The sequence below is a fragment of the Crocodylus siamensis genome, chromosome 4, assembly GCF_052110815.1.
Source record: "Crocodylus siamensis isolate JL-2025a chromosome 4, ASM5211081v1, whole genome shotgun sequence".
In the NCBI taxonomy this organism is placed as follows: Eukaryota; Metazoa; Chordata; order Crocodylia; family Crocodylidae; genus Crocodylus; species Crocodylus siamensis.
Genome location: NC_143398.1, coordinates 98,388,861 through 98,677,218, shown reverse-complemented (window position 1 = coordinate 98,677,218; position 288,358 = coordinate 98,388,861). Strand labels below are relative to the sequence as shown.

Genomic DNA, 288,358 nt, shown 5'->3' with positions numbered 1-288,358 from the left:
AATGCAACCCCTCTTGGACCGAGTCACGACCCAACAGGAGGCAGAACTCGGGTCTCCTTTCCTTAAATTAAAGCAATTGTCTGCATGGTTCACTCGGGCACCACAGCTACTTCTGTATCTTTAGCACAAAGTCATCATGTAACTAGGGAGAATTTAGTTATTTCAAGGTATCTGTGCACACCCCACCCCTAGACTAGTAAAAATACTTCTGCATTTTTCATTTGCTCCTTGTTCCACCATCAGCCAAATTCCCAGGGTTGAACCTTAGAGCCTGTGGGCACATCGCCCTCTGGTGGTTACCAAAGAGTTCTGCCGTCCCACCTGTGCCCCTCACACATCCCTGCATGGAGTGGGTAGCTATAAATGAATTAGCAGCAGCACAGTTATTTAAATTCTGTTTTAATTAATCACAGATTGAGCAGTAAATGAGCCACTAAGTGGAAAGAGAGAGAGGGGAAAAGCAGCAAGAGCTGCAGTGAATGATGGCTCAAAGAGAAAGCTCCTGGATCGAAGGGGTGGTGTGGGAAATGATAGCACAGCTGAAAGTTGCCTGCTGCTGAGGTTGCTGTGGTTTAAAATCCCTGCTCCCCAATTCTCACTGGCACTTGCAGAAATGCTGCTTCTCACCCACTGCACAGGACATCCTGACCTTTTCCAAAGCAGTAAGGGGAAAAAGCAGCAGGAGCAGACCACCCCCTCAAATGGCATAGATCCTGATTGCATGCTCATGTCCCCCTAAGCAATACATAAGGAATGGGGGACTAAATACAGGATCTCCAAGGGCATTCACTAACAAATGGGGGAGGTGGGAAGAGAAGGGGACTCAGTGGGACAATTCCTATTTACATCAGCCAGAAGTCTGACCCAGAGTGTTTCTCAGTGTTTCTTTATGGTGATAGAAGAGCAGTCAAATTGTGCCTGCCTAGCACCTACCAGAGAAACCAAGGGTAGAAGGACATCAAAACCCAGTGGCTTTCCACTCTGCTCTTCATCCATGCAGGTGGGGCCAGGGATTGGACACGGATGGTCCTCAAGCACAGTCCACACAGTACCACTAAAATACCAGCAACAGGTTACCTCAGCCCTTCAAAGCTTCTTTACACCAAGGACAGCATGCAGAGATCAATAAGATGTTTGCTTCACACGTCTGTCTGTCTTCCACCTGTTGCCCCATATCTTACATTTGGGTCAAGTGCTCTTTGTGCAGAGGCCTTTTTAAGTCCTTCTACATTTATACCAGCACCTGGAACAGTGGAGTCCTGGCTTGTGACAGGGTCTTCCTGGTGCTGCAGTAGTAGATGTACTCCTTGGGTCAGCCTGTGTTGGGTAGAAGAGCTCTGGATAAATACATGAACTAATCTGGGCACATCCTCTACTAATGTCCAGATGATGGATCTAAAACAGGGGCGGGCAAAATATGGCCCACGGGCTGGATGCAGCCCACCAAGCCATTCTATCTGGCCTGCGGGGCCCCTAAAAAATTTAGAAAATTAATACTTATCTACCCCTGGCTGCCTGTCATGCAGCCCTTGATGGCTTGCCAAAACTCAGTAAGTGGCCCTCTGCCCAAAATAATTGCCCGCCCCTGATCTAAAACCTTTCCATGTGTAGCAGGTCAGAGTAGATTAGGGTTCAGAAGGTTGCACATTTAAAACTATACTGACACAAGCTGACTAGCTTTTAGGAGGGGTGAGGTAAAGGGGAAAGGGATGGTTGGCTTTGTGAGAGGCAATCCTAATGGCTCCTTTTCACATAATGTCTCTTCTGTTCTGTTGAAATAAATCATATGACTGCAGGAAAAAAAATTAGACAAATTCCAGCCTGAAAGAGGTGCATAAGGAAAGAGAAATGTCTGGTATGTTTAACCCTATAAGAGGAGACTCTCTTTCATCAAGGTTTCCAAGACAATACTTAAAATAGAGAAGCTAGTCCCAATAATTAAGTGGGCATCTTGCTTGAAAGCACAGGACTCATGGTCCAGGATCTGCAGTGGCTGCCTATTGATCTGTAACTGGAGTTTGAAGTTGTGATTGTAACCTAAGAAGCTCCAAATGACCTGGAATATGGTTTCATAAGAGACTGTCTCTCTCTGACTGCTGTAGATGCCAGCAGCTGAAAAAGGCTGCTGAGCTGGAAGGAAGAAGGCTGGCAGGGGCTGTCTGAGGGCCTCAGGTCTCTGGAATTTGGTCCTTCTTTGGACTGAATTACCCTGGACTTGGTGAACATTTAGGCATGGTATGACTGGTTTCTAGCTAAAAGGACTTCTGGAATAGGCTGAGGGCATATTCCTGTAAAGAAAGGGACTAAAAGGATTATTTTGCTGCTTTGAGTTATTGCCCAAGTTTAAATTTTTTATTTGTATATTGTGGCGGGGAGCGAGGGGGCAGTTGTTTGTTTTATTTTATGGGTTGGGGGGATGGATAGAAGGTTTCTTCTAAATGGTCATCAAGTGCAATTTGAGGTTTAACTGACTTTAAGGCTATCTGGAATATTTTGCATGAGTGGTTTTTTTAATGGACATTTAATACCTATATTTTTTTTTAAATATTCTCCACGTCCAAGACTGCAATATCACCAAAAGCCCTGAACTGAAAGCATGATCTTAGAAAACGTACATCTTGAATATGCTTTCTAACATGTGTAACAGTAAAAAGCACAAGCAAAGGAGGTCTCTTGTTTAACAAAAAAAACTTTTCTTCGACTTGAATGGGAGCCAGGTTGGGCCCTGAATGTAAAGCATTTGGATTTTATTAAGAATATTGAAGTGAAATGTAACTCCTCAGCTAGACATCCAGGGATGCTTTGGTGCAACATATTAATTCAAAATCCTTTTAATGTCCTTGGCAACTGAGTTTTGTGTACTGAGTGCAGGTTGTAAACAAGGTATTTTGTGGGAAAGAATGGGAGGGTGACATACTTCATGTATTACTATTGATAAGGAAGATGGAGATTATGTCTAGTGGCAAGTGGGCATTGATTTACAACTGGTGGATTTTGGAGATGAAAAATAATGTGAGTTTGCGTATCCCACCCTCCCGAAGAGTGAGCCCAACATACCTTTAAAGTAATAAAAGGTAGGCAGTTAGGAACCAAATCATAATCTGAATTAATCCTTGCCATCACAGCACTTGAGAGGAAGCCTGCTTCAGGAAAGAATTTCAAAGTACCAAGCGATGTTCTTCTGTTTGCCTTGTGACATATCAAGAAAATGGGCATGGTCATTTTAAAAATGATGTTATCAGCATGGAAGCTTTTGCAAGAAAAGCTAGTGTAATGCCCCACTTCCCTTGTGAGGTCACATCCAGCCTTACTTTCCTGTGATCCTATGATTCTAAAACATCTTCAGAAGAGGAGCGGGTTGTTTGTTTGTTTTGTCAAAAAAACAAGTTTTGTTGAAAACAGACATTTACCATGAAAAATGATCCACCCCTCCCCCCTCCAAATAAAATAAAAGATGGTTTGAAAGAATTTTCCTCTAAGTCGTAGCCACTAAAACCAGGGAAGAAGCCTTATAATTTCACCAGTGTCACCAATAAGCATACGAAGAGTAGGGGCACAGGATACTGGGATGACACTCCCACTAATGGTGAGATGGCCATTGTCCTTGACCTAGCCTTTGCCTGCTCTTCAAGTGAAAATATGCCAAGAACCTCCAGAATGCTGTAGTGCAGTTATGTAGAGGAAGATCCATGGGGGATGCACTGGTGTACTTGCACACCCTTCCTCCCCACTTTGTTTCTTGCTCCACCCAAAGTTTAAACCAACTGCCTGGAAGTGCCCACAGCATTTCTAGTAAGGCAGTTCTGAGGGACTCAGTTGATTTCATGATTCATTATAATCTACCTGACCCCTTCTAAACTCTTAATTCAATGTGTATTAATGACCTTCTCGTCTTTTTAATGATTTTGATGTTCTATCAATTAAGCTATCTCTGTTCTGCAATTTTCCTGTCTGTTAGCTGCTCTTGGTAATGAAGCTCCTATTTCACAGTCCTTTAGATTGAATGAGTTCAAAACAATAAAATTATATTTGCTTTTGCATCAATCTTAAACTGAATAATACATCCCTAGGCCCCTAGAATATTAGTAAACCTTTTAGTTTCATTTCAACTGGAGAAAAATATGTTGTTTTCTATATGATGATGTGCCTCACCATCTGCAGCCCCTCTTCAAAATTCTAGACCCATGCAGTCATGCATGTTCCAGATGTAATCTTTCCTCCTCATGACTCCGTTCAAATTGTCTACAAAAGCCAACCATAACTGGTCAGCACTGCCTCTTTCTCATCACCAGGGATGCGGGCACCAGATCAGGTGCCACCATTATTTAGTGCATGGTGTTAAGTTCTTTCTTGTTAGCCAGTCATCTAAAGAGTCTGAAAGGCCACATAGCCTAACCCAATGGATACCCATCCAACAGCTTCAGAACACAGCTGGTTTAGGTAGGAACAGAGTTTGAGGATATCACATGAAGAACACCCTTTCCTCTATATCACATGAGGGCACAGCCCCCATACCATCACCTCCTGCACTCCCTCTCCACGTTCCTACCACCTTATCAAAGTACTTTTTAAAAAAATATTTTGGGAATCCAATCCTTGACTCTCTCTTACATTGTTTGCATGGTTTCTATAGCATCTGGGAGCTCATAACTAGGGACTTACATAAACTGGGGCGAGACAAAGGGTTTCTCATGGCCCACTTGCATTGTGTAGAGCCACTTCCATGGGCATTTTGTAGCAACCCCACCCCTCACTGATGGAGGCCCCGCCCCTCACCACTGATTTGTGGAGAGGCCCCAGTGAGGGAGGAGAGATGAGGAGGAAGCTGCCATTTTGGTTGCTCTTCTGTGCCACTCCGCAAGCCAATGCCTTCCCCTTCCCCAGTAGTAGCCACGAGGACCACTGAGGGAGCCAGCATTTTATTTTTAATAAGTTTTATGGGGTTTTGAGCAATTCCACTGGAAATTACTACAAACACCATTTTTCACAGTGATTTTGCAGTTTCTGTGAAAATCATGAAAGCATAATTTAAGTAGGTCCCTACTCATAATTGACAAAGAAAAGGGGCAAAATCCACACAGGGAACTTTTCTGGGCTCTGGAGGATGGATGACTCATGTCTATGAGTTGCTCTTAAGTTACTCCTCTGGCCTTTACTATGGAGCAGGCTTCTCTCCACCTTCTACATTGCTCTGACATCCCCAAGACACTCGGTATGTACTCTTCAAACTAAAAACTATATCATAATGCTTGTACACAAGCAATCTTCATTCTGGCCTTTCCAAAATTTCCTTTGGCTTTGCAACCTCAGGTAACAGCATCTTTAGGAGTTCATTTTCTTGTATGTAATAACATGGATAAAATGTAGACAGCACTCTTGAAGGAAAGGCAACAGGACACACAATTAAACAGTTGTTGCTTTTGTTTAAAGACAACAGGAGAAAATACTATATAGCCCAAGCAACTTCAGCCTGTGTCCAGGGGTTTGTTAGGCTGATAAATTTCTTCATACTGCTGGCATATATAAAGGTAACTAACCTAAATCTCTTTTGGTTTTATAGAGACTGGGGAGAGGGCTGCCTTCCTATTTGTAATGCATATAGACAATTAGAACGTATAATGGGAATCATCTTGGACAATACATAGAGGCATTGAACTAGGGACCTCCAGAACTACACGTATGAGCTGCTGAAGCTTCCTAAGCTAAAATCTTTATCAAACATGACACATGTTCTCTGTGGACCAGGCATATAGGAAGACTCATAACACAAATGTGCTCTTACCTAAACTTTCAATTAAATGCAGATAAAGGTAAACAAAATCAAGCAAAAGAAACAAAATATGACTCTGGCTGTAATTAATCACACTGTCAATCATAAGCTTCTACACTCAAGTGGATCTTCACCCCCATGCAGCTCTTTGCCCCGTCGTGTTTATGTAGATGGCTTGACCTTATCCAAAAGCACAGCAAGTTGATGCTTCCAACCAGTGATCCTGAGATTCTCTCTGAGCCAGAGAGCCCCCCCTATCTCTGCCACTTCAGCACTTGAGTTTCCTCCAGAGGGGTAGAACAAGGAAGCTCCTTAATAGACCCTCATGGGATATTACCAAGATGTCCAGGAGTGAGAGAGAACATCAAGCACATAATTCATGGCCTGCCTCAAGCAGAAGGAGGCCAAAAAAAGAGGGTCTTCTCTCTAAAGTGGATTAATAAGCACTCCCATTGGAACCCATTAAACAAAACAAAACACTGAAAGTCAAGGAATACTATATACTTCATCATCTTCTAAGCATCTCCAGGGAGCATCTGAGGAGACTGGAATGCTCCAAATGTGGTACAGGGGGAAGAGGGAAGGCAATGCTTGGCAAAGAGAGAAACAGAGAAATTTATCTTCTCTCCAGGAAGGGACAAAGAGTCTCCTTTGGTTTGTTTGTGTGTCTTCATGATTCATTATCTAATTCACACTTAAAAATATGCAGTTCTCTCCCAATTTTTGCTGGACATCAGTGCTTTGCTGTACTGGCAGCTTGCCCTCTGGTCAGCCTGACATAACTTTTCCTTGGCAGAAATGGAAATTTTGATGCATTGTCTAAATTTGGAAGTGACATTTTCTGCAGCTCTTGCAAGCAGAACTAATGAAATCACTAAAGCACAGTCTCTTTGGTTATTTCTTCTTGGAATTTCAGCTGAGTTTTAGTACTTATGACGGTGAAAAATTGACAAAACTGGCTGCAGCCAACCACACAGTGGATAAGCCTCGTGCTAGACTGACTCACACATGGCTCTGTCATTGTAAGTCAGTTCTCAATCTGCAGCATCCTCTTACTATTCCAGTTCTAGGACCTCTACTGCCAGGACATCTCACTCCTACACTAAACTGTTCTTGGCTTTCTAGTCCTGAGGCCCCAACCATCTTTGTCTGTATGTCTGCTGTTCCTGTCCTGTATCCCTCATGTTGCTCTGCCAGTACTTGTCCTATTTCACTCTTGGAATTCTCACTTACACAGTTCTGCCAATGCGTCTTAAAAAAACACCCTTTCCCCACCTCACTACTCCCCTTCAAGACCTATAGGCAAATTTACTATTCACTTAGCAGCACTCCCTTCTATTTTGGCTGAGGATCTCTCCAATCCAGAGATTGTTGTTCATGATAAAATAATGTGCTAGAGAGTAGACCAGGGTCATTAAATCCATTGTGGTACAGGCAGAATATACATTCATTATTTGCCAAGGAACAGGAAAGAATAGTTGCTCCCTTTTGGAGTATCTGAAACAGGGCAATTGGCTACAACACTGTGGTTCAGAAAAAGCTGGATATCTAGGACCGCCAAGATAAATGTAAATATCAAAGTGTAGAAATGAATCACACATGCAGATTCACTCAAGCTGCTGCCTTTGCATCTCAGCATGAAGAAACCAGAATCTGGACATTTCCCAGCTCCTGTCCAACCTTCTACAGGCATCAGTCTGAAAACAGCTACATGCACTATACTATACTAACAATTACCTGATGAGTATACTAGCCCTTTCGTAGCCCTTCATTTCTGATTGATCTTTCACCTGCTAAAAAGCTGTAGATGCTGATGTTCACTAATGAGAATTGTCCTGAGTCTCACCTGAGAAAGGGGATCTTACTCTGAGTTTTTTATTGTACCCAGTAAACAGGAAGAACCCACATGGACATCAGGGGAAATCAGAATTTCACTGCATAAACTTGCCCCCTCAAGACATCATTTTTATCCTGTGACCTACAGTCACACCCTTCTGTTCTTTCTTTCTTATTCCTATCCATCTACAATGATGGACCTAAAGGACATCTTGCCACTCATTTGTAGTTCTGTAGTTTAGTATTTGTCACATGTTCTGCCACAACTCTTTGGTGTGTATCTGGGATTCTACAGTGGCTTCCCATCTAAACCCCAGATAAGCCCAGGACTTGCTTAGCTTCAAAAATCTGTTGAGCTCAGATCCATTCAATCCAGCTTGGTTGCTCACAGCTCTGCTCACCCAGAGGAAAAGGAAGGTAGCTGATCCAAATTACTGTCACCCTCCTGGATGGTCTGAAGCTATGGTGGCGTCTAGGACAAGTTGTAAAGTCCATCCACTCTATTCAGCTTCTAGGGAAAAAGGGAGAAAGTTGTGAGATTTGGTGAATGATGGGAAAGGGAGACTTCATATCACTTATGCAGTTATGAATAATCTGTGTACAAACCAGAAGACTTTGGATCTGTCATTTACAAGAACAGTGTTTTGGAGTATTTGGCATGGGTCTCTCTCTTTCTCTCCATACATACTTATATAACCTTTCTCACCATTGCATCAAAAGAGCCCTGGGGCTAACTGTTTTTCTTTTTTGGGACAAATTGAAAGGTAGAAAGTATTAGCAAGGACCTGACAGCTCATGCAGCCATCTATGGATCTCCCCTCCAAACCTCAAAAGAATGTCAAAGGGATACCATTTGATTCTACAAATCTCACTTGATTTCATGTGACTTTCAGAAGTATCCTATGCCCTGGATGTCCTTACCTCACAACTAAGGGTCTTTTGTGACTATATCAAAAGAAGCCTTGCTCAATTAAAGCAGTCACAAGTATCAAAAGGATATTTTTCTTTTCTCTTCTCCTGTCTCAGGTACCTATCCAAGGCACATTCCCTATCCTCTTTATCCTAGATGTACCCTCTGATTCCATGTGGATGTCAGAAAGTCTCCCATATTTCTGGATCCCACAGGGTATGGGAAGGCTCCTTCTCCTTAGAGTCTCAAGCTTAAAATGGAAAAATCACATCTCTGTGACCTATCAGAGGGAGTTGAGGCATGGCTCACAAATGGATAAAGAAGAGCCTATCCTATAGGTTTCACAAGATCACCAGAGTGAACCCCCTGGATCTCAAACAAGCAGCAGAAACAATCCCCTGGATATCGCATGGTCTTCAGAGCAAATTCCCATGCATCTTATGCAATTGCCATAGGCATACTTCACCCTAGCTCTCCATACTGGGGCTTACCAGGAAACTTGGAAAATGCAGCCTTTCCGCAGACTGACTTTCCTTCTGTGAATGTCAATATGCCCTCTGTGCTCAGTTTTATAACCTTTCCTAAAACCCAGGTTTTCTATCAAATGACTACTCCAAATGCCAATGTAAATATAAGTGGTATTCAAGGCTACTTAACCTAATACTTCTTCACATTCTCTGCTTTTCAGATAAATCCTTCCTATAGCACTACCAAGTCACCAGTCACATAAGCCCATTCTAAAATCACAGACATAGTCACACATTAACATTCTCTGAAAAGCCAAACTGTCACTTGCTCAAATAGTTAGTCTCTCTTTGCCTTTCCAAAGGATCAGACCTTTTTAAACAGGGTATATGAGTACAAAACCAGGTTTGAATTGGCATTAGATGATGGGGCTGATAGCTGAACAGAAGGGTCAAATGTATTTTTTTACAGTGTTTGCTCAGCCATATATAAAACAACAAGGTTTGGAAAGAAATGAAACATCTCTGATTCACTTAGTCAATAAGATGCATTTCTACCCTGCCTTCTGCTTGACTTAAGACAAACACAACTATTTCATCCAATACTGAATAATAGTTCTACATGGAAGCACATGGACAAGGTTTGGGGATGGCATTCATTATATGAGATGTTAACTTCAGCTGTGTCCTTTGGACTTTCTGATAACTGGGGTAGAAGTTAAAGCTTACACAAAGCTGGCTCCCAGGTACTTGACAGGTGCTTAACTACCAGCATATAAATCGTTGCTTCATAAACTAAATTGAGAAAGCCTGCAATATGAAAGACACTTGTCTGGATCAAATCCTTATATGGTATTACTCCTGTTGGGGAATTTTTGGCAAATATTTTTCCAGTGATTATGAAAAACTGTTTCAATTAATTAAAGTCATGCCTGACCAACCTGATTGCTTTCTATGATGAGATGACTGACTCTGTGGATGCAGGAAGAGCAGTGGATGTGATATACCTCTCCTTTAGCAAGGTTTTTGATATGGTCTCCCATAACTTTCTCGCAAGTCCAGGTTGGATGAAGGGACTGTATGGTGGATAGAAAGCTGGCTCAGTTGCGGGGCTCACAGTGTAGTAGTCAATGGCTCAATGTCTAGTTGGCAGTCAGCATCAAATAGAGTACCCCAGAGGTTGGTCCTGGGGCCAGTTTTGTTCAGCATCTTCATTAATGACCTGGAAGATGAGAGGGAGTACACCCTCAGCAAGTCTGCAGATGAGACCAAGCTGAGGGGAGTAGTGGATATACTGGAGGGTAGGGGTAAGTTTCAGAGAGACCTTGATAAATTGGAGGTTTGAGCCAAAAGAATCTCTTGAAGTTCAATAAGAAGTGAAAAGTCTGCACTCAGGACAGAACAATCCCATCACTGGTACAGGCTGGGGACTGACTAGCTAAGCGGCAGCTCTGTAGAAACCGACCTGGGCATTAGGGGTGTGCGAAGTGGGCAGTATTCAATTTGGATTTGGATTCAGCCCAGTTCAGGGGACAATGATTTGATTCACTGATTCAGATCACTGTCCCTATTCAGTTCAGCTGAAGCTGAATCTGAAGATGTGATTCTGCTTCAGAGAATCAGTGATTCAGCCGTAGACACCACTTCATATGTTTTTTCTACGTACCTCTTGGTACCAGGCATGGCTCATGAATGCTGAGATGGTGGGGCAGATGGAGCATCCCACAGGAGTGCAGCAGACCTGGAAGTGGACTGTAAGTACTTCTGGTCCACTTCCAGGTCTGCCGCCAAGTGCACAGGGGACCCCCCTGCACCCCGTCTGGCTCAACGATCAGCCATGGGGGAACCCCAGGTGCCTCCCCCATACAGGAGGCACCAGTCACCGAGCCGGGGGAATGGTGCTCCTGTGCTCCATGGCAAACACAGAAGTGGACTGGAAGTACTTCTGATCCACTTCCAGGTCTGCTGCCAAGCGTGCAGGGGACCCCTGATTCAATTTCAATTCAGAGATTTGGCTGCCAAATCAGGCCAAATCTCCTCTGAATTGAACCAACCGAAGCTTTGCACAGCCCTACCAGGGACTGCAGTGGACAATAAGCAGAATATGAGTGAAGAGTGTGCCCTTGTTGCCAGGAAGACTAATGGTATATTGGGCTGCATTGGTAGAAGCATTGCCAGCAGATCAAGGGAAGTGATTATATTCCCCTTTATTCAGCGCTGGTGAGGCCACATCTGGAATACTGTGTCCAGTTTTAGACCCCCCACTACAGAACGGATGTGGACAAATTGGAGAGAGTAGCATCACATGTAGATGCACCATCCATTCGCACCCTCTGTATAGTAGGGCTCTGATCCTTGATGCTCAAAACTGCTACAGAAAGAATGATGCTACAATGTGGATTGCCTAGAAGGATTTAGTGTTGTCTCCATAGTCAGGTGATGCAGAGCTGTTTCAGGATGTAGGAAACTCATCGGCTTGCATGACTTTAGATGTACGTTTGCTATACATCCAAGGCCAATTTCAAATAATTAGTCAGAGTGGATATACTTCCTGTATTATTGTGATATCAGTGCCCTGAGTCTGCCAAGAATGGTATCCTTGCCATAAATACAGCTCCTGCATTTTAACAGAAAAGGGATGTGCTTATTCCTTCACATGAATGCATGTAAAGCTTGCTTTATACAGGCACATTTATTTCATTTTTTACTTTATACACACTAAACAGAACAGAAGCCAGAATCTGCTTGCAGATTCAGCAGACCACTTTCTGTTCTGGTCAACATCCACAGCCCTGCATTGCTTATGGAGGGCGACCCTTCAAACTCTCTGACCATTGCTGTATATAATAACCATAGCTTCCCCACACAAAACAGGTCCTGGCTTCAGGCAGCCTGTTAAATAAAGTTACATGGATTTTTATTGTGTTTTCCTAATGGAAGCCATTTATAAAGTTTTTAGGAGAAAAATAAAAAGCATGACAGAAAGTGGGAATAAATTAAACTTGAACCGAAATTGTTAAATCCCATCTCCAAACTGTATGATCAATGACCTAGATTCAAACTATTTGCTTCTCCTCCACCCTATCCTTTTCCAAGCCCTCTGTCATTGTTGTTATTATTTTTTACCCTCGAGTAATAGCTTTCTGAGTCCATTTCACCTTGATGGATTACGATGCCATCTTAAATGTCAATTGATAATAATTGTGCCATAAAAAAAACGTAATAAATGTTATCGGTTTAAACCCACAGTGTCCCTTTGTTAATAATTCTAACTTATGGGCTTGTTGATAAATCTACAGAGGCAACAGAGCTAATAAATCTAAGGTTAAAAGGACTCCAGAAGACAAGCCACTTGGGCTTTCTGTTAGATTGTTGCCAGCTGTTGAACTTTGAGAAGATCATAGCAAATGTCCCTCAGGAAACTGTCAGAGTCTCGTAAAGCATAATGGATGGAAGGCAACCTACAAGGAGATGATGCTCCAGAGGTGACATCAACAACTTACAGTTGCACTGCATATAGCAACTGCCTTGTGCTATATGCCCCAATGCCCTTGACCAGCTGATGTACTATAAGTACTCCTTATAGTTGACTGAGCACATGCTTTGGGCCTAGTCATCATGACTTCTGTTCTCAGTGCTGCAGAGTGCAAGTGACATCTCTGGTGGTAAGCACTGTGGCTGCAGGTTGTTAAGGCAGGATCTAAAGGAGCTCACAAAGGATACTGTTATCAATTGATTCAGCAGAGATCTCATTCAGTTCCCCTCTTTGCACTTAGAAAAAAGACACATACTAAAAGGATAGGAGGGAAATCTTCTTCCTGCCTGACACCAGCACAGAATTTGTTAGCTCACAGTTTCCGCATTTGCAACAGGCTACCTGTAATAACAGACTCCAGAAGGTTGAACACGGTTCAATTTCAATTCTACTGGCCCCAAGTTATCAACTTTTGAGAACATCTCATCATTTATAAACTGCATTTTACAAATTCCACGCACTTCTTGATTTGGTTGACACAAGCAAAATCAGAAGATGGGACCAACATTACATGGATTCCTCTTCGCTACCACCTGGCTTGAGGTATTGCACTTGGTTCTTAGAAATCCCGCAGGAAGACAAGTCTCCCTCTCCAGGAAGTTTACCACCTAAATGGGACGGATAATTCAGCAACTCTGGTAAATGAAAGTCTACTGTATTTGCTGTCCAGATATCTGTGTAGGAATTTAAAGATGCAAACTACAACAAAATAGTTACATAAGCATGCTACAGTTGAATTTTGGGTGGAGAGTCATCCTGTGGACCAAACAGGCAATTAACATGAAGCAATTTTGATACTGCAATAGAGAAAGGCAAAGTGCTTTCAGTTCTGTGACCAAGATAATCGTATAATTTCACCCATGAGGTTGCTCCTGAAATCCAAGACTTCAGAATACATGGTCTTCCATTCTTCCTTTTATAAATGAATATTCAGAATGGTAACATTGGACCCAATCATCACTGCTGTTAAGTATCAATACAGCAACCCCAATTTACAGCACGTGCTCTGAAGATATGACCTTTGTGCTGCTGAAAAAGTATATTGAATTGAATGGATGGTGGTGCAAGATCATTGGGAAGTGAGTGTGCCATTTGCTGCCCTGAAATAATCCCAGCTCTTTAATGCATCTAATGACCCTAGCCTCAGTCAATCTTTTTAAAAGGTATTTTAGGGCGTATCACGAATCCCACTGTAACCCTCTCTTCTCTCCCGTGTCAACAAACTACCCCACTGGAAACACACAGCAACCATAAATCCAGGACAACATTTTCCACAGCATTTGAAGGAAGGTTCTTCTGGGCTTCACCAAGCAGCTACAAAGAGCAAACAAAACCACCAGGCCAAGCAGTGGTCTTTCTGCTCCTGTTCACAGAATCCTTGACAGAGAAGAGATTTATGGCCTGAAACATGGTAGTGCGGTTCCCAGTACATGGAATTTGATGCCTGTTTGACAGGGTTGAGATAAAAGCTGACACCATAGACAGTGCGGAATTAATGGAGTACACATGCTGCACCAGGGCTTTCCATGGCTTTTCAGGAGCTGTTCAAAATCCTTTCCTGTTTACAGGTTAATAATCATAAAGAAAAGAGAAATCTCATTCTACAACAGTAATTAAAACCAGGCCTATATACATATGGTGTTCATTCTCCTCCCTCCCTCTGAAGAAAGATTACTCCCATTTCTTCTGCATGAATCACAAAGCTTTATTTTGAGTAAACCCAGACCTGAAATGAAAGCCTATCAAGGTGCCTCAAGGCTAAAAAGGTTAAGAACCACACCTACAGGCTCATGCAGACATAAGTTTAATTGTAACAGCTGATCAGTGCTCCAGAGCAGCAGCCGCTTCCTCCCCTTTTACGATGGCTAAATGTGCTTCCCATACAGTCACAATGAGGCAGCAAGCCACTACCATAACACAAAGTTATTCTACAAAGGAGTGTCTTGCAATCTTGTATTACGTTGTTGGTAAGAGAATTATTTGTCCTGGGGCAGAACTGTGCTTTCAGTTTAGACCTCTTGAAGTTGAGTAAATATACTATTCTCTGGATTCATGCCTTTTTGCATTTAGTCCTTTGGCTTGAATAAGGAATACATTATACAGCTATTTCAGTGTAGATTAATACTTACAATTTACTTAAAATCAGCAATTTATTGGGATCGAATTATTTCTATTTTACCATCTACAATACAGTAAACACCATATACTAATAAAGGACTCCTGTCTCCATATTACAATAGTTAATACTAAAACCTTTACTTGGTAGAGAAAGATTGGCAAACATGAATATGATACTCAAGTTCTTCTTTACAGCTAGGGTGTCCAGACTGTAGAATAAGCTCCCTCCAGAGGTGGTGCAATCGCCTACCCTGGAAATCGTCAAGAGGAGACTGGATGGTCACCTCACTGGGGTCACCTGACCCCAGTTATCTTTCCTGCCTAGTGCAGGGGGCTGGACCTGATGATCTTGCAAGGTCCCTTCCAGCCCTGTACAATCTATGAATCTATGAAAACCTTGCTTTGACATATCCAGGAAGAGTTACACATGGCACCAGCGCAAAGGCCTCTGTGGGCACATTCACAAGACATTTTGCAAGGCTGGGCTAAAAAGACCCTTAAATACAGAGCGTGACAGACAAGTGTGGCTCAGGTGTCTCACAGGCACTCAACAGGAGAGCAGCTGAGGTATCACTTATGTATAGAGTGGTCTTATGTAAGAGTGGTCGGTACCCCTGGCACTGAGAGAAATCCAAAGGGGCTCTTTAACTAGAGGCCTGTCCCAGATGAAAATGGAAAAATTGTCCCTTACCCCAAAACCACTGTCCATGAAGAATTGAGACGGGGGGTATTATAAGATGAAAGAAAAATGTTTCTTCTTCTCATCTCCTCCTTTTTTATCAGTGGAAAAGACAGTTGTTTGCTCAGTCTTTCCCCTAAGAAGCAGCTGATTATTAAAGTCAGATAATCGCATATAGTTCATTATGAATGACTGAAACAGTTTTAGACATCACCATTGTTTCACTCCCTACCCCCACTGCTTTTCCAGTACCTGAAACCTCTGGAAAAAGCTGAAAGACTTTCATCTTATCAGGTGTGTTTTATTGCCTCCTGGTTACACAGTAATTTTAGTTTCAGCTCTATGAAGGGATCTTATGATGAGATATCAACTCAAGAATTGTCAGTTCATTGGACAAATAAGGCAGGGCCTGTCAATACAATTATAGAAGACAGATAAGAAAGGTGCAAGAGGAGAACCAGCAGAAAAAGGGAGACAGAAGAGTAAAAATGTAAAAGGTGGGTGAAGGGCAATCCCAGACAGCCTTATCAAGGTTTAAAGAAAGGGGTCATCCAGCTGCACATTCTTTGTTAAATAAAAATTAACAAGAAGAAAGAAGTGGAAGGGAAGAGGAATAACTGGCATTCTTCAGCATTATCCAAGAAACTTTCCCCCTGCTGCGGCGACCCAGCTGGGAAGAAAGACTACCTTGGGGAAGGTTTTTCAGCCAACGTTACTAGAGAGCGGAGGTAAAAAGAAGAGAACTGTATTGCCAAAGGACTGATATCCCTATGAACATTACAGAGGTTTCTCTTTCTGTCATCGCTGGTATGAAGGAAAAATTATGCAAACGATCTATATGAAAGGTTCGAAGGGTTTTGAGACTGGAAGACGAGAAAACCTGAATTAAGGCTCCTTGGTGAGGTGGCAGCTGGAGAAAAAGCCTGGCTGTTAAAAGCAGAGGAGGTTTCCTTCTCTCTGGAAGACAGTCGCTCAGATTTTGGGGAAGTTTCTAGTGTGCTTCCCATGCTAGTAATCGGGCATAGAAGTCTCTGAGCTTACAAACACTTTCCTATGTCATAATAGTACATGACACTAAGACTGGGGCAAGATTCTGACCTGAAAGCAAAAAAGAAGATAATTGCCCACCATTCTTTACCTATATTAAGCAACTCTTTCCAGGGCAGTTTTTGGCACGAGCCTGTGTGGAATGCTCCTCCTCCTCCTCCTGGAATTACAATGAGATTGCGCAGAGCCCTTCAAGGCTTATAATGGTTTAGGGTTTGTTTTGTGGTAGGTGGGGTTGTTTAGACTCCCCACCCCCCCCATAGTCATGATGTTATTTTCCCAGAGACTCAAGCACTCTTCCTGATCTGGAAATGCCCTGCAGCAATCAGAAGGAGAAGGTGCGGACTCTCCCATATGTGTGTGGTCTCCATTTCTCCTTCTCCTGCTGATTTAGCTTGGGAGGGTGCAAGCAGGCGGAGAAACACACCTACTCAGCTGTATTATTCTTGGAATACACGAACAACAAAAACAGCTCCAGTGGGGGAAGCTGGAGACGATATCCTTCCCCTCCGCACCTAGTGGGATGAAGATGACTGACCCTAGAGAGTGTGACAGTCTGGGGAAGCCCGTTCTGTCTTTTTCCATTGAGGAGATCTTAAAGAAACCTTCTTCTAGCATCTGCCTAAACAAGGCAGCCAGGAATAGAAGTAGCCATGCCGAAGTAACTCCAGCCCTGGGCTCTGAGCCCCCACTGGAACTTGCCATGGGTAAGCATTTTTTATATTACTTATTGAGAACTTTTCCCCCTTTCCAAATCTATTCGGATTGGCTATGTAGAATCCTGTTTATGCCCTTATAGAAATCTGAGATTTCATTGGTCAAGAGTATGGCTGGTACCATATATTTGATAGGTGCATATAAATATAATCTGAACTAAAACTGAAAAGATTTTACAGATGATCTTGCATGTTTTTAGGGGCCCAGCTTCTGCCTCCCCTTGGAATTCAGTGGGCGCATCTACACATTCATTAATGTGCAGTAGTAATTGTGCATTTAATTTAGTACTTGCTTAATGAAGTACTAACTAAATACACAGTAACCAGAGTTACTGCACAGTAGTGTCAGTACATGCCTTTTTAGTGATGCTGTACAATAGCATATTAGCACTATCCATGCTGTGATGCACTACTGCACAGTGTTATTAGGATACTGGACATTATGTGTCTTGTGTAGATGTGCCCAGTGTGTTACAAAAGCCTCAGAGCCCTAAGAGAAGAGGATGTATTGTCTGAAACAGCAAGAGACAGTGTGGCAGCCTATGTATAGTAACTGCATGGTCTAATACCTGGAGATTACCAATAAAATAAGATGTCCTTTTGCCTTTCTCTTTAAAAAAAGTACAAGCATATCTGAATGATCATCAAGCATCTGTCCTTCCTGTAAGAAAGGATGGAGGGTCAAATGCAGGCCAAATGTAAGCAGGTGTAAATTCTATGAAGTTGATGGAATTTCACTGATTTATACCAGATCCTGCCAATAGAGTCAAGCTCCATAAAAGTAACATGTTTTAATAAATTCAACTGCTTGGGAGCACTGGACTGTAAGGAGAAGGTAGCTAAGCAGTATTGAAACTCAAGTGCTAGGATGGGAAGAACAGAAATTATTTTTCTTTATAGTCTCTCTTTATCATCAGGGACATTAAATTTCCTTCAGGGATTGGACTTGACTAGTTAGCTGCTAGATAACATAATCCCAGTACTTCAGACCAGCAAATGCATTGGCCTTCTTAACATTGATTTCCTTGGCTTTGTTCAGTTGGCCTAGAGCTACTTGGAACATGGTTCTGTTTCTGCAAAAAATGTCAGTTTTTTGTCAAAAAGCCAAAACCAAAAATGTTTACATTTTTGGTTTTTCAACAGCAGTCCAAATTTTCTGCACAAAGTTGATACTTCCAAAACAATCCACATATCTGACAAAAAACAGCCCTGATGGAAAAATTTAAGATAGGCCTAGTTTAGTCTTTGCATTACAGCAGTGTTTTAATCATTATGATATATTATTTGTAATAAAATAGCACACAGAGACCTCAGTTATGGATCAGGGTCCATAACTAGGCATTGGCATTAGACGTCGCACAAATACAGAAAAAGACACAGTCCCTGGCCCGGAGATGTTACAGTCTAAGTAACCACTGTGTTCTGGGACAATTTCAACTGTTTTGTGTCCAAAGTGAATTCTAACAGAGGTTGAATGGCAAATATGAACAGGACAATAGCATAATGAAGATAGGACAACCAGGGCGCCAGCTCCAGGCATTGACCCTGGGGGGAGTAAAAATTGCAGGAGCTGCACTACCAGCCCAGCTGCTACTGGGAGCACAGAGACACTACCCTGTGTGCCACTGCCTCCCAGGGCACTCAAGCACCCATTTATACCTCTGGAACAGGACAAAACCAAACAAGAGCAGCTGGGTTGGATAAAGACTGAAGGTAATAATTGCAAAATATTCACTAGTCTAACACAGTTTGCTTTAATCTAAGCAGATTAACCAGCTGGATTAGAATCTCCTTTGGCCATAGCTGAGTATACATCCTTCTTAGCCCAAAGGTTAAAATCAGTTCTTGTGTACGCTGGAATTTTGGTCACTTCTGCACTAAATATATTTGTCATGCATGGCCCTGGCTAAACTGGCCTGGTCTTACAGGCTGAATTTGCCTAACAATTTCTGACTCATCTTCCATAACAGTGTTACCAGCAGGAATGGCTTAACTACCAGTGATGAGGAGTGTCAGAGTAAATCAACCACCAGTGTTTTATCAGTGTCATTTTACCCGCTCCACATAGGTCTGCACCACCTGGTGATTAAATCATCCAGTGGACAGTCTACAGTAGTGGTTGAACCATGAACACTGTTCTTAGCAAGGCAGTAGAAGGAAAATTCCTAAAGACATGGCATTGGTGCTGGCAGCACCAAACCCATTTCCTGAATCATGAAAGAGCAGTTCATTTTGCAAAGCCGTAAAGGAATTCTGAACATGCAGTTTGGGAAAAATAATTAAAATAAACAGTTCATTCTCATCCAAACCTGTAGGCCTGAACTGTTTTAACAATTTGAGAGAGGCATGAATTCTTGGAGGTGATATCTTTTAGTGGAGCAGCTGTATGATTGGGATAAACATGGACAAGCTTTTGTGCACCACAGTATCCTTCCTTAGATCTGTGGAGAGATGCAGACAGACCTGACGAAAAATACTGTAATACCCAAAAGCTTGTCTATGCCCAATAACAGATATCACTCACAAGAATTCTTGACTCTTGCATATTTCCTGGACTATCACGGCAACATCACTTCAACACTACCTTTAACAATTTGGGACACTTTTGTGTCTTAATTGAGACTCACACGTCAATAGATTTTTGTAGCATAGATAGGACTATGCATTAACTGTGTATTTGGGAGTGTGATGCTGGAGATACTCACCCCTGTTTCCATTCATATTTAAGCTTGTCAATGCCAGTACTAGTTCTGACAAGTCTTTACATAGGATTCTAAGGATGGCTGGGATTCTTATTACTGCATATCAACACAAATACATTTTCACAGCAGACTGTTCCAGCTGAGAGCACAGTTATTTCTTTGCCTCGCAAGTGAGGCAGCAAGCACAGCAAGGCCCATCCCTTGAACTGATGAATTGTAATTTGTATTTCTTTTTTTGTTTAAAAGCACAAACAGATCAAGCTCAAGCTGAGGAAAGTTCATGAGCTAGAAAGAGACTCTAGCTGTAGAAAGAGCGTATGACTCTTCTGTCCACTATTGAAAAACAATAATAGATCCTGCACATCTGCTGCCTGATAAATGAATGCCATTACCCATATGTTTATTGCAATATAAAATATATATTGTAAGTAACAGTAACTCTTAATATTTTATAGGCACAAACATGAGATAATTAATCACTAGAACATGGAAAAACTAAATAAATTATGTAGAGATCCCCACAGGACCTTGTTATAGTCCCTGAAGCAGGGTAAAATGGTAGGTCCTCTACCATTTTAGGTACCTGGTAACCCCATGCTTCAGGTCTCTTGCCAATCACTTGTTGAAATCATAAAGGATTTTTTTTTTCTCTTTCTGAGGTAGGAAACAGGGTTCATTTTCTTCTGAAGCACTAAAATACAGCCACAGCTAAGAAAGAGGATTTTTATTGGAATTCTGCTGAAGTTATTGCTGGTACTTAGAAAACTTAGAAGTTCCTGAAGTGCCTTGGACTTACACTTAGGGCCATAGTGATCAGCAGATTTGAAGTCAGGAAAGAATTTTTCCCCTAGGTTGGAGCATTATGGACTGCGGGGATTTTGTCTTTCTCAGTAATGTGGTGCACGATCCTCTTCCTCAGATCTTCTCAGCATATATTAACCAATGACTTTCCTGACATTTCAGTAGCAGGGCAGCATCAGTGCCCTCATCTCATCTGCTTTCCATGTGATGGGTTGTCCTTGATGTTTCAGGTATCGTACATTGTATTTATGTGTAAAGGTTGAAGCAGTGAGTTTGGTTAATTCCTTCAGTAAACAGTTGCCTAGAAATGCAGGGGGACTGGACTCAAAGGTCCAAGATGCCCCTTCCACTCCTATGTTCCTTGGAAGCTACAAACATTATTTTAATGTTTATTATATTATTTTATTTATTATATTAATTATTTTATTATTGATGAAAAGGCTTTAAAATGCAGGACAAAGATTAAGCTTTTTGATTGTTAGGCAACAACAACATACATATGTTAGTATCCCATATAGATGCCTATGTTAATGGCCTTTTCACTTCTCCAGTAAAAACTCTAGTTTCTCCATATAAGATTTATTTCCAAACAGCAATGGAGCTCTGTAAACCCTACATCTCAAGATGACTGCTTCTGTTCATCAGAGGATGAGTCTACGTTGGTTCCATGCTGCACCCTGGAGTGCCCATGAAGCACATGCCACCCACTCAATCCAACCCCTCTGGATCAATGCCAGATAATGAGGCAATGTAGCTACCTTAGAGCAGTATCAAACACCTGACGTGCTGATTGGCTTATGTTCAAGGCTGCTCTGAGATGTGGTGTAGACTTGCCCAAAGGCACTCAACCTTGTGCCTCGGTCTGAAATTAGCTATGTACTCACGCAGCCCCTTTCTGATGTATTTACTGCTGGTTGAGAGGGGAGTAGGGGCATGTATGGTGTGAACTGAAATGCACTGGACAACTTGCAGGGAATTCCAGGACTGGAAGAGCAGGCATGGGTGTGGTACAGGGTCCAGCTGCATTACCAGAAGTCTATGTACTTCAGGAGTGGAATTATAAGAGGTGCTGGGAGTCAGTGCTCAGATATACTAGGGATGGTGGGCAGGAAGAAAAACAGGACAGAGCAGGTCAGAATTGAAATGCACTGGTAGAGTTTATGTAGGCCTTTCCTAGAACAAAAATAGATGCAGCTCAGGGATGAAATGTACTGCCAGCGCCTTGGGAGAAGTGTGTGCAGCACCTCTCCACAGGCTGCTATGATCCATAGGTCTGAGGCATAACTCATCAGAGTTGATAGAAATTTGTTTGATTGACTTCAGTGGGATTTGTGGAAAGGAGCATTAGCTCTTTATCCCTCACACTCCTCACTGCTAAGAGTCATATAATTCACTTTGAAAAACTTACTGCAAGGTGATGCCAAGCTCCAGCATGGGATCCATGGCATATTGGACTTGGCCAGGAGTTCAAACAATTCCTGCAAAGCTCAAGAGGGAACACTCTGAAGTGAAAGCCAGTTTCCCTCAGTTCATTATATTTAATCTTTAGTTTCTCCCACACTGCAGTTCAGACAGGGATCAGGGAGAACATCAGCATGTCAGGCAAGAAAGACAGAGCAGAGCAGGGGATTAGGCAAGGGAAGGGGATCAGAGTGGCACTCAGGGGAGAGGTCAGGGCTTATCTTATGGCATGCCTGCCAAAAGGTTGACCACTGCTGTCCTAACTTCTCTGCCTGTCATCTGCTGAGTAGACTGCCAGGACTCTGATAACTTTTCTTAGGCAAGAATTACTGATGGATTAGGTCCTTTTGACTGAAAAGGGGGAAGTTCTGCTACCTTCTGTGATGGGTGATGTGTTTCATGGCCTCATCCATCTTCTACTGGGATCCATAGGAGCTTGATTTCAGTAGGTACAGAAATAGGCCTGAACTAAAAATGCTTGTCCTTCACTTCCTCTCATTCTGACATTCCACCAGTAGGAAATTGTTTGAACTGTCATGTTGGCATGAGCAGGAGACTTTGGCCATATGGGACATTATTGTTTGTGTAGCAGTTAAAGCAAGAATATTGGTTTATGCTTGCATTGTTTTCCATTGTGCAAGAGGTGTTCAAACACACAGAAATTCACTCCCACTACCCTGCAAAATCTGAATATGTTGTTTGCTTGCTTTGCCCCTCAAAGTGCTCCACCCACTTTGTTGCAGAGAAGACAGATACAGCAATAAAAATGAGCAGGTTCCACCTGGTCAATATCATCACATCACTCAGGTCATAAAAAATAAATCCAGTAATCTACCCACTTGCTTTTTTAAAATAATTAGAAATTGAACCACAGGTGGAGAAGGGAAACCTAAAAAAAAACAACACAGCAGCAACAAAAAAAAACAAACAAACAAAACTTTGCCCCACATTGTGTGATATACTGGCAACAGGAGAGATTTACCATCCTTACCTGTAATTTTCCACCATTTCCTGTGCAAATGACAGCCGTACCAGAAAGGCCATTTTGAGTCAGCAGTCAAAGCCCTTTCTCTGCATATCAGTAACAAGCATCCCAGGTGGTGCCAGGCTGAAATGTTATCATCCTTGCAGCAAAAAGCTGTATTCACCAGTTGAAAGTTCACCCTGGCTCAAATTCATAAATACCTTTAAAATAATTCTCTGTAGAATATTGTCTTGGGCTGGGGGGCGGGAACTGGTTTATAAAGCTGCCACCCCAACCAGACTATTTACTCATTGAAAGAAGTAAGAGCATTTATCAACAATATAAAGCTCACTAAGGAAACTGCAGAAGAAATAGTCCAGGCCTCTCAATCTCCACTCCAGTGCCTCCAAGCAAAATATCATCCTTCCTCCCTGTATCCATGTTCTCTCATCAGCTCCCTCTCTATCATGATTCCAACCAAAATCCTGAGCTACTGAGTTTACAAACCTACCCACTATGCTTATTCCATCCCATTTTCCCTCCATGATGTTGTCAATAGATGCCTGCTTCTGGTCTTCTCAGTCTCTTACTCAAACCCCCATAGATACAAGATGCTCTTTTGTCTTTCCTCCTCTTTTCCCACCTAGTCTTTTTCTTTCCTTGCTTAACAACATCTTTTCTGAGCATATATCATGACCATTCACTTTGCTATTTGAGCGCTTGAGAGAGATATATTATGACCTTTTGGATTGAAGGGCAGGATGTCATGTCATAATGGGACTGTAAGAATGATGTTGTAGCCATGATGGTCCTGGAATTATGTGAGAGGCAAGAATTTTTGGGGACAGGTAAGATTCAAGACAAGGTGACCTGATAAAGAATGCCTTGCTTGCAAAAGTTTCTCTAACTTTATTCCAACCATACTATTAGTCCATTAAAAAATTTCACCTCCCCAAAAATACTTGCTTCTAGTCATGTGATAACGTAATTTAACTGCTTCATATATGAGCAAACACCACCCCCATAAAACCCAAAGCATCTTATCTTATGTGTTTCTCTGGCCACCATCACTATAATACTTAAGCTCGTTGTAATTCATCCTCACAACACAAGTAAGAGGGAAGAAAGTGGCATTATCATGATTTTACAAATGGAGAGCTGGGGGGCTGAGAGGCTAGATGACTTGACCAAAGTTCACAGGAACTCCGAAGCAGAACAGATACTTGAACCCAGGTCTCCTTAAGTTAGTGATAGCTATACAGGACCATTCTCCTTTCTTACATAGCAAATTTTTTTTGAACAACAGACTAATTTTAATCACTAACTCCAAAATGAAAAGACCCACAGAGGAACAAAGTAAACACCAACTCACACAAACCTCCTCTTGCCAGCTTTTGAGTGAAGGGTTGGACCTTGCCTCAAGCTTGAAAGGTCAACCAGGTTGGGCTTTATGCAATTGTATGTAGAAGTCTCTCCAGTGATTTGTGATAATTTGAAGATAACTTTTGAACAATTGTCCCTTATTGACAGAAGGCTTTGGGTAATTTCCAAAAGCTCTTCCAAGCATATTTTCTTTATGCTAGCTTGTGCTCTCTGATACTGTTGTGCAATTCCCACTGAGGTAACTGTGTGCTTCTCTAAGGACAGAATTGGATTCTTTGTCTCAAGGTAATATAATTTCCTTTGCTTTGATGGTGGTTACAAATAGAGCAGAAGAGTATATATTTCAAACATAAAGCCTAAAGAGTTAGGGACTTTGCCAAGGCCAGAACTTACACCAAAATTACAGTATAATGCATATTAAAAGTCAAGATTTCTTTTTATACGAATTGTCAGGCAAAAATCACATTACCATGGGGATAGCCTCACCAAAACTAGATTAAAATTTGGCAAGATTACACTCTCCTGAAACTGAAACAGGAAAGAAACAACAGCCAGGGTCCTCACAATATTCATCTTTATAACGAGACAAAATCTTGCCTGACAATCAGATGGATGGTCTCTCAGTAGTACTCTGTGCTATCAAGCCAGAGAAATATGAGGACTTCAAGAATCAGGGTCAGTTCAAGTCCACTGCAGGTAAATTGATAAGGACCAGTGAGTAAAAGACAACTTGGATGACTACTCTTTAGATGGCTCTCCACACAGCTACCTCTTCAGAACTGATGGAGTGGTGTTAGCAGCCTGTGCATGTAGCTCCATCTGAAGCTTTTCAATGAGAAAGATGAGTATGTAATGAATGGTCAGAGTTTCAATATTCCTCAGGGCTAGACTTGCAAGTACACAGCACCACCAGGTGTGAGTAGAGTTTCAAAAGCACCCAGGTCTCCATTTGGACACCTAATGAGATTCCAAATTTTCAAGAGCAATTAGCATCCAGTAACTCCTATTGAAATACTATTGGCCAAACACCAAACACTGAGAGGTCTAAGTGGGTGCTGTGCTTTCTTGAACCTCTGGTCCTGCTTACAAGTACACCCTTCTTTGGAAAATCTGGCTTGTGGGGCCTTGCAAGTGGAAAGGATGTAGTCAAGTGAAAGAGAGATGTTGGATCTGTGGGGATTACAGGTCCGCCCAAACATGTGCTCACACCAAAAATGTCAAGGTAACAAGTCATCCTAGCCTCACCCCGAAGTTTAGCATGATTTAGTGCATTCCTCCTGATGTCTAGCTTGCCTTGTTCAAGTCTCCTTGCCTGCCTGTCTACCAGTCAAAGTATAAGTACTAACATTTCTTGCTTTACTGCAGCTGAAAGGTAGCATCCCTCTGCCTGATATAAAGCAATCCTTTACTGTACTTTTCGCAGATTGCAGCAATGCATGGAAATCAGACAACGACTCATCTTCAACAAAGATGCTGAGTAAAGCCGCATGCTCTGCACCCAAGACCAACACAAACATGCTGCAGCCAGTTCACTGCCAGAGATCTACTGCCATGGATACAAGCCCAGCTGCCTTTCTGAGTGAGGATGAAGTACATGAGCACTTAGAAGGCAAGAGAAAACACAAAGAGGAGGAAGAGCCACTGTGTGATTTCCCAGCTGACCATTCACTTCATGGTGAGTCTGCTCAGGTCACTCCTCTTTGACAGATAATTGAAATCCACATATTATCTTACAGGTCTCCCTAAGGTGTCAAAATCCAACAATAATAAGTAAATGTCACGAGTTCTACCATACCTCAGCCCCTGATTGACTCACAAGGACTGTATCTAGGACCAAAGCATAAACTGCTCCCACTTCAGCTTAAGAACTAACTTGACTAGTAGTAAACCATGGCAAATGGCTATCTCTGGCTTACCAAACATGGGCATGGACACCCTTGACCAGTGTGCCCCTTAACATAAGTGTTATCTGGGGTAGTTGTGTGGAGAATGTTGACCTTCATAATAAAACAAGTTGCAATGCCTCAATAGCACATTAGGTAAGACGCAAACAGAATTTTTCAAAAATGGAGTCAGTACCACACTAGCTAAAGAAGGAAGTATTGAGATGATAAGCAGCAGTCATGGGAAGGCCAGACTGGTTTTTGCTGCTCAGTATAGATATTCCCAAAAAAGTCACTGCAGAATTTTTAAAAGTTCAATGCAGGTGACTGCACAATTTTTTAGGCCCCTGAAAATAACATGCTTCAAGGACATAAGATGACAACACTGACTTTACTGAAAAATCCTCTACCCCTTTTTCTTAGCAAATATGCTGAAGGTTATAAGGTAAACACACTTCTCTAGGGATAACCCTGCGAGATGCATTTGAAGTAAAAAGCTGACTTCTGCTGCCGTTACATTAAATGGATGCCTTGCCAGAGAATGCAGTGCAGAGCAGAATCAGACTGCCAACAGTAATGATATTCCTACCAGCCAAAGCTCATCATCCTGTAGTGGGGAACTGAAGGGAGAGTCCGCTGACAGAAGCAGCGGACCTAGCTCTCTCTCTCACTGGCACTGATTAGACACTCACAGGAAGGACTTAGTGAAAGTATTTAAAATAAATACTTATTTACACTGGAAGGACTCTCAAGCTGCAATGGAGAACTGACAGCCTGTTTCCCCCCATGCTAATGGGGACCTTAAACCCAGTGTTCCAGTTTTGCACTATATCTGCTTAAATCATACAGCATTAAAGATTCACTGCTATTAAACTGGGACTAAAATAGGCAAGAAACTGATTACTACTGTTGGCACTGGATTTGTGACCAATATACCTTATTCTGGGTTGACCCAAACCCTCAGACTAACCACAACTTCTTCTTGCCATAATAGGCAAATGTTATTGATGCACAGAGTAAAGAGAGTAATGCAGGCAAGGCAAACAAAATACCCCCCTATTCTATTTATCTACCAGTTCCAGGGTCCACAGAGGAAAGATACTCCTAGCCAGTATGTGAGCTTCACCCTGTGGTTCTTTCTTGAATGTTGGCAGTCTTGGAGGTCGAGGGCCAAGGGGGTGGGTCAGATGGGCTGGTGGTGCACCCTCTGTCCATGGTGGCCTCCGATTCACCCCAGGGGACCTCTGCTGCTTTGAAATCCCTCTTTTGTATTCTTACTCCTTTGATGACTCTTCATTTCCAGGTACCATAGATTTTTTTTCCCTGTAGTCATCATCATACTGTCCATTTTCTGTTCTGTCAGGATATTCCTTTGTTTCCACAAACCCATCACGTGCACACATCTTAATTTGGTCATTTACTGGTGTCTTAATTTGGGCATGCCTGACTTCCTAATTTGGTCTGTCCACCAAAACTGGAAATCCCCGGGTTTTGCAGCTAGGCACTGTGATCTGGCACCAATGCAACAGGTTCCCTTATCATCTTTGTTATGGGTTTTCAGGGAACACCATGCAAATTTCACAGCCTGTTTGTCCATTGGCCTCAGGAAAGGGTGTCCACTTTGAGGCTGTGAAACTTTGTCACAACCAGGCTTTTAGAAACCAGTTAACCTTTGCTGTTCCCCTGGATCATTGTTCTAGTACAATGCCTACTTTACCTACAAGCCAGTTCCTAAAAGCAATCCTCTAAATATCATTTTCTAGCCTTCACCTACCAGTGCCAGAAATGACTTGGGTGGGCAGGCCCTTTCAATAACAGTTTTGCATGATCAGCCATGATGAAAACTCCACTTTAAACTAATTCCTTCTTATCCTATTTAGTAACTGGAGCAAACCTCTCTAGAAAACTCTGCAGATAGACCATTGGAATGGTAGGGTATTTGGGATCCAGGTCACAGGGCCTGCATTGCAGCAATTTCAAGAAATACTCTTGGACGTTTGGAGTTAAAAACTCCGCCTACCCATGTACCCGCCTCAAAGACCCCAGGTGCCCTTCCACCACTTACCTTTATAATCTTTGATCGAAGAGGGTAAGCAGCCTTCCCCCATTGTCCCCTATTCTCTGTCCCCTAGCAGCACCCAATACCCCCTAGCATATCATAGCTAAAGCGTTCCTTGGAAACAGAAGCTACCACACTAAGGATTCTGATTCTTCTCTGCAACTGAGCTCACAAATAAAACAGTACTTGCAGCAGGATCAGAAGGGTTTCCCCGGTCCTTCTGCCCTAAGAAAGTGGGCATGCAATTCCTTTCCCCTCAAGAGCCTTTAAATTGTGGGGACATGAATCCTCACCTGGGAACTCACCTCATACCCAACACCTAGTTTGAAAGAACTCCTTGGTAATCTGAGAAGGAAACTACCAGACTTCAGAAAGGAGCAGGCAGGTGGTGTGTAAGAGAGCTAGAAAAAATAAGCCACTTCTATAGATAACTTTCAAGGGGAGGTATATTGGGAGAAAAAGAAGGCATTTGAGCTGCATGACCAGTAGATGAAAGGCTGATAACTGTGGCAATCAACAAGACCCACTTCAAGTTTAGATTGACCATTGATTTCCAGACAAAACCATCACAACATGGCATCACAGGTGATTAAATCTTCTAGTAAGGTGGCCTCTCCCATTACAAGGTTTGGAAATAGAGGGTCATTTATAATAAACAGAATTATAGCCCTATCGTGGTTGATTTATTTTAAGTAGTACCTCTTACACTTTGAACTTCAAGACTTGTTGGCATAAGCAAAAACAGGTTGAACATTCCTTTCAGAGATCCCAGTTCTCCTGCTCAGGGGATGTCATATCCTTCATACCTTGGTGTCATATCCTGGAGGCTGAGGGAAGAACTGGGCCAAGATATGCTAGTTATTCTATGTGATGTTTCCTTAATTTGCTATACTTTTGAGATGGATACCACAGTTATAATATGAATGATATAGACACTTTGATTAACAGTTGGCCCTAGCTGCTGAGCTAATGGAATCTGCTCTTTAAGGTGGCCAGTAGGGGTGTGCAAAACAGGCCCTATTCGATCTGGATTTGGATTCGGCCTGAATTGGGGACAGTGATTCAATCTGTTGATTTGGATCACTGTCCCCGATTCGATTCGGCCAAATCTGAATCTGATGATTCGATGCTGATTTGGTGAATCAGTGATTCAGACACAAGGACAGCTTTAAAAGTTTTTTCTACATGCCTTGAAGTAACATCATGGCTCATGATTGCTGCCATGCTGGGGTGGATGGAGTATCCCACAGCTGCAAGGGGGGCTCTCTAGCGTGCTTGGCAGCGAACCTGGAAGTGGACCGGAAGTACTTCTGGTCCACTTCTGAGTCTGCCGAGGAGTGTACCCAGCAGAGCACCCCTGGCCCAACAATCTGCCACAGAGGGACCCCAGGTGCCCCCCCGACCCAGGAGGCACCAGTTGCCAAGCTAAGGGGGGGGGAAACAAGGGGGGCCCCCAGCATGCTCCCTGATGGACCCAAAAGTGCTTCTGGTCCACTTCCAGGTCAGCTGCTGAGCACACTGGGGAGCCCCCCGTGCTTCTGTGGGACAGTGCATCTGCCCCAGCACCACAGCGCTCAGAGCCCCTGCTACCTAGAGGTATGTAGAAAAAACATTTAAAGCTGTATCTACATCCAAACTAAATCTGTCTGAATCTCTCCAAATCAATTTGAAGGGTTCCAAATCGATTTGGAGAGATTAAAGGGATCATAGTTTCATAGTTAGTAGGGTCAGAAGGGACCTGAGCAGATCATCTAGTCCGCCCCCCTGCCATGGCAGGAAAGAGTACTGGGGTCAAACGACCCCAGCAAGGTGTTCATCTAGCCTCCTCTTAAACACCCCCAGGGTAGGAGCCTGCACCACTTCTCTTGGAAGTTGGTTCCAGATCCTAGCCGCCCTGACCGTGAAGTAGCGCCTCCTGACATCTAGTCTGAATTTACCCTCTGCCAGCTTGTGACTGTTATTCCTGGTCACTCCTGGGAGTGCTCGGGGGAACAGGAACTCCCCCAATGCCTGCTGGTCCCCTCTGACTAGTCTGTAACAGGCCACTAGATCCCCCCTCTGCCTTCTCTTATGGAAGCTGAACAGGTTCAGGTCTCTCAGCCTGTCCTCATAAGGCCTGCCCCGCTGACCCCTGCTCATGCAAGTGGCCTTCCTCCGGACCCTCTCCATGCTGTCCACATCCCTCTTGAAGTGCAGTGCCCAGAACTGGACGCAGTACTCCAGCTGCAGCCTGACCAGTGCTGCATAGAGGGGGAGGATCACCTCCTTGGACCTGCTTCAGATACATCTGTAGATGCATGACAAGGTGTGGTTGGCCTTCCTGACTGCATCCCCACACTGCCAGCCCATGTTCATCTTGGCATCAATGATGACTCCAAGATCCTTTTCTGTCTCTGCACTGACAAGAAGGAAGTTCCCCAGCCTGTAGGTATGGTGCTGGTTCTTCCTCCCCAGGTGTAGCACCTTGCACTTGTCAGTGTTGAAACCCATCCTGTTCTCATCCACCCACCCCTGTAACCTGTACTTTGATTCAATTTGGATTCGGAGATTTGGCCACTGAATCAGTCCAAATCTCTGCCGAATCGAAACAGAGACCAAAGCTTCACACCACCATAGTGGCTACATAGGGAAAGGCTATGTTTTGGAGGTTTGTAGGCTGTGTGCAAGTGCTGATGAAGATGGCTCTTTGTGAAATGATTCATCACTGGTATTTTACTACAGGCAATGATCAGCAATTATCATACCAGCTAGCAGTGCAATGGTTTTAGCACAAAACTTAAATGCAAGTGGGACAAATGCTTTACTAATGTAAACTGGTATCACTCTATTGAATAAAAGCAGACTAAAAAAAGCCAAACATGCAGTCCCCTCTAGACCAGATCTTGAGCACAGCTGTAGATGAACAGGTTTGGAAAAGTAATTGCTTGGGAGACAGCTATATGTATACTTACACACAGGCAATGGTCCTAATCCTCAGCTGCAAGCGAAGAACACTCAGTGCAGCTGAATAACAGGAGAGCAGCGCACAGGTGATATTATTATATCATTAATCCCATAGGCATTCTCTGCTGAGCTAGACTTCTGGCACAGAGTAGAGCAGCCTGACAGCCTCTCTTGATTGCACTTATTAGGCATTGTCCCAAAGGACTGGGGGTTAGTAGGGCAACATGAACTCATTCCTTTCCCCTAGCTAGGCCTCCTACAAAATCACAGAGAGGGGATGGCTTAGGAGTCACTACCTCAGCTTGGTATCTGTTACAGAGTTCCCTTTGTGACGCAGGCTCTCTAGTAGTTGCTAAGACAGGTTTTAGGACAACTTTTTGCTTCTGAAATGGCACAATATTGACACAAGATAGGAGAAAAAAATGGCTCCAAATAGATGATGTGATCAAGTTTGCATCACTGTACAGGGCATGTCTACATATGCCCCTGACTGCGTAGTTGGTACTGTGCAGTCCCAGCAGCACATGAATTGTTTTCCACTCTACGGCACAGTAGCAATGAGCTACTGCACAGTAGCAGCAGCATCACGGTTAGTGCCCGCTAATGTTATGTCGCCATAGCTTGTCATTATGGTGACATAGCATCTCATGTAGACGTGCCCTGTGAGGACTTTTAACTGTTATTTTGTTATTTCTAATTTGTGTGAATTGAAACCCGTAATGTTTATGTTTGGGATGTCTTAGAAAAAAAGAAAAGGGACCTGACCAGGACTATGGAATGTGCTTTTCCGGTAGTCTCAGAAAGGTTTTGGGTGGATATTGCTGCCTTTTTATAGGATACTTTTAAACCTGTCTTACAAAAAATTATCCCAAGAGTATAGGAGCAGCTACACCTGGTCCCAGCCTCACATTTTATCAGAATGAGGAATAAGGTTTCAGTGATCTACATGTTTAAGTCTGAGATTTTTTTACTGTTGCCTGTCAGTCTAGTATTGGAATCACTCCTTATAAAATTAATGCAATAATCAAGTCTCTCATAGACTTAATGGAGCCTCTGGCAAGTCTCCCTTACCCAGATCAGAACCTGGTCAGACTCCAGGTTCACCTGAGGTTCTTCAGAAGACTGTTCCATATAGGAATCCCCTCGACTGCAAATGTTTTATTGTTCTCCCCACCTCCCAAAGGTCTTGCCCTGGGCTTTATGATCTGCATTGTCCCTCAGGAGTGCAGCTGACTCTGATAGACCATTCACTCTTCAGTGTAGCTAGAGCTTGGTCTGCTTATTGCTTTGAAGATTAGAGGCACAGGCTTAATCTGGCATCAGAAACTGATTGCGAATGAGCGCAAGGACTTCAGCACAGGCCAGAAGTGCTCCCTGTAGCCTCTACCAGGGAGTAGAAAGGCTAAAAATGCTCAGAGATATTCACTGAGTATGCTTAGCAGTGATTTTTTTATGCATAGATGCTTTATTTTCATGTTTTTTCCTTCAAGCTTAGCAATTCCCCAGGGAACATAAGCCACATACTGAAGTTTGAAGGGGAATTTTATTATTAGCGCTGGCAAATGGACAAGAATCACGCCTGCTTACTGCCAAAATCATGCATGGAATATGTAAGTGTGTCCTTCACTAGGCACGATCTTTGCAGGCAGCCTTGAATAACTGATCCTTCTTTGGTCTGCCTTTTCCCTACTAACATTTCTTATACATCAGTATAAGTGTTTATTAACATTTCTTATACATCAGTGGGGGGGGTTTATTTAGACAGAAGTATTGCATTTTTAAGAGTCATAAATCTCTCCCACCCTCCACTTGAATCTTTATCGTGTGTTTAAAAAAAAGAAATCGGGGTGCTGCTACCTATTAATATTTGCATTACTATAATTTCTAGAAGCCCTGGTCATGGACAGGAGAATCCATTGTATTAAGTGCTATACAGACACTGAACAGTCCTTGTCCTGAAGAGTTTAGAAATATAAGTAATCTCAGCTTCCTTACTGATGACAATAACCTGACAGTCCTGGACATTTTTAGCTTAGAGTTCATGCACATTCTTTGAATTCACAGACTTCATTGCCATGGTCTCCACTCTGAGTAGAGAATATGATCTGACAGCAGAAACACCAGAGAACAATCATATTTTTTCATTGTAAAGCTAGACCTATTGTTAATACATTAATACCCAGATTCCCAAGATGTAGGGCACAGTCCTTTGTACAGGGGAAGTAATGGAGGTGGAATTGGTATCCATGGGGAGTCACTAGTAGGGGAAGTGGCTGAAGTAGTGGGGGTGTGAGAGTGGCCAACTTTACTACTGTGGGGCATAAACCCTAAGTATTTGGGTAATACTACATTAATAGATTAAATGCTTTTATAAGATACTTTATAAATGCTACTCTAACTTGCTCAGTAATTTGCTGCTTATAAATATAATCATTCCATGGGTCTTGTGCAGCATTCACATACACTGGTAGAAATGTAGTAGGTATATTTCCAACTCTGCATTGTTTGGTGGGTCTGCATTGTAAGCTGGTCCTTTCCCTTTTTATTCTTTCAGGATTAATTCTGTTTCTCACCATTCCTCCTGGTTATTAATTGGAATACATACCAGCTAAATTGTCCCCTCCCGTTCCTTAATATGTGCATGTGCAAGGATCAGGAATAGCAATGAGTGCTAAAACAAACATCTCTGTGGACAGAGCTTCTATCCAGGGTCATTCTTTTTTTAAATCAGAAAGGAAAAGAGCCAAGATTCAATCCTTCCCTTCTCTTCCTCCCATTTTCTTGGGATTTTGGATACTGAAGACACATTTTCCAGAGGCCAGAGGGCAGTTTGCTCCTGATAACAGAACATCTGTATTGTGAGAGCTTGTAAGTTAATGACATTTTTGATAAGTTTATCTCTAAGATCTTCTAAGTCTTTTATTGGTTTTCCCCAAATTGTCTGAAAACTTTTCATTACAGCCCCAGGAGTTGATGTTTAATTATTGTGCTTTAAAATTGAGGGCATGCCTTTTATCTATTGTTCTAGCAAAACCTGTATCCTATATCAGGTAGCAGCAAAGGCGACATACCAAGGTAATGATGGGATCACATTGTGTAGGAGGGAACAGGGACCCTGATTGAGATGGGGAGGTAAGCAAGTACGCCTGACTGATGTGTAAAGGTTTGCAAGTGCGAGTAATAACACATAGCTGGGACAAGCTAGAAAATGCGCTGTCTGAGAAACCTATAATAAACTCAGCTCTCTATGCTGAACACATGGTAAGTTTCTTATAGAGTTGGCTGGACAGTATATGGTTTCCAACCTACCTTCCAACTGGAAGCCATCATTTGATTAGGTCTGTTGGTACTTCTTAAGGAATCGCTGTTGGTAAAAGTAATTAAGACCAGAGTTTGGCTCACACTAAAAGGCACAAAAAGCAGACATTTCGCCAGAGCTCAGTTGCTCAGATTTGATTTAATCAAGAAAGGAAATTGCTTGTACATGACAGCAAAATTTCACATTGGCCTGAAATGATTCACAATGCATTGGTCAGCCGGTCACCAAACTGGGAAAGTACTGTGTGACTTAGCTGCCTGCTTGCAAACCACATTCTGACTCTCGAGCAATGGAATGAATATAATCAGTCAAGAGGTTGCAAGAACTCTATAGCCAACAATTTGAGAGAATCAAAGCATGCATAAAAAGCCATTCTCCTTTTCCATTCAATTTCTAGTTGAAGAAACAGCTAAAATCATCATGGGCTAGACAGTCAGATGTCAGATACACCCCTTAATAGAAGCATGACGTAACTTCCAGCATACCAAAAGTAGCACCAGGGAGGTTCCATGAGCTTCCTCTCAGATCATGCTTCCCTCCCCACCCTAATTTCCCTTTGCCACTTCTGGCAGTCAGTATTTGCAATTTGTGGGAGACTATTGTCCAGGTCTGCTCCAAGAGGAGAAGGAGTCTGCTGCAAGGATATCAGTGCTTATGGCGACAACAGGAGATGGAAAAGCGGGAGCAGCAGAAACAGTGTGTTGTGGGCTGAATCCAGAACTCAGAGCCACCCACCCTGCACAGAAACACATGCCTGAGTTTCAATAGAGTCTGTTGATCCTGAATAAGCCTCATCAGCCATCTTCAGACCCACAGATAAAGCAACTGTGGAAGATGAACATCCTCAACTGCAAGGGATTGCCAATGACTGGTGGCTTATACAAGCAGAAATTGCAACACTCCCAGGCAGGCTAGTCAATGTGGGGGTGGGAGACAAGGCTTCATCTGCTACCTACTCACCTGTTCCAGGAAAGAAATAAAATGGCACACAGCTCTACTCACTTCTGCCTCCATGTGCTCAGCCACTGTGCAGTGGTATAAGAGGAGTTCTTACTCCCTTGAACAGGTGCATTGTCTAAGTCGCAACCTGCCCCAGTGAGTTGTTTGCAAAAAGTCCTTAAACCAGTCTTAATTTCTCTTGATTTGTGTGATAGGCTACACTGCTGGGTGGTTGCAAGCTAGTCACTTTACCCCTTGGTACTTCAGGTTCATTCCCCCTTTCCCCCATCTCTGCCCCATATCCTGTGAAATGATTCTAACCTCCTTCAGAGAGTATTTAGAGACCTACTGAGAAACAACTCCATATAGGTAGCTAATTATAATCTTCTACAGTGTTGCTGATGGTGAAAGAAGTTGACATGGGCAGTGAGTGAGGCTTTTTTTTCCGCTCTTAGTTCCCTACTGTTTCCCCATGTGCAGAATCACCTACACATGTGCACACATGTACGTGTGTGCGCATGCACACACACAGTTTTCTAGCTTGTGCTTTGTGGACAGCTCTTGAATAAGCAGAACCTTACAAATTCTAGTAAGAAACTTCAGCAACTATTTCTCAAGTTTCTGTGAGAACAGCAGTTGTTTCGCCAAAGGCAAACAGGCTGTCAATTACCATTAAACTTTTTGATGGTAATTGATTTGATCACTATATTCTTCAAATATTTCTTCTTCCCCCACTCCCCACTGCATTTTGCTATAGTGCCTTTCACCCAGGCTGGGGCAAAACATGGTCAACACTTAATGGTCTCTCATTAGGGGGAAAGAATGCTCATTATTCTGCTTGTCTAAAGATGTTTCTGACCTGGTATTTTTAGCCTGCTTGCTCTTACTGCCTTGGGTCCCCACATACCAGTTTCTCAGCCACACTATCAGGTGATTAAGCATTATATTCAGTGCCAGGGTGCAGGCAACTTTTGACAGCATTCAGGATTGAGGGAAAGGAAATCAAATCTTTAAAAGTCCCTGTGTCCTGCTGCTCCATTTCTGAAATGCCTCAACAGATAGCAGCAGGATGCTAAAAGCTACGCTTCACTAACAGAAGTCTCAGCCCAGAGCAATTTATATGTATCCAATTAGAATCAGTCTCACTGACTCTGCCCATCCCTTTTAATAGGGGGTTAGAAACCACTTTAATAAAGATTAGCCACGCTGCCATACTCCCACCTAAACATTGCAGCACAAGGACTTTTAAATCAGTAAGCAGCCTCTTTAACTAGGAGGGGGACCCCTGCAAATAGACACATTTCTGTACATAGACAAACAAATTTGGTTTTACTGCCATCAGTGAAGCACAACATAATAATCTACTTTTTTTAAAGAGGAATAATCACCTTCACCCTGATGCTCGACCAGCACTAACAATTTCACTGAACCATTTAAGCATCAGGGGAAGTGAGCTGAAGGAGCTGGCAGGGAGACCAATGCATCTAGAGTCAACGTGAATTAAAAACAGAAAGAAAGAATAAGTCTTTTAAAGGGACTGTAAATTAGTAGGTGCATCTACTTTTTGAGGTGAGCACTTACTATGTATCTATCTATACATATATATAGGTAGATGTAGATGTAGGTATATGTATATGTATATATGTATAGCTATATATCTAGATGTGTATCTAGAGAGAGAGAGGGAGAGCGAGAGAACTATATATATAATAAATGAGTGCACCTACGTATTCAAGGTGAGCAGCCAACAGTGGCAAAAGAACAGGTTAGGGACTAATTAGCATACCTGGACATGCCCAAGTCCATGGGGCTGGATGGGCTGCACCTGAGGATGCTGAGGGAGTTAGCTGATTGACTGCAGAGCCACTGGATATCATCTTTGAAAATTCATGCTGATTGGAAGAGGTCCCAGACAATTGGAAAAGGGCAAATATAGTGCCCATCTTTAAGATCCAGGGGACTACAGTCTCACTTCAATCTCTGGAAAAATCATGAAGCAGGTCCTCAAGAAATCCATTTCTAAGCACTTGGAGGAGGAGAAGGTGATTAGGAACAGTCAGCATGGATTCACCAGGGACAAGTCCTGCCTGACCAACCTGACTACCTTCTATGATGAGATGACCAGCTCTGTGGATGCGAAAAGAAGAGTAGATATGATATACCTTGACTTTAGCAAGGCTTTTGATACAGTCTCCCACAACATTCTCACAAGCAAGCTAAGGAAGTATGGGTTAGATGAATGGACTGGAAGGTGGACAGAAGACTGGCTGAAGTGTTGGGCTCAGAGGGTAGTAGTCAGTGACTTGATACCAGCTGCCAACTAGACATTAAGTGGAGTGCCCCAGGGGTTGGTCCTGGGGCCAGACTTGTTTAATATCTTCATTAGTGCCTTGGAAGATGGAATAAAGTGCACCCTCAGCAAGTTTGCAGATGACACCAAGTTGTGGGGAGTAGTAATATGCTGGAGGGTAGGGCTAGGGTTCAGAAAGACCTCAATAAATTGGAGGACTGGACCAAAAGAGATCTCATGAAGTTCAACAAAGACAAGTGTAAAGTCCTGCACTTAGGACAGAACAATCCCATGCATCACTAAAGGCTTGGTCCACCAGGTCATTTACTGCAGAGCTGCAATAAAAGACCTGGGGCTTACAGTGGATAGTAAGATGAATATGAGCCAACAATGTGCCATCGCTGCAAAGAAGGTTAATGGCATATTGAGCTGCATCAGTTGGAGCATTGCTGGAAGATCAAGGGAAGTAATTATTCTCCTCTATTGAGCACTGGTGAAGCCACATCTGGAGTACTGTGTCCAGTTCTGAGCCCTTTTCTAAAGAATGGATATGGACAAATTTGAGAGAGTGCAGCAGAAGGTAATAAGAATGGTTGGAAGACATGACTTCTGAGAAGAGACTGAGAGAACTGGGCTTATTTAGTCTGGAGAAGAGAAGACTTAGAGGGGATTTAATAACAACCTTCAACTATCTGAAGGGAGGTGCCTAAGAGGATAGATTGGGACTGGTCTTAGTGGTGGCAGATAACAGAACAAGGAACAATGGTCTCAAGTTGCAGCAAGGGAAGTTTAGGTTAGATATTAGAAACTAGGAGGGTAGTAAAACACTGGAACAGGTTACCCAAAGAGGTTATGGAATCTCCATCCTTAGAGGTTTTTAAGACCTAATTAGACAAAGCCTTGGCTGGGATGATCTAGTTGGGGCTGGTCCCGCTTTGAACAGGAGGTTGGACTAGATGAGCTCCTGAGGTCCTTTCCAACCCTAATTTTCTCTGTTTCTATGACTTCAGAAATAAAAAGATGCTTATGCTTACTGTGAAATATTTCTTGAAAGACACAAATGATATACCTGAATTAGTTGCACATCAAAAAGTTATTGCTAAAATTAAAAATACTTATAATAAATATGTACAGCTAAGCCCACACTTCCTTTTTTAACTATTTGCAAAGAAACTTTCACAAAACAAGCAGAGTGTTTGGATTTAGCTATCATGTACATAAAAATATAGCTCTACAGTAATCAGAGGTGCTACTACAGGGAAGTCAAACCTACCTTTCATCTGGTAACCTTAACCAAGATCAAGGGAGATGTAATGGGAAGGACATCAAAATGCTCCTCAGTCATTTTGCCTATTGCCCCTCCAATGAGTCAACATACCTATTGAGACTAAATGAGTTAAATGCAATCATGAACCTCATCCACATGAGTGGATGCCATTTGTGGAGCCTCAAATCCTTTTGAGGCATCGTAAAACACGTAAAGCCTTTTGAGGTGCTGCAAAATGCATACACCGTACATGGTGCATATTTGTAGCGCAGCAGCAAAATTAGATACCGGGAAATCCTGGCATCTAAAAAAAGCACAGAGAAAAATAGCGGTGCGGCCCACGTGGCAACAGCATGCGTCAATTGTAATCAGATTCTGGCCAGCCAGAGCCACACTCTGGCTGCCAGCCAGGCTCTGCATGCCTGGATCCCCACTGCTGCAGCCCTGGGAAGTCCCCAGCCCCCCAGGTAGGCTGCTGGGGCCAGCCCAGGTGCTGGTCCCAGCCTCCACTACTCCACTCAAGGCAATTTACTGTGTGCTAGAGTGTGCAGGCAGATGAGTGCCTGGGGACAAGTAGTAGTGGCACAAATATGTGCCACTGCTATTTGTTCCCAGGGACATGCACAGTGCGCTTGTGTGGATGTAGCCATGAAGTGTGAATGCAATATTGAAAGCATACCTGAACCAGCTTTCTTGGAACCTTTGGAGAAGAGCTAGGGCCAGGTCTTCATGGAAGGCTCAAGCTGAGCTTGTACAACCCATGTTGAAGCTCATGCTTTGCAGCTACAGTGCTATCCACAGAGGCTGTGGAATCTCTATCCTTAGATGTTTTTAACAGCAGGTTAAACAAACATTTGACTGGGATGGTTTAGACATCCTGCCTTGAGGGGGGAGGTGGACTACATGACCTCCTAAGGTCCCTTCGAACTCTACTATTCTGCTATGTTATAGTAAAGCTGTCTCAGGTACAACTTTATGTGCTTCAGTTACCTTATGGCAGTACAAATGACCCATTTTCACTGAGCTTGAATGACATAATGGGACTTTGGTGCAAATTAAATTTGATCCCTTTGAACTGGGAGCAGGACTAGCTCTAAATGTACTGGCATTGTTTTGCTGGCCTTTCTCCACAGTAGGTCTTAAAGGCCAAGGATCAGAGATGGAAGTGGAATCTGGACTTATGTTTCCATGGAGTTTAGGTGTTTTGGCATTGGGGTCCTGCTTTTGTCCTAAGCCTATTTATAATTAGGTCTAGACTACAACTGTGGTTATCAATTTTAATGGAACTTTACTGATTTACATAAATTGAGAATCTGGCCCTTTTAATATCCATAGTTAATGCAAAGGCAGCTGTATCTCTACAACATCCTCACAGACTGACGTATTTCACTGCTTGATACTCGCAGGCTTGGTTTCAGTAGTCAGTTAACCTGTACTCAGATACCTTTCACAGAGCATAAAACACACTTGAATATCTCCAGCTTTTACATAGAGAGCAAGCTTGGAAAACTCATACGTATTCTTATTTCCCCAGAGACTCTGGAACCAAATTTGTAAAGCCAATGTTACAGTTCCAAAATTTTCTAGTCTTATATCTTCCTCCCACGTTCTTTATTAGACTGTAATTTTGAATGCTGTTGTTTGCTATGGGATCTCTCAGCCGAAGTCCCAAGGCAAAGAAAAATCTCAAAGCTAGAGTCAGAAAAAGTTTCATCATGCAGGGGAGAATTTTAATGTGCAGTTTCATATTTTTTTTAACTAGATTTTTTTTAAGAATAAGGAGAACAACTGATTAGATGTAATTTAAAAAAAAACACTCTTCTAGTCTTCCTACCAGCAACATCTTTGATTAGTTTGCCATCATTTATTTTGCCAGTAATTTCATTTCCAGTTCAAATCAAAGCCAGTTCCCGTGGTCTCTTCTAGCCCATTGTTAGTCTCAGGTTATTTTGTTTTGTTTAATTTTGATAAATTTCAAATCTGAGAAACTGCTCTCAGAAATGATACATCTGGGTACTGTAGGTATAGACTCTTATGTAATATGCTTACTCAGAAAGAATTCACCAAGCCTCTTGAGAAGCATACCCAAATAGAAGGTCAGGACTATTAGAATAATGCCAGCAACATTTTTTCCAGCTCATGGCAAATCCAATACTATTTATATCAGAGAACTTTACATAAGATAATAGAAGCTCAAGAGCCTTCTGTTTCTGATGGACATTGTTGATCCTTGGCACTTAACGGGCTGTCCGTGAGACTGGGAATGTTGGCATGGTCCCTGCAAAGTTCTTTCCTCTGTTCAAACACTGGCATTGTTTCTGACAACACTTAACTGTTCAATACGTTTGGCCAAATTCTCAGCGGGTGCAAACTGTCATAGCTCCAGTAACTTAGCCACACTGATTTATACCAGCTGAATACATATCTTAATATTATCTAAACCATTCTTATAATAGTGTAAGATTGATGTAGTTGGGATGGTCCAGAAATTATGCAAGAGGCAAGGATTGCTTGGGGTGATAGCTTTTATCAGGCCAACTGTTTATCCCAAATGCATAGTTGGTCTAGTAAAAGATATCCCATTAAGAAATCCTTGCCTCATAGATCATTCTCACATTTTCCTTTTAGAGGAGGCTTTGCAGCCAACCCTGTAGACTCAGGAACAGTATTTACCCCATGAGTCTCAGCTGTACCCCTGATTATTAATGTCTTGATTTTCTGGTTGTTTTTGAGATGTTCTTCTGTTGCTTATACTAGCTTGATTCCTGTGCCCCTTTAGAAGATTAAATTATATCCAATTACCTGTGTACCAAATAACATGCCAGATAGCTGAAAGTCCTTAAGCTAGGCTTTGTGCCTGACCAAAAGCATACATTCCAATTTCTTACCACAATGGATTAGCTCAAGTATGTGTGAACATGTTACCCTTGAAGGACTGACCTACACAAAGATTAAAAGTCAACCAACACAGGTTTTGCTTTTTAGCTGAAATGGAAGAGTTTTGTGTTTCTGGGGCTAAGGATCCTTTGTTATAGCCATGGTTCCACATAATAAGGTAGAGACCATGACTGTGATTGTATGTTTGCTTTCTATAAGCAAAGGGCGATCATTTTCAGTATGTCTGTACAGTGCTCAGCACACTGAAGCCCTCGACTCATTGGTCTCTAGACACTTGTGCAATATAAATAATTATTAAATAACAGTGTGAGTATAGCATATAGAATCATGGTTGTGTGATGAAGCATCATCTATCTGACAGAATATTACCATAATATTACTGATCTTGGTATTCTGTGGTGTCTCTCAGAAGGGTTTGATGGCTGACCAAACTCATGGAGGCTCAGGGTAAAAATTCTCCTACAAAAGATCCATCACCATGAACAAAGTTCAGTCTCTGGCATTCACAGACTGAGTGGAGATTTCAAACTGAGGCAGCTCAGGGTTTCAGTGAAATTTTGACCACTTCTCTCTTCTACATATATATATATATGCACAAAATGTTTCTTATTTCAGAACACTGTGTCAACAAGATTCACTGTAAATGACATTTGCTCCTTAGGGCTAAAGTGAAGCATACAGTCTAATGAGAAGTACATGGATATACCAGTCAAAAGTTCAGTAGTTTGGCTTTAGCTTTGAGACATGAGTTTTATTAGTCCATACTGAAGCTTGATTCTGAGATACAGGGATAATGACAAAGCTCAGGGTAGTCAATATGTTCTTCTCATGTTCTTACATAACTGGACCCATTTTGAAAGCATCTCAGCTGTGCCAGGAAAGCTACTATTTCCCAGATCAAATAAATCACCTACTGGTCCCTAACAACTATATCCCAGTAGCCTTGCTGCCAGACTGTGTTCTCAGAGCTGGTAATTGATTGGTTTTCCATGTCAGCATGGTAATGATACAGCAGGCAATTCCAAGTCAGGCAATTTATGAGCGGTTTTTCCGTAGCTTGTAGAGCATTTATATTGCCTAAGAACTGGCATGACGCATCTTGCCAAGTGTTCAGTCCCCAAAAAGGAAAGGTTTATAATAATAAAATATTCAACAAAAGCAGCACAAGTTACTGGTTTTGAGATAGATGACTATCTTTCCCCAGTTAATTGGTTCTTCTTAGACTAGGTTTCCTGACTGTCGCTTGATATACACTGGCTGATTTAACCAAACTATGGAAGACCATAAGTTATTATTCAGATAAGTGATGCTCTCTATCGAAATAAAAACAATGCATCAGGGACATTATCAGGTGCCTCAGGTCACCAAGCAACAAAATCATCGTGGTTACTAGCTGGATTAGAAACATTAGGGTCACATCACATTTCAGTTTTACAAGTTCAGTAGGAAAAAAAACCCAACAAACTTTGCAACATTCACAGGTCATCTCTGTACCATACCACCAGTGGAGGACCATGCAGAGGGGAGTAATAGAAGAGTTTCGACATATATGAACCAGTATTGTAGGACACTGGCAGTGCTCTCATCTCCCCTGCTTTTATCAAGGACATGCTTTAGGGCATTTCTGGTATATCTGGCTTTGCTCCATGTAGCTGTGTGTATAAAGGTTGGAAGTGGCAATTGTGGGGAATTCTGAGTAAATGGTTACCTGGAAATACTGGGGTCTGGACTCAGTGGCAGAAAAGTCCCATTTCAGTCCTATGTTCTTAGTTCATTGCACCAAAAGATCACCTTTATATTGTGGGGTATGTCCCTTATCCTTGCTTTGCTGAATGTAAATCTCATCACAGTAGAACATCCAGCTGAGCTGGGCACATTTTTTCAGTCAACAGATTTCATGGATTTTGTGTCAGTTTTGTCAAAGTATGTAGGGAAAACAAGTAAAACTGGAAAAAGCTGAAGAGTTTCATTGTCCAATTTTTTTTAATGAAATGTTTTGAATTTTTTTTTCTAAAATGACTTTTTATGTAGGGGTGTCCTTCAATTTAATTTTAAAAATCAAACTTACGTTTAACCATCAGCAAAATGATTTCTTGTAATTAAGTCAATTCATTCAGCCCCCAGATGATTTTTTCCCAGAATTTCTGTTCACAAAATATTTTTTGAGCTGTCAGCGAACTAAAAATTCAGTTACACTTATGCATGACCAAGTAGCCCCATAATTTACATTGAGCCTGACTAGCTATAAAATATATAGAAACAGATTTTTTTGACAAACTGTGCAGTACAATGCAGCCCATCAAGTTATCCAGGGGCTGTAAAACTGCTCACTAAATGGTTTCTTATAAAACATAGATTTGCAACTTAAACCTTATTAAAGCCCATTCACAAGGTACACTTTCCATTGAAGGGCTGCCAGCGGGATCCACTCTGAATGAATAAATGTCCTCAGCATATTTGCAAACAGGAAACTGAAATACACATCCAGATGTGCAGATTAATAAATCATTGCACAGTGAGGATGCAGGACTCATTGTTGTGCTTTGTACATCCTTTTCCATTTAATAAAGTGATTTAATAACAGATCTTGGTGGATCACTAGGATTGCCTTGGTGAGCAACAAACACTCTGGTGGTGAACCCCAGGTATAAGGTAACATTTCTGAGGCAACAAACACCATGTTAGTTACTTAGAGATTGTCACTTAACCATAAATACTAGTGAAAGAATGGGGCAGTTAGCAGAAACAAGTGATCTACAGTTGTTTGCTTGTCTCTCCATAAACAGAAGACTTGGGAAGACTTCGGGCATAAATTTGACCTCACAGGTGAAAATAAGGAGAGTTGCAATACAGTGAAATTAGTAAAAACTCTAAATCATGTCAAATGGCTATCCGCTTGACTTTTAACCTTTAAAGAAAAAAAGATTTAAGCAAGTATATGGAGGGTTTGAATTACACTCCAGCTCTTAGGGAGGTCTGCAACAGTGGCAGCCAAAAGCTGGAAGGCGCTGCCACCATCACTGCTGCCTGAGCTACTTAGAAAGGCCCAGGGTGGGTCGGAGGCTTTTGTCTCCTGGGGGGTGGGGCTCAGCCTCTCCGAGCCCTCCACCGTATTTCAAACCCTGCATATATGGTTGATCTCGTAAGACAGAAGTTATAGTTGGTAGTTGTTCTTATTTATTATTGTATTGCTCTAACACCTATAGTACAAAGCACCTTTGGGTTGGGAACTCTAAAAACATATAATAAAGAAATTATGCTTGTCCAAAATAACTTGCAAGCTATGTTTTAAGACAAGAGGACCACAACTAGAAAGCAAACAGACCAGGGGTGCACCAGGGAACAGTGTGAAAGTTATAAGACCCTTTTAATGAGCAGCAGTGATTGCAGTAGCCTGAACCTGGTAGTTTTATGTAGTAGACAAACAAGCAGAGGAATGAAGCCAAGGCCAGCAAAGGACTTCACTTGTGCCCTTAAAGCAAGATTAAAACATTTCATCCAAGGCAAGGAAGCTATTGTACTCTCTCATTTTGCCATTTTTCTGCAACATGAAACAACACAGATTTCCTAGTCGACAGGAAAATCAAATCAAGGGAGAATTCTGAATGCTTTAAAAATAAAAATAAAGGGCGGTAGGAGCACTTGCAGGCTTAGCCTCCACTTACAGGAGCTGTATTATTTCCAGAGCCATCATAGCCAATTTCAGTAAGAAGAGCATAGCAGGAAAATTTAGGGATGGAAAATCACACGGATGAAAGGGAGCAAATGATTGCTTCCAGTGAGGGATACAGACCTGGGGATGAAAGGCTGAACATGTGAATGTTTCTGTCACTTGACTTTGAACATTCCTTTATAAATAGCTTATAAAGGCTTAAATTATCATGAGATGCTCTAAGTATGTCATAGTCATGAGTCGTTTGTATTAAAAGTGGTTATCAGCACATCCCTAGACAGTGGTAGAGATGGTTCTAAGCAACTTACTGACTTGCTGAACTCCATAACACTGGATTTATTAAAACATCTAAGAATCATTTCATGGCCCTTTAAAAATTCCTTGTAAATTCATCCTTAATCTGAAGCCTGATCCATTTTTGCCTGTTCGGACAGATGAGAAGAAAGGGAAGCGGAGAATCCGGACAACATTCACAGTGGAGCAACTGCGGGAGCTGGAAAAGATCTTCCAAGTCACACACTACCCAGACATTCACATGAGGAACCAACTAGCAGCAAAGATCAACCTTCCAGAAACCAGGGTTCAGGTACATGCTGTGTTCCTAATATGGCAGACATACCACTCCAACTCAAGCATACATGCTTTCTTTTCAGAGCTTGTTTGCAAATAGTTTATCATAACGCTCACTGGTGGTTTTAAAGAACTTTCCTTCTTCAGATTTCAAAATATTTTACAGAGGAGGTCAGTAGCTGTATCCCAATTTTACAGATAGGGAGAAAGTACTTTTCACCCCAGATGAGACCAAGGAAATGGAAATAACGAAAGGGTTTGAATAATTAACAGATGCTCTAAGCATACATGAAAATCTGGTTAATTAGTCACTGCGATAACTCACCAATATTAGTTTGTACTGAAAACATCTGGCTAATTCATCGTCTGTTAAAGTATAATTACTCATTTCCAAATATATACTCATACTAAATCACAATGAAATTTGCTTCTGGTAATTAGTCATGTTAAAAGTCCATACCACTGTCAAGCCAGCTGATGTTTGCAAAGCATTGAACAGACTTCAGCTTTTCTTGGTTCAGCAAGATATGGACAATCAACTATTCCATTCTGCAGAATCATCTTCTGTTTCACTGATGAGGGCACATAAGAGACCGAAGCAAAAATCTTCAGTTGATAATTTTGCTCCATTACAGTAATGTTATTCTTACATGGTGAGTAATCTGAACCTCTTTGCAGTGAATAAGTTGTACATTAAGTATTTAACTGTATAATCATACAATTTTCATATGGTAAGCCAGAGTGGGTAGTTTGCACTAAGAATTTTTGTAGCATGCTTTTTCATTACAAATGGCAAAAATCCTTCTTTACTGTGTCTCAGTATGAAATGGAAAATCAACTCACAAAAAGTCAATACTAATAATTAGCCATTAATTGATAATTAGTCATCATTGCCAATCCCCTCGACATGATGAATTAACCAAATTTCCTGATTTGGCTTTGTTAGACATTAATTTGAGGCAGTTCAGGGAGCTCTTAACCCTTGGATTGTCCACAAATATGTAAACATATTTTAAGCACCCTTTAGGCATCTCAAAATTATATTACTCGGGGGCAAGTTTATTTCTAACTTGTGTTACCCAGTTGATATTCCAAGAATATGTGGCCACTCCCCAAAGATAAGATGACCAAATTGCAGTCCTCCAGCATCCCAGAATGCAGTTGCTCCTCCCCCGCCCTCCTGTTCTGCATGGGCAAGAGGGCTACATAAAGCTTCAGGTGGTGATTTGATTCGGAGGAGATTCGGCCGGATTTGGTTGCCGAATCTCTGAATCTGAATTGAATCAGAGGACCAAGGTCTGACTCGATTCAAAGCTATCCGAATCTTTGGAAAAGATTTGGAGAACTTTGATTCGGACAGTCCCCGCTGGCTGCAGCACGGAGCTGCAGCCACTCTGAACTGGTAAGCACTATCAGTGGGGGAGTGGGAAGGGGACCATGGGAGGACCCCTGCCAGACACCCTGACTCCCCACTCCCCCAGCCCCACTGACCCCCACCTGCTCCCCAGCCCCCCCCCCCATAGCTGCCCCCCTTCCCAGCTTGGTACTTTAAAGAAAATCCCCGCTGCTCACCGGGTGCTGCAAGGCGGGGGGGGCAATCCCTGCTGCCCCCTACTGCCCCACACTGCATGGAGGGCTCTGCCACAAGCTCCCTGACCCCTGCCTCTCTGACCAGCCCCTCCATGGGTGCCCCACCCAGGCCAGCTCTAGTCCTTTAAGAAAAAAAAGCCGAGAAAAGCCGCACACTCACCACTCCTGCAGTGGCATTGGGGCTTTGGGGGATCATGCAGAGCCCCCAACATGGCACAGGGCAATGCAGGGCAGCAGGAATCGCCCCTGCTGGCAGGAGCAGTAAATCCTGGGGCTTTTTCTTTCTTTTTTTTCTCTTAAAGGGCTGGAGCTGGCCCATGCGGGGCACCCCAGGGGGGTTGGGGGAGTGAGGGAGGATTGTGGGGCTCGTGCTGAGCTCCCCAGGCAGCCTGGGGCAGTGGGAGGGCAGCAGGGATTGCCCCCTGCCTGGCAGCACCCAGTGAGTCGGAGCTTTTTTTTTTTTTTTTTTTTAAACACGTGCCAGGAGCTGGGGCAGCCGTTGCTGCGCTGGGAGAGTAGGCGGGGGATGGCCCTGGCCTGACTGATTCATAGAGCTGGCCAAATCGAATCAGACCAGTGATTCGAATCACTGAATCGAATCACTGTCCCCTGAATTGACCGAATCTGAATCCGAAGCGAATACTAGCTGCTTCACACAGGCCTAGTAAGTAACTCACAGTTGTGACTCCTAGTTAGGCTCCCACTCGCCAGCCTTCAAGTGGCAACTCACAGCTGCACAGGTCAGGGACAGTCAGGGAAGGTTTTTAGCCTGAAAGTACAACAGCCCTAAACTCAAACTAACACCAATCAATATCTGAGAAGCTTAAGTGCAGTATGTATCAAAGTCCTTACAGACATCACTAATATGCCTTAGAAATTGTTACTAGCAAGTGGCTGACTTTACAACTGCCAATTGATCACTTTTAAAAGCTATTTATTAATCATTTATTGACTTTTTATAGATGTTGCTTAAATGCACATTCAGTATTCCGCATTCGTGTTCTACAGAGTCTCAGAAAATAGAACAAATGGAAACAGCTTATTGCAGTAGCAGTCAGCAACATATTTTGGTGGTGGTACAAATTGGTCTGGCTTGGGTCCACGGTGGGTGGTACTGGAAACCAGTTGCTGCTGTTGCTGCTTCTCCCTACTGCCCAGCTGTGGTGCAGCATGGGAGAGGTCCCCATTGCCCAGCTGCAGAGCAGTGACATGCAGCACAGCATGAGCAAAACCCTCACTGCTGAACGACACTGAAACCGCAGGACTTCAAGCCAAATGCAGTGGCTCTGTGGGCCAGATATCGCCCGCAGGCCATGGGTTGCTGACACCTGCTCTATTGCAGGGATTAGTTCTGTGTCTGATACTACTATATTCTCAAGAGGTGCAAATTCTTCTTTGTCATGTCTCCAATCCAATCTTTCTATATGGTCTGTTCCCAATATTCTGCATAGGCCACTGCTTCTGGTGCTGGTGTTGCCAGATCTTATGGGGTGCATTGTAATACTACAGGGCATTTTAGGAGATGATTCATGTTTTGCTTCTCCTGACAAACACATCGGCCAGTTGTGTAGAAGCCCCATGATTTTATGACAAAGTTGCACTGGTCAAGACTCACTTTCAATCTGTTCAGGCTCCCCCATATATGCCATTTGTAATTGGAGCCGGATGCTAACTCTTCACTGGGGGTAACTCCTCTCCAGCTCCGTTCAACAGCTTTGTTGCTTAGTTTCTCCCATTCTTTTTGCCAGAGGGTGGTTATAGCTGATTCTGGTGATGTGGTCAACGGTATGGTAGAGGACAAAAAGTTCATTTGTCCAAATTAGTGTAGGTAGATTGACTTTAATTGAGTTTTGTTGATTTGTCCGAGAGGAGGATCTGATCCCTATACTCTCACTCCATGTGAAATCTGTGTTGCTTACAAGTAACTGGAGGAGACTTCAATATACTTGAAACTCTAAATATAGGGAGCCAAACTATGGATAAAGAACCCATATCTGAATTGGGAGATCCAAGCATTTAGGATGTCATTCAGAGCTCCCTCTAGGATTGGTTTAAGAAGCAGAATGTTTCCATACTTGCCATAGTCATCTTTGCAAATTATATATCAATTAATCCCAATATAATAAAGAAATACAAAAAGCAACCTACTGATTATTAAAAGACTGGGTCTATTGACTAGCTATAATATTATTTTCCTATATTTAGGTAACAGAAACATTAAAATTGTGAACATCTCTCCATTTACCCACAATGCCCTACCAGCATATATAAATGCCAAGATGGGGAAGTAGTTAGTGTATGCTACTGAACACCCAACTGCACAAGATGATGGAATAATTGGCTCTTTAAACAATTATTTATAGTATGTACCAAAAAAGCTGCATTATTAATAGACTTTACCTTAAATGACAAATGCTGGAGGTTTCCCACTGCCAGAATTAAATTGTCCTTCAAAATTCTAGTAATTATATATGACAATTTATTAACTCAAATAGTGTTGCATCCAACAGAGGGAGTTCTATATTAGACTTCATCTTGACAAATAAAGGAATATTAATAACAGGATTAAAAATTTCTGGTTGCTTAAGTACAAAGGTCACATATGTTATGTACAAAGTCAGTAGAATCTAAACAAGTAATACAGATACTTGATGCCTTAGAAGGACCAATTTCACAAAGAAATTATAAGCGAAATCACCAGGGAGAAAGAATTTAAACAGAAGGATATGACAGATAACAAGAAGATTATCAAATAATATTTCAGTAGAGGTTCAAAAAGTCAAAATCCTATAATCAAGTTAAAAAAACAAAGAAAGGTTCAAAACCAAGTTGGTCATAGAGGATTAGTGGAAGTAGCTATAAAAATTATATAGTACACATACATATACCCACATATATGAAACAAAAAGGGGGATGCTGACAGCAGTGTATATAAATGAGAAGATAGACATTGTAGAACATTAATAAAGGAAGCAAAAGGACACTAAAACAAATGTATGACCATCATAGTTAAAGACAATAAGGAGGTATTAAGTTTGAGAACAAAAGGAATCTTAACTATGCAGTTTTCCATTACTAGATGAAATGGTAAAATAGTCAATAATTAATGCAGAAAAGGTTGAAATGTTCAATAAATATTTCTGTTCTGTACTTTGAAAAAGCTAGATGATATAGTCATATCACAGGATGATGATGAAAGACTTTCCACTCCCAACAGTAGCTGAGAGGAATGTAAAACAGCAGCTACAGTAGTCAGATATTTTAATACTATCAGGTGCTTTAAAAGCGGACTGAAAAGCTCTTTGGGTCATTAATGTTAATATTCAATAAATCTTGGAACACTAGGGAATTTCCAAGGGACTGGAAGAAAGCTCATGTTGTGCCAATATTTAAAAAAGGGTAAACAGGATGATTGCTTAATTATGGGTCTGTCAGCTTGACATTGATTCCTGGCAAAATAATGGAACAGCTGATATATGACCCTATTAATTAGGAATTAAAAGGAGGGTAATATAATTAATACCAATCAACATGAGTTCATGGAAAATATATCATGTCAAACTAACTTGGTATCTTTTTTTATAAGATGACAAGTTTGATTGATAAAGGTAATACTATTGAAGCGATTAAATGTTTGTAAGGCATTGCATTTGATAATACCTAACTTTTGGATTAAGAAACCAGAATGATACAAAATCAACATGATGCACTGTTCAGTGTATTAAAAACAGTGTGTCTGATACACATTTGCTGTTACATTTTGAAAAGTAAGTCATCATCAAGCATTTCTACTGAGATTCAGCAAGGACTGATCACTGGTCTTATGCTTTTAACTTTTTAATCAGTGAGCAGTAATATCTTTTCTGATAAAAGTGCGAAGATGAAACAAGGATGAGGGATCCATAAATAATGAAGAAGCTAGGTCACTAATACAAAGCAATCTGGATTGCTTGGTAGTCTGGGTTCAAGAAAATAGCAAATGAAAGGTCAGGCATTTAGAAACAAATAATATAGGCCACCCTTCCAGAATGTGGGAACCCGTGCCTATAAAAGATTTGGGGCTCATGTTGGACAATCAGCTGAACCTAAGTTTCAAGTATGATTCTGTAATCAAACAGGCTAATGAAATTCTTGCATATGTGAGCAGGGGATCTTCAAATAGGAGCAGGGAGATGGCGTCATCTCTGTATTTAGCATTCAAGAGGTCACTACTGGAATACAGGATGCAGTTCTAGTTAGACTTCATGCAGGATGTTAAAAAATTGAAAAAGTTTCAGAGAAGAGGCACAATAAGGGCCAGAGGGTCAAAAAACCTATCTTTCAGTGAAAGACTCAAGAAGATCAATCTGTTTATTTTAGAAAAAAGAAGACTAACGAGTGGCTTGGTCACAGTAGAGAAATTAACTAGATGGTGGATAGATATTTGATAATAGAGGCCTACTCAGTCTAAAATGCAAAGAACTAATAAGATAGAATGGCTGAAAGTTGAAGTTAAATAAATTCAGTCTACAAATAAGATACAGATGTTTAACTATGAATATAATTACCCAGGTGAATGATTGATCTGTGATCGTAGTGGATTCCCCATTACTAGAAATTTCAAAAACAGGATTGGATTTTCTTTAAAAGATGTATACTAGCTGAACCATACTATTGGACTTGAAGCAGGAATTAAATCAGGGAAATGGATTGTCTTTGTTATGCAGGAGGTCAGACAGTAGTCTCCTCTCACCTTAAAACCTAGGAATCAAAGAATATGTCTTTGCCTGCTGAGTTTGGAAGGACCACCTTGAAGACTGAGATTCAGTCTCCATAACCCCTTTTGTTCCTGAGCACATTAACAATGCAGAAAGTGGCCATTTTATGGTACTTCCTGTCACACGAACCCTGTCCACTAGGAACTGAATTGAGTCATTTCAGATAGTCTAAGCAGTTATAAACCCAATCTAACCTCAAATAAACAAGGTTGTCCTTTTCATAACCTCAGGCACTTCTGGCTAATAGCAAAATAACAGACACCAAATGTTCCAATTAGTTTCTGGGTAGGGGATGCAAAAATAATTTAGCCATTAGTCACTGGATTTAGAAAGAAATACATATTCAAATACTTCGGGTCACTAACATTTTATATCCGATTAGAACCATTTACCTAGAAAGATGAGGCTTGCATTTCACCAACAAGCTTTTGAATCATTCAGTTATATGAGAAGAGGTGAGCTCAAATGTTCAAAGTAATGCATTAAATGATACACTCAGGTACACTCTTTTGATTGTACTTAAATATGTAGGCAAGTCTCTGCATCTAGCCTGAAAGGTCAAATCAGCTAGCAGGGCAAAGCTTCTTAGGAAAAATTAAGAGTTTCTTGTTTAGAACAGAGCAGTAAAAGTATTGAAATCACCCAAGTAATTTCTGTATATCAGTATGGCTTAATTACAACACTAGATAGCACTCTACTTGGACATCCTGTGGCCACTCCATACATGATATCTCCAAGCCTGGAAGTGGTATGCACATTGGTAAGCTTTGCATCTCCAGTTTGGGAAGAAACATACTCAGAGTGGGTATGATATACCTCAGTACAGCACTACTGGGCTCAATATTGAAGTGATATAGATAGGGACCTACTGAATTCATGGTGCACAGCAACCCCTTTAATCTTACAGGTGCCCCTGCACACTGCTCCCCCATTCCTGATTGGCTGAGGGACCCTGGTGGCCCTGCTGCATATTGTTGACTGACCAGGAAGCAAAAATGGTAGTATTTTTATTTAAAACTGCAGTTTTCACCTCCCTGCCCATTAGAAGTGAGTGGCAAGGCTCCTCTGCCAATCAGTGGTGGGGACATGCATGGGAACCTGTAAGTTTAAAGGAGCTGCCGTACAGTCCACTTCCGCCATGAATTTGGTAGATACCTAGATATAGAAGTACCCTTCAGAACCTAAATCCTACCATCAAGTTACACAAGTGATTTTGAAAATGTTACCTGGTAAGTAACAGGTAATTTACCCCCTAATCTGCATTAAAATAGGCTAATGAGCATTAAAGCCCACGTGTAGATGCACCCTCTGTGGTGGACAAAAATGACAGCCATTCTTCCAATGACAATATCTCTCACTAAGCCCAAGGTCTCTAGGCGTTTTCCCTTTACTTCTAGTAAAGTGATAGGAGATCTTGAAAAAGCTGAAGCTTAGTAGCAATTAGAGGCATGCTGACAGTTGTTTATTTAAATACTTTTCCCAAAGGCTGGGTTCTCTAGTGTAGCAATGCTCTTTTTTTCCAGGCAACATAAGAATGAGTGAAGGACTTGCTGGAGGGTTCAGTGTGACGATCTCCTACTTCATAGCAAAAGTGTTAACAATTGAGCTATATTGATGACACAATATTTTACAGAGCGTTGCAGACTCAGTTAATTGAGTCTGCTGAAGTGTGGTAATTACCATGCTCCAGCAGCCTCCTACATCTTATGTATCAGCATCTTCGCACTTAAAAATGGCAGCAGGGCTGCTTGTACTAAAGCTTGTAGAATGAGCTTTAGCTCAAGTGCCTCCACCACCATTTTTAATTGCAGGGATTCTGATACATGAGCCGCTGTGGTGCTTAAATTAGAACAGCTCTCAGAGCCTCTGTAATTAAAGCACCACCCCCAGAGTATGTGTAAAAGTACCCTGCAGGTACTAAATTTTATGCGCATTAGCAAAAGTGCATTCATGAATGTGCCCAGAGCCTGTACATGATGTGGAATAGTGGGTACAATGGGAAAACAAATTCTTTTCCTTAGGTTCTGCCATTGGCCCTCCATGTTCATTATTTTCCATTAAATGTTTTAAAAATATGGTTGTAAAAATTTCCTTTTACATCTCGTACTCATTCCATGCCTTAATTTGCTTTCTCCCTTCTCCTCATTGTGCACCCAGATCTGGTTCCAAAACCAGCGAGCAAAGTGGAGGAAACATGAAAAATTTGGCAATTTTGGTGGACTCCAGCATCTAACAGAAGTCAATTTCATTCCTGCTCCAAAGTCAGAAATTTCAGTGAGTACTGAGGCCATTTGTAGAGGACGTAAAAGAGAGAATCACCCTTTTCCATATCATTCCCTTCCCAGGTAATACCCAAGGAAAAGGAAAGAAAAGGAAGCATCACTGTGACTCAAACAGAATCACAGAACATGTCCCATTGTGTAATAGAACACCTTTTTTATTTATAGAAAGATATTTTGCCATTCTTCCAGAAATTAGATCAATTTTGTGGACATGTGATGAGATGTTTCTGTATGGAAATTGTTTCTTTGTCATTTCCTCCAAAGTCTTTCCCTCCAAAACTGTGCGCTGGACCAACTGGTCCCTCCAACTGTACCTTAGCTGGACAGAGGAACAGTAAAGACAAACATCATTATCTGTTTCTATTGCCATGGCACCCAGGAGTCCTAGTCATGGATCAGAACTCCATTGTGCTAGGCAATATACAAACACAGAACCAGACAGCAGTTCCTGCCTGAAGGGTTACAAGCTAAATATACAAGAAGATACAACAGGTGAATACAAACAGTAAGACAAGGGAGTACAGGGAAACAACACTAGAAAGAGTGATAGGAAACATGCCACTGACAGCTTAATGATTGTCAGCTTTTTTGAAAATATCACAGCAAAGGAGAGTTTTTAGGTGAACTGGGAAAATGTGGTAGCTTTGCTTATGTTTACAGGAGCTTCTCCCAAGTGTAACTGGCAAGATGAGAGAAAGCATACGGATACTACCATATTTTTTTCACATACAACATGCACTTTTCCCCCAGAAATCAGCCCCCTAAAATTGGGGTGCATGTATTAAGCTGGATTTTCTGCCCAGGGTAGAAGCACCCTGCTTTGATGTCTGCCCTACAGTGCATCAGCTATAGCATTACTATTTAGGCAACTAAGGGAGTCAATTGACATTATGCCTTCTTGTTCCTTATTCCAGAGGTATTAACAATCATTTTCCTTTTTTAAGAGTCTTGATGTTCCATAAGCTAACCTTTCTTAGGACAATGTTGCTGTCTGCTAAAAACAAGGCATATATTATATTCCAAGGTGTGGTATATGCAAGAAAATATGGTATTTTAAATACTTATTAACAGGTGAGCAATTGAGGCTGGCATGGGGAAAGGAGGCAGGAGTGTGGATATGAGAGGAAGACAAAATACTCTATTTTAGCCACAATGAGGTCAAACTAGTTATCCACAATGCACTATCAGAGAGAGAGCAAGATTTTACTTTGGATGAAAGAGGTAGGTTTAGTGTTGAGAAGAAAATCTGTGAGATGTCAGCATAAAAGGCAATTTAACTTGTATTTAAGGATCAGCTTATCCATAAATAAATTGTTGAGAGAGAAGAGAAGGAGCCCTATCAGACTGCCAGTGAAAGATGGAGTGGAGTGGGAGGATGAAGTAGGTCCACCAAATCACAGGCTGAAAGAATGATTATGAGGTAGGAGGTGTCATAGAAACCAAGGAGAAGGACAAAACTCCAAAAAGAAGAGACGTACTACTGATGGTGTCAGAGGCAGCTGATAAGTGGAGGAGAAGGTAGAAGGAGCACTGGTTATAAACTTTAGCTAGGAAGAGGTCATCCAAGACTTTGATTAGAGAATTTTCAGTGGGGTACATAGAACAGAAGCTGGATTTGAGAAGGCCTAGGAGGAGGAATCCCAGAAAGACACTGTAAAGAAGGTGTTCCAAAAAGATGACAGGGTAAGGGGAATAGGAATTGATTTCCTCCCCTTGAGGACTGACTGTGCTGTTTCACTGGGACTCAAGTTTTTCATGTCAGTTCATAGATTTCATAGACATTAGGGCTGGAAAGGACCTCGGAAGATCATCAAGTCCAGCCCCCTGCCCGAGGGGCAGGAAGTCAGCTGGGGTCATAGGATCCCAGCAAGATAAGCATCCAACTTTCTCTTGAAGGTGTTCAATGTAGGTGCTTGAACCATCTCCGATGGCAGGCTGTTCCAGACCTAAGGGGCTCGGAAAGTAAAGAAATTCTTCAGCCAGCCTGAAATGGTCTTGCAATAGTTTATAACCATTCGACCTCGTCATCCCTTGGGGCGCTCTGGTAAACAAAAGTTCCCCCAGATACTGGTGGTCACCTGTGATAAACTTACAGGTGGCCACCAGATCACCCCTGAGCCTGCGCTTTTTCAGGCTAAAGAGCCCCATGGCTCTCAGTCTGTTGTCGTAAGCTCTGTTTTCCTGACCTCTGATCATGCGCGTGGCTCTTCTCTAGACTCTCTCAAGCTTCTCCACATCCTTTTTGAACTGTGGAGCCCAAAACTGGACGCGGTACTCCAGCTGCAGCCTCACAAGGCCAAGTACAATGGGAGAATGACATCCTGAGATTTGCTTGAGAAGCATCTGTGGATGCACGCCAGCGTTTTGCTCGTTTTACTAGCCGCAGCATCGCATTGCAGGCTGATGTTCATCTTGTGGTCAATAATGACCCCCAAGTCTCTTTCTTCCTTAGTGCTAGCCGGTGTAGCACTGCTGAGCCTATAAGGATGCTGCAGGTTTTTCCTCCCAAGGTGGAGAACCTTGCATTTCACTGGCACGTTGAAGCTTGAGCAGTCATTTAAGTAGAAGTTAGTAGAACCATATTTGAGGAAAGGACTAGTTGCATAACTTGGTTTTGGCAATCACCATACCATATTTCTTGGGACACTCATTGTCTCCCTCTTATATCCAAACCTGTTAAACTGGCTTGCTCTTTTTGCCTTAATATTGTATCCTTCCTAAGGCTGAAATGGATAGAGTTATCCAGGCTGGATCATGGTATCACTCTCCTTCAGAAATCTGTCAATGACTAGCACAAGAAGTTTGGAGGTTTTTTTCAGTCCCTGAGTGACTGCTTGTCACACTGTTTTAAGGAGCCTGTCTAGAAGTACTCTCTGAAACTTAGCTTTTTATTGCTTAACACTGGGGAAATTCATAAGGCAAGTCCCTGGCTGCTCATAAATTATATCTAACTCAAGATCTGCACTGATTTTTCTAAAATGTCTCTTCTGTTTTTTCCCTTCTAACAGGATTCCAGCCTGATGCCCAGAAATCTTCCCAGCACAGGACCTCCCTTTGGGTATTACCCAGCAGTTCCAGGACTTGTGACATCGGCCTGGTTGCCCAATGCATTTTCTTTCACTTCCCTGCAAATGGACCCTCAACCCTTCCCTAAACCATATTTGCTCATTGACTACTTTCCTCAATGTCGCATCCTTCCTACCCATAAGATGGAATGGAGCAGAATTTGTGCCAGTTCCACATAGAAGAGGAGGAGGAAGAGAAAGAGGAGACATGGAAGACTCTAGGAGCACCCTTTGGTTGTCCTGGCAAATAACATTTGTGGGCAGATGAGGTTCTCTTTAGAACAAGCCTACCCAGACTTTGAGTCTGAGGTCTGATGTCAGTTTGGTATAGTAATAATACCATAGCAGAAAGCCAAACCCCCACTAACTCCAAAGAGCACCACTCAGCCATGGAAAGAGTTCATTAATCATCCTTATAAACTGCCTACACTATTGAAACAATCTGACTTTCCAAAAGGGATAATGCACTGAATAGTCCTGCTGAAGAACTGAGACTTGACTTCATCCTGAGAGAGACACTAGGTGATCTTATTGCAATAAGAGTGAACATTGAGACTATAGCAAATAATTGGTGTCTAACCAAGGTGGCCTACCTGATCAAATACAGGTGTCTTTCCTTGCATATATTGCATTGTTCCTGGTTCACTGGATGTGGACAAAGAGAGAATGTAGGTCAAAAAGCAAACTTAACTTTTAAGGAACTTTGGTTTCTGAAAAGTAGGTGGTCTTGGCTTGTTTGTTGTATTTGGCCTGGAATAAAGGGGCACAGGTACCACTTGTGTTTGAGTATAACAGTCTAAGAAAAATATCTGCATTGAGTACAATATTTGGTATTACAACCTCTGGTAGCAAGAAAATCTGTAGTAGTGGTAGCACCCTTGTGAGCATGTAGGGGTAGGAAGATTATCCTAAAAAGGCTGCATATTTAAAAATGCCTCTGGACAGACAGACATTGCCTGTATTTCAGATTTCTTGTGGCCACTGCCTAGTACCCATATACTAGATCATGCTGGAGTGGTAGTACTTGCTGTCTGCTACCTAGATTTGCCCCATGTACTGAGACTTACACTGGGATCTATAACCATTGGCCAACACCTTGGCCAGAGCATCAAAAACATGCCCATCAGTAGTGTAGTTTTATTCCTCTCTCATCAGGACTGAACTGCATTTCTCCAAATCAAATAAATTCAATAAATAAATGAGATATGCCTGGTCCCTTCCTGACACCAGGGGTCTCTTGCAGGTAATGCTTGCAGCTCAATGACTTGTTCTCCTTTCATCTGCAAACCAGGAGACCTGCCAGCTATTATCTGCTTTCTGGCATCACCTAGGAGGAGATACTTAGTCACAAATGGGATCTAACTCCCTTAATATTGCACCCTAGGAAATGTTCCACAGGATCCATGTCAGTTTCACAAAATCTTCTGATGAAACCCTGGTAAGTTTCTTGTGCATCTTCCCAGCAACCCACTTACTGGGTTGACTAATCTAATACTTTTCAGCACAAGGGGGCTTTCACTGCTATTCAACTTCAATTTTCTATTTGTCAGTTTCATCCTTTAATCCTACTTAACCCCTTGTGCCGTGCATCATTCCTTCCCCTTCCAGGGCCCTGTTGTTTTCCATCTGCACATTAAATAGTAGCATCCTGCATAAACAGACCTGTTAGTTTCAGTGGGACTACTCATCTTCATGCCTTCACTTTGTACACACCTCAGGTACTTCAGAGTTATCATGTTCCCCTGATTTGTTGTTTAGCTAATCTGTATATCTCGTTCCTTTAATCTTTCTTCGTAAATCCCTCCAGCACATAGATGAAATTCTCAACTGGATTAAAAACAATTGGATTGATGACCAAGGTCAGAGAAGAGCCATAAATAAGCACAGATCAGGAGGGAGGGAACAGGTACAAAGTACAAGAAAGACAGTAAATACAACCAAGGAGGAATGGGATGAGCACAGTGTAGCAGGGTCTGGTGCTGAGGCCAGTTTTTTTAACACATCAGTCATGTAAAAGAGGACGTGTTCTGTAAAACTGCAGAGACTATGGAAGATGAAAAGGCCATGCCAGTACTGGGAGAAGAAGACTGAGCTTAAAAATAGAATATATAATCAGGTTCTGGGGTTACTGGTGTTTTATGTACACACTTTAAGGTAGAAAACATGCTGTACCTCAACCCTAACTCCACTGCAGTGAACAGAGTGAAGGGGGCCTTTGAGTCATTACAGGGTTTGATCTGTGGATGCAGTTTGTCATTCCACTGAGATCCGCAGAAACCAAGGCCTTAACAGAAAGCTCTGTGGCTTCACGAGGGCTTTGGGTTTTTTTATATTATTACTCCCAAAGTCCAATCAGAATTATGGAGGTCACAGAGGCTTCTAGACACCAAAGACCTTGGGACTAGGGGATCTACAGTTTAGAGAAGCTGAGGAGTCAATCCTTGTCTGGTCTATTTGGTGCTGCCTGCTTCAACCTATAATTAATGACCCCCTTTTCATTCCCTTCCCTAGTTTGTATTCTGAACTCCATATCCTAGCTGTCTGCAGACTGTCATTCCACTCCCTTCCTCCATTATCTAACATATCTCCTTGACAAAGCCAATACAGCAGGCCACACCTAAACAAGTCATACATACTTATTTACTTCCTTTTTTCTCCCTCCATTTCCCCCGTTTTTGTATCTTGAGGAAAATTACAGCCCTTTCAAATACAATTTATAGACCAGGCACCAAATTATGCTCTGTCTATATACTCCTTGAAGTCATGGAAGTTGAATGAATGCAAACAAGGGACTGATCCAGAGATTATGGAAGTCAATGGGATATTAAAATGGACTTTGTTCAGTCTGTGGGAGCAACTTTTGGCAAAAGCAAGCAACCAGTTCCAGTCCTGCCTCTACCAGCACGTCCTCTATCTTTGTGCTACACGGCTTCCTCTTTTTTTGTCATCCTTTGTCCTGCAATCAATTTTTAACCTGTTTCCATAGCATTTCACAGTTTCTTGCCTTTGATTTTGTTGAAATCCGTCATTTATAGTGTCTGTTCAAGGGTATCCATATCATCTAATGTTGTTTCCAAGTGAATGGCAATATAATCTCAGCCTCCGGCCTCTTGAAAATCCAGCCGAATGAAAGGGGTGGGAAAAGAAAATGGGTTTCATTCCAGCCCTTCAGAATCAGTGGTTGCTGAACAGAGCAAACTCCAGAATTGTTTCATGTATATGATCGAAAATGAACCCAGTGTCAAATCTGCAAGGGATTTTAGATTAAATGCTTTAAAATAAACTCAGATAGATTTTTCTTTATCAGCTCAAATAAAAAAAAATCCCTTGTTTCAAAGCAGCAAAGAATTTATCACTCCGACACTTGTTTTCATAAAAATTTCAGAGAGAATGCCCCCTACGGAACAGCTTGCATTGGCTCTGAGCCTACTACACTTCCTGGGACCAGCATTTGAAATCATCCAGGTTCGGATCCTCAAATTATCCAGCAGCCTAATGAAAATCATTACAGACTATTGGACAGGCTCTTTGTGCCAGAAATCCAGAGTACCTGTCCCGTACTCCTGCATTGTAAATGGACCAATAACCTTACGCTTCACTGTTGCTTCCAGTGTGTTTACCAGGCAGCTAATGTCAAGTTTACGGGGCAGCAGTTCCCTTAATCCTTCCTCATTCTTTGATTAAATATAGATGCTGCTATTTACGGCCCTCACAACCCAGGGATTCGTCAGCCTTTAACGGGTTGGAGCACTCTTAATAGCTGAATTGGCCATTTCATCTGCTACAGTACAATAGGAAAAGCCAATTTAACACTTCTTCTTTCTCACCAGGAAACCTGTTCCTGTCTCTGGGAGGTTACCTTCTGCTTCATTTGTGTCCACTGAGGCAAAGAAATTATTTAGGACCCTCAACAATATCAACTTTGTCTGTCATTAATTTGCCTGTCTGGGCTCTTGGCCATCCTGCTGACCCTATTCCTGTCTGTTGTTTACCACACATATTAATAGAAAAGCTGCTGCTGCTTCTTTCCTTACTTTGCTCAATTAATTTCCTTCTCCTACTTTTAAATTTGTGAGTAAGCCTGCATAATTGTGCAAAGGACTATGGTATTGTAAAGCAGTCAAGCCCCAGCAATGCTTGATTGTACTGAGAAAGCAGACCAACCTCAGTGAAGTTGCTATGTTCATAAGTGGAAGAAAAGTAAGTGGGATGTGGGGAAGAAATAGAGCATCTACTTCTCCATTGCTAACACTTTATCCAGAGCATAAGAAGATGTACATCGTATCAGGCATAGGACCCCAGACCTGAGGTATTCAACACCTTGTTGGAGGAAGGGGAAAGCTGGACAATGTAAAATGTGTTTCCTTAAGCCACAATTTCCAGTCTGGATGAGTGACCCCTTACTGATAAAACTGAAAAACTGGTGAGGCCGGGAGCCTGGCACTTTCCATTATGCAATCCTGTTTTCATTTGTTTACAACTTTGCCAAACTTTAAGCACCCCAGAAGGCATTTTCCAAACACTGTGGTTGCATCTACACAAGATGCTTACTGCGCAGTAGGTCGTTAGTACTGTGCAGTAGCTCATTACTGTTGTGCAGTGGCATCATGGGCCACAAACCATGGCACAATGCTACTGCACAGTAGTAACAAGCTACTGCAAAGTTAGCATCACCATAAAGCCACGCGGGGAGACTACTGTACAGCAACGCTGCTTACTGTGCAGTCATTTAGTACTTGACTATGGAAGTACTAAATGACTATGCAGTTAGCATCTTGTGTAGACATGGCCTGTGTCTGCCTCAGGCAACTTATTTTTTCCTCGGGTAAATGATTCAGACCTTTCTGAGAACAAAGCTAGGGGAAAATGCATTGTTTTGCCCCTTTTTAAAAACTCTGGTGACTTTTTCTTAAACAGCCCTACTTCTCCTGTCCTTTGGAATAAATGTTTGAAATCTGGTGGTCTCCATGTCAGAGACATGCCTCTTTTCATCCCCATGAAAAAATCACCAACTTTGGTCTTGTTATAAACATTTGGAAAATTGAAGTTAGCACGTGCACGCAAGATATTTCTTTGTTCTTAACAGCTAAATTCCCTAAAGATCCCAGAGCCCAGTGACTCACAACCTTTTTAGGGTCAAGGCAACCCTCTTTAAACTCAAGGCACTCTTTGGAAAATGCCACCTCTGATCTTTCACTCATTTTTTGATTACAGGAAAAGACTAGATCAATTCTTCTGTCACAAAGAACCCAGGCAGACCACAATAGGTCAGAATGTTTTTGACACCATGGGTTCCTACTTAAAAACTCTGGGTTTATCTTGTGAATCATGTTTGCACATCTAACAGTGCTAACAATGCATGGCAACCCATAATGCCCTTGAAAGGATCTCAAGGTGCCCCAGGGTGCCACATCATCCTGGCTGAGAATCACTGCTCTAGCCTGAAGTCTGAGTAGGACTTTCCTTGGACTTATAGCTCAGGACTGCTATTATTGATGCTAGGTTTGGGCAGCTGAATTAAGAACAGTGACCTTGTCTCTGCTGTTCAGTCAAGTAACTCTTCTCCACACATGGCACAAGCAGAAGAGAGGAGGAAGATGCTGATTTGAATGCAGAGGGTGTATGAGCCTCATATCTGGGATGGAGTGTCTTGAAAAGGGAAACTGGGACTTGAGATTGAGAGAGAAGGAAACTGGAGCAAGGCGTTAAGGTGAGACTGAGACTAGCTGGGCAGGGGAACTCAGATTATCAGTGGCTGGGCAAGGAAACTGGGGAGGAGAAAGTATGAGATGGGGAGAGGAAGGTTGGGAGAAAGACTGAAACTGTGGTGGAGGGATAGAACTGGAACCAGCTACACAAAAAGCCTGGAACAAGGAGCCAGCAAGGGAGATCATAAAGATGGAAAGTGAAGGCCATACCTGCCTTTGCCCACAGGTGGATCTATGATTTTGAAAAGGGGGGTGTCGATGATGTGGTGCATAGCAACATATTTTTCTCCCATTAAAGAGAAACTAGACACTTCACTAATACGATCAGAGCCCAGTGGTATATTATTAACTTAAGATGAAAGCAAAAAAAAAAAAATTACAACTTTATTGGAATGTGCACTAGTTTGCTAGATTATATATTAACTTTAAAAAACACAACAAACTCGGCAAACTAGCCAAAATATATTGTTCCATTCACCCTATAGTCATTATAGTTAAACGTATATCTCTTATGCAGATTTGTAAAACAAAATCTACCTTTCATGAGCATCTTGACAGTACATCCAACACTTCAGTATTAATCATTTTCACACCTGAGTTAATATGACACATCTGAATTAAGATTTTTAGCTAGGACTAAAAACAGTCTGCATGGCTGTGAAACAGAAGAGACATTACCAGGAATGGCTAACAGACAGCAACATTGCAGAAGAAAGGATAACTTGATTAATGGAACATCAAGGCCATTAAAAGGAGAGAGGGTCATTAGCATCTGAGATTAGCAGTAATCAGGTACATTATAATGAGCAATGAAGTCAGCCCTGCCTGAACAGAAATGCTGCTGCCCCTCCCAGACAGTTGATTTTAAAGTTTATGTGTAGCAGGAATCAAAGAGGGGATGTGACTGCACCACTGCGTTCTGCTCCCCCCACCCCAGATCTGCCCCTGACTCTGCCACTAGGTTCCAGGGTGATGCTGGGCAGGCCAGTTGGGCCAGATTTTCCTAAGGGGGTCACTAATTGCATGTTCCTCATTTTCTAGGTGCCTGATTCAGTCAGAACTTCAGCACTACTAAGAAACCACAGCTGCAACTGAAATAATGGGTGCTGGCCTTCAAACATACAAAGTACCGTATAACATCAAGTAATCTAAAACATAAAGGCTTTGGTGTCTCAAATTGGGCACCGACAATTAGAAGATCATTTTGATGCTCATCTCTTAGCACCTCAGTTCCCCTTCTGTTAAATGGGGATAATATCTCCTGCTCCCAAAGAGGGTTGTGAAAATAAATGCATAGACAGCCTGTTTAGTATGCATACCAGCCCAGCCTCTGGCTTCTTTACCATTCATTCCATCCAGGAAGAGCACACACCAACTGCAGAGGCTTCCTCAGCTGACGAAGGGTTTTTAAACCCAAAAGCTTGCTAAATTTTTTTTTCCCAACTATTTAAGTTGGTCTAATAAAAGATATTAGCTCAAAGAACCTTGTCTTGATATTTAGGAAGCACTCCAATGCTGTAATTATGAGCCACATACAGAAGCCCCCAAGAAAATGAATAATTTGGCCTTCAGAGCAGCAGTTGAGTTGTTCAAAGTAAGTAAGATTAGGGGAGTGTACTGAACAAGCATAAAACAGAACACCAAGAGTTACTCTTTCAGCAAATACAAGCCATTCTATGAAGCAAGGGAAGCAAAGTCCCATAGAAAAAATAGTATAAGGAATCATGACATAAAAGACTGTTTTGTGATGAATATGTAAACGGAAGATAAATGAAGGTTGTTTGGGCAGCCTTTCTAGCTTTTCAGTGCTTGACTCACAACATTAATGATGTTCTCTTGGCACAGTTTTTGTCTGTATAATATATGTGAACCCTGCGAGTAGCAATGAAGAAAGCACCACAATTATTTCCTGTTCTTGTGAGGAGTTGAGCACCCACACTTCTTCTTGGCTCCAGTGCAGTAAATTGGACAGCCTGCCCCAGAAGTTACATTATAGCCCTGTCTAGGATTCTGTTACTGGTTCTTAGTGTATTTTTTTTCCTTTAAGGAGTCTTCCATACTCTTTAAGACCAAAGATTATCCTGTTGGTAACCCTGGCTATTTTTATAGATGTTTGAGATTTTTTTTTTCTATTTAATCACTTCTTTTAAACAGCTATCAAAACAGGGAAATGTGGGATTCCATGCAGGTTATGCACACAGAACCATGCTTATGCAAGCTGTGTGGAACAAAGGCAGAAGCGTACAGGAACAGAAAGGACCACAAACGAAATGGAAGCAAAACACAAAAGAGCTTGGTAATCTCCAGTTAGGCAAACTAAGACACACCACTGCACCCCGCTGAATCTCTCCTGGATATATTAATTGGTTCTAGTATTCATTGAAAGAGGCAAATGTGATCCTAGGATGTATCAAGTGAGGTATTTCCAGTAAAGGAAATTGGGAAGTAGTAGATAAAGGAAATAGGAGTAATATTAATAAGAAAGTGATAGCAAACTATAGGAATAGGAATGTATTAATGTAATTGCACAGGGTACTGATTCCAGCTCAGTTGGAAATGCTCTGTACAGTTCTGTGTCTCCCCTGTCTATTGACACTGTCAAGTCTTTGGAGCAAGGATTAAACTATTTTTTGTACAGTGTCAGCACAATGGACACCCAAATCTAAGCAGAGGCTTCTAAAACCTATTGCATACATGTAATACTGCCTTCACCAAAGAGCATGGTCAAGAGAAACCGTAGCGCTACAAAATTAGTTTGCATTCCTTTTTGTCAAATCCCCAGAACAGCTGTCACTAAGCCACATGTGGGGAATGAGGACAAAAAATAAATGAAATAAAACAGATTAGAATGCCTTAATTAAAAGATAAACACAACCCAAATCAAAGTAACCAACAGTAGTTCAGCTCTGATTGAATTTTATCATCAAGAATGCTGCTGCTGTTCCCCCTTCTTCCCAAGCCTGAGAGCTCTAGAGGAGGAATTTTCCTGATCAGATTTCACATTTAGTTGAATTAGTTTTGGAATCTTGTTAAAAACTTTACAGATTAGATCAGAATCTTCAATTCCAGCCTGGCTCTCTTACCAATCCATCCCTGCCAGACTGTCAAGCAAGGGAACCAGAGGTTATCAACATCATTCACTTGCCACTGTTTTCTAAGGGTAAATTCAGCATGCATCTCAGAGGCGGGGGAAGAGGACTCTGGAGCCCTCTAAGGAATAGTATTGTAATTCTGAAGCGATAGCACTGGCTAATTAGCAACTTTAACAAATCTCACCTCCAGCCCCTTTCTGTATTTTTCTCCAATTATGCAGTACAACGGGAGTCTGCAAGAAGTGGGGGGAGGGAGCTGTACGTAGTTGCTGCAGGATTATTAAAACCCCAACAAATAAAAACTGCAGCAATAAATAACCCTAATGTTTATCCCTTATGAAGACAAGCAGTATATTTTGCAAATAAGGACTAATTAGCTCAAAGGATACTGAACTGGGACAGACCCATTGGCCCAGTCCTGGTCCTCTATTCAAAAGTAAATGTTTCCATTACTGAATTAAGGGACTTAATGAGTCCTAAATATCATCATTCCTTTAAATATAAAAGGACATTTTCTTGAGTTTTTGCTGTGTGAAAGCTCTCTTCACTATAGCAGCTTGGGGTTGTAATATCTTCTCATACATATCAAGCAAAGCACCAAGCACTCTGCTTCTCACAAAAAAGAATAATCACTCTTACATGAGAAGGCAAAAAAACACTTAATTGCTGCTATCCTCAGAGGAGTTTTCCTCCATGCTCAGGCCTTTTTTACTTTATTTTTCCTTCTCTGTGGTATTGGAGACTCTTCCATTGAACCCATCTAGTCATTTTTCACTGGAATCAGAGTACTTTCCAAAGGCTGTAAAATCACAGTATTTTACAAATGCTATAAAATCACACTGGATTTTACAAATGCCGTAAATGTGGCCATGCAAAGAGTGAAAAATGTTCAAAGGGCAGCTCCACCTCTACTAAATAACTGTGGCAGCTCCAGCTCAACGTAGCAATGTAAAGTACGGATGATGACACCAACTAATGCTCTATACCAATGTTTAAAAGAGCATCTATAAAAAACCGTAGAAAGCCATGATAAAAAGTAGAGATTCAGCCAGTGGCTATATGCAAAATATATATTTACTGTACAAACAGACTGGGCTTCAGACTACAGCTAATAAAAAAACTGATTTACCTGCCTACAGTTTCCAGCATCACCTGCAGGCTTCATCTGGGCTCTGTTGCAAGAAGTGATGGAAAAAGAGTTGTCTAGTACTGGGGAAGAAACTTCGTATGAACATGTGCATTACTTTGGTTCATCTTTATTTCCTCCTTCCACCTCACGAGGAAAAATTGCCTGCAAAAATCTGCTTTTAAACCACTGAATGCTATGTGAGTTCTTATGATGCCCAAAAGAGGTACGTGGAAATGATCTTAATCCCTTATTGACTGTGGGTCTCTTTATATAGTTAAAAAATACCAGGATAGTGCCCTACTAGCCCTGCTTAGTTATGCTACTGTGTCTAAATGCCCTGAGTAAGGTAGGGCACAAAAATAGCAGCTAACCTAGTCACTGCCTCTGCCAAGGGTGCGCTCCAAAACTGCCCAGCTATGCCTCAATGACTCCAATGAGATGGGGGCCACAGGATGAGATTTGGTCTAAACTACAGAGTTCTCAAACTCTACTTCAGTTGTGTGTTGGCACCCAAAGCTGCTCTGAAATAACAGAACTTCTTCTTGCCGGTAGTGACACCACTTCTCCAGACAAAAGAAGCTTCTGATGCCTCCCAGCAGCTGGCAGAAAAAGAATGGAGACATGCCTGCACCTTCTTCTCAGGGACAGATTAAGATTCACTGGGGCCCTGTGCTGGGCCCCACCCCTGCATGGCATGGGCCCTCTCTCCCCTTCCCCCCGCCCTGACTTCCGTTCTGCCCCACAGCCATGGGCTCCATCCCCAGCCGGCATATCAGAAGCAGTAGCTGGAGCGGGAAATGCTGCCCCCCAGGCCCAGCCCAGGAGCCACAGCTGCCCCCACCCACAGGTCTGCTCTGGAGCCAGCACTGGGGGTGCAGAGCCGCTGCCCACTGGGTGCATGTGGCATGGACCAAGATTCAGGGAAAGCCTCTTGTCCTGCTGTGGCTCAGTCTGGCTGCAGTGGTGCCCAGCAAATGGCACCCAGTAGCCATAGCCAGCCACATCACACATGCCCAGCATGGCCCACCTGCCGGTTTCATTCATGACAAGGCAGGGGCTCCTGGGCCTGGGCCCAGCTAGCCTGTGCATTAATTTGCCTATGCTTCTTCTGGATACTACAGTCCCTTCAGCAGCTGTGACTTCATAGGGTATATTTTGTCCCTGCCAGACAACACATATAGTGGATCCACACAGAGCTCCAGGAAACAAGTAGATGTGAACACACTCTGATAGCCTCCGTGTCAGCCGTTGTTTCAATGGCAGAAGCAACCAAGTCTAGGCAGGGCCCAAGGCACGCTGTTCATGCTAAATGTCATTCCACAGTAAGCTTGTGCAACATTTCTGCTTCTCTTGGCCCCACTTGCTTTTGTGTGGCTAAATTCCACCCCAGTCTAAGCAGTCAGTTCAGTGACTATGTACCACTTAAGAAAGCACTGTTTTGACAGTTTCTGTGTGGCTAAGTATAGCCAGTCAAAAAGCCAAAGGCTCAGTTCAATCTTCACAGGTTAGTCTAAGCTGCATAGATTGAATCAATAAGGCTAGGGACAAATATTACACATAAACCAGTTTAAGTGATCAGAAACTGATTTTAACCTGTAACAGAACAGAAGTTCAGGGCACATAAACCACATTCAAAATGGCTGAAACTGGTTTAAGATAAACCTGGTTGAATGTAGTATCAGACTTGTCTGATTTAGGTCAAACCAGTTTATGGCACTTGTGTCCCAGACATTCCTGGTTTCAGTTAATTCGCAGTCCCCCAGCATCCCAGGATGCTTTACAGCCCTGGCCTGGGCTGGGCTGGGCTGTGCTGTCTGCTGCAGTAGAGCAGGGCTGGCCCCACCCCCCTCATCCCTGGCCAGAGTGCTATCACTGCTCTGGCTGTTTGAGAAGGGGGTGTGGGTGGGAAATCCTGCTCCGGAGTGCCCCCCTCACTGCTCCAGCAGCAGGAGTGGGAGGCGTGGCCAGATGCTAGTAGCCTCAGGGGAATTGGGGAGTTAATCCCCCCTCCCTCCTGCAGGGAATCTCAACAAGGGTCTCCCCCACTCACTGCTCAATGAGCAAGAGCATGGGCATGACCAGACCCTGGCCCTGGGCTTGAGGCAAAGGAGATTCCCCCCTCCCTCCCCTGCTTCACCTCAGGCCTGGAGCCAGAAGTCTGGACACGCTCTCACTACTCGACCCTTAGGTACCAGCCAGAGGCTGAGGTTTGGCCATGCTCCCCCCATACCCGGAAATCCTGGCAAGGGCTGCTTCCCCTCTCCCCCTTCCAGAACAGCCCAGCTGGGGTCCCTGCAGGTCAGGGTGGGGGTTTAAACTTCTTCCCCAATCATACTCAGCCTGCCAGGTCTTGGCCATGCCCATCCCCCCCACCCAGCACAGCTTCCCTCCAGCCTTCTGGCCACTGAGGAAGTGAAGGCAAGACTTGCTCTAGTGCCCCTCAGTTTCTCGCCTGAGCCACTGCAGGCAGGTGGCTACATTTCCAGAAGCAAAAGTGAATGTCTATTCACTTGCTTGTCAGTTTAATTTATGCAGGTTCAACTAACCTGCAAAGATTGGATCGATTCAGGCTCAGGTTTTTTGAATGTCTGTACTTAGCTCTTCACAGGTTGGTCTAAGCTGTGTAGATTGGACAATACATAAGTGAACAGACATTCACTTTTGATTCTGGAAATGCAGCCACATGCCTGCAGTGGTCCAGGCCAGAAGCCAAGGGGTGCTAGATCATGCCTTCCTGCTCCACTGGACCACACAGCTTGGGTCATGGCTAGCCTACCAACCCTGTGAGGAAGGGTTTGAGGGGGAGGTGCAAAGCATCCTGGGGTGCTGAGGGGACTGTGAGTTAACTTGACTCTGGAGAGGCTCTGGGACAGAAGTTCAATAAACCCATTGTATTTAACCTAAATCAGTTAAGTCTGATATTACATCCATCCACGTTTATCTTCAAATGGTTTGGGCCATTTTGAAAGTGGTTTATGTGCACTGAACTTCTGTTGTGTTACAGATTTGGACTGGTTTCTGGTCCCTTATCCCGATTTATGTGTAATTTCGGTTTCTAGTCTGGGTGTTAAGTGGCACATATAAGTTTTATGTCTGTTGTCTGAAGAAAGCTAAATTTCACCAGATACAATTGAAAAGCCAGCAGCAAGGACTTTGAAAATGCATAGACCACTGTGTGAAAATACTGTAAAGAAGGCCAAAGGCCTCTTTCCATGGGGTGTCCTGCAGGACCTTGCTCATATCCTACCAGGTTGGACTCTCACACATTTCCAGCCAGGGAGTATGTATCAGAAACCCCTTTGCCAATTGATGAGTTAAAGAAAGAGGTCACTTCTCCAGAGAAGACTGGAACCCATCCCATACCCATACCCAAGGGATGTGGGGTTCATGTGTAACCATTTCAGGTGCCTAATTTCCAAAAATCAGGTGCCTAATGTCCTGGCTGAGAGCAACTAAAGACACTCCACTCTATTGGTCTCATCGCGTTCTTTTTAATCTGTCTTCACTGGACTTCTTTGGTGTATTGCCCCCTTTATATATGGTAGCATTTCACAGATCTCTGAAGCTCTGTTCCTGTGTGAGAAGTTCCTGATTTGCTAGTTCTTGACTCTGCTGAGAGTCTCAAATACCAGCCTCTTCAGAAGGAACAAAACCCAGGACATACCAAGAAATCTTCTGTTCTTCATTGGTGTTAATTTTTCAGACTGTCCAAATGCTGGATTCCCTCCCCATGCTCCTCCTAACCACTTAGCCACTTCTGCACAGCTGAGCAGGCATGAATTACTTTGCCAGATGGAGAAAATGGCTTCCCCAGCTGTACCCTCTGCCTTTTGATCACTTCACTGCTCATGCACATTGACCAGCTGACTGCAACCTACAATTCCCTACCTTATTAAACCACAAGGCTAGTTGCTGCTCAACTTCTCTCCATAAAAAAGCTTCTTCTCCTATGAAAATAATTTAAACAGCTGGAACCCGCTGGGCCATTTGCAGGTTTTTACAGAGCCTCCTAGAAGTCAGCAAGTTCCCAGCTGTAAATATGCCTCTGACATTTCAAATGGAGTCTCATGGGGATAATGAGGAGTTAACAAAAAGCAGGGGGGAAAAGGCAGAAGAGAGGCAGTTCATGACTTGGGGAGCCTAAGTAAAAGCAAAGACGTATTCTTTCACACTGGTCTTGCTGAGCCAGGTTTTGCTCGTTTGCGGGAGCTTTTTTTTTCCCCTTCTTGTTTTAAAACTTGGACACTTTGACAGATGCTTCCTATATATTTCCATGCTATGGTGTATTAAATCTTGCTGTAGAAGCAGCTATGAGTCCTTTCAAGGGATTATTTCTTTCATTCTCACACCTGGTCATCTGAAAATCTGAGAGGAAAAAGCAGCATTCTCCACTGGCTCTGTGATTAAAATGATTTATCTTGCCATGTCCTGAAGCAGTTGTGAAGCATCCCAATGAACCACACACCACCACCCTGCATTAAGCATGAATACTAGAACTAGGCACTGGCCAGTTCACAAGCAATTTCCTGCAAACATTTTCTTCTTTTGGTTCATGGTGATTTTAAACCTCCTGAATTTTACTTTGAGGCTAGTAAAAGCTTGAAATTCAAGGTCAAACTTGGATGAAACTCCACATTGGGTAGAGACCAGGACAGTTCCATTTTCTGGCCTGATGGTCTCATGAATGAGAACATCAGGCACACATTCATTAAATAAAGGAACTACCTCTGTTTTTATAGCAGAAAGAAAGATTCAGGGACAGCTCCCTTGACGCAGCTTGGCTTTGCAGTTATATGCAGGTGTTTTTTCTCCCTTGGATAATCAGGAAGAATAAACACTGCCCTGACCATCTTCCTCACAATGACTTCTTGCACTGGGAGAAGAAGTCCATTCCACACTGGAGGAACCACAGCCTTTGGGAGCTGTGCGCACACAAGCTATAAAACATGCACACATTCCCAATGAGAGAGCACAAAACTGTTACAATGAAGTTACTGGTGTAAGCAAAACCATTACTTGGCCAACACTTACCAAAGAGTTTGTCAAAGTCCACAGAGATCTCAGCCAATCTAGCCCAAGCTTCAAACTTGTAGCAGCTGAAAGTAGCCATGGAGAAGTAATGGTGTAATCATTAGTGCTGTGGCCTGAAACTTAAGAGACATGAGCTCAATTCCTTGTTCTTCCATAGACTTGTTGTATGATCTTGGGCTAGTTTCTGCTGCTCAGTTCCCCATTTTGAAAGGTGATAATAGCACTGCTTTACCTCCCAGACATTAAAGCCAGTGAAGTGCCCACGTAAAATGGTAATGATGGCACATTGCCTTACATAGATTCTGGGCCACCTGCAATGTTGGTGCTAAGGAACGCTACAAACTCCACACTGGTGGTTATAAAAATGTATAATTTATTAAAATTAAATTCAACGGGTAAATTATACTGGATGTCATGGGAACAAAAACATTCCAGGATTTACTCAAGTACAGAAACTACTGGCTCTGAAGAGATAGAGTGCAACCTGCTCTCTTTGCCTTCCATGAACCTAGTTGCCTCCCTTGATTTTGGTGTGTTGGAAGTCTAGACAGTAAGAATTCCTGAAACCTTTTGGACTAGACATAAAGCAGAGAGTAGAAGATCCAGAAACATGGCAAGGGGTTCCCCCCACTCCCCAACTTTGGCTGCGCCGTGCATGCACAGTGAGCTCTGAGCTCATGACTTGATAAGAGCAGACTTTTGCTGTGCTTGGGGCATGGTCTGGTCTGAGACCCTGCTTCCAAGCAGCTCTGGAGCCCATGGGGTGAACACTGCTGCTGTTGCCCTTCTTCTCCCTACACCCCCGCCCCAGCAGCACATATCCTCTGGGCTTGAAAGCAGGGTCACTGAGCAGACCCCGTGCTCAGAGCTCATGTCCAGCACAGCCAGAAATGGTGCAGTCACACCACCACACCCCCTGTGGAGCTGCCCCAAGGAACTGATATCTCTTGGACTTATGTCTACAATGCAAACCTGAAGCAAACTTGGAAGTCTTGCACTTTGCAGTGTGATGATTTATTTCACTGCTGTGTAACTCAGGGAAAAGTTGGCCTAGAAATTCGCTTTTGTCTAGTTGGGTTTTTTTGTTTGTTTGCTTGTTTTGTTTGTTCTTAATTAGGAGGGTTTTTTTAAGCTTCTTTATCAGAGTTCTTGATAACTGGTTCTGTGCTAGTGGGTTGTGTCCATGGTGTATGAAACTGAGCTGAAGAGGGTCATACAGTTACAGCCAAACCATGTTCAGTATCAGGCAACTTGCAGGTGTTGTCACCAATGAGTTATTTCTGTACTATGGGCAAGCCCTTAAACATGCAGTGCCCAACAGCTTTTCTTAAACCATAGTCAGTGCAGAAAAGGAGGCCAATATACATAACACCAACTTTCCAGCATTTGGTAGTAGTTCAAAGCATGCTGCTTTTTTCTCTTCTTGCCATTAATTACTCTCATGCTTTGATTACACAGCACCATAAAGATGTGCCTGCCTGGAGCTTTCTAGATAGAGATATGCTTTGCCCAACCTGTCAAACCCTCTATGAAAGGATCATTCATTGATATCACTGGGAGTCCCTTATCCAGAAGGTTCGCAAGATCCAAGCCCTATCCTAAGCTGAGTCATGCACTTTGCAAAGGAATAAGAAGGCATGTAAAACAGGGCTTTTTCTTCCCTAGTACATGCTGCCTGTGCTGTAGGTCAGGATGCAGAGACATGGAATAGATGCACAATGTCCTACTCTGTGCAGGTGGGTATCACCCTGGGCTGGTGCAGAAGGATGGGCTATGCCAGGGCTTTCAACACAGCAAAAAAGGGTCATATAGTGGTTGCAGCACAGGTGGTTGATAAGGTGGGCACCAAGACAATTACCCAGCCTGCTGCTGAAGGCATATTTGCACCTTATAGACCAATTAAATCCATAAGCAGTAGGAGAAAATATTATCTGGGGGAGGGGAGGGATGTAGGCAGCATGGGTCATGCCCACCTGACCCCCATCCCTTGCTCCCTCAGGGCCGTCGTGGGGGCCAGCGCACACTGGTGCTGTATGTGTGGCAGCAGCAGAGCGTGCAGGGGGGGTGCTGGGTACAGTGCTGCGATGGTGGGGCATCGAGGTGGTGCTGTTGCCAGCCACCGCGAAAATTAGTTTGGGGGAGCTAAGCCCCATTAAATCCTCCAACCTTCTGCCACTTATGATGAAATCAGCTGTATAGTATAAGCTTTCATGAGCCCAAGTTCACTTCTGCTTGGGTTCTCAAATGCTTAGGCTATACATCTCTGATTTAGTTCATGTATAGGGTGCAAACCTACCCTGCCTTCTGCCTGACTTCAGACTAACATGACTAACTACTTCTCCCTGTTGATCTGTCTACAGGTTACTTCCTAGGAACAAAGGGGAAACACACACCACACTGTATTCCCAGCCCTCCATGCTCCTGCTGCAGCATGATTTTGGTCTGCTCAGTACTCAGGTGAGGCTGCAGGCGGGCAGTCTAACCATTGCTGAAAAGTTTCCTTTGAGTGAGCAGTGTGCAGAGCACTAGACTAATGATTGGGACCCACCTAAAAGAAACCATACCTCCCCTTTTCAGAGATGGCATGGCAGAGTGGCACCTTCTCAAGGAATCATCTGGAAGCATTTCTAATTAGAGGGAACAATCTAGTGCTGACATTGGTGAGTGGCACAGTTAAAATTAACCCACATTTAAGGGTCATCAGCTGTGCCATTTAATCAGGCAATATGACCTGTAAAAAGCAAGTGGTTTCTGTATGGCACCTAAACTCCAACCTTCCCTGCTTTCTCAGGGAAGCCACTCCCACTGCAAGCTCCTAGCAGCCCCATCTTCCCTTCTCCAACTGGAAGGCAGCTCTCCAACAGTAAAAACAAAGTTGTAGGCATATGACCAGAGAGAAATAGTAAGTCATGTTAGTCTCAAATCAGACAGAAGGCAGAGTAGATTTGTATCTTATGGACTGACTAAATCAGAGATATATAGCCTGTCTTTGTGAGCTGGAGCAGAAGTGAGCTTGGGCTGCATAAAGCTTATACTATACATCTCTGATTTAGTTCATCTAGAAGGTGCAATTTTACCCTGCCTTTGTCATATCAGCAGCCTGAGAGGCAGGCAGGCTGGCTAACTGTCTTGGCATCTGCCTTATCAACCACCTGTGCCATAACCGCTGCGTGACCCTTTGCTGCTGTGCTGCAAGCAAAGTAAGGGGAGGGGCCAGTCCCACTATCTCAGTAAGACCATCAAGTCATTTAGCAGTAATTAGAATCTAACCAATTAAAATCATTTACATTTCCTGGGCAATTATGTGATAGTTCTTATCAACCTCAGAGCTCCAAGATGTTGTTTGAAGGAGGCTATAATCCAAGGCTGGGTGTTGGCAGTACTGCATGGTGGGGAGGAGCTGAGTAAGGAAATATGGCACCCCAGGCAGAAAGGCAAGGAAAGTCTCACTGAAACACCCTGCCTCTCACCTCCATTTCTCAGGAAAATGAGAGATTCCAACACCTTAAGACTCCCCGCCCCAAGTAAAAGAAATCACCAGCTCAGGGAATAGCCATAACCTGGGTTTCCAGCTCCATCTGCAAACAATCCCATAACAGCACTCCTCGTTGCCCTGCTCCTCCATCTCTCAGCTGAACACAGTCTTTGTTCTAAGATGTCATTTACATCTTGACTGAAGAAAGCACTGAACGATGTATTGTCAGGGACCGACTTCTGGTACCAGTGGTGAAAGCACTGGCAACCAATGACTTCATATTCTATAAGTGATATGGTTCCCTGAGAAGCTGCAAAGCTGTCTCATCCCCCTAAATGAGATTAAAGGCAACTACCGTAAGGTCATGAGCCAAGGCTTTTTTGTGACAACTTTTACTGGACCAACTGTACAGGTGAGAGAACTGGTGGACAAGCTTTTGGGCATCAGGTGCCCTTCAGGACAGAAGGGCCTTTAAAGTTGATGCTGATGCAGCAAAATTAAGGTGCAAGTATAGCACATGTGTACCTGGGTTAGTTCAATATAGGATGTGCTACTGACCAAACCATGTACCCTGGGGTCCCTGTAGTCTTAGAGCTTGCACTCTTGTTGTTGGCATGTGGTCAAGCCCATGCTGCTGCCTCTTTGCTGCTATTATTGCCAGAGCTAACTAGACTAGCTGGCACATGAACACCAGCACATGCCACGCTTACACTTCCTTTTTGCTGTGTAGACATACCCAAAATACCACTGGGTGCCTGTGCACACCTTGTTACACTTCAATTTCCATAAAACTCTGCTGCTTAGACAGAGAAACAGTGCCGCAGAATTCTGAACATAGACTAAAAGCCAATTAAAATGTGCCTTCCTAAAAGGATTTTTGCTGATTGGTCTATTCCACTTGAGCATAACATCCACAGTCACAGCAGAGGGGCTGCAAACTATAAAGAATATAAGCCTTAATGCTTTGGGACAGAGACCAGCCACTAAGTGACAGGCAGCATGTTTACACAAGACTCTGCGCAGTAGTACAATAGGCCAGTGCAGTAGCATCGCATGACAAAAAACATGCAGTATTAGGCAGTAGTATTAGGCTACTGCATAGTAGTGTCACAAAAAAGGTGTTCACTGGCACTACTGAGCAGTAACTCAGGTTACTACTCATTTTTTCACCACCTTATACAAAGTACTAAATAAATGCACAGCAACCACTGATTGTGCAGTAGCATCTCATGTAGATGGACAGAAAGAAACTATTCTTGCAGAATGATTACTGGCCGTCTCAAAGATTTGTATGCCTTCCTTTGTACTTAAACATCTGGTACAGGTAATTGCTGGAGAGGGATGTAGCTGTAGCCTGACTTGGCATGGAAATTACCTTTTTTACTAACTAAGCACCTGACAAACATGAGGATGAGATATTGAGTAGAGCACACTCTTCTTAACTAACCTGCTAGGCTAGTCTGTGCCTTGTGTCTGGCTAGGTCAGTGGTTCTCAACATTTTTAGACTCAAGACACCCCTCAGAAAATGCCAGTTCTTAACTTTCACTCATTTTTTGACAATGGAAAACATAATAGAGCAATTCTGCTGCTACAAAGAACTCAGAAAGACAACAACTGGGTAGACTGTTTCCAACACAATGAATTCCTATTTGAAATCTCTTACTTTATCTTGTAAATCACATCCAGGTGTTGGCACACCTAAAAGTGCTAATACTGTGTGGCACCCCACCCTGCATTACCCTTGAAAAGATCTCACAGCACCTCAGGGTGCTGTGGTGAGACTCACTGGTGTAGACAGAGGTTAAAGATCTCATGGCAGTTGACAAAAATAGTAAGCAATAACCTCACTATCCTGTCCAGTACTTCCAATCTCAGTATACAGGTTCTAATGTCCAAGGTGATAAGGAAACTATTGCTGAGCTTGTAACGGCTGCTGATCCATTTGCCTGCACAGTCACCATGCTGTCAACTGCTCGTTCCCTATTTCATGATATCCCAGGAGATAGCTGAAGTGTGTGTGAAAGATGCAACCAAATACTAATCAGTTTGATTCAGCGCTACATTTGGTATCCAAACATTTTCCGTGAGTGCACTGGTTATTGAGCCCAATGGTATATATTGCTTCCTGGATGTTTTCATAAAGCTGCAGGAACTTTATTACCATGATTGTTATTCCATTAGCACTGACCCCAGGACTCAGGCTAGCAAGGAATTCCCAGGAGAGGTGCAGACTTTGCTAAAGGCTAAAATCTTATTGCTGAGATCATATTCAATGTGGCTGCCTTCACTCCTCTTTTTCTTCCCAGATATTGCTCAGGGCTCCCAGTTGCATTGAGAAATCTTGTCACCACCTGAAGACTGGCCCTGAGCCAAACAGAGGTGTCTGTGAGAGTGAGAGCAAGTGAAGCCAGACAGGAAAACTGAGAGGGAATTAGTACCAGGAAGTGCCTGGTACTGGAAATGGTCAGATTCCAGACCAGGGTTTTTGCTGTTTTCTGTTTGTCTGGATTTACAGATGTGCTGCACACTCTGAGTCTCCAGTGAAGCCAATGGGACCTGTGCTTTGAATATGGAAAGCACTGTAGAATGCTAAGTTCCCTGAAAAATTAGACACTCAAATTGGGCACCCAAAATTGGGCAGGACTGGTGTGTGGGGCCATGGCACTGCAGGTCACCAGGAACAACATGAGCGTCAACACCGAGAACAACCCAAGGCCAGTGGGGCAGCAGCAGTCGGCCCTGGGGGACATCAGCAACCACATGTGTGAGGAGCCTCAGCCTAAAGCTGCCCTCAAGAAGGAAGCCAAGCCCATGGCTGAGGATAAGCCTGCTGCCAGGAAAGCCGCAAAAGCTGTGGAGGGCACCGCTGAGCCTCTGAAGGAAGAGGAGCAGGTCCAAGAACCTGCCAAGTTGGAGCCTCCATCCCCAACCACAATGGAAACATCTGGATGCATGCCAGTGGAGGAAATACTATGTCAAGCCTTTTCTGATGTGTTGCTTGATGTAGATGCAGATGATGATTCTGACCCAAATCTCTGCAGTGAATATGTGAAAGACATCTACAGATAACTGAGAGTTCTTGAGGAACAACAAGCTGTCAGACCAAAATTCCTGTTGGGCAAGGAAGTCACTGGAAATATGCATGCTATACTCATTGACTGGCTTGTGGAGGTGCAAATGAAATTCATACTGCTGCAAGAGACCATGTACTTGACAGTTGCTATTATAGACCGTTTTTTGCAGAATAACATCGTGTCCAAGAAGACCCTGCAGCTGGCTGGGGTCACAGCCATGTTTGTTGCCAGCAAATATGAATATGAAGACATTAGTAGGCACTTTTATATATTGGTATAGCTCTCTGAGCCTCAGTTCTCCACCTGTAAAACTGGGATAATTCCCCCTCATATAATGGTGATGTCATGAAATAAGCTGTTTGCTTATTTCAGTGAGATACCATAGTGGAAGCACCACAGAAAAGCCCATAAAGAAATGGGTAATTCTGTTCTTAGAGCATAGGTTGAATAGTAAATAGTAACTGAAGCAATGAACCACACTTTGAACAAAGAGAAATTAAAATATTCAAAAGCTGCTTTTTCACTGAGCATTGTCCATCCTGTGCAATGAATAGGGAAGGGTCTCATCTAAAAAATGTATGAAACCTAAGATAGTTTCATAATGCTTATGCACAGAGGGCATGAAACCCTGGTATGTCCTAACTTTTTCAGCACTTGACTCTGTAACCTTTCATAGATTTTCATAGATTTCATAGATTTCATAGACATTAGAGCTGGAAGGGACCTCGGGAGATCATCGAGTCCAGCCCCCTGCCCAAAGGGCAGGAAGTCAGCTGGGGTCATAGGATCCCAGCAAGAGAAGCATCCAATTTACTCTTGAAGGTGTTCAATGTAGGTGCTTGAACCACCTCCGCTGGCAGACTGTTCCAGACCTTGGGGGCTCGGACAGTAAAGAAATTCTTCCTTATGTCCAGCCTGAAACGGTCTTGCAGGAGTTTGTGACCGTTTGACCTCGTCATCCCTTGGGGCGCTCTGGTGAACAGACGTTCCCCCAGATCCTGGTGGTCACCCCTGAGAAACTTATAGGTGGCCATCAGATCACCCCTGAGCCTGTGCTTTTCCAGGCTAAAGAGTCCCGTGGCTCTCAGCCTGTCATCATAAGATCTGTTTTCCTGACCTCTGATCATGCGCGTGGCTCTCCTCTGGACTCTCTCAAGCTTCTCCACATCCTTTTTGAATTGTGGAACCCAAAACTGGATGCAGTACTCCAGCTGTGGCCTCACCAAGACCGAGTACAAGGGGAGAATGACGTCCCGGGATTTGCTCGAGAAGCATCTATGGATGCACGCCAGCATTTTGGTCGCTTTACTAGCCGCAGCATCGCATTGCAGGCTCATGTTCATCTTGTGGTCAATGATGACCCCCAAGTCTTTTTCTTCTGTAGTGCTAACCAACGTAGCACTGCCGAGCCTATAAGGGTGCTGCAGGTTTTTCCTCCCAAGGTGGAGAACCTTGCATTTTTCGGTGTTAAACACCATGAGGTTCTCGTCTGCCCATTTGCTGAGCTTGTCCAGGTCAGCCTGGATCACCCGCTTATCTTCTGGCGTGGATGCTTTGCCCCAAAGTTTGGTGTCATCGGCGAACTTGGCCAGTCCACTCCTGACTCCAATGTCCACATCGTTAATGAAGATGTTGAACAGTATGGGTCCCAGGACAGAGCCTTGAGGGACCCCACTGGTCACAGGGCACCATGATGAGTGACTGCCATTAGATTCTTTTAATCGTGGGTGGTTTTTATTTGTATGCATAGATGGGGGGATGTACATAATCATTTATACTGAACACTCAGAAAAGAATTTGACCTGTTGAGATATGTAATGATATGACTGGCTCTGTAGATGCAGGGAGACTAGTGGATCTTGTATACCTTGATTTTAGCAAGGCTTTTGATACAGTCTCCCACAACATTCTTGCCAGCAAGCTAAGGAAGTACAGGCTGGATGAGTGGACTGGATAGTGGATAGAAAACTGGCTGGACCATCAGGTAGTAATCAATGGCTTGATGTCTAGTCGGCAGCTGGTATCAAGTAGAGTGCCCTAGCGGTTGGTCCCGAGGCTGATTTGGTTCAATGTCTTTATCAATGACCTGGAAGATGGCATAAAGTGCACCTCAGCAAGTCTGAAGATGACACCAAGCTGGGGGGAGTAGTAGATATGCTGCAAGGTAGGGCTAGGATTCAGAGTGACCTAGACAATTTGGAGGATTGGACCAAAAGAAATCTCATGAGGTACAATAAGGACAAGTGTAAAGTTCTGCTCTTAGGACAGAACAATCCCATGTACCAATACAGGCTGAGGGCTGACTGGCTGGGCAGCAGCTCTGCAGAAAAGGACCTGGGGGTTACAATGGACAATAAGCTGAATATAAGCCAACAGTGTGCCCTTGTTACAAAAAAGGCTAAGAGCATACTGGGCTGCATTGGTAGGTGTACTGCCAGCAGGTCAAGGGAAGTGTTTATTCCCCTCTATTCAACACTGGTGAGACCACATCTGGAGTACTGTGTTCAGTTTTGGGCCCCCCACTACAGAAAGGATGTGGATAAATTGGAGAGTCCAGCAGAGGGTGACAAAATGGTGAGTGGGCTGGGGCACATGGTTTGTGAGGAAAGACTGAGGGAACTGGGATTATTTAGTCTAGAGAAGAAGAGAATGAGAGGAGACTTAATAGCAGCCTTCAACTACCTGAAGGGTGGTTTGAAAGAGGATGGAGTTAAACTGTTCTCAGTGGTGGCAGATTAAAGAACAAGGAGCAATGGTCTCAAGTTGCAGCAAAGGAAGTTTAGGTTAGCTATTAGGAAGAATTTCCTCACCAGGAAGATAGTAAAACACTGGAACAGGTTACCCAAAGAGGTGATGGAAGCTCCATCCTTGGAGGTTTTCAAAACCCAACTAGAGAAAGATTTGTCTGGGATGATCTAGTTGGGGATGGTTCTGCTCTGAGCAGGAGTTTGGATTAGATGGTCTCCTGAGGTCCCCTCCACCCCTAATTTTCTATGATTCTCTGATATGGGAGCAGTTTAAGGCTATTGTTGAGAAGCCCTTTCTTTCTCTGACCCATAACCCCATTGACCCAGCTCCTCTTCCTCCTAGTTCCTGATCTGTCCTCAAAGAATGGGTTCAGCAAAGAAAAGCAACTCATACTGGGAGGTCAGACTGAAAGCAAGAAAGAAATGTCATAGACTATAAAGGGAGAGGAGAATTAAAATGACAGGGGGGAAAGACAGACAGGGAGAAGTAGTTTAGAGGAGATGAAAATTTGTTTCATGTTTAACAGTCCTCACAACGAAAGCTTCCACGGATTTTTAAAAATGATTATTTTTGTTAAAAAGAGAGAGAGAGAGATATTGAGCAGGTGAGTTATTTAGCAAGAAAATCCTATTACTAGTTTGTTCTCCCCCGTTGAACATAATAGAAAAAAAGATATCTTACTTTCAAAGTTATGAATTCCCCACTATGCACCAACTATGCACATGATACAAATGATGTATCATGGTGATATCATCCAAAGGCACAATCAGCCAATCAGAATTCAGCTGTGGACAATCAGGACTTTAACCCATGCTTGTATGATTTCCCCCATGTACTGCTCTTCATTCATGTACACGTGCAGAAGGATTTACTGGATTTGGTAGCAGATTAACATTTGTAATATTTGTGGGAGCACAACAAGGACTCCCAGTTATAAAACGGCAGTCTCTTTCAAGGATAAGGTGTGAAACATGCAGTTAAGGTAGGTCTGATATGAGAAATTCCTACAGAGAAGATACTGGGCTAGATGCATCACTGATCTCATCTGATAAATTAGTTCTTACATTCTCAGGAAAAGGGCAGAACTCTTCAACAGGAGTTTGGTCTCTTCACAAGCATAATTCTGATCATAAAATCATAGAGAAGTAGGGCTGAAAGGGACCTCCAGAAGTCAGCTTGTCCAACCCCTCCCTAAGGCAGGATCATCCCTGTCCAAACCATCCTATAGAAATCCTTAATTTAAACTCTTCGTAAAATTACCATCATCCCTGACACAATACAAGACATAACATCCTAACCTGTCACAGGTAAAGCAAGGGAACCACAGCAGCCAATGTCCTGCTTCTATAAATGGTTGTTAATATACACTCAAGAGATCCCAGGAAGAGGGTCACACCCCCATTGCAAAAGACAGCAAATACTACCATGGGGCAAAACTCCTTCTTGACCCCAAATATGGTGATCAGTCTGACCCTGAGCAGAGCGGCAAGACCCTCTAGCCAGGAACCTCTGGCTTTAAGTCCCAGTAGGAGCACTGGCACAGCCCAATCAAAATCCCCAGCTTTGACTGCAGCCAACTCCTAATGCCTCTGAGGAAGGCTTAAAAATACCCTGACGTGTAGTAAAAAGGGGTGGATTTTTTGTAAGGGCACAGACAAGTGAACAGGTAAGTCAGGACCTGCTAACTTGGCTGGGGCACATGACTTATGAGGAGAGCTGAGGGAACTGGGCTTATTTAGTCTGCAGAAGAGAAGCCTGAGAAGGGATTTAATAGCAGCCTTCAAGTACCTGGAGGGGGGTTCCAAAGAGGATAGAGCTCGACTGTTCTCAGTGGTGACAGATGTCAGAACAAGGAGCATGGTCTCAGGTTGCAGCAAAGGCAGTTTAGGTTAGACTTTAGGAAGAACTTTCTCACTACAGGCACACTCCAAGTCCAGATGTTTGTTGGTAATGGACCTTAGTCCCTGGTCCCTGGTGTGTTTGGGAGCAGCTGTTGGTGATGAGCCCACAACAGCCTCACCAGTGTACTTCTGGCATCAACCTGTATCCTCACCAACATTAGCAGGCTCATATCCCAAGCACCAGTGGCTGCAGCATATCCCAGTTAAGTTAAATCCAAGTTTTCCCTGACCACCCACACTCACAGACACATGTCAAATCCAGAAGTATACTGGTAAGGCTGTTGTGGGCTCAGCACCAACAGCTGCTCCCAAGCACACCAGGGACCAGGGCCTAAGGTCCTCACCAACAAACATCTGGGTTTAGAGTATGCCTGTAGGCACAAGTTGGCAAGGCATGTGATGGACATACCCAAGGTGTTACAGTAGTATCGCCTGCTTACCCCTGCTTTATTATGGGATACTTGCCATAATTCAAGGAGGTGGCATTTGGAGGAGGGTGCCTGGGAATTTCCAACTTAAACTTCCATGGGTCAGCCACAGATAAGTCCCCTGATTCAACTGCCAACTTCTCATCTTGAAGGACACAGTGCTATTTGAAAACTGCAAGGGCTCCAAGCAGGGCTAGCCCTGCCCCTCCACTCTCTGGCTGGAGCTCCAGCAGAGACTGCAGCTACAGTGGCATCTGCCTGGCTTCCTCCTACTCCCCAACACCCTTCTCATCTCTCCCTACTCAAGTAGGGATCCCCCCGCCCCCGCCAACCTCCCAGCACAGACATACCCAGCATGTGGTATGCTAGCTAATGTTGAGATGTGTCTGTGTAAGGCAGACAGCACAAAGGCAGACAGGACAGTGTCTGCTTAGGGCTTTTTGGAGCTAATCAACAAGTAGCTGGTAATGTCCGTCATTCCTTCCTTGGAAAAAGTTATTTAAGAAGAGCTTGAACTAATGAGGGAGGCTTTTGTTTGTTTTTATGGGGTGCTAAATGCTCTGTTATCAACTTCCTGTGGAACTCCCTGCTGTGTAACTAAATGCTTTGCACTGCAAAAGGGAAGGAAGGGCTGTTCTAGCATCCTCCAGCTTTTAGCCTGAGCCACTGCAGGCATGTGCCTCCATTTTTTCAGTCCTCAGGGGATGTCTGTGTGGTTACAAACAAGTTCAGCCTGGCCAGGTTAGACTACCCTGCAAAAACTGAATCAATTCAGGCTCAGACTTTTTGAATGTCTGTCCCTAGCCTTGGTCTCCTTAACCTGCTAGAAATCAACCAGCACCAGGTTCTAATGATGTATCTGAGTTCTAGTCACCCAATGTATCCTTCCCTGTGAACCCTCATTTGCATTATAGAGCAATAGCAAATCATGCTGCAGCAGGGTCAGCACGAAAGGGCTGAGATGGATAATTTTGTGATGCAGAGTTTAACAGGAATAAAAAATGTAAGACCCCTGTTTAAAGGAGCTAATTAATGGAGAAGAGGCTACCAGATGAGGTTGACAGTGCTGCAGGACAAAAACACGAATCTGATGACAGCACGACAAGCAATCCTGAACTTTCAAAAATAATATTTTGAAGAGCTTCTAAATGTAGAGTATGAAAATGAAGGAAAAGGTGTGACTATCAAATTTCAGAAGTCAAAATAGTAGAGCCTTTGCTAGAGGAGATACAGATTCTCAATAAAAAAAAACTCAGAAAAAATAAGGTATCTATCAGGGATAAACAATCATTCCAGCCAAATGCCTGAAATATGGATTTGAAGCATTAAAGAACTAACTTCACAAGAAGATTTAAAAGATCTAGAGAGAGGAAAGAATGCCTAAATAATGGAAGCAGGCAATAATATGCCCAGTTTACAATCAGGTTGATGTACTAGACTGAGTGTAATAATTATCAGGGTATCTCCTTACCATACACAAAGTAAAAAGATTTTTTTCAACCACTGCTAAACTGATTGCTCCCTTATATGCAAGATATTGTGGAAGATTACTGGTGTGGCTTCAAGAAAGATAGATCAACTTGTGATCAGATATTTTCAATGATATTATTGCTGGAAAGAAGTTATGAAATATGTACACCACATTGATAGAGACTTCATCAAAGCTTTTGATAGTATTAGAAGAGAGTCACTAGGGTCAATCATGGTGAGGTGTGGAATTCCCAGAAAATGGATATGCCTTACTAAGATGTGCACTGAAGGATCAAGGAGTTACATGAGAACTGGGGGAATCCTATCAGACTGATGGAAATCAAGAGTAGGTTCAAACAAGGGGATGCACTATCACCAGCGCTTTTCAACTTGATGCTTGAGAAGGTCATAAAGATCCAGTGAAGAAGGAGAAGGTCTGTAGCTGAACAGACTGCAACAGCTTTTTGTGTGTGCAGACAATCTGCCTAGTAAGAGAGGAAATGGAAATGGTACAAAAGAATATAGAGATGATAGAGTCAAATACCAAAGAAGCTGGGTTTGCTGTCCTTGTCAACAAGACAAAATACATAATCACATTCAGAAATAAACCTCCAAATCATAGGAAGAGAAGGACAGAGAATGATAATGTGGAAAAGATAGAGATATGTAAATATTTAGGAATATTAATCACTGAGGACAATCAAATAACTGAAGAAATTAAGGCAAGAATTTATAGTGCTAATATATGTCTGTTGAGCCTGAATAAAATAATGGCATCAAGGAAAACCTCAAGCAACCTTAAAATCCAGCTTTATAGTACAATTATTCAACCTGTCCTTTTATACACATGTGAATCCTGGAAACTGACAATGGCAAAGGGAAAAAGGTTGTGAGTTTTTGAAGACAAAGTGCTAAGGAAAATATTTGGTGCAGTACAAGCACATGGTGTATGGAGGAAAGGACAATCAAGGACTTGTGAGCTTTTACAAAAGACCTGATGTCTTGAGCAAGATAAAAGCACAGAAAATGAAATGGACAGCATGTTGGAAGAACTGATGAGAGAAGGCATGTGAGGCAGATTTTGGAAGGTGATGTGGAGGGTATCAGACTTTGAGGTAGACCAAGGCAACAATGGGAAAATGACATAAAAACTGATCTAGGAGGGATAGGCAAAGATGCAACAAGATAAAAGGAGATTGCACAAGACAGGATGAGATGGAAGACTGTAGTTAAAGCAGTTACAGGCCCCCAAGGTCTGTGAGACCACAGAAGGAGAGAGAGAGTTTAACGGGTATGTGCAGTCTGCTTTCTCCTGATGGCAGAAAGCCACCAAAAATTAGGATATCCTGACAGCAGCTGCAGATGGCTTTCTCCAGAACCATCCTTAGTTTGCTGAATACTACTTCTAAGGTCAAAAAGCATAGTCTGATAGGAGGGGTTGTGCTGAAACAAGCAGCACTGCAAGAGAACGTCATACTGAGGAAGTCCACTTTCCTAGAGACCTGTGCAGCAGTAGCCCAGAGTAGCAGAGGCAGGCAGCCAGTGTGAGTATAGAGGCAACAGCTGTCTGGAAACTGGCAGCTCCCAAGTGTTACCATTCTGTGGTACATCAGTTTGGCGTGGCAGCTTCATGCATGCTAAATCCAGATGGTCCAGAAAAATATATGGCACTACAGTCTGCAACAATGCCATCCTGTTATCCACGCTGAAGGATGGGTGCATCTACTGGAACTGTTCGCAGCCTTGAGAACAACAGTGCAATCATGACCCTGCTGTCAAACTTGGCAATCCTGTCTGCTCATTGCTGCCATGGATCATGAAGACTTACACTGGGCATCAGAAGGGCTTAGGAAACAAGCATTTGCTTACATCTGGCTAGGATGACAGCATTCAGGCACAGCAACAAACACAAGCCTCAGCTGAGCTCACATTCACGTGAAATAGCATCTAACCCAAAACATGCTTATGTGCTTGCTGTCCTCCTTTAGGTCTCTGCTCCTGATGCAGCTGATTAGGAACCAGGGCATGGGTAGTCTAGCCTAATGGATAATCACCTAAAGTATGGGTGCAGTCCAAGCCAGGTTCCCAAAGACCTAGAGGTCCAGAGAGATCTGGTGCCAGAACTGGAATCAGGAGACATAGACAAAGTTGAGAAAATCTAGGAGTCAAACCAGGATCAGGAGCCTGAGCCAGAGACTGGCTTCTGCTTTCTGATCCTGATTTAACCCTCAGCATATCCTGAGTCAGAGGTCAAATCAGAATCATGAACAAACACTGGAATCAGGATATGCTAAAGATCCTACAGAATCAGGAGCCAGAACGAGAGCCAGGGATCAAACTGGGAAGTCAAGAGCAAGAACTTCTGCTTTTACCTGAATAGGAACACTACAGGCTGGCTTGGCTTTTAAAGGCTGGAGCAGGTGGGGTTTTTTGCCTGTGGCCTTGGGGCATTGGCTGCCCTGATTGTCTTACTCTTTGTGGCTGGCGGCCACTTCGTGTTCTGGCCTTGCTGCAGGTAGTACCCATTCAGAGAATTAATTGCCCTGCCTCCCTGACTAAGGCTAGCTAAGTCTGGATCTCCATTTTGGTCTCATTACAATGGCAATGTTGAGGGTAATGGGTGACAGTGGGCTGAATGATGGTAAGCTGTGAGCTTCACTATACCTCAGAATGTATTTTGGGATGCTCAGGTGAATGCCTGGGATAGTAGCCCTTGGGGATCGCTTTGCCCTCTACTGTTGATGATGGTTTTGTTTGGGTTGGCCCCAGAATCTGCTACAGGGAGACTCAAAACTGGCATCTATGGAAAAGATTCAGTACAGATCCTTGTAGAAAGGATCTGTGGACCAGGCAGGGCCTGTGCAGGGATCAGCTTCTTTGGCAACTTGTACTGCCATTTGAGGTCCTTCTGACTAAGGGCAAAAAGCATAGGCTGCACAACACGGACCAGCACTGCAAGGTAATGCACTGAGTGCCACTGGCAGCCATCTAGAGTGCACTCGCATGTATGTACATACTCTGTTAGTTTCTTATCAGGGCCTGCTGTACTTTTGCCTTTCCCCAGAATGTAATGGGGTCAAGAACATCTGTGGAGCTCTAGCTGCTGGGTGGGCAGTAGCAGCAGGTAGCCTTGAAAATCCACAGAGAGGTCATGAGGATCTCAGAAAGGCGTTGGTGGATTTCCAAGGTCCCTATGCCTGGAGCATCCAAGTAGAATAGTAGTATGCCAGAGTTTAAAGAGAAAGGTACATTTGAACACCATCACCTGAGAGGAGGAGAGCCAAGATAAGAAACGCAGTGTGGGAAGGCAGTCAGCAGGACAACTGGCTGAGTCAGGGGAAGGGAGCAGTGTACAAATAAAACCTAAACCGCAACATTTGCAAGTTAGATTCAACCATGATTCATTCAGGATGCAATTTACCACCAATGGGATGGAGCTAAACCATTTTTAGGGGTTGGGTCATATGTTCTCAGCATATTGGAACCAGGACTACCTCCCTTTACGTGGGTTAAACTGTTCATTTATCCAAGGCCTAAGTAATCTAGATCATAAATGTTACTTAAGTTTAGAAGTTTCAAGGATCAATGAACAATAAAGCATGTGCAACATGCCTATAGCAAACTTCTCCTTTCTGAGCCATGAACCGTAAAGCCGCAGTGCCCTTCCTTGTTACCAGAAGGAACATCACAAACAGAGTACTGCTTACACCTTCTAATAATTTATTTTAAATAAATAACTTTGCCATGTGCTTTATTTAGTAATTATCTTCTTATCTAGTGAGTAATCTTATGGTTTATGTGAGTCATTATTGAAGCAAAGTTCAATATGGATACTAAATACTGCAGAAAGGGAATGGAGACCAATATGACTGTGGATTTCCCAAGAGGCCCATTTCTGGTGTTCATTGTTGCTGAAGTGGAAGAAGGAGGAAAGGAATCTGCGAATTAAAAAAGCAATGTAATGCCTACCCTAAGGCTTGGGTTCATGCCATACGGAAGGCCCAGCTTTGATTCTGGTCACTGTCTCATTCGTTGGGCCAAAAGAGCACTGTAGTAAAAAAGAAACAGTCCCAGCTTCTGAGAAGAGAAAAAGGTGTTTCTTTATCGTGATGTCCCCAAGCTAGGTCACTGCTCAACAACCAAGGGCTACTAGTAGTAGAGATGGTGAAGGCTGTAGTGAGGGCACAGCTCAGCTATTTTAATATTAACAATTGTGTCCTCTGTATTTTTTCCACAGAGAATTAGATAATCCCCAAAAATGTACCTGAACTCTTCTAAATCCCCACCGTCATTGGAAGTCCACCAGTAGTAAATTTAGGATCCTTATCTTCCACATGTTCATGGCCTTTAAGGTGATCTCTCCATATTGAAGCTGAGAAAGACCAATATGAAAGAGGCTTGCACTGTTGCTGCCAAAGGTGTCTCTTTGATGGCCAGGTGACTTAAAACTTCAGGACTGTTAATTTTACCTGTATAAAAATGTACTTTAAATATATGAAAAAAAACCAGCACAGCTATGTGCTAGAAAGCTGACATCTGAGAACATTGCAGGGCTTTCATCACTTGCACCACATCAGCACGAGATTTTCTGTTTGTCACAGAAAACTCCCAGAAAACATATTTAGATTCTGAACTTATGAACTTCTCCTTTCACCTGTATCTGAACCCTGCTAAATGGTTTTACAACCATTATTGTTTTATAACCCTTGACTGTAAATTCCTCCATTACATTTTATTACTTCAGGATAAAAATGTGTTCTCGGGGTTTGTATTTATATATAAGTGTGTGTATGCGCTCACACACAAAGTGATTGATAGATTAGATAGAGGACATGCATACTGCTGCAAGTTAGAGGTCTAAAGCGCTCTTAGATTTGAAGCCAGGTCAGAATTGCAATGGAGTGATCCAAAGCAATTAGCTTGTATTTGCCTCCCTACCAAGCAGGGCAGAAATATGTAATTCTTCACTCTTAGCCTTATAAATGATGGCTCTGAGATTTCCTCTCCCTCCAGCAGTATTGCCAATCTCCAGCACTCAAAAGCTTGAGATGAGCCAGCAAAAAAAATCATTGGATTGACTTAAAATCATGCGGGGGGGGGTGTTTGTTTTAAAGGGCTTTTTTTCATATGCCTTCTGCTTTTTTTGAGGCTTCAGAGTTTACTATTTCAGGTTTTACTCCATAATACATCAGCTATAAATATCCCTTTCTTACTGAAAAGATAAAAGTCTGGTGTCATCTCATTATGCCAAGAGCTGGAACTTTATGACACTGAGTATTGTAAGACTTGTGATATAAATCATAGGAGCTAGTGATGCCACTCCCATCATTCATGGAGCCTTTAATCTAATTTTGTATATATCTAATTCATTAAAAGTTGAACCCTGAAGGGGAAAGAGAGTATTCTTGTGACTCTGATTTCTTAATTCCAGATTATTTTCTTAGATTTTTTTTCCATATAAGAAATACTAGTGAAGTTAGGTTCTGACTTCAGAACCATGGCAAACTGTCAAGCACTGCTCAGTGATATCCAAGGGGGTTGAACTCTAAGTAGCAGTTTGCCTTATAAAGGGCACATCTACATGTGTATTAATGCTCTTTTGCTACTGTGCATTAAGTTTAGTACCTCTAATACGAGGTACTACATAAAGGTGCATTAGTCCACACTAATGTGCAGTAGCCACAGCAAATGTGTTTCTTTTGGTGATGTTGTATGCGCAGTAGCCTAATTCCACTGTGCATTAGCACTTTTTTGCCATACCACAGTAATGCACAGTAGAATAGGCTAGTACGCATTGCAGAGTCTCATGTAGACATGCCCACATACTTGAAAACCTTACACCATATAACACTAAGGCCAAGTGTATATTGCCTCCTTGCCCATCCCAGGACTGCCACTATGGAAACAAGACCTACCCACTTGTTTGTGTTCCTCACATGCCCAAGCCAAGCATTTAGTCTATTTAGACAGCGTAAGGCAGTCCTAAATGCAAGCCCTATCTGTTAAGGGATACAGCTTGAGAGCAGCATACACACTCAGCAGGGTACACACTCAGGACAGCATAAGCCATCTACATTTCCAAACTACTTGATTTGGCCTTGTGGAGTGGGAACAAGTGTGTATGGCTCATTTCCTTGACAGCAGCTCCAGTCTCAGCTGGAAAGCTGTATAGGCATAACCTCAATATCCCTCTCTTCCCAGGGGAAGCCTGTAAATGCTACAAATGACAATATGACCTCTTTTGACACCACAGCATAGTCCTCCACAGTTGTTGAAAGACATCCAGTAAAAGGAGGCAAGTCAGGACTCTGAAACCCCATATAATATTTTCATTTGGATTTCATTTTTATCACAGTCACAAGATCCTTTCATATACAGTCTCTTCTGATTAGCGGTGGGTGAATCTCACACAATTCAGAGTTCAACGATCAGTTCATATGAGAAACCACAAGGTTTAGAAGTTTATCCCAACTATCTGGGCCTTGCAAATCTGCAAAAATCATACCTGGAAAATCCAGCAAGAAGTGGCTTCCTCACAAGATGTCCAATTCTTCTGCTTTGGTAAATAAAAATAGTGGGAAGAGGGAAGACTTCATCTGACAGGAGCTTCTATTCAGATTGGATTGTGTTTAGCCCTAGAAATAGCCCAACAGTTAAATGGGGGGGGGCTCTTATTTTCGCCAGAATTGTTCACTTTTTCTTACTTTAGTACTTTATACAGAGAGGCAATAAGAAACAATAGAGATGGAAGGGTTTTGATGTGAGATTTACAACCTATATATGGCTCAGGGAGAAAGGGGGAATCCAGCTCTGAAGTGATGGACCTCTGTTACACAGAGAATAGAGACCAGTATGAACAATGCAACTTTAGAAAGTTGTCAGTGACAGCAAAGACTCAATAACCCTGCCATTATCTAAGATAATTGTGGACTGACCTTTCACAGTTTGTTCCCTAGTCCTGTACCTGATCATGCTTAATTGGTCCACGTAAAACTCCAAAGATTCCTCCTGAAAATTGAATTGTTTTGTAAGATCTCAAAAGAAGAGAAACAGGCCCGGACCTCCCTCATTTTTTAAATGGAATTATCACCCTGTTTTAACAAAGTTCAAGATAGCTGTTTGCTGGATGTCCCCAGGACTCTGATTTCCTGGTTGCTCAGCCAGAGAGAATGTCATTGCAAACATGGCATCTTTAATTAACTCACCTTGTGCACCTCTACACATGAATATTAATATGATGCAATAAACTCCAGTGCAGTTCACAATGGAACTTATTGCTCCCAGGTACAGTGTTGCTCCCAGTGTACTTGGGACTGCAACATGTTAAGCCAGGGCAGCAGATTCCCAGCTGGCAGGGGACCCTGGAGGTTAGCCTGCCAGCCCAGGACTGCTCTAACCCAGCTCAACATGCTGTGGATGGGCTGGCTGCAGCACAAGGGTACTTCACTGTGGGGCTAGCTGGTGGGCAGCCCCCACACTGAAGCACCCTTATGCCCTGGCCAGCCCCTCCAGCATCTACACATGCATTGAGGAGGCATAAGTAACAGTGACGCTTTACTGAGGAGCTAATTAGCCAACTCAGCAGTACTGAAAGGTCTGGAAACGCTGCTGTTGAGTTTGCCTGCTCACCAGTGACATCACTATACTGAACACTGATCTCACCATATGAAACAAAACTCATTGGCCAAAACAGTATTATCCCTCCTGGATTCAGTTCTGTTTCTGAGAGTGTTTGGTGCCAGGGCTGAAATATTTTATTTGAGCCAGCAGAGTTAAAAGCCAGCAGACTCTCCCCACACTAAGGAAGGAAGGCACTACTTGCCTTACTACTAGTCAAGCAAGTCATATAGCCAAGTATCTGTGCAAGTCTAGGCAATTAGTAAGTCAATTTCTATGGATGGGTCAGTAGTAGGACTGGAGTCTGGGTCTCCAGCATCCCCTTTTCTCTCTGCTCTGCTCTGTTAGCATTTATGTTCTCTGGGAAGTTATCTGAACTGCACAGACACTTGTCTCCTGCCAAGTGATGTCTGTGTGTATTGATTCTGAATGCACGCCATCGTTTCTTTCTTTGTTGCCTTCCCACATTGATGGAGGATTTAAACTTTTTAGGCACTTTTCCAGCAGCTGTCAGATTCCTCTTCCTTTTCAACCCAAGCATCCATAGAAATGTGCAAAGCTGGAGATGGGACCTCTGATCTTAGTTTTGGTCAGAGTCCTGGCCAGTTATCATATCCTGCTTTGCTTATTCAGTGTTTCCATATTTATCACTTTCAGACAGTTGCTAGCCATAGGAAGCCAAGATATATAGCTGACACCTGCCTTCACCTCAGACACAGAGATGCTCAGACTCAGACATGCTCCTGGCAGTCCTTTTATCCACACACCACTATTTGGTCCAAAACTAGAAGGAAGACACCGCCAAACAGAGCCATGTTAAATACAGTGCCCACTGCTAGCATAAGCTTACTTGGACGAGGGGGTAAATAGCACCCTGTTCAAATTTGCTGATGACACTAAGATGTGGGGGGATGTGGGCAAGCTAGAAGGGAGGAATAGGCTACAATCGGACCTAGACAGGTTACAGGGGTGGGCAGATGAGACTAGGATGGGATTCAACACCAACAAGTACAAGATGATGCACCTGGGGAAGAACAACCAGCACCATACCTACAGGCTGGGGAACTCTCTTCTATTCAGTGCAGAGGCAGAAAAGGATCTTGGAGTCATCATTGACTCCAAGATGAACATGGGCCGGCAGTGTGGGGAGGCAGTCAGGAAGGCCAACCGCACCTTGTCATACATCCACAGATGCATCTCGAGCAGGTCCAAGGAGGTGATCCTCCCCCTCTATGCAACACTGGTCAGGCCGCAGCTGGAGTACTGCGTCCAGTTCTGGGCGCTGCACTTCAAGAGGGATGTGGACAACATGGAGAGGGTCCAGAGGAGGGCCACGTGCGTGATCGGGGGCAGCAGGGCAAGTCCTATGAGGAGAGGCTATGGGACCTGAATGTGTTCAGCCTCCACAAGAGAAGGCTGAGGGGGGATCTAGTGGCCTGTTACAAACTAGTCAGAGGGGACCAGCAGGCATTGGGGGAGTCCCTGTTCCCCCGAGCACTACCAGGAGTGACCAGGAATAACAGTCACAAGCTGGCAGTGGGTAGATACAGGCTAGATATCAGGAGGTGCTACTTCATGGTCAGGGCGGCTAGGATCTGGAACCAACTTCCAAGCAAAGTGGTGCTGGCTCCTACCCTGGGGGTCTTTAAGAGGAGGTTAGACATACACCTTGCTGGGGTTGTTTGACCTCAGTAATCTTTCCTGCCAAGGTCGGACACGATGATCTGCTCAGGTCCCTTCCAACCCTAGAAACTATTAAACTATGAAATGGTGACAAAAATATCATATTTTCACTGGGTTTTGCAAACACCAAAGCATTTGACAATTTCCCTTTGAATTTTTTACAACAGCAAGTGGTGCTTACAGAGAAAATAGTGATATTTTGTATGGAAAGGAGTCTGGAGGAATGGACAACCTTGATTTATTGTCTGACCTTTGGCAAATTGCTTTACCTCTCTGTTTCAACTTCCCTATCTTTGAAATGGGAGCATGGTAACACTCACATGCACATTTACTGAGCAGTAACTGAAATTACAGCACAGTATAGGTGCACACGTCTACACATACGCACCCATACTTCTCTGTAAATATAGCGACTTCTAGTCCCCTAGAATATAAAGACTATGGAGCTTTTCTTACCTGTCCCCCTCCTCTGGTGGAGAGAAAGACCCTCATAGCTCCCCGAGACCAGCAAGGCACCGGCCAGCCCTTCTGTGCATGTGCACAGTTTAAAAAGGGCCCGGCAATGGTAAAGCCTCATTCCATTCCCTGGCTCCAATGCAAGATGAATGGGTGCAAGCCCGCTGCACCCCTATCAGCCTAGGGACCCCAGCATAACCCCAAGACCCCTGACAAGCCCCAGCCTGACTGCCAGTAAGTAGGGGCCTGTGGAGAGAGAGACCTAAACAGCTGGGAGCAGGCTGAATGGGGCCGAGGCGGGTCACGCCCCCTCCCCCCCCGATCCTACTTCGCCCAGCCCCACAGGGAGCCACACGACTGGAGCCTCGCAAACAGGCCGTGCAAGCAAGCATGCTCCTGGGCCTGGTGTGGGAGTTAGTGTGGGAGTTTGCGCAGGAGGGCACATGGGAGGGCCCGAGGCTCTGCCTGTAAGCCTCCCTAGGGAAGCCAGATCCAGCTGTAGCCAGCCCACCAGCAGCAAGACATGGATGGGCACGCACCACACCCCAAGGGTCCTGTGAGGCTTGTGGCTTATGCCCCCCACTCTGGCATCTCAGAGGCCTCCACTCAGGCAGAGCCCATGGTTCTGGGCTCCACGCAGACGGGGCCCCTGGCTCTCGGCTGCAGGGGCTGCTTGTCACTTTTTCAGGCTCTGGGGCCCAGGAGCATGGCCATCTCCCCTTGTGAGGTCTGCTCCCTACTGGGGTCTCTGGCATGCCAGCTGAAGGAGCTCCAGGCCGCAGTCCAGGGACTGCGTGCCATCAGGGACTGTGAGCAGGAGATTGACTCCTACTGCCAGGCCCTTCTCCCCTGGGAGAGGAAGGGTAGACCACTGTCTCCCTCTAGGACAAAGGAGGACTCAAGGACCTCCCTTACTGTCAAGCCAAGTGGATGGAACAAGTTGGTCAAGGGCCCCAAGGCCCACTGCACCAAGGCCCCCACTCCACTGGAGCTTTGCAACAGGTACGAACCTCTTGAAGCCCCAGAAGAGCCTGCTGAGTTGCCAGCTCCTGCAGGCAACATGGGCACTACTATAGCTACCGCCCATACTCTCTCCAAGACAAAATGCAAAGTGTTTGTTGTGGGAGACTCCATCCCGAGGGGGACTGAGGGGGTAATCTGCCACCCTGACCCCTTAGCTCAGGAAGTTTGCTGCTTCCTGGGAGCCAGAATCCAAGATATTGTGGAGAAGATCCCTAAGCTCCTCCAGCCCACTGACCACTACCCTATGCTCCTTATCCATGTGGGCACCAATGACACAGCTCGGAGCGCTCCCAGCTGGGTCATGAAGCACTACAGGGATTTGAGAGTGGGGCTAAAAGGTCTGGGGGCGCAGGTGGTGTCTTCTTCAATCCTCCCAGTCTCGGGCTATGGGCTGAGGAGGGAGAGGAGGATCCAGGTAGCGAACCAAAGACTGTAGCGCTGGTGTCATTGGGAAGGCTTTGGCTTCCATGACCACAGCCCACTCTTTGGTGAGAGAGGCAGCGAGCTGCTGGGAAGGGACAGCATCAACCTCTCTCTGCTGGGGTGAAGGCTCTTCTCAGCCAGACTGGCTGACCTGCTCCACCGGGCTTTAAACTAAGCCCACCAGGAGATGGGGGGACCACTGCCAGTCTGCTGAGCAACCCTTGCAAAGCCAGCGGGCCAAGGCACTTAAGAGAACCCACCCCTGCCCCAGCCCTGGAATGCACTGTAGGCAAGGCTAGGGCCCCCAAGGGGACACTTGCCTGCCTGTACACAAATGCCAGGAGCTTGGGAGATAAACAGGAGGAACTTGGCCTCCTGCTAAATGCAAATAACTATGATGTCATAGGGATAACAGAGACCTGGTGGGACTCTACCCATGACTGAGCCACTGGTATAGATGGCTATACCCTGTACAGGAGGGATCAAGTGGACAAAAGGGGCAGGGGTGTAGCTCTCTATATCAAGGAGAGCTACGCATCCCTGCAAGCTGACACGGCACCCATGGTGGATGACTTGAAACCCTGTGGGTTAAAATCTGTGGGGAACATGGCACAGGGGATACTATGGTGGGAGTCTACTATAGACCCCCTACCCAGGGTCAAGATCCTGATGAGGAGTTTGCCAGGGAATTGGCTGAGGCCACATGCTCCTGGTGTATGGTTGTCATGGGAGACTTTAAATACCCAGACCTCTCGTGAGAGAAGTGCTCAGCCAAATCCAAGCGGTCACAAAGCTTTCTCTTGTACCTGGATGACCTCTATCTGACGCAGGAAGTCTATGGGCTGACGAGGGGTAAAGTGCTGCTCGATCTGGTTCTGGCAACCAGGGACGACCTAACCAGTGACCTAACGATTGAAGGGAAGCTGGGTGACAATGACCACAAGCTGGTCACTTTCACCATCTGCCATAAAGGTGGCAAGTCAGTCAGTAATACAGAAGTCCTCAACTTCAGGAAAGCTGACTTTGACAAGCTCAGGAGGCTTGTCAGTGAGGCCCTAAAAGGCCACAACTGAAAGGGGAGGGGAGTTCAGGATGAGTGGTTGCTCCTCAAGGGAGCAATCCTAGATGCGCAAGCAAAGTCTATCCTGTCTTGAAGGAAAGGCAGCAAAAGGGCACAGCAGCCCCCTTGGCTCTCCAGGGAACTGGCGGACTTCCTGCATCTTAAAAGGAAGATCTACAAAGGATGGAGGACTGGAACCACCACCAAGGAGGAATACTCTGCTCTGGTCCAGACCTGCAGAGAGCAAACCAGGAAAGCCAAGGCTGCGATGGAACCCCAGCTAGCTACAAATATCAAGGACAATAACAAGTCCTTTTTTAGATATGTGGGGAGCCGGAGGAAAAGCAAGGGCAACATTGGACCCCTGCTAAACCAGATGGGACAGCTGACAACCAATGCCCATGAAAAACCAGACTTGCTAAATGGGTACTTTGCATCAGTTTTTCACCAGTCCCATGTGGGTCAGGGAGGCCCAGGTGAGGGAGACTCCTTACCTTCCAGCGAAGCTGATCTTGTGAAGGAACACCTTGACAGGCTGGATACCTTCAAGTCAGCTGACCCTGGAGGTTTACACCCACAGGTATTCAAGGATCTGGCAAGCATCATAGCTCAGCCCCTGGCATGGATCTTCGAGAACTCCTGGTCCTCTGGTGAAGTGCCCGATGATTGGAAGAAGGCCAATGTGGTGCCTATCTTCAAGAAAGGGAGGAAAGTAGATCCAGCAAACTACAAGCCCAGCAGCCTGACCTCTATCCTGGGAAAGGTGTTGGAAAAGATTATCAAAGAGGCCATCCTTAACAGTCTAGCTGATGGCAAGATCCTGAGGGATACCCAGCACAGGTTTGTTGCAGGTAGGTCTTGCTTGACCAATCTCATTTCCTTTTATGACCAGGTGACCTATCACCTGGACAAGGGGGAAAGAGTTCGATGTCATAGTTTCATAGTTAATAGGGTCGGAAGGGGCCTGAGCAGATCATTGAGTCTGACCCCCTGCCACGGCTGGAAAGAGTACTGGGGTCAAATGACCCCAGCAAGGTTTTCATCTAGCCTCCTCTTAAAGACACCCAGGGTAGGAGCCAGCACCACTTCCCTTGGAAGTTGGTTCCAGATCCTAGCCACCCTGACTGTGAAGTAGCGCCTCCTCATGTCTAGCCTAAATCTACCCTCTGCCAGCTTGTGACAGTTATTCCTAGTCACTCCTGGTAGTGCTTGGGGGAACAGGGACTCCCCCAATGCCTGCTGGTCCCCTCTGATTAATTTGTAACAGGCCACTAGATCCCCCCCTCAGCCTTCTCTTGTGGAGGCTGAATAGGTTCAGGTCCTGTAGCCTCTCTATCTGTGAATGCATGACAACATGTGGTTGGCCTTCCTGACTACATCCCCACACTGCCGGCCCATATTCATCTTGGCATCAATGATGACTCCAAGATCCTTTTCTGCCTCTGCACTGATGAGAAGGGAGTTCCCTAACCTGTAGGTATGGTGCTGGTTCTTCCTCCCCAGGTGCATCACTTTGCACTTGTCAGTGTTGAATCCCATCCTATTCTCATCCGCCCACCCCTGTAACCCATCCAGGTCTGATTGTAGCCTATCCCTTCATTCTAGCGTGCCCACATCCCCCCACATCTTAGTGTCATCAGCAAATTTGAACAGGGTGCTTTTTACCCCCTCATCCAAGTCACTGATGAAGATGTTGAACAGCGCGGGCCCGAGGACCGAGCCCTGGGGGACCCCACTGCCTACATCCCTCCAGGTCGAAAATGACCCATCCACCACCACTCTCTGGGTGCGGCCCTCCAGCCAGTTGGCAACCCATTTGACTGTGGAGGTGTCGACACCACAGTCCCCCAGTTTCTTAATGAGAATGGGGTGAGAGACAGTGTCAAAGGCCTTCCAAAAGTCCAGAAAGATTACATCCACTGCTACCCCTGCATCTAAAGATTTGGTGATCTCATCGTAGAAGGCCACCAGGCTGGTCTGACAGGACCTGCCTCTAATGAACCCGTGTTGGTTGCCCCTAAGCATAATCTCCTCTGCTGTCCCCTCGTGGACATGTGCCAGGATAATTCTCTCAAAAAGCTTGCCCAGGATTGAGGTAAGACTAACTGGCCTATAGTTTCCCTGGTCCTCCTTCCTCCCCTTTTTGAAGATGCGAACCAGGTTGGCCCTCTTCCAGTCCTCTGGCAGCACAGCAGAGCACCACGAGTGCTCGTAAAGCTGTGCCAGGGGTCCCGCAATGACCTCAGCTAATTCCCTCAGTACTCTACTGTGAAGATCGTTCAGACCAGCTGATTTGAATACAGCCAGTCCCTCCAGAAGTTCCCTAATTAGTTCCTCACTAACCCTTGGCATAGATGCGCCGCCCCTGGGATCTAAGGGGGCCCCAGAGTGGGGTGGTTGTTCCAGTCCCTGGTCAGGAAAACAGAGGGAAAGAAATCATTAAATAGGTTAGCTTTGTCGTCTGGTGTGACGACCAAATTTCCTAGTGTGTCTTGCAGGGGCCCCACGTTACCCGGTACCTTCTTTTTGCCCCCTATGTATTTAAAAAAGGACTTCTCGTTGTCCTTGATCTGGGAAGCTAGTCCCTGTTCCATCTCCGCCTTGGGCTTCCTGACTGCCCCCCTACAGTCCCAAGCAACTACAGTATAGTCCTCCCTGGCGATGGCCCCTCCCTTCCATTGTGTGTACGCCTCCCTTTTAGCTAGAAGAGATTCCCAGATGCTTTTGGTGAGCCAAAGCACCCGCAGCCCCCTCACCAGGTCATTGCCAGCGGCCAGCACCAGGTCCAACAAGTCGTCTCCCCTGGTGAGGCTGTGCACCTCCTGGGTTAGGTGGAGGTCCTGCATTCTGGCTAGGAACCTACATGAGCGGTCAGACCTGGCCGACTGCTCTTCCCACCAGATATCTGGAAAGTTCAGGTCACCCATGATGACCACATCCTTTGACCTACCTACCTCTGTGAGCTGACTTAAGAATTCCTGGTCTAGCTCTTCCCCTTGGTTGGGTGGTCTGTAGTAGACCCCCACCATTAAATCTTTTTCTCCTCGACAACCTTGTATTCTAACCCAGAGCACTTCAGAGTGCCCCTCCTCTGACTCTGTGCTAATTGATGAGGATGTGTATTCCTCCTTAATGTAGAGTGCCATGCCCCATCTTTCCTCCATGTCCTATCCCTCCTGTACAGCCTATAGCCCTTGATATTCACCACCCAGTCATGCGTTGGGTCCCACCACATTTCAGTGAGCCCCACTATGTCTGGGTTGGTGTCAGCTAGCAGGAGGGTAAGTTCCTCTTGCTTGTTTCCCATACTACACTGTCATATATCTTGACTTTAAAAAAGTCTTCAATCTGATATCCCATGGTCACCTCTTGGCAAAACCAGCTAAGTGTGGCCTCGACCTCAACATGATCCACTGACTGGGGAACTGGCTCCACGGTAAGACCCAGAGGATGGTGATGGACAGAAGTCAATCATTGTGGTGTGCGGTGACCAGTGGGGTCTCTCAAGGCTCTGTCCTAGGGCCTATACTTTTTAACATCTTCATCAATGATGTAGACATTGGTATCAGAAGTGGACTGGCAAAGTTCACTGACAACACCAAACCCTGGGGTAAAGCATCCACACCAGAGAACATGAGGGTGATCCAGGCAGATCATGACAGGCTTATGAAGTGGGCGGATAAGAACCTGACGGTGTTTAACACCGAAAAATGTAAGATTCTCCACCTTGGAAGGAAAAACCTGCAGCATGCTTATAGACTTGGCAGTGCTACACTGGTTAGCACTACGGATGATAGGGACTTGGGGGTCATCATTGACCACAAGATGAACATGAGCCTTCAATGTGATGCTGTGGCTAGTAAAGTGAGCAAAATGCTGGCTTGCATCCATAGATGCTTCTCAAGCAAATCCCAGGACGTCATTCTCCCCTTGTACTCAGCCTTGGTGAGGCTGCAGCTGGAGTACTGCATCTAGTTTTGGGCTCCACAATTCAAGAAGGATGTGGAGAAGCTCGAGAGAGTGCAGAACAGAACCACATGCATGATCAGAGGTCAGGAAAATAAACCTTATGATGACAGGCTGAGAGCCATGGGACTCTTCAGCCTGGAAAAGCACAAGCTCAGGGGCAATCTGATGGCCACCTATAAGGGGTGCTCACCAGGATCTGGGGGAACATCTGTTCACCAGAGCACCCCAAGGGATGACAAGATCGAACGGTCACAAACTCCAGCACGACTGATTCAGGCTAGACAAAGGAAGAACTTCTTTAGTGTCCGAGCCCCCAAGGTTTGGAATAGACTGCCGCCGGAGGTGGTTCAAGCACCCACTTTGAACACCTTCAAGACACGTTTGGATGTTTATCTTGCTGGGATCCTATGATCCCTGCTGACTTCCTGGCCCTGGGGCAGGGGGCTGGACTTGATGATCTTTCAGGGTCCCTTCCAGCTCAAATGTCTATGAAATCTATGACTTATGCTGACTTGAGTGTAAATTTGATAACTACATAATGCAAGTATCAGATTTATGCCCAATTAGTTACTGCACAGTACCACAAGTGTAGACACCTTATTGTGCAGTAACACTGTATGTCTGAACTGACTAGTGACTAACTTTAGCCCCAAGTCACTCCACCCACAATGTTAATGCGCTTTAATGCCTATACATATAGACACCAGCCAATTCCCACTTACTACACAATAAATTTAAGCCAGCATAAATGCAAGTGTAGATATGCCCACAGGATTGTTTACAAGGCTGCTCAAAAGAGGAGTATAAAGACTAAGCGTTATTCTGCATCATTTGCTACAGTGTGGAATTCTGTGGTTGTAGTATCTAAGGACGAGGCTCATCTGAAGGTTCATGAGCCACCTGGACCCCTCACCACTTCTCTTCATGATAGTCACCTGTCATGTTACTGGTAGGCCTCTGCGAAGAGGCTAGTATTCACTTCAGATGCAGCCAGTTCGGGGGACAGTGATTCAATTCGGTGATTTGAGTCACTGTCTCAATTCAATTCTGCCGAATCAGCCAGGTCAGGCCCATCCCCTCCCTGCTCTCCCAGCCCGGCAATGGCTGCCGCCTGCCTCAGCTCCCAGCACTTGTTAAAAAAAAGCCCCAACTCAGCAGGTGCCGCCGGGCAGGGGGCAGAAGGACTTTGGGCTCTTTTATAAAATGGACATGCACAACTCAAACATTTCCTTGCAGGCCACGAAGGCAGACCTGGCCTTAGGGAAAAAGGTACTCTGGGTGAATTTGTATTTTGGCACCCACCCCTAAGACCAGCTCTGCATGCAAATAACAATCTACTCATTCTAAACACAGATAAACCAAAGAGGTGTGAACTATTCAATGATTACTAGATCAGTCCCTTTGGGTTGGATGCACATCCTTGATTCCCATCTCCAGTGCAGAGTCTGCACTGACTGGTGAGGGTGATAGACACCTGTTTCTTGAAGCCTTAGATTTATACTTCAGGGCTAGGGACAGAGATTCAAAAGGAACTTCAGGCACATACCTGCAGTGGCTCAGGCTAGAAGCTGGGGTGGGTGTTAAAGCAGCCCTCCCTTTCCTTGCATAATACTAAGCTTGCGGGGGCATGGCCAGGCTCCAGCAGGACCTCTGATTAGGGAGGTCTTCCTGCACACTCCCAGGCTTTCCCCCACTGGATGCTTAAAGGGTGGAAGTGTTGCCAGTCCACAGCCCCCTGCTAGCACTCTGAGGCAAGGGGGAGTGTGCATTTCATACATCTGCTGATGATATGATGCTTTTCAATCTCCCTCCCTGATTTGTCATACTGTCTGAAGCAAACTGACAGGGGAGCAAGCCAGCAGGGGGCTGATAACAGTGATTATCACCTCATCAGCAAAACAATAGGCTCTCTCCATTACTTCAGGCTCTTCTTAAACAGCTTAAGGCTGACCTGTTGATTAGCTCCAAATAGCCCTAAGAGGTCACTGTTCTGTCTGCCTGCCCTAGTGAAATTAGAGAGAGACACACACACAGACACCTCTCAGCATTAGGTAGCATACCACATGCCTAGGGACTGTGAGGCTGGGGTCCCTGCTGTGGGAGATGAGAGGAAGGAAGTGGGGAATTCCTGCTTGAGCAGTGAGGGTGGAGTAGGGCAAGGGGAAGCCAGGCAGACCCTACTGTGCCTGCAGTCTCTTCTGGAGCTCCAGCCAGGGAGCAGAGGGAGGGGCCAGCCCTGCTGTGGAGCAGAGAGCCCCACCCAGTCCAAAGAGCATGCCGGGATGCTGGGGGAATCTGGTTTATCTTAAACCAGCAAGGGGTCTGGGACAGACGTTGCATAAACTGGCTTGAGCCAAATCAGTTAAGTCTGATACTACTTTCAACCAGGTTTATCTCCAACTGGTTTATGTGCACTGAATATCTGTTCTGTTACAGGTTTAAACCAGTTTCTGATCACTGGTGTAATGTCTGTCCCTAGCCCTGGTGTGCCAGATTCCCTTCTACCCAGTAGCATAGCTGATTACTTGGGAGCATCACACATGCCACCAAATGACCACACTGGCCCATTTGTGCATTGTAATGTTCATCCACCCAAGACATTTCTTACAAGTATAACTTTTAGGGTAACATGAGAGGCATTATGTTCCACTGGATGGAGCACTGGGCTGGGAGGCAGAAGACCTGTGTTCTGTGCTTACCTCTACCACTGACCTGCTGTGTGACCACATTCCAGTCTCCTCAGACATCTGTGTCTCTGTATCCGTTTCTGCTCATTGCCTGCTTTCCCTCTAAGCTCTTCAGGGCAAGAATCATCTCTTACCGCATGCTTGTATAGTGCCTAGAACAACGTTGCCCGGGTCTTATTGCTAGGTCTACTGAGATATGGAGCATAAATAAATAGCACTATCTTCACAACATTGTGTAAGCATTCCCTAGTTGTCTCTGCCCTTTAAAGCTGTGATGTTGCTGGGGGAGTGGGGATCTTAGTGTTTTTGCTTTGTGTCCCTGGAAAATATTTGATTTTATTATTATTTGTATTAGTGATACCACTGTTGCACTTGATTAACATTGTTGTACAGTACTACCAAAAGCATAGTAAATACTTATATGCTCTTAATCTAAACTACTTTGTTCACTACATCCACACAGGCTGTATTCATGAGTGTCTTGTTTTAGTGTCATTTTTTTATATTGTTGTAGTGTCTATGAACGTTGTTTATGGAACAGGACACCTTGGTGCTAGCTGTTTTCTGGGCACAGAAAAAAAGACAGTCTTTGCCCCAGAGAGAGATATAAACGGCTGTAATAACAATACTAATTCATCCTTCTAACACTTCTGTGGGTTAAGCAAATCTGATTATCATCCTCATTTTACAGATGGGGAACTATGTCACAGAGAGGTTAAGTGATTTATTGAACACCACACAGCAACTCAGTAATAAGAAAGGAGTCAAACTCCCAACTCCTACAACCACACTAAGTCCTGACCATCCTGCACCTCTATAATTGCAGAAACAGCAGTAAATAGAGGGGTGCCTGTTATTCTTCATGGAAATTTTTTAAAGAAAAATAATGAATTTCCTTTGATTTTTTTTTTTTCCATTTCTTTGATTTCAAGAAATCAAACCCACCCAACTGGAACTCTTTCAAGTTTCAACATCTGTTTTCAGGTCAGAAACTGACTTTTGGTGGAAATTTTCAGGGCTTAGGTCCCCAGATGAAAAACTTTTGTAAAACATTTTGACTGGGGACAAATTATGTTTTGGCATCCTGTCTCTATTTTTAAAACCAGGACATTTCTATCAAAAGGAACATCTGCCATATTTCCAGGAGAGTGGTCTTTTTGGTCCACCGTTCCTTTCCTTCACCCAATGCTTTTCTTTGGCAAGGAAAAACAAATTCATTAAAAAAACCCAAGAGTTATAGGACCCTGTGTGCTAGTTTTGCCATTAGGATTACGAAAGTGCTGTGTCACAGGAGCACTTGGGTGCCATGTTCCTATGAAGGAATAAGGGCTGCTGAAGCTTCCTGAGACACCACAGGTGTTGGTTGCTGGAGCAGCCAGGCTGGTCACATGACCAGAAGGGGGCAGGGCCAGGCCTTTATAAACACCCCAGGCCAAATCCTAGCAGTAGTTCCTGCCTGGTAGCTTGAGGTGCAGGAGCTAGAGCTAGAGCAGAGGCTGCACCATGGTAAGGGTGGAGAGAACCCTGACTGGGAGGCAGGTGGGCCTAGATCCTATGTTATAGCCAGGAGGCTTATTGTTGTGTTACAGCCGGCTGGCTTATGGTTCTGTTTAGTTATTGTTATACTGGAGGACCAGGCGAGGCTGTAGGGGTAGAGGAGGCCTCATTTAGGAGAGCCCCAGTAAAGTGGGGGTGCTCCCAGCGCTGGAGTGTGGTGCTACATAGCAGGGTGTACTACCCCAGCCCTGGGGAGGAGTACAGTGCTGGTGAGGGCACCATAGTTGGGGTGCAAGACCCCAGCCCTGAGAAGGGCAAAGAGGATTTTGGGGCCAGGCACGGCTAAGGCCACCTGAGCCCCACTTGCAAGGAGCAACAGCAAGATTCCCGAGGGGCTCGTGTTTGCCCCAAGGGGGGCACACAGGAAGAGAAGTCCAGGGTAGGGTGCTACTATAGAGACGAGCCCAGAGAGGGCGAGTCCACGATTAAAGAGAGCCCGGAGAGGGCAAGTGCGCGGAGGGACAGGCCCCAGTGGGGGGGCACCATCTGTGCGTGGAGAGGCCCCAGGAGGGGCGAGTATATTGAGCAGACCCCAGGAGGGGGGTGGATATAATTAGTAGGCCCGAGAGGGCTAGCGGATAGAGGGGCGCCGGGTGCGTGACAAGCCCAGGGGCACCAGTGAAGGGCACATACAGGAAACTGACCAGATAGCATCCGGTACATCTGTGAGGCTTGGGGCGTGCTAAAGGGGAGGCTGGAGGCATGCATAGCTCATAAGGCTGGGGTGCACCAGGTCACTCCCTACGGAACGGGGGACAGTACAAGCATAGCACGGTGTCCAGGGCGATAAGAGGCAGCCCCCCTTAGAACCATATAACAACAAGATGTGGCGGGCGAGTAAGAGGGTGCTGAACCGCCTACTTGGCACGGCAGGGGGCGCTAGAGAGCGATCACGGCCGCTCCTGTGCCTGCTCCGTGACATGCTGCTTTAGAGCAGGCCTCACCATGAGCACTGTACTGGATATGGACATGGGTTGAAAGGGCTGGGCACCTGCTGAAGTTTTTGGCCTAGTTTTCATTGATCAGAATTCAAATTTCTGTTTCCATAACAGGGGAAAAAAATCTTCAGCTCTTCTTCATTTTTGGTTCTTCATATAAGAGAGAAGCTTAAAAGAACATCATTCCACACATAACTAGAGTGACCATATAGCCCGGATTGGCTGGGACAGTCCCGGATTTTGGAAGTCAGTCCCAGCTGGCCAGTGAAAGTTAAAACAAGTATCCCAGGGATGAGCTGTGATATAGGAAGCCCTAGCAGACAGCAAACTTGCTCTAACTGCCCTATAACAGGTTAGCTTGATTAGCGGAGTGACCATTAATAAGGGGCTTGTAAACACCTGTGAAGGAAAGAACAATGGGTCATTAATGGACCTTGACTCCTCAGGGGCCTGAATAGTAATACCAGTGGTGCCCCACCCCTGGCTCTGCCTGCAAGGTGGGAGCAGGGGCCATGGGGCAGCATCCCAGATTTCACATTGTCCCATATGGTCATCCTACTCATAACTAAACTTGGTCCCTGCCTGCTTCTTGCAGACTCTTTAAGATACGCATGCTTCCCCATGACAAAAATGGAACTGGGTCTAATTCAGGAAGGCTCCTTCTGCTTCCAGGTGGACTCTTCCTGCTGGTTAATATTTTACTCGACCAAAGTTACATCCTGCTCCTCCCTGCGGCTCAGAGCCCTGCACATTGGCAGCACAGCCCAATGTGTGTGCCTGATCCTGCTATCCATGGGCTTGGAGCATCCATTAGAGCTAAAATGTCCTGATACGTCTGCCTCCATTCCCAGGCTAAAATTCCAGCTGGAGAACTTTCTCTGGGAACCGGATCCAAGTGAAGTTTCCTTAACCATATCCCCCGAAGGGCAACATCGCTTATTCTCATTTTACCTTTTCACCTCTGCTTGCCCTGTTTGTAATGTGCAGTTTATGATGTAATTATATCTCACACAGCTGAAATTGTCCCCTTATCACCAAACTGATTACACTTAACAAGGCATAAACTCCCTCTCTCATTCTCTGCCAGGAGTCCAATTTTAAGCTCTAATTGTTTTATAGGCCTTTTGCACTCAGGAGAAAAAAAAAAGGATGAATTGGCTGCCATTTACATATGTTGTGTAAGGCATATTTCTCACCCTCTCATCCATACAAGCACTTCTTGGGAGCTGTATAAATGACCAGCAGCCCAATGCAGCATCACTGCTTTCTGAGTGGTCACTAAAAGACCTTGGTGTCTCTCCACCACAGGTATTTAACTATCATTTAGATATAGGATATAAAGGCCATTTTTCCCAGACCTGATGATGTCCATTGTAGAATTTCTCAAACAAGGGTAACAGGAAAGATAAAGGTCCCTTCTCTGCACATCTGGTGGCCATTGCAAGATTTCCCTAAACAAATGTTCAGGGATTAACCAAACAGCTCTGTTTCACCTTCCCAAGGAGGCTCTGTTTTGCTGAATTTTACTTCCCCCTCACCAAAAAAGGGAGATTTCATATAAACATGTTACTCTCAGAGGCTGGACATACTTGTACCATTTTATTTTTTAGGTATTGAACTCACCTTTTTTTTTTTTTGTAAAGGAACATACCAACAAAGTGTTGTCAGCCCTTGGGAAACACTTTATTTGCACATGATTAAGAGTCTCTGCTCACAGAAAGCTGCCCCCAAAAGAGTACAAACCTCATTGAACTAGGCATCTTCTTGGTGAGGTTAAAAATCAGCTGGCTTTGTGCAACCTTCTAAGATCTTTTAATACTGGTTTAACTATGATGCGTTTGCATAACAGCAGAACTGAGGGACTGACCAAGACACCTGATGCTCAGGGTCAGATTGATACACAGGCATATGTCCAGGGCCCTGAGATGGGGGGGGGGGGGCAGGCCTTCCCTCTGCAGTGGCGGCGTGAATGGCCCCATTCACGTCTCTTCCCTTCCCCTCCCTCTGCCAGCCTCACTACTATGGCAGCTGCTTCCTATTGGCAGCTCCAAGCTCTACTCCCCGCAGGCAGCAGCATTGGAGTGGAGAGAGGTATCTTGACTGTCCCAGGCCCCATGAGTTTGCCTAGAGCCCACAAAAGGTTTAATATGGCCCTGGTCCCACCGACCTCAACACTGCATAGACACATAAAAATAGACAGTCTCTGCCTTGAAAAATTGGCATATAAACTCAATAGAAGAAACAAGACAGTTTCATGCTTTCATAATACAATATGCAAAATGTGCACCTCTCTATCAGGCCGCAATACCTGATTATCAGTCCCTATGCTACTATCAGAGTGCCCTTTGGCATACCAGTTGTCTGGAGCAAAACCACAGGGCCCCCAGCCTTCCCTCAGCCAGGTTTGTGCCGTGCTGTTCATTGTCTCTAGCAAGGGAACTGCTCCTCACTGCACTGTGGCTGGTCCACGGAACTGACCCACAGGAACCACATAGCTCCCTAGTGCAGGGGTGTTCAACCCCTGGCCCACAGCACCGTGTCCCCTGCTGTCAAATTTCTGGACCATAGGGAGCCCTGGGCCCTGTGTGCTGGATGAGGTGCCCAAGCCCAGTGTGCGGAGCCAGGCAAAGGCAGCTCAGATCCCTAGGGCCCAATACTGGTGCACAGAGCTAGGCCCCCAGGCCCCAATCCCAGAGCTTGGAGCAGGGAGGTTGTGGTGCTGGGCCCCAGGGCTTGATCCAGCCTGCAAATTGGCCCCACACCACTCATTTGGCCTGTGAAGCCACAGTGTCACACTGTCCTAGTGAGATCCCCTGCTGCTAAATCCCTCTTCCCCAGCAAAGAGCCACCTCTTTAGAAGCAAGACAGTGATGGAGTAGGAGTGGGCAGATATGAGACAGAAAGAGGTGCTGGTGTGGTAAACTTCCAACTAACTGATTCCCTTGTGACTTCAGGCCCCACAGGGGCTCTTGCAGTGGGGAGAGCCAACTACACCTTTGGCCAAGTTCTTCACTCCATGCATTACCTGAAGAAGAGAAGCAGTTGCTGCCTCCCTTCTGTCCTGGTAGCAGCAGCTGCTTTGATGTGACCTTGAGCAAAGGAGTCACTCCAGACTTTACAGTGGCATACGTGAGAGGAAGATCGTGCTCCAGTGTCACACTGGCGCAAGAACAAATGAGTAACACACTGCTACTTTGTCTTTCTACCAGACTCCCTACCTGAGGATCTCAAAGCACTGCCTGTGTATTAGCCCCTCACCTCTCTCAGCACTTCAGAGATTCAGGTGAATATTATTAGCCAGCTAACAGATAATCACAGGCAGTGAAGGACAGAGATGTTAAAAGGTGACCTTCAGTAAAGTCAAGAATGCAGGAATTGTAGCAATGAAAGCTTTTCTTTCAGCTGTTGAGTTAACAAGTCAATAGAACAGTCAAAGGGTTTTAAATAGTCTAAATGAAAATCAATTCACTTCCTGTCTGCATTACCCAGATTTCCTGCCCTTGGGAGATGTACTACAAACATACTGGTTTCCAGTCATCCAATCCCACAGGAAAAACAGGATAAACAAGAATGAAATGCTGACACAAGGCAACAAACAAATAAAATTAGGGGGCAGTGCAGGCATGGGGGTGGATCTGGAGTTTTGTGTTCAGTTAAAAGTATTTAAGAGCAGAACCTGGCTTCATCCCCTTTTACTCTTCCCTCAGAAATCAGAGGGCCAAAGGGCACCGGTCTGTTCCCTAGGCCGAGATCACTTTAAATGGCATTGTGTAGTAGAAACTGGAGTCCTATCCAATGCACTGTAGACAGGACACCTTGCAAGAGTCTACTATAGACTCCCAATGGGAAGATCTCAGCTACACACCTGTTTTATGGAAATGGGGGATTTCTCCCCGGATCGCTCCTTTGGTCTTTGGGCTAAAGGCAAGTGAGACTTGGGGACATCCAACCTCCAAGACCTCCTGGCTTGGGGCCTGCATGCAGGGTGCCTGCCATGGGTTTAGGAGTATTTGAAGCCTCAGGCTAAAGAAGGAGGATACTTGTAGGTAGTAGCAGCACACAGACTTGAATGATTGAGTTCTGCTCAGTTGATAAACAGATTCAAAACTGATTTGGCTAATTTGGCCTGAAATATTAAATTAAAAATAAAAAAGCAGCAAACCCAGCATATTTTCTTCCCTGTTTATTTTATGCAACCTTCAGCCCAAGAGGAATTTTCTTATTTATAGTGACACTCATCCCCTTCCTCCACATTCTCCCTCTCCTTAGCTCCTGCTCCTCAATAATTACATCTAATTAAGAAATCAATTATTCTATTCAGGCTCTCTCAAACACCTACATTTCTAACCCACCTAACTCATTATCAACATGTGCTTAATGCTGGCATCAAAGTGAAATAACTGAAGCCAGCCCAATGGCCTGGAGCCAAATTCAGTCCTGCCATGAGTATGTACACATATGCTTTTGACTTAACAGCATGTCATACCCTGTATGAAGAGGCTGAATTTGTTCTACTGAGGTACAGTGATCAGAATTGCCATGAACTGAATTTCTACTTCCTCCTACTGTAACAGTAGACTGCTTTGCTATGCAGGAGAGGGCTCACTTTGGTTAACAGTAAACCTGTCTGGCCCACCTATAAGCAATTTTGATAAACTTCAAAGCCAACTTCAACATCTCCAGCTGGATTGTGGGAATAGTGCCGGGTTTCACAAGCAGAAATGGAAGCATGGCAGAATTACTGGCATCATGCTACAAGGACATTGCTGATTAAATTTATCTAGATAGTAGGAACTATGTTTCTGTTCTGTGTCTGTGCTGTATCTAGCATGATAGGGTCATAATCCATAACTAGAGTTTAATCAGGCTACCACAACACAAACAGTCAATGGTGCGTGTGTGTGTATTGAGTGAGGATTTCACTGGTTGTTGAATAGTCGGGACCCCTCAGGGCCCAGCAGGATCAGGTCCCAAATCATATAAGCCTATCACACTGAACTATCTGAAGTAAGTCATAATTGTGCACATGAAACATAATGGCAAATATGGCAGTTAATCAGCAGATCTTACCCTTTCCCCATTAGTTCTCAGGCATTTTACACTGTCTTTGTTACTTTTCTTTCCTACCATTTACCACAGCCCTAGCTTGGAGAAACTGTTGTTACAGAAAATACTGCAACTTTCCCCTTTACTGTGTGATGCACTGCATTTCTCCCCACACTCCCACCCCAAATAAACAGTATCACCTGCTTCTCAATTGAGCCAAAATACATTCAGGCAATAAGCACTTTATTTGCCCAGTTTGCTAGGATACCTTGGGATTAAGTCACTGCAAGATTTGTTTGTGCTGGTAATAGCAGCTGGAAGCCAAGACCCGAAGCTTAGCGGTAGCCTTGGAGGCAAACATTATTGCATTTGGGCCACAAAACAAATAGCTTAAAATTACAGGAAAGAGAGAGAGAGAATTAAGAGTCATGCCCATCTCTGGGTCTTTCATCAGGCACTTGAGCTGCTCTAATCAACAATGGTTTGCATCTATAGCCTGCAAGGAGTATTTCTAGAAGATATAGCTATATGCAAAGTTTATTGGATTAAGGAGGTAGAGATATTTGTAAATTCTGCCAAACTGGTTTCAGTAGATCCAGTTTTTTTTAATGTTGTTCTGTGTTTCCCACCTCGGTAGGGAAAAAGATGGATTTTAAAGAGATATGAATAAAGGCTACCTAGGCCAAAAGTCTGACTTACTTGCTGACCTTACATGGTTCATACCACCAGTAGAGAGTTGATGTGAATGGCTATATTTCTTTTAAAGAGCTCAGATAGCCAAAACAGAGTTCAGCAGCCTGACATACACAAGCTTCATTGCAACTATATTGTGGCAGTGCCTTGGAAAGCTACTCATGAGCTAAGCCTTCCTTGTGCCAGGCCTTCTATCAACATAAAAGAGGGTCATAGTCTCTCTCATATCAGTACCTCTTATCAACAATGTCTTTATCACTGCCATGAGGATTCTCCCATATTTCTCTTGGTTAAATTTCTGTCCTTTAAATGCTAGTATGATGAGTGTTATAAGCAACAGTCAGGACATAAAAATAGCACAAAAGGAACCTATGGAGGCTGGAATACAGAGGAAAAAAATATATGAGATTTGTTGGGGCTATGCCAGATTAAATGTTCAGGAGGAAATAATCTGATGGGAAAATATTTAGTTAGTGGGAGAAACCAGAGAAATACCAGCTAACTTGGTAGTGATAGTAGACAACAAATTGCATGTAAGATGATGACTAGAAAATGACATTTAGAGGTTTGCTTTTGGGAACTGATTTGTAGGTAGAGTAGATATGCATTAGAGTAATAGTCCAGGGAAACAGCAAGGGTTAATTGGTTTCTAAAAGCCTATTAGTGACAAAGTTTCCTTCAAGGCCCACTGAGTCTGAAGCAAGCCAGCGTACACATCCTGAGAAATTTAAAAACATCTGAACAGTGTTACACAACATGAGGCTTGCCCCATTGGCACCAGGTCACAGTGCCCAACTTCAGAGCCCTTGAAATTTCCAGGTTTGGTCAGCAGACCAAATTAAAAGGCCGAGTCGTGCCCAAATTAAGACACTGGTAAATGACCAAATTATATGTGTGCATGCGATAGGTTTGGGAAACAAAGCAATATGCTGACAGTATGATGACCACAGGGAGACCAGTCAATGATGCCTGGAAATGAAGACTCATCAGAGGAGAAAAGGAATACAAATGGAGGGATTTCAGAGCAGCAAAGGGTCCCCCAGGGGGGAACCTGAGGTCACCATGGAGAGAGGGCACACCACCAGGCCACTGGATGGGGTGGGGAGCAGTTGAGCCTCAGCCCTCAACCTCCAAGCTGCTGACATCTGACATTCAAGAAAGAACCACAGGGTGAAGCCTGTGTACTGACCAGATGTACTTTCCCTCTGTGAACCCAAGACTGGTAGATATAAAATTGGGGGAGGGTTATTTTGTTTGCCTTGCCTGCATTATTCTTACTGCTAGCACTGTGTATCGATACAATTTGCCTGTTATCAAAAGGAAAAAGTTGTGGTCAGTCTGAGGGTTTGGGTCCACAAGGTATCTGGGTCATAAATTCAGTGCCAGCATAAGCCTGCTGTGACATACGTTAGGAAGAAAAACAGTGGAACTTCGAACTACACAGCCACATCTACGCAAGGGAAATTACAAATTGCTGAGGACAATTCCTCTTTCCTGCTAGAAGCCTTGCTCAGCTGCTTTTTGGAATAGTTTGAGTATCTGTGTGCCATGCTGCTACAAAGAATATGGTTATCCCTCTTGCTTGTAGAAAGAGCTGGAAGTGATTTTAATCTGTCTGCACTAGCATGTTTCAGCTGTCAGACAGGAATCTTGGGAAGGAAAGTGCACATTGGTCCAAGGTGGTACAGCTTACAGAACAGAGCAGAGGGAACAGAAAAGGCTGTATGACCCAGCAGCCCTGACACAAGTGTGCTTCCAGTGCCTCAGGTAAAGTGGTAGCCTCTTTCCCCACCCCCCTGCAACCCTCAATCCCTTGGAGCATACAGCACCTTGCGATCCTCAAGCTTCTCTTCCTAGCAACTCCGCTCAATCAGCAAAGCACTTGGTACCTTTCTGTAGGTTTTTTCCCCATGCAGCAAGACAGGTAGCTTTCTGGTTTGTGGAGGAAAGAGGAAGGTCATTAAAGCAAAGAGAGGGAAAAATAAGGGCATGAGAGATGTGTGCATTTGAGAGAGGTGGGATTTGCTAGCACATTACATTATGGAATATATAAGTGAATGTGCAAGCACTGTCTCCTCCATTCTGTTGGCTGGGGGAGCAGTGGAAGGGCTTCATCAGGAAATAAGTACTTGGACTACTTAGCTAAATCATTTCCAACAGTAGCAGCTGGAAGGAAAACAAAAAACAGTTGCTCATCACATCTGTCATAATGCATTATTTTCTTACTTGTCCCTGAGATGTCACGTTGCATCAGACAACAAGGAAGTGATAATACTTTTAATATGACTGAGGTGAGATCACTGTTAGGAACTGTGTTCCACTCCAGGCACCATAATACCAGAGAGAGATCCATAAGCTGGACAGAGTTCAGAGAAGAGCAGTAAAAATGATTAAAGAGACAGAGGGCTTGATTTATATATATAAAAAAAAAAAAGCAAAAGAACTTGCAAGAGTGTGTCTAACTAGGCTGAACAGCTACTTTTACAAGCCTATCTCCTTGTAGTATTTCAAGGTCACAGACAAAAAGGAGAAAGAGGGATTTAAGAAAGAGAGGGAGATTAGTCTAAGAGGGTTTAATTGGATGTAATGGGATGAGTAAAAGAAAAACACAGACCTGATATCAGGCTTGGTTAGTGGTGAAAACTACTAAGCTGTAGAAATCTCCACAGAAGTGGTAGAAGCCCCTCTGGTTTCTATGAAGCCAAAGAAATACTTGGCTATGCGCCACTCCTGAGTCCTGGCTGATATACATATGTTGCACTGGTATAGTAGTCCTTGTTTCTTTATAGGAAATGCACACACCTTTCCTCCAATCAAGGGATCTTCAGCCTTGAATTGAGAGGAGTTGTCTGGTTTTGAACTGAGGCAACTCTCAGTGAAATGCTGGTTCTATTGAAGTTTAAGTGAGTTTTACCATTGACTTCAGGGCTAAGTACAGACAGTCTATGCAGATTGATCAGATACCAAACTGTACTGATGTTCGGTCTTTCCTTGGCCAAGCCAGGCAAAAGCCTGCATTAGTCACTGCCAGAAGGAAGGAAGTGATCAGAAAAACCTCCCAGCTCCCCACTGCCCCCCTGCTGCCTGCAAGCCTGGCTTGGAAGCAGAGGTTTGCTGTCTCATCTCTATGACCTGGGTGGGCAGGCTACCCAGTTTGGCTGGAGGTGACAGCTGGGGCCACAAAGCATACTGGTATGCTGGAGGACTACGACTTAACTTGATTCACTGTAGAATCTGATTCACTATAGAATCTGGGACAGAAGTTGGATAGACTGGTTTACCTTATATCAGTAAAGTCTGATACTATATCCATCCAGGTTTATCTTAAACCAGTTTTGGCCACTCTGAAACCAGTTTATGTGCACAGAACTTCCGAACTTCTGTCATTATGGATTTGAGTTAGTTCCTGATCCCTTATACCAGTTTATGTTTAATTTCTGTCCCTAGCCCAATAGAGACTAGAGTCCAGCCTGTGTAGTGGTGGCAGTTAAATCAGTTTAGTGGTAGTATGGATGCATCCCTACCTCCTATTTAATACAAATACACTTCTCACTATTGTCTCCTACAGAATGGACCCATTTACTCTCCTGTAATCTGATGCTCTGAAGATTATTACCTAGAATGCAGACAGCACAATACATCTGGAGACTCTCCCTCTGCCTCAAGAAGGGTATTTGTACCCAAAACCTCGCAAAGAAAAATGTTTCCAACTATTTAGTTGGTCTAATAAAAGATATCACATCTCCCCAAAGAACCTTGTCTGCCTGTTGAGGGAACGTACACAGCAGGGATAGCTACCTGCATGGCAATGCACTACAACACATGCAGCATGGTTCTGTGTGCACGCATGGCAGGAAATTGAATGGGTCTTACGGGGTGAAAGACAATGGTGTGAACATGTACAATTGGTTTAGTTCTGTGGGTCTGATTATGCTGACGTAAGTAAACAGAAAGAGTTACACAAAAGGCTTGATACTAAGAAACATCTCTTACCCACCACCTCTGTTCCTGGCGGTGTCTGTTTGTAGACAATAAAGTGAGAATTCAAATGCTTGTAATTTTAATTTGCTGCCTGCTGGGAAGAACAAAGCAGGCAAATGCATGTGGGAAAGCATTCCCCACAGGGTGCGCCTGCTGAGATGTGAAATCCAGCTGGTACTGCAAGTCACAAATTTTGACCTGCCAGGCTTGACAGTGTCCCCATATTTCTGAATGGCAGTTACAAGCAAAACAACAGGAGGGCATGTGATATCCACATGCCTCCACATATTCACTGTTCTCTCCCATTGTTGCTATTTTGAAAGAGCAACAGTAGCAGTTCTTTTAAAGTTCATTAAGTATATTCCCTCCCTCTTGGCAGCCCTTGCGTTGAAGAACCCTAAATTGGAAGCTCAGGCATAAGAAAGGTATAAAAGTCTCACTCTTCTAAGTCTGCCAATAGACACAGTCCAGTTCAACTTTTATGCTCATTGACCAATCAGATTGCTTCTCCTGCTTCCACCATTTTAATGTCACGGATGGACCCGCGAGCGGCCGTGAGCTCGCGAGCGCCCCTTTGCCGTGCCAATTAGGGTGGTCTGACACCCTCTACTTGCCCGCCACGTCTTAGATCTTATTGGTTCAGTATGGGAGGCTGCCTACTTGCACCTAACGGCACCGCAATGGTATCACTACCGCTCCAAAGTGGGGTCCTCTTCCCCAGCCTTATGGGCAAATGCGTGCCTCCAAAACCTCCCCTTTAGCACACCCCAAGCCTCGCAGCTGTCCCGGGGGACGTTGTCTGGTCCCCTTCCTGTTCAGCGCCCTCTCTGGGGCCTGCGTACCGCGCTCCTCGCGCCGCGCCCTCTGCGGGCCTCGCCCTCTCTGGGGCCTGCGTACCGCGCTCCTCGCGCCGCGCCCTCTGCGGGCCTCGCCCTCTCTGGGGCCTGCGTACCGCGCTCCTCGCGCCGCGCCCTCTGCGGGCCTCGCCCTCTCTGGGCCTGTACCACGCTCTCTCGCTCTGCGCCCTCTCCGGGCCTGGGGCTCAGGTGGCCTTAGCCGTGCCTGGCCCCCTTGACCCTTTCCTTGGGTCTTTTCTCGTCACCCACCTGGGCAAAGTGCCGTCCTTACGGGCCGGGGTCCAACCCCGTGCTCCGTGCCACGCCGGCACAAGCCGCTGTGCCTCCCTGGCACTGTGCCCCTACTGGGCACCCAGGGCCCCCAAACTGCTGGGGAGCCCCGCTGAGGCCTCCTCGCTCCCCTACAGCCTCACCCGGTCCTCCGGTGTAAACTGTAACTCAAAGTCAAGCCCTCTGGCTCCAACCTAAACCGAGGCTCCACACGCCTAACAATACCTGCAGTCAGGGTGCTCTTGTTCCCTGCATCACCGCAGCCTGTTAGTGGGGTAAGGCTGCCCCACTTGCCTCAGGCTGCTCTGCTCAGCTCAGCCGCAGAGCTCCTGCTCCTGCAGCCGCCAGAAGGGAACTGCTCCCTAGGCTTTGGCCTAGCTGTTTATAAGGGCCTGGCCCTGCCCCCTCCTGGCCACATGACCGGCCTGGTTGCCCTAGCAACCCCCATCTGTGTTGCTCCAGGCCTCTCCTCTTTGGGGCATCTCCTTAGGAGCGGGGCGCAGGAGTGCCCCGCGACATTGTAATTCTGGAATAAGGCAGGTTCCCTTGACAGCAGCTCTGAGCCATCATTGCCACAGTACTCACAGCCACATTTCTAGACTGGCTCACTTAAAGGTATCCCCTTAGGTTTTCTTTGGTGTCTGATTTTTTTGCAATCTATTTGCTGCTGAGGGAAACTGAACAGAACAGTTAGCTCTGCTTGCGAATGTAAAAAATTTTGGAATCTACCCCGAAGTAATAAGAAACAAGAGTCCCTGCTTCACAGGGCTTGCTGGATCCATCCATCTATTCAAAATATATACAAGACAAACAGCTTAGAACTATGGCCTACAAACATTTTAGAACTATCCTTCCAAACAGCTTAGAACTATGGCCTACAATATCCATCCTTGTTTGTAATATTGCTGTATGAGAGGATTGTAAGCTGCTTATGTCCAAATCTATTGTACTGGTTATCTATATATGTTGGTGAGTCTACTGATGTAACCTGATTGTGTATGTTCAATTATTGGTCCTTCACCACTAGTTATTCCTTCTGTTGAACTGTTAATTAACCTGTGTTTTATTCTTAATTGCTCCTTTGTCTGCTGCTAAAGGGCTCTGTTGAGGGGCAAGAGTTGCAGTCAAATCAGAAGGCCACAGGGGATAGGGTTGAAAGGAGATATTGCCAGTGTAAACCTATATTTGTAAATAACCTATGTACATGTGTATGCATCTATGCCTATAGAAATATGTATGTAAGGATATGGTTATAAGTTTTATATTATTTTGTATCATTAAACCTGTACATAGTTAAATACCACTGGGTGTTCTGGCTCTGCTGTGTAGGGAAAGGAGATGAGCTGGCCTACAGCACACCTGCAACCGCTGGCATCCCTTTGATTGGAGAAGGGGTATCTTTCCGCATACCACCTGGGTTACATAGCTTTTCGGACAAGGACCACATTAGGGGTCTGTTCTGTGACTGTAGCTCCTAGGTGCCATGGCAATAATAATAATGTAATCCTCACGTCATTGCTCACAGCTTGATTCCAGATGTCATTAGTGCATCACAGGCTGGTTACTGCTGCTAAGGTTACAGGGTTACAGGTTATATGGGAATAGGGCCTTGGACCTGCAGACCATTGTTATGGTGGAATCCCACAATTCTGCTACTCTTAAACCAAGCCTCAGGCCACAGTCTCACCCTCAGACTCCCACCCCTCCTCCCTGACACACACACACACACAGCTTGGGGGGGAACGTGCATCACCATAAAATTCACTCAAAGTTCTCTTTTTCTCTCAGCTCACTTGTTTGTACCTGTTCCTTGCACCAGCTCAGTGAGCTCTACACAGCTTCAAAGTGAATGGCTCTGGCATTGCTTCTAATGTGTTTACTGGTAAGTGGGTATCTAGTCTCTAGCCCTTTCCTGGGGACATTTCCTGACAGTCATGCTATTGAATTACCTCTGCATTCAGACATCCTGATAACCATGTCAACATGTAACATTTGTAGGTTATTGCAGCCCACCTCAAATCTGTCATGCTGCCTCTTTTTAAAGCTACTTTGTGCTTGGAAATGGAACCCTGGAGAGAGAAGCAATAATTTGGAAACCTACTGCTGGCAGCTGGCATATCCCTAGAGTGGGGTTGTTTAACAGGTCATGTCCCTGCTGCCAGAAATGGGCCTTGTCACAGAACACAGCCTGAGGGCACAGGGCTAAGAGAATAGAAGGAAAAAGAAATCACAAAAGTCTTAAATTATAAGAATAAGGGATGCTAAGGATTCCAATTAGAGCAAAACCTCTCCCTTGGGCAGGGTCACCCTTGAGAAAAGGGTGTTCTTGCAGCTCAAGAAAACTCCCAAGAGTCAGAAGCTGTGGCTGTCATTGCTGGCTCTGCAACATAACTAGCTGTGTGAGTTGGGATGTTATCCATGGGGCTGAATGCAGATCTGGAAGGTGTTCTACCACGGAGGTATGGCCACGATACCAGAATGTGACTCGGATCTGGATCACTTTGCTTCACTGTATCCCACAGGTTCTTCCACCTTGAGAATGGGGATTATGACACACCCCTCTCATAAAGGGATGCAGTGAGGCATAGTCAACTGTAAGTAGTGTAGGATTCTCAAAAGGGAAGCCCTGCACAAGTGTGGAAAGTTCATTACAGCTGGACTGACTGTGCACATCTCCTGAACACCCCACCAGCCAAGACTCAAGCTTGGACCCAAGAGGTTTGAGGACAGCAGCAGTTCGACCAGCTTCAGTGCAGAAGCCTCTCCTCTGGCTGAGCTGCTGCTACTGGTGGTGAGCTTCTCTCAGCTTCAAAGCTAATTTTCCATTTCTTACAAGAGCAAAGCGCTGTGGGCGCTCCGCAGGAGCAGAGATTAATGGGAGGCTTTGTGCTTTTATGTCATGGCAGCTACTGCCTTGCTCAGCTTCTTCCTCCGTGTGGTAGCTTCATAGCCCTGAGCTGGCTGAGAGGCCATCAGAGGGCTCAGGGTGAGGGGGTGGCAGAGGTATTTGATATTCCTGTGCTGAAGTAAAGAGCATCTCCAGCCTCTTTCTATTAGGAGGTCTGAGAGAAATGAGCACGAGAAGTTTTAAAGCCACTAGCTTTCCCACTGCAAAACTCACTCTCATTATGTTAGTGAATGCACCTGCCACAACCCTGTGCTCCCTGGCTACAAACTGAACAAGAGGCTGACATGCTACAGCAGACTGGGATAAAGCAGAAGAGATTTTCTTTAAAAGCTGGTAGTTCGAAGACTTTCTGCTTGGAACTAGCTGGGTCATGGGATTGGGCATGGAATCAATTAGCCCTTTAGCTCTAGCTCACTTGGTCTGAATTCAGCCCAGGCAGCTAGTGACCAATAGGTATTACCAGCCACTATTGGCTTGGTGCTTTCTGTGGCCTCTAGCACATGTTCAGTTCATGGCATGATAGATGGGACTTGATCTATGATCCCAACACACATGCTTCCTGCCGTGTCATGTGCATGGCAGGACACAGTTGTGGGATCAGGGATTGTATCTCATTTCACCATTACTACTTGCCCAGGCTTCCCCTGCACTGGTAAGTTGAAAGCTGGATGCCTGCAGCCCCACATGACCGGTGTGGTTCTGGGACTGGGAACAATAATCAGCCAGTTGCTGGTCTGAGCCCAGGACTAGAGCCAGTTCCAGACTCTGTCATGGTCTCAGGGCTGGGGTTGATGACCAGCTAATTATGGGTCCCAGCTTCTGAACCACACTGGAGCCATTCCCAGACCCCTATGCACCAGGATGTCAGAAAACCTTTTGTGCTGCCCAGATGCACCTGCAGTTTTTTAGGATTCTGACATGCTTGGGTCCTGGGGTTTGAGAGGGGGACCCCAGAACTGGGGAACCTATATGCTAGGATGTCAGAAAACTGCATGTGTAGCCAGGCTGCACATGCTGTTTTTAAGGGTCCTAGAACATGAGAACCTTAGGAGCTTCTCCCCAGTCCCAGGGTCACTGAGGCCAGGATATCTCAAATGCCTTGCTCTGTAGCTCCCTCAGAGCTGTTGGGCAAAAAAGAGTCAACCTGCCAGATCATGGGAAGCCTCACAATTCCCTGTGACCTAGCAACCCAGCCCAGCTGATGAGCTCCCCTTGACTTGGCACCCTGAAAACAGTGAGATGTAGCCCCATGCAGGGCTGCAACCCATGGCTATTGGCCTGCCAGCATCAGGCTGCATGGCAGAGACCCTGCCATGCACTGAATTTAAGGCACAATGGAAAACAGACACAAAAATATTACACATATTTTGTGCAATATTTTTGTGGCTGCCTTCCAATTTTCACATGCCGTTATTTGCCTGAATGTGTGGCTGGGTTACTATTAAGATACAGCAGGCTACTTGCCCCATAAGTGTGTGCCAGGGGCCTATGATTTGAACTGTAAGTCTCTGTCCACTTTCCTGGGATCAAAGGGCAGTTATCATAGGTCCATTTCACTCCGTATCAACTGGCCTCCTTACTGGGCACCTCAGTACAGAAGCTGAGGAGTGAATGTGCCTTGGAGTATCCCCTTCTCAGATCTGCTGTTTCTAATCAGCATGGGTTGAAGTAGGGTGAAGCAAGAAGGGGTGCCCTCTCTGCATCCTGTAAGGGAGAGAAGGAGAGCTGCTCCTCCAAGTCAGGGAGAGAACAGGAGCTTGTCCTTGTTTTTGGCAAAGGGAAGCCATGTTTCCTTCTGTTCTCTCATACTGTGATTCCTAAACTTCAGCCTCCAGGGTTTATTGTTTTCAGTCTAAGCCAGGGGTGACCAAGATACAACCTGGGGGACAGATCCAGGGCTTCAGGACCTGCAGCAAGTTACTTTTGAGGAACCCCATGGACTGGATCCAGAGCATAGAGGTGCATCCTCTGGTCCACTAAAATGGAAATTTGGCAGTGGGAAGAGTGGTAGCTGTCATGGCTCTGGAAGCTGTGGCAATTAATGCTACCACTGCCACCAGATTCCATCCCCATGGGGCAGAAGACATGGCTCCACACGCTGGTTCTGAACCAAGGATTAGCACCACTGTTGGGACTGGATGAGTTGGACACCACCAATCTAAACCACTAACTCCCATTAATGAACAGGGCCAAACACCCATCTGAGGAGTGCTCTATTGGAGTTAATGTAACTACACTAATTTACACCACAGCTTACAAACTCTAAAACTAGCATTTCATTGACAGTGGGATTTTGATGCTAAGGAAAACTTTATTGTGTAAATTGCTGTCATGTGATCTTCCAAGGCATTATACCACTTTACACCAACTAAGGATATAGCTTATTAAACTTCCCTTTCACAAATTTTTCATAATTAGTCTTGTATTTAACAATTACCGGTACTATAGCACTTTGTGTTCAAACAAACTCACTCCTTCTCCGCCTGCCTCTACATCTTATTAGATCTGGCAGTGAAGTCATAATGCTAAATTTGTGCCATCCTGTTTATTTCCACAGCACCAGATTGCAATGAGCTGTAGACTGTAAGTTTCTTATAATAACGCTAGTGCTTTGCATTTATATAACTTTCCATCTGTGGATCAGGGTGTACTTTAGAAATGTCAGTTGAGCTTTCCAAATACCCATGTATTGTAATGTTCCTTTGTATTATTTCCATTTTAAAAGACAGGAGAGAGAGGTAAAGGCCCAGGCTTTCAAAACTGACCCTTTATCATGGATGTGTATTATATATATAGTAGGTTTAACTTTATGCATCCAAGCCGGAAGGCCATATATATTAGGTATTATAATACCTCATTTGCTAAGCACCTACAACTGCACTTGTGGTGTGTACAGACGCCCACTGTCTCAGGAGTAGACCCAATTCAAAACAGGAGCAGCACAGTAATTCACAGTCTCTCTTCCACGTCACATTGCTGCTCCTTTGCCAGGAATGAATCATACAGATGTACGACCAGAAAGCCCACAAAAAAGTTAGTACATTTTGTCCAGCAAATTTCAGAGGGGCTTAAAGTGGGACAGTGGATGTGTACACCTGTATGATCCCCAGACAAGAGGCATTCTCCTGAGACAAATATGACATCTGTGTACAGCCTGTCTGTGCTACTGGAGGGCATTCAGAGAACCGTGTGAAGACTGAAATACCCAGGAGCAGACACCCCTTTTGAACAGTTAGTTGTGAGCAGCTAGTTAGTGATAGAGAGATTCTCACCTACATCAGAGGTGGAAACAGGTCTCCTGTTTCTTAGACCTGGGGTATAATCATAAGACCACTGTTAGGACAGAGAACACAATAAAGCAGGTTTATTTCAGGATCCTGACAGGATCCAGAAACACATGGTCATGATACTGCATTGTATCCAGGTGATCTAAAAGCATTGTGTCTGCTCAAGTGATTGTTTTGGGGTGATTGTAATGTTCTTCAAGCCTGACTCAGCAGGTGGGGTGGGGGTAGAACTGTCCTGTGAAAATCAGTGACAACCTTAAAATCCCTGAATTCAATTTCAAATAAAATGAGCAAACACTCAGTGTAGAACACAGCTTTTCCATTTAAGCGCTCTCTTTCAAGTTTGCTTCTTGCAAACCCACTTTAAAGAATTCTTGTGGTGCCCTCTCTCCATTTTTACATGCTGCCTTTTCCTTTGAAAGCTGCCAACATGATGATTTTGAACAGCCTTCCTTCATCTGCTGGCTGGAGTTACATGCCAAAAAATAGGCCGTATCCCCTGATATGTTTGTACCCATCAAAGAGCAAGTGTGGCTTTAGGCAGCATAATGCTGATTTCACATTTTTGTATCACCTCCCTGATCTCCCCTTCTTTCTGCCCCTTCCCAGAATATTACTCTCTTTCTCTCTCTCTCTCTCTCTTTGTCTATCAATTTTGCTCTTTTAAAGGCACGTACTTCCCTTATAACAGCTAGAGTTCAAACGTGGCTGAGGGAAACACAGAGATAAAGAGCCTGCAGGCTGGCAATCTATTCAGGGAAAGTTCAGTCCAAATAAGAAAAACAGCTCTTTTAGGTAATGTCTGTATGATGTCCAGAATATTTTTTAAATGAACTTACCAGAAAAAGGAAAACCAGTGACTACATTATACGCACACCAGCCTACTGATGCACTGTCACAACTGGGATCTGTACCCATCCCTGGACAGATACCAGTCTTTTGTGGGTAGGCTGCTGGATCCCACATGCTCTGGAGCCAACCTGGGGCCTGAACAGAGAAGGGTGAGGTTTTTTCCCTTGCTCTAGAACTCTAAAACCCATTCCCAGGTATAGCCCCAGTATCAGCTACCCTACACTAAAACATGGGTTTTGTAATCCAGCCATCTCAAGCCCCAGAAACAAGGTACATCCCTTTAAGCCCTTCCCCTCACTCCCCTCGTTGTTTGTTCTGAGTCTCTATCAATCTCACTGTGGATCTCCCAGTCCTTCCTTATTGCGGGTGCTCTGAGATTCTTCATGAATTGCTTCAGGGATGTTATGGTGGGAAAGCAAGGCACTCAAGCTTGGCAGAGGACTTTCTTAACCCCATATACTTCTAAGAAAGTGTTAGAAAGTTATGGATTTTCACCAAATAACACAGACTGCTAAAACACCCAAGCCTTATCTTACCCTTCCCATTTTCCTGCTCAACCCATGGTTCAGGCAAAGCTGCCCTTTCTGATTTTCTCTCTCTCCTTGAGAATGTGGCAGTGAAGGAGTCCCCTTTTACAAAGGTCTGCCTTCCTGAAATATAGTCTACCACCTCTTTGGTGGTGGTCAGCAGGAGGAATTTCAGGTCTGCCAGCTGTGTGCTTGAGTTGGGGTATTCTAGCTCCTTCCTCTCCCTCCCACCCCAGGCAGGCAGGCTCCTATGCAGAGGATTCACTGTTTCAGGGGTTGTCCAGTTTTTGAGAGACCAGCAGAGCTGATGACCACAAATTGCTCTGTGACAGCCTCTCCAAGATAGTCATTCCTCTAGGTGTCAACTTTTTACTGCAAAATGGACATTTTGCATACACAATGAAGCGGGGCACAATATCAGACCAGGGTCACCTTCCAGCCTGAGGTCTGTGACACCACATGGAGCCCATGGGACAAAATGGTATTCACACAACCAGTTGGAGTTCACAGTCTGTTAGGAGCATGTTCCTCTCTGTCACATATCTATATGTAATTGTACACAATTTCCCCCCACATCTCTGATAACAGCATTATACAATTTCTCCTCTTATTGCAGCGCCTCTCTCTACCTCTCTAGCTGAGGAGGCCTGTCTATTATTCATAATGACAACAATGGGGAAAATGTAAAACCTAAGATTTTCCTTTGGATAAGGCCCAGTGCTATTTTTTAAGAAAGCATTGTATTATTATTCATTTTAAAGCAGAAAGAAAAAAATATCCCTTTTTCAGTAAATCTGGGCGGTGTCAATGGTCAAGAATTAGCTTTCTTTTTCCTTCTTTTCTCTCTCCAGCGTCCAAGATTTTTTCCTTCACTCTTTCAGTCAGCTTAACATCACTTTCACCACCCTATCCTAGCGCATGTCCCTTCACAGTGCTTTGATATTGGAGGTAGGACTGAATAACCCTGCCACAGTCTGAGGGAGCCATCTCAGATTAGGTCAAGATGCCGTTTTCCACTAAAACAGCAGTGTTCAACCTTTTGGCCCTGTGGGCCAGGTGAGTGGCCCAGAGCCAGTCCATGGGCTGGATTATCTTGATGTGCCAGGATCAGACCCTGGGACCAGACACCATCCCCCCCCTGCCCTATGTGCCAGGACTGGCCTTGAGGGGCCTGGCACTGCCCCCTCCCTCCCCCACACATCAGGATTGGGCCCCAGCACGGTCTCCTCCCACAATGAAATTGGACCCTGCAGGCCCAGTACCACACCCCCCCCATCCCCCCACACAGGGATTAGGCCCTGGGGTCCACCATTGCCCCTGCCCAGCCCTGCATGCTGAATTGGCTAGTGTGCAGGGCCCAGGACTCTCCATAGGTCTGGGAATTTGGCAGCAATGCTGCACACACCAGATGATATGGGCCGGATCTGGCCTTAAAGCCATTTCTATAAGATGCTTCAACCTGCCAGATGTGTGAACATTACTGCAACTGGCCACCCCCTCCCAACCCATTTGATAAGACATATTCCACAGCATTATATTCAAGCCTATTGTGATTATCTACAGGTTGTTCCTTTGCACCTTGATGCCTCTTTCATGGACCCACATCAGGTGCCAGATGCTGTGCAAACAACAAAAGGACGGTCAGTGACCCAAAAAGCCTACCTCTTTGTCCTCCTTCAAAGCTCCACTATAAATCCCAGTGTGTGCTAATTCAGCTGGCCTTGAAAGCTCCACAGCTCCTTCTACAAAGCTGTTAACATGTGAGATGCGTCTTTTTCTTAACTGCAGGCTTCAGCTGTGCCCCCCTCTGAAACCATGCCAGCTGAACCAAGAAAACAGCCTATTCCGTCTTGGGGCGACACAGCTCACTAATCCTGCATGTCTTGCCAAATACGTGGGATAGGAGAAAACAAAACAATTATGAAAAACAACAAGGAAAAGACAAAAAAAGAGAACGGGTGCGGAAAGGGGAGGAGCGGTTGGCGAGAAGCTCCCACAGGACGATGCAATTCTGTAAGTCTCAACAACACTAATCAAGCACCACAGATTTTAATCTTTGCTGTAATTAACTTTATCCAAACGAGCAGCAGGCGGACTGGCTTTGTTTGGGAGTCTTCTGGCAATTTAATGTGTCTTTAAAATGACTTGGCACTCCTAGAGGAAGACGGGAAGGAGAAGAAGATTGATGCAGTGCCAAGCATTTACTTCCACTAATGAAAAGGAATTGCTCAGGCTGCTTGATCATATATTGTAGCCCTATTCATGGGGTGATACTCAAATGCAAGGATTATTGTAACCATAAGATTTCCACCCCCATCAGCCAAATAATCTGTTTCCCAACACGTATGTCATATGTAGTACAAAAATGAATTGCATGGGTACTTAAGGATACATCTGCAGCATGTAAAAAAAATGTAATGCAGCAGAAAATCAGTTTAATTGAAACAGAAGCAATGAAACAACAGCCCTTGTCTTTTTTGGGTAGCTCTTAACTCTGAGGTTCATGTTACCTGTTGACCTGACCAAGCCCTACTTAATGACGTGCAAAACCAGCCCAAGGACTCTCTTTTTGCTCAAGCTTTTATCTGTGAAGGAGTGAGTTGCTTTCCTCAATAAGAGTATACTTGGATTTCCCCACTAAAGGAGAGAGAAATGGCAAAGTTGCACTTATTTTTTCGTAGAAAGGGATGAGTGTACGCCGGGGTGGTGGGATATGGTGGAAACCATGTTGGTCACATTTCTGCTCACAGGGTATTTTTCAATAGGTACACTTTGTCTATTGAGAAGTTAATATAACAGAACCCAGATTCTTCATGGGTTGAGGAGGAGTGGGGGTTTCCCTTGTGAAAATCAGGGTTGACAAACTATGCAGGGTTATATAGCCATTTGCTGAGGGTATATGTGGAATTGGGACCATTGAGGTGCTCCATCTGCTTGCTGCAGCTTTTATTTCCAAGGGCACTGATTCTCCAGTCAGCCGAGTGGAGAAGTAGCGCCCTTTGACACAAAAGCCAGGGTAAACAGCAGCATGCTTTATTCTTAATTCAGCAACCTTCTGTGAAAGCCGTGAGTTGCAAACCAAGCCAGAGATGAATGATGAAGGTTCTACTGTACAATCAATGCATGCGGACAGACATAGGCTGTGAGCTCTCACGAGGTCAGCAGGGTACCGCTAGGCAAATACTTAGGTGGGCAATCACCTGTGAGGACCTGCTGCTGTAGCCTATAGTATGCCGAAGGCTACCGAGGAAAGTAGGTTAGATTTCAGAAGCGAGAGAGCTTGAAGAGAGACCAGGGACTCACAAAGGCAAGCATGGGGGCAAGCTGTAGAGATATGAACGGCAGAGCCTCAGATGGGAACATTGGCCTTTCAGTGTGATTAATAAAGGGCTGTGTCTTACCACACTTCCTGCGTATTGCATCACTTACAGTTAATGAATCATACAATCCATTACTGTCTGAGATGCTCTTCTTGAGAGAATAGTCTGTGCCCCAGCCTAGTTAAGGGGTTCTGCATTACTGGAAAATGCTGCCTGTTGGAAAAGAATTAATATGGGGTCCTGCTCTTCGAGATCTTTTGACACTTCCCTGTAGCATAGGGGGCATTTTACCTGCAATCATGGCCACATTCCAGAGGCCCACTTCCTTACTGTTCATGTCAAATGAAGTATAAACTATATTTATTGTCCTGCTATGCAGTGAAAGCCTTGTTCTGTGTCATCCCAGAGATGGCTGAGTTTCAGGGGCATGATGCTGTTTACAGTCTGTAAAACACTTGGGGATCTTTCAGGATGAATGTTGCAATATAAATGCAAGCTGCTGTTATTAGGGGTTTGCAATTAGGACTTTCTGCCAATGTAGAACTTTCCTGCAAGGCTCCAAGCCAGATGCTTAGCAGAAGAAAGATGGGATCAGTTGGGGCTAAGAGATGGGGTGGGGGGTAGATAATTACCTCAGAGAAATTATATTGCCTAAAGTCAAACCAACAGGAAAAGTTTCTATTCTGTGCTCCTTTTCAGTTGCTGTTTTACTTTTCCTAAAGATCCCCTCTGCTCCATCATTCTAAAATCAGCTTCTCCAAAGCTCCCTTTTCTGTATCAGCCTGTAAAACCTTGACAACAAACAAAATAAAACACTGGAAAGAGTCATAGGCCAGACAGAATTCCTGAAAAGATGAAAAAATCAAGGAAATGTTGCAGAAATGCAAGGAGATGCAATTAAGTACACAAGCCAGGGTGGCATGTGGAGCCAGAATTAAACAAGGATGGGTGATCCTGAAGACACCTAGAACTCACAGTTCATTAAGGCCTTGGCTCTGCAACTCTTTGCATGATAGACAGGAGAATATGCAATATACTTGTGCTCTGGTGCAAGGATTGTTAGCTGTTCATACACATAAAATGCAAATTTACGGGCAAAATCCTGGCCCCATTAAAGTCAACAGCAAAATGTGTATTGACTTCATTTGGGTCAGAATTTCACCACAGGTGAAGTGTAACATGTTCCCTTGTACTCTCCAGATTAGTTATCCCTTTTCACCTATCCCTTGTGAAGGTGACACTCAGCATCTGTTCTATAGGGACTTGAGCAATTTTGGGGGCACTTTCTATCAGGCACCTGAAAGTAGTTTAGTCCTTTGAACTCTAGCTTGAGCTGCCATCAATTCTCATGTTGAATAATATCTTTTTCGGCACAAAGGCCCTTTTAAATCAATGGGACTTCCTCTGGGTAACTTACAAATCAATATCCACCTGAGTAAAGTGAAATCGGCTTAGCCAATCCTTTCCAGGGTCGGGAATGGTTTGGGGTTTGTTGTTGTTGCTTTGATTTGGGTGTTTTTGTGTGTGTCAAATTTACCCATTTAATTTTGGGGTAGAAATGAAATGTTTATTGCAAAATCATTTTCTGAGCACATCCCTTCTTTCTCCATGAGAATCTGATAACAAGATGAATGCCTCTGCTGCTTAGAAATGGAAGGATCAATATTACAATATGAAAGTGAGAAAATGATTTAGGATTAGAGAGAGCGATCCTGGTTCTGATCTCATGCTGACATAAATGAAGAATTATGCCACTGAAGTCAGCAGGGATACGCTTGTGTACATCTGCTGTAAATATGATTATAAATGATGCCAAATATTTTTGCAAGATTTTGCAAAGGGTTTTTTTCTAACTGGGTTAACAAAATCACGTGAAGAGCTGCAGAAAGCAATTTTGACTGGTTTCTTTTTTTACAAATGACTCATTGAATTAAAATGCTGTGAGTTTAGTTGACAAAAAAATGGAAACTGATTTGTGCAGTTAAACTGAGCCTTGCAATGAGTTGACATGTATCATCAACTGCATTTTCAGTGCATGTGTAATCCCGTTAAATGCCATACAGTTGGAAAATAAGGTTCCATTTTCATAGAAATCACCTAACCAAAATCTTATAGGGTCAAGGGGGTATTCAAGAGGAGACTGGACAAGCACCTAGCTGGGGTCGTCTAAACCCAGTGCTCTTTTCTGCCCAGGGCAGGGGATCAGACTTGATGACCTACTAAGGTCCCTTCCAACCCTAACATCTATGAATCTATGAAAGTCAGTGGTGAGGGTGATGCACAGAAAATGAGTTCCAAGTAGTAGCCCCTTGGAGCACATTCTGACTTCATTTGTCCCTTTTGGCTTGAATAGCTAGCCAGTGTTTGTGGGGTTGCTACTAGGGGTGTGCAAAGTGGGCCGTATTTGATTCGGATTCAGCCCTCTTTAGGGGACAGTGATTCCATTCATTGATTCAGATCACTGTCCCAATTCGATTTGGCCAAATCCGAATCTGAAGATTCAAAGCTGATTCAGAGAATCAGTGATTCAGCCATAGACACAACTTTAAAAGTTTTTTCTACTTTTTCATACTTTGAGGTGCCAAGCATGACTCATGAATACTGCAATGCTGGGGCAGATGGATTGTCCCACAGGAGTGCGGGGGAGCCCCCCACATGCTTGGCAGCAATCCCGGAAGTGGAACGGAAGTACTTCTGCTCCACTTCTGGGTCGGGGGACCCCCCTGCTCAGCAATCAGCCACAGGGGGACCCTGGGTGCCCCTCCAGACCCAGGAAGCACAAGTTGCAGAATCAAGGGGTGGAAGCAGTCCCCCATGTACTCCCCAGCAGACCCAAAAGTGGACCAGAAGTACTTCTTGTCCACTTACAGGTCTGCTGCCGAGCAGAGCACAGTAGAAATAAACAGCAGGCGATTTCTTTGAGTGCAAATTCCAGGTCTGCTTCTCCAACCAGTCTTGTCCCCAAGAAGCTCTAATTCTCTGCTCCGTTTCAGGACTGACAACCTGCTCTCACTTCCTGCCACCTTTCTGCCTCGCTTACACATACAGCTTTCCAAACAACCAGCTCATCCCTTCATTTGCAATTATTCCCCAGGGAAATCCCTCAGACCACACAGTTTAGCTCTATTCAGACTTCGCTGTGTGGCTGATTACCTTGGCCAGTCACTTCTATGTTTCCAGCTATCTCACTCCATAAAGGGAATTAATTGCACCTTCCATATACCTGGTTAGCACACCCATTAGCTTTAACCACATCTGCAATTGATCCCAGCCATTAACATCTTCCAAAATAATATTGCTAACACACTAATTTCCAAAATTATTGCCCAGTCAATCCCTCTTAGATTGTGTGGGTTTTTTAGCTACAGTCCAGCAAGTTCTTACTTAGCCCCATTGCCCTCCAATTGTATATTATCCATCTACGCTCTGCTATGCACCATGTATTTCACTGCTATAGTGCCTGAAAATCTGTCACTGTGGAGACAATCCCCTTCCTTTAGTAGACAAGCAACAGTCATGCAAAGATTAAACTGTTCATTTAAGAGCGATCAAGTTTACATGTGTTGTGTTTTCTTTTATTTTACTGAAGAAAACACATGAGTGAGTGATTAAAGCAGACACTTTGGTCTGTGCAATTCATTGAGATCACTGCTGTTTGGTTTGATGAGATTGCAGTCCACAGTAAATTTCCTCTTTGTGATTAGCCTGGTATGGAATACACAATGCTGGCTCCTCCAGAACAAGACCTGTGGAGAGCACAGACAGCCTGTTTATGCAGTAAATCCTGGTGTAGCTGCTTATCTATTATTGTATCATCTTCTCAGTGGGCTGGCACAGGTTAACAAAGGGTTTTAGATAATCCATAGGGAGCTACTATCATGTTCTTTGTTCTGGGCTGATCCTGAGTTGGTAAACAATTCCTTTCTTTAACTAAACAGAACCCCCTTGCACCTCCCAATAAATTTGAAAGCTATTTTTAACTCAGCTTGACAGTCTAAAATTTCACCAGAAGAAAACTAGCAGGGATTAACAGAGATAATATGTGGCTGCCGGAGTACTTCTCTCCATCAATCAGGATTTCGTGTTTACTGTCACCAGTTTCATAATTATGCTCTGCCCATATGCACAAGCAAGCTGAGAACTGCACAGAGCAACACGAAAGAGAGTGGATGTGTCTCTTCTATTTGTTTCTACTTTTGCATCTGAGAGTTTTGTGATGGAATCTGTATCTGAATGGGCATTATTGCACACACATGCACCCCCATAGGATAAAGGAAGAACTCCCCCATTAGCCAAAAGAAATCTTCTCCAGTGTGTATTGCTGCATCACCTGGTGGTGAAATAGCAAACACTGCCATGGGAAATGCACTAATAAATGTGTTGTCACACAAATTGCTGTTGAGGAAAGCAAAGATACCACGTAGGCATCCATGTGTGTTAGGGGCTGCTATTCAGTTACTTAGTTGTGACAGTGAAAAAGTTGCCATGAAACCTGCACCAGTATATTACACTGTCCCCTAGTGGTGTTACTGGGGAGGCCATAAGGAAACATCTGCCTGATGCTGCTTATGGAAGAATAGAAATCCAGTTACTCTGGAACGCTGGCCTCCTAGGCATTGCATATGACAGTGATCAGAGACCAGAGGAAGGGTATTGATAGACCCAGAGGCATAACTTAACATTTGGGTACCTGGGGTAGTCCAGGAGAAGAGCAGGGTGTGAAACAAGTGCTTACCTCCTTGCACAGGAGCTGCTGAAGTTGTGGCAGTGGCATGGGCTGCTGCTGTCTCAGCACAAACTCCCAGAACACAGGCTGCTGCAATGGTGGCAGTGGCATGGCTCCCTGGGAGATGTCATTACGGGGCCTCTTTGGTGCCCAGGATGGTGCTGCACTCACCCCCACTCTGGCCTTAAAATAGGCAGAAATGGCTTCCTCAAAATATCTCTTATTGAGGCAACCTCCTAGGTTTGTATAGGGTTGTAAGGGCTCTGTGACTGTCATGCTCCTATCCCTTGGTGTACATGGCATGTCACAGGCATGGCCATAGTGTACCCAGGTATGTTAGTCTGTGCATCTCAGGCTCCATGACACACCATGGGAAATGGAATACCCACTGAGCAGCCCTGAGGCTGCTCTATCTTACACCAAGGAAGAAATTGCATAAATTCTGCTATGATGCCAGAATATGGGAAGTATTAAGATGACTTAAAGTTCCCTTTGCACACACATATACTCCTTTCCATACCCCACTTTACCCTTAATCTAGACTTGGGAGCAGACAAACTGAGAATGCGTCCTACTGAATTTAAAGTATGATAAAATGAGATAGAAAAGGTGTTTCTATAAAAGATAGCATGTCTGAGTTATCAGCTCACTGGATTTGTGGGCGCTCTGGAGAAGAGATCCAGATTTCTTTTAATCTTCTCTTCCCTTCTATAATTTCTAGGGGAAGCAATAGTAAATCTAAATAGAACTTAGTCCTTTAACGTGCACTGCATCAATATCTGTCTCTCTTTCAGCATTGTCATGTGAGACAGGAGCACCCAACCTTTGCCCAACTGGGAACCCTAGTAGTGGCTAACTTAGAACAAAAGGGTTTGATGATGGTGTTTATGCATATTATTTGCTTACAAATAATTAAAATAATAGCTGTTAATTCACATAGAGAAGATTCCAGCTTCTCTCACCAGGCCTTGCAGTCACATTCATCTCCAATCTTAATTCTAATGTAGCATGACCACTTGGTTCAAAATGAAACATTACACAGAGATCTGGAGTGTCTGAAGGCCACATCTCTATTAAAAAAATCTGAGTGCAGCTACTGAGCAAAACTACAGGATTATGTGAGCTGTACTTGGCCCGTGGACCATCCACAATAACAGCAGAGAAGTAAGAAGCCAGGCCATCTTTAGCAACTGCCTTGCCAGCACTAATCTTTTCCAGAAAAGGCATATTAAAAATGCATGGTGTTTATGTACTTATCTCTTGGAGGATGGGGTGGGAGTGTTTAACACTATAGCTTGAATAACACTCCAAGTGAGGTGCCTGCTCTATCCTTTCACACCACCAGCAGATTTGGCCCTTTATGCCTGGGTTTCTCACTAGATTACAGGCTCAGGGGACGTTACTTGGTTAGTTTAGCTATCAGTATAAAATTCAGTCAATAGCTGACTGATACCCCTACTTGCAGTTAAACGCAGAGGCTAAGATTTATATGGTTATGCAAGGTAACATGTGGAACCAATGTTAACTACACGCTATTTGTTTTTTTCACAAAGCCAGTAGCTTGGCCTTAGTGTGAAACTGGTTCCTTAGTGTGTGTTACTTCTGTTGCTCTTTATGTGACAATGTGACATAAAAAAACCACAGGTACAAGGTAGGGTCTACTCTAGATAATCATGAGAATTAACCATACGTTCTGTGACTACATGCTGCAGCTCTGCCTAGCTTCTGAGACCGAGGACACAATAAGCATCGCTAGAGGACTTACAGACTATTTAAAGGGATATAACCCACTTACAGACTATTTAAAGGGATATAATCCAATTCCTGTATATTGTGGTGAAGAATGACTAGCAGAGAAGAATTCAAATCTGATAAGGCTGCGTGGGGCCTGGAGTTGGATATTCAGCTGCCCTCTGGCTGCTGTGCATACCTGTAGTAGCACGAAACAGTGGTAAGGCTGGAGGATTCGGCTTCTTAAGGAGTCTTTCTGTGTGTGTGTGTGTGTATGCGCGCGCGCGTGCGTGCATGCGTGTGTGTGTGTGTGTGTGTATAGAGGACTCCTCAGTTCCATTCAAGCTGCTATATTGAATCTATTTGTTCCCTCTTTCCATTCTCTGTCACAGGGCTTGTGTTGGAGAGAAAGGATGTAGCACATCTGCACCCCAGCAATCAGTGGCTGCTGGAACATCAGGCCTTTGAAAGTCCTGAAAAGGCCCTGCTTTGAGCTAGTTTCATAGTTTCTAGGGTCAAAAGGGACCTGAGCAGATCATCTAGTCCGACCCCCTGCCATGGCAGGAAAGAGTACTGGGGTCAAACGACCCCAGCAAGATGTTCATCCAACCTCCTCTTGAACACCCCCAGGGTAGGAGCCAGCACTGCTTTTCTTGGAAGTTGGTTCCAGATCCTAGCCGCTCTGACAGTGAAGTATCACCTCCTGATGTCTAGCCTAAATCTACCCTCTGCCAGCTTGTGACCGTTATTCCTGGTCTAGGGAATGGGTCAGTGCAGAATCTGTCCCAGCATTAAGATAGGGCAAAGGTGGCTTTAATGCACTTTTGTTCTGACCTCCTGAGCGTGGCCAAGCGAGCACAACTTGGACGCGTCCCAGAATCAGGCCCTGGCATTAGTCTTGGCTGGGCTGCTGATGGGTTTCTGTAGTTACTAGTCACATCTTCCCAGACAGGATCAGCTTTCATTAGCACAGACCCTCTGCAAACACTGAAATCTTGTTTTCCCAATACGAAATATGTACACACATCCTCCTGCTGTCCCACTCATTCCCTGTTGCTTGAATGGTGCTCTGAGTAGTTTGGTCTCGGTTATATCGCCTTTTCATTTCATAGGTTTATTGCCACTGTTTCAGGAAAGCCCAAGCACTACTGACAAAGGAAAAAGAGACAGGAAAACCCTAATAAGAATTGATGGCTGTTACCATGGGAGGCCAACTGTGAAAGGGCAGATACAATTAGATGAAATGGCTACTAAAGACACTTCACCCTGCCCACAACAGGCTGGCAGTCACATAACACCATCCTCTGCCTCTCCATTTGACCCACCTAAATCCCTCCCTGAAGGAACACACACTTTTCAACAGTCATATTCCAGTCTAACCCAGGCTTAACTTCCTTAACACAACCGGCTTCTACTATGTAAGTAGACAGTTACACAGACATAATGCCATTGATTCCATTACTTGCCTATTTTTCACTCACCTGGGGAATATCTTGCTGATATTTCCCCCAATTTTTTCAGGTAAGCTTTAGTTTTGGTTTTGCCCTTCATTGATGTATCATCAGCAAATTCCTTCTAAAATCCCCTTTGCTCTTTTAAAACCATAACTGGGGCTCCCAAAGCATTGAATTTATTTTCCAGACTGGACATTTTTTATTCATGAAGCATTTCTTCCAAAGACATTTCCCTTCACCTGCCAAAGCAGCCTTGTTGTTCTCCCCTGGATGCAAGCATTTTGATGTGCTTCTTTAAACACTGTAACAAGAGCGCCACAGATGCACTGTACCACATTCACCCATGTAATCCCATCTACTTTGCCCACTTCAAAGGAACTTTAAACCCCGTTTAACTCACATAGCAGTCTTTTTCCTTCTGGCAACAGAGACTCACCTTATCAAGTAACTATTCCACACTTCTCCCAGGTACCTGAAATAAAAGACATAATCATGGGAAAGGAGCCTTAGCATGGGCTCCTCTGTATCTGAGCTTTGACTACCATAATGGTCCCTTGTGTGTGTCAAAATGGCCTTCTGACTGCTGTAAGTTACATAGAGGAGCCAGTGGCCCCAGGATCAAAAGACTGTAATGATGTCTTCGAGCTGCCCCTTCTTCCTCCTGTCAGCCCTGCCAGACTGAAGGACCTGGCCCCATTGAGTTGTTGGGACAGCCTTCATTCCTATAGGGTCCTTTGCTTTGCTGCGCTGACGGGATTAGCTTACCAGATGTTAAAAACCCCAACTTCAAGAACGTGCTGACAAAATGTTTGCACATATCAGAGCAGAACTTTTGATTTCACAGTGATGGTTTGGCCCCATAGGATAAATTCTGACAAAGCAAACTTTGTCTTCTAAACCAAACCTGAGAAGACCCTTCACCATTGCACTTCAGGGGGAGAGAGAAGGAAAGGAAGATGTGCCCTTCCTGGTGAAAAGCAGGAATGCTTATGCATAATGGAATAGACAGGAAAGATCAAACACGGATCTTGTCAGAATGGTCTCATGCGTAAGGCATTACACTTTGGGATGGAATAGCAGGGTTCTATTTCCAGCCACCTCACTGAACCACTGTGTTACCTGGGGCATCACTTGACCTCTTTGTGCCTGTGTTTCTCCTCATCTGTCTGTCTTATCTATTTAGACTGTGTCTGAATCTGGGGCTGTCTGTCACCCTGTATGTGTACAGCACGTAGTGCGATAGAACCCATATATGGGGGAGGGGGTCTGTGCATCACAATAATACTCATCTTTCCCCCCTTTAACAGCCCATGTACATCAGACCTTCCCACCTACCACTTTAACGTTCTCGTTCAAAAATGCTAGCCAAGAGTTTTAGCTGCTTGCACAATGAATTCCAAGTAATGGGCCTGACTACCAGGCAAAAGGGCATTTAAACATATACAGTTTGTTTACTGCTTAGACCACATAACGCTAGTGACGTGTGCACCACTACTTGTGATGGTCATAGCAGAAGTATTCGTGTCACGGCCCCTGTATCAAGTAATACCTGGCAATACCTGAAAATTCTGCTAACACTTCAAACCACATAACAAAATGGTCAAATGTGGTGTAGAGACATGAGAAGAAGACCACTACTTGTGCCCTTATCCAACAGTGTTCCATAGTGTGCTTTCAAGTGTTGCTTCAGGTCACTGGCAGCAGTTCTCATAGGAGGATGGTATGCTCATCTTGATCCAGCTCAACTAATACAGTTTACATTAAATTCTGTAGGGACATTATTGGCATAAGGCTTAGAACCCTGTGATGAAGGATCAGAGCCCAACTGGGATAAGCACTGAATAGCTATGATGGTCCCTGCAGGGACATCAGTTGTGTTGAGTCAATTGCATTGCTTGCATTTCCAGTGTTTTAGTATAGCACCACAGGTTCTGACAGAGCCAGTTTTGTATGCCTGCACACCGCATATCTTACAATCATGATCATGCCAGTACATGATGCAAGACATGAATATCAATCATGTAGTGCCCTGCATTCCTGCTAGGAGCAGACGCTTTTGTGTGAAGCGTCATGCTATGAGTGAATTAGAAAGACAGGTTGATATGGTGCAGTATTTTGGGTTTCCTGTCCACAGTGGGCAGAAGCACTGATAGGTTATACTGGTTAAGAGGACCAGAGCTATAGACCCTTCTCCAAACTACACATCATTCAAGTAATCCATTGGTGTTCATTATCACTACCAACAGGTTCCTGTGGACCTGTTCTGAAACCTGTTTAACTACTAGGGAAAAAAGGACATAACTATTTTCAAACCTTGTAGAGAAAACATTATTGAGGTTTGTTGGTACAAAATGGTATAACCAGCATTTGGGACAGTTGCTGGGTGAGGGAACAAAGGAATTGTACATGTATCTCCTGTTAAAGGTGGTTTCTTGCAGTGCTTTTTCACTAGAAGTAAACAGAGATGCTCAGAGACTCGTCAAAAGTGAGATGCTGCAAAAAATCTGGTTCAGCTCATTGAAATTGTGTCTGTATTCTAGGACTGCAATATATAGCCCTCACCCAAAGTCACTGCCAGCTATGAAGAGTGTGTGTGTCTACTGTAAGCAGTGACTCAGGTTATACAGTGATATGCAGCATAAGCAAGTTGCTGACCGCACAGAACTGCCTACAGACATATTTTGCAGTAAAATCCAATCTTTAGTGAGGTGGCAGAGGAACAGTCTGATCTTCCTTCTTGCCTTTTGAATGATAAATAGAAAGTGGCAGGAGTGTGACTAAAGTCCATAAGGATCAGGATGCTCCAGTCCAGGATTTGCCTGCACTGTCACAGGTGAAAAGTCTTAGTTAATAACTTAGTCCTTATTCTAAGACAGAAAGTGTCTTCTCCCTGTCTGGCTCTAGTTCAGACTCAGCTTGTTGAACACAGCTCACCTGTGAGAGTCCCAGAGGAATATGTTCAGACTGGAGTTAATACATTCTAATTACTCCCCTGGGAAGCAACTTTCCAGTTAGGAGGCCAGCTCTGAGAAGTCCCACACATAAGTAAATACTTGAAGAGTCTGGACCCAGTTCAAATCCTCCTGAACTAATTTGCTTACATGTCATAGGCTTCAGGATGCAGTCCTGGATTTGCCAATCTTCTGAAATAAAAGGAAGGGAAAGCAAGGCACGCACTCAGGGGCTGTCAATCCTCCTTACTCCTTGATCTCTTTTGATCTGCCATTTAATTTATTTGGATCTTTTTTTATTTTTCCTATTGCTTTGTCATTACAACAGTGCACAGTATGTAAGATAACATTCAATCACTGTACAATAAGATTTAATTATGGAATCATTAATGTAATAATGATTACATTCATTAGTTAATGTTTGTATAGTACTTTGCACATTGTAAAGCACTTGACAGGCACAAAGTAGGGTTATTGCTATTCCAGAAAGTCATGGGAATTCATTTTGGGGAGAGGAAAGACATGCTTGGATGTATGTAATTTGCCCCAGATCTTCAACTGGTGTAAATCAACATAACTCCCCATCTATGTGCCCATGAGCTATGAGCTAGAATGTGTGTTATCCCATCACCTCTTTCTCCCCACTCCCTCTACCCCCATTCCACTCATAGGATGTCACAATGTTAACTTTCATGCAGAGACCAGCATGGAAGCAGAGTCCTTTCCATATCTTTTTATTTAACATTTATCTTGTGGTGATGTTGAAAGATCTCCACCAATCAGGCACATCCTTACAGTAAGCATTCAGAACCCTGATAAAGAGCAGTTCCTTTCCTAATTGGGAGTCCAGCAGCATCAATATTTGGGATACTATACTGTTACATTAGACAGGAGTGCTGTGTTGTGCCTGCATTGTAGCACCAGAACACAACAACCCCATTGCACATGGTCGAGATCCAGACTTTCTCCAGCCTTCGTGTGCATTAGAGTTGCCCCCTTCCTTCGGCTGCAACCTGTTCTATTTGCCTCATTCAGTGGTGGACAGAGAGAGGGTTAATATTCCCAGCAAGAGTCAAAATACAGGAGCCTGCCCTCCATGCAGGGACTGTCAGGGGCCAGTCTCTGAGAGAAGTCAGGCTGGGCCAGGCTGTGGCAGGCTCTTTATAAGAGAAGACTCTTCCGCTTAGTCTGCTATAGTAGCTGCCTCTCTGGTTCCCCTTCCTGGTATTAAGGAGGACATTATTTAGGGAAGCCCTTCTCCTTTTGTGAGGAAGTTTAGCTGCATAATGAATCAGCTTACAGGGTAAGAGGACAGATGAGTTTGGAAGCAGCAGAAGACAGTCTATATGTACCAGGATAGATGGAGTGCCTCTGTGCCTACAGCATCTCTATAAATAATTGTTTTAAAGAAGAGCCTGTTTAGGTTTACAAGCATGGAGTTCTTTCATGTTACTACCCCATATGGGGGAGACAGGGCGCATCTACACGAGATGCTTAATGCACAGAAGACTGTTTCAACTGCACATTAGCATGGCTAGCAAAAACTGTGCTAATGCGCTAATGTGCAGTAGATTCAGTCTAATGAGCATTAGCGTCACTTAAAAAGCATTCACCTGAGATAATGCACAGTAGTGCCAATTACAGTGCATTAAGTTAGTACCTGTCATTATGGTGCATTAATAAATATGTATCACTGAGCTATCTTTTTGTTTAATGTAATAACAGCCAGTTCTAAATAGCACTTTTTATCAGCAGATCTCAGAGCACTTTTTATGAGGAAGCTCAGTATTTAGATCTGTATTCCACAGTGGGGGAAACTGAGACGCAGACAGTGACTTACCCAAAGTTAAGTAACAAGAGAGTGGCAGAGTTAGAAATGAAACCCAGGTCTTCTGAATCCCAGTTTGGGGCTCTGTCTCCTGGGCTACACTGCTTCATAAAGCTAGACAATGAGAAGCATTGTTTGTGCAGCAATGTATCAGGTAAAGAAACCATAGCCCAAACTCTCAGCTGTGGTAAATCTGCATAACTCATTTGAAATCAGTGCACCCATATGGAGCCTCAGGGACTTTGTCAGGTTCTGTAGGGTTAAAGGGGTTTTGATCAAATGGAGTTCATGAAAGGACCAGGATTTTGCATCAATTTAAGACAGAAATGTGATTAAATTGATGGTGCCCGTCAAACACAAACATTTTATTAACTGAAGGTTCTACAAAAACTTATTTTAACCAAAAACCTGCATTTTCAGCAAACTCTAAGCTCTTGAATACCCACTAAAATGTAGCAGGATGAGAATTTCATACATGCATGCCTAAAGGTAGGTTTCTTAGGCACATTGAGGCACCTGAATAAACAGTCTGATTCTTATTTTTTTTTCACAAATGTTGAACTCAGAGAGCCATCAAGAATGCAGCGTATCTTGAAAATCAGCTCACTTATTTAGTTGACTAAACAAGGGCTATCATTCCCTCAATGTATGCTCCAGTGTTCGAACTCACTGAATTAAAAAAGAAAAATAAAAACAACACATTTGGGAGCAAATATTATCAGCATGTTCTGAATGAAAATTCCGAGTTCAAGTTCTATGATCTCACTAAATATATTAGACAGATTCATAATGAGGGAATGTACATTAACCTGATGGCCTGTTACTTCCTTAGCCATCATTACTGAGCATATTTTTCATTTCTTTTTCTTATTCGGACAACAGCACCACCTATTGACTTGTTTTAAACCTACCTGGGCAGACACACTTCACAGATTGTTCCATGGAGACCTTATAGTCAGAGATAGCAATTATAGTAAGGGATTGGTCCTTTTTGTAAACAAAAATTATCATCTTTAGGAGTCATCAATTTACTTTTTGGCTGTAACGTGGCACAGATTATTTTGGGTTCTTTGTCTTGGCCATCCATCATTCCTCTAGTAAGCACAAGGCTGATGTCATGAGATGCTCTGCAGCTGCATGCAGCTATCATGCACAACGTAAAAGTAATCAGCATTAAATTGCTTCTGAGACAATATTCAGCGACATGTAACTGATTGCTTTGGGGACTCTGGATGCTGTTGTTTGTAATACATAAGTTTTGCAATGTGTATTTAAATACCCAGGTGGTGAATTCCAACTTCCTTTTGGGGGCAGCATTGCTCAGCAGTCAGAGTAAAGGACTACAACTCAGGAGACCAGTACTATGGCCCTACTTCTGCTGCTGAGTCGTTGCATCACCTTGGATAAAATACCAAATTGCTTTGTGCCTCAGTTTCCCCACCGATACAATGGAGATAACACTTAAGCCAGTCCATAACATATATCACGCTCATTAGATGAAATGTAATTGGTAAGTGCATACAGTCAAAAAGCCCAAGGCTGAGTAGATTCAATCTTTACAGACTAGTCTAAAATGCATAGATTAAACCAATAAACAAGTGCACAGACATTCACTTTTGATTCCAGAAATGCAGCCATATGCCTGCAGTAGACAAAGCCAGAAGCTGGGGGGCACTAGAGCATGCTTCCCTGCTCAGCTGGAGCAGGCAACTTGGACCAAGGCTAGCCTACCCACCCTGTGAGGGGAGGTTTACTGGGGAGGTGCAAAGCATCCTGGGATGCTGGGGTGCTATGAGTAAACTTGAATCTGGAGGGGATCTAGCACAGAAGTTCAATAAACCAATTTAACCAAAATCATGAAGTCTGATACTACATCCGCTGAGACACCATGACACTGTATCACAATGTGATAGTACTGCAACATCATCACATAGTGAAGGATATTGTTACAGAGTCCCTGAAAGAGGAACGCCAAACCCCTACAAGCTGCTCTTCAAGCCCTAATCCTTTAGGAAGCCAAAGCTCCCAACATGACTGTGTATATTCAAGAGAACTGAAAGCCCGTGGATGAGATTGGGGGCCCATTTTATAATACATTATATGCAGTAAAAAAACAAGTAACAAGCACAATAAGCAGGACAACAACTACAGAATAACTGAGGCATGCAGAGTAAAGCAACCTTCCTGTGATCATGTAGGATGTCTGTGGTAGAACCAGGAACTGAACCAAAATCACGGGCGTTCCTGTCTAGTGCCTCTAATACAAGAACATTCTTCCTTAACTTCACTGGTGCAGACTAGGATCACAGACAACTACATGATAAAGCTTTGCTGTGGGGCCCTCTTTTAAGGAAGAGCAACACAGCTTAATGCATTTTTAAAGTCCACATTTCTCTAAGAACACTATCAATAATTGAACGAAGAAAACAATATCATTATGGAAATCAAAGCACTTTGGGGTTTGTGAAAGCATGGAATTTCCTGACAAGTTACTGGCATCCTCTCCTACCTACCGATAAACAGCATGGAGAAGAGGAAAGGCATTTACACTTCAACCTGGCTGTCCTTCTCATTCCTGCCTGGTGTACAGCACTGACGTTTTGTAATTAGAGTGATGCTGTCACCATATTTTTCATAATTTTTCAAAGTTTTTTTTTTCAGGCTGTTCATATGAAGGAGATGACAAATCCATTTCTTATTGTGATCACCAGAATACCAAAAAGGGGACATAAGTAAGTGAACGGTAGAAATAATTCATGTCCTCTGGATCTTCTTTCTCCACACTGGAGCTGAGGGATTTGGCAGGCAGAGGCATGCATACCTCAATAAACAGGGTTTCTGCAGCAAGGACTACATGGATGGCAATGCTGATGTTGATAAAAACTTAGCATTTACATTGCACTTTAAATTTGCAAACTTGAATAGATAGTCTATGCAAGTGGCTATAGCTCCCTGGAGTTGAGAAACTTGAAGAACAGTCCCTTGGTCCTCAGTCACATTTGCCCTATTGCAGTGAAGAGCTGCTCTCCTCAGCAGCGCCCTCACACAAGGGAGTCTCAGGTTGTCATAAAGCTGACAGAGGCACCTCTACAGCAGTAGGTCCTAGTCTTTTTGGGTATGCAACTGCAGTGTGCAGTAGAGATATCTGAATTCACTTTTAAACAGGCTAGCTCAAGTCCTGATAATAGTCGAGCCCTAGCAACATGGAGGCCAATGCAGGTTGCAAAATATCTGGGAAGTTTGCTTGCACTAAACTCCAGGCTTCTGGGCCTAGGCTGCTGTTCATAGAGCTTTCTTGCTTGAAGTCAATGCTGGGTACATTTACATTGTAGGCTCCATGCCTGCAGTATGCTCTGTCTCTTTGGTGTAACTATTAGGGGTGTGCGAAGCGGGCCCTGTTCTATTTGGATTCGGCCTGAATCAGGGACAGCGGTTCGATTCGTTGATTCAGATCACTGTCTCTGATTTGATTCAGCTGAATCTGAAGAGCTGATGCTGATTCAGAGAATCAGCGATTCGGACATAGACACAGCTTTAAAAGTTTTTTCTACATACCTGGAGATAGCAGTGCAGCTCATGAACACTGCGATGCTGGGGCACATGGAGTGTCCCGCAGGGGTACGGGTGGGGGGGCTCCATGTGCTTGGCAGTGAACCTGGAAGTGATCCAGTCCACTTCTGGGTCTGCCAGGGAGTGTGGGGGCCCCCTGGCTCAGCAATCAGCCACAGGGGGACCCCAGGTGCCCCCCCAGACCCAGGAGACACCAGTTGGTGAGCCAAGGGAGGGCGAGGGGAGCATACTCCCTGGTAGACCTGGAAGTGCTTCTGGTCTACTGCTGGGTCTGCTGCCGAGCATGCTGGGGAGCCCCCAACACTTCTGTAGGACGTTCCATGTGCCCCAGCACTGCAGCACTCACAAGCCCCTGCTTCTATAGGTATGTAGAAAAAACGTTTAAAGCTGTCTCTGTGTCCAAATCTCCGAATCTCTCCAAATCAATTCAGAGGGTTCCAATTCGATTCAGAGAGATTAAAGGGTCCTCTGATTTGATTCAGATTTGGAATTTCAGCCACTGAATTGGGCCGAATCTCTGCTGAATCAAATCAGGGACCAAAGCTCCGCACAGCCCTAGTAGCAATTCCTTTTGCTTTAAGTAACTTTGCAGGGGCCTAATGGGAATGCTCTGATCCTAAGGGGGCTGTTCCAGCCAATGCAAATTAAAGTTGTTTCTCCTTGCTTTGGGAACCAAACCAGAATCTGGCTTCACTAGACTCACCTGTGGCTGAAAAAGTCCTACACTTCTAAGTGTGACTACATACAGAGGGTCAAGAAGGTTTGGGACTGGCAAGCAATGGTTTGTTGCTCTTAATTTCTTAACATTCAAATAGATTCATTTTTATTATCCCAGACCTAATTATATTGGACAGAAGCAGTAGCTTCCATTACTAGTGAAAGGGTTCTCCCATCAAGGGAGTGCAGCAGCCCTTACCTCTGAAGTTCCAGCTACCTAATAAATAAGCTTTTCTTTGCTTCTTTCCTTTCTGCTTTTCTCTGCTTTAAAGAAATACTGGAGAATATTTTCTCCCTAAAACTGTAATAGTATGTGGATGTGAAAAGGATTTTCACATTTTTATCTCCATCTTCAAGCCTTTGTCCCTCAGTCTACATTGTCAGGTGCTTTGAGAACTACAGATAACAGGAAGCTATATACTAAGTGCCAGGCACTGTTGCTTCTATGAACATGCTTGTATATCACTTCCTTCTATTCACTGAGTATAATGTCAGATCAGCTTGAGTATTGGAATCATGAGGCTCTTCAATGTCTCAGGTAACCAAAGTACCCACTGACCAGCCAGGTTAGTTATTAACTGTCTCTCATCTCAGCATAGGCAAGACTGAATATAGGCAACCAAGAGTTAACTTTAATATACCGCCTTCCCCAGGGTACATTATAGCATTATCCTCACTATATACACTGCATGCTAGGGTGGGTACTTTATGGTCAATGAGTGACTTTAGTGCTGCTCTTTGTACTGCTTCATTTATTTGCTATCAGACAGACAGAGAAACAAACTGTGAGCCAGCACTTCCTATTCTTCAGGGTTCATCCTGGATAGGGAAATCAATGGTTCGGCCTTTTCTTGAAGCATCTACATTAAAGCAGACAGAGTGAGGTCTGACATTTTGTGAGTGTGTGCGTGCACACCTTTATATTGCCATCCATCTCCACTCTGCAAATCAACAATTATCTGAAGTCCCCCAGGAGGGAAATGTGCTCCTCTCATAAGCTTGGAGTAATGACTTGGAAGCAGTGAGGTGTAGCAGGATCCCCAGTGCTAGTGCACACAGGATAACCAGGTACGCTAATAAAATAAACCCAAATATGGTTCTAGTCCTTAGTGTCCCCTTTTTGCTATTCTGCATGGTCTGTGTTAGAGGAATACTACCTGTGTGCAAAATTATATCCAAATGTAAGCCAGGCTTGCCATCTTCCACAGACCCTCATAAATTTCCTCGAGTGTTTAATGTCTCTTCCATCTCATTGACCTAATAGAATGATTGCCACACATTACTGCTCTAGTTGTGTCCCTTGTCAATAGCCCACAAGGAAAAACTCTAGGAGGGTTTATTTCAGTCTTGATTTTTGTGTGTGCATCATTCTTCACCCCTTCTCACTGCCTCTCACTTTCAGCAGCAAGAAGCAATGGCATCTTGAAACTCTTCTTAAAGCACTCCCTTCCTTGCCTGATTTTGTAATGAACTCAGTGTAGATATGCAAGTAGTTATGTCACCCTGTATTTATAGCAACATTCTTCCACAAGGACTAGAATTAGAGGGAAGGCACTGAAATACATGCACAACAAGTTAGATTTTAAAACTGGTTTCTTTCGTTCTGCTTAACATGGGAACATCCTCCTGAATATGACTGAGCTCTGTGTGTGTGTGTTTACATATATGCTCATGGAAATTTCATAGATTTTGGTGAACAAACGTTCCCCAAGGTACTGGTGGTCACCCCTGATAAACTTATAGGTGGCCATCAGATCACCCCTGAGCCTGAGCTTTTCCAGGCTAAAGACCCCCATGGCTCTCAGCCTGTTGTTGTAAGATCTGTTTTCCTGACCTCTGATCATGCGCATGGCTCTTCTCTGGACTCTCTCAAGCTTCTCAACATCCTTTTTGAATTCTGGGACCCAAAAGTGGATGCACTACTCCAGCTGCGGCCTCACCAAGGCCGAGTACAAGGGGAGAATGACGTCCCGGGATTTGCTTGAGAAGCATCTATGGATGCACGCCAGCATTTTGGTCGCTTTAGTAGCCGCAGCATCACATTGCAGGCTCATGTTCATCTTGTGGTCAATGATGACCCCCAAGTCTCTTTCTTCCATAGTGCTAGCCAGTGTAGCACTGCTGAGCCTATAAAGATGCTGCAGGTTTTTTGGAGAACCTTGCATTTTTCGGTGTTAAACACCATCAGGTTCTCGTCCATCCATTTGCTGAGCCTGTCCAGGTCAGCCTGGATCACCCGCCTATCTTCTGGCGTGGATGCTTTGCCCCAAAGTTTGGTGTCATTGGCGAACTTGGCCAGTCCACTTCTGACTCCAATGTCCACATCATTAATGAAGACGTTGAACAATATGGGTCCAAGGACAGAGCCTTGGGGGACCCCACTGGTCACAGGATACCATGATGACTGACTGCCATCAATTACAACCCTCTGGTTCCGACCACGGAGCCAATTCCCCAGCCAGCGGATCATGGTGGACCCAAGGCCACAATTGGCCAGTTTCACCAAGAGGTGATCATGAGATACCAAATCGAAGGTGTTTTTGAAGTCAAGATATATGACATCAATCTCTTCTCCCTTGTCCAGGTGATAGGTCACCCGGTCATAGAACGAAATGAGATTGGTCAAGCAAGACCTACCCACAACAAACCCGTGCTGGCTATCCCTTAGGATGTTGGTGTCGGCCAGTCCATTAAGGATGGCCTCTTTAATAAACTTTTCTAAGATCTTCCCCAGGATAGAAGTCAGGCTGATGGGCCTTAGGCTTTGTGTTTATCATACTCAGGCAATTGATGCTGTTCATTAGTGATGTCATACAGTGCACAGGCATGCTTGCTTCACTCTAGAGCTTATATTTAATTATGTTGATTTGCAGCTATATGTTAAGATGTGCCCATCCCATTGCCATGGGCACCACAATGTCACTTCAGATCACAGGAAGCTCATGCCCAGAATTTACAAGCCAGGGTTTAGACTGTATGTTCAGGTCTTCATGAGTTGGTCTTTGTGTCTGGGTAGGACTCTGTGTGAATCCAATGGCAGAACCAAGACCCAAATAAAGACATAACATAACAAATGGACACAAGCCCGTGAAAGGATGACAAAGGTAATGGTAGTACTCAGTGCTTCGATCCATAGATCTCAAGGGCCTTTATGCAGGCAGCCACTTCCCAGTTTTAAGGTTGGGAAACTGAAACACAGCGTGAAGTGACTTGCTCAAGGCCACCTATTAGATCAGTGGTGCCCAACCTTTTGGTCTCACAGGCCAGATAAGTGACACAGGGCCAGTCCGTGAGTCAGATCAGACCTGCATGCCAGGATTGGGCCCCACTCCATCCCATCCCTGCACTACTAAATTAAGCTCCATGTACCTCTAGCCAGGCCCACACTGCCAGGTCAGGAACCACACTGCAAGATTGGGCCCCATTCCATCTTTGGCTGGCCCCACACCACCTCACCTGGCCCCTGTGTGCCTAGATGAGCTCCATGCCATTTCCAGTACCCCTAGATTGGCCCTGTGTAGCCCCATCCCTGTATGCCCCATGCCACTTCCACTCTGCCCTGCATGCCCAATCTAACATGCAGGCCCATGCTATCCGGTTCATGGGGTTCCCCCTGGGTCCAGAAATTTGGCACCAGTGGAGCAGCAATTAATGTTGCCATTGCTTTCCCACTGCCAAATTTTAGGACCTGCAGGGAGCCTTGGGGGCTGGGTGAAACAACTACATTCTGGCCTGCAGGCTGGGGATTGACAACCCCTCTATTTAACAAGTAACACATCTAAAACTAGAACATAGATCTCCTGTGTCCAAGGTGGTGCTCCATCTACTAGGCCATTCATAGTTACAAGAGATATACACATGCACCTCAACAGATTTTAAGCTGTGAAAGGGTTTGAGGGGGCAAGGGTTGGAATTGGAAGCTCTCTGGAATTAAAAGTGAAACACTCCTTCACTACTGAAAAGGAAATGAAAGGATTTAATTGAGGTCTAGGTCAGAAATCAGGATTTTTCATTCAAATTCAGGTATGGACTTAAAATTTGATTCCAAGCCCACTGGTGTCAACAAGAGTCTTTCCAATGATTTCAGTGGGTTTTGGATCAGGTCCTTACTGAGGAGCATAAAGGTAAAGAGATTATATGTGTAAGAGCGGGAGGAGAAAAGGAAGTAAAAGATGGAAACTGAAAGGAAGGGAAGTAAAGAAAGGAAAAGAGAGGTGGGGGGAGAGGAGAAAGCTGAGAAGCTTACCGCCTGATTTTCTAGGGCACTAAGAACCTGTGGCTCCAAGGGAGATGTGAGTGCTCAGCACCTCTGAAACCCACCCTGGCATGTGGACAATGAGATGCCATTGCATAACTGTGCACTTCCTCTGCAGTGTCAGGAGAGGGTGGGGACAAAAAAACCACCAATAAAGTGGCGACTGCAACACAACAGCCAGAAGCCAACTGTCATAACCGAGTAAATATGTTGATGTCAGGACAGGGTCAGCAGCTCGCTCTGGGTCCAGCAGGTGATGGCAAGGGGGCCTGGGAGATCATATAGCCCCTGCTCCATTGGTTGCAGTTCTCTGGACCATTAATGTTATTTTTTGATAACTCTTGGAGGACTGGGAAACTTCCAAAAGACTAGAAGAAAGATAATGTTGCTAACATATTTCAAAAGGCTAAAGAACATGACCCAGGTAATTACAGCATAGGTCTATCTTCTTGACATTGATCCTGGGTAAAAAAAAAATGGAATACCTAATATGGGGAGTGTAATTAATGTCAATCAACATGTATTTATGGAAAATGAATGCTGTCAAACTACCTTGATATCTTTTCTAATAGATTACAGTGTTTTTGATAAAGGTAACAGCACTCTTGTGATATACTTAGACTTTTGGAAGGCATTTGACTGGTACCACATGGCATTCTGATTAAGAATACAGAATGATACAAAATCAACATGGCATGTATTAAATAGACTAAAAACTGATAGGGCTGGAAATGCAGTTGCAAATGGGGAATTATCATCAAGCCACTATGCTTCTAGTAGGGGCCACAGGGATTGGTAGTTGGAACTCTGTTATTTATCAGTGACCTGGAAGCAATCCTGCAAACAGTGATAATATTTGCAGGTGACACGCAAGCTAAAGGAGTGGTATGTAATAAAGTGGACAGGGCACTAATGCAGTGATCCGGGAGGCTCGGTAAGCGGGGTGCAAGCAAATGTCCCTTATTATATAGTCACATGTAACGTCATATATCTAGAAATAGTATGTGGAGACCACACTTCTAGGAGAATGGAGACCACAATTATTCTCTTTGGAAGCAGTGGCTGTGAGAGAAGGACTTGGGATCATAATGGGTAATCAGTGGAATACAAGTGCCCATTGTGGGCCTGTGAGACATTGCAAAGACTAATGCAATCCATGGATGCATAAAGAGTTGAATCCCAAACAGGTAGAGCATTTATCAGAGATCATTTCCTCATGCTGATCTCCATATTTATCAGAGATTGATCATTTCTGGAATACTGTGTCCAGTTCTGGGGTCTGCAGGAGATAGATAAAGTAAAAAAGATTCAGGGAATAATTGAAGGATTAGAACATTTTCCTTACAGTAAGAAACTCAAGGAGCCCAATCTGTCTGGCTTGCCAAGGAGTGGGAAAGGGGTGACTAGATAGCAACCTGCAAGTACATACATGGGAACAATAATCTGATAATAGAAGGCAATTCAGTCTAACTAACAAGATCCAATAACTGGAAGTCCAGTGTAGACAAATTTAAGCTAAATATCAGGCACATCATTTTAACACAAAGGGTAACTACTAGGTGTGTATGAAGTGGCTAATATTAACTTCGGATTTGGCCAATCTGGGGGACAGTGATTCGATTTGGTGATTCGAATCACTGTCCCAATTCAATTAGGCCGAATCTGATTCAGAGATTTGGCTGCTGCTGAATCTCCAAATTAACCAGGCCAGGCCCATCCCCCACCTCTCTCCCAGCCTGGCAATGGCTGCTCCCAGCGCTTTGGGGGGAAAAAGCCCTGACTCACCAGGTTCTGCCAGACAGGGGGCAATCCCTGCTGCCCCCCACTGGCCCATGCTACATGGGAGGCTCTGCCACAAGCCCCCCAGCCCCTCCCCCACTCCCCCAGCCCCACCATGGGTGCCCGCCCAGGCCAGCTCCAGCCCCTTAAGAAAAAAAACCCAAGAAAACCCCCAGACTCACTGCTCCTGCCAACAGGGGGCAATCCCCACTGCCCTGCACCATGTGGGGGGCTCCTGAGGCCCCAAGGCCGCTGCAGGAGTAGTGAGTCCTGGGGCTTTTCTTGGTTTTGTTTTTCTTAAAGGGCCGGAGCTGGCCCAGGTGGGGCACCTGTGGAGAGGGCTGGGGGAGTGAGAGGGGGTAGGGGGGCTCATCACAGAGCCCCCCATGCAGCATAGGATAGTGCGGGGGAGCGGGGATCACCCCCTGCCCAGCAGCACCCATTGAGCACTGGGGCTTTTTTTTAAAGTATCAAGCTGGGATGGGCAGGGGCTGCCATGGGGGGGCTGGGGGAGTAGGGGGGTCAGTGGTGCTGGGGGAACGGGGGGATCAGGAGGGGTGGTAGGGGTCCCCCCATGGTCCCTTCCCCCCCTCCCCTACCCCTTTTCCCCACCCCTAGTACTTACCAACTCAGAGTGGCTACAGGTGCCTGCTGCATCCACCAGGGACTGTTCAAATCAGCAAAGCTCTCTGAATCTTTTCCAAAGATTTGGAGAGCTTTGAATCGATTCAGACCTTTAAATTTGTCCCCTGATTCGATTTGGATTCAGAGATTCAGCCACTGAATTGGGCCGAATCTCCTCCGAATCGAATCACCACCCGAAGCTCCGCACAGCCCTAGTAACTACCTACCAGAACCACTTACCAAGCTGTTGGGTATTCTATAGCTCTAGCACATTTTAAACAAGATTAGATGACTTTCTAAAAGTGCTCTACTTCAAACAGGAATTAACTCAGGGAAGTCCTCTGGCCTGTGTTAGGCAGGAAGTCAGATTCACTGAACACAATAGCTTCTTCTCACCTTATAATCTAATATTTCATGTAATGTTGGAAGGGTTTGGTCTAGTTAGGGTGTAACATGGACAGCTTCCTAAAAGAAAATCCCATTCCTGATTACAAAAGAGACAGAAATGCAACCAAGCTCAATACCGGGGAAGCTAGGGATTTCTCATTCAAATTCAGCCATAGACGTAACACATGATTATGGGATCAATGGGAGCCTTTCCGTGGGTGGTGGAGCAGACCTTATTGAGTGTTTTTGAGCGTGGCATCCATCTTCTGTGTCAACTGATAGATAATATTTACTTATTCACCTTGCAAGGATGTAATAAGTTTGCAGCTCTAAAGCACTGCGTAAGCACTAGGCAGTTTAGTTATGTATTTACTGTCAAGACTGTTTGGCCCTAAGCGAACTATAACGTTTCCCTTTCTCCAGTGAACTGCTTGTCTCACCTCAGTGGCATGCAGATGGGGTGAAGATAACTGGGTATGCCCTCAAAAAGCCTTGCCGCTAGCCATATTAATCAGCAAGCATTAACTAATTGCATAACCTTTACTGTGGTTTAAACAGTCATACCAAATCAAGCTAGCACAGATGGTAAGCTGTGATTAATTGATCAGTAATAGTAATAAATGACTCCACAATTTGGGATTGCAATATTATAAATAAAATGTCGGATGTCTTTATTAGTGGCAGGCAGCATGTGGAAATGTTCTGGTGAGAGGTGTGTGTTCCCTACCCATGTGGAATGCCAGCTGCCACCCAGTGTCTAACTAGGTTATTATTTATTCCACATGTCAGTAAGCAAAGAGCTCAGCAGACTTCTTGGTTAAAAAGAAATCTGATGTCTCAGTCTCTTCTGAGGGCCAGATTTTTGTATTTACTTAATACCTCCCAAGTACAGAAACAGAGAAGGTGGGTGGCTGGCTAATAGATTTAAGATCACATAGGTGGAACTCTGATGATGACTGAAGAATATGCACTCACCAGAGTCAGCCTAGCCAGGGAAGAAAAAATCCACTCAGAGCTGCCTATCCTATCAGATAATCCCTAGGTTCATGGAATGAGCTGACTCCTCCTTGCTGCAGCAGTGAATTAAGTTTGTCGCTTGTTATTGTGTCTCGCTGGCGCGCAAAATAGCAGCCCTGGGCTGTAATCTCTACTCATCTGAGTCTGCACAGTAATTGCTGGCAGCCATGGAAACCATACTTCCCATAGTCATTTATAAACTTGACCCTCCTTGTTTCCTTGCTGCTGCATTCAGCTCAGCTCTTCATGGGGGTAAATAGAGAGAAAGGAAATCATAAACTGTATTTGTGCAGTTGTGCTAGTCTTGCTGGTGTAAGGGCTTGATTCAAAGTCCTGTAGGTCTTGTCAGTTGTACTAAGGCAGCACACCCTTGGTTACATGGGACTGAGCCTGCCTTGCCCACCCAAGTGTGCTGAGATGTTCCAGAGGCAGATATTTACTAGTGAAGTTGCCCAAGCTTTGTTCCCAGCACCCACTCCCCAGCCCTTGGTCTCCAAACTTCCAGCTCTTGAGTGCATCAGCAGTCTTCAGTAGGTGGGGCATGTTCAGACCCATGACTCCTGGGACAGGCCCCCACCAAGGGACAGACAACCCCAGTGTCCACAGGAGCCTGTTTCCAATGATATTGGTGGGCTTAGCATCAGGCCCAAAATGTAGAAGTCCCTAAAAATTGCCGTTACCTACATGAAAAAGGTGGGAGGAGTTAGTTAATGAGTCCTGCATGCAGTCCCAATGTTTTCAGGATGGGCAGGCCATTGATTGAAGTGCAAACAGGACCAGATGTCAGAAAATCTGGGTCTTCCTGGATTTCCCACAGACTTGCTTGTGTTACTTTGGGTAAGTTACCTGCTTTGCCTTCATAGCTATAAAATGAAGCCAGGAGTATTATCCTACTCCATTAGGATTTATTAATATTTGTAAATCATTTATGGCCGATGCCATCTAAAGACAATGAATTAATATTCTTGTGGTTTTAATGTAGAAATTCTAAAGGGGCATAAGATAACTTCTAATAACATAGCCATCCTGGTTAATGTTGGTAAATGGTGCCAATATGACAGCACATGGAGGTCAGAAACCTCTGTTTATACATAGAATAGACATCACATGACCAGTGGCAGTTTGAAGCCTCTTCATAATGTTCATAATCTTCCCAAAGAAGGACACTGAAATTGGACACACTGTTTAGCAATATTCAACCCTAGTCTTGTCTACTTAGTCTGCCATTAGTGCCAGTGTTTGGGGGGTAGTTTCTGGGCATTTGCCCATTATTATGAATTGGACTGATGCTATTGTCTTAATGTATACCAGGTATCAAATAACTTACACAGCTAATAATGACCGTCTCCCACTGTGAGGTCTAAAACCAATCTGCAAAGAGTCTCATTCCCAGGCCTGACATTATGACTTGTTAACTCCATAGGGCATGTCTTCACTGCAGAACTAATTCAAGTGATAAGCAGCCATATTAGCCTAGTCAAGGTGTGAGCAGCCACACTGAAAAAAAATTGTGGCATATTCCATGGTCCCTTGTGCTGAAAAAAAGATGAGCCACTCTATGATTCTTTTCCAGCGATTTGTGGGACAGCTTGTTTGTCCTTCTGGGAACACATGGAAACTGTAGAAAGACACTGGAGGACTATGGGAAGGTTTGGAAGATAAACCTGCAAAGCATAATTCTGATTACTTGCTTACTTTCTTAGGAAGATTATACCTTTTAGGATGAAGTTTTTCATATCTTGATAACGTTTTGGGGGCTATTTTTGGGTTCTCCATATTTTTAGTGTTTTCAGAAGTCATTTAGATTATTTTCACTGCTTGGATAACTCATATAATAATAGAAAATAGGGCTGGAAAAGACTCGAGGTTATCTGGTCTAGCCCCTGACCAAGGCAGAATCATATTTGGATAGACAGACAGACAGATATTAAAAAAGCCCCGTTTCTTGCTTATTTCCTGGATCATCACACAACAACATCCCAAACCTACTAAACCAACCCAGACAAATGTTTGTCTAACCTGCACTTTAAAAAACTTCTAATCGCAGCACTTCCACCATCTCTCTAAGTAATCTGTTCCACTACTTAACCATACTCACAACCAGAAAATTCTTTCTGATGTCTAACCTTAATCTTCTTTGCAGTGTAAACCCATTTCTTCATGTCCTATTCCCAGTGGAAATAGAGAAAAATGATCCTTTTAGTATCTGAAGACTGTTATCAAATGTCCACTCACTCTTCTCTAGACTTAATAATCCTAATTTATCCAACCTTTCCTTGTACGTCCTGTCTTCTAGCTCTCTAATTTATATTGTTGCTTTCAGGTGGCCTCTTTGCAATTTATTCATTTTTTTAAAATGAGTTACCCAAAACTGGAATAAAAACAAATCACTTCCCAAAACTTGCATATGACTCTTCTATTAATACATCTGTCTGTGCTATTAACCTCTTATGTGATAATATTACACTGTTGACTCTCATTCAGCTGCTCATCCATTATATCCCCCAGATCCTTTTCTGCCATGCAGTAGCCTAACCAGATATTTCCCATTTTGCTTTGTGCATTCAATTGCTCCTTCCTAAGTACACGCCTTTTGCACTTGTCCTTACTGGATTTCATCCTATTTATTTCAGACCATTTTTTTTTCTAATATTAAAGGTCATTTTAAATTCTAATCCTATCCAAGAGAGAGGGATGGAGGAACTACCCCAAAGAGTTTACAATCTGAACAGACAAGGAGGAGGAGGGGAAACAGAAACCCAGTGAGGTGAAGCAAAGTAGATTTAGATTAGATCTCAGGAAAAACTTCCTTCCTGTTAGGACAGTAAAGCAATGGAATAGATTATCCAGGGAAGTTGTAGAATTTCCTTCGCTTTCAAAAGAAGGCGAGGTAAGCATAGGTCACCAACGATTCAAGAGTAACATTCCTGCACACAGCTGGACCAAATGGCTTTTCAGGTCCCTTCCAAACCTATGGTTCCAGGAACTCATCCAAGGTTACAGAGCAGGTCAGTCAGTGGCAGATTTGAGATTAGAAACCAGAATGCCTAAATCCCCACTCCAGGGCAGTAACCATTTAACTGCACCATCTCTGCCATTTTAAAACTTCAGACTTGCAATAGACTGAGTCCTCTATAAGACAAATTCATGGAACAATGATCTAACCTAATCCTAAAGTGCCTAGTGCTTTGGTATCTAATACAGTAAAAAAAAGTTACATTAAAACATTCCAAAATGGAAACCATGTCTGTTGATACTAACATGTCTGAATTCTTTTTAACCACTTACAAGGATGAAGTTCAGTGGAATATAGAGGAGTCTGGAAAATAGCATTTCGTACAAGTTGAAGACATCCTGTCTTACAGCATTTATAGGAGCATTCTTACAACAGGTAAAAAGGAGGATGAAAAAATCTCAGTGTCAAAAATAGATTCTTTTCTTTTAAAGATCTTATTTCCCAGAAGCCTCCATATCCTGACAGGAATATCTTGGTCTGCAGTTCTTAGAAAAAGAATTACTTCAGACCATTAGGTTGAGCCTTGGGTAAAACATCTTACCTGAATACAGGAAACCCTTACTATCTGCGGGTTCGGCATTCCTGGTTTCAAATATTCGCAGTGCACCGAATATTCCCCGTGCACTGTAAATATTCACCTTGTTACAGTGCAAATGCTGAACCCACATCTTAAATACGCTCACAGGAAAACCTCAGGAGCTCTGCGCTTGCCGCCACCACTGGGTGAATGCTGAACCCGCATCTTAAATACACTTACAAGAAACTCTCAGGAGCTCTGCACTTGCTGCCACCGGACTCCCATCATCACCAGTGCCAGGGGGCACACGCCATTCATGAACACAGACAGTGTTCATGAACACAGTGCCTATTCATGGGTTTCACCATTCACAAGGATCTCCAGAACGTATCCCCCGTATATGGCGAGGGTCTCCTGTATTTTCAAAATTCTACAAGGCATTCCACCATTTACTGTTACCTATGATTTAGATCTGTGTTAGCAACAATGTCCAAAATAGGAAAATAAGACATCTCCCAAGCAGTATAAAGGAGTCTTGTAGTCTCAGAGCAACAGAGACTCCCTGTGCCTGAAGAAGGGTGATTGCACCCGAAAGCTCACAAAGAACTTTTTTTCAACTACTCATTTGGTCCAATAAAAAAGATCACATCATCCCAAAGAAACTTGCCAAGCAGTATAAAGATATTTATGATCACATTTCTGAAAGAAGACAAAAATAGACTCCTGTGTGCTGACCACCACAGGGTTATCTCCATCCTTAATTCTGACTTTAAATAATCTCTAAGATACTCTACCCCTGTCATGAAGTCCTCCCTGTGCTAATCAATCTAATTCAGATTGCTTTTACAAGAATTTGACCTCTGATTGTATCTAGAAAATTATATATCTCACATACTGATGCTTGGATACAAATGTTACATAAAAATTTACATTAGAATAGAATAGCTGTAACTCACTAAATAAAAGGTATTTCAACCCTACTTGATCCCAAAAGACATTTGAGAAAGTTGAATAATTTTGAGTTGAATCTGAATCATAGTGAATAATCTGATTTAGCCAATGCTTTTATATAACCCACAGACTAGGTAAGCATAAAAGAAATAACTGTTGAAAGGAATTGTAAGTCTGATCTAAAGCTTCCTGAAGCCAATAGAAGGGTTCCCTATGGTTATTGCTAAGTGAGCTCTTCTGCTCTGAACTTGGTTGTGCCCCAGCCTTGATCTCTCCTATTGGATTTCTTAATCATAAGTCTTTGCCAGATACTTCACACAACCAAATTTTAACCTAGGTATTATTTGTGAATGGCAGATTTTGACTCTGTGTTATTCATGGTTTGGGATTGGCCATCTGAGTCACAATCTGTTCCTTGACTGAATAAACAAAAGTTTTTAAACAAAAGTATAAGAAAGATGGTTCATGAACAGAAAGTGCCACAGTTCTTATACTCTGACTTCTGGATGAATATTCTCCTAAACTAAAATTAATGAGACTTTCAGGCCAGATGAAAATTTTCATAAATACTCGCTGACTGTCTGAATACTCACCAACAATGAAATCATAAATAATGACAGATAAAACTTGTCACTTTTATTTGTGAAACTATATTGCTGTTATTCAACCATCTCTAAATTTCCAGTCACCATTACTGTTATTTATTATTTGCATTAAAGTAGCAAACAAGATTTAGTCCCTTTTCTGTAAGGCACCAGACATACACATAGTAAGATACTTTAAAAATCATGTATCTTCTCTGAATCTCCATTATGAGTATTTTCTTTCTCATAATTTCTAAGCCCCATGGCTTTTCTATTTTAAAATAGAGGGCCTAATTCTGAAGTCTTTATTAAGGAAAAGCCTTCCATTATAATACACCTTTCAAAAGTAAATCTGGGATATTGGTAAAACACTTAAGAGCCCTGAGAAAGAAAGATGTTGTTTTTAAAGCACTCCAGAGATGTAGCCCTTTTTATTTCTTTGTTTTAACAACAATATGAGGCTATGAGAGTACTCCAATCATAATGGCTTCTTCCTTTCACCATCCCTAATAGAAACCTCGTTCTCCCCCACATTCTGCCTCTGTTGTTCTCATGCCTGAAACCTCATGCCATCCTTCTAGCAGAATGGCAGATACTGGAGTCACACAGTCTAAGTTTTTATCTATCTGCAGTAGGTCACTGTTAATTGTTACAGTACTTCTGTCTCCACCAAGAGACTGACTACACAATATTCATATTTCCAAAAAGAACTCAGGGAGCAAAATAGGGCATGATGTCAAGGCATGATGTCAAAGCTATTATTAAAAGTATATCTAGCTGACATCTACTCACTTCAGTAAATTTTCCAGTGCTTGTACAATCTAATTGGAAATGTCCGAAATGCTGGAACTTTTAGTCCCCTTGGAAGATTATTCCACAGTCTAATACAACAGTTTTGGCATGTGAAACCTCCCTCCTATTCCCAAACTCTCAATGTCTGTGCCATCAGCCCTATTGCGTTTGGATCTGATCACACAACATCTTGTCTTCTGGAGTGACGACTAACCTTCTAGTTTTGGTTTCATCCACAAATATGAATACTTTCAGGTTTACAATAAGGCCCCCTTTACAAGTGTAGGTAAAGCTGTGATTGGATCTAATGCATGATCCACATGATCATGTCTCCTGCCATGCCACACTTACATGGCAGGAGGCACAATTGTAGGATCACATGTTAGATCCAATTGCGCCTTATTGCTGGTGTAGGGAGAGCCCGATTCTGGGCTCCCCCTGCACTGGCAAAAGCAGGTTTCCACTTAACTTACGGGGCTCTCAGCCACGGCGACCAGGTGCAACTGGGACCAAGAGTCCCCACAACTGATAGGGCACTCAGCCCTAGCTGCATCTCATACTGAGCCAGGGCTGAGAACACCATGAGTTGCAAGGACCCTCAGTCTCAGCTGAATGTGCGGTGCAGCTGAAACCAACAGCTGCATGTGGGTTGGGGGTTTCATGCACCCCTGAGCCTTGGGGATCACAGCAGCCACAATCCCCAGGGCTTGGGAGTTTCATGCTGGGCACAGTGCACCCCTGTGGCTAGGAGCCCTGTCAGCTGATGGGGCTCCCAGGTGTAGAGAAGACCCTGCTACACATGCAAATTAAAGTGCCATAGCAGCCAGATATAAAGTTAGAACACATTTCTGAGGTCTAACTTTATAACTGATTGGAGCTTTTTATCATGTGGTAGCGACTTCGCACATGCAGTGCGTCTCCAGGTAATTGTGCAATTCCCCAATTAATTGCATGATACTTGTGATGTGTAGAGGGGGCCTAACAGTAGCACAACTGGGAGGTGAGGTGGAGGAAGTGGGGAGAGACTAGGGTGCAAAAATAGACACTGCTGCAGCAGTGACTGGTCACGCCACTGCCATCAATGCCATGGCTTCCTAGGGTGCAAAACCACCGTGCTGTGCCTCCATATACCAATAAAATATCTACAAGTGTAAGAAAAAATATGAAGGAATTGCACAGGGTGGTGGTCAAGCTATCTTCTATAAATCATAGAAGAGCCCTTAACTGATCTCCAATAGCAGGAAATATCAATGATTAAAAATATTGTTTCAGTGTTACCTCAAAATCCAGCTTCCTAGATTACCTAGAATGGCATTGTACACAACCAGCAGTCCAAGATCCAGTTTTAAAGCCACTGGTTTAATAAATCTCGCTGCCAAGACCTGTTGATTTTTTACTGATGACTGTTTTAGAGGACTTTTCCAAACTAGATTTGCTATATATTTATAACCTAGAGAAAGAAATTATCTATTAGTTTGTTTCATATTAGAATATCTTACAGTGAGGTACAAAACATTATAGCCATCAGAAATGGGCTTGTGCATCTCAGGAAAATAGTCTGCGGAGCTAGCTGACAAGCCTCACATTCATTCAGATCATATCTGCCACCTTCCCTTCTGATCAGATCTTCATCAGCCAGGCTTCTTTTTCCCAAAAGGACTGCTATTTTTTTCTAGAATGCTGCACTGGGTTATTATATCTTGTCAAGAATCATTAAGTCAGGTTGAATTGCTTTAGAATGTGACACAACATAATGCGCTCACTGACAGGTCGGGTGTTTGGAAACAGTTCTTTCAGATTAGATCATTTAAGCAGAAGTATCCACTTCATTCAAGTTGCTTTTTTTTCAGCATATGGAAGCTAATTAAGATTTGGAAGAATCGGTCAGTTTTTCTGTAAGTCAGAACTCCTGAGATGTAATTATTTGGGTTTTACTTAAGCACTCATAGAAAAGAAACTATATAGTTTACTGTTCACTGTTAGAGGTTGGTCTGTGCCACAAAAGCACACAGTCCAGATTTTAACTCCTCTGCTGTTCTGCTTTGTTTCAGTCCATGGTTTCCATTTGGGCCTAACTGTTCATTATTCATCATAAAGGAAGTGGCAGTGACCTTCATATTTAGGTTGTCTAACTTCATTATTGGGGGAAAAAAAAGTCTTCTGGTTTTTGTGGAGTCCTACCACTCCTGTGACATGAAGCAGGAACGTGAAATTCAATATAATATTTTTCATTCTAACATTGGGAAGGCACTGTCATTGTCCCCATTAAAATCCATTCAGATCTGGTTACTTTAAAAGCTGTTGAATATTGTTATTTCCTGCCTGTTTTTTTCTCATTGGAACTTGGCAGAGGCTGCCTTTTTCATCATAGATTTGTAAGGGTCCTCTGGAAAAAATAGCATGGGATCTTGCAAGTAAAGAGTATACCATCATGCTTCTGTTCCAAGGGCCAAAATTAAGTTTTCAGGGAGAGCTTCAATTCTTTCATTTCCTATTTTTGAGTGTTTAACTTTGCAACCTGAACATTCATTTAGCATGGTTTTTTTAACGTAATAATTTTTATAATGCTTTAGATGGGCATTTTGAATTAGTAATGCCCTGGAAAACTTAGTCTGGGATCCACTCATGAAATGAGTTGCTTCAGAACTGCGCAAATACCACTGAAACTTATACATAGGAAGAAAATCAGGAAGAAGCTGATTTTTGTGGGGAGCACAATGGGTCAGTGTAGAAGCAAATGAATGAGGTCAGTACACATATTAATAACATGTTTCTTCACAGGTTCTGTTCCCGTGACACTGATTCAGTGTTATGACTTTGAGAAAAGTCATAAAAAATCACTGTGACTCAGACCTTGTCTAGACTTGGGATGAGTTCTATATCAGCAATCAGTACCCACCAGCCAATGTAACTGCTGCAGTTCAAGCCTCTAGTGTACATAAGGTAAACTATGACTTGTACTGACGGAATTGTCTAGGATGGTTTAATCAGCAATGATCCTACCTTGAGCAGGGGGTTGGACTAGATGACCTCATGAGTTCCCTTCCAGCCCAACTATTCTATGATTCTGTGATTCAGCCCAGTCCCAAGCAGGAAATTGAATTAAGCAGAATTGATACAAGGCACTTTCAATACCCACACAGAGTCATTACCCTGGTTTAACAAAAACAGTTTAGAAACCAATTAATTTCAGCTGGTGCAATTTGTAAGCATAGACCCAGCCTAATTTATTTCATGTTTATTAAGCACAGTGTGGTCCTCAGATGAACAAAGAGATGACTTGGACTTGACCCTACAATATACTGGGCCTTCTGGCCTCCATCCAGCAAAACACTTGAGCATATGGGGAGCCCTGACAGAGATCTATGGGATTCTGAGTATGCTCTGGGTTCAGCATGTGTTTAAATATATGGTTGAATTAAAACTAAAATTCTGTGTACCATGCTATATCCATGCCTATCATGATCTTTACAGCATTTGCTCATGACACCAGACTAAGTGAGAAAATATACAGAAGGGTAGGGTTAGGATTCAGAGAGACCTAGACAAATTGGAGGATTGGACCAAAAGAAATCTCATGAAGTTCAATAAGAACAAGTGTAAAGTCCTGTATTTAGAATGGAACAATCCCATGTACCAGTACAGGCTGGGGACTGACTAGCTAAGTGGCAGCTCTGCAGAAAAGGACCTGGACTGTTCTCAGTGGTGGCAGATGACAGAACAAGGAGCAGTGTCTTCAAGTTGCAGCAAGGGAAGTGCAGGTTAGATATTAGGAAAAATTCTCTCACTGAGAGGGTGGTAAAGCACTAGAACAGGTTACCCAGAGAGATGGTGTACTCTCCATCCTTGGAGGTTTTTAAGACCTTGCTAGACAAAGCCTTGGGTGGAATGATCTGGCCCTGCTTTCAGTAGGAGATTGGACAAATGACCTCCTAAATTCTCTTCTAATGCTAATTTCCTATGATTATATGTTACTAATGCTCACCATTTTGGTGACTTCTCCTTTTATGACATCTTTGCATTCATTGCTCCATCCCTCACTTGGAGTGAAGAGCTATGGAGAGAATTGAATGCTGAAACATCAGAGACTGTACAAGGTCTATGGAAACCTGAATTTAAGTTTCCATACATACGAAATTTAAAATTAGCATCTGCACATTTTGGTTCAACAAGCACTGGAATAGATACTGCTGCTCTTTAACAAGAATGAAGGATCCAAATAAACAAAAAGGATGGAAGCCCTTCAGTCCCTTTTGGAACCTTCTCTAGCAGTGAGCCATGAATAGATCTGAAGCTACCCAATACACGCCTTCCCACAAAACATGATTACCAGGCCTACATTTGGGAGGATGGACAGAATGAGAGGGAGACATATACCAAAGCCAGGTACAGATATTACACTTTTACTGGTATAAACTGGTATAAATTGGATGATCAGAACAGCAGTTCAGCACACACATATTGGTTTAAAAATGGAAGAACCTGGTCTAAGATTTGTGCCCCCCCCCGAGCTGCCCCACCACCACCAAACGGCAAATGTGTGTTCTATTCTCTACTAATTTAAACTATACTGCTTACAGAAAACTGCGTAACTTAGATTGATTCTGCTTCAGGCTTTTTGAATATCTGTACCTAGCCTATGTGGTTTATGAAAGGGCAGAAGCAGTGTTGCTGTGGCTGCAAGTGTGCACTAATTAGCTTAGAAGAGGGCTAACTGGCAATGTTTCTTAAAAGTACTATATAGTGTGCTCCAATATGCAGAGGCTGATTCCAGTTTAGCAGACAGCCTGCCCGTAGCAGTGCAAAATGCCCAACCATGCTGCTGTTGGGGACAGTGAATTTACCATATAGATGTATCCACAGTAGACAGGCACTCTTCAAATTCTGCTGGTGCACCTACCTTAGTGTGAATGTGCTGCAGCCCAGGTTCTTCCATGCCTGACACTGCATATGGCTCTGCTAATACACTAAAATACTAACCTCCTGAACCTGGTAATACCAGTCCTAATTCTACTCTAGGACTGTTAGCCATGCCAAACTGTGTGGTAATTTGGGCACATGGATGTGCTAGGAACTAATAAACTTTCACAATAAACTAAGCAAGCAAACCTTCTAATTAACTAAACCTCCACATGCACCACAATCCAGATATGAATCAGTTATTGTGAGGAGGAAAACAAAAGTCATGACTCATTCTCTTCATTTGTGCAAAAGCACAATGGAGCAGGAAAGTGAGGTTGGGAAGAGAGAAACAGCTGAATGCTGGAATAATTTTACCATGTCTCCATTAGCCTTTGCAAGGAAATTTCCTACAATATCACTACTTCTGGTGGGAGCTTTTGTGCACAAGAACATTGATATTCATCAAGCCTTTCCCACTACATCATCTAGATATGCTCTAAACACATCTAGACAACATGATGGTTGAAAAAGCCTCTGGAACCCCATCTAGATTATCATTATTGCTTATATAACTAGCATGTAGAGGCCCCAGTAATGATTGGAATTGCACTGTGTTAAGTGCTGTACATGTGCCTAGTAAGAGACTATCCCTGCCATGAAGAAATTGTCATCTAAATAAACAAGACCAACTAGAGATGGGGAGCAGGAATTTGTACTGCCTTATTTTATAAATGGGGATGAGAGATGAAGTGATTTTGCCCATGGTCAGACAGAATCTCTGGGAAAGATGGAAATTGAACCCAAATACTCTGAATTACTGGCTATCACTTAAACCAGAAACCATCCTTTCATTACCATTGTTACTTCCATTGGTACAGTCACTCTATTGATAATGAAAGGGCCACTATAGATATAGTTTTGGAAGAAGTGATTTTTTTCCCCCGTCATGTGGAGCTCTGATGAAGTGAGATACTTTAGCATGGGGCAACTTTCAGTGCAGGAGGAGACCTGTGAAATGCTGAATCAGGCTCCTAATTCCAAAAACCATGATAAATAAAAGATTGCTCTTCACTGTATACTTAAAAGGTGCATCTTTCTAAATCCATTAAATTGCTAATGTCCATGTATGCAAACCTGAAAGAAAGGTGCTAGATTGATGGATGTACTTGTCATATTTACGGTTGGTAGCAGAATGATGAATGTGCTTTGTTGGTTTATTATGCAATGCCCATTTAACTCTCCTTCTTAAAATCATGGTGATTTATGGGATCCAGCACTGCTGTTGCATTTCAATGGGATTACAGGGATAATATTATACTATATGATCGGTGATTGTCAATTATGCTCTTACAGCAAAATAAGATTTCAAAGGGAGGCTGCTCAGTTGGAAATTTGTTATTCTGGTGAAAACGGGATCCTCATGGACAAACACAACACCCCTCCAGTGCTGTCTTGACTCCTTGTTGTGTTACATTCTCCAGTCCAGTGGTTCTCAGTTCTTTCAGGAAGCTCTCATTTATGGGACTACAGCTACAGTCAGACCCATAAGTGCCTGCTTTCTCCAATGTGTGCTCGAACTTACAATGGGTCTTGGGCTGATCCTGACTGCTTTAACAACATGATGGCTATTAAGCTCTGGAACCACTTAGAACACATGGAGTTAATTAGTAAATTTCCAGGACCCCCCAGCTGTAAGCCCATCCTAGCCAATGTGATAGGCCAGCGGGGCAATGTCTATAACTGACTATAAATATACACCGAGGAGGCAGGGTAGAACTAAATAAGATATAGTTGGCCAAGTTCACAAGTGATAAACCAATATGGGTGGGGGTCCTCTTCCTGAGAGGTGACTCAGCCTCATTTCCTGGCTGCTTCCAGCAGGGGCCTGGAACTGGATCTGCCTCAGCTGAGTCTCAGCTCATTACAAGACCCTTGGTTTCCTCTTGAGTCCTAACTTGACCCCTCTGTATTTGACCTTAGCCTTACCAACTGAGATACAGAGCCTGGTTGCCTTACAGAAACACTCAAGCACTATCTATCAACGACGTTCTCAAAAGTCACTTAAAAAAATTAAGCTATGCAGAACCATTTGTCACTTCTGTAATTTTAGATCTATACGACTAATGAACAAAAGTCTGCTTTAGTGGGCCCAGCATAGGCTTGAGAGCCAGACAACCCAGCCTTCAAATCTTTACTCCACCATTGACTAACTGCATGGTCTTGAGTAAGTCATATCCCCCATTTGCTTAATTTCCTCCTATCTTTAAAGAACTCATGAAAATTCTGATCTCAGATGGAAAGGGAATGAGTCTATGGCACTATAAGAATGTAAAGCCCCATACTGTTCCCAAGAGTTTTCAAACCAGTGCTGTCCCAGTGGCACTTAGCAGAACAAACCCAGATGTAACAGAGAATAATTTATAACACTACCTATTGGTAATACCTTCAATATTCATTTACATCAGGAAGTTTTACAAGATTACTATAAACCCAGCTATAGACATAAGTATAGCATGATAGCAAAGAGGAAGGTGAGAAATTAAGATGTGTATTCAGTGAGTGAAGTCAGCGTGGCCTATTTAAATCAGGCAACACGTCTTTTCTTTGTTTCCTTTTTCAGACTCTTTGGAAAATGTTTTCTGCTGTAGCTTCTGTGACAGCTTCCCTTTGGGAGTCTATTACTCACATGAGCTTCTCTCTAGGAAAAAACATTTTAAGTAGCTCAAAGAAATGAGAAACTAAGGAGTAAATGCACACATATCTGATGGTAGAGGTACATGGAAAAGCCAGGCTGCAGGGGTGCAAAGCAACAATAGTTTTATTTTCTGGACAAGGGTGGCATAATGTACAAGTGGAGACCTGGTGGAGAAGCTATGAGGAAAGCATGGGTGAGAAGTCCACTGATGTGGGGCTTCTTAGGAATGTGTGATAGGCTTAAACCTATTGCCCCTAGTGGAGCCCTGAAAGGAGGCAAAGACTGACAGCACCTAAAGATACAAATATCCACAGCACTGTAAATTTGGATGGGACAGGAGGATGTGTCTTACCCCTGCCTACACTAGCTTTGCTGAAACAGGGTCTCAATCTTAAGGGTAGAAAGGAGAGTCTAGAATAGTGGGAGCCAACCTTTTTGGTGGGTGTGCCACGTCTTAGTCCTGCACCTTCTCCAAGTGCCACTCGGATCCCCTTCCCCTGCCCAGTCTGCCACTCTGCCCTGTACTCCCTGCCCTGTGCTCCCTGCCTGCTCTGTTTTCTGCCTCTTACCCATCTTCTGCTGTGCTGTCCATGCCACCTGTGGCATACATGCTGCAGGTTGGTTACCCCTAGTTTAGAAATTAGGGCTCCAGCTTTGACTTCAGGAAATCCAGTTTCACATCTCAGGTCAGTAGCAGTCTTCCTGAGTGACTTTGGGCCAATCACTCAGTCTACCCTATGCTAGTTGCCACTATTTTAACCCATTCTGGAGCCAGGGTCCCCATCACTCCAGAATCTGCAGCCTCCCAATGATCTCCATCCTTAGGGGAGGGAAGAAGGAAGGAGGAACCCCTGGTGATTGGCTGTTTTCCATCTGTCCCCACCTACTGGGGAAGAGCAGCCAATCAGAGCTTCTGCAGATGGCATGCAATGTTCTCACCCCTATTTCAGGAAATAGAAGAGTTTTTGACTAGGGGAAGCAGAAAGAGCCCAGCAGTTCAAGGCACCTCTACATCCCCTTCACTCCTTTGAGCAATATGTCACCCTGCTCCTCCTTCCTCCATCCCACTTCCTCCACCCCACAATACCAGGCCTGAGTAGGAAGAGAGGTATGATAATCCCCTGGGTTTGCAGGAAGAGTACAGGTACACTTAAGGAACAAAGAGCACAGGTGCTGCTCATGAGGAGGAATTGATGCATAGCTGGCATAGGGATGGGGACATAATTAGTTACTGAGCTAGAAGGTCAAAAATGTAATTTAATTAGAATGGGGAAGGAGAGGGACTGGAGAGAAAGGGGAAGATCTAAACCATCAGCCAACCAGCAAGAATTCCTGAAACTGAAGCCAAGATCACCATTAGCATGTAAATATGGGATGGTTAGCCTCTCTCTCTCTCTCATACACATGCATGCTAAGCCTGTGTGAGTCAGCAGTAATCCGATCCGGCTTTGCATCCGGCTGCTTTGGATGGCTGTGATCCAATCTGGAGCTCTGGACCGGGTTTCTGCCTCAATTCGGCTGAAGCAGCTCCAAAGCTTCAGAGCCATCTCAGAGATCTGGCCATAGGGTATAATGAGGGAATCAATGAAATAGCTATAACTTTGTAGTTTTTTGTCCAATTTGGATGAAACTTGCAGAGATGGTAGCCTCTTCTGAGAGGATGAGGCCTGCCATGTTTCAATAAGTTCAGTGCAGGAGTTTGGGGGAAACTGTACCCCAAATTCTTGAAAGCCAAACTCATGCCACGGCTGTGTGTCACACCACAGGGGGGTAAAAACTGCAGGAGTGGTGGCCCCTGGTGAGGCCACATAGCCTGCTAAGTTTAAAGAAGATTGGTGCAGGAGTTTGGGGGAACTGTACCCCAAATTCTTGAAAGCAAAACTCCTGCCATGTCTATGTGTTATACCACAGGGTGGTCAAAACTGCAGGGTGGTAGCTCTTACTGAGGCCACGAAGCCTACCAAGTTTCAAGGAGTTCGGTGCAGGGGTTTGGGGGGAACTGCCCCTCAAGCTGTGGACAAGCAAAACCTGTGACATGGGTGACCCTGTGTGTGTAAAGGCGCAGCGGGGTGACAGCTGCAGAGATGGTGGCCCCTGCTGCGGCCACGAAGCCTGCCAGCTGCCAAGGAGATCTGTGCAGGGGGAGTCTGGGGTCCTGCACCTCTAGCTGCTGACAGACAAAACTCATGGGATGGGTACTTGTGGGACTGTCTCTGTCTTGCGGTAGTTGATTGCCTGCATTGATTCTTTCCTCTCCTGAGTCTGTGGTTTTGTAGGTGTTAATTGATGGCAATTAACTGGCTACATTAGCTAGGTACTGTGTATTGAGCTGGTCCCTGAGTGAATCATGATTGATTGGCAACTGGTAACACAGTAGCTTAGCAGCCAGACCTGCAGTAGTGTCTCCCAGGCCCCAAGGCAGAGACAGTCAGTCCCACAAGCACCCATGGCACAAGTTTTGCCTGTCAGCAGCTAGGGGTGCATGGCCACAGAAACCCCCTGCACCCATCTCCTCCACAGCTGGCACCCATCTCCCTGCAGCTGTCACCCCGCTGTGCCTTAAAACACACACAGGGTCACCCATGGCATGAGTTTTGTGTGTCCACAGCTTGAGGGGCAGTTCCCCCCAAACCCTTGGCAGGCTTTGTGGCCTCAGCAAGAGCTACCACCCAGAAGTTTTGACCCCCCCAGTGGTGCAACACGTAGACGTGACACGAGTTTTGCTTTCAAGAATTTGGGGTACAGTTCCCCCAAACCTCTGGACCGCTCTTCTTGAAACTTGGCAGGCTCTGTGGCCTTACTAGGGGCCACCACCCCTGCAGTTTTCACCCCCCTGTGGTGTGACACACAGCCATGACATGAGTTTGGCTTTCAGGAATTTGGGGTGTTGTTCCCCACAAAGCCCTGCAGCAATCTTCTTGAAACTTGGCAGATTTCATGCTCTTAGCAGAGGCTACCACCCCGGCAAGTTTCATCCAAATTGGACAAAAAACAACAAAGGTATAGATATTTCACTGATTCCCCATTATACCCTATGGCCGGATCTCTGAGGCGGCTCCGAAGCTCTTTGGGAAGCCAAACGGGGTGGCGCTGCAACCTAGATGTGATGCTTCAGACCCCGAAGCATCCAAAGCGTCTCTGGATCTGAAGCTCTGTCTGAAGCCTTGCACAGCCCTAATGCATGCTCTGGGGTTGGAGAGTTCAAAAATCATACCAATAAAACACAATATAATCTTTAAGCTCTAAAAAACTAATCATTTGGGAACCAGTTTCCCAATTTTTTAACTTATGAATTGAGCAAGACTGTCTGTATGCCCCTTCTTCCCCCCCCCCCCCCCCCGCATCTTCCCTTCCTCATCTGGTAACACAGAGATAATCTCTTCCTACCTCCAGAGTGTCCGGAGGAAGCCATCGGTTAATGATGGTGGGGTAGTCAGACGTTATCATAATGATACGCGCTTCAGACTTATGAATGCATAGTATTCAGATGATTCAGATGTGAGACTCCTGCTGCCTTGTTGTCAGTACTATTTTTAGGCCACTGATTCGTTTCATACGGTTAACTTTAAAAAAAAACCCAAGAAAGTCAAATGGTCATGAACTCGCTTACAGTCTGAAGGAATTTGTATCCTTCAGCCTTAATAGATTTATCAAGCACAGGTCCATGTAACTGAATGCAGAAATACATGTTTGAGACGCTGTTCATTTTAATAAAATACATTGCAGAAAGAGAATAGATATTGAATTTAACACACACTGGCATGAAATAATTTTCACTAAGTGGTGTCTGGAGTCATTTTTCAATCTAATTCTCCCTTTTGTCATTTTTTTATAAATAGATTCTGTAATAGATTGGCAAATTAATTTTTTTAACTTGCAGCAGGTTCTCTCTGCATTGTGGAGGACAAGTTTGTTGAAGTACCACCTGTACTTATTAAGTAACTGAGTTTCTTCCATAACTGTGATAAGTTGAAACTCCTTTGAATTGCCTTTATCAGTCAGAAATTGAATTTCTAAGAGCTCCAGCAGGCTCCTGGAAATCAAAGCTTTGCATCAGGGTTAATTGGTAGGTAACATTGGAATAGTTCCAACTGAGGCCTTACCAGTCTGACAGTGAGGACTGAATTGGCAGTCCACTCTCATTTTCCTAATATTATGGGGACATATATATTAGGGGTATATGAAGCAGGCCCTATTCGATTTGGATTTGGATTCGGCCTGAATCAGGGACAGTGAATCGATTAGTTAATTCAGACCACTGTCCCTGATTCGATTTAGCCGAATCTGAAGATTCAATGCTGATTCAGCGAATCAGCAATTCAGACACAGACACAGCTTTAAATGCTTTTTCTACACACCTCAAGGTACCAGCTGTGGCTCATGATCACTGCAATGCTGTGACAGATGGAGCGTCTCACAGGAGTTGGGGGGGGGGAGGACGACGACGGTGGCCTGCATGCTCAGTGGCGAACCCGGAAGTGGACCAGAAGTATTTCTGGTCCACTTCCAGGTCCACCAGGTGCACCCACTTCCGGCTTGACAATCAGCCATGGGGGGAGTCCAGGTGCCCCCCCAACCCAGGAGGCACCAGTCACCGAGCCAGGGGGGATGCGGGGGGCTCCCCTGCATACTCCCCAGCAGACCCGAAGTGGACTAGAAGTGCTTCTGGTCCGCTTCTTGGTCTGTTGCCAAGTGCACTGGGGACCCCCCCCCCACACGCTTCTGTGGGACACTCCATACACTGCAGCACTGCAGCACTCACAAGCCGCCTGCTACTTTGAGGTATGTAGAAAAAACATTTAAAGGTGTCTCTATGTCTGAATCTCTGCATCTTTCCAAATCTCTCCAAACTGATTCAGAGAGTTCCAATTTGATTTGGAGAGATTAAAGGGTCTCCAGATTCAATTCGGATTCAGAGATTTGGCCACCAAATCAGGGCGAATCTCTGCTGAATTGAATCAGGGATCGAAGCTTTGCACAGTCCTAATATATATTACAAGGTAAAATGGGGACAAGAACCCTGGTTGGACATGGAGCAGGGTCTATTAGCACTCAGTGTTTCATGCTTCTTCCTCCTCACCCTATCTCCCACTATAGCCTTCAAAACCGGGCTTAAATATGACTTCTGTGGTGCATAATCTTTGCGCAGGAACTCATCATGGACATGAATTCCATCTCTGGAATAGTGTCTTCTCAGGATACTGATGAAGTAACATAGCTTGCAAGTCCAGAAGGAACTATTAGGATCATAGAAGCTTTCTTTTTGATGAAACATGGCTCTCTGGATGACACACTATTAGAGAGGTGGCTGGACAGCTCATAGAGTTGGCTACAGGCAGAATCAGAGACAAGAGCTCCCAGTTCAGAATTGAGCTTTTTTGTTCTTTTCATACCACCTGACACATTTTTCTCTATTTTTTTGTGTTGGAGGAAGGGGTGGAGGGAAGTTCCCCTTCAAATGAGGAAGGGACCTAGAATGTATGCAAAACACATATGCATGTTTTGTGCTGTGGGTCAGATGGCATAGGCATTTTCTGTGCCCAGACAGAGAAACCTGTAATGTGTCTCAACAACTATCATGATAAAAGAGAGCCTTTTTCCTCCGAAGGGCTGACTCCAGGTCCTCAATACAAACCAGATTTTACAGCATACCATGTGAGGAATAGAGTTGATATCCATCACACTATCTTTTCAACCATTACTAATGCCTACAGACCTTTTTGGTTCCACATTTGGCAATGATATCTGAGATGGTTTGCTAATACACTTAGCAGTGTCTCTTCTCTCTCCTCCATGGCAACAGGCTGAATCTAGTCTAAGCTGTTACTAAAGATATTGCTGTCTGATGAGTGTTTGGGATCAGTCTAGTTCCTCCTTGGAAATAAAAACACTGATTAGTGCTAATTAGCAATCCTGCCATTGGCAGTCCCAGCTGAGAGACAATGGAGATGGAAACTCTGGACACACAAAGCATCTACACTGTTATAATTGGTCTTCACAGGCCACGTCTACACACTTGTTTATACAAGTACTAAATGACTGTGTAGTAACCCAAGTTATTGCTCAGTAGTGTTGACAAATGCCTTTTTTGTGATGTTACTACACAATAGCCTAATAGTACTGCACAATAGTGTTGCATCCTGGTTTTTGCCATGCAACACTACTGCACAGTAATATTGGGCTACTACACAGTCAGCATCTCATGTAGACACAGCCACACTGGTGTAAAAAGGGAGAAGATATGGGGGGTGCACCCCTACACTGGTACAAATCTGTTAAATTGGGATAGAACTACATCAGGAGAAATCAAGGGGAAAATTACATCAGTATAAGTTATAATGATGTAAGTCAGTGGTCACCAACCCATTAATCCTGATCGACAGGTAGATCCCAGAGCCTCTTTTGGTCTATCCTGGGCTGGAGGGGAGCTGGGCACATGCAGACACCTGCCCCTCTCCCAGCCCCAGCAGGTCAATCTATGGGGGAAGGAAGAGGTGAGGGCCAGATCGAGGCTTCTGCCATGAGCGACTGACTGTACAGCCACAAGCAGGGAAAAGTAAGTAGGGCCCCGGTTTGGCCAGGTGGTGAGAGGATTGGAGTCTGGGGGGCTCCTCCAGGGGCAGGGAGGAGGGCTCCCCTGCATCTCTGTGGGGGTAGAGGAGGCAGAGGCTGCTGCTGCTCTGCCTCAAACCCTGCTCCAACTGGCTATGTGCGGATGAGTAGAGGCTCAGAAGCAGCAGCAGCAACAGCTGCCTCGTCCCGAGCACAGGTGGGAAGGGCATGGACTGCATCCAGTTATGAGAGTTCCCCCCCATGTGCCCCTGGACAGCCAGATCTTCCCAGAACTGGCCAGGCCAGGGCCCAATCCTACTTCTGTGCTGCGGCTGCACTGACCTATGCCTGCCCGGCAGTCAGACAAATGTGGCATTGGGCCCCGACCCAGCTGGGTCTGGGATTCTCCACCATCTAGGGACACGCATGGGGGGCTCCTGCCACTGGATGCAGCCTGGTGAAAGTCCCAGGGGTCCGTGCCCCGCCCTCATCTGTGCTCAGGACAAGGCAGCTGCTGCTGCAGGCTTCCCACTGCACCCGAAGCACAGGTTGGAGAAGGGATTGTACCCGCAGGGCTTCAGGCGGGAGCCCCCCCCCCCAATGCCCCTGGACCACAGAGAGTCCCAGACATGACTGGGCCAGGCTGGGTCCCAATCCCACTTCTGTGTCACAGCTGTGCTGAGCCACCCCCGCCCAATGGTCAAATGAATGTGGCATTGGGCCCCGACCCAGCCGGGTCTGGAAGTCTCCATAGTCCAGGTATATGTAGGGGCAGGGCAAGGGGGTGGGGCACGGTAGGTCCTGGGGTGCCCTTTACTTGCAAAAAGTTATCTTTTACCATAATATGTTGGAGACCACTGATGCAAGTGTTCTGTGTCTGCAGTTACCCCTGGACAGAAATTTCCTCAAGGCAAAAAGGCCATTACCTCAACCTCTGCCACTTAGTAGGAAGATGTTAGCAGCAGATGTTAGCAAAAGATGTTGTAATAGTGTCTCCTGCAGGCAGCTGTCTTGGAAGAGCTGGTTGTCTGTCCGGATTCCAGTGCAATTCAATTGAGATATGAAACTACAGTCAATCACACCCCTAAATATTCCCTGAAATACCTTCTTAATCTTAGAAGATATTCCTCTGAGTCCAGCTTGTGACACAGTGACATGGTAGCAGGGCAAAAAGTGCACTGCCAGTGCCTATGCTTTAGCCAACCTATGAGGTTTCTTCAGCACTAACTCTACTAAACATGCAAACAGAAAATCAAATCTGTTTTCCCCAAGCAGGAAGTCCACAGTGCTCCTAATAATAAAATTAGTAAGCAAAAAAAAAAATAGTACCCTGTACCACAATTTACTCATTTCCCCTCAAAATTTATCACAGCTCTGATCCTTGTTCCTATGCTGGCAGCAAATGCCAGGCTGCCATCCTGTTATCATATAACTGTTACATACATAACCTGTTTAGGTGAAGTGTTATCCAAATAGCACTGGTCCTTGACAACATCGATATACCAATTCCTTTTTCTACAAACAATCCAATTACTCTACTGAGGTAATATCAATAGCACTGCTAATTATGACAATTGCATTATGGATCATTAGTTAGTGATTATGACTTTGTCAAGTGATTGGCAATTGTATGCAAGAATCTCTCAGTATGTGTCTCAGAAAAATTATTTTATCAGGATTGCTCATTTTCAGTCTGTGAAAATGACTGAAAAAGTTTGGACAAGAGCTGCTAGAAGTTTAATAAAAGGGAGATGTCAGAGTCATGTCCGTGGTCATGCAGTGCCTGGTGTAATCATGGTATTAACAGGGTAATACAGGGAGAGTTCCTGCCCAGTGTGATTCAAAGTTTATTATTCTGAGCCCCAAAGACTTTGAGAAAAGTTGTCCCCATAGACAAAATGGCCATGGTATACGCGAGATGTTGAAATGTTTTCCTACTAAGAGATACTATCATTTTTAGAGCCTCCCTGGAGAATCTTGGCATGTCTCATTTCATTTGAATAAATTATTAATTTACTTTAATTAGGATCATCCACCAGCCTGGAGACAGGTTTTACTAATTCAGGATTCATGTGTGGGTCTGGATTGTATCCATGGAGACAGAGCTTTAAAAAATTAAGCTGGGGCCATTGAATGTTTCTGTAGCCCATTCAGTTTTCCAACCAAAAAGGTGACCTGCCTTCACCTCTGTTGAATTATCAGTGGTGTCTAAACACCCGCGTGGTCCAGAAGTGCTAGCTATCTAGCCAGTCCATAAGGACTTAAGGAGTTCACTTCCCATGGAGTCTTCCTCCCGGTTTCTGTCTCTTTATTGAGTTGTATCCTGGGGTAAAGTTGCATTTCCAGAGCTGTGTTGAGGAAGCTTTAAAGCAGCAGCTCTCCCTACCTAGTTCTAACCTACATTGTAAATACTTCAATTTCTTGAATAATGAAATCAATGCAATCCAAACCATTTCATGAAAGACAAAAAGAGACTTATGAGTTTTGAAACAACCAAGACCACAACCTGTAGATTGCTAATCCTGACTTAAGGCATTAGGGAAAAACACTTCTTCTTTCTGGAGCCAGCCATAACAATGAAACTCATGGTAAAATGTCTGCTAAGTTCTTTGAAAAGTGGATAGAAAATGATTAAAAGAACAGAAACCTCATTGAATACTAGATGCTGCATCTAACTAAGCATCACTGTGAAACTATGGTAGCTGGAAAATCCAGTCTCCTAAATGAACTTCAGCCACTTACTCTTAAAAACTGCCTACATGGACTCCAGCTCAGCACATACCAAAAGCTATATAATTAATTGTTTTATATTGAAACATCTCTTGAAAACAGAGGGAGATCTGCCTTCTCTTTTCTGACTGGTACAGTGAGTGTTCCTGTCAGGTTTCAGTCTACTCCAACCACTCTCCATGCACAAATTTTGAGACCCGAATCATGCTCCCATTTACTCTTGTGCAACCTCTCTGACTGAGAGTGATTGCCCAGGTGTAGCTGAAGGCAGTTTTTGGCCCGTAACTGTTTCTCATACTTAATAAACAGAACGGATTCTTAACGAGATTATAACAATTCACAGGAGGAATTCTTAAGTAAGGCAGGCTATATGCAAGCCCTTCAGCCAAGACGCATCAAGGTTTTTCCTCTTCCTTTTTAATACACCAGTCAGCTAATGGGGGAAAAAAGCAACCTTAAACTACTGTAATAACACAGCTCCTGTCTACATCAAAGGAACACAGGCAAGGAAAAGGCAGATAATTCACCTCAGTTTTCATTTGACAAGATCAGATTAATTGTGATGGTGTGCAGCTTTGGGTCACAAGAGTAAAATCTGTACTGTTTGTTCTCTGCGGTCACCATTGATTTACCCTCACTTGAACTGAGAGGTTATTTAAGCAGTAATTTCAGTTTCCTGCAACTCCAAGGCAATAAATGGATTCTCTCTTGCATTGGAGACATTTTACTCAGCACATTCATGAGGAGACAGTTGTTGATTATACTCCAAGGCATTTGAAATAATAATTGTGATAACAAAATGTTGCAAGGAAAAATAAGTGTCTTTTAATGTCTCCCTAGCAAACCTGCTCCTTGTTTCTTTTTTCTCTCTTTGTTGCAGTCTTTCTCCCTCGCTTCTTATCTTTGGCCTATATGCAGGCAAATTTCCAGATGGAAAGGAGTAGAGCGAAAGTCATTCAGTCTGATTATTTCTGCTGTCCTTGGTACTTGGGTGATTGAGCCTTTCCACTCACTAGTTAATATTTGTAGAGCACTTTTGTAGCAATGAAAAGAGCTTTTATATTTTTATTTCATCTCACTGAAGGGCCATTTGTCACTGTATATAACTCAGCTGCCCTAGGTGAGGACTGAGTAGCAGATTCTAACTCAGGGTCACAATCTGCCTCCCCGTTTCGCTCTGCCTAGAGTGGAAATACATTGTATCACCCCTGTACCTGGCACATTGCATGTTCTCTGGTATGCTAAAGGCCCAAAACCTTGGACATGCCCATCTCCCATCCTTCCCTGCCCATTCTTTGCTTCCATGCACTCAGGGTGATGCAGAAGACCTGGAGGTCTACCTGGGGACTGTTCTCTGTTCTATGCAGTTATATGTATCCTGGATAGCCAGTGCAGGAGGTAAATGGAGTGTCTTATACACATCTATTATCCTGCATGAACCATAGGTACGTCCAGAAACTTTAATTTGCCCAAGTTGAAAATGAGTGATCAGAAACCACAACAATCTTGAGAGCCATTGGCTGGTTCTTGCAAAAAGATGGGTTGAACTTGATAGAAGCAACTATTCACCAAAGTGCCCCAGGGGAAAACCAGGAGCAATGGTCATAAACTTCTAGAAGAAGGTTTCAGACTGGGTATGTGACCAGACTCTGGAATAGACTCCCAGCACGGGTGGTGCAGGCACCTATCCTGGAGATCTTTAAAAGGAAACTGGACACACACCTTGCTGGGGTTATTGACCCTAGCAGTCTTTCCTGCCCAGAGCAGGGGGGCTGGACCTGGTGATCTCACAAGGCCCCTTCCAGCCGTAAACTTCTGTGAATTGTGAAGCAGTTCAATGTACAATGGAAAAGTGACACATCACAGAAACACCTATGACCACAGGCATCTTTGCTGACAATCCCAGCACAGAAACTGAGGCTTAATGGAACATGGGATCATGAACATACAACACTCATCTCAGCACAATCCCAGCAGATCCAGGTCCTTGTTGAGGGAAGGCAAATAGCATAAAGAAGCCTACACAACTCATGGTGCACTAGACCCAGCTCTGTAGATTAATACAACACTTCAGGCTGCAGAGGTGTCATTTTGGCATGGTTTACCAGTACTAAATTCAGTTTTGAAAAGAAGAAAACAAAAGGGGAGAGCAAATCTGTTGGTTCCTGGCATTAATCAGTGAAAATGACTTCACCTCCATGACATCGAATGAATGTAAAAATAATTGAATTGCAATGACCAGCAGCCTGAGACACTGCAAACTCCACAACAATATTGTCTCCAAGCCAGTTTTAAAAAATTATTCTGATTTTCTCAGTATATCTTTCTACACTAATTTCATTTGTATTAATGTTCCCAGAAGACACCAGACTGCGAGCCTTGGAGACTGCAGCCTCTGGCTTGTACACCAAACACATTCACTACAGGCAACAAGAGCAAGCTTCCCCTTGCTACTCAACCAGTGAGCCTGAGTCCCATCCTTGAGGGACCTCTGAGGATGCTGACTGAGCAGCAGGACAGGTTGGTAGGAAATGCTCCTTATCTCCCTAGATAAGCCCCCTAGGAGGCTGTTCCTGAAGTTGTATCTGTTTCTAAGCACTGATGTAGGAAAAGTGGTTTCATCAACACTGGCATTTATACCAAAGGCAGCCTTGGCTGTAAAATGGATAGTAATTTTCCTGCTGCATATGGATACCTCTGGGGAGGTGAGGAAACAGTTTGGTTCCCAAATCCAGTTTGTTTTGGGCTATGTGTTCAAACTGCCAGCAAAAGAGTCAACTGTGGTTTTGGGGATACCCATATTTTTCCACAAAGAAACTGGGATAAGACTACTTGCTTATTTCAGACAAGCCTCTGGTCATCCATTGAATAGTATCAAGTCCTAGCACCTCCACTCCAGTCTGAGTTTCAGCCAACAGCCTACAAGTGAAAGCCTTCATGACTCATTCCCAGTTCCCCAAAGCCCCTCTGTTTCCCAGGACCTCTGTTTTTGAGATTTCTGACTTGGCAGAATTGAGGAAAGGAGCTTGTTAGACTTTAGAGGCGGGGGGGCTAGCTATGTAAAGAAATCTTCAGTATTGGTTATTCAGGCACAAAATGGAGAAGCGGTGGAGGGCACAGCACATTGGTTATTCTGCTGAGAACAATTTAATCTGATCGATTTAAGCTCTTGCTTCTGATCCTGAAATGCCTACCCACACTTGGAGATTTTAACATCTGCCTTTGCTACTTACTGTTATTTAAGGAATACTCTGTGCAAAAAGTTTAACCCTCTGTGGATTGCCAACAATCTGTTCGCTACGATCGTCATTCCAGAAGTCAGTCTCTGCAGGCTGCTATTAGAACTGCCACCTGAACAGCTTGGGTAGGCTTTGATCCTTTCAGGGGGGACCACTTTGTGAAAGAAAAACAGGAGGAGAAGCAGGCCTAGAGAATCCTGGGACATTTTTAACGTTTTATTTTCCACAAGGAAAAGCACTATGTTTGACTATATATATGGAGGCCAGATTTAAAAATAGTTTGCTTCCTTACTGACTGAGGGAGAAAGACATAAGCCTGATTTAGTGGCTGTTTAGCAAACTTTACATTCAATTTTCTCTTGTCACATTCTCAAAGTAATTGCACTTGCATATACAAGCACAGTCCTATTTGTGAAGGGTACAGTCACATATCTCTTTCTCCCTGTCTTTCACATGTGATTAATTGTCTTAGCACGAGGGCTCTGGCCACAAAGACTTAAGGGACTACACTTGAATATATTTACGTGGGTCAGCTGCATCCCAGCTGCCAAGGAAGTGGCCACAAACCTTTGCCTGTCTCGTTTCTTCTCTCCAGAAGGAATAAAAACAATATGTGACAGGTACTAGTCATATCCCTTAGCGCACTGCTGGAAAATGCTCCAGAATGTGGGGTGCATTGTATGTAAGAACTGGAAATGAATAGAATTTGATTGACTGCACTAGTGCCAGGTCTCTCACCTGGGGTATGTGGAACTGCAATGTTAAAGTTTTCATCTTATGCACAATCATATTTCATTTTCCTGCCAAACAGATTGATTTGGATTTATTCATCTCCTGCTTCCTGTCACCACCCATCACAGTTGATCATAGTCATTGATGTATTATTAATAATCCTATGCTCATTTGTGTGTGTGTATGTGTGTCTGTGTGTGTGTGTAGCTCTGATTAATAATGGCATAGCCAGACTTCAATAATATTCTCTGAGGGGGACTGTATCTAGGGAGATAAACCTTCAGAAGTTTCTTCTGCTCTTGCATCAGTTTAAGCCATGCCCTATGCCTATTTAAACTGCTGCTACAGTTAAGGAAAAAAGGGGCCTCAGCAGGAGACAGGAAGCAATTCTAACAAAACTTTCTAAGCAGTGTACCATCATATGGCAGCTTTAACAAGGCTCCACTTAGGCCTGGGATGACTGCAGCTTTACACTGCATTTTGCACTGCCAGACTGGTCCCTAAGGTCATGGCTAACCTGTAAATTTACCAAGCCAGGCAGTGACAGTCGTGACAGTAACAGGAGGAAGCATTTTGCTGAGTGCTTCAGATCCCAAACACCAAAAACTCAGACATATGCAATTGATAGCACAGCAGAAGAATTTTATAGAGCTAGGATAGTATCAAGCAAGACCAGTAAGGAAGCCTGGATTTTGCAAGTGGAAGTGCATGGAACAGTAGTTTCATTTAAACTGGACACTGACAGTCGGGTTAATAATTTACCAGGGTATGAACATAGAAAATAAATTGAAACCAAAAGTGAGGTCAACAAACATCAAAATAACTAGCTATTCAGTGAGTGCCTTGTTAGCATCCAGTATATAAAAATTAAGTATAAAAATTCCCATTCATTGTGATACCCCAGGTGGTGACAGCTTGTGAAAAACTTAATCTAGGAAAGTGTATGCAAGAAAACACAAATCTCATACCTCCTGATGATCCTCTCAGTTGTCATGTTCTGAATGTGGATAGTTTTCATAGGAAGAAACCAAGTGTTTCATAACATAGGAAGCAACCATATCTTTGGGAGAAGAACATACTTATGGACACAAATGCAAACACTATCATGCAGGAAGAGGAAATGAGTCTCAGAAGTCTGTAGTTAATGAACTTTGTGCTATGTGTAGAAGTACAGCTGCCAAGAGTGCAAGTCAGATGGATCCCAGTATAAGGACTCAAGTCTATCAAAACCTGGAAGAAAAGCTTTCTACCAACATGAATCAGAAAGAGGATTTATCTGACACTTCATCAGTCTGAGAAAAAAAAGTAAAACCTTCCAAAAGACTCATAGAGACTTGTTAAAAGACCTGCAAAAAATGCGGTATTTAGGAAGGTGAGTAGTAAAGACTCACTCTGCAGTGAAGGTGTAATAACCTCTCCTGTGTAGACTGGTGTTAATTGATTTTTGTATTAATTGATTTTCATATGTATTATTAAGAGAAAAAACGTAATGATGGAAGGTGTCATTTAAAGATGTCTGAGGAAGTTAGTAATTGATAGTCCCTCAAGCCATGTCTACATGAGATACTTACTGCACAGTAGCTCATTACAACTGCACAGTAACTTGTTACTACTGCGCAGTAGCGTTGCATGGCGTGAACCCACTACCGGAGGGTAGTAATAAGCTACTGCACAGTAGTAACAAGCTGGTTACTCTGGTTACTCTGGTTATGCTGGTAACTCTGATTACTGTGTAGGCATTAGTACTTGGGTATGCCAGTACTAAATACTGCACAGTAACAACTGTGCAGTCAATGTCTCATGTAGATGCGGCCTCTGTTAAGTAGCTAGTCGTAGTAACCAAAGGACCCCTGAGGCTTGTCTACAGTGAGTTCTGCTCATTCATTATAAGCCTATTTTTTATTGAACCTAGTGATCACTACAGTGGCCACTTTGAACATGCCATGCTGTTCTGAGCAAGCCGACTCCTGAACTGGAAGCAATGTAGCTCCACTGACAGTGCAGCCAGTGGGCTAATTAGCATGGCGTGGTTTAGTTAGCATGGGGATGGATTAATTGGTACTGTTACACAACCATGCTGATTTGCCCACCCGCAGGGCTGCAGCTATATTACATCCAGTTCAGGAGGCAGCCTGTGTGGAGTATCATGACTTATTTGAGAAGGCCCCTAGGTTTGTAGCCTGGACACAGACTAAAAGGAATTGTAGGATTAATGTTGGCAGACTGCCTGTTAGCACTCAAAGTTCATTCTGACTATAATACTGTAAGGAAAGCCTAAATGCCAGTTGCAACAGTCTTCACCTAAAGTCCTGGACTTCAGAAGGGCTTCCAAGTTTGGACAGAAAACTCCAAGGACATGAACTTAGGGTTTTATGGTAAAGACAATCAGCAGGTCTGGGCTTGTGCACAAACTTAAACTTGTAGCTATTAGTAATGACCACATCCTCTATGTAACATCCTGAGGCTCTTCAGTGACTTGATACAGTATGCTAGTAATTCCACTGATCTGGCTACTGAGGGGAAATGGAAACTTGGTGTTGGAGCAGTGCAACAGACAACATAATGACAGATGATGAATACTGTAGAAAAAATAAGTAGATGTCACACAGACAACAAAAATGTCAGGCAAGCTGATGAGTAATTTCCATCTCAAAAAAGAATATGGGCAAAAACAGTTAGGTCAAGGACCCCTAGGGGGTCCATAATTCCAGAATTTTTTGCCGTCCCTACAACCTAGAAGACCATTGCTGCTTGCCTCTACACCTGTTCAGCTTCATGACTTAATCTCCTTCTGAGAAGACATCAGTGCTCATGAACTTCTCAAATACATTTATTGAATGATTTTTAAAATAACTAGACTCACTTCATCACCATCTTCCTCTTTATTTAGACTAGCAAAAGCTGATCCAAGGCCTCCAAAGGTGAAAGCTCAGAACAGAATTTATTCTTCTGTGAGACATCTGTGGGACATGAAAAGATTGTAATTTCTCCACTGGGGGCCTGCTGTCTAAATGGATAGCATTTTAGCCTTGGCAGAATCATCCAGGGACACGTCACAGCAGTTTTACTGCATTCCCAGTCCTTTATTTACCATTTCCCTAAGCACCTGGAACTTCATGGCCAGTAAATAATAAAACAATCATTTTCCAAAGAGCAAATCATTGTTACAATTGCTGCCTGGCAAAAGAAGAGACAAGGCTCAGGCAGAAATGAAAGCTAAAACTTTGCCTTAACCCTGAGCCCGGACTCCAGAAACTCTTAAGAATAATCCACAACACCATATTTTAGGTTTTGCTTTGACTCATGTATTGTATTTAGATTTAATTTGGTTCTTATGAATATTAAATGATTGCATGAGGTCCAGGGAGGGGTTTTGCAAGCTTGTCCAGACTCTCTTACTGTCTCAGTCTTGACATGTAACATCCCATTATTCCAGTTCTTGGGCCTCCCAGATAACTCTCCTGAAATCAAACACAGATCTGATATCTATGTAGGAACATATACAGTATATAACTTTGCCAAAGTGAAAGGAAACATTCATATTCCATATCCTATAGGATGCTGTCTGTGATGTTTTAGAGCAGTGGTGCTCAAACTTTTTGCCTGGCAGACTGGATGGGCAGTGCCTGATTCCCCCAGGCGATCCTGCTTCAGCTCCCTGGGTGGGCACAGCAGGGCCCCATCCTGCAGCATGGAGGGGGTACGGGGCAGCCCAGCTCCAACCTGGCTATGCATGGGTAAAGGGGCTTGATACACCTCCAACCCAGCCCTGCAGGGGGCAAAAGAGGCATGACCCAGCCCCAACCCTGCCCTATGGGGGAAGGAGCAGTGGCCCAGCCTCATGGGGAGCAGGGAAGGGGACTTGATGTAGCCCCAACCCAGTCTTGTGGGGGGAACGGGCATGACCTACACCAATCTGGCCCCATGAGAAGGGGAAGGAGGAAAAGGGGAAGGGGAGGTAGAGTGGCCAGGCCCCAACTCAGGTCTGAAGGAGGAAGGCTGTGTGGTCCAGCTCCACAGACCCAACCCAGCCCTGTGGGGGTGGAGGAAGGGGGTCTGACCTGGCTCCAACCTGCTGTAGGGCTTGGGATTTAGGAATTTGGAAGTGGGGGGAAGGTCACCATATTAATGCCACTGCTCTCCTGCTGCCAAATCTCCAGACCCGTGGGGAGATCCATAGGTCAGATGCCATGGCTCCACAGGTTGCATTTGGCCTGCAGGCTAGAAGTCGAGCACTCTTGCTTTAGAGTAGTAGGAACCAACCTTTTTGGCAAGTGCGCCATAAGTTAGCCTCATACCCTCCCAGACTGTCACTCCAATCCCCTTTCCCTGCCTGACTTGCTGCTCTGCCTTCTGCCTTGTCCGCCGCTGTGCTGCCTGCCCCCTCCTTGAACTACTGCATGCCACACACAGAAGCCGCCTGAACCACTTGCAGCATGTGTTCCACAGGTTGGCCACTCCGGCTTTAAAGAAAGGAAAAATGATCATATACCCCTAGTGCAGCAACCCAACTGCATAGGGAATGTTTTCCGGATCCCACAGGCACTCTACGCTACAAAACATGTGCTCCAATTCCATGATCTTAGATTGTGGAGCCACAAATGTGATAAAATTAGCCCATCCTCTTTAAAACCCAGCCACAGCGTTTGTCTCATTGACCTTCTGGGGCAATAAATTCCATGGGTTAATTACCTGCTACACAAAGAAATATTTATTTTTATTGGTTCTCAACCTACTGCCCTTTAATTTTGGTGACTGACCCCTTGTTCTTATGTTACAGGACAGGGCAAGAAGAAAGGACAGATCAATTTCATTTTATACTTTTAATCACTTGAAGGCTTCAGACAAGTCCTCCTCTAACTATTCATCTTCTCAGGCTAAAGAGTCCTTGCAATCTCTCATCATACATAAATTCAATTATACCTCTAGCTTCATTAACCTTCTCTGGACCTTTGCAATATTCTCTGCATTCTTTACTTGAAAAGCAACCAGTTCTGACCTATACCATACCCAGGTACTCTAGTCCTCTTCCTCTCCAGAACTAAGGTCCAGTATGTTATCAAGCCAGTCCGTAGTGTAACTATGAGTGAGTGACCAGAGCACCAGCCCCAGGCACCCACTTCAGAGGGGCCACAAAAATGGCAGCTGCCACCCAGCCCACTGTCAACCCAGCCACCACAGTTGCCACGTGCTGCCCCTACCACCTCAAACGTGGAACCTGGTTGTTCTGCCTCTGCAGCCAGTGGTTGCCTCTTGCTTCCTTCTTCTTATTTAATAGTGTCAAAGCAGTGTTTTCTAAAGCTGAGTCTCTTCTTATAGCTGTATTGTCAAGTGAAAGAACGAGTTGATAAAAATCTCGGCATAAACCTGAGACAAAGCCTTCAAAATGAATTACTCCCTCATTTCTATTACTAACATATGGCCAGACTTGAAACCTGATATTGCTTGTGACAGGTAGATAGAAAACTCTAGAAGTAGCTTTTATTGCCATGGAATCAGCTTGATTTGGCAATCTTTTTTTTTTGGTTTAGCTCAGCAGTGATTACCTGCCTTCAAGCAAGGCTTTTTTGGCCTGTTGGATCAGACCCTATATTAGGACTTCACAGATTTTATAGACATTAGGCCTGGAAGGGACCTTGGAAGCTCATCAGGTCCAGCCCGCTGCTCCAGGAGCAGGAAGTCAGCTAGGGTTAAAAGACTTAGGACTCCTGGGTTCTGCTTCCAATTCTGCTACTAGACCCAATACTGGCCTACTAGGTGATTTGAGGTAATTCACTTTACATCCCTTTACCTCAGTTTCCAAGTCTATAAAATACAGAGGATGATACCGGTGCCCTTTTTAAAAGTAGTTTGACATCTATTGATAAATGCTGTATGAGTGAAAGGAATGCCATTAGGCTAGATTTCTCTACATTCTGAACCAATATAGTTCTTGAAGACCAACCATCCCAAAATTGTAGACACCTGTCAGGAAAATTAAACCAGGCATGTCCCCCCTTTTCTCTTTTCTAGCAATCTAGAAATATGAGCTAAAAGCCCTGCCCAGGAGGAGTAATCTTTCAGAATAGGTCACATAGATCTTCAAAAGATGATCATTCTCCTTAATTAGTGAAATAGTTAACCATGTTGTTTATATACAGTACCATGATTGGCACTGGATCTGACAGCTACTGAAATGAGTGAGGCAGTTCTAACCGCCAAACTGTTGTTTCAGGCTCTCTGCAAACACAGCCTGCAGTGATTGCAATCATTCAAGTTTGTCTTCACAATTGTAACAGCTACATACTGATATTTTCCCCCCCAGGACAACTGAGACTATGGAGAAATGACTAAGACTTGCCCATATGTCCCCCACCCCTACCTAATCCTTTATGCACCTAAAATAAACAGAAATGCCTTTTTTGCACTAGTCATCCGTCTTCTGAAACTATCTCACATACATACAATATCAGGCAAAGTGCTTCTATGAGCAGAACTTCCTTTGCTGTACCAGAGACCTAGGAAAGTGCATGAAGTGCTGATCAACAACAGCTGTGGTGGAAAGGGTAGGAAGCCAGCCAGTGACCCAACAAAAACCTTCTGGTGTTTCCCTTCAATTTTATGAGCCACTGACCTTGCAGATGAAAATAATCTGGCGCTTCAGAATATTGCTATTGAAGCACATGTAACTTGGGCACCTATGCTGATGCTTGACTGTCTTTGTTTGACTATTTATATCTGCAATAATACTGCAGAGAGAAATTAATTACAGAGCTGTCTCCCTGTCCAGAGATTCTGTTCATATTACCAACCCCTGAAAGCGCAGTTCAAGCAGTTTCTGATTATCTGTGGAAGACTGAAGCTGGAATAGAAGCTTCTTAATTAATCTCTCCCTCTCTGCCTTTTTCCAGTGATGATTTTGTGGTGTTTATGAAAAAAGGGGGGATAAGAAGAAGGAAGCAGCAAGAGATTTGAGTACCAAAAACAATTTTCTCCCATTTAAGAGATAATTGCAGGGAAGCAGCTGGGGGTGGATGCTGGCAGGAGACTTTCAGCATCAGGCATAGCATTTCTGCTTGCAGCTTCTATTAACAATAAAGGGACATGGGTGATAAGATTCTACCTAACACTCATACAGGGCTTTTCATCTCGAAATGGTCTCAACATATTTTAGCGCAATGTTCTTAATCATTAGCTTACAGCCACCCAGGAGCCTTTTTCCCCCTCCTGTGACCATACCCTACAATGTCTGATGAATTCTCTGTGCTATATCAAAAGATTCCTGGGAGGACTTCAGCTCCACTCAATCTGTCTCTGCACTCTGGTTACTGAGAGAAGAGGAGCTCCACTGCCTCATCCCCACACCCTTTTGGCTGTGAGGTGAAGAGGCTCCATTTCCCCTCTATTTCCTCCCACCCTCCTGCCTACATAGAGGGAAGGAGATCCTAGTCTCTTCCCACCCCTTCTAAACACCTGGGAATGGGAAAAATACCACTCTTTTTCCCACCCCTCTCTATCCTTCTTAGTTGGAGGGAAGATTTCTAGTCCCCTACTAACCCTGTCCTTGATTGCTGGGAAAGGATAGTCCATGCAGTTCTTCCTCTCTCTCACAACATGATAAACACCTGCCCATGACCCATCTCAGGAATATGTTCCATAAAATGAGGGAAAAATGAGGGATTATTTAGGGCTCACTTCAACCACTGCTGAAATGCAGCCAGCTCTGGGTTTAAACAAATCAACCATTCCACACCAGCAAAACAGCACACCATTTTAGAGGGAAAGTAATACATGGTGAAGTGGATTAGTATGTCATTCTTTCAGCTGTAGAAAATAGGCCTTTAATGTGAAGATTGGGTAAATGAAGGTGAATTGAAATAACAAACATTAACTAACTGCATTTTTAAAGCAGCATGTAGGATTTCAGACGTGCTTAGTACCCCCTCTTCTACTACACATGGTCACAGTATATAAGGGTCAGCCCCATCCAGCAAACCCTGATTAAGGGTGGCAGGAAAGAGTGCCACCCCCAGAGACCACCTAAACAGGTGGTCAACCAACCTCTGATCTCTGCTGCCAGCTTGCCTCCCGCTGCCAGAGAGGCATGTCAGTCTACAGTGAACTCAGCCCTGCCAAAGCAGAGACAGAGGGTTGTTTCTAGGTAAACTATTTGACCTTGGGTCAAAATACTGGAATGGGACAGTGCTGGGCGAGCCACACAGCTGGGACAAGAATATATAGTATGTGGCTGTGGCTGCTAGAGGAAGAATTGGATTTGAACCTAGCTGGAGACCAAGTCTGAGATATAGGACTGTAGCCAGATTATAGCAGCAGCCCAGAGGAGTTCTGGCCATCAGGACGAGAGATACCAAGTAGTGCAGCAGAAACTGGGATTCAGCCTGAGCTTTCACTGACCAAACAAACACCAACAATGCCTACTGCAAGGGGCAGAAAGGGATAATATCTTTGGGACTAAGACAACGGGGCTGTTTGGACTCTTAACTGAGTTAGAGATTGTTAATATGTAAATCTAGTTGTTGAGGGTTGGGTTACAGCTGTAAAGTAAGGTATATACCTCCTCATATACCTGAATGGTCCCTTGTATTAACTGAACCTTTGTCTCTACTCAGATAATTGGCTTATAACTGAGAGCAGTCTTTATTTCTGTGTTGATTTCTGTCTTCGCAAAGGATATTGAAGGGAAGCAGGAGTTTTCAGCCTCCAAGGAGGCAAGCAGGATTTACTCAAGCATATGGCTTTATGTTTGGCATCCAGGTAAGGAACCTGAATGATCCCAATGCATATGTGATTTAGTTTTTAGTCAGTTATCAGTAAGCAACATGTCCTAAAAATACATCCAGTAACTTTAGAGTAGGCGTGCCCCATGTGCAACAAATGGCTACATGTTATAATTTGTATTATGAAAGTCTGTAAAGGCCCCAAGTAAAATCAGGGGCACATGGCATGGTAGATGAAAATCAGTGGTATTTTTAATTGTTAGAAAATGAACATGTTTATTTTGTTGTATATGAATCTTGTAGGGTTAAAGCAAGGCTTTGTAATGCTAAAAGTGAGGCCATTTCTTTGTCCTTTCGCCTCTATTTCATAAAAGCGGACACAGCACTTACAAGACGGCTGGGAGGGAAAAGGGGTACTGTGTGAGGGTTACTGATAAGATATGAAACTAGCTGAATCCAGTCAACAGGGGAGTCTCGTCAACAGGAGAACCTTGAAAGTCGGGCATGATTTGTTTTTGTTAGATTAAGAAACATCTTGAGACAAAATATAGGGGGCATGTAATTCACGAGAGTTAAACTTCAGTGTTGACGCTCACAGTGCCACTTAATTGGACAGAATAGTGATTTAGTTAATAGTTGATTGGGTATTTTTACGAGCATGAGCTAATCACAAACTAACGCTCACGTGCTTAGAAAGTATAAAAAAGTATTATAACTAGTAGGCGGGGTCCCTCTCTGCAGAGGTACCTCGCTCAAGCAAATAAAGATTCTGTATTTGACTTTGGATACTTGTTCTGCATGATCATTGCCCCAGCCTAGAGCGAACTGCACGTGGCTTTAAGAGCGTAATTCGTAACAATTTAAATTGGGTTTTACTTCAGTGCAATACATTTTCTCTCATATATGAGTCTGTTTAAAATTAAATTTGCAATGATAGATACCTATATGAGAATCTAAGCCTATTCTAACCTATTAAAATAATTTAAATTCAAATTTTAAAATATTCAAGCCACCTGTGTTGGCAGCCAGTGTTTTAAAAAAAATCTTATGGCTGAACTATGGGATCTCACTGCTAAGTATCTAGAACAAGAGTCTGCTGAAGGAATAAACCAGATTTTGGCATCTGCAGATACAGAGAGAATATTTTCTTCATTTCAGCTTATATAGCTTAGTCCAGGTCAACAACTAGCTCATTCAAAGTTAAAAAACTGGAAGTTGGAAAAGAATTAAAGCTTGTTATCCTCTCTTAATCTATGCATACAACTTAACTAGGAAAGGCTGAGAACTAGTAGCTCTAAAATCTAGAAGGAATTGGTGACCAGAAATGAGCAGTTGGATTCCTTAACTACAGATAATGTTCTTTTGTTTAATAAATGCCAGAAGGGCATGGGACAGGTTCACAGAGCATGGGTTGAGTTTCCTTTTGAGTATTCATTACCTCGAGAAGCACGTGCAGAGCCAGCCCTAGGGGTGGGTGATGTGAATGATTGTCCAGGGTGCTGTGCTCAGGGGGGCACCAAACACTCTGCTGCCCCACCCCACCCCTCTGATCCCCATCCCACGCAGGAAGATTGGTGCCCTGCACAGCAGCAGCTGAGCCCAAGGCCCCCGCCACCATAGCATCCCCTTTTACACTACCAAATAAGCAATGTGGGGCACCACACCCTTCCTCCCATCACCCCAAGATCCCAGTGCAGCACAGTGTGGTGCAAGGAGGAGCTGGCAGAGGGAGGCAGGGGAGCAGGCTGAGCCAGCCCCACCACTACCTGATTGACTCCCAGCTATCTTCTCCTCCCTTGCACAAACTTTCCCTTCCTGGCTGCTGATTCTACTCCATGCACCTATCCCAACCCACCATGCCTCACCCATGACCTCTGGAGCCCAGGGTGGATAAGTGCTCTGCTCCACTCCAGTCTCCCCCGCACTGCGCCCGGCCCAGGTGGCACCAGTTCCAACCCCACGCTGGGCTCAGACAGCAGCAGGATGCATCCCTGCCCCACCACAGCATCCCCCTGGGTGCAACCCACCCCAGCAGCCCACCAGCTGCACCATGTGTCCATGGCTTAGGAGCTGGTGCCCCTGAGGCTGCTGCTCAGGAGCCAGTCCAGGCAGGTGGGCAGGGTGGTGCCTGCTTCAGTCCTGCATCCCTGCCAGCCCACCTCTGCCTACAGCAGTGCTGCTGAGATGGGAGGAAGAGGAACCTGGGTGGGGGGGGGACACACCAAAATACAAGTTTGCCATTTTCCCTCAAGATGCGTCTGAGCCTGTGAGCACGTGCTAAATTTCAAAAGTGTCAGTCTGCTTTTTGTTGGCTTTTTTAGGTGGAACAGATCCATGTTGTTTGAAAAGCCTTTCTGAATGGGTGTGATTGTTTCAGTGAAGCAATATCATAGATCTTTTCAGTGGTTGGTGCTGGGTTTCATTAGGGGCTGCAGGCACTCAGCATTGATGAAGTGGTTGCCATCATGGCTTATATTTTGGGTATATAAAGAAATTCTGTACATTAATGGAGTGAATAAATAATTATAAAGAGAAAAATTTGTGTGGATCTCAGCACACTTAGTTTGGTTTAGCTGATTGAACAAGACTGTGAGCATTTCCTTGCTCTACTATACTTACTTCTGCCCAATAATCGGGGACCAGATAAGATGGAGAAAACACTCCTGAAGAACATAGTTCATGTTCTTCCCAATAGGCTTTGAGAGAGTTCATCCCAGTCCCAATATTCCTGAAGTCAGAGGTGGAAGACAGGACAGGTAAGGGTGTATTTGAATTATACTAAAATAAGGGGAAATTAAATGGCCACCACAAATGAAGAAAGTAAGGTTACCTCAGGGAAGAAAAGGAGACTACTAATCCTAAAATGAGCTATCTTGTCTGACTGCTGATATGGTGGCAGAGCAACAAGCAGATGTATCTCTGAAAGGCATATTGCCATCTGGCAGGTGTGAACAGGCATATCATCCAGAAAAGGCAAGCTGCTTGCTATCTACACTTCACATCAGAGAAAGACTTGATCTGCTTGGGTCAGCGGATAGACCTGCAGGCATAGAAGATGTGTCACTACCTGCTGATAGCCCAGCTGGCTCAAACCTGCTGTTGGCCCATGCTACGTGGTGAACCTGTAGCAGGATAACAACTTAAAATTCCTGTTAGCCAGTTTCTTTTGGCCAGAAGCTCATGGTGAAACAATCTCCAAAACTGTACTGAAGCCCTCACCTCAGGAGAAATGCTTATGGAGTCCTGGAAAAGAGCCACTTGGTTGTAGAGATTTTATTGCAATGTTTTCCTTGAGAAATTCTTCTGCCCATTTGGACATAATTAAATGAAAGGGAGAAGTTAAACGGGAGAAGTCAAGTCAAGGTCATCCTATGTGATAGAGACAATGACTCATCTTGGTCAAATCAGGATGAGGTTAGTAGTCTTTCCAAGGCAATGACTGTGTTGTACGTGCTCAGTTGTGATATCTAATTTAATCCAAAGATGATCCCATGGGATGGGATTTGTGATGATTTTGAAAGTAGCACAGTGAAGTTGAAGGAAAGGAGGGAAGCACAGAATGAGACCTGCTTGTTATGCTCCGGAGCGGTGAGAGACGTGAGGGTGAAGCCCGCTGCGCCCCCGCTGCCCCGAAGCCCCCCAGACACCCCCTCAGCAGCCGCAGAGCCCCCTGTCGACCCCCAGCACAGCCGGAGGTAAGTGGGCTCGTGGTGAGAAGGGGTTAACTCCTCGCTCCCTGGGAGGAGGCCGGCTGTGTCGAGCTGGGCTGGGTCAAGCCCCTGCCCAGGCCCCTACTTGGCCCAGCCCCCCAGGGATCCACGCGACTGGAGCCGTGCAAACAGGCTGCATAAACAGGCGCTTGAGTTAGCGTGGAGTTCGTGCAGGGGAGGGCATGGGAGGGCACGAGACCCTGCCTGCGACCCCCCCAGAGTAGTCAGCCCCAGCTGTAGCCAGCCTACCAGAGGCATGACATGGATGGGCACGTGCCGCACCCCGAGGGTCCCCTCGGGCTCTGCGGCCCCCCGCATCGGGCACCTCAGAGACGGCCACCCAGACGGAGCCCATGGTCCCGGGCTCCACGCAGACGGAGCCCCTGGCTCTTGGCTGCGGGGGCTGCCTGTCCCTTTTTCAGGCTCTGGGCCCCTGGAGCATGGCCACCTCCCCTTGCGGGGTCTGCTCCCTACTGGGGTCTCTGGCGCACCAGCTGGAGGAGCTCCAGGCCACAGTCCAGAGACTGCGTGCCATCAGGGACTGCGAGCAGGAGATAGACTCCTACTGCCAGGCCCTTCTCCCCCGGGAGCCGCAGGGTAGAGCACCATCTCCCTCCACGACTAAGGAGGACTCTGGGACCTCCCGCTCTGCCCAGTCAGGGGCATGGACCAAGGTGGTCAAGGGCCCGAAGGCTTGCCGCACCAAGGCCCCTCCCTCGCCGGAGCTTAGCAACAGGTTCGCACCTCTTGCAGCCCCAGCAGAGCCTGCTCAGTTGCCAGCTCCCGCAGGCAACCCAGGCTCAACCACAGCTACTGCCCCCGCTCTCCCCAAGACAAAGCGAAAGGTGTTTGTTGTGGGAGACTCCATCCTGCGGGGCACTGAGGGGCCAATCTGCCCCCCCAACCCCTTAGCCCAGGAAGTCTGCTGCTTCCCGGGGGCCCGCATCCGAGACATTGTGGAGAGGATCACGCAGCTCCTCCGGCCCACAGACCACTACCCCATGCTCCTTATTCACATGGGCACCAATGACACGGCTCGGAGCACCCCCAGCCAGGTCATGAGGCGCTACAGGGAATTGGGAGCGGGGCTTAGGGGTCTGGGAGCTCAGGTGGTGTTTTCATCAATCCTCCCAGTCTCGGGCTATGGGCTGAGGAGGGAGAGGAGGAGCCACGCAGTGAACCAAAGACTGCGGCGCTGGTGTCATCGGGAAGGCTTTGGCTTCCATGACCACAGCCTGCTCTTTGGCGAGAGAGGAAGCGAGCTGCTGGGAAGAGATGGGCTCCACCTCTCCCCCCTGGGGAGGAGGCTCTTCTCAGCCAGGCTGGCTGACCTGCTCCACCAGGCTTTAAACTAAGCCCGCTGGGGGATGGGGGGACTACTGCCACTGCTGGCCCGCTGAGCAACCCTTGCAAAGCCAGCAGACCAAGGCACTTAAGGGAGCCCACCCCTGCCCCAGCCCTGGCACAATCTGTGGGCAAGGCAAGAGCCCCCAAGGGCACACAGGCGCCTGTACACTAATGCCAGGAGCCTGGGCAACAAGCAGGACGAGCTCATCCTCCTGCTCAGTGCAAAGAATTATGACGTCATTGGGATAACAGAGACCTGGTGGGACTCCACCCATGACTGGACCACGGGTATAGAGGGCATTGCCCTGTACAGGAGGGATCGTGTTGACAAAAGGGGCGGGGGTGTAGCTCTCTATGTGAAGGAAAGCTACGTGTCCCTGCAAGCTAATGTTGGCAACTGGCATGGACAGCTAGAGACCCTCTGGTTAAAAATTCGTGGGGAATACGGAACAGGGGACACAACGGTGGGAGTCTACTACAGACCTCCCACTCAAAGTCCTGAGCTTGACCAGGAGTTCGCCCGGGAACTGACTGAGGCCACTTGCTCCAGGACCTTGGTTGTCATGGGTGACTTCAATTACCTGGACATCTCGTGGGAAGATCACTCAGCAAAATCCGAGCGGTCGCAAAGCTTTCTCTCGTGCATGGATGACCTCTACCTGACTCAAGAAGTCTATGGGCCAACGAGAGGCAAAGCGCTGCTCGACCTGGTACTGGCTATGGGGGACGACCTAATCAGCGACCTAGTGATCGATGGGAAGCTGGGTGACAGCGACCACGAGCTGATCACCTTCACCATCCGCCGTAAAGCTGGCAAGTCAGTCAGCAACACAGAAGTCCTTGACTTCAGAAAAGCCGACTTTGACAAGCTCAAGAGGCTTGTCGGTCAGGCCCTCAGGGACCGTGACCCCAGGGAGATGGGAGTTCAAGAAGAGTGGTTGCTTCTCAAGGAAGCAATCCTCAATGCACAAGCCAAATCTATTCCAACATGGAGGAAAGGCAGCAAGAAGGCACAGCAGCCCTCCTGGCTCTCCAGGGACCTAGCAGACCTCCTGCGGCTAAAAAGGAAAGCCTACAAAGGATGGAGGATGGGATTCACCTCCAAGGAGGATTATTCTGTGCTGGTCCGGTCCTGCACGGAGCAAACCAGGAAAGCCAAGGCTGTAACTGAACTCCAACTAGCTTCAAGCATCAAGGACAACAAAAAGTCCTTTTTCAGATATGTGGGGAGCCGGAGGAAAAGCAAGGGCAACGTTGGACCCCTGCTAAACCAGATGGGGCAACTGACAACTGACACCCAGGAAAAAGCCAACCTATTAAATGGGTACTTTGCGTCAGTTTTTCATCAGTCCCATGGGACGCCCATGCCTGCTATGGGACAGGGAGATCCGGGTGATGGGGATCCCCTACCCTCCATAAATGCTGACCTCATGAAGGAACATCTTGAGAAGCTGGATACCTTCAAGTCAGCCGGCCCTGACAATCTGCACCCCAGGGTACTCAAGGAGCTGGCGAGCGTCATAGCCCAGCCCCTGGCACGGATCTTTGAAAACTCCTGGCGCTCTGGTGTAGTGCCCGAAGTCTGGAAGCAGGCCAATGTGGTGCCGCTCTTCAAGAAAGGGAGGAGAGTGGATCCGGCTAACTACAGGCCCATTAGCCTGACTTCTGTCCTGGGGAAGATCTTACAAAAGTTTATTAAGGAGGCCATCCTTGATGGACTGGCCCAGGCTAACATCCTAAGGGATAGCCAGCATGGGTTTGTTGAGGGTAGGTCTTGTTTGACCAACCTCATTTCCTTCTATGACCAGGTGACCTATCACCTGGATGAGGGAGAAGAGATTGATGTCATATATCTTGACTTCAAAAAAGCTTTTGATCTGGTATCCCATGATCACCTCTTGGCCAAACTGCCCAGTTGTGGCCTTGGCTCCACCACAATCTGCTGGCTGGGAAACTGGCTCCGTGGTCGGACCCAGAGGGTTGTAATTGATGGCAGTCACTCATCATGGTGCCCTGTGACCGGTGGGGTCCCTCAAGGCTCTCTCCTGGGACCCATACTGTTCAACATCTTCATTAACGATGTGGACATTGGAGTCAGGAGTGGACTGGCCAAGTTCGCAGATGATACCAAACTTTGGGGCAAAGCATCCACGCCAGAAGACAGGCAGGTGATCCAGGCTGACCTGGACAAGCTCAGCAAATGGGCAGACAAGTACCTGATGGTGTTTAACACCGAAAAATGCAAGGTTCTCCACCTTGGGAGGAAAAACCTGCAGCATCCTTATAGGCTCGGCAGTGCTACATTGGATAGCACTACAGAAGAAAGAGACTTGGGGGTCATCATTGACCACAAGATGAACATGAGCCTGCAATGCGATGCTGCGGCTACTAAAGTGACTAAAACGCTGGCTTGCATCCATAGATGCTTCTCGAGCAAATCCTGGGACGTCATTTTCCCCTTGTACTCAGCCTTGGTGAGGCCGGAGCTGGAGTACTGCATCCAGTTTTGGGCTCCACAATTCAAAAAGGATGTGGAGAAGCTTGAGAGTGTCCAGAGGAGAGCCACACGCATAATCAGAGGTCAGGAAAACAGATCTTACAATGATAGGCTGAGAGACAGGGGACTCTTTAGCCTGGAAAAGCGCAGGCTCAGGGGTGATCTGATGGCCACCTATAAGTTTATCAGGGGTGACCACCAGGATCTGGGGGAACATTTGTTCACCAGAGCGCCCCAAGGGATGACTAGGTCGAATGGTCACAAACTCCTGCAAGACCACTTCAGGCTGGACATAAGGAAGAATTTCTTTACTGTCTGAGCCCCCAAGGTCTGGAACAGTCTGCCAGCGGAGGTGGTTCAAGCACCTACATTGAACACCTTCAAGAGTAGATTGGATGCTTATCTTGCTGGGATCCTATGACCCCAGCTGACTTCCTGCCCTTTGGGCAGGGGGCTGGTCTTGATGATCTCTCGAGGTCCCTTCCAGCCCTGATGTCTATGAAATTGTATCCTTTAGCAGAAATCATAGCTAATTATCTGCACACCTGGAGAACTATCTCTCATTTGCATAGTCTTCTTACTATTTGAATCTCATCCATTCAATTTCCATACCATTCACACAGTCAAGCTACCTGGAGGTGAAGTAGAAAATTATGAGATCCATTTGCTGGAATAACGTCTACACTTTCCTAGAAAGAACAGGAAGCCAGGTCTGTAAAATCAGTGCTTGACCTCTAGTTGCCAGAAAAGCCAGAAAATATGTCTGGAAATATAATCCTGTGACCCACTCATGAACCAAATGTTAGATGTAAAATCTGCCACATGTTCTCTTTGCAAAGCAGAACAGATCCAGTTAAAGATGATGGAATATGTTTCCAATTGGATCTAATGTATACTAGTCGTCATATCTCAGAGATAAATCATTGCATCACAAGTGCAAAAGAACTTTTCAGTAACAAAAATATAATGCCTGCTGGTAGCAAACAGGGTTGCCTCTGTGAAAACACTCTAGGCTGCCTCGCTCAGAGGAGACAGTTTTGAGAGTGAAGGCATATTAAAGTTTCACAGGGCCTGTTGTAAGCTAAAGGCTTCCTGACAGCTTCACAAAAGTAGAGCTGTACAGGCATGAGAAACTGCAAGTGAGTACCTAGTGTAACAGGGCAAAAAGATACAAGTGGCCATAGAGAAAGAGATCTAAGAAAAGATAGTTAATAAAGGAAAATTAGGAGTTAATTAATTATGAGTTTTAAAAAAATCAGCAAAGGTGAATTACAAAGTGTCTAATCATAGGGGATGCACAGAGGGGGCACGGGAGGCACATGCCACCCCAGAATCATATGCTGATGGCAGGGCATCAGGCATGGGGCTGCAGCCTGGCCAGAGCCAGGGTCCAGCAGTGGTGCAATTCCTGCACTGATGGCAGGTCATGGAGCTACAGCCTGGCTAGACCCTGTGCCTGGCAGCAGCAGGGATAGGGTGGCCACTGACTCATCCCCAGACTACCGGACAGCCCCTTGGTGAGAAGCAGGCCTCTCAGCCAATGAGCAGTGATGGGTCGGGTCACCACTTCCTCAGCCATTCAGCAGCAAGGGATGGAGCCACCATCTCCCTCCCTCCCTGGCTGGCTTGGAACCCCTCTCCTCCTGGCTGTGCACCCCCCTACCTCTAGGCATAGCCAATAGAATCATGAAGACAAATGATTGACATATATTTCCACCAAGGAATTCATAGGCCACGGAACAGGGTGGGCCACTCAAGCCATGGCCCAACCTACTTCTAGCACATTCATTTATATAACCTACAAATGTGCAATTGTCATTCTGGTTAAAACAGTATAGCTATTTTTTAACTGCATAGCTAGCTAAATTAACATGCTAAAAGCTGGTCGGGCCATGGCCCAGGTGGCCCACCCCGTTCCGTGGCCTATGAATGAACTGAAAAACCAGACTTTTTGATGTCTGGTTCTGGTTCAGGAACAGATGGGGTAAAAAGGGTTTAAAAGCAGGATAGTCCAGTAGTATAAAATAGGACCAATGGCCACCCTAAGTGGGGGCAGAGGCATTGCAGCAGCAGTAGCACAAAGTTGTGCCCCCTCTCCCTCTGTCAACACTTACACGTTGCCTATGTGTCTAATTCTGGTTGATGATTTGGGCACAAATGACAGTTGCAGACCACAGAAGTGTAGGAACAGCCCCCTCTTCCCCCCATGCTTCATGGTTGTATTTAACAGATCATTACTTATGGGTATTGCCTGAAATAACCCAGGTTATCCTCATCTGATGAGCAATTGAGTCTTTTATCTAACAGACAAGATAAAGGCTGACAGGCTGTGCTATCTTCTGCGGGTAAAAAGCACATTAAAAACACCACTGATAAAAATAGTAATTACAGCATGTTGATTAATTCCAATTCTGCTTACTGAACATAACAGGTCTAAATGCCAAGACAATAAAATGTCCCATGTTGGTGCCTGGTATTGTATCTCTTTTCCGTGTTAGTGCTTATGGAATGTGTCAGATTGACCATTCCAGGAGGTCAAAGGCTATAAATGATGAAACACAATGAAGAGCAATAATGCAAACTTCCTATCCTGCCCTGTTCCCTGCTCCTGATGAATTTACTTCTCAAGACATGAGTACAGTGAATGAGTCTTTATTCTCTCCCCTGGGGAGTGAATGAGTCTTTATTCTCTCCTCAAGGTTTGAACTCAGTGCTGGCTATGGGGATTTTTTCTGAAATGTGGATACCTGGGTAACTAGACTAATATCATAGAAGTCATCTAAGAGGATATCAGCAGCCATCAGATGTAAACTGTAGGTCACTGAAGATTGGACTGGATTTAAATGCACTGAGGAATAGAAAAACCTTTATAGCCTGCTACAGGGTTCTTTAGTTATCCAGCTGCCCAAACACATTTTAGACAAAATGGGCATGTCTACACATGCAAATAATCTGGGAGTAGTTTACTGTCAAGGAAACGACTAAAGAATAAACTCTCCCAGGCACGTGTCTATACATGCAGGGACACGGCAGCAGATTTGCTGCTCCTAGCAGCAGACTGCTCCCACTCTCTACAGACCTGCAACAGGCCCCTGCAGCAACCATGAGGAGTTCTAGGCTCCTCTTGGGTGCTAGCTCAGGGGCCAGGAGACAGCTGTCTCTTGGGAAGGGCTGGGACATTGCTCCCCACCCTCAAGAGCTGCCTGCTGCTGGGGCAGACTCCGCTACGGGACAATCCTTCTCTCCCTGTGCCAGCTCTGTGGTCACGGGGCCCAGGCTGGGAGATAAAGATCTCCCAGCACTGGCCCTACAGTATCCCAGTTTGGGCTTTCTCCTGTTGGGACAGGTGGACATTGTCCTTGCCTGGGCTCTGGTGGTGAAGCCTGACCTGGCAGCAGACAGCTCCTGGGGGCAGGGAGCAACCTCCTGCCCCTGCTGCCTAGCTGCCCAGGCGCACATTCTCTGCCAGTCAGGTATCTACACGTGCAGTACTATGCAGTAAGTAATCTCAAATAAATTTGCTATTTACACTTGCAGGTAGCAAATTAACTCACAATTAGAGCCAATCACTGCACACTAAGTGTCTGCATGTGTAGATCTGGATGCTTACTGCACAGTAATTAGCTCTATTGCACAGTAAAGTGTCTCATGTAGACACGCCCAGTGCTGACAAGTTTCTATCATCTGGGGCTTCACTGACAACTGCAGCAATTGCTACTGAGCCCTGGTCCAGGTTAGCATATCATTCCGCATCCCACCCCAGCCTGTATGTGCCACAAATACCCTTTAGTTAGCCTAGGTAAAGATGCTTTGATGTAGGCACTGTTTGCAACAGTTGCAGGCTGCTTCATGCAAGTGCTAGAATAGGAATGGAAGAGGCATGTTCTAGGTTCTGGAGAGAAGTCCTTAGCTAAAAACATGTGTCAAGCTGATCCCAAGGCTGATTGCCTAGAGCCCTGACTCACATCAAAACAGGCCCACAGGCATGCACTAGGGGTGTAGACAGCAGTACAGCTCCCAGCTATAACTCAGAACAATTTCTGCAAAGTGTTCTGAGTTACAACTTACCACAGACCAAACAGAAGTTCACTGTTGGTTCCAGAGGGGAATGTAGCTGCCACTGGGAGCCTGTACCCAGGTTCCCATAGCAATGACCAGGGCTCTCTGCCAGTGCTTGCTGTTTTCAAAATGGGAGGGGGGAAAGGCAGCAGAGGGAGCTCATTCCTGGGGCTCCCCGGCTGGTGCCGAAAGGTGGGGTGGGTGAATTGGAGCCCCCACCACCACAGGGGGCTCCAATACACCTGCCCCACACTCCAGGGGAGACTGAAACACATCCCCAAACTGAACTCCCTTTGCTCCCTTTCCCCTCTCCCATTCTGAAAACAGCAACAGGCTTGGAGTTTCACAGACACAAGTTAGAAAAAATGCTACATTTTTAAATGTCTTTATCTGATACCTTATGCAATGAGGGGTCAGATTTTCACCAAATCCACCACTTTTAAGCTGTTTGCAGCCATGAGCTTGTGTTTGGTCACAGCTATAAACTGTTCTCTGTGACCAGATTGGACAAAAATTATTACTTCTGTCTGCACAGGATCCCAGAATAAAATGCTTTGTCCAGGAAAATCCAACCTCTATTTTTAGTCCTTGTAGCTTATACAACCAGTGGTTTTCTTAATTGCTGTGAAGCAGTGTAAAAGTGGTCTAGGGTTGCTATGAATTATATTGTTTTAAGTCATATGTGCAATCTATCTTCATCTGCTGCAGCTTTCCCCTGCTGTTCATCCTTGGGACCACACAGACCTTTGGGAATGGCCATCAAAAAGAAGAGGTTGTGACTTGGCTTTCCAACTTACTAGGCTACCAGCCAATTTACATCAAAATACTGCTTTGAAGGAGCAATTGAATAAAACCAAGGTCAATGGTGGTAGCTTGTATTAGCTGAAATCAGCATTTTGTTGGACCCGTGGGTAGCAGAGGCTGAAGTGTTGCTACAACATATAAAAAAGGAATATTCAGCTAGCTGCTCCCTCAGCAAAACCATCTGATAAAAAACTAGAGATGAATATGTGTAATGGAGGGAAGGCATACAGGAAAAGAATGAGGTCACACAAGTAACACTGGAAGTATCTGTCATGATGCTTGGGAATGGGTAGGTATGAGGGGAAAAGGGAAACCCAGTTTAACTTTGAGATGCTGGATCGATCAAGCTAGCAGGGCCAGCAGATAGGAAAAAAATAATTTTGGTACTTGTAAACAGAAGAATTTGATATGGAATCAGTGTAATGCAATAAACATGGAACCCCACAATGCACTTCTTAAACTCTGCTTTTGAGGCAAACTTCATATATAGTGACAACAGACTTGCTAATGTAGCCATTTGAATGCAGTGTGTGATGTTATCTATAACTCCCTGTATGGATGATTTTGTAATACATACAGCATTTGAATGCACTATATTCAGTTGTTAATTGACTCTTGATTTCTAGCTTTCTGATGAACAGCAATAAAAAATAAAAGCTAGTTTATTATATGGGCAGTATCAAGAGTCCTGTCCTGAGTTACTATTATATAGGACATTAACTAATCTCGGCTTAGCTAGACAAAAATCAACTTTGTAATAAAACTCTTCTGAGTTTCAGACTTTGTTCTTCTTAGTTTCCGAGCTACTCTAGTTTTTGTGTTCTTAGTAAATGCTAGTGCCATGATACTAAAGCAGCAGAGACTAGGGATTCAAAAATTGACTTCTGATTCTTTGCCTGATCTACATATATGTGGGCCCTGAGGACCCTCAGTTTGTCACACATAACATTTCTTTGCAAATATTCATCCATCGTTCCAAGTGTCACTTCCTCACCTACATGTGTTCCCAATCCAAATTTTGCGTCCTTTTTCATGCAACCCTCATTCTGCTCAGAACAACCTGCTCTTACCATCCACCAAAAATCTTCATGAGCTGTCTTCCAACCCATTTTTTTCATGCAGCCTTTCTGTGCTGATCCCCTTCAGTGCATTCTGTATTTTAAAAGTCAGTACTGGGAGCAAAGGATACATGAAACCTCACCAGATGAGACTGTAACCTCATATCCCATTGAAATGTGCTTACATGTGCACAACTTAAAAAGCGCCTTCTTGTGTCTCCAAAGCATTGTCTATACTTTCTAGTGGCAGGTTCTGAACTAGAGCATCATTTGATGTAAATCAGTTTGCTATGTCAACTTCTAACAGGCTTTTGTTTTCTGAATAATCCATTCACAAAATATCATCTGGTTTGAATATACATATCCACAAAGCAACACACATACCTATTGTAAAGCTCTGAAATATTAAATCAAATATTCTTTTAAAGTCAAGACTCTATTCTTTACTTCATTGTTATCTTAAAATAGAGCCATTTAATCACATGCAGTCCCACAGCATGAAGTGCCCTTGGCAAACAGAACAGCATGGAGATGCTCATCTAATAGCCAAGGAGCCGGGGGGGGCTTGTCCCTAACTGTGCTGGATGAGATTTAATTTTTCATGAGGTATGTCTTAGTTTTTTTAGTTTGTTCTTTTTAAATTTGAAGCTGGACCTGAAGCAATTTAGGCTGGCACTTTTAAAGGAATACAAGAGACCCTAGATAATTTTGTTCGGTGACTTACTTTCTCTTATGTCTTTGTGAATCTGCTCTTTACTGTTCTGGTCACATCTGTGAATCTTTAGAATCTGTTCCCAAAACATGCATGGCACTGGTTAAGTGGAGTTCAAATGCAGAGCTGTGATATTCTCAGCCTTACCATGTGGAGACAGGAGTGTCTAGGTGTTTCAGGCATAGTATCTCCAGTTGTGTGATGATGATGAGATGCAAAGCAGCAGCTTCTCAGTGGGAAGCAAGAAGCTTCCAGCTGTTGGGAAGAAAGGAAAATGTTACTGCTGCTAACACCATGATTGCTTTAGTTTCATATCAACTTTGAATGAAGAATCTGTATCTTTTGAAGAAAAGCTTGCGTGTTTATCCTTGCTACATTCTTAAAAAGAAGAGCTTCTGGGGTTGTATAATTATAATTAGGAAACACAATGTAACTGGGATTTTTGTATTTGCTTAAACATCATGAGATTGAAGAGAGTCAAGCAAACTGCAGGCAAGCATTGTGCAAATAGCCCCTTCTACTCAGGACCTGATATGGCAGGGTCCTAAATTCCTGTGGGACACCATGGTTCTGCACATACAGGTCATTTTCAGTTGCAGCATCCACTACTTTACTGAAATCTGGTGCTACCAGCACAGTTGTGCCAACTCATATTAGTCCTGACTGTATCTCTCTGATCTTTTTTGATCCTTGGCTTTTCCTGAGTCAGTATTGCCACCGAAGTGATACTAGGGCTGTACAAAATTTCGGCGGCCATTTTAGTCTGACACTGTTTCAACCAATTTCAAGGTCAAAACAGCAAAATCAGAACGAAACAAAGCCCGTCGAAATAGCCGTGAAACAAAATGAGGCTGGTCGAAACATTTCAAAAGTTGAAACATTTCAACTATAGGCTGGGAATGGGAAATCAGTCCAGCTGGGCTGACTTCCATTCCCAGTGCGAGATCCAGCAGGGACCGGCGCGGCAGCCCACCTGAACTGCTTCCCCATTCCCCACACTACATCACGCTGGGGGTGACAGGCAGCCCAGCTGGGCTGACTTTCCATCCCCAGTGAAACTCGAAACAGCATCAAAACAGCCTTTCTGTTTTGACAAAATGGAACGGAACAGCTGTTTCAACTCGAAATGAATTTGATAGGAAACACTGTTCCATTAAACCGTCAAAACTCAAGATGAAATCGAACAGTACCATTTCACACAGCACTAATAATCACTGTTATCAGCCCCCTGCTGGCTTGCTTGTCTGTTAGTTTGCTGCAGACAGTATAAAGAAGCAGGGAGGGAGATTGAAAAGCTCTGAATCATCAGCAGATGTATGCACTGCATACCCCTGCCCTTTGCATCAGAGTACTAGCCAGGGGCTGGGGCCTGGCAACACTCCCACCCCTTGAGCTGCCAGCAAGGAAAAGTATGGGCTGGTACAGGGAGACCTCCCTAATCAGAGGTCCTGCTGGGGCCTGGCCACACCCACCTCAGCTCAGCACTGTGCAAGGGGGGGGGGGGCTCTAGCGTTCCCCAGCTTCTAGTGTGAGCCACTGCAGGCATGTGCCTGCATTTTCTCTGTCCAGAGGGGATGTCTGTGCGGTTACAAGCTGGTTCAGCCTAGCCAGGTTAAATTAACCTGCACAGATTGAATCAATTCAGGCTCAGGCTTTTTAAATGTCTGTCCCTAGCCCATGGAAGCACTTTCAGGGTATGTCTAAACTGTAGAAGGCAGTTTTGTACAGTGACAAGCCATGCCAGCTCCAAATATACTAACTTCTGTCCTGAAAGTAGTATAGATAGAGAACTGTGTACATTCCAAAAAGCTTTGCTGAGTAATAGAGCTAATGGGTGTACACACCTTGTAAACATGACCATGCTGCTTCCAATGCAGCAGCCAGAGCACATGGAATGCGGTTAGCATGCCTCAGCATGGCAGTGTTGTACTTCAGTAGACATACCATGAATAGTAAATCAGAAGGTACAATGTTAACAGTCCCACACTATTCAGCAAACCATAATCTCATGTTATACACATGGTAAAAGTCCACTGACTTCTTGAAGTGAAGCATGTCTTGACCAGATTTCCTAACAAAGGGGATACAGTGCTGTGTGAAGGGCTTAGGCCCATGCAGCAGAGACCTTTGTAGTGCTCTGGCCAGAAATGTTAATTTTCCTCTGCATGAAAGTGAATTTGATCCCTTTGTTGGTCCGTGAAATGTGGCCTGATTTTAACCTCTGAATATAGCATAGCTAGGATATAACCATAGGGGAGAAGGCAGGGGGGAAGTATTATGAGGGGCAATTACTTTGAACCATATTTTTTTTCAGACTGCCATGTAGTCCCCGTCAGTGGGGCACGTCCAATTAGATGAAACACCACAGTATTTTGCACCACCTTTATGAAAATCCTCCCATGCCCTCAATCAATGCCAACTTCTATTTTCAGTTACCCCTGTGCAACACCCCCTGGAAATCAGCAAGCCTGCAGGGATGTAGCTGTGAGCAAATTTGGCCCATCCAATTATACTAAGTATTTCTGCACCAAGCCCATATTATCTCTTGGTCTGCTAGTGCGCATATAAGAGTTGGTCATCTGTGCTGAGACTTACTAAAAATATATTTAACTCAGCTGGTGTATTAACTGGCCATTCAAATTCCTTTCAGAAATCTATTATGCATGTTACCATTTTTATTTTCAGTGCAAAAGGGATTTTTTTTCTCATCATTTGAGTTACTGTCTACTTGTATAGAATAAATTGCTATAAATTAAGTTAGCAGCAGTATAAACAGGGGTAATAGATCCATGTCTCTGTAGTGGCAGCTGACAGCATTATGTAAATGTAGAATGCCTATTTCAGAGTTTATTCTGATGCTGATGAGGTAACACTGATGTTCATCTCCCTCTTTTTCCATTTTATTGCCTTTAATATAGTGAATTTCTCTGACAAGATTCTTGCTGAGCGCTGATTTAGTCATGTGAGTCCTGAAGGCTATTTAAAAAAAAGAACTAATGGAAGATACTTCTAGAGCTGGCATATTAGAAAGAGCTACCCTTTTTGCTTTCATAATAGAACTTTATTTGGAAAAACAAAACTTGCTGCTATTGAATGTATTCAGTTCAATAAAAGTATAATCTAGTTTTCCGATGAAATGCAGTAATAATAAAACTGAACTTCAATGGTTTTTTCTAAACTTGCTTCAAATTTTCAATACCGGTGGATCACAGATTTAAGAGTAGAAAGGAAAGAAAGAAAGGAAAAAGAATGATGAAGAACATACATGGGCAGATCAGGTATGTGCAGGAAACCAATATGATCCACTTCTCATTTGTACTTAAGCTGACTTCATAGCACTGACAATGTAAAGGGAACCTTAATACAGCTGTAGATTGCAAATGCTTTCAAGCACTTTACACTGCCAAAATGTTGTAAGGGTACCTTTGTTGGATACAAGAACCTGACCTTTAATCTTGTAGAGAAGGGGTTCTCAATCTTTTAGCCTCAAGGCACCCCCACTTAGACTTGAGGGAACCCTCAGAAAATGTCAGTTCTTAGTCAGAGGCAGATTAAGATTTACTGGGGCCCTGGGCCAACACAAAATCGGAAGCCCACTGTGGGAACTGGACTCCAGTGAGGGAAGGGGCCCCTTCCCCTCCTGGTGCTGCCGCTTCTAAGGGCAGGCGGGCCTCCATACCCCAAAGGGGAGCCTGGGTGGACGCAGCTGCACTAGGGGTGGGGTGGCACATGCCTGCCCTCTTGTCTTTTCTCCCTAGCCCCCCTCCCCTGGGGCAAAGGTAGCAAAAAGTCAAGAATGGCAAAGGTGGATGCAAGCTACCCTCTGTGAGCTCACAGCTCTCCCTTCTCCCTCCCCCTACACCCTCTGGATGAGTCGCCTGTAGCTCTGTCTTGTAGGGCTGTGAGAAATGGCACCATTCCTTTTCATCTTGAGTTTCGATGGTTCCATGGAACAGTGTTCCATTTCAAATTTCATTTGGATTTGAAACAGCTGTTCTATTCCATTCCATTGAAACACAAAGGCTGTTTCGATGCTGTTTCCATCCCCGGTACAAGGTTGAAAGTCAGCCCAGCTGGACAGACTTCCTATCCTCAGCACTATAGTTGAAATGTTTCACCTTTCAAAATGTTTCAGCTAGACTCATTTTCTTTCAAGGCAATTTCGATGGGCTTTGTTTCATTTGGATTTTTCTGTTTTGACCTCAAAATGAGTCGAAACAGCATTGAAACAAAACAGCCAGTGAAATTTTGCACAGCCCTACTGTCCTGCTCCCCATCCCAGTCCTGGGTCCTATGTACCACCATGGCTGGGCAGTGTCCCCAGCCCAGTCCCTGCCCCTGCACAACTCCCTCCCTCATGGTGGTGGCCATGATCTTCCCCCCTCCCACCAAACCGTGCCCCCACATCAGACTTCCCTGCAGGGAGCTGGCTGTCCAGCTGGGTTCCTGGCCATGTGCAACCAGCCCCCACTCCCCCCAGACCAGTCCAGCTCCCCCCCCCCCCCGGAAAAGGCTTGTGCTGCCCCTGCACCTCCCAGCAGCCCCAAGAAGGACCCCTTGCAGGCTCGAATACTGCTTGCCTGCAAGGCAGCCAGGGGGACCCCAATTAGCAGGGGCCCCTGGGCTCGGGCTGGTCCATGCGTTAATTCACTTATGCTCTTAGTTTTCACTCATTTCTTCACAATAGAAACTAATTCTTCTATTGCAAAGAACTCAGAAGGATCACAGCAAGTCAGGATGTTTTTAACACTATGAATTCCTATTTAAAATCCCTGGGATTATATTATTAATCATATTTGCACACTTAACAGGATGTCAAAGCATCTTGGTTGAGAATTACTGTTATAGAGGTTCCCAGATAAGCAGCTGATCTAAACCTCATGCAGTTCATAGGTATCTTTCACAGGTCTTAGGCTCAGACCCTAAATTAATACACAACTGACTCATTAGTCCTCCAAGCTGTGGTTTCTGTTTGCCTTTTTTGGTGTTGTTAAGAAAGGAGCCAGATGCTAGCAGACAGAAAACCTATGTTTTTGGAATACTCAGTGGCAGTTAGGGTGTTTTCCCAGAAGTAAATATGAGCACAGTTCCCTTCATCAGAAGCAAAACTGTGTATAAAAATGCTTTATGGGAATGGCCTATCCTTTTTCAAGAGCTAATTGGAAAAAAAGTTGATGGAATCATTCCCTCACACTTTGTCATTTCAGTGAAACATGGGACTGGTAGGGTCATCAAAGCCAATCAGCTGCTATTGCAGAACACTCTATCATAGGGTTCAGCAACCCACAGAACATGCATGCCAGAGCACACAAGGCCATTTTGCTCAGGACATCATAGCCAGCCTGGGCTCTGGGCAGTTGCTGCAAGCCACCGAGCCTGAGCTACTCACAGCAGGCAGCTGGGAGGTTGCAAGTCCTTCTGCAAGCAGCCTGGGCTCCATGGAAGGCAGCAGTATAGACAATGCATAGGGGGAGGCACAGGGGGGCAAGTGCCACCCCTGAGGGCACTGCTTCCCCCTCTGGAAGCAAGCACTCTGGCTGGTAGGGGGCACAGACAGCACTAGTGCCCCCCCACAAAATTGGCTCTGACAGAAGAAGTGCCACTTGCAGAAGTGCCAGCACAGGACCCTCCACCCCAACCCCAGTCGCCATCTGGCTGCTGGAGGACTCCCCCACCACTGCCACCACCACCCAATCATGCCCTGCTGGTGCCCTCCCAGACTTAGGAGGTATCAGTTGCCCATGGGCAGCAGCTGCCCAGAGCCCAAGCCCGGCTGTGACAGGCAAGGTCCAGGCAGAGTGGGGCACCCCTCCAAGATGTGACCCCAAGGCAAAAAGCTGCAGAGCCAGGGCTACCCAACAGAGGCAGCTCTCATGTGTGCAGATCTACTCCCAGAGGCTCTGTAATTTCAGAAGAGCCACCATGGCAGGGGGAGCAGTCATCATGGCAACCGGCAAACAGTTGGTGGCAATTACCTGGTGCAGCCCACACCCAGAGCCAAATTCCCCTTTCAGGTCAGGATGGGGGAGGAGCTGAACACGCATGGAGCACAGCAGGCATGAGGTACCCAAGGAGAGGAAGGCAGCAAGTGCCAGGGTAAGAAGCTGGTACAGGAGATAGAGGCAGGCTCCCCTGACTGCATTATGGGTTGGGGCTCACACTTTGTGTGCCCTGCCACAGTGGGAGTCCCATCCCCATCCCCCCCTGGGGATGAGTCCACACCACCCATGGCTACAAAGCAGCACCTCAAGTCAGGGGCTGCAGACAGGCACAAGCCCCCACACCAGCTGCAGCCTGAGCTCCTTGTAGCAGCAACAGAGCTCAGATAGTTTCCACAACTCCCCCTGCCCCAGGAAAGCTAAAAACCACCTCCTGCCAGCACCTCTGGACCAGTGAGGGGCCTCAAGCTGCAAAAAGTGGAAACCCTATTCTCCTGCCTGCCACGCTGCTGCCAAAGCCTCTACCCCAGTGTGAGTGACTCCCTCCCTGCAGCAAGAGCTCCCTGGGCCTATCTCTAGTGCACACTTGAGCTGCACTGACCACACAGAGCTGCTGGACACCATGCTGCAGGGCCTCTGGCCAAACAGCTTGTTCCTCTACCCTCCTGCCAGTGCTGGCTCTGCTAGGGAGCAGGCTTGAAGCCTATGCTCCCTCACGAAGTCGCCTAAGAAATGAAAACAGTCGACTAGGGTTTCAAGCCATCCTTGGCTGAAAAGGAGACAGCCCAGAGTCATCTCCTGTGGAAGAAGGACTTCCTCTTACAAATGGTCCTGTTTCAAGATACATACAGAAACAGGGGTGCATGGTGGGGAAGGGACCAAGGCAGTGCAACCCCAGACCTTCTACCTCTAGCCATGTGTGCACCCACTGTCAGCAACTAGGATCAGGCCCCTCACAGGCCCCCTGGCATGCCAAGTCAAGGTGTGGGTTGAGGCTGGAGTGTGTCTTTGGCACTCCAGTCAAAAATGTTGCCAACCTCTGCTATATCACGTAATCCCTTTCAAAAACTGATCAAACTCGATTTTAAAGCTAGTTAGGTTTCTTTGCCTTGCCGCCATGCCTATTGGCACCTCACTCCTCTAATGGTTAGGAACCTTCTGTTTTCCGATCTAAAATTGAAACTGTTTTGCAGTTTTGAACCTGAGTGGTGGCAGTGCACAGGGCAGTAGCAGTGGGCAGGCTGCCACTTCCAGCAGCTAGGCCAGCAGTGGAAACAGCTGCTATTTTTGCATCCCCTCAGCCAGTGCTTGGGGCTGGTGCCCTGCTGGCCCCCTCTTAGGGCGTTTGTACACACCACGGGGGTTTACTTCGGTTTAATTCTCCCTAAATTGAAGCGTTGGGTCTTTAAAAACACCGCTTCAATTTAGGGCAAAGTAAACCTCTGTGGCATGCACACAAGGGTTAAGCCCTACCCTTACCTGCCTCCCCAGCAGCAGGGAGGGGAGGGCAAGCTTCCAGTAGGGCAAGCAGTCCCTGAGAAGTGAGGAGGGGGGTAGTCAAGAGGTCCCAGCACCAGGACTGAGTGGTCCCTGAGTGGTCCCTGCAGAGGGAAGCATCTGGCCCTTGTGCAGCTCAGGCTGGCGGGCAGGCTCCGGTTAGAAAAAAAAAAAGAAAAGATCACGCTCTCCGCTTTTTTTTCCCCTTCAGTGGAGCCTGCCTGCACACGCTGCCTGCATGGGCTGCCTGCACCGGTGCTTCCCTCCACAGCAAACTAAACCACCTCAGTGATGTTTTATTTTGCTGGGTCCCAGTCAAGTAATGCATATCACACTGCTGACATGTGCAAACAGCCTACCATTAAAGCGCATTACGCCACTGACACTTGCAAACAGCTGCACCATTAAAGCGGAGCCAAAGGGCATTAAGCCACTTTAAAGGCCAATTTTGTGGCGTGTACAAATGGTCTCAGTTATGTTACTGCTATTCCATTTTAAGGATGCTCCTCTGGAGACCAGAAAGGACTGTGATGGAACCTACCAGCTAGTCAGCTTCTAGCTGTGCCCATGCCTATTCTCCTACCAGTTCACTTAACTGGCTCCTTACAGGCTACCCTGCAACCTACCCAGAGTGAGACCCCAGCAGCTTGCATGGGCTGTTTCAGAACCTAAAGAGTTTTGTTTCTGCTGGTTAGAATGAAACTAAATGTCTAAATCCTCACCATCCTACTTTTACCACATGCTTGTATAACAGCTAATACAATGGTGCCCTGATTGAGGCTCCTGCAATATCTGCAAAGGTATCTGCTCCTACTGCCAACTAGGCCTGTAGCTCAAACAGCAGCATTGCTACTCAGTGCTGATGGTCCTGAGTTCAACTGCTGCCATTGGCCAAAGTCAACTTAGTTATGCTATCTCACATTACACTGTCAGATTATAACATAATGTGTGCGCCTATTAATGTGCACCTTTTACCAGTGTTTAGAAGCTATCAGTGACTTGCCCACTAAAATCTAGCCTTTATGGAGGCATCAAATGGAAAATATAAATGCCTTGCTGAAAAGAAAGTTTGCCTGTGCTCTGTAGGGGTAGTTGTATGCAATATAAAATTTCAAACTGTGGCAGCCACTGACATCTCACAGCATTTTCCCTGTGATTACATGTTAAGCAACTGTTTAGAAGAGAGACAGTACTGCCATCTGGTGATTTGGATAGGGACTTCAGCACAAGGAATAAATTATAAATGTTGGTAGATAGCACTAGCTAGTGGCATCCTTTATATGGACACAAACAGTACACCTGGATGTATTAGTAGGAATGAAAAGCAAAGTTCAGAGATGGATTTCTCAAAAAGTTAATTTTGTGTGAATCTAGGTTCAGTTCTGGAAGCTGCTAAAGTAGAAACAAAGTCCAGGCAACGTGTGGTCATCGTCATTCCAGTGAGTGTGAAATTGTCCTGTAAAATGAATAAAAAGGACTTCACAGTTACTTGATGGGGGGAAGGTTACATCATAATTCATATCATTCAATTAACTTGTATTCTGAAACAAGATCCACTCCTCAAATCTTGACTTTTAAAAACATATTTACAATGACTATCCAGAGAAATTGTATCTATAAAGTGCCCAGTCCTTTTCAGAGTCATGTTAAGCTCCTGGATTCCATGCTGCAAAGTTGCAATGAGTTCCACGGATGATTTGGGCACTATATGTAAAACTGTTTCCTTTTGTTGGTTTTAAACAGAGGTACACCAATATATAGGTTGCATATCAGATTGGCTCCGATAACAAGAAAATCAACCACGCGCATGATCAGAGGTCAGGAAAACAGATCTTACGATGACAGGCTGAGAGCCATGGGACTCTTTAGCCTGGAAAAGCGCAGGCTCAGGGGTGATCTGATGGCCACCTATAAGTTTATCAGGGGTGACCACCAGGATCTGGGGGAACATCTGTTCACCAGAGCGCCCCAAGGGATGACGAGGTCGAACGGTCACAAACTCCTGCAAGACCGTTTCAGGCTGGACATAAGGAAGAATTTCTTTACTGTCCGAGCCCCCAAAGTCTGCCAGTGGAGGTGGTTCAAGCACCTACATTAAACACCTTCAAAAGTAAATTGGATGCTTATCTTGCTGGGATCCTATGAACCCAGCTGACTTCCTGCCCTTTGGGCAGGGGGCTGGACTCGATGATCTCCCGAGGTCCCTTCCAGCCCTAATGTCTATGAAATCTATGAAACATTATGGGCAATCAGCTTTTTTTAGCCGATAATGTCATCAATAATGCCATATGCATGCACTCAGCCACAGCATGCATATGACCAGGAGCACAATCTGACAGCTTGGAGAGCAGCATCTGGCCGGTAAGTCTGCTGGGGGGCAATGGGAATGGGGGGTAGATCAAGGCCCCCACAGTGAGGGAGGAAGCAGGACAGGAGTGGGGTAGATGCTGCTCAGCTGAGGCAGGGAGTGGGATGGAGCCACAAGCAGGTCATCCAGTGGGTGCAGGGGGGGTGGGGAGCAGGGGTAGCTCCCCACCACTGCACAGCCCCCCGAGGGAGGCAAGGGGTAGCATGTGTTCCCTAGATGCACAGGACAAGGGTGAGCTGTCCACTGCAGGCTCGGAACCAGGGGTTGCACCAGCCTCTTCCTGGCTGGGGGGATGGGCCAAGGCTGCATTTGGGGCAGGCTCAGCTGCATGGGGCAAGTGGCAGTAGCTATGGGGGGGCTACAGGGAATTTCGGGATGGCTATAGCCCCCCCTTGGCACCACCCCTGCTTGGGGCACTGTGCTCTGCTGCAGCCAAGCCCACCCCACCCCCACCCACCCTGAGCACAGCCCCAGCCCAGCCCCTGCCAGAAAGAGGCTGGCACAGCCCCTGGCCCCAAGCCCACAGTAGGCAGCCCACCCTCACCCCATGCACAAAGCCAGAGGGCACATAGCCTCCATGCCTCCCCTGGGGAGCCATGCAGCGGCAGGGAGCTGCAACCCCCTCCCTACCTCTCCCATGCACCCCAGGTGATCCACCCGCAGCTCCATCCCACACCATGCCCCAGCTGGGCAGAGCCTGCCCCTGCCACTGCACCTGCCCCACTCTCTCCCTCACCATGGGGACCTTGATCTGTCACTCCCACGCCCTTTCCCCCCCATGCCCCTTTCCCCCCACCAGACTTAGCGGCGGAACGCTGCTCGCCAAGCTGCTGGGCCGCATTCCTGTAAATTCGCTATTGGAAAGATATTGGCTGATATGACTGGTTAATAAATAATCAGCCATTAGTATCAGCCAAGAAAATCTTTTTTGTTGCACCCCTAGTTTTAAATGATCTGCCTAAAATTTTCAGTAAAAGTCTCTTTGTTCTTGTTTTACAACAAACAGTGACTCTAAGTGCCTGACCTACCATTTCCGATGCTGTTTATTATTCTGTACTTTTCATTATATTCCCTTTTGTGTGCTTCTCTCTGAGGTAAACAGTCCAAGACTTGTCAATCACTTCTTACAGGAAAGTCTTTATAGTTGCCCATATCTGAATGCCTTTCCTGTCTGCTGTATCCTTTATGAGATGATATGACCTGAACTGGACATGGTGAGAACACATCCTTGATTTATATAAAGGCATAATAATACAATGCATATTCTATTTCATACCATTCTTCATGGATCCTAGAATTCTGATTCCCTTTATCCACAGCTACTGTATTATCATGTTCAAAGCTCACCCCATTTTTGCCTGTCTCTTCTGAAGAATACCAATGCCCAAAATAAAGAAGAAGGAAATTCTGTGTTTCTTTTTTCTCTGGGATTCAAATGCTTTCCTCATTTTCACACCCATCAGAGCTCATATTGTATTTCCAATATAAATAGTTCTAAATTTTGTCTGAGTAATAGGACCTCCAAATCCAAATATTTGATCATCTGAATGAAAATGTAATGGTTTTAGACCATCCTGGCTAATTTTACTAAAATGGTTTTGGGGTAATGTTTTGAGCTTCACTAATTTGCAAATTTCTTGGTAATAATAATCTTTTCTTCAGATTCCTTCAACTGGAAACTAAAGCATTGCAGGAAGAAAATAAATCTGACAAAAAACAGCAACAACTGAAATAGGCTCAGTGGGGGAGTTTTTCTGATTTGTTTTTTATTTGGTCATTTATTTCTGCAGAAAAAGGCTGGCAGCTTAGCTGAATAAAAAGGAAAAAAACCCTGCCAGTAAGATCTTGTAGACTGTAGGACAGCTTCCCTGCAAAGCAATCCTCCCCCCACCCCCTGCCCCCCCAATCAACTGAGAAATTTAAACATAACCTGCACTAAGTATCAGAAAAGGCACCCTTATCCAAATGGCTGGAGATGTTAACCAATATTCATAGCCTTGCCAGATCATTTCTGCCAGGAGAGAAAATGGGCGATGCATGTCCACTATAACCTTTGGTGTAATTGTATTTATTTACAAAATAGTATACCGAGTACAATTTACCTATTTGCCTGAGCACGGGAGAAATGGAAAAAATTCTCAGTGCCTTTGCTCAGATATTCTCAAGCCTGCCATTCTTTAGCCAGCACTGTGTCCCAAAAAAGGTCTCTCTCTGATTCACCTTGGCCATATTCACAAATGTTTCTGCAGGTTTATCCTCCGCTCTTACCCAAAGTTTAGTCCAAACCCATCTACAAAATCCTTATCCCCAGGCATAGGCACATGTAGAATTTTGGAAAGGTAAGGGGTGTACATAGTGAAGTGCATCATCAATATAAAACAACATATGTTTTTCTCCAGTTAAAAGAAACTAGAAGCTTTACTCATTTGCTAGGTGCCTAAGGCTGTATTATTCAGTTTAGAATTGAAGCAAAAACAAATAGAACTTCATTGGAATGAGTTAAAAACCATCCACAGGGCAGTGAAATAGAAGCTTCATTACCAGGAGCAGCTAGCAGACAGGAGAATTGCAGAACAAGAGACAGCTTGGTTGGTGGAACATCCAAACCATTAAATGGAAGAGGGGATTCTTAACACCTGTGGGATGAAGGATTTAGAAGGGATCAAGTAGATTATGAGCCATGAAGTCGATTGATTCCCTCAGCACTGCCTGAGTAGAAATGCTGCTGCCACTGCTTGGCAGGCAGGTAGGGTTTCAAGTGCACCAGTGCATCCCCCTGGATCAACCCTTGTCCCTAGGTTTCTAATTCCTTTGTATCTAAACTTTTTTTTCCCTGCTGATGCGTATAGGTTAAAGCTTAGTTCATTGTAAGGTAGTCTCAAACTCAGCTGTTTTCTACTGTGAATGCTGCTCAGATGCAGTTGTGTTGTGCGGGTTTTCATAGTCATAGCTATCCCACAATTCTCCAGGACCGTATACTCCAGCCTTTCTGCTTTCTGCCTTCCCGCTTGCTTCCTAAACCCTAGAAGCTCCCTGTTATTTTATCAATACCTATTACTGTGTGGTGAAAGAGTGGGATGAGCTCTAGCCTGCAGTTGTGGTGGAAAACACTTTGGGGGCTCAGTGTGAGCATGTTTTGATGTAAACCAGTGGTTTTCAACCTTTTTTTCGTTTGCAGACCTGTACAAAATGTCAAATAGAGGTGCAGACCCTTTTGAATTTTAAGTGTAGGTATTCACATACTTTTGATTCAGGACCCCTTAGACATACTCTGCAGACCCCTAGGGGTCCGTGGACCACAGGTTGAAAACCACTGATGTAAACAGTTTCATATGCAGGATGCCTTTATGCCTTTTGCACCCTGGGGGCAAATGGCAATCTCGGCCTAGCAGCAGGGCTCCCTGATTTGTTCCCTATGACATTATGTTTAATTGTATTGGGTAAGTGTTAGTCCCCTGGGGTAATACTTTAGTTTTGTAACTGTTTCGTTGCAAAGATGGCTGCCTGGGCCTGAGGAGAAAGAGGGAGGTTCAGAGAAAGCTGGGGAAAGGAAAAGGTAGTCCCAGGGAGGTCAGAGTAGAGCCAGCCCTCCTCCTCCCCCATGCTCCCAGCGGCATGCTCTACTGCAAGCAGGCAGCAGGTAGGAACACAGACGGAGCCACACTTTGCAGCCTGGCTCATCCCTTCCACTCCCCCCATGCATGCAGGGCCAGAAGAAGGGGCCATGGGGGTGATTGCCAGCATATGAAACCCTGCAGGAACAGCCTCAGCAGTGGGGTTGCCTTTGTACCTTGAGATGCAGACCAGGGGGAAGGAGGCAGCAGCCAGTGGAAAGAGCAGGTCACAGCAAGGTGAGGTCCTGCCCTCGCTGACCTTAAGTAGCATCAGCTAGATCAGTGATTCTCAACCTTTTTTAGCCATGAGCCTGCCCCCCAGATCTCTTCTGCATTTAGCTCCATCTCAGTGATTTTCAGCAGGGTTCCACAAAATTCAAAGAAGATATAGAGGGAGCCCTGAGGTTAAACAGGTTGAGAACCATGGGAACAGACTCATCCTTTCCTTAAAGAAAGACATATCTGGTGTCATTTTTCCATGGTACGTCTCAGCCCTGGTATGATTTCCTCTGGCAGGGGAATGTTACATGTTTTGAAAGTTTGAGAAACACAGGAGTAGAGGAATAAACCCAAAGAGGACAGAGAATTGGAGTGGCACAATACAGATTGTTTGTTCTGAAGTAGAGCTTGCCATGCTGTTGGGATGTTGGCACTCTAACCCCACCCCTTTTGATGAAGAAGACCCCTTGTTCCTAGGAGTGGAACAAAGCAGCTGTCCAAAGTGGAAGTGCTATGGGTTGCTGGGGAAGCCAGGGCCTGAGAGGAGTCAGTGTTTTAAGCAAAAACCTTGCCCCACAAGAAGCCATGGCCTGACTGGCTTCAGGGAGTCTTTCAGGAAAGGGAGACTGAATAAGGCTGCTTTGGGGGAGTCCCAAAGCGGAGCTTCCCCTTAAAAGCATGGTTGATCCTTGACAGTGTATAACTCAGCGTTTCACTGCTGTATTTTGGTACTGCTCAACTCACTCAAGTTGAAAAGATGCTGTGACAGCCTGCAGCATACCAGGCCTCTTGTTCCCCTGTGGCATAAGTGCAGCAGTGGGCAAGATTTTGGGAGAGGCACCCACAATTTGCACTTGTATGTTGTTATTGCCAAAGAGGCTGGCAAAGTTGAGAACTAACTAGACAGTTGCCCTGTTCAGACAGTACTCGAAAAACCAAATGATGCCTTCTGCCAGGCCCAGTATGCCCACCCTTTGTCCAGCCACTCCCCATCTACTTGCTCCTGCTATGAGGAGTCTGAGCTGGTTGTGAGAGGCTTTTGAGATGGGACTGTCTGATTTATTTAGACTGGAGGTGGAAACACTGGTGATGGTACCAGAGCAGGCTTTGTGGTAGAGGGGGGTCAGTGGACCCCAGTGGCAGATGTACCAGCCAAGAAGGCTAAACTCCAGCTTGGGAACATATCCCAGAACAGATAAAACAGCCAGATGAGGCAGGGGATGTCCTGGAGCCCTACCTCAAGGAGATATATGGGGAGGGGTTCAGGAGACAGACCGAAGGTGAAACACCAGTGGAGGTGGAGGCACAGCTGGTAAGCAGCAGCTACCATCTTTGTAAATACAATGGGGGAAAATCCAGCACAACTGGGAGGTATGTCCATATTATGGCCAATGCGGTTATTGTTATGGAGGATATCTGCAATGGGGTGGGGTTTTGTTTCACTTGAGGGCAGAAGCCATGCCATTTCCCTGGCCTGCCTTTCTTCAAGGACTTCTATCCTTTCTGATCAGAGATGAATTCCAGTGTAAAGGGAGGAAGGGGGTGGGGATGTTAAATGCAGTTATTAATACAATCTAGCTACTTTTGAACTCATTAATGGAATTAAAAAAATCAAAGGTGGGATTGCAGGCTTTGCAAGCACAAATGCATATTTCTACATCTACTGCCCTCATAGTAACTCTGTCACACCAATATAGTGTTATACTGATTACTAGAATAACAGCACTGGCCCATGCAACCTGCCTTTGTTTCTCAGTGTGTGTACCAAGTGAAAAAGTCCCTTGATGGCAACAGTGCTTGCCCTTCTTGTTCTCTGCATCAGTGGCATTACGCTGAGACATTAAAAGGGTTTGGAGAAGGGAAAGCAGGTCCATTGTTAACAAGCGCCTGCATCCTGTTCATGTTTATCTGAGTTTCCCTGCATGGTTGGTGACATTTGAGAATTTCTCACCAAAGAGAAACTAAGGCTAATAAGTGAGATTCCCAGGTGAGGCAACTTCCAGTTACCGCCTTTGTAGCTGACAAGCCCTCTCCAGTCATTGGTATAATGCTCAGTCATCAGGCAACAAAATATCTCCTCTGAATAGAGAAAAGATCTTCTATCACTGGCCTGGAAAAGTTGTTCTCTTTCCTAATCAAGGATGTCCAACCAACAACCATTCTCCAAGGCTTCTCTAGCCAAAAGTAATACTAAAAATCAATGTTGAGCAAGCCCCTCACTCAACCTGACTGCACAACCCGCCACCTCCATTAGTTCTAATTTTTTTAACTGTTTAAATTAATTGTCTCTTAAATGTTTACCATAGTATGTCTGCTGGCTAGGGCACATAGATTGATAAAAGTATCTGCTTGTAGCTTTGCATGATGTATAAAACAAAAAAAAGAGCTATTATTTTTGTCTTCCTTTACCTGGTGCCCCCAGGGACAAAACCCATGTTCTTTTGTTGTCCCGTCACGACCTTCTAGCTCAAATTTGCTAGGAAGCTCGCAACCAGGCCCCCTGTTGTAAGTGATCCACAGGGGAAAAGAAAAAGGGTTACGCTTGACCTGCTGCAAGAAATGGATGGTGAATTTGGACACAGGTCCAATCAACACCGTGATTGCCAGATGGAGAAGGAGTTGGACAGGGAAAGGAATATGGAGAAAAAGGAAAGAGAAGACAAAGTGGTCTTGAAATGATTGTATCATGACTTGCAATGGTTAAAGGAACACCATTAACAGCAACAGAGGGAGCTGTTTTAGCAGCTTCTTACTCTGCCACCTACCAAGCTACAGCCTCTAGTTCCTACCCCTTCCCCAGTTCCCACCCCTTCCCCCATACCTATGGCCCATCCTCCCTGCTCTGACATTCTGCAGCCAAGTTAGCCACGGAATAATTCTGGAGCTGGGTAAGCTGTGAACTAGTCCATGAACTCCTGGAATGGATAGATGTTCCCTGGGTTTTTGGTTGTAGCCGTGTTGGTTTAATGACACAGGCAAGCAAGGTTCTTTGGGTAGATGTGATACCTTTTATTAGACCAACTGAGTAGTTGGAAAAAAGTTCTTGGCAAGCTTTTGGGTGTATTCACCCTTCTTCAGGCATGGGAAGTCTCTGCTGGTTTGAGACGCCAAGGAATGTAGATATTCCTGTTCATTCTACCCTTCTGCAGCCCCAAGAAAAGGAGAGCCAAGGTACTGCAAATCTTCAGTTCCCCTACCAGTGACTTTGCACTATTTGGGGTCACAGCTCCTGTACACAACATTTGTTGACTTTGCAGTCACGGGGTTGGTTGCCTGTAATGTTTTCAGCACAGTATTTGTAGTTTATCTGTTAATAAGTTAGCTTGGTTGTACAACATGTTGTCATGTGAATGCTTGCAAAAGAAGGGAGGATCAGAAAACTGTATCCAAACTTTTAATAAAGAGTTGATTTTTTTATGACCATGCAAAAGGTGAGGTATTTCCAGTAGATGGGGAAGCATTACTGCCATTGTTTAAGGCACTGGGGACACTATATTATACATAGCTCTAGTCACTTGTGGGGAAGATGAAGTCATAGTGGAACAGAGGTGGAAAATGGTTACTTGGTTTATCAGGGAATAGAAAGCCTTTTTAATGACAGGAGACTAAAAGAGGTGTGTTTAGCCTAGCAAAACAAAGGCTGAGAGGGGCTAAAACTGTTCTTTATAAATACTGTACATCAGGGCATGATAAACTGGACCCTGAGTAGAGAGATTTTGTTTTGAGTGCAGCCATGGTGGGTGATTTCACGAGGCCTGAGACACAGCTGAACCAGCCAAAATGCAAATGAGCCATGCTAGTACTTTCACCAGTTCCAAAAAATAGACCAATAACTTGATAAATTGATAAAGGAGGGTAGTTGGGTCATGTCAGGGTTGTGAGGGAGAAAGTATGCAACACTGAGATGTTTGTCAGTGCCAATAATACTTCAGATAATTCTACTGATGTCAGCAGGTACCCACTGGGTGGAAGGCAGAAGGAAAGTGTGTATTTGATTCCCTCAGATTTCCCCCTACTTCACTGATATTTAGAAGAAGTTTGGTAAATTGCTGAGGAGGCTGAGGACAGTGTATGTTATAGCCCTTTTCAGTCTGTGGCATGCAGATGAAACTAGTCTAGACTCTCTTACATGCACCTAGGGGAGAAGTTAATTGTAAGGAGGTCAAACTAAGCAGAAGAGGTAACTCTCACCCTATCCAGTGCATCACCTTTGAATCTGCCTTACAGCATTTAACCTCTCCTCTAACAATCTCTCCCTCTCCCTTCCTTTCAGCTAATGCCTCCCAGGTGCTTCGGTCTTCCTGTCTGTATCCTGCTTATATCTGTGTAAGGTGATGTATTGTTTCTCCAGCAGGTAAATGAGGTCACTGATCTCCCAGCTAGCTTTTTCATTCACTATGCAGGTGTAGAAGATGTAGCCACAGAAGAAGAATGTACATGCCCACTGAGACAGATACTGTGGAATCAGGCAGCATTTGAAAAGTATCTATCGTATTAATGTAATAGATGCTGTAGTATCCTTACAAATGTGTTAACTATTTCATTCCATTTTCCTGGGTAAATAGAAAAGGATGCTTTCTGCAGGGACTAAAACAAATACGTTAGTCCCTAATGCTGAAACAATGCAGGTGACAAATTATTTGTTATACACTCTGATCTGGCCTGAATACCTTAGCCCTGTACAACTACCTCTTTGATACAGGGAACCTAGTCAGTTGTGCCCAGAGGAAGCACTTGGCCAAAAGTAAGGAAAGTCCCTTTGGGCAGAGGAGAATAATAGCTCCCAGTATAGTGATTCCCTGCTAAGAGAGAACTGAGGAAGGTCCAAAGAAAGGAAAGTCCAGAACGGTGAGCCTGTGTCTTCAGTGAAAGGATGGTAGGGATCCCTTTGAAGCGGGCTAGAGAAGGAAAAGGCTAGCCAGTCCCTGATAAGAGGGCTGTGATATTGTGTGCTGATAGGAAGGAAGAAGGCTTTTGCACATAAAAGACTTGGAAATGTATAAAATAATAGTCCTGGACCTGGGAAACAATTGACACCATCTGAGAGCAGGCAGGCATGAGATGGTGAACCAAAGAAACAGGACCTGTGGGAAGACCTGCATTTTACTACCTTGGCGACAAGAATGAGCTCTCTACAGCTGCATTGTAGACATATTCAGAGACCAAAGCCAGAGTGAACTGAATGAAAGACTCCACCTTCTGAACTCCAGAGATGGTCCCTTCAACCTGTGATTGCAATACATAAACAACCAGAATGAAAAGGATAAAGGGAACTTGTTTTGCTGTTTCCCATTTTTCACCTGTCAAAGGAAAGTTAGTGCAGTGGTGCCAGCACTAACCTGGGCTAGGGACAGACACTCAAAAAACCAGAGCCTGAACTGATTCAATATTTGCAAGCTAGTCTAACCTGCCTAGATTGAACCAATTTGCAAGTGAATAGACATTCATTTTTGACTCAGGAAATGCAGGCCCATGCCTGCAGTGGCTCAGGCCAGAAGCTAGGGGGTGCTAGAGCAGCACTTGCCTGCAGAAAAGCTGTGGTGGGGGAGCATGACCAGCCCAGGCAGCAGCCTCAAGTGAACTGGCCAGAGAAGGGGGTTAATTCCCCCTTCCCCATCCCACCAGCACAGACCTCAACCAACTGCAGCTGTGGGGGCAGGAGCGCAGCCAGAGGCCAGCCAGCATGGCCGCCTGAGGCAGAGGAAACAGGAAGGGGTTTATTCCCCCCTGTCCCCAGGGGGCTGCAGCCAGGGTCTGCCTACCCCAACTGCCGCTGCCACAGCCAATCACTCCATGCGTGGGGCAGGCAGCAGGATTAGCTGCCTCCTGCCCCCTTCACCAGATGCCAGAGGGAGGGGGGAAATAACCTCTCTCCCTGCCCCCTCACCTAAGAGAGCCATTCTGGCTGGCCTCTAGCCACACCCCTACCCCTGCTGCTAGAGCGGTGAGGGGGGAGCAACTGTGATGGGGGCAGCAGTCCCTCTCATGGTGTCCTGGGAGCAGAAGTCCCTTCCTGGCGGAGAGGCTAGGTTGCAGGCAGGACTTGGGCAGTCAGAGCTGTCACAGACTGTGCGAGTGGAAGCTTCAGCTCTGCAGTTTCTGCCAAGCGCATGGAGCTCTGGCTCCAGCTCCGGCTGCTTTCCACTCACGCCCTGCAGGGACTGCTCATTGCACCAGGCTTCTGCCCAGTTCACAGAGCTCTGGCTCAAAAAGCAGAGAGCACAGCCCAGCCCACAGGTCCAGAGCATGCTGGGGGGCTCTGGTTTAATTTAAACCAGGAGCCAGTCTGGGAAAGAAGTTGCATAAACCGGTTTGACCCAAATCAGTTAAGTGTGATACTACATTCAACCAGGTTTATCTTAAATCAGTTTGGTCCATTTTGAAATTGGCTTGTGTGCACTGAACTTATGTTCTATTACAGGTTTAAACTGGTTTCTGGTCACTTAAGCCGGTTTATGGATAACTTCTGCCCCTAGCCCTGGGGTTTAGGAACTCTCAGTTCTCTGTTCTGTTGTAAACTATTTGTGTGACCTTGGGCAGGGGCCTCAATGCCAGATTTTTAAAAGTATTCACAATCATAATGATGTACATGAGCACTTAGTGGGACTTTTCACTAGAAGATAGTCACCTAACCTCAGCTTAGATGCTCATAGATTCATAGATGTTATGGTTAGAAGGGACCCCAATAGGTCATCGAGTCCGACCCCCTGCCCTAGGCAGGAAAGAGTGCTGGGGTCAAACGACCCCAGCTAGGTGCTTGTCCAGTCTCTTCTTGAAGACCCCCAAGGTAGGGGAGAGCACCACCTCCCTTGGATGCCCATTCCAGACTAGAAGTGCTTCTGGTCCACTTCCAGGTCTGCTGCCAAGAGTGCTGGGGAGCCCCCCATGCTTCTGTGGGATGCTCCATGTGCCCCAGTATTGCAGCACTCACGAGCCCCTGCTACCTAGAGGTATGTAGAAAAAAACCTTTAAAGCTGTCTCTATGTCCAAATTTCCGAATCTTTCTGAATTGATTCAGAGGGTTCCGATTTGACTGGGAGAGATTAAAGGGTTCTCTGATTAGATTTGGATTCAAGGATTCAGCCACCAAATCGGGCCAAATCTCTGCCAAATCGAATCAGGGACCGAAGCTTCGCACAGCCCTAACTGCCCAGATCTGTATGCTAATGAAATCCCTGGATAGTCCAAAAGAAGGAGATGCTAGGTTGTTTGAATGCAGGATGTAAATTCCTGTGTTCCATGCTAGCTAGCTATCTTCACACATTGGCTCTGAAAAGAGAGATTAACTGAATTTTTTTTTTAGAAGAAAGAAATCAAAACTCTTGGAAGAGGTGATATCTTTTATTAGACCAACTAGATATTTACAAACAAATCATTGTATTTATCTGCAAGCTTTAAGATAATTTTTTAGAATATTTTTTTTAGAATAACTTTTTTTTAGAATAGTTATCTACTGATTAAAAGTGCCATATAAAAAATAGGTATTACATTAATATTTTGCAGGGTTAGGAAGAGGTTTGGATGGATATCATCAGGGGAAGTCTGAATGATGTATAGCCTTTTAATGCTTCAGTGACTTTATGTGCAAATTTCATGCCATAGTAACTTGAACACTAATAAATAAAATGGTTCACTTCAAGGGAGCTGCTCCTTTCTGCATTTTTGACTGAATAAAAAACATACACTCCCTTGCACGCCATCACAGACACAGTCTGATACCTCTGAACCATTAGCTGCTGAAATCATTAAACTTCAGGAGACCTACAGTCCTGTCTCATGCCAGGGAGCAGAATAGGAAACATGCTATCAAGCTACTAGATCTCTTTATAACTTCCTTGCTATCTCTGAAACCTATTCCAAATCAGCCTTCTCGTTTTAAAAGCACAGTGTTGCCCTCCCTGGTGATGTCACACCTGCCTCCTCCCTATTCATACTCATGCAGTCTCGACCAGGCCTGTCCAATCTGATGTCTGTGAGATGATAGTAAATATTTGTAAAACAAGCCATATTGCCATGAGGGCTGCAAAATCAGTCAGGAGGAATACTTGGTGAAACCACAAAAGCTTTGTGACAAGGCCATCTTTTCATTGTGTGGATATGGTGCCTAGCAGTGGCATACTGACAGGGGGTGCTGGCCTGTCGGTGGGGGTGGGGCACAGGCTGGGCCCTCCACAGGGTACTTGGTCCCTTGGCAGCACTTCCAGTGAAATCAGAAGTGCCACCAGTGTATCCAGGCTTGGGAATCACCTACCAGGGAACCCTGCCTCCCCCCGCTTGGCGATTGCCCACAGACGGGGGCACATATGCAAGCATTGGCCCTCGGGCACCAGAGACCTACCATATGTCACTGGTGCCTAGCAGAATGGGGCACAGACCTGTGACTCCCAGGTCCTTCTACAATACAAACAATAATCTGGCAAAGGCAAGACTGGACTAGCAACATCACATACTGCTGAATGCCTAGCAAGTTCTAGGTGTGAATTCATGCACAGAAGCAGCACTGATGAAATCTTCGCTCCAGTAAGGGATGAATATGGACAACAAGGAAAAAGTCATCTCCCCTCCTTTGGTGGGGACTGGACGAACAACAGTGTTGTAGGGAGAGATCCGTATTGATGGTGGAGGCCAACCTAAGGCATGTAGATTTGTGAGAACATGTGGAATTAATACTGATTCAGGCCTTGGTCCCACAAATGTTTCATCAGCACTGTTCTGGTAAGTAAAGCATATGCACACATAGGGGTTGTTATGACAAGCACTGGCACTTGCTGTGTGTTTGCACACTGTAGGCACTGATAGCTAGGGCTCTGGTCTCCACCAGCACTTGAAAGCCATGGTTTTCAACCTTTTCAGACTCAAGGCACCCCTCGAAAAATGCTGGCTCTTAGCTTTCACTCTTGTTTTGACTCTAGAAAAACAATACAGCAATTCTTCTACTACAAAGACCTCAGAAAAATCCAGCAGGTCCAAACATTCTCAACACTGTGGATTCCTATTTGAAACCTGTGGTCTGAGCTAGCAAATCCCAAGCCCACACCTAAAAGTGCTAACAGTGTGTGGCCCCTCGGGCACCCTGAAAGGATCTCCAGGCACCCCAGGGTCCTGTGGCACCCCTGGTTGAGAATCGCTGCTTGAGGGCTCTGTTACGTTGCAACTAATGATCATTTGGAGTGATCTCTTATTGCACACTACTCATATAGTAATCATAGTAATATTTTATAACGGAATGTATTATATGTAATAATATATAATATAACACAGGAATGCAATATATAACACAATACATAATACAGTACATAATATAATAATGCAATATAACACAATATATCATATAATATATAATGTAAGGTAATATAATAGTGCAATATATAACTATATATGATGCAATATAAGTTTATGCAATACAATAGAATATATAAAATAACAATTTAATATAGAATAGAATGTTACATTATAGTGTATTATATTATACATTAGCATATTAATATATCGATATAATGTCAATATATGTCACTTGCATGATCAATATACCATTTATCATCATACCCAATTTATTAATATCATTAATAACATTAGCGTGCTCATCTTGTGTAAATATATAAACAGATAGATAGCGCTTCATTTTAATCATGGAAAAATGTCAATTTGGGGCTCCTTTTTTTAAACTAAAAACTGAGGATTTTTTCAAATCAGAGAAAATTAGAATCCCTGGGTATCACCGTATTCTGTCACGCCGCTGTTACCCGGCACTATTCGCGTGCTCCCTGGAAGTTGCCGGGGGGCTTCTGGGACTTGTAGTGCAGGCGCCGCTCACGTGACCAAACGCGGACGGGCTCGTATGTCACGTGACGCCCGCTGGCCCCTGGGGCAGGATGCTGGGCTAGGTAGGCGGCGGGGGGAGGGGCCTCGGCTTGTGTTCCCCGCCCCGGAGCGAGGCGGCGCAGCCGCAGAGGCTGTTCCCGGGGTTCGCCCAAACCCTGTGCGCAGCACCGAAGAGTGTCGGTTATCGATGCGCTCGGCGCTCTGCTGCTTCTGTCTGGCCGGCGGTGCCGCGCGGCGTCTCTCCCCGCCCCCTCCTGCAAGATGGCGGCCGCGGGCTGCGGCGGCGGCGGCGAGGCGGGAAGCGGCCGAGCGGAGTGAAGGGAAGCGGCCGTGCGGCCCCCTCCCCACCCCCTCACCCTGGTCCAGGCGGCGGGAGGACCTCAGGGCTGGCTGGAGGCGCGGGGCCGCGGGCCGGAGCGAGGCTGGAGCCCGCCAGGGTGAGAGGCCGCACGGGGCCGCTTCAAACCGCCGAGGCGGGAAAGCGCGGGGAGTGAGACCGGGATGGGCTAGGGCGGGGGGGTCCGTGGGACAGTCGCCTACTGGATGCACACAGTTAACGTGGGCTTGACGCCCGCAGAGCAATAGTTACCCCCTCCGCACCTCCCCCCCACTGTTATTAGGGGGGCTGCTGGGGGAGTGTTGGCTGAACTCGTTATTAATGGAGGACAAAACAGGCATAGGAGCGAAGCTCAAAGGGTTAAAATAAGTGCACCAAGGGGTGACACGGGTCAGCGCCCACTGGCCCTTAAGTGTAGGGAGCCATTGGATACTGCCCAGTGAAACTCTGCCCAAAGACGTGAATGGATGGGGGACAGAAAAGCAGCCACGCAGTCCCCAGGGGGTCAGTGGGACAGGGCTTTTGACGTGAGGCAAAGACCCCCAGGCTGATGGGGCACAGCACTGGTTGCTTAGGACAACGAAAAAATATAAAACGGGAATGGGAGTGAAAGCCATAGGTTTGAAACGAGAGCACCAAGGGGGGACACAGAGCAGAGTACGCTGTACTATGCCCACCGGCCCCCAGATGGTCTAGGGCAGTGGTCTCCAAACTTTTTTGATCGTGCAGCTCTATCTATATAAATCTAATATTTTCTTCCTGCACCCCAATGGATCGTCTTGCGCTTACCCCACATTGGAGACCACTGGTCTAGGGAACCAGTGGGCACTGCCTGGTAAAACCCTGCCTGGGGACACGATCAGGCCAACAGCCCTGTTGTCCCCAGGAGTCTGGGACAGGAGACTGGGCACGGTGGACATCTGGTCTGACCTAGCCATTGGCAACGCCTATGTTCGTATCTGGTCCTTAAGATTGTAAGCCTACTGGTGGGGAGGGGGCAGGAATCTGTTGTCATACGTATTTCTTATGTAGACTGTGGCATGTAAATTCTACCTGGGACTTGCCATATGTGCCATTGGGGTTTCACATGTTTTCCTGGTGGTGTGACTTAATTTCTGTGCCCAGTACTTCTCCTGAGTACTTAGAAAACAAAGCTGTTCACTTTGTGGACTGTAACAAAACTTCCTACTTAGCTGTGTGTGTTTGAGGAAGGAAGGGTTTAGAACAGTCGTCACCAACCAGTGGATCGAGATCCACTGGTAGATCTCAGAGCCTTTCAGAGTCGATCGGAAGCTGGGGTGGGGGGCTGAGTGCCCGCGTGCAGGCACACACATGCCCCAGCCCAGCAGCTCAGTCCATGGGGGTGTGAAGGGGTGGGGGCTAGATCAAGGCCTGTACAGTGAAGGACACTGCAGCAGAGGCAGGAGCAGGAGTAAATTGAGTGGGGCCCCGGCCAGATGGGACTTACCTACTGGGGAGGCACACCCCCAAATATATTTTTCCCATCACACTCATCAGTCCTAGGGCTCTTAGTGAGTGACTGACGTATTCATGACGTGGAGCTGACAGCAGGCAGAACCCAGCAAAAGAGAAAGCACTCTTACAAGGGTCTGCTGCAGGAAGAGGAAGAGATAGCAGCTCAGGTCAGGAAGACCTGGAAGAAAAGGCTGAAGGTGAAAGGATGCATATAAAAGCTTGTGATGAAGTTAGCGTGGGCATCATCGAGGGCATTTTGGTTTTCTGCTACTCTGTCCTCTATTAATACAAAGTCCAACGCCTTTATGTCCTCATTTTTCTCTTCGTAAAGAGACATAAAGGCGTCAGTTTTGTATCGATAGAAGACAGAGGACAACCAGACTGTCCTCTATGATGGACTCCCTAGTTGGAGTAGGGTGGGAGAATTGGTTGTTTTGAGGAAGTGTCCTGCAGAGGATTGTAGGCAAAGCTCAGGGAATATCCCATGTTGCTCAGGGACACTTTATGATTTGAAGTGTAGTGCTGTATTGCTCTGAGAAGGAGTCAGGCCTAATTGTTTTGTCTCTGATTTGTGACTTCATGTTAGATGAATGAAAGGGAGAGCAGGATTTTAGGCAGTCTTTTAAAGAAGAAGATTCTAGTTATTGCACTGCCACAGGTAACCAAAAGCTCCAAACTGCTCCATTCATCTCCATGAGATGTTAAAAAACTGAGAATAGATACTGACAACCTTAGTTCAGAGAGGAAAGTTTAAAAAAAACCTTAAATTTATGCTTTTTGGAGTCAACTAAAAGGGATCCTTTTTTTTTTTTTTAATTTTATTTTTTTAAGTTCAGATGTGGAAAACTATTGTTTTCTGCTTTTGCTTTTTCATTTGCTGGTTCATTTTCCATCCCTCAGCTGGATTCTTCCAAACAAGCTTAATTTTTATCTTCAAAATGGTCAATAAATAATTAAAGTGTTTTGCGTTGCATATCTATAAGACCATTTTACTAGTCAGTCATTTTGGCCAGGTCACCTCTCCCTTTGCATTTCTCTCCTGGTTCCCCCTTCTCCAGTACATCAAACAAGCTACTTGTCTCCACTTGTAAGGCCCTTCGCAGCCTTTTCTCTCCTTACCTACCAACTCTCATTCAGTACGTTCAGGTCAGCTCTTGCATTTGATCAAGGCCTGATGTCAGCTGCCATTGCCAGCTTGTTAGATTTTCAGACAGGCTCCTTTTTTATCGTCTTCCATGTTGCCAGTCTCATGTGAGAAGCATCTCCCATAGATCGCTGTCCTTCAAGTATCTATGGAAGTCTCAACAGGAGTTAGGTTGCTGATGTGCTTTAGGCATTGCCTTACATAACTAGGGTTCCTTTGTTGCTGTAGTAATATAAATAATAATTATAATACTGGTTTCCAGAATTACCTGCATCAGTATCCAGTGCACATTTGTTCTTTTTTTCTGCTGTCTTTCCAACTCATTTCTTCTCTTTTTCCAGGACACTGAGCTCTTCTTCCTGGGGACAGAATCACACAAGAAGAAGAGGAAGCATTCCTCCGATGAGTTCTATCACGGAGGTAGGATAGCAAGTGGGCAGGATTAAGGAAATGGGGCAGAAGGAAAGACTTACAGATCCCTAGTTTTAAGGAAGGGTCACTTGGTAGCCCACAGTAACCGTTTTGTATTCAGCACTCCTTCATTTAGGAGTCACCAACTGTTGGGAAGCACAAAGCCTGATACGTACCCAGCAGGTAGACAGAAAGCCCCAGGTTGCAGAGGAAGGATGAAGGACTAATTTTTGGGTTTCAACACAACAAGGTCTTATTCACTGAGCAATCACAATTCCCTAACATGCCCTTATGTGACTTTTGTATTCTGGTGTCACAGCAAGCTGTGGATTTACTTGCGGAACAAAGTATTTCAAGGTTTCAAAATGTGTTCTTTTTCTGTAGTGAAACAAAAACTAAACTTTCAAACGTTTCCATAAATTAGAGTTTTCTCAAAATAACTTTTCAGAGTGAAAAGCTCAGGTTAGAAGTAACCATAAAACAGTGGACCTTAGGCAGCAGTTTGTTGTGATAAGCACATTTCCGTGAAATGGATTGGCCTCAAGGAAGTAGTATATTTTGACAAAAACATATTTTATCAAAAGTGTTCTGATGAACCTCACAGTTTATACTGTTAACCAGCTCGAAGTCTATGGCTTCTCTTCTTCTGTAGCTTGTTTCGCGTTGCAAAGGAAGACTTGCACTGGCCATAGGGGTTAGAAGTCTTCTCTGTCAGAACAATAACCAGCTAGCTCTGAGCATAAGGAGTTCTGTAGGACTCTTGTCCTATTTCAAACCAGTGTAGGAAGAGGGGTTGCCTTGGAGGAGATGAATTTGATGTGTGTTGCTTTGGTCCCTTTTAGACCTTTCACCTTTGGAACTACCATCAAAGAAGAAGAAAAAAGTAGTGTCAAGCCCAACTTCTGCTGACACAGCCATGGACCTCCTCAAGGCTATCACCACACCTCTTACCACAGGCTCCAAGGCCTCAAAAAAGACCTCAGAAAAGTCATCTTTCTCTTCCTTTACTGCCTCTGGGTACTCGGAGAGCAAAAAGGAGCACCACAAGAAGAAGCTGAGTGGGAGCAGTGGAGAGGCTTCACTGGATGATGGGAGCTTCCACAAACCCAAAAAAATGAAACCACTCTATGTAAACACCGAGACACTGACCCTACGTGAGCCTGATGGCTTGAAGATGAAGCTCATCCTTTCACCAAAGGAGAAAGGAGGCAGCGCAGCAGATGAGGAGTCATTCCCCTACTCTTCACCACCAGCAGCAACAAAAAAATCCTCCAAGAAATCAGCCCGAGATGAACAAGGATCATTCCTTTTGGGGCATGAGTTTCAGAGCTTGCTGAAGTCATCTCGGAAGAAGCACAAGCCACCACCAGACCCACAGCCAGCGCCCATCTCTGAGGGATTTGGCCCTGACACCTCCTTCTTTTCAGAAGGCCATGGGAGTGAGTATGACATTTCAGGGTTGGAGCCTCCATTAGAATCAGGTTCATCCTCTGGGGGAGAGTTGGAGGCTGGAGAGTTGGTGATAGATGACTCTTACCGGGAGATCAAGAAGAAAAAGAAATCGAAAAAGAGTAAGAAAAAAAAGGACAAGGAGAAACATAAAGAGAAGAAGCACTCCAAGTCTAAAAGGAGTTCTGGACTCCCTACCTCTGTGGCAATAGCGGAAGTCACAGTACCACCACCACCACCACCACCACTACCACCACCCCCTCCACCCAGCGCCCCATATGTCCTCCCTGCGCCACCGCCACCGCCTCCTCTGCCTCCTCCACCTCCTCCTCCACCACCTCCTCCAGTATTCCATGTAGATGGACAAAGTGAGAAGAAGAAGAAAAAAGAAGAGAAGGAAAAAGAGAAGGCAGAGAAAGCAGAAAAGGACAAAGAAAAGGTAAACAGCATCAGGTAATAGAAATTGTTCTATATAAAGTCTGTGATGTTGCATAACTATGGGTCAGGTATCAGGTATTGCAGTTGCAGATTCAGATTGCTGCCATTTCCTAAGAACTGGAGCTTTCATTTGGGTTTATGTGAATCAAGTGAATATTGAGGTTATTGTCTCTCTGAAACGTATCTTAGACAGGGCAGTTTGCATTTTTATCTCAAAGTATTTTTAAATAAGGAAACCCAAAGTTAACTACAGTATTGGCATTAACCATTTCATTTCCGAAACTGTTTTGCAAAAACAAAAAAAAATCACTTGCTCTTCTCCACCAAATGGGATGGCTACTAGCCAGACATTCACTGACAGAGGTTAGTGAGAAACTTTTTTTTTGAAGTGTCTTGACAGGATAGTGGACTAAAACTTGTCACTAATCTAGTCCAATAGGGCAGTGCAAATACTAGTTTTGTGAAGTGGCACATTTCCAATTGTGTTGTAAGCTGAGAACCTGGAGTTCTATGGCTAATTTATAAACGTGAAAGTGGGGAAAACTGGATGGTGTATAAAATGAGTTTTGCAAGATAACAGAGCTGTTGCAGTATGCGGTGTACAGAGGGAGAAATCACAGAGTAGACCAGTGTTTCCCAACCAGTGTGCCATGGCTGTCAGAAAGAAATGGGTGTGCCATCGAATTTTGCCACAGCAATGAGCTACAATAGGTAGGAGGATGGGGAATGCCTTAACAAATGTGCCATGGAAAATTTTTATTAGTGTAATTGTGCCTTGGGCTGGAAAAGGTTGGGAAACACTGGAGCAGACTAACAGAAACTGAGCTGAATTGTGTCAGGAATTGGCCAGGTATAATCCAAGAACCCATCAGAAATCTCAGTCAATGAAATGGACTGCTTTGTTTAAAATTGTGGGTAGGCTTTCTCTAATCACAGACTGTGGTGGCAGAGTCTCCTGTTTCCATCACTGTGTTGCTAATATGTCACTCCTTGTAGGGATGCTGGAACTGGAACGAGAGGTAGTTACGTATCAGGATTGAGCTGAGTCGATGGATGTGTGACTAGTGGCAATGTAGTGAGAAGTGGTGCTGGAAGTCAGAACTGAGATGTATTAGTGGAAGTGTGCATGGATCTTGTATTAGAATAACATGTTGTTGCAGTATGGGAATGAAATGCATTGTCAGAGCTTTTGCAGGGTACAGGTAGACTAGGACTGATTCTGATCAATAGTTAAAGCCCTTACTTTCATGAGTGCTGATTTCACCAAGAAAATATGAAAGAATTCTCCTTCAGCCTCCTTACTTCTCTTGGGAGTTCCCTTTACTGCCCAGTGGACCAATGCAGAGCAGTCCTTTTCTGAAAGGTTTTGTAGAAATTCTAGGAAATCCGTACATTTAAATAGACTGTAGTATAATTTAAAAAGCTTCCCTCACTGTCTTTTTTTTCTTTTGTCCAGCCAAAGAAGAAAAACATGTCTGCCTACCAAGTGTTCTGTAAGGAGTATCGTGCAACCATTGTGTCAGACCATCCAGGGATAGGTAAGAGAGTAACCAGGCCCCTTCCTCAGTTCTTGTACAGCGATCTGATTGGATATGAGGACATCTCACTTTGTCCTGTCATCTACTAACACTAGCAAAAGGTCTGCTACTAGGCTTTGAATATGAGACATCCACGTGAAGAGGAAAAGATTTCATGAGTGGGGATCCAGGTTTTCTGAAGAATTTCTTTTAAGGAGAAAAATGTGGATTTTCTCCTTTTTTTTTTTTTTTTTTCCTTCTTGAAAGGAGAATAATGCAGTAAATAGCGGGTTTCCCCTTGCAGGCTGGCATGGGGGGGCAGGGCATTTGTCCCCTGCTGCTGCCAGGTGGGCAGGGGGAACCTTGCCATGGTGGCGCTGGGCTTTCTGTGGCACCATTGAGCCTCCCCGTGATGCTGTGCCCTGCTGTACCAGGTCCTGCCTGCTGGGCTATGGAGGCCTCTGGGGAGAAGGCAGCAGGGCAGGGCACCCCAAGCCCACAGCAGGCAGCCTGCATCCACTCCTGTCCCCAGCAGACTCTGCTGCATCCATAAACCCCACATGGGAGGGGGAGCTGGGCTCTGTGCTCTGCTCCACCATGGCAGCCAGGGCTCGGATGCTACTGTGGGGCCAGGAGGCTCTGGGCCCTGGCCCCATAGTTCTAGGGGCCCCTCTGGCAGGGTGGGAAGGAGGGGGAGAGGAGAAGGAACAGGGGGCTGCAGGTCATGTGGGGGGGGTGGCAGGCTGTGGGTTGGGGACTATGAGGCAGTGGCAGGGCCAGGGGGCTGTGGGTTGGGAGTGAAGGCCACCTGTGGGGTTAGAGGGCTGCAGTTTGGGAGTGAGGGGCACCAGCAGGGTCCAAGGGGCTGTTCAGAGGAGGGTGGGCTGTGAGTCAGGAGGGCCAGGGGTTTATGGATTGGGAGTGAGGAGGAACGGCAGGGGCAGGACACAGGTGTATCAGGGTTGCTCAGCTCCAGAAAGTGGGTTAGGGGGACACAGCCACAGCTGGACCGCATCTTTGTGCACAAAGGGAGCAGGGGGAGCTCTGATTTTCTGTGATAAAAACAAAAACACCAACATATATAGGTATTTAGAATTAATTTTATTATAATAATTGGGGTACTGTTAGGCTTCCAAATTGCTTTAAAAGTGTAAATGTATCAGTGAAGCATTGTTCACCTGATACCTGTATATAGTGATGTTTCATTTTAATTGTGGAAAACCGTGGATTTGGGTGTTTTAAGTCTGAGAATCTGGGATTTTTATTAGAGAATTTACGATGTTTAAAAGGAGGAAACCAGGATCCCTGCTTATGAGTAATAATTTGACCAACCTCATTTCTGTGTACTTGCAAAACTGTCCCTACCTTGCACTGTGGAGCCTCCACATACAGAACTTCCCAGTGCAGATGTTCCACATCAGCCTTTCCAGTTTAGAAGATATTCAGGGTTTATGTTGAAAACAATCTCCAGGACAGTATAAGTTCTTGAAATAGCCATGGAACAAGCTATTCACTACAAGCATGTACATGAGCTAATTTCCCACTGCTCCTGTAATTACACAGACTCTTTTAAAAAAAACCTTTTTCCCTTCTCTTGTTCTGTCCTTTTTCCTCACTAGATTTTGGGGAACTGAGTAAAAAGTTGGCAGAAGTCTGGAAGCAGCTACCTGAGAAGGATAAACTGGTAAGCATAGCCTTGACAGCAGTCTTATGTAGAGTTTAGATTATGATTTGTATAGGATGATTTGGATAGGGATTAGGCCTGTGCGAAGTGGCTAGCATTTGCTTTGGATTCAGCCAATTCAGGGAACAGTGATTTGATTCTGTGATTTGAATCACTATCCCAAATTGATTCGCTCAAATCACACAGGCCCATCCCCTGCCTGCTATCCGAGCCCTGGCAATGGCTGCCCTGCCCACCCCAGCTCCGTCATTGGGTGCTTCCCGGTTTGCGGGCGATCCTCGCTGCCCTGCACTGTGTGGGGGAGCTCTGCAGGAGCCCCCTGACACCCTCCTCCGCCCCTGGCTTCCCCAATCCCCACAAGGCTGCCCTGGCTCCTGCCCTTTAAGAAAAACAACCCAGACTTGCCAGTTCCTGCCTGGCAGGGGAGCGATCCCCATGCTGCGTGGCTCTGCACGAGCCCCCAGAACCTCCAAGGCTGTTGCAAGAACTGGGGAGGTTGTTTTTTTTTTCTTAAAGGGCCAGAGTTGGGGGGGTGCTCATGACAGAGTGGAGGGCAGCAGGAATTGCCCCCCTGCCCAGCAGCACCCAGTGAGTAGGGTTTGTTTAGTTTTTTTAAACAACCAGGAGCTGGGCCTGGGAAGGGCAGCCATGGGAGCGGGGTTGGGGAGCAGGCAGGGGATGGGCCTGGCAGGGGTCCCCCCATGGTGCCCTCCCCCCCCTTCTCCAGCACCCTCTCCCTTGCCCCATAAGTACAAGCTCTGAGTCCAGGTCCTGCTCCCTCCTGCAGCAGGCAGGGAGTACCCAAATCACTGAAGGTCTCTGAATCTTTTCCAAATCAGTTCAGACCTTTTAATTGATTTGATTTGATTTGGATTCAGAGATTAGGCCACCAAATCAGGCCGAATCTCCTCCGAATCAAATCAGTACCTGAAGCTTCACACCGCCCTAAAAGGGATGATCCTGCCTCAGGCCAGGGGGTTGGACTAGATGACCCTGGAGATCCCTTCCAGCCCTGCTTTGGTACAATTTTATGAAAAAAAAAAATTTCTAAAATACTTTGTATGAATCAGTTGCCTGCACACTCTTGTGTTGCAACTGCCACCTTCATACGTACAAAAGGCAGCCCCCTACAGTCTGGAACTGAGCAGTCTTAAACACCCCCAGCTTCCCACCGCCCCAGTCACACACACACACACACACACACATCTAGTTCCTGTTCATGAAAAATGCTTAGCTGGTCACCTATCCATAAAGTTGCCTCTCACATTCCAGTTCTGGCAGCAGGATTGCCTAACAGTTTGAATCTTGCTTTGTTTTTTATCATGTTCTGTGAAGAGTTGGAAGCAGAAAGCTCAATATCTGCAGCACAAGCAAAATAAAGCAGAGGCCACAACAGTGAAGAGGAAGGCAACCTCATCAGAGGGTGCCCCAAAAGTGAAAGGTACTAGCTATGTTTGCTCAGGTTTTGGGGGTAGGGGAGAGCTAACAACTATGTACTAAATTAAGAGCAAGCACCCCTTGTCCTTCTTTTCTCTTCTAGCTTTCTACTCATTAGTTCTGTTTCCGTGCTTGATCCATCATGTTACCGAGAAATAATCCCTCTAGGATAAGAAATGGCATCAGCAGAGTTGAAAAGGATATCCTGTCCAATTCTTAGCTACAAAGATGATGGTGTTAAACCACCATGATTCATTTTAAAAGATTTAAAGCAAGCCATAACAGGCGGAAGCTCTGAGTAGGGACTAGAGGATGGAATTAAAAAATGCATGATTAGCTTAGCATCTGTGTTTAATCAAAGAATTTCCTACCATCGCCACTAAGTATTAATACTACCATCACTAAGTATTAATATTAATACTACATTCAGAAGTGGAATATGTGCTTTTTATGTGTATAGGTAAAGTCCTGACTCTAAAGAGCTTGCATCCTCAATAGACTGGTCATAAGGAAGGGAGAGGAAAAAAACAGGGGTTTTTTATATCAATCTGTTTTCAGCTTCTCCGACAGGAATACTTTCACCCCACAAGAAGTCGCCCTCCAGTACTGTGGTGTTATCCTCTTCGCCAGCCAAAGTCCCTGAGACGGAACCCATTGACGTAGCTGCACATCTACAATTGCTGGGTGAATCTCTGAGCCTCATTGGACACAGGCTGCAGGAGACAGAGGTGAGTACAGGTGCCATTATTGAAGCAGGGGAGAGCTGTCCCATGTTAGCCCAAGTTAGCCAAAATTCTTTTAGTATGAAAAGAAATTAAAGATGGAGTCAGTTGTTTTTTTGTTGTGTCCCTGTTTAACAAAGGATATAGTAAGTTCTTTTTCCCGGAACCCAGCAAGCACCAAACATCTGGTAACGCTTTCTTTGCTGGCACACCCAAGCTATTGCTGCCAGCACTCAGGCCAAACACTTTCAGCTTTCTAAGGACATGTTCAGACAATGTTATCTTCCTCATTGCCTTTTTTAACATGTAGTCTTGTGTTTCAAAGCTTCAGTGTGCTGAATAGTAGGTGACAGTATCCTCTCATCCCACGGTCCTGCATACCATGTGCTTTTATTGCCAATAAAACAAATGTGCATGAACTCCTTTTTTTCTAGTGATGACAACTGAGATTTTATTGCAAGGGAGCTGTTCACTCCGTTCTAACAATCAAAGGCTTTTGTTTCACAGGAAGCTGCTCAAAAGTAATTCTCCACCCAGAAATCTCTTACATTAGTACAGCCCTAGCTACAGTCTTAATTCCTTGAGTTCAGGGAGACAGCATTTTCCAAGACATTTCATGTTTTGTTTCGGAGGTTTAAATATGTGTTACCACACTAGGTGATGGAAAACAATTATCAAATGTATCCAATTTCAAGACAACTTCAAAATGATGTATGAAATGCTTGGCATGAGGTAGTAACTACATAAATAGACTAGGTAGATTAGAGAAGCTCAGGAGCAAGTCATTAATGTTCGCAAGAGAAGAGGTTATGGGGTGGTGAGATTTAATCTCTGCTGTTTGATCCTCCTTTATTCTTTTCAGGGGATGGTGGCTGTTTCAGGAAGCTTGTCAGTGCTTTTAGATTCTATTATCTGTGCCCTGGGCCCTTTAACATGTCTGACCACACAACTGCCTGAGCTGAATGGCTGCCCCAAGCAAGTTTTGGTGAGTTCCATGTGACTCTTATTTTGGTTCTAGACTTACTTATTTTTAGGGGAAGAGAGTTAAAGTACTGATTGGCAGAGCTTTGTGACACTGATTCTCCAGTGCAGAAATCTTCATGCTAGGGCACTATTATTGTGGGAGGGATGTAGGAGAGAATTCTCTGAGAAGGCATTGCCTAATGATTTTTCAGTGAAAGCTGTGGAGATGCTAATCATTCAAGGAAAGCTGGTCTCTTTTTAATATATTTATTACAGTAGCTGTAGCTTATATTTCTTAGTGACTGAAACACTCAATCTCAAGCAGATAAAGCAACTGTGCATACTAGACATTTTAATACAAGTTTGCAATAAGAATTTAAAGGCCCCTACAGCTGGTCTATACACCCACCTGTTTAATTTTTTATTAGTCATGTATGCATTGTTCCTGTGACCTGCAATTAAGCACGTGGCTCCTAATAGTGAGGGGTGGTACTACATACCTTCAAAGATGGACCTTTTCTTGTCCATCATTTATAGCTGGGTGCTAGCTGCATGTTCTCTCCTGCATGCCGGAAACACATTTGCTATTAAACCCTCATTTGGCAACAGACATCCTGCAGCTCCAGTGTAGTGTGAATCCAAGTGAAAAAACAGAACATATTACTTTAGCAGACAGGGCAATAAAAGACCACATTAGGAGGAGACATGAATGAAAAGGAGAGCTGAAAGAAGAATGAAAAATGAAGTCACAAGGAGCAAAATGTGTAGAACAAAGTAAAGGGAAATCATGTCTGATGCAAGAAAAAAGAATAGCAATACAAATGTGAAGAAAGCAGTGGATGTGACATGAACACGCATGCTTTACAAAGGTTCTGCCATGATGTCCCATGCTGGCTATTGGCATATCTTCTAATAAACTGAGTCACCTGAGTACTCCTACCTGCTCAAGTTATGACTACATTACTATTGAGTATTTTTTCTTGTACTGCTTTCCCTTGCCCAAAGCATTATGAGCTCTGACACCCTTCCAACATCATTAATGCAGTGTATGACTTGACAGCTTGATCCTCTTATTTCTGTAAAGAGCTAGGGAGTGTTAGATGGGTAGTGCTAATTTTTCACTTCTGGAGCTTGGAGAACTTGTCTGAAATTAGCAGGCTAATTGTAGTATCAAGTATTCATCTACATCTGTAACTCGCTTGTCCCCAAAGCACCCTGTGCTTGTGGTGCAGTTTACCTTTTCAGTTAATAGGTGGTGCTGCTAAATTGTAGGATCAGTCAAGAAATTAGCAAAGAATCCATTTCCTCTGTCTTTGAGTATGAACTTTGGGAGTGCAGCACACCAGGAATCAGACTTAATTGTATGTATGGTCTTCACTGAGGCACAGGAGACTGTATTGTCCTTCAGACTTCCATCTGATTTGTATAGAAACTCTAGGAACACAGAGAAACTCTCCTACCTTACATCTGAAACGGATTAGGGTTGTTTACTTGTTCTGTTTAACTTAACACATTGCAAATTCTAGCAAAGGTTTTGTATGTGCATTTGGGACTTCATTGGTATCCCTTCCATCACCTTAATTGGATCCCTTATCACTGTTTTCCCTCTGGATAATGTGGTTTGGATATGGATTTCTTCTGAGTTTCTTCACACTAGTTCTAGGACTAGTTATATAGGGTAAGGGAGGCACTTAAGAACAACAGGAAGTGTTCCCTTAATTCTAGATGCAATCTCAATGCCTGAGAGAACAACAGGGGCAAGTAGACTGAGCAGTAGACAGAGCATTTCCATGATTGGTGGTTAGCCTAGAGCAGGGGTTCCCAACCTTTTTATGCTGAGAACCAGCAAACTGTGGACCATAAGTGACCAGCATACTGCAGGCAGCCAACCCTTTTTTATACTCAATACTGTACTAAATACAGTATGAAAAAGGGTTGGCTGCCAGTCCACAGTATGCAGGTCACGACCAGCAGTTTGCTGGTCTGTAGTCACTTCCAGTCTGGCAGCCAGCCCTCCTGTGGACTGGCAGCCGGCCTTCATGGCCCGGCACCAGGTTGTGGCCCGGGGGTTGGGAACCCCTGGCCTAGAGTGCTGGTGACTTCTGACTCGGGTTGGTCTCACCATGTAGGAGCTTGAATGACAAGACTGGAGAAATCCCCACCTATTGCTATGTTATATTAAAGCATTGTTTCTGTAGCTTTTCGAGCCAGAGCCCATTTTTAAAAAGAATGTTACATGTTCTCTTCCCAGTCAAACACACTTGACAACATCGCCTACATCATGCCTGGACTTTGACAGAAGAGGACCCTGGGATGTACACACCTCTATGTAACTGACTCGTGTACATACACGTTATACCGGCACTCAAAGGGCTTTGTGTGTAGGGTTTTAAAGTTTTATATTTGTATAGTATATACATAGGATTGTAACTATTTTACCTTTATTAATGTTATGAAAAGTTGTGAAGTATAAGCTAAGAGAATCCTTTCCAATTTGGTGGGAGAGACCTGCTCAATGCCTTCTCCAATCTAAAGGCTTTTGTGTGATTAGACGTCAGAAAGCTTTTGATATATCAGCCTTAAATTCAGAGAAACCTTTTATTTGGAATTGGTCTGGGAACTGACTGTTTATCCAAGATGGATAGGTAAGCTAGTTTATTTTGGACCAAGCAGTAGCACTTGACACATCACCAGCCCTGTTTCTAACACTTTTTCAGTCTATGGGAGAAAACAGGATGCCTGTTGAAATGCGGAGGTTACCACCTGTGGTCACCTCTCCATTTCATTTTTCTCCCCCCCCCCCAGCCAGTCACAAGTGACTGAAAGATTTTCTTGTCATTTGGCTGGTAGCTTGCATTAAAGTAGTCCTGGAGATGGCAAGGAATCTGGACTCTTCCCGTGGGCATGCATGTACATTGCCATTAGCTCAACATTGAATCCACAGCAGAGGGCCAAAGATTGAATTTGGGATTATGGAAAATTGAACCTCCCTTGAATTCTTCCAGAGCAGGGCTAGCCCACTCTGACAAGGAAGAACTAGTTGGCAGAGGAAAAAGCTTGCACTGCCCCTGCCCATGTTGTGCTGGTTTTATGAGTAGAAGACTTTTAGTTTCTAAGATTGCTGATCCCATCCCTTTCACCAGCAGTATTATTTAAGAGGCATGGAATCCTCTTGGTGCTGCTGTATTCTCCAGAGGAAGTGATTAATGCTAAAGATTGAAGGAGTTATTGCTGAGTGGCACAGATGGGTTCATTGGACAGATCCCTGCTCCCCACAGCCACGTTGGCATTCCAAGCTCCTGCTCCTCCAATGTGAGTTGCAGGAAAGCACTTGATTCTCACACAGGCTTGTGTGTATGTGTGCGTGGTGTCCATATTGTGTATTTAACTTTTACCAATATCTGTAATAGATTTTAATTTATCCTGTATATTTCTGTGTATATAGATATAATTTAAAAACAAAAGTCCTTCCCTCCACCAAGTGTGTGGAAAATATGAATCAGCTGTGCTCATCCCTAGTTCCTGCAGGAATAAGCTGCACCTGTTGTGGCAAAGCTAGACTCTGCAAGGGGGAACAGCAGCCAACAAAACTTTGAGCCCTTGTGGCCAACAGGGTGTCCAGTGTTGTTGGGTGGAAGCTGAAATGGGAAGCTTTTATTTTAGCTTCAGCCTCCCCCTCCATTATAACATTACAGATTTTAAAGTAGCAGAATCAGAGCACTTCTGTGCTGTTACAAATTGTGGTTTCTCTCTTTTCCAGGGCAGCTGAGAATAAGCTGTTCCTCATTGCTGCTGAGACCTAAATCTATTATGTTTTAAAGTCAATCTTCAGGTGTCTGGAAGGGGCTTCCTGCCAGTTTCCCGCCCAGCTATTGTCTCTTGCAGGGCTTCCCCTTTTCCCAGTTCAGTGTTGCTTTTATTTGTCAATCAGAAGGGCTGGTTTGGTGGATGGAACAGAGGACTCTCTCAAAACCTCAGAATAAGGCAGAAATCTCTCACCCAGATATGGCTAATCTGAAGCAGAATTTGAGGGAGCTTGGAGATACAGGAAAGGCTGTCTGGCTTCTGGATCTGGACATTTACCATGGTTCTTGCAAGTGGCATAAAATGCTTGGCTCCATTTCCAGCTCTCCAGAAGAAATGAAGTATTGTATCAAAGGAAAAGATTTGCAGATCTCTATCTAAGGAACAGAAGGGGATCAGCTTTAGCTTTACCATCTGTACAACAGTAAACTCTTGAAGAGTTTAGAAACACACACAACCCTAATGTATTGTATTTTTATTTAAAATTTGTACACATTTGTATAATCTGTATCTTGTGGTATTTGGTACTAGAGGGAAAATCTTTGGACTGAGAACTAGCAGTTTTTATATTTTTGTTATTTTCCTGCCATTTGATCCAGATTGCATTACAATTGTATAAAGAAACTTTTTGTACTGTACTTACAATATAATTTTTTTTAACATTTGGAGTTTTGTGTCATTTATTTTTTTGCTTGGTATTGTAATTTGCTGGTTGTCATTTCCCTCACTACTCTAGCTGTCCTAGTATTTCATTTTACAGAATGAAATGTCTCTGGTATTTGAAATCTAGACCTGTCCTGTGGTTCTTGGCTGGGTACTTCAGTGTCTTATTTCTAATGAAAGGATGCTTGAAATACAACCTGGGAATTACTGAGTTGCAACATTTAGCAGTCTCAGTAAAAGACCTGCATGACTACATAGGGTTGTCACTTAAATGCCCTAGTACCAGGTTATCTGCCTGCCCCTCTCCTTGTTTACCATTCAGTGAATGGCAGGCAAAATGCTACAGGTGTTTCAGGATCCCTCAGCAATGACAGAAATGGCAGGATCACATCTTGTAATACTTTTTCAAAACACCGTAGTTTCAAGAGTAGAGAGACTCAGTCAGTTATAGGCTCAAAACTTGTGTAGTGATGTCCCAATATACGATGATCATGCAAAATGTGATTCCTCACCAACTCAAGTTGCACTTCTTGTAAGGAGACCTTTCAACAGAAGTTCAAAGGAAAATAACGTTAGAACCAGGAAACACGTACCCACAACAATTTCAACACATTTAAGCAGCGGTTTTCCTGGAATTCTGCATTGGAAGGAATACAGACGTTCAGGTCCCATTCCAAGCTCACCTCGTGCAACATGCTTATTTACTACTTAGACTATGGTATCAGCTTATTTGAAGCCACGGAAGTAGGGGTCTAAGGCTCACTGGTACAGTTGCCTTTGCAAAAGTGGTAGCACTTCCATTGCTTTTGCAGCTGTTGCTATTCCCATTATTGTGACTGCAACAGAATTAAGCCAGGCTGATCACAGAGGCAGAAGAGCCAGTGTTCAGTCCATCTTACAGAGGTTGCAGCATAAGCTAATGCAATCTGCACAAATGGAAGCAATGTGGAATTGGACTTTGCCACGTGGAGTAGGCAGCTTTGTCAAAATGGGGATCGGTACTTGGTAATGGCCTTGTTTCTCTTAACAGACGTATTACATCCGCAACACTACACCAAGGGGCACATTTTCTGGAAGTTCTTACTGGTGTCGTTAGAACTTGCAGTATTTCTCCTATGAAAGAATTGCTAGAGGAAGAGGGGGTTTTTTGTAGCTGGTCCCTTCCTGCCGAGGATTCACAAGTAGAGGTGATGACTAGTACCGCTAAGGAGGTGTGGTGGAGGAGGATGGTACTACCAATATGTGGGCCACGGTGGGAAGAGGTGTAAAGGCCATATCCTCTCTTGCCTGAGATCTCCCAGTGGGCAGAAAAAAGGCTACAATGACACGTTGAAGGCACACCCAAAGCAAAGAGATGCTGACATCAAGAGCTGGGAGGAGCTGACTGTCAGCTGACTCCACTGGCATCTCAGCCTCAACCAAGCATTAGTCTATTTTGATGGAAGAAAGAGTGGGGGAAGGAAAAGGAGAGGAATCCCAGCCTGCAGCCTCCTCTCAGCTGCAGAAAGGCCTGCAATGACTGTAGTTGGCTCTGTGGCTCAAGGACCAGACTCTGCAAGCAGCTCAGGCTTCACAGCAGTGGCCTGCCCAGAGCTGGGGCCAGCTGAAACAAATGGCTTTGCATGCCATGCTCTGGCACATGTGCCGGGGGTTGCCAACTACTAGACTAGATGATCTCTTTGAGATCCTTTTCAGCTTTACTTCTGTCTGCCATCTGTCTCCTGGGAACAGTGTTACCAGGTCTTAAATATGAAAATATTGTATTGGAAGCTCAAAATTATTGTATTTTCTGAAAAACTGTCATACACTGAAAAAAATTAAGTATACAACTAAGTAACATCATGTTGCCTTATACCAGGGGCAAGCAATCAAGGGCCGCATAACAGGCAGCCCAGGGCAGATAAATATTAATTTTCTAAATTTTTTACAGGCCCTGCGGGCTGGATAGAATGGCCTTACAGGCCGTATCTGGCTCCTGGGCTGCATTTTGCCCACCCCTGCCTTATACTGTTATCATCACCACATCCTGCACTGCTCTGCTTGACACTATGACATTTTGTTTAACTCTTTCCCTAACTGGTTAAACTGAATTGATTGCTATAATTAGTCTTTTCTCTCTGTTTTGTGTTTCAGGTCTACATATTGTAAATTGTTCTGCAGTTATGTTATATTGCTCACTGGAAGTCCCCAGTGAGAACTGGGTCATCAAAATTGAAGTTTCGAGGCAAGCAGGCATAAGCAAGTGCTGAAAGTGAACCCAGAAGTTGGTTAAGATTCCCTGAAAGTGGGGTTGCCAACTGTTTGAATGTATTCTGGGAGGCTTTTGGAACGCCAACGTGCCCACAACACTACACGCATTTGCCCGCATGCTTGTTTACGTCAATTATGGATTACGATGTGTGGACTTTACATCAGGAAGGCAAATGCACATGACAAGTACATTTTAAAATCCCACTGGACTACTGTATAAATTGGATTCAACATGTTAATGAATGCCCTATCATTCATCTCCTGGGTGACTCTCAACAGTCTCCTGGGGATTTGTATCCAAATCCTGGAGACTCCAGAGCAATCCTGGAGGGTTGGCAACCCTACCAGAGAGTGACTTGGGTTTTATATATGCTGCATCAATTAATTGCATCAAAAGCCATTGCACATTTTGTCAGGTATCTGGGTTGTAGCCCTACTTGTCTAGAGGCAAAAGGAATCAAAACTCATGGAAGAGGTGGTATCTTTTATTAGGCCAACTAGGTATGTGCAAACAAATACATTTTGAACAGTTTTAGCCATTGGCAATGCGTACGGGGTGCACATGCACCCCCTGAAAGAAGCGCCACTGATGCTGCCAGCAGTTCCTGCAGGCCGTGGGTGCTCACGGTGCCCCCCAGCCTCCAGGGGCACACGTCATTCATGCTTTTAGCATTGTCTGTCATACATTGTACAGGGGTTGAAATTATCCTACAAATACAGTATTTATCTTACACCTGGCACGGCTGCCTGGGGCCTCAGGGCTGCCCTGTGTAGGCTGCTATCTGTTGCCAGGTCCACTAAGGGAGCCTGCAGAGCATAAGGAACTATGCCTCTCTCCCCAGCCGTGAGGCAGGCTACTCCTGGCCTCCTCCGCCCCATGAGACCCCTCCCTGCCCACACCGGGAGCCGGGAAGTGCCACGAAGCTGTAACGTCACGGCGGGCACGGTGGCGTCACCACTCCGGTTAAGGCGAGCGGAGAAGGTACGCGAGCGGGGTCCCGCCCTCCAGCCAATCACAAGCGGCAGCCGTTGGCGTCACAGGTGGCTGGGCTCCCAACTCCGCCGCGCGGCGCTCACGTGACGGGCGCTGGCGGTCAGCTGACTGCTGAGCTGCGCGGCGGCAGCGATGGAGTTTCTGCTGGGAAACCCGTTCAGCTCCCCCGTGGGGCAGCGCATCGGTAAGTGTGGCCCGGAGCCCCCTCCGACGCCCTTGACATTTGGACTCGTCCACTAACCAGCCCGACCCTGCCCCCACCCCCACCCCCAGAAAGTGACCGCGATAGTCGCCGAGTAGGTGCGTGGTAGGGGGAGCGGGTTGGGACTTACGCCCTCTTTAAGGCGGGGTTGACGCGACTTCAGCCAATGGCGAAGTGATCCTGCTTTGATTGACGGCAGGCTGCCACCAATAGGAAGGGGCCAGCGACGTTTCACCCCGGCGGCCGCCCTCCCAGGCGATCCCCGCGCGAGGGGGTCGTGGATGGCGGGGAAAGTTTCCCGCATTAAAGGTGCCGCGACCTGAGCCCCATCCCCTGCGGGCAGGCGGGGCAGTAATTGGCTGCTTGACATGCGTCCCTCCCCCTGACTTTCTTGAGCCAGAAGCCGCTCCCTGATTGGCTGGGGAGGCATGGGGTGTCCCTGGAGGAAGGGAGGTGTGGTGGGTACCCTTGGGTGCAGGCTGTATCTTGCTTCCAGCATGGAGCAGGTCCCCTCGCTCTCACTCCTTAGGTTTTAGGCTACCCCCAAGGTATTGTCTCCTTGCAGATCCAGAACCAGCTGCTGGGTACAGGGGTGGGTGGTGCATCCTTTGCCTGGCATTGGAGCAGTGCCCTGTATCCCCCCCCAGCCCTAGCACCAGAAACCCCTCTGCAGGGCTCAGGACCCTCCCCAGAGTGCCGTCTCCCCTGCCACGGCCCCCTGCCTCCAGCAGCTCCTCACAGAATTACCCCCTAGGCTGGGAAGCTTCTGCAAAACTCATGGCAATCGGGCCAGACTGGGCATGTGTCCATCGTGTCATCAGTTTGGCACAGATCAGCGTTATAATGTGGATGGCACAGCCCTGTGCTGCACAGGTTCTGGCCGGATTGATCTCTGCTACAAGAGTTAGGCACCTGCCTCAGCTGTTTGCAGGATGGGGGTTGGTTTTATTTCAGAGTGGATTTACCACCATGGGTTTTTTAGGAAGATGACCCCTCATTATCCCCTGCCCCATAAAGGCTCTAGTAAGGCAGGGAGTCAGAGCTACCAGTTAAGCCCGAAAGCATGGAGGTAGAATGATTGGGCCTAATCCGAGACCTTGCAGAACTTTAGAGAACAGCGTTCCCTGTTGTCCTGTTGGTCATTTAACCTGAGAGAAGAACAGGGAGGTACTACTCTAAAGAGAAGGGGCACAAAGAAGCTGTAGACAAGAATGGAAAATTGTTTTGGAGCTGAAATACAAAAAAGGGTAGGAGAGACGGGGTGGGGAGGGGGGTGCTCCCAAGAAGTTTTAAAAGGGGTTAGGTAATATTTTCTCCTATGGTTTGCCATGTATGGTCTTTCTGCATATCGTGTGTGTGTGTAAAATGGGAATTAGGTTTTCAGAGACTGGCTTTCTGACAGCTGCTTCTGTCCTTGATTGCTGGTCCCCTCTCTCTCTCAGCCTTTCTGTTCCACAGTGTTTTGGGTCAGACTGCCTAACACCTTGCAGACTTTGACTCTCTGAAGCCACTGGGTACTGAACCAATGACAAGCGAAGTGCATGTTCATCCTATACATATGGACACCTGCATTCCTTTCCCCATAGAGCATTTGTGTCCATTCCCCCTTTACAGATGTTCCCCACCAGCCCTTTTCTCTCTTCTCTTCTCAGCTTTCCCCAGTGACCAAAACCCTCTGTTACCCTTCTTCCTAACCCACCAAAAGTTTCCAGTGAGCTTCCTAGTCCTGCCTTGCCATGACATTCTGTCCTAATCAGCTGCTTACTCAGACCTCATTACTGTAATATCTCAATGCCCTCCAGTAGCAACATGACTAACGTTAGTCATAGGTTTGGTCTCATCCTCTCCCAGCAGGGGAAAAGTCTGTGCTGTGGAGCATATTTGGAGCTGTGCACATGTCCCCAGACATGCACTCATATTGCTAGTGTTGAGCACCCAGGCAGTTGTCTTGTTTTTACACCTCAAAAATGTTGTTCTCCCTGCCCCCACATTCATTTTTTATGAGTGCCAGTCATTTCGAAGAGTTCAAAGAATGACACAAGCTATATTAATAGAGCAGTGCTGAGATATGGTGCACACTGGGAGGATGAGCAGCAGCTGGGCACACAATGTGGGGGAAAAGATCAGTTTGGCTTAATCGCATAAGGGCATGTTCCTTCAGGGATGAAAAAGTGGGTGTGATTTTGTGTGTGTGTATGTGTGTGTTTTGTCCATGCAGACGGACTCTGTTTAGTGGAGGAGCATTCTCGCAGATGCTTCTAGAGTAAATGGCCTTTGCTTCCTGGAGTGAACGGAATTTGGTCTGGTTTGCTTTTTTTTTTTTACTCGCTTCTAGATGCTGGTGGTTTCCACTCCCTTCCCTACCCCTAGATATTTTGATCAAAAGAGTAACCAGATTGTTTGCAGCTTCTCTCTGCTCATGATGGGAAAAAGGGTTTGCAGCTGAACGCCAGTAACAAAGGGGAAGAGATCAGAGTAGTCAGGGCTGGTAACGGAAGAATTGGAGAAGAGAGCCCAGTGTTGGCAATGCCTTGCATTTGTCAGATGGAGAAGAAGGGTTATGAGAGCCCACAAGAGTGGAAGCTTTGTAGACCGTAAAGAAGAAGCTGGGTTGCACCTGGTTGTGTGTTATCAGAAGTGATAGGGTACAGCAAGGAGCCATTCGTGGGAGTGCTTTCCCTCTTTGGAGTTCTGCCTCACAAAATTCTTGTGACAAGAATAAATATTATTAACCTCACCTGACAGCTGAGTGAACCCAAGGCACAGACAGTGGCTTGCCCAGAGTCTCATGGCAGATCAATGGTCTGGATACAGAACCCAACTACACAGTGGAGCCCCAAAGTCTTGACCAATTTAGGGCCACTGTTTCAGCCTGTCTACAGCCTGAAGGCTAATCATGCAATTCCCTAAAGGGCAACATGAGTGAAGTGTGTCAATGTGTCTCCGTGATATACAAAGTTATAAAACACCTTGAGAAGAAAGATATTTTTTAGTTTATAACACAAATGGCTTGCATGCATGGGGTGCCTGAACCTGGAATAAAATTTGGAAAGCTCATAAAGATTTTCAAGTCCCGCTTAAGGTAGGAAATTTGAAGTAAGAAAATAGTAGTGTCCTCTATATTTTGCAATCAGAGAAACAGGGGTGACGGGAACCTTAATGATTTGACCTGTGTCTCAGAGTGAGTTGGTTACTGAGAGCTGGATTCTCTTGTCTTCTGATCATATGATTTAACCACAGGATCAGCCTCTGTCATGTAATATCCCACAGGCTTTTCCCAGTCGACCTGGTTAGAACTTTTTTTTTTAAAGGAAAGTTTGCCCAGGAAAAAAACCTCCTAATCCCCAGAAAAAAACACTCAGACTATAAACTGTATGGATTTTCTGTATGTCAGAGAGGATTTCTGGGCTTTCTATCAAATGCTATGTAGTTCTTGGACAAAGTTGGTTGGCACCCACAGGCGAGTTAGTCTCTAAGGTGCCACCTTGCACTGTCTTCTGTCTAATAACTACAAGCAATCCTACTGTGGAAAAACACATTAATATAAGGAAGCTCTCCATGAGTTGCAAGACCCAGAAGCCTGAGGGTAAGGAGTAGGGAACTGTTGATACTGTCCAGCCCTGGGCCCTGACATTTGGAGTTTAAAGAAAATTACCACGTCTGTGCAGAGAGTGGGGTAGGAAAGGTCTGCTGTTGATAATGGAGAGGATAAAGAGAATAGGGATAGAAGTGAGGAAGCAGAGAAGCATCTGTTTTTCAGGGAAAACTAAGGGAAAGGGCATGGGCAATGGCCAGAGAAGCTTTGGGGCCCACTGCTGTGGTGTGAAGAAGGGAGCCAATACAAATAAAACATGCCTAAGCCCCTGCAAGGAATATAAGGAAGAAAGGGAAGATGACATACTATTTCCCTAGCCCACCACCTCATAGTCCCTTCATCCTGGCTCTGTGGGATTGGCGTTTCAGGAGTGGGAAGGCTAAAGAAGCAGAGAGCAGCCCCTTCCTCCTTAACACTTCAATGCTGCTGCTGCTGAGATAAGTGTTAACAGTTCCTTTATGACCACACCTCCACACCCCCCTGAAGAGAGAAGTCAGAGAGCAGGAGCTGTCTGAGGAGACATGTGCTTCCTAAAAAGCGATGCTGCCTGATGGGAGTAGACCGTAGGCAGAAATGCAAGGGACAGATCTCTGCTGTATTCAAGCAATGTGTCTGTGGATCCTCAGCCTTGCATTGTGTCCTCAACCCTGTCTGTAAAATGGAAACCTCTCCCATTATGCAGCTCACATCTGAACTGTGGAGTCCTCCCTGCGCCTGTGTGTCCTCTCCCACGGTCCACCACCAGAGGAGAAGGTATGGGCAGGGATTGCAAGGTACAAAAGAAGGTGGGGAGAACTTGGATTCGGGTGCTGTGTCTCTGGTGCTGCTTTCTCGTGGATCTCCAAAGTCGTGATTCCATGAAAGGCGGCTCACCCCCAGCTCAGAGGAAAGTGTGCGGGAATAGCTTGCCCTTGATATTTTGCAAAGCTATTCAAAACTGGCAAGGATAAAGCACTATAGGGAATGCTGGCAGGGGTCATGGACTAGGACACAGGATAAGGTGTGAGGAGGAGATGGTAGACTCTAACCTGCTAGCGGACGGTGTTTATGAGATGAGAAGTTCCTGGAGGCTGACTGGCTGGAGAGGGATGCAAACAGGTTTTATAGATGTCATAGACATTAGGGCTGGAAGGGACCTCGGAAGATCATTGAGTCCAGCCCCCTGCCCAAAGGGCAGGAAGTCAGCTGGGGTCAAAGGATCCCAACAAGATAAGTGTCAAACAGGGTTGGTTTTATTTTTGGGGGGGGTTGAGGTGAGGAGGCGAGGCAGATGTCACAGAGGGTACTTGGTGCCTTCTATCTCGAGTTCCTCAATTTCCCTGCTGTCTTTACTATATGCCACAGGCTTGGCTGGATGGCATCATAAATCCATCAACAAGCCCTCCCCAACTATGAAGATGAGACAATAGGCTGGGAAAGGAAGAAAGGTCAGATTCTATCACAGTATGAACTGGGTCAAATCCATTGTACCACTCGTCCCAGGTCTGGGATTAGCTCCCGAGCTTTAGAACAGGACTGGCTTTGATAACTTAGCCAGATTAAGTAGGATCATTCCAAACTCCAGCTGAAAGGAATATTCTTTGTTAACTTCATCCCTGATACCGACTGCAGGTTGATGTAGAAAGACGTAAGAGGACAAGTTGGGAGCATGCCAGAGCCTTAGACATCTGGACTAACCTGACTGGCCTGGAAAGCAATCCAGGTTCGCAGCGTTCAGTAGTGTAAGATGAACCCCAACGTTGCCACACCCTGGACGCGGGCTTGCTGCCAAAATAAAGCGGTGCTGAAGTTTCTGCAGGGCAGACATGCTGTCAGATCACCATGTTCAGCGGCTGGTCAGGTTTGCGTGTACCAGTGACCCCTACCATGAGAAATAATCAGTGGCCAGTTACATTCCAGCTCTTGTAACTCCTGTTTTTAAAACCTTGCTGCTGTTGTGTGCAATGGCTGGGCTCCCAGGATCATGTTGCATGAGCTGTGGACAGCTCATATGCTAATTACAGCTTCTGAAGCAGGGCCTGGCGTCCTGATCCATCATGTGACCAATAAGTAGACTTTGTTTTTCCCCAAGCTCCAACTGAAGGGTAAAGATGAGGATTTCCTTTCTCAGGAAGGACTCCAGCTTCTCTTATTAATCTAGGGTAGTGCCGTGCTACAGAGAAGCATTAGAAGGGAGTTAACCCAGCTCTCCCATGGCCTTTTTAAAATCAGCACTTCACCTGTATAGCCTTCTAGTGCTTTGTCACAGTTGCAGTCATATTGTCCATGTATCCAGTTGCTGCCTCTGTGCTATCAGACTTTTGCTTTCTTCCATGTTATGGTTGTATAAGGGCGATGCTATAGTTGTGATAGTCCTTGCCTCTCACTCCATTTCTGGATTATCACGGCTACATCAGTCTTGCACCGCTCAGAGTCTTGAGCATCCCTTGATATTTTTTTGGTCAAGTTTTTCACCTTCCAAAGCATGTCACTGGCTGCTGTTGGACGGGGTGCCAGAATCAGTGGCCTGTTGCTTGATTGTAGGGAAGCCGGTTGTGTCCATTCCGGTTGCTTGCTTGGAGTCCTGTCTTCCTCGTAAGTGAGGAGCTGGGCTAGAGAAGCGTGTGGGGCTGGTTTGCATTTCTTCCTGAAAAGTAAACACCATCCAGACCTTGAAAGCCTGTCTGTGTAGGACAAGCAGTGCTACAAGTCACCCTGTGAAATCTGGCTCAGGGAGGTGGGGGCACAGTGCCTACAGATCCTGGTCAGGGTTGTTGAGGGAAGATATTGAAGGGAGAGGCTCAGAGGAACCCTTGAACTGAAAGGAAGTCTTCATGGTTAGGAGCAGCTTTCCACCCCACCATTCCTCCACCCCACCATCCCATTTCTCCTGCTGCCAAGGATTCTCCAGCCGCCCCGTCCACACGTGATCTGTTGATTTGTGGGGAGGACGAAACAGGCTAGTCTTGCTCAAGGTCTTTCCAGCGTAGCAAGGGCAGTGTGACTTATGCCTTTCAGTGCAGAAGGTGACACAGTGCAGTGGAACTTCTGGTGATGCTGGCATTTGTGCTGGGTTGGTAGTGGGCAGGATGTGCTGACTGGCGTGTTAGAGGAGATGGTAAAGAGGATGTCCTAAGGAACCATTTGTTTATGATTCATTCCTGAAGGGGTAAAAGATCACTTGACCTACCAAGGAGCCTACAGGGGGCTGCACAGAGCCTCAGTTCAGCAGATTAGCCATAACTTTGAAAACCACAGTTGCTACAATGGTTTTCTGTGGCCTCTTGTTCCCTGTTCTGCCTGCCTCCACCTTGTGCTAGCAGCCCAGCTGAATCCATGGGTACCCACTTTTTGCCCAGTCAGGTGGGGCATATTGAGGCCCAAAGGCTGCATTAAACATCAGCGTGCAGTTGACCTGGTTTTTGGAGTGTGGGTATGAACAAATTTGCCTTTCGGTAGCTTAGAGTGATGGCCTCCTTCCCCTTTGAAGCATGTATCACATGTTTGGATCTGACTTAAGTCTGCATGATCCTGTAGCGAGTCAAGACCATTAGGTCTGTCCATACACTATGGTAGAAAATGGCCTGCCTGGGTTTATCATTTCCATGAGAAGTATATCTGTATGAAAGGTGAAGGTAGCAATGAGCTGGACTGCTGAGTGTGCAGTGGATTGCACTTTGCCCTCCCCTGAGATAGTGGTACTGTATCTCAACGTGCAGAGAACTGTGTAAGGTAGGAATAGTTTCAGACAACCCTAGAGCTAAAGTCTTCCCTAATCCATCTCTCTTTCCTCTTGTCTTTTCCTATTCCATCACCAGTAGGCAGGGCTGCATGGCAACTTACTACATGAGACAGGGGAAGAGAGAGCAAGAAATCATTAGGTGTTGCTCTATTAGCAGAGCAGGTATCTCAAAGATAGGGAGAGAAGGCAGATTGGCAAAGAGGGCTGTTCTGAATGGGAAGAGGAAGGGGAGCCAGGACACCCAGGACCAGGTTTTCACAAAAATGCTCAGAACACTTCAGTGTTTCAGGCTTTTGCAAAACCTGAACCTTCATCTGGTATCTAAACAGGCCTGTGCTCTTTTGAAACCTTGGCCCCATATGATCAATGGACACTATGGAAGACAGGAGGGCAGGTAAAGAGCCTGCATGTTCCCTAATGTTTTTCTGTGCGCTATCTTCCATTTGCTTCTATCCCCCTGACTTTGCAATGGAGAGAGCCCCAGCTGCCTGCCATGATATTCGCTTTTATCTGCAGGCTGGCAGTGTTCCTAGGCGGTGATCCCATCACCAAGTGTGGGGTGGACCTGTGGTTTAGCTGATTGCAGGGTGGAGGCCCTAGTAACCCTGGGTAATAACAGCTTGTTGCTCAACTCTTTCCCATGAATAACAGCATAGCACACTCAGAAACTCTAAATTAAAGGGGACGTGGTCAAAGAGGAATTCGGATTGCCCTGATGCAGTCAGTCCTGCAGTTGACTCCCCTGCATACACCATAGTGACCAAAGGGCCATGTTTTAGTGCCCTTTGAAGGGAAGCTTAAAAATGAAATAGCAGGTAGGTTTTTTGTTGTGGCTTTTGCATCAAAAACAAGGGGCTTGATTCTTCTCTTATTTAGTATGGAGCTAATTCAGAATTATTCCATGTGAATTAAACTAGGTTTAGTGGCAGGTGGATCAGGCCCAATATAGCAATTTTTTTCTTTCGGTAGCTACAGAGCAGTAGCAAAAGAAATAGTTCCTGGAGCAGTGACACTGTATTGTGGAGTCAGGTAGTCATGCCTCCCCCTGGACTGTGCCAATTCAGAGAGAGAGAAAGAAGAAGATAGCATGTGTGCACACGCACATACACACACACATATATAATGTATAGTGAATGAAAGGGACAGGAAACTCTGATACAGAACACCCCCCCCCCCACACACACACACACACACACAGGCATATAGGTTAAGGGCATAGCTCAACTGCATAACAGGCTGTCGATCCCAGTTTGTCTCCTGTTGTAACAAACCCCCAGTTACCTACTTGTTGATTAAGGGCATAAATCAGTTAGGTGCATAGCATCTTTCATCCCCATTATCTGCTTTGTAACTCCTCGTACTCCCCACAGTTACCTACTTACTCTGGTTGTAATGGTGTTCCTGTCTTCAACCATGTCAGAACAGTGAAAGAAAAGCACCAGCCTGTGGGTCCAGGTTTCTTATGGGTGGTTCTGAACAGCAGCCCAGAGCCTTTTCTTATCTTTGTCTTGTACCTTTTCTTTTCCTAGAGAAAGCCACTGATGGATCCCTGCAGAATGAAGACTGGGCCCTCAACATGGAGATTTGTGACATCGTGAATGAGACAGAGGAAGGGTAAGGGAGCTGGTGTGGATGTGCCTCCAGCAACACAAGCATATATCCTGTACAGCAAAATCCCCTGAGGAGCCTTGGCTTGAGTGAGATGAAAATACCACATCCCTGGCTACTCTCTTAGTCTCTGCTGTGCTAGGGAGACTTGTAGATACAGCACAGCTACTTGTCTTAGCCAGAGACTCCATTAGTTGCTACCCAGAATTCTTTATGTAAGCATGACAAGCAGTTTTTTGACCAGGCCATTGGGTCTTGTTATAAGCACCCTGGCTCAAGCCATTTTCATTCCCTTTCCCAAAAGAAAGTTATTTATCCTGATATGTCCCTTTGTTGCCCTCTCTTTTGGGAGTTTAACCATCTCCAGACTGGTAACTTAAGGGACTCGGAAAATCTCAGCCTACCATTCAGTTCTTTGACTTTATCCAAGCCCAGCTGGGGTTCTGTGCTCGGGTATTTGCATATACAATAAATTGGACATGTGCAACAGGGTGGGAGGTCCCAGGTCCCCTCTCCCTGATGAGCAGCTGTAGAATGAGACCTTCAGAAATCTGGAGCATGCTGGACACACTGGCTCCAGGCCCTGTAAATAACCTGCACCAGGGACCTGGTGAAGTCTTCAGGGGCCACTCCCTCTAGCTGCAGAAATGTCAAGAACAGCATGCAGTGGGAGCAGTGAAATCCAAAACAGGGGAATCTCTGCCCTTCTCCACTGCCCACCCCCACCCCCCTGAAGGGTGATAGTAGCTAGGCCCAGTTTCCAGTTACACCACTTGTCATTTTTCTGAGTCACCTGTCTCTGCCAGTCATGCCCTTCAGTCAGGTATTCATATGTTCCCACAGTTCAGAACATAGCCCTGACCTCCACTTCCCATGCTGTTTCAGTTCTGGGCCCCAGATGGCTCAGCTGATGTACCTCAGTCCTTTTGTATAGTGCTCCCTCTACTTGTCCTCCATCCGTCAGCATCCCTGCTCCCACACAACTTGGCCAGTGCACTCCATTCCTGGCCTGCATTGCCACTGGCTATTCTAGCCCTGGCCTCCCCCTTTGCTCTGCCAGTGTATCTCATTCCTGCCCTTAGACACCCAGTACTATGCCAGCCTCGGCCCTACCCTATCACAGCTTGTTTGTGTACTTCAGTCCAGAATCCTGCCCTCATACAGTGTTGCAGCACCACCCTGGCCGAGCACATCCAGCCTTTCTGAGAAAGCAGGAGTGTTAGCAACTTTGTTATACCTTGTTTCTCTCCTTCAGCATTGCAGCTGAAAACGCAGGCTTCGTTTCTTCCTGCCCAATATTGGCTGAGATTGCAGAATAAACTTTCTCTAAAGAAGTAGTGTGATCATTTGTGGGGGAAAGAAAGGAGCTCTTGCAGTCATCTCTTTTTAACATCCTTCTTCCTCACATCACACCCCAGTCCCTTTTTGGCTCGCATTGACAGAGAAGTGTATCCTCAGTTCCCACCACCTTCCTCTGGTTTTGCGTCCTGTGCCAATTGGTGAATCCAAGAGCGGTGCCACTCATAGCATTGTCTCTTGTCTGTGTGCATGCTCACTCTGTCCCTGCACCTTGGATCGTCAGTGATGTCAGTACAGATGCCCGTGGTGCCAGGAAGCAAAACTTGCTAGTGTAACTACCATTTCTGCTGCAGAGCCATCAGAGCTGCCTTACCTGCTGTTGTTTTGAGCCATTCCAAAAACAGAGGGAAACTGGGGACAGAATCACCAGCTAACTGCAAAGCCTTGGAACCTGGAAGCCATGTTGTTGTAGTCTCTGCTACCAGACCTAGTTCTCTGTGTAATCCTTTCTCCATCTGACTTTCCTGCAGGCCCAAGGATGCCTTCCGAGCCATAAAGAAAAGGATTGTAGGGAACAAAAACTTCCATGAGGTCATGCTGGCTTTGACGGTTAGTGCTATAGGCCTTTTCTCAGATACTGGAATCCTGCTATAAAGTTAGGTTCTTAGGCTCTCTGCTTCCAGCCTTTCCTATCTCCAGGGGTTACCACAATACTGCTCCATTGGGCTTAAGCTCAATTAAAAAGGGAAAAACTACAGAACTAGGGGGAGTCTGGGTGAATGGCTTTCAGAATCTGGGAGTGGGGAAGAGGAGTCTTTCTTTGATCAAGGGTCTGTGGCAGCTCTGGAAAGGGGTACTTGCATCTTCAGAGTGGGTGGTACCCTGAGAGTCCTGCTGTCTAGTGTGGGAGAGACTGTGGTGCCAAGGCTCCCACTTCAAAGGCACGTGGTAGATACTGTGTACTTTATTTGGAACATGGAGGCATGAGTAGGGGAGACGGATACCAGCAGATGGGATTTTTCTTTTAGAGCCCTATGTATCAGCTGACCCTTCATAAATTCAAGTAAGGCAACTCCGCCTCCCCGCTCCTTCAGCCAGGAAGGTAAACCAGACAGTATCTTATAATGACCCCTTTTTCCCATCTATTCTGAGGCACTTGGGAGCTGTGATGTGGAAATGTCGCTGTCTACAGGCAAACTGTGGGGAGGTGACTCTTTCCCTCTGGGGGAGAGAGGCAAACAGGCCAGCTCACAGACAACTGTAACCAACTAATGCTTGTCTGACTCCACAGGTCTTGGAGACTTGTGTCAAAAACTGTGGCCACCGCTTTCACATCCTAGTGGCCAGCCATGACTTCGTGGAGGGTGTCCTGGTGAGAACCATCCTCCCAAAGAACAACCCACCCACCATTGTGCATGACAAGGTGCTGACCCTTATACAGGTGAGACAGAGGAAGGGCAGCCGTGCAGGCCCATCTGTTGGGTAGGGCCCTTGTTTCTTCTCTATTCAAAATGTGACAGGATGCTGGTTGTAGAGGGCATTTGAAAAGGAAGGCAACAGGGGTGGAACTTCAGTATCACATACAGCTGCGCTGACTGACAGCATAGAAGCCACTGGGCTTAACCTGCCTCGTACTTCCAGCCGCTAGAACTAAGAATGGGACCTGAATCTCTTGCTTGGCAGTACAGAGCACTTAACTTCTAGAACATAGTTCCCAGCCTGGTTTATTGTGTCCTTAGATGCTGGAATAAAAGGCAAATGATGTAAGTTACAGCATGCACTGTCTCCTTCTCTCCCCAGTCCTGGGCAGATGCATTTCGCAGCTCACCAGACTTGACAGGTGTCGTATCTGTTTATGAGGACTTGAGAAGAAAAGGCCTGGAGTTTCCCATGACTGACTTGGATATGCTGTCTCCCATCCATACACCACAGAGAGTAAGTGAAGCCTGCATAGGGCCTCTGGTAAAGGACAAACTGTGACTGCTGCTATATGGGGATGATGAGAGTGGGGATAAGTGGCTGAGGCTGCCTGTAGCACACGGAGATCAAGGTGGGTTGAAGGGTCTGTGATAGCAAATAATTGTGGGGCTACGGTGTAATGTCAAGCAGCTGTTCCTGTAGTACAGGAGCTGTGGAAGCCATGTAGTAAAGGGCTGCAGCTGTGGAGGAAGAGGTGAAAGGGAGAAGCAAGTGGAGCTGCTGGAAAGAAACAGTGAATTTTTTGAACATTACCAACCTTATTGCTTTTGTGTTCTCATCTGTGAAAAATATAATCAATCTCTCTCTCCCTGCCCCCCTTATGTACTATTAATGCATTGCTCTGTCTCTAGACTGTTTATAGCCCTGACTCCCCATCAGGACAGAATTCACCTGCTGCCAACTCCCCTCAGAGAATGGAGTCCATTCTGCACCCTGTGACTCTGCCAGCAGAGCCAAGTACCCCCAGCGATGCACCCATCACACCCACGCTAGAGCAGGTAAGCAGAGTGCTGGCCCAGCATTCCCTCACCTTGAAGCTGTCTGTTCTAGTGCAGCTGCTCCTAGGCTCCCTGCTGCTCTCAAACTCCAGAGAACTGAGCCCAGTCCCATGGGAGTGAGCTGGGAGGTCACCAAATGCTGTGCAGTGACATTCCCAAAGGAATGATGTAGGAGGGACCCAGTGGGCTAGTGAAGAGATGGTGTCTCCTGACGCATCTGCAAGATAATTAGGGGTGCTGGGTTATACAGGGCCCAAGGGGATTCTTAACATTTCATCTCAGCAACTGTGTGCATAACAAATGCCTCAGTTTTGTCTGTTTGTCCCTTCATCAAATGATTTTGCTCCCTCTGTCTTGGGAGTCCACTCTGCCTAGTGATTAAATTTCCAGAGGCAAGTGTTTCTCCCTTTTCCCCTATCCTCATTCGCATTGAGCCAGCATAACATTGAATTGTGATCTGTTTTCCCTAGAAGGAATTAATTCTCCAGTTTCTAGAAGACTGTCCCCTAGCATGAGCTAACTGCTCCTCAGAGTCTCATTAGCAGCCTTTGCCACTGAGGTGGGAGAGGGAAACCTCCTTTAACTGTATGCCCAGCACAGGCTCACCTGTGGATTGGGGCTTTTTTTTTCCTTCTTCTCACACTGTTGTTTTGGAAATAAAACTCCCTCTCTTCTATGGAAGAGCCACTGGTTAGGAAGGGGGAGCTAGGTCACTACAGCCACCTGGGCTAGCTGATAAAGTGTAGGGATGAGATTGAGGCCTGGTATCAGAAGATACTGAGGATAGTCTCGGTTTGATCCGCAGTAAAGAGTTTCATAGTTGGTAGGTTCGGAAGGGAGATCATCAAGTCCAACCCCCTGCCACAGGCAGGAAAGAATGCTGGGGTCAGATGACCCCGGCAAGGTGTCTATCCAGCCTCCTCTTAAAGACCCCCAGGGTAGGAGCCAGCACCACTTCTCTTGGAAGTTGGTTCCAGATCTTAGCCGCCCTGACTGTGAGGGATCTGACTGCGCCTCCTGATATCCAGCCTGAATCTCCTCTCTGTCAGCTTATGGCCATTGTTCCTTGTTACTCTTGGTAGTGCTCGGGGGAACAGGGACTCTCCCATTGCCTGCTGGTCTCCCTTGGCCAGTTTATAGACGGCCATCAGATTCCCTCTCAGCCTCCTCTTGTGGAGGCTGACCAGGTTCAGATCCTGTGACCTATCCTCATAGGACCTGCCCTGCTGCCCCCGATTATGCGAGTGCCCCTCCTCTGGACCCTCTCGATGTTGTCCACATCCCTCCTGAAGTGCAGCACCCAGAACTGGACATAGTACTCCAGCTGGGGTCTGACCCAGCCTCCACCTGGGGCCTGACCAAATGGAGTCTCACGTGATAGTAACTAGAGGGCTTAGAGTTTCCAAGACTCCAGACCAAGCAGTCAGTCCAGTCTCCAGTAGTGGTTCCTTTACATCCTGAGCAGGCTGTATGAGATCATATGCTAGTCAACCCTGTCCTCTCTCATTCATAGATTGGGAAGCTGCGCAGTGAGCTGGAAGTGGTGAATGGGAATGTGAAGGTGATGTCCGAGATGCTGACAGAGCTGGTGCCTTCACAGGCAGAGCCCTCTGACCTTGAACTGCTACAAGTAAGGAATCTCTAGCAGATGCCAGAGCTGGGGGGAGAGAAGAGCCACTTGGGTAAAACTTGGCCAAGCGCTGAGTCAGTTAACTGACTGGCATCCCGCACACCACACAAGGAGAACAGTTGCACATAGATGATGGGGAACAGCGAAAGTTGTGTGGGGTAGATACAGCAAGGAAAGATGAGACAAAATCAAGGGGAAAATTTAATCTGAATAGCCCAGGACAATCTACCTGGCCAAGGAGTAGCCTGTCAGTGGGGTGACCTTGTATTCCTGACTGGGCCTTTCTCCCTAACTGGCTTAGCTGGAAGCCTGAGCTCAGCTTTCCACAACTGAGAGATCTGACCAGACCAGTTACCAACAGGCCTGGATTCAGTTTACTCTGCCTGGGTGAGCCTCTCACCACTACCCACAGGGCCTGGTTTTATCTTCCCCTGCCTTCCCTAGAGGAAGACCCACTGGGGACAGAGTAGTCTGTGGCTATTAAGTCCTGCAGATCTATGACTTTTTGAGTTAACCTTGCTCCCCTGGCCTGACCTATGTGATTTCTCCCCCTTGCTGTGGCAGGAGCTGAACCGGACATGCAGAGCCATGCAGCGGCGTGTGCTGGAGCTGATTCCCCGAATCCTTCATGAGCAGCTGACGGAGGAGCTGCTACTTGTCAACGACAACCTCAACAATGTGTTCCTGCGCTACGAACGGTACTTCTTCAGTCATGCTGCCTTCCTGCTCCTCTTCCCTCTTCTCCCCAGCTGCCCCTTCTCCATCCTGGGTATTTTATGTTTGCCCATTTTTCCATGAAAGTGACATTCCAAGTGTATCAAACTGGGGCAACTCTCTTACGTCGTCAGTCCACTGCCCTCCAGCTCAAGGGGGTTTATTTCCTTCCCTTTGTGTCGCTTAAAGGACACAGGGCTCTCTGAAACCTAGCATAGTTAAGGAATTCCAGTTTCTTCAGCTAGTGGCACACAAGGAAGTGCCGTGGCCAGCATCACATCTGGCTGCCTTTGATCCCCCAGCCTGAGTGGCCAGGTACCCACTGACAGCTGGATTAACTGGAGGCAGCTGTCATGAATCTGAAATGAGGCTCAAACTCATTCCTCTAGAGCAGTCTTGACTGCTGTCATTCCCTCCTCCATAATGCTTAGCTTTTGTATAAGTTTTGCTAGGACATAGAGAAACCTTTGCAGCACAAGACTGGCAGGACAGGTGGGAGGAAGGAACTGCCTGCAAACTGCATCAGAGGTCCCCAGTGCAGGCCACATAGCCCTGATGAAAATACCCAGTGGTAGAAGCCTCCCCAGTTGTACCAACCTTTCCTGTAATTCTAGTAGGAGACAAAGGCAGTTTGTGGATTTAGTTGAGGGATTCTCCCTTTTCCCCATCAGAAAGACAAGCCGCCCCTCGGTCACTTGGGATGGGTGTTGTTCCAGGGAAGTGTAGACCCTTCCCTCTGCCCTTTCTCCTGCAACACCACCCCTACAGTGCTTCAGAGATCTGTTACCCTGGGTGGCAATCAAGCTTGCAAATGAGGTTCCTCATTCTTCTCAGGTATGAAAGCGCAAATTGAGCCAGCCTGCAACCTTCAGGGAAGCAGAGTGGTAAAGCTGGAAGGATGGTGGTGAATGCCTGCTAGAGATGCTTAGCAGCCATGGAAGCTTATGCCACTGAAACTCTTTGTATTTCATCTCTTGCAGGTTTGAGCGTCTCCGGACTGGCCGGTCTGCTAAGGTAACTCAGAACTGACTCTAACCACAGTCACCCCCAACAGGGAGAGATGTGGCAGCCTGTATTTTTTGCTCAGACATTGAGGGTAAAAGGGAAAGCTTGTGGCCAGGGGAATGGGTAGGGATCAGTAAGAACTAAGCCCAGCCTGCAGGAACAGAGAATGACTTTTCTTTTCACCCAAAGGTCCCAAATGAAGTGGAAAACAACTTAGTGGACCTTGAATCTAGTGGCCCTTTGACAGTGAGGCAGCCTGAAGCCACCAGCAACCTCTCTGCTCAGCTGGCTGGGATGAGTAAGTAACCAGTGTCCCCCTCCTGGGCAGGGACCTCTTCAGGCTCAAGATGCCCAGGTGTTCATCTGCTAACCTTTGTACAAAGTTGTCGAATTATGAAGTGAGCTGGAAACTGGGGCAGTGATGTTGTAGAGTGACCCTTTCTCATCACAGTGTGGTTCAGATAAACGCTTAGCTTCACTTTCTTTTCACGGTCCTGAAGGGTGAGGGTGTCGGTGATGCTGGTGCTGTAGCCTGAACTGAGAACACTCCTACTGAATGACCATGGAGCTGGCTCCCACCATCTACCAGTGAGAGGCTAACAGTGGACCCCAAGAAGAAGTTTAGCCTGCTCAGTTCAGAATCAAGCTTTCCCAGTGCCACTTCACTCCCTATGTTGTCAATTGTGGGATTTCCATGGTGCTGAGTATTTACCTTGCTCTCCTCTTGCCTTCCTGTAGGTTTAGGTTCTGGCAGTGTCAGTGCTGGCCTACGGTCCCTAGACACCTCTGGCAAACTGGAAGATGAGTTTGACATGTTTGCCTTGACCAGGGGCAGCTCACTGGCTGAGCAGCGCAAAGAGTGAGTGGCGGCTATTCAGCTATGGGAATTTGGGTGAAAGGGGAAGTAGGGAGATGGAAATGAGAGCCTGGGGATGGGGAGGAAGGTGGCTGTAGGTTTCACCTCTCTGCCACAGATATGTTTCCTCTGTATGTTAGGCTGAGCAAGAAGGGATAGAGATGTGGGACAGGAATAATTGCACTTGAGCTTTCCTTGAATTCTGGGCTAATACAATACTCTCAGTGGGAACACAGCAGAACTTGGGCCCCCTGGATCTGAAATCATGAGCACCTGCTGGAAGGCATAAGTGCAACTGGGAATCAGCAGTTCTGGGGTCTATTCCCAGCTGTACCACTGGCCAGCTGTATAACATTGGGCTGGTCATTACACCTTCTTGTGCCTCACTCTCCCTATCTCCCTATCCCTAGAAATGGTGATACTTCATTTAGTAATGTAGTTAAGATCTGCTGATGAAAGGCAACTCATGGCTAGCTAGTAGTATTACTGCCTGGGCTAGATCCCAGCTTCTGCAGCCCAGACCACAAACAGAATAAGCCTTCACAAACAAGCCGTAAGGGAGTGGTACGGAACCACAGTTTGCTTCTTCTTGGCTTTAGAGACCAGATCTGGATGCTCCAGCCTTCTCAGAAAATCTGTCCACCTTCTCTGAAAGACATGAGAGTCTGTGCTCTCACCCATAACTCACAGGAGTGCCGGATCCCTTTGAACGGTCACAACAGGACTGTGGCAGGTTCTCTTCCTTTACAGTCAGTCTGTCTCTACCCCTGTTCTTCCCAGTCTGACTTGAATTCTGCTTCTGGGAAAGGGAGCAGAGGTGAAATCTATGATGTGCACAACATTAACTTCCTGTAGGTATTCCTTAATGGATAAGGCTACTAAGAATCACAGTGTGATGGATTTTTAGTCCTGTGGGTGGAGCTGGCTAAGGGCTGTGCTTTTTTCTGAGAAGCAAGAAGTCTGACTTCCCACACAGCATTGGCTCATATAGCGGGCCATCCCATTGCCCTGAATGAGACCACTGGTCTGTCTAGCCTGGTGTTCTGTGTTTGATGATGGCCAGTATAGATGATACAGGTCAGGACTGTCCAGATAGTAGCATGTAGGTTGCATGGGGCCCCCAGGCTCAGATTCCTTTCTTCAGCTTCTGCTTTGTGCCCCCACTGCTGGTGGAGGAAGTACAGCCCATGAAGTTGGTGGGATGGTAGGGGAAGCTCACATGGAGGGGGAGCTACACAACACACAGCCCTTGGCCATTCAGAAGTTGGACAGTCCTCATTGAAAGGAAAAGAGTAAACCCTATAATGTGACTCATTACACCACAGCCCTTCTTGGGCATAGGCTGACTTGCCATCCTCTCGCCACAAGCCCACTCCATTCTTGCCTAACCTGCTTCGCTTGCAGTGTGCTGAGTGAAAATGTGCAGTTGTCACCAATGGCCTGGTCTCTAGGATGTCCACAAAGTGCTGGGTTTCTGATTGGTACTGAACTCCCTCAGCTATTGATGGAGGCTGGGTGTGCTTTGGGTTTGGGGGGATTTGTGTTTGAACATGCACTGAACGGGAACGGGAAACCAGGCTGGGTTCCAGCCTGTTTTGGACACACCTGGCAGAGAGTGCTCAGCGTTAACCATCTTAACCCTGGGCTCTGAATTGCTGTCACGTATGCAGAGGGCTATAACCCAAAAGCAGCCCCTGAGGAAGACTGGCTCATGCAGGGTGCTGCATGGAGGTCACTTGATGTCAAATAGAGGGAGTTGGGTGTGCAGCAGGGCCGTGTGGATAGAAGCAAGATAGGGATTGAAGCACTGGAGCCAACACCACCTGATCTTGTAATGAAACCTAATCTCCTGGTCCCTGTTCAATGCATTGCCTTCCCCCACCGCATTGGACGGCCCTCGGGGGAGCTGGGCAGGAATGGAAGTGTATCCTCTCCAGCACAATCTGATCCTTCAGGAAAAGATACTTGTGATCTTTCCAGTTGCATCTAATGAGGCATCTTCTATTTATTCCTCACCACCCACCATTAGCCTGCCCTGGCCGCCTCTCCAATTGCTTTTCTGCCAGCCAGCCTCTACACTCGCTGACTTAGGCTTCTCACGCCTGTCAGCAACCCCTACATTCACCGCCTCGCCCTCTCTCGGAGCTGATCAACTCCCACATTGCTTTTGGACCCAGGACACCAGCAGGAAGTCCATGGCATCCTCCTCTCCTTCACCTGGCTTGCAGCTCCTGAATACCTTTGTACAGCAGTGCTGGAAGCAACTCAGGCCCTTCACACCTTTCTTCCTCATCAGTGGCATGATAGCAGCACTTTATTTCATCCTCAACGCCATCGTCCACAGTGGGCCCTTCACTGACGAAAACTTCTTTGAGAAGTTTGACCGCAGGTGGCCCAAGCCTCTGGCCTCCAACAAGAGCAGCTCCATGTGACGCTCCATCAGCGCTGCAGGAGGAACATGGATGCAGCTTGAGGAGGACTTACAGACATACTCTGAGGGGGACAGTTTTCCTGGTGCAAGGACTATCCTCCCTTGATTGAATGGTAACTGCAGACTCGCAGCCTCTGCTTGAGAAGGAGCATCCAAAAGGAGGAGAGAACTACATGGTCTCTCTGCTTGTGTAAATATGTGAGAGAGAGGAATAGGACTTAGTGAAGGAGGGTAGCTGTTGAGAAGAGAGAGTACTGTGTTGGCACACTTGGAGATCATGAGGCCAAAGGGAATCCTTTAGTTTTGATCATCTTGTCTGACCTGTGGTGCACAGGCCTGTGAATTTCAGCTTCCAGTGGAATTTTTGGTAGGGGGTAGATGGTCTGCTTGTGTAAAGTTTTTAGAAATGTGTCTGTAGGGAAGAAGGGGGAGACATGTGAAGGGGTCTGCCTAGGTGAGGGCTTGTTTGTATTTCTCTGTATGGCTGTGAACCCTTATGCAGCATTTGTAGCCCTTTAGACAGCGTATGTCTTTTTCCTCCTTTCTGTGCTCAGTCCACAGAGGACATCAGTCTATTATTATTCTTAACCTCTTGCTCAGGCTGTAAGGATCCATGCACTTTGCTGTGTAGGCAGACCCATTACTGTTGCATTTCTAACCAGCAGGGGTTCATAAACAAATGTTGGATCTAATGCTCTCAGCACTGTGGGGGAGGGTGTCTTCAGGGTCACAACAGGAGAGAAGTAATGCAGTCAGCAGCCCTGAATAGTTATATCTAGGAATTCCATAGGGAGACCAGTCCTGTGCGCCTCTCCTGCTGCTCATATGTTGGGGTTTTTTTACATGCCTCTCTCTTTCAGGGTGAAGTATGAAGATCCCCATGCAACTGAAGGGCTCGCTGGAGCCCTGGATGCCCGGCAGCAGAGCACAGGAGCAGTAAGTGGCTCTGGGGCATTGCATATATCGCCAGTAATGGGTTCACCACCCTGCCCACTAACAGTGTCAGCTGTGAGGCTCTGTAAGCCTAGTCCTTAACTGTCTAAGAGGGTTGACCTTCAGCTAAGTCTGGCCTTGCTTTGGTACCTGAGGGGTGTGTTTCATCATGTCCCATTTTCCAGTTCTCCTGAGTAGGTCAGTCAGGCCAGGCATAGATTTCTTCTCCATCTCCCTCAGCATGTCCTTCTGAAGCTCTGGAATTGACCTGCTCTCTGCTAACAGGAGTCTCTAAGTCCACTGGAAATGTCATGGAGAGGAAGAATTATGGAGGATCCTCAAATCGAGTCCTCTGCCATCTGCATAGGAGAGATTCATGGCCACATTGTTGAACTTCCCTCCTCTCTTGCTCCACCTGCCTTGTATCTGTTTCTACCTCTTCCCCCTCCCTCTTTGATAGCAGCTTTCAGTGCAGACTCTTTCTTGATTAGACGGAGACCAGTGTTTCCACCGATGGAACCCCAATCACTAACTGGATGGTACGGCAAGGAATGGTGAGGATGTGCCACAACCAGTGGAGAGCCGAGAGAGCTGGGGCTGTTGGGCAAGGGGGCAATACTAAGACAAGTGTCTGAGGACACACAGACCAAATTGGTGTTCGTGAAGGGCTCCTGCTCTGGACTAGTGGTAGAGACAAATTGTAAAGAAGCCAGGGACTCTGCCCACCTTCTCTGTGTAACTAGCGTGAAATGTTTGCAGGGACTGGACCCAGAAACTGGAGATCCTAAATCCCAAGTTATTTATCTGCCCCTGGCTGCCTGTCATGCGGCCATTGATGGCTTGCCAAAACTCAGTAAGCGGCCCTCTGCCCAAAATAATTGCCCGCCTTTGCAGTAGAGGCTCCTGCTTTTTGATGCGGAGGCCTCAGTTTGGTCCCTAAGAATGAGCTGCCTACGGTGTGACTATGCTCTCACAGGACATCTCTTGTGCTGCAACTTCTGCAGGGCACCGCCCAGAGAGAGGTGTGGGCTGGTTTGGGTAGTTCCCATGTACTGTCCAGTGGCTTCTTTAAATATTTCCCTTGTGTGTCCTTGTCTGGGGCAAACCTTCTTAATCTTGCCCTTTGCCCCCAATCATGGTCATGCCCCAAGGGCTGCTTTTCCCAGAGGGATTTTATCTTGACCTGGAGACATTGCAGCAGTTCAGGGACTATGACCAGACTAGAGGAGTCTGTTCACGGGCAGAGACAGGATACTACTATCCTTGGCTGTGCCATTTTCGTCATGGTGGAGTCCATGGATTTTTGCACACTAAGGGACAACATCTTCCAAGATAACTTCCCCTGCTTCTGCTTGCAGCTGTAGTGGCCCCTCTCTCGGCTGGTGTTGGTGCTTGCTGTCAGGGACAGGGCTCTGGGGTTTTGTAGCAGCCATAGGAAACTGAATATCCTAGCTGTTTAGATTTCATCTCCCTTTTCATAGTGGAACTGGCCAAAGGTGAAAGCTCATTATTACAAATGATTTCCAAAAATGGGGCAAGAGTCAGGTATCTCCACCCTCAAGGCAAAACGCATCTTTCTGTAGCATTTCCATAGGTTAGCTTAAGATATGTCAGCTACTGCAGTTTGTCTGCCATTAGACCTGAGATTTCTTACCAGGCCTTCCCTTCTTCCTCTCTGATCTCACATGGGCATTAAGGTGACAAGCCCATGACATCACAGTTGTTTCCAGTGCTCTAGGCTTTAATATTCCACATGACCGATAACTTTGCTGTGGAACAGAGTCAGGATGGAGACAATCTCTTGTTCTTTGGATATAAATCTACAGTAATAACAGAGGGAATGTGCCTACTATATTGTGGCTTTCTATTTAAGCAGCCTTACCTAAATCTCATCAAGTCAGAAAGCTGTCCTATTGGGCAGAGCAGTGCCAGGCAGGGTTCATTCATCTGTCTGGGCCAATCCGAATGCCACAGTGCCAGCCATGAAACCCCAGATACCTTTAAAGTCCTGTGCTTTGGGGATACCATGGTGCTGTCAGTGGGATGTGCTATGACAGGGGCAGCTAAGAGGATGTGGGGCTGTGCTAAACACATAACATGGGAGAGAGCAGGAGCTGCTGCAGGACTGGGTTGGAGTAACATTCCTTTCCCCTGTGCCTCAAACTTCTCTTTCTTCTGCCCCAGATCCCAGTCCCCCAGGCTGCTTTCATGGAGGACATTGAGCAGTGGCTCTCCACTGATGTGGTAAGTGAGGGGCAAAGCTGGGCTGGTATTTGTGACTCTTCAGCTGCTTCTCAGGAAAGGCAATGGACTATCTCCTGTGGCCTCTATAGAGGCTCAAAATCTTAGGGATGCTGGAGATAACACCAAAGGACCATTGCAAGTGCAAGTAGGGCTGTGTTACTTGAGAAGTAGTTCCCCTCAATAGCCCTTCATCTGACCTTGCAACACTGACCATCCTGTGTTCCCTGTTTCCCTTCCATGTTGCCACCACCCAGTTTCTCCCTTTTCCCAGCCCTCCCTAGGCTGCTGCTCCACCTCCCCTCTTGTGAAGCCCAATTATGAAAACTCTTCAGCACATGCTTAGCTCTTTGTGTGCGCATAGCCCATGTGAAGACAGCTGTTGTGTGGTACTGGACTCCACTTTGCCTTCCAATGGAGGGGAGAGGGCAGGTAACAGGGCTGGCACAGGCTGAGCAGCACAACCGTGACACCACTTTGGGGGAGCAAGTGAGTGCAGTCCAGGTCACCAAAGCTCTCATCGTCCTGTAGTGAGGAAGGGGCTTGGAAGAGCATCTTTGTTGTGATACAAAAGCAGAGGGTGATGGTTTGGGGGACCACTGTGACCAGGCCTGCCAGCTGGCTGAGAAGCTTTCAGGGAAATGTGATCAGGGTGTAGTGTTTTTGCTCTCCTGTCATCACTGCCTTGTGTTTGTATTGGGTGGGTCAAGAGGTTATCATTGGGGCTGGGCATCGCTATGTACCTGCATATCCACACAGGGTGCCCTGTGTGTCTCTGATCTGCCCTACTTCCCAGCATGGCTTTGTTCTTCCTCAGGGTGCTGAGCCAGAGGGTGCAAAGGGCGTCACTAGTGAAGGTAAGGGCCACCAGTTCTTTTCCTTCTTTTGTTCCTGGAGCTGTTCTGTCAACAGCTCAGTCTTCCTACCCCCTTGCTAATTATCTTTCTCTCTCCCTCTCTTCCCCCACCACCCCAGAATTTGACAAGTTCCTAGAAGAGCGAGCAAAGGCAGCGGACCAGCTGCCCACACTCTCCAGCCCTTCAGGAGGGATGCCCGCGCCCCCCGCCACCTCCAACCCTCATCGGAAGCGGGAGAAGGAAGACGACACCATGTTTGCCTTATGAACCCTACAGACTGGTGTGGTGGAGCAAGAGGCCATGCGTGCTGTTCTGCTCTCTTCCTGCCAGGGGCTGGGAGAGGAAGGGCCCTGCCCCCTTATTTCCCCCCACTCCCCACCTCTTCCCATTTTTAGGCTGCTTTGGGGTTAAGTTGAACATTGTCATATTCAGGGATGTAACAGAGCAGACTTGTGGTGGGGAGTTTGCAAAGCTGCTAGTCACACTGCCTGATGAATTGGGGGAGTACTGGGGTTGTTGCTGTGTGATGAGAGCAAGCAGAAGAATTTCCCTGTCCCCCCCGCCCGCCCAAATGAAATCAGTGTAAACCCACCCTGAAAGTGGCTGCCACCCTGCATCCTCCCCTTGACAGGCTGCATTTTCCATCGAAAGCTGGGGCCTCCACTCTCAGGGGCTGACTTTTGCCCGTTTTCTGCTGAAATAGGAAGGCAAGTATGGTGCAGATGCAGGGGTGGGAAGACATGGGGGAGGGTGTGGACAGTAATGATCTGTTACTGTGTCTTGTTGCACAAGTGCACACGATCTGCAACATCTTCCTCCTTCCTCTCCCCTCTTGCCCCCTCCCTCCACTGCTCTTTGCCTCCAGCATCCTATTCATCATGGGCCGTATGGTTTCGCTGCACATAATCCAGGTACCAAATCTCATGGCTGGGGATGAGACTGCAAATGGTACTGAATCCAAGGGGTGGAGGGGCTGCATGCTGCTTCACCTTTATAAGGGGGTGGTGGGGAAGGGGCAGGGCCTTCAGCAAACTCTTGAAATGATCTTTGATTACGACTCCCTCTGGATTCAACCTGTGCCTTTTAGCTCAATTTTCCCTCTCTTCCATTATGGGACAGGGGAAGTGAGTCTCCAGCCAGCTTTACACTACAAGACCCCTGCCAGCAAGGCTTTGTAAGTCAGGGGAGTGATGGGGTGTGATCCCTGACTGACACAACTGTGCTGACAGGGCAAAGGCAAGCATGCCTGCAAAACTGCACACTTCCCAGGTTGGCTTGTTCAGCTCCCTAGAGGTGGTTTACCAAGGCCAGAACAAGATTCAGCTTTGCTGGGATAGCTGGGACTGTGCTTGAAGCACTTAGCCAAGGTAGCATACTCCTGTTCCAATACTGGCGAAGTGCTCCTGCCATAGACATGGCCTTAAGGGAGGGAACATTGAGGAGAGATAATACTTTAAACAAACTGTGCCTTATCCAGAGGTGGTGGGTGAGGGGTGCTCTGGGCTTAGAACTAATGCTGGTTATTCAGTGTAACCGGGGAGATTTGCCTTTTGTATTGCACATTAAACAAGCAAAGTTTGACCCCCTGGGAGAGTGTGTGCTCTCTGTGAAGTTGCGGCAGGCGGGGAAGGCAGCTGGGGAGCTGGGCTGCTAAGCAAGAGAGCCACCTGGCTACGGTGTTGGGTGGAAAGAGAAGGAGATGTCCTGCTGCTACGAACAGGCACTGCCTCAGGTGGGGTGGGTAAAGGGTGAGTAGACACTGGCTGAACCTCCTTATTGCAGTTCCCGGCAAGACTTCTTCAGCCCAGGTAGGAATGTCACGGGGAGACAACTCCTCTCCAACCTCCTTTGGCTTGTGAGAGCTGATCAGACATCAGCTATCACAATCTCTTGGTCCTTTTAAAGACTAACAGAGAAACAGTTCCTGTTAAGATGCAGTTTGTTCTCCTGTCTTGCTGCTTGCTACAAGGTGCTATCTGGGTGAGGGTGGAGGTGGTGATGCCTGGGTTACTGAAAGGGCCCTTTTCTGTCTGCCTGAAAGGAAAGTGTAAAATTAGTTTCCCGTGTACTGAATTCTCAGCTGCAGGGCAGGCAGGGGGCACGGAGAGAACAAGCTAGGATCACGGTAGCTTCTTTCCTTGGCAAACTAATTGGGCTTGGGGCTTATGAGGTGGCCCCTTCATGTGTCCAAGGCAAAGTGGGCACCCAGTTGATTTGCTCCTTGGTATGGGCTGGCCTCTCAACCAGGATTCCCCATTCCAGTAATCATAGTGGTGATGTGCAGTACCTTTTAGTTGCCCAAAGGAGGAGGGAGGAAAGATGCAGTGAAGAGAGGATGGGAGAAAAACCTCTTCCCCACTATCTGCTTCAGAGCAGGACTGGATCTAAAGCATTAGGATATGCTGCAGGTTCCACCTCACCCTTTTCTGAACATACTTTCATCTCTGATCTATCTAATGTTCATTAGAGGCAGGCTCTGCAGAAGAACGGAGAGGGATTAACAGTCCTGCTCTGTTCCAACCTAGCCTGGTTCCCTCCCAACATGTTAGCAGCTGGCATGTTTTTAAACCTCCTTCCCAGTGTCTCATCATCCTGAAGCCAAGAGAAGGCTTATTTCTTGTGTTTGACTCCCAAGACTTTTCTCCCTCTCATGCTATCCCTGAGCTGGGACATGTATCCTCACTGCTAAATCATACACCACTTACCCAAGTCATTGTAAGAGTTAATCAGAAAAGTCTAGAAAGTATTTTGTTGCAGAAGAGCAACAGGTGAGTAGATGTGTCCACTCTCTTGAATATTGGAGGGCTTGCAGGTGGTAGATTAAAAAATCACAGGGTCAGAATGGGCCTTGAAGGCCATCCAGTCCAAACCCAAAGGTGTTTCAACTACAGATTTCTGTTACAACTCCGTTTTCACATACTCAGGGCCTTACTTTATAGTTAGGGCTGCCAGGCTCTGGAACGGGCTCCCAAGTGGGGTGGTACTCTCTCCTACCTTAGGGGTCTTCAAGAGGAGGCTGGACAGATATTTGGCTGAGGTGCTATTACCCCAGCACCCATTCCTGCCCAGGGCAGGGGGTCGGACCTCATGATCTGTTTAGGTTCCTTCTGACCCTAAGCACTATGATACTATGACCTGCTGTTCTCCCTTTAGGTCCGAAGTGAGATAACATTGCAGGACAGCAAATCATGCAAGTGACTGTTTTTTAATTAAAAGAACCCCATTTCCAGCCTCTGCTGAAACCCCTTTTTAAAGGAACCACAAAACCAGCTGTCACAGGATCTAATGCCCTTTTTGGTGGGTGGGTGTGTTGGGGGGGAGAGGGGGGGAGCTCTTCATTGGGGTTTTACGGGAAGAAGCAGCCACGCCAGGGCTGGCTTCAGGGGAGTCTTCTCAGCTGAGGGACATCAAATAAGGCTTCTTGGGAGTCCTAAGGAAGAGCTCCCTTTCTCCATGCCATCCCTGGGGTAGAGATGGAAAAAGGAAGAAAAGGGGTATGACCAGAGTATTCTTCTACTCAGTTTTTCTGGGCTGGAAGAGGGGTGTTTGTTCCCAAAAGCTTGCAAAAAAATTTTTTCCAACTATTTGACCTGGTCTAATAAAATACACCAGATTTACCCAAAGAACCTTGCCTGTCTTGTTCTAGGATGTTCTTGGGTGTGAATCTAGTGCTTGCAAAAGATGCCAGCCTATTAGAGGACAGGGATAGTTGAGTAGAAATCCTGACCAATGTGACACTGAAATATTCCAAGATTGCTGCAGCCATGCTCTTAAATATTTACTCCTGACTCAAAGGGGAGGAAGGGTGGCAGTCTGACCCATGTGGGATGGAGGGAGGGCAGGAATGGAAAATGGTACATGCTGTGGATAAAAGAAAGATGGCAAACAATTTGGATATACAACTTCAGTCTGAAAGAAGGGTCGATCTCACAGTGGACCCAAAGAATAGACTTGGCAAATGGGAGTGCTGTGCCTGCCAGGGCTCTGTGTGGAAGATGTCCTAGTAAGCCTGTGTGTAAGCTGTTTATTGTTTAATTTTTTTTTTCTGTCATACATTTGTTCTAAATAAATATTATTGTGTTTGTGGAAGCTGGCTTGTCACTCTCATGCCCCTGAGGGAGGATAGCTCTGGAAATGTTGAACTACACTTGGATCCACTAAAGAAGCTGTAATAAGGAGTCAGTAGCCTAAAGCCCCAGTCTGGAGGGAGGGGAATGTAGGTCCTCTCTCTGAGAGAGGTTAATACCAGTGTCCTGGGATTTAAATAAGTACCCTTAAGGCAACTGCAAAAAGAGTCAGACTTGCACTTAGCCCCCAGACTCTGCCAGAGCCCATCAAAGCGGTACAAGGCACATCTGCTCAAGCACCAGTGGCAACCCAGAACTCAAAGAGCAGGTCACAGCCCTGGGAAGTGAAGGCATCTGTTTGCTGAGAAAACACTTGCAGTATGGGCTTTGGAAGTGCCAGCTTCCCCCCACCACCACCGCCCCACCGACGGAACATAACTCTCAGCGGGGTCCCCTTGTGAGCTGCAAGCACCATTCTCTCCGGGGCCCTTCATTCATTCCTTGGCTTTTCTGGTGAAACTACCAAATGAGAGCAGCAACAGAGAAGCACAAGCAGAGATTGTTTATGATGAGGGCACATGCCCCCTAGGAACTGAACTAATGCCATCTTACTAATGTACCATGGGTGAACGGATGGCAATAACATTTGAATGCGGCCAACTGGAGTTGATCTGAAGCAGCAACCTACAAGTGAAAGGTTTGATATCCCATTCCCCATCTCTTCAGCTATGGCAGTGGGTTGGTTTTTATTTTTGTTTTTCCCCTCTCAACAGCATTTTGTTGGTTTAATATGTGACTTGAAAAATGAATGTGGAGTAGATGTGGTCACAGATTTTCCTGCTGTGCAGAATAATTGCAAACTTCATTATGTTCACAGTAGAAAAAGAACTAAAGAAGATATGGGTACTGCTAGGATAGCGTAAAATGTTATTTTGCTGCAGGTTAATTCAGAAATGTCACTGAATTTGAGCAGGATTTTACCAAGTCTCTTTCTCCTCACAATTCTGAAGCCATCCTTAAAATCACTTAAAGCAGGTGATTCTTGCATCATGGGTATGACAAAAATGCAAACAAATTGAACATTCCCCTAAGTTCATAAAAAAAAAAATTTAAAAAAAATGAACAGATGTTCTTTAATGCTGATCTCTCTTAAGATAACTTTGGCCATACCTGTGCTGTAAATGTATTGTCCCCCGTGGCAGCGCCTTCAAGCAGAAGACACTTTTCTGAGTATGCTGCCTCTTTCACAAGGAGCTAGGTAGTTTCAGCTGCACAACTCCAATTAGCTTGAAGTCAGGCTAATTGGCAGAGCCATTTAACAAACCCAATTAGCCCATCTTAGACAGGACCAGCTACACTGCTTGTGGGTTAGGAAAGAGTCTGCGCAAGGTAAGATTCAGGGACAGATACTAAAGACAGTATATTTATGGTATAATAGCCTTTATGCTATACAAGAAGCAGACAAGGGTCTTTGGGTAAATGAGATATATTTTATTAGATCCATTAAATAGTTGGAAAAACTGTTCTCTGCAAGCTTCCAGGTACAACCACCCTTCTTCAGGCAGAGGGAGGAGAGTTTTGTGTTCTGGTTGGATTAGAAGCCAATATTATACAAGGCAGCCACTAGAGGTCAGCAGTGACCCATTGGACTGAATACCAACTGCAAAAGATCAAATTTAAAAAGCCTAACATTGCTTATCGCTGATGTCCTGATTATCAGGCTAGCCAAACTTAGAAAAACTAGCAATTGAATACAAAGGCTTCCTACACTCTTGCTATTGCAGTATAACCATAGGCTGACTACTCCAGCATGTACACATACCAGTGTTTGACTAACTTGCAAGGTCCAGGTCAAATATCATTCAACTGTGAGGTTAACAGGCATGGACTGTTTACAGGGGACCTAAACTTTACTTGCATTTCTTGAATTGTAGTGTGCAGAGCAGGTATCATTCTGCTTAATGTTCACAAGACTTTTAATGGCGTTTGTATGTACAGTTTGTATGTGCAGACTGTGCATACAGTTACAACTATCAGAATCACACTCTTCGAGGTGATGAAACTTATGCTCTTATATCTGATGTTAAAATCCAATAACTTTAGGGCTCTTTTTGAGGATTCTTAACTAAAAATGCCTCCAGTTTCCTAATGATGTAACCTTGACAATCAATAAAAAGTATCCGCTTCTTTGCATACTAAGACATCTACCTCTGTTCCATATGACTTTCATGAGGTGAACAATTCAAGTATCTTTCTAACATCTCTCGTTATTTTGAATACAAGATTCTTTTTCACCAAATAAAATTTAAAACTAGTTCCTGTTCCCTTTAGGTGATTCCTACAATGCAATAGCCCATGTGTTATATAACATGTCCTGTTGTCCAAGAATAAAAAGCTGGTACCTTTGATTGACTTCTACCTCTCTTGACCCTTGCTGGGTCATATATTGTAAAGAAGTTGACCATTCTGAAGTGACGACTGAACTTGAATTCCTCCTAAGTTATTGGTTTTGAAAGGTTGCATCATGGGTTGTAGCAATTGGCACTTAACCTTGAGTTTTCAGAAGGGACTTGCATTTAACCTCTGACCTTGCTGACACAGGGCATTAACTCTGTGGGAGCACCTAGGCCTGTTCTGCAAGTGAAATTAGTGGGAACTGAAGGATAAATTATGAACAGAATTGTTGATTTCCCAAGCGTTACTTGCTTCTGCTGACTATGCCCATTCCTTAGCAGGGGATCTCCACTAGTCCAGATAAAAATGCAAGTAAAAGCACAGGGAAGAAGAGAATAGGGACAATGCAATCAAGCATGACAGTACATTTCTGCAGTACCCATCACACACTTGAGGAGCGCACCCCTAGGAAATGACTGGGCAGACTGTTCCACATCAGTGGCCAGCCACCAGTAACTCTCCAGTGTCAGGGGAGCTACTAGCAAAGAGTGCACTTAGCCCTATTTCTATAGGGTCTGTTACACTGTGCTGCCACAAGAGGCACTGCATAGCTGTCTTTTAAGGTCAATGGCACCAAAGCTGGGAAAACAGATCTGTAATGCCATCAGCCAGTGACAGCTGACATACCTCTCCATCTGCCAAAGTACAAGTATGGGATGCCCTGTGTGTTGAAGACTCAGAAATGGGGACAGAAAAAATATTACAATGAATTGCCTGGCTCCCTATGGGGCAATGTGTTAAGACCTTTTCCCCATGCACTTTTCAGTCAGCAAAGGTCTTTCTTTCCAAGCAAGTGTTGCTGACATAGTTATTGCATTCTTCCATCTAGACACTTTTAGGAGTTCCTAATGACAAAATGTGTATGCTAAGTTTCCTGTACTGGTTAAGCATGTATAATACTGGATAAAGTATTCTGCAACTTTTTCAATGACTTTGGAAGGTCTCCCTCACAACACCTAGCAGTTTAGTGAGCTATTTTTTCTTGCTTGTAGAGTTTGGACACCCCATTAATTGCCTCACTGTCATTCTACCATAGGGCACAAGGGGCTTGGCTTAGGAGGGGACCAGAAGTCTGGGAGTTGGCTGTGGAGAGAAGGCCAGGCAGATTGTGGGGTAAGGATTGAACCTGAATACAGGCTGCTGCTAGCAGACAAACAGATCATCAGGAGCAGCTTCTAAAAGAAGATAAATGTTAAAAGGGTGGGGGTGGAAATTTAGAGGTAACTGGATCTTGAGTTTGCTTTAAAGGAACTATGGACTTCAGTCCATTGTTTAGACTGATAGTTATTATGTTGTCATGACTTGGCAAATGTAAAGGGGGAACAACAATTTTATGGGGTCAGGATTCCCATGCCAGTGCTTCCTCCTTTCTATCTGCAATTTGTCTTACAAAGTTTTGCAAACTGGAGATAACTGCTGACTCTGATTCAGATTGCTAAGTTGGTAAGATTCACTTCCTTGTTCCTGACTCATTTGGAGTCACCAAAGCAAAAACAGGAGAAAAAGCATGTTTCGGTGCTAAAGGGGTTCCTGTGCCATTTGTCTTTGGAAGCTGTTTTGTAGGGTTACTTTGTCCATTTCTTCTTTCTTTCTGGGTCTTAAAGTTCCTTCTCTCCCAGTCTGAGAGTCCACCTTTTCACAGCCTGATTTTTCAGATATACTGGGTATCCACAAATGCTGCTAAAAGCACTAAGGCCTTACTGGGGTTTTGTACCTATGGTAATCAGGCTGTTGGTTTCTCATGACCTAGAAGCCCATGTTAATGCTGGTTTCAGCTAGACAGTTTTCTCCTACTTTTACTTGTCTTGCTTTTGTGTAGGAACTCAGCAGGCCTGCTGCTGGTGCTCTTTCTTGGACAAACATTTCTTGAGGATGTAAAAGATCCATTTTTTCTGTCTAAAGGGTCAGAACAGGTAGCACTCCCTAGTTTTTTGCCTTGTTGTAAGGAAAACTTAGTTGGTAACAGAGGTTTTGGGGACAAATTCTTTGAGTGGCCATGTGATCCTTTACCGTATGCTCATTTACTAGCTTTGCTCTGAAAAAGCCCATTTTGTTGATTGGCAGGACCCATGCACAGAAGTGCTGTGTGGAGTGGGAGGACAGTATGTTGCAGTGGGTTTAGGATGGTGTCCTTACAGAGCTCCTTTTCTTGGATACTGCACTCAAGGGGCCTACAAGAATAAAGTACCTTGCTCATTTCAATGAGAGTTGGGTAGCTCGTTCCTCTAGGTTCCTTTGAAAATTCCAGCCTAGTTTAACCAAGTCAGAGCCTTTTACAATGGCTGACCAAGAGTTTCATGCCTCCTCCAGAGGAGCGAGCTCTCTGCTTCAGAGTGTGTGCCTTGCTTATTCCTTGCTGCTTCTGAGGCAGAGATATTATTTAAGCAGTGGGTCAAAAAGGTCAAAGGTCCACCCCAAATCAAGGAGCCCGTCAGGCTAGAGTGACTAAAGATGCATGATTTTCTGTAACCAATAGTGCATAGGGGAGTGACGCAGCCAGCCTCACAAGCTCCTATAGACTCCTGAGCCCAAGTGATCGGGTATCATTTTACAACTGGCCAACCAGGGACAGTCTTCAGCCTGAATGCAGAACAAGGTTCAAACTCACACCTCCAGAGCCATAACAAGGTGTCTTAATGTATTTTGCCACTACACTTGTTGGTAATATGCCTCTAACACAGGGCCCTGACAGAGAGGTCACCCATTTTCTCAGAGTTGGCTTAAAGCATCCAATACCTTCCAGGTCTTCTGGGGCTTCTGCTTTTTGAATCTCTTTACTTCGAACCTCAGAACATGTTTTCAGTGATGGTGGTGATGGGGGTAGTTGTTAATTATTGGTGTTACCATAGTCCGTGGGAGCTTTTATTATGACCTAGGACCCCACTATACAAAGGTAGAACTTGGCCAAAGATAAAGATAAAACAAGAGACATTAGATAGATACAAAATCCATGGGAGGCAACCGTCAGGTTTGCAGGGGAGGAAGAGCTTTAGCTGCTCCAGTTCACATGATCTAGTTTCCAGGAACGCCATCACTCCAAAGGTCTCATGTCTTCTTTATGTATAAATTAGTGGTCACATGCATACTGTAGTAGTGCCAGCCTGCTAAGGCCCTGAGTTTCACCTCCAAACGACAAACTGCAATCTGTAGGTGCACTGATCTCTAGGTTCATAAGCAAGTGACCGGAATAGGCAATTCACAGCCTAGTGCATGCTCTTGCTCTTCCAGTGGCATGAGAAACCTTAGATCAGTCCATCCTTCCCCTGCCAATGCAGGATCATTCATTAAAATAACGTTTTAGTGCTTTATACAGCCTAGTTTTAGGAGCCAAATGGAAGGGGCCTTCCCTCCAGAGACTCTTCCTTGGCCTAACACATTCCCAATCTCCCAGATGTTTTTCCCTATGTATTTACATTTTCCTTTTCTTATTATCTGCCTGTTCAAAATTATGTTCACTTCCTACATAAGACTTAGGTATTTATTGGAATTAATGATTCAAAAGCAATTGTAAACTGCTTATTGTGTCATGCCCTCAGATCAATGCTAGGCCAAGCTAGGCATGTTTATCTCCATCCAGTCTTCTATTTGAGACAACCCTTTCAACTCCTGCTTCATGCTGGCACCAGTCTTTGAGCTTTCTTCAGTTTCTAGAAAGTCCTGTAGAGACTGATCCTTCTGGGATGTTGCAAAACAGCAAGAGTGTCATTATGAAGGAGGGCAAGACAACAGTTGATCTAGCTGATGTGGACATTGAAACACTGGCAACTATGGAGCGGCAGGTCCCCATCAAGATTTTCAGCTGTTCTGAAGGCTCCCTAAACATGGTGTGGCAATCCTAAGAGTAACTAGGAACAACAGCCACAAACTGATGGAGGTTAGTCATCAGGAAGAACTTCTTTACTGTAAGGGTTGCCAGAACCTGGAATGGGCTTCTGAGGGAGGTGGTGCTCTCCCCTGCCTTGGGGGTCTGTAAGAGGAGGCTAGACATGCCCCTGGCTGGGGTCATCTAAACCCAGTGCTCTTTCCTGTTCAGGGCAGGAGGTCAGACTCCATGATCTCCCTTCCAAACCAAACATCTATGAATCTATGAAAAATGTTCACAGGAAAGATGGAAACAGTTGTCTCAATCAGTGGTTCTCAACCTTTTTTGTACCAGGACCCATTTGTAAACATCAATGGCCAGTCCTGACCCACTGCCCTTCACTCTTGACCCACTGCTTCCTGCACCCAAGCCCCAGCCCCCAGTGTGTGGGGCAAGGGGCGGGACCAAACAGCCCCTTGCAGGCTGGAAGTCTGCCAGCCTGCAAAGGAAAAGCCACAATTTCTCACATTTTTCTCCTTTTAAAGGAGAATCCATTTTTCAAGTTTGTTCACAACCCTTTCTTATATTCTTGCAACTTGCTTTGGGTCAGGACCCAAGGGTTGAGACACGCTGGTCTACATTATGCTGGTTAATCCTTTCAACAGCCTCCAAAACCATGTGCTTGTCTTTGTGTTTTGCTGATTCACAGCAACGTAAGTTGATCAATCCTTATGGCTAAGTAAACATTTCGGTCTGAATGATCCTGTTTTGCTGAGTCACAGCAGGCCAGGCCACTTGGCTCCAGTCTTGTTACGGACACAATCGGATTTCAGAATTCTCTGGAAATTATTTCAAGCAAACTGATGCCTGTTGCCTTAAATCCAGGCAGCTGCTATCAGGAGACAGAGATGTGCCCTTAGAGTTGCACATCATAGTTTCATAGTTTCTAGGGTCGGAAGGGACCTGAGTAGATCATCTAGTCCAACCCCCTGCCATGGCAGGAAAGAGTACTGGGGTCAAACAACCCCAGCAAGGTGATTGTCTAGCCTCCTCTTAAAGACCCCCAGGGTAGGAGCCAGCACCACTTCTCTTGGAAGTTGGTTCCAGACCCTAGCTGTCCTGACCGTGAAGTAGCGCCTCCTGATATCCAGCCTAAATCTTCCCTCTACCAGCTTGTGACCGTTATTCCTGGTCACTCCTGGCGGTGCTCGGGGGAACAGTGACTCCCCCAATGCCTGCTGATCCCCCCTGACTAGTATGTAACAGGCCACTAGATCCCCCCTCAGCCTTCTCTTGTGGAGGCTGAACAGGTTCAGGTCCCATAGCCTCTCTTCATAAGACCTGCCCTGCTGCCCCCTTATCATGTTCGTGGCTCTCCTCTGGACCCTCTCGATGCTGTCCACATCCCTCTTGAAGTGTAGCGCCCAGAACTGGACGCAGTACTCCAGCTGCGGCCTGACCAGTGCCGCATAGAGGGGGAGGATCACCTCCTTGGACCTGCTCGAGATGCATCTGTGGATGCACGACAAGGTGCGGTTGGCCTTCCTAACCGCATCCCCACACTGCCGGCCCATGTTCATCTTGGCATCAGTGATGACTCCAAGATCCTTTTCTGTCTTTATACTGACAAGAAGGGAGTTCCCAACCTGTAGGTATGGAGCCGGTTGTTCCTCCCCAGGTGCACCTTAGAGCAGAGATTCCCAAAGAGGGTGGCACCAGAGCAGCAGATGTATGCTGCAAAAAAAGCATACTTCTCTTTCTTTTCTTTTCTATTTTAAGCTGGGGAAGGGCACGGTGTATGTGCAGAGCAGGACGCAGAACAGGATGCAGCAGAGCACAGTGCAGCTGTGTCCCTGGGCTGCAGGAAGGGTGCGGCAGCAGCAGTCTGGAGATGTCTGGTCCGGCACAGCTCCCCAGATGCTGGATGGTATATATGTGCCCCACAGCCAGGGAGTGTGAAGGGTGGGGGGAAGAAGTTGCTGTGATACGGAGGCCCTCTGGGTTAGAATCTGTGGGGAATACGGCATGGGGGACACAATGGTGGCAGTCTATTACATACCTCCCACCCAAAGTCAGGAGCTTGACCAGGAGTTCGCCAGGGAATTGGCTGAGGCCACACGCTCCTGGTCCATGGCTGTCATGGGAGACTTCAACTACCCAGACACTTCATGGGAAAAGCGCTCAGCTAAATCCGAGCAGTTGCAAAGCTTCCTCTCGTGCGTGGATGACCTCTATCTGACACAAGAAGTCTACGGGCCAATGAAAGGTAAAATGCTGCTCAACCTGGGACTGGCAACCAGGGATGACCTAGTGATCGATGGGAAGCTGGGTGACAGCGACCACGAGCTGATCACCTTCACCATCCGCCATAAAGCTGACAAGTCAGTCAGCAACACTGAAGTCCTCGACTTCAGGAAAGCCAACTTCGACAAACTCAGGAGGCTTGTTGGTGAGGCCCTAAGGGACCATGACCCAAAGGGAGGGGAGTTCAGGAAGAGTGGTTGCTCCTCCAGGGAGCAAGCCTCGATGCACAAGCTAATGCTATTCTATCTCAGAGGAAAGGCAGCAAAAGGGCACAGCAGCCCCCTTGGCTCTCCAGGGAACTAGCAGACCTCCTGCAGCTAAAAAGAAGGACCTACAAAGGACGGAGGACAGGATCCACCTCCAAGGAGGATATTCTGCACTGGTCTGGACCTGCAGGGAGCGAACAAGGAAAGCCAAGGCTGTGACAGAACCCCAACTAGCTATAAGTATCAAGGACAATAAAGAGTCCTTTTTAGATATGTGGACAGCTGGAGGAAAAGCAAGGGCCACATTGGACCCCAGGTAAACCAGAAGGGAGAACTGATGACCGATGCCCAGGAAAAAGCCAACCTATTAAATGGGTACTTTGCGTCGGTCTTTCATCAATCCTATGGGACACCCCTGCCCATTACGGGACAGGGAGATCTGGGTGAGGGAGATCCCCTGCCTTCCATCAATGCTGACCTCGTGAAGGAACACCTTGAGAGGCTGGACACCTTCAAGTCAGCCGGCCCTGACAGCTTACACCCCAGGGTACTCAAGGAGCTGGTGAGCATCATAGCCCAGTCCCGGCACAGATCTTCAAGAGCTCCTGCCACTCTGGTGAAGTGCCCAATGATTGGAAGGAGGCCAATGTGGTGCCTATCTTCAAGAAAGGGAGGAAAGTGGATCTGGCAAACTACAGGCCCATCAGCCTGACTTCTATCCCGGGGAAGGTCTTAGAAAAGATTATTAAAGAGGCCATTTTCAACAGACTGGCCGATGGCAACATCCCGAGGGATAGCCAGCATGGGTTTGTTGCAGGTAGGTCTTGCTTGACCAGTCTCATTTCCTTTTATGACCAGGTGACCTATCACCTGGACAAGGGAGAGGAGATTGATGTCATATATCTTGCCTTCAAAAAAGCCTTCGATCTGGTCCCATGATCACCTCTTGGCAAAACTGGCCAACTGCAGTCTCGGGTCCACCATGATCCGCTGGCTGGGGAATTGGCTCCGTGGTCGGACCCAGAGGGTGGTGGTTGACGGAAGTCAATCGTCATGGTGCGCTGTGACCAGTGGGGTCCCTCAAGGCTCTGTCCTTGGGCCCATATTGTTCAACATCTTCATTAATGATGTGGACATTGGAGTCAGAAGTGGACTGGCCAAGTTCCCAATGACACCAAAGTCTGAGGTAAAGCATCCACACCTGAGGACAGGAGGGTGATCCAGGCTGACCTTGACAGGCTCAGAAAATTGGTGGACGAGAACCTGATGGTGTTTAACACCGAAAAATGCAATGTTCTCCACCTTGGGAAGAAAAATCCGCAGCATCCTTATAGGCTCAGCAGTGCTACGCTGGCTAGCACTATGGATGAAAGGGACTTGGGGGTCATCACTGACCACAAGATGAACATAAGCCTGCAATGCAATGCTGCAGCTAGTAAAGCGACCAAAATGCTGGCGTGCATCCACAGATGTTTCTCAAGCAAATCCCAGGACGTCATTCTCCCCTTGTACTCGGCCTTGGTGAGGCCGCAGCTGGAGTACCGCATCCAGTTTTTGGCTCCTCAATTCAAAAAGGATGTGGAGAAGCTTGAGAGAGTCCAGAGAAGAGCCATGCGCATGATCAGAGGTCAGGAAAACAGACCTTATGATGAGAGGCTGAGAGCTATGGGAGTCTTCAGCCTGGAAAAGTGCAGGCTCGGGGTGATCTGATGGCCACCTATAAGTTTATCAGGGGTGACCACCAGGATCTGGGGGAACGATTGTTTACCAGAGCCCCCTAAGGGATGACAAGGTCAAACTGTTATAAACTCCTGCAAGACCATTAGCCCCCAAGGTCTGGAACAGCCTGCCACTGAGGTTCAAGCACTTACTCTGAATGCCTTCAAGAGTAAATTGGATGTTTATCTTGCTGGCATCCTGTGACTCCAGCTGACTTCCTGCCCCTGGGGCAGGGGGCTGGACTCTGATCTTTCGAGGTACCTTCCAGCCCTAATGTCTATGAAATCTATGAAATATTGAGACTGGACATCTGCAAATTGCATTCATATCACTGCTTTTCCCTGGTCTTTTTTTTTGTGTGTAAGAGGGAAGCATGCCCCTAATTTTTATCCCCCCCAAAAAGTCTGCTTTAGGTATTAATAGTTTGGGAAGCACTGCCTTAAGTATAACAAAGTCTTCTAGAAGGAATTGGGACTGCCGGTAGGTTTTTATGATCCAGGGAGCTTTGGTAAAGTGGAACTGAATTTCTAATTCCTGCTGATTCCCTTAGTCCAAGAAAGAGACACAACCTGCCAGAAAGGATCTTGTTTGTGAGGCTTTCCAATACACCCTTACATAAAGAGTCCCCCAATCATGCAAGCCCTTATGCGTCTGCTTCAGTTTTCATATGTGAGTAGTCTCCTGGACTTCAAAAAGACTCCCCACCAACACAATGCTAAATGTAGGTGGAAGGTTTTATAGGAGCAGGTTTTATTGTACTCTTGACTAGGTGAGATTCCTCTGTTTCCACTGCCACCTGCAACACATGGATTTTTTTGCCCAGTATGTTTGTGTAGGACTAGGGGCTGGTGAGCATTCACAATCTCTGCCCAAGAAGTTTGTCAGCGCAATGCCTGAATTTCTCAGTGTTCATCCTGGACTGTGTGCCACAGAGCCCAGTGAGACTATATGTGCCTCAAGAAACTCATTCATGCCTGGCTGCTCCCACTACGCTACCAGCAGAATTACTTCTTGTACCCTGGGGAGTTCATTAAGACCTGCTGGGTACACAGCATGTGTCCTGAGAAGCATTTCTCCTCCCAGCCCTTGGCACAGATATTGTTATTGTCTTAGCCCATTTGCCAGGGTTACATTTGGAACCCTTCCATGACAAGGGCTCCAAGAGGTGGTAAGATATATTGTCAGGACTGTACACAGTGCAGGTGTCCTGTGAATGCCTCTTGTTCACCTCTCATTTCTTCTTGAAAGTCCTCTCTGTTGTGTGCACCCATTACTCCAAGTGACTAACTGCAGGATGGCTCCACACTCTGTGTGCCAATGTCCCTGGCAGAGTGCATCTATTGGGTCTGCAAGCCTACCCGACCCGATGTGCACCCTGACCCCTGGCCTGTTCAGATTGCACCTTTGATTTAGACTGAAATTGTTAAATGACTCTCAATGGCTGCACCATACCTGTGGTGACTGTAAGCAGGGCCAGGCTGCCATTGGTAAACAGTTATCGGTCCACAACTGATAGCACCCTCTCAGCATCGCCGTTGCCAGCTGCAGCCTGGGGTTGTCATAACGCTTCTCACCAGCGAGTCTTGTTTCTGTTCTTAATGAAATGCTTTTAGACCCTGAGAAGCTGTTGCCATCTTTAATGTGTATAACCAGATATTCAGCTGCTTCCTTTCTGTTCTAATGCAGGCAAAGATAACTGAGTCAGCCTTTCCTTTCCACACCACAAGACTGTATTCAGTTGGGTCACAATCTGGCAACTACCCCTTGTTTGTCACAAAAGAGTAAGTTTTAGTGAATACTGTATTCTCTTCCTGTCCTTGGTTCTGGCATGGCTTGCTGTAGCAAGAGTCCCAGATAGGTCTAGTCATTGAGGCATGGGAGATTTGAATTTCATGTGCTGTAACTGAAAATGGTCATATTTTATTTTCAGAATTTGTTGTTAAGCCTACAAAAGAGCTAATACTCTGCCTTTCAGCCCATTCACACTCAGTAATTCGAGCTGAACATCGGCGGTTAATTAATCATCTGACTTTTTGTCCTGGCCCATCTGCTGAGCTGTGGGGGGTCACCCATTTTTAAGATGAGAAGTGACTATCTTGGGGGTCTTGTCTGACCTCCTGTGTCACCCAGCCAAAAGAACTTGCAAGCAATTCCTGCATTCAGAAAAGTAGCTTGTGGTTGAGAAAAAGCACTGTGTTTTGAAATGCACTCTTTGTCCACTGAAAGATTTTAAGTGACAGGAAATGCACGACATCCCTTGGTAGGTTGTTTCAGTGGCCAGTTGCCCTTCCTGTTCCAAATGGGCACTTTCTCATCAACTTCCAGCCTGTGGCACTATTTCCTACCCATGCTTATACCCTACATGGAGACTGAATTCAGAGGTTGTTGCTGATTAGGAAGAAAGGAGCTATTCTCCCACCTTTGCCAGCACCTTGGCACATTGTCCCTTCTTTACACTACCAAGTAAGCAGCATGGGAGAAACAGTCTCCTACAGAGATTACAGGATCATTCCTTACAAAAATGTTCTAGTGCTTTTTCCAGTCTAGTTTTAGGAGATCAGTGGAAGGGGCCTTTTTACTCCCACTCTCCAGGATCGTTCTTCCCCCACCCCATTTCTATTTTCCCCTGAATCTGTTTCTATTTTCCTTTTTGTAATTTTATCCATTTCTTTTCAGCGTTATATCTATCACCTAAATAAAAATTAAATCAACCTGAGGAAAAATGAACAGCAAGCAATTATAAACTGTTTATCATCTCACACCTTCTTCTCAAACCAGCACCAAGCCAAGTGAGTCACGCTTATCTGTATTCAGTCTTCTGTCTGAGTCAGCTCCCAATTAATTCTGACGTACTCCTTCTTCAGTTTGTCAAGAGTCCTACAGAGACTGATCTCCTAGGGATGCTGGAAACCAGTGAGGAGGCCTTGCCAATAACAGAATGGAGGCTTCACAAAATTGGGGCTGTTTGCATCAATCATTGTTGATTTGAGCAGTACTTTGTCTGAAATGTCCCCAGCTTTGAACCTTGTGTAACAGTGACAGACCCTCCAGCCCTCTAGGATTGCCCTGGAGTCTCCAGGAATTAAATATAAATCTCCACTGAGATTCACCTGGGAGATAAATGATAAGGCATTCATTAAAATAAATATTAAGTGTTGAATCCAATTTATATAGTAGTCCAGTGGGTTTTGAAAATTTAATAACAATGTGCATTTGTCTTCCTGACATGAAGTCTATGAACCATAATCTGTAACTGATGTACACAAGCACACGGGCACATTCGCTTCATGTGTCGTGGGAACATTGGCATTCCAGAAACCTCTCGGAATAGATTTAAGCAAATTTGGCAATCCTTTTACAGCAGCATTACCTAATTCTGGCCACCGCACATTTGCCTACTTGCTCTTGTACAATTTTTTTAGGCACAAGCCAACAAGCAAATGCCAGATTGCCACAGACGTCCTGTGTGGCCTTGGGCAAGTTGCTTCCTGTTAGCATCCCTCCATTCTCCATCTCAAATGCAAAGCTTCCTTTCTCACACCCTTTGTTTGCAGGATGCAGACGCTCTGTTCAGACAGCAACAAGCACAGCATGGTAGCCAAGCCAAGTCTTTTGCTCCCTCTGTTCATCAGCAGATCTCAAAGTGCCTTACAGAGGGGAAAGTGAGCCACAGGGAGAAGTGTCTTCCCAAGGGCACCTAATAG

At 45.2% G+C, this 288,358-nt stretch overlaps 4 protein-coding genes across 5 annotated transcripts; all 4 read left to right on the top strand.

Annotated features, from left to right (window-relative positions):
* The first annotated feature begins 16,882 nt into the window (after positions 1 to 16,882).
* On the top strand, positions 16,883 to 58,722 carry ISX (intestine specific homeobox). Its single transcript, XM_090041084.1, has 5 exons — positions 16,883 to 17,066; positions 25,810 to 26,061; positions 46,092 to 46,243; positions 54,732 to 54,848; positions 57,865 to 58,722. The coding sequence occupies exons 1-5, from the start codon at positions 16,883 to 16,885 to the stop codon at positions 58,099 to 58,101; spliced, it is 942 nt and encodes a 313-aa protein (XP_089897210.1). The 3' UTR covers positions 58,102 to 58,722.
* A 20,293-nt stretch (positions 58,723 to 79,015) lies between these two features.
* Positions 79,016 to 220,101, top strand: LOC149866219 (G2/mitotic-specific cyclin-B1-like). Its single transcript, XM_090041588.1, is given in 3 exon segments — positions 79,016 to 79,671; positions 80,855 to 80,945; positions 219,889 to 220,101. Coding segments are annotated over 3 exon segments (960 nt in total).
* A 7,279-nt stretch (positions 220,102 to 227,380) lies between these two features.
* Positions 227,381 to 243,300, top strand: HMGXB4 (HMG-box containing 4). The gene is made up of 9 exons (XM_090043136.1): positions 227,381 to 227,681; positions 230,543 to 230,621; positions 231,455 to 232,500; positions 233,956 to 234,037; positions 235,636 to 235,700; positions 237,036 to 237,141; positions 237,696 to 237,865; positions 238,722 to 238,844; positions 241,074 to 243,300. The coding sequence occupies exons 3-9, from the start codon at positions 231,529 to 231,531 to the stop codon at positions 241,116 to 241,118; spliced, it is 1,563 nt and encodes a 520-aa protein (XP_089899262.1). The 5' UTR covers positions 227,381 to 227,681; positions 230,543 to 230,621; positions 231,455 to 231,528; the 3' UTR covers positions 241,119 to 243,300.
* Positions 243,301 to 246,570: 3,270 nt separating this feature from the next.
* Positions 246,571 to 274,191, top strand: TOM1 (target of myb1 membrane trafficking protein). Of its 2 annotated transcripts, XM_090043134.1 has the most exons (16): positions 246,571 to 246,717; positions 255,581 to 255,665; positions 257,489 to 257,567; positions 258,250 to 258,399; positions 258,759 to 258,893; positions 259,289 to 259,435; positions 260,949 to 261,065; positions 261,630 to 261,763; positions 262,760 to 262,793; positions 262,974 to 263,082; positions 263,523 to 263,643; positions 266,932 to 267,007; positions 267,496 to 267,558; positions 269,189 to 269,248; positions 270,063 to 270,102; positions 270,221 to 274,191. In XM_090043134.1, the coding sequence occupies exons 1-16, from the start codon at positions 246,666 to 246,668 to the stop codon at positions 270,367 to 270,369; spliced, it is 1,551 nt and encodes a 516-aa protein (XP_089899260.1). In that variant the 5' UTR covers positions 246,571 to 246,665; the 3' UTR covers positions 270,370 to 274,191. The 2 variants fall into 2 exon arrangements, with proteins under 2 accessions (XP_089899260.1, XP_089899261.1); XM_090043135.1 differs by lacking the exon at positions 267,496 to 267,558.
* Positions 274,192 to 288,358: the final 14,167 nt, after the last annotated feature.

Excerpts from the sequence above, each read along its gene's own strand:
- ISX (XM_090041084.1), top strand. The coding sequence starts at position 16,883 with ATGAAGATGACTGACCCTAGAGAGTGTGACAGTCTGGGGAAGCCCGTT. Across the intron at positions 26,062-46,091 it reads AGCTGACCATTCACTTCATG|ATGAGAAGAAAGGGAAGCGG; the intron begins GTGAGTCTGCTC and ends CTGTTCGGACAG. Across the intron at positions 46,244-54,731 it reads TTCCAGAAACCAGGGTTCAG|ATCTGGTTCCAAAACCAGCG; the intron begins GTACATGCTGTG and ends TTGTGCACCCAG.
- TOM1 (XM_090043134.1), top strand. The coding sequence starts at position 246,666 with ATGGAGTTTCTGCTGGGAAACCCGTTCAGCTCCCCCGTGGGGCAGCGC. Across the intron at positions 257,568-258,249 it reads AGGTCATGCTGGCTTTGACG|GTCTTGGAGACTTGTGTCAA; the intron begins GTTAGTGCTATA and ends CTGACTCCACAG. Across the intron at positions 258,894-259,288 it reads CCATCCATACACCACAGAGA|ACTGTTTATAGCCCTGACTC; the intron begins GTAAGTGAAGCC and ends CTCTGTCTCTAG.
- HMGXB4 (XM_090043136.1), top strand. The coding sequence starts at position 231,529 with ATGGACCTCCTCAAGGCTATCACCACACCTCTTACCACAGGCTCCAAG. Across the intron at positions 232,501-233,955 it reads CAGAAAAGGACAAAGAAAAG|CCAAAGAAGAAAAACATGTC; the intron begins GTAAACAGCATC and ends TCTTTTGTCCAG. Across the intron at positions 238,845-241,073 it reads GCTGCCCCAAGCAAGTTTTG|TCAAACACACTTGACAACAT; the intron begins GTGAGTTCCATG and ends TTCTCTTCCCAG.